Raw genomic sequence first — 264460 nt, forward strand, 5'->3', positions numbered from 1 at the left:
TCTACGATGTATGAAAAAAACAGAATATACCTCAAAGCACCAGATAACGCTCCTAAAAGAAGGATCCATGGAGTCCCAGGGAGGGTTTCAGAGAGGGTGAGGGGAAGTTCCTAGCTGGGAAGACTTGCAAAAACCCCATGGAAGAAATCTGAGTTCACCTTCAGGATGGCTAGGATTTAAAGGCACAGAGGGACAGAGAAGGGCATTCTGAGCAAAAGTCATGCTACCAGCAAAGTGGAAGAACCAGTGATGTCTGGGGGAAGAAGAATACACCAGTCTGACCGAGGCACACGACAGGCAGTCGGGGCAGACACAGTGTGAACACAGGCAAAGCCTGAGGACGCTCTGAAATTTAAAGCCAGGCCCTGCAGTTTCTCAAGGTCACAGAGTGAGGAGAAGAGCAGGACTTCCGACGTGAACTGCAGCGCTCCTTCACAGATGACAGACGGCACTTTTCCCCTTGTGATGCTTTGGCCCCACCCTGCTGGAGGAACCCTGTGGCTGACTCCTCCCCTCCCCAGGGGGTCTCTGGATGCAAAGCAAGGAGACCCCAGGCTAACAATCCAGGCTGTTCTACTCTGGCTTTTGCATTTTTTTTTTTTTTTTTGGATAAGTACATGGCCAGGCAAGGTGGCTCACACTTGTAATCCCAGTACTTCCAGATGCTGAAGCAGGAAGATCGCTTGAGCCCAGGAGTTTGAGACCAGCCTGAGCAACATAGTGAGACCTCATCCCTATAAAAAATTTTAAAAATTAGCTGGAAGTGGTGGCACACACCTGTGGTCCCAGTTATTTGGGAGGCTGAGGAAGACGGATCGCATGTGCCCAGGAGGAGTTCAGGCTGCAGTGGGCTGTGGTCGTGACACTGCACTCAGCCTGGGTGACAGAGTGAGATCCTGTCTCTAAAACACAATCAATCTATATTTTTTAAAACTCTTTTGAAGAGGGCAGCAAAATCCACCTCACCAACTGAACTAGGGTCTCACCCTGGCTCCTAACCAGCCCAGTGTGAACTATTTGGAACTCTTACGGCTGTTCTTTCTTCTTCCTCATCTCCACACAAATACACTAACCTACGGCTTTCAGTCTTAGCCCTTTATTGCTTTATGTACATGCCCAGCTCAGGGCTTACGTCCATCTGGGTATCTCCGCTTAAGACTGCAAGTTCTGAAAATACTGGGATGCTGCCTGTAATCCCAGCACTTTGGGAGGCCGAGGCGAGAGGATCCCTTGAAGTCAGGAGTTCGAGACCAGCCTGGGCAAAACAACAAGACACTATCTCTACAAAAAATTAAAAAATTAGCTAGGCACAGTGGCACATGCCTGTGGTCGCAGCTACTCCAGAGATTGAAGCAGGAGGATCACTTGAGTGAGGGAGGTGGAGGCTCCAGTGAGTCGTGATCGTGCCACTGCACTCCAGCCTGGACGACAGAGCGAGACCCTGCCCCCCCGCCAGAAAAAAAAAAAATACTGGGATACTATACATAAAATGGCCTTGAAAACCTGAGCAGAGAACACCGAACAGCTAAGCGTGCCGCTTTGGCGAGGGCGGCGGAGGAATAAGGAGCTGCAACAGTAAGAGGCCGCCACACGGTGGCGCAGTGAGGCTGGGAAACGGTGCACCCCGGGCAGGAGGAGGCGCTCCCTGTCGCGGCCACCCGGGGTGGGCAGGAGGCGGCGCGGGCTGGCTGCTCTCTCCCGAGAAGGTTCTCACCCGAGAAGGGTGCGTCTCAGGGCTTGTCAGTGGACCCCTGGAACATGGGGAAGACGCACAGACATGGGTTTCGCTCTTTGCCCTCCTCTCTCCTTGTAAGACCTCTGTGACCAAGAGAGGCCTAGGGGCGCCTGAAGGCCACTACGGTTGTATCCTGCTCTGAGAACCCATCCCTAGGTTGGGGAGGGAGCAGCCGTGTGCAGGTGGAGATCCTAGCGACAGGAGGCAGTGCCTGCGTGCGTGCGTGCGTGTGCACTTGTCCTTGAGGTGCAGAGACTGGTGAGCAGGTCAAAGATGCTTTTTTTCTTAGTCTAATGAGCTCTTGGAAACAAAGCTAATCTCTGGAGGGAAGACACACCCTGGACATTTGCTGGTGGCCTGGAATGGATGTTTTAAGAGCCCATCCTACGAGACGGTTGGAATGCTTTTTTTCCTTTTTTTTTTTTTTTCTTTTTGGTAGAGACAAGGTCTCACTATTACCCAGGCTGGTGTTAAACTCCTGGACTCAGACGACCCTCCCGTTTCAGCTGCCCAAAGTGCTGGGATTACAGACAACAGCCGCCATGCCTGGAGGTTTGAATGCTTCTAAGAAGCACAGGACATTGATGATTACACGTTGTATCCATGTATCAAAATATCACATGTATCCCACATGATAATGTACAATGATCATGTATCAAGTAAAAAAATAAGCACAGGAGAGCTTCCTTTCTGTTCTCATCCGAAACCCTTCCTACACATAGACCGTGCACATCAAAAATGTTCCCACCACAGTCCATATTTGTTACTAAATATACACTCCTGGCCGGGCGCAGTGGCTGACGTCTGTAATCCCAACACTTTGGGAAGCCGAGGCAGCACAGTAGTTCAAGACTGGCCTGAGCAACATGGCAAAACCCCATCTCTACAAAAAATACCAAAAAAAAAGAAAATAATAGCCTGGGGTGATGGCATGCACCTGTAGTCCCAACTACTCAGGAGGCTGAGGTGGAAGGATCACTTGAGCCTAGGAGGTCAGGGCTGCAGTGAGCCGAGATCACGCCACTGCTTTCCAGCCTGGGCGACAGAGTAAGACCCTGTCTCAAAAAAAAATAAAAAGTGAGCCAGGCGCGGTGGCTCACGCCTGTAATCCCAGCACTTTGGGAGGCCGAGGCGGGCGGATCACCAGGTCAGGAGTTCAAAACCATCCTGGCTAACACAGTGAAACCCCGCCTCTACTAAAAATACAAAAAAAATTAGCCGGGCGTGGTGGCAGGCGCCTGTAGTCCCAGCTACTCGGGAGGCTGAGGCAGGAGAATGGCATGAACCCGGGAGCGGAGGTTGCAGTGAGCGGAGATGGTGCCACTGCACTCCAGCCTGGGGGACAGAGCCAGACTCCGTCTCTAAATAAATAAATAGTGGAAAAAAAATTCTACCAATGTCCTTTCCAGACACTCCTCAACAGCTTTCTGCAAAATGCTGATCATAAGCACGTCTATGCATGTGTTACTGGAAAGGGGTCCCAATCCAGACACCAAGAGAGGGTTCTTGGATCTCACTCAAGAGAGAATTCAGGGCAAGTCCATAAAGTGAAAGCAAATTTATTAAGAAAGGAAAGGAATAAAAGAATCGTTACTCCACAGGTAGAGCAGCTCTGAGGGCTGCTGGTTGCCCATTTTTATGGTTATTTCTTAATGATATGCTAAACAAGAGGTAGATTATTCGTGCCTCCCCTTTTTAGACCATATAGGCTAACTTCCTGACATTGCCATGGCATTTGTAAACTGTCATGGCCCTGGTGGGAGTGCAGCAGTGAGGAAGACCAGAGGTCATTCTCTGCCATCTTGGTTTTGGTGGGTTTGGGCCGGCTTCTTTTCTGAAACCTGTTTTATCAGCAAGGTCTTTACGACCTGTATGTTGTGCCAACCTCTTATCTCATCCTGTGACTTCGAATGCCTAACCTATGGGAGTGCAGCCCAGCAGGTCTCAGCTTTTTCACCAAGGCCCCATTCAAGATGGAGTTGCTCTGGTTCAGATGCCTCTGACACACAGATGCCCACAGATCCATCTTCACCTCAGCAACGCCTCTCACACACAGAGCCACTGCAACCCTGTGTGTCTCCTCCCGAGAGGGTCCCTCAGACAGAGTCATGTGTATTTCTCCACTCAGAAAGGCAGGTTCGCCTTCCCACCTATGCACACAGAGGCCAGGAGGGCAGACACAGTGCGACACAGAGGCAGGAATAGCAATTCTATGTGGGCTGGGGCCCCCGAGCCATTTGCCCCTGCGAGGGAGGTTTGTTTCCCGCATGTGCGTGCTGTTCTGGGCTCAGCATGGAGATGGGGGTGGAGGAGGAGGGCGGAGAGCAGCTTCTCAGAGTCAGGCTCCTTCCCAGCTGCGAGGGCAAACAGTTCCAGAGAAGAGGATGGGGAATTCTCTGTGAGGGCAGGAGAGTGTGAGGAGAACACACCCAGGAGAGGCTCGGCTCAGGCGGGGCGGGAAGGATTGCCTGAGAATGTTGAACTTGGCATTCACAGGGCAACCAAGAGTCAGAGTTTTCGTTGATGCCAGAAAGAGAAGTTAGGAGTGTGTGGGTCTGTGCGTGTGAAAAAAGGAGGGAGAGGCAGGAAGGGGACAAGGACAGACATCGAGGCGGAAGTAAGCAAATTGAGAACATGTGCAGAGTCAGACGACAGGAGCAAAGGGGTAGAAATAAGGAATCTTTAACTTAGAAGCGGAAGATTGGGAAGAAGAATAAACAGCGAGAGGCAGGGGATCCAATCTGGGAAGCGTGCAGAGAGAAAGGGGCCCAGAGCAGAGGGTTTGCAGGTGAAAGGAAGGAGGACAGGCGGGCAGGAAGCCCCAGGCCTGTCCAAAGCCCCGCCACTGCAGGAAGGCACTGAAGGCCGGGAGGGCGGCTCAGCTCATCTGTTACTTACAAGCACAAGCTCCCCCCAATCCCGATTAACAGGAATTACGTGGCATATGGCTAATCCTCCTGCCACAGTTATTAATACTTTCCAGACACTGCCGAGGGAACCAGGCAGCCTCCTTAGGCCCAAGGCTTCCCCTAGCCTGGTAGGGCCGGCCACCCACGCCTGCTGCAGGGGTGCTCTGGCCCAGAGGAGGGGAGGGGGGTGGCTGGAAATCTTTCTCTAAGTCTTTCAGGCAACTCTGAATCCTCTGGAAGCACATGCCACGAGCTCTTCCTTTTTCCAAAATCCATGTGTATGTTGTTTGCTTCAAATAGTCACAGAAAACTTGTAATAGAAGGAGAATATATTATATCATTCCCATTAAAAACTGCCAGGCAGAGTGGCTCACGCCTGTAATCCCAGCACTTTGGGAAGCCAAGGCGGGTGGATCACCTGAGGTCAGGAGTTTGAGACCAGCCTGGCCAACATGGTGAAACCCTGTCTCTACTAAAAATACAAAATTAGCCGGATGAGGTGGCACATGCCTGTAGTTCCAGCTACTCGGGAGGCTGAAGCAGGAGAATTGCCTGAACCCCAGAGGCGGAGATTGCAGTGAGCCGAGATCACACCATTACACTCCAGCCTGGGCAACAAGGGTGAAACTCCATCTCAAAAAAAAAACTTAGGAAGCTGGGAGTGGTGGCATGTGTTTGTACTCCCAGCTACTTGGGAAGCTGAGATGGGAGGATTGCCTGGGCCCGGGAGTTTGAGACCAGCTTGGACAACACAGTGAGACCTCCTCTTTATAAAAAATTGTTTAATTAGCCAGGCATTGTGGCACACACCTGTAGTCTCAGCTATGAAGAGGCTGAGGTAGGAGAATTGCTTGAGCCCAGGAGGTTGAGGCTGCAGTGAGCCTTCACTGTGCCACTGCACCCCAGCGTAAGTGACAAAGCGAGACCCTATCTCAAAACAAACAACAACAACCAGGAAAACAAATTCAAGAGAAGGGAAAGGATTTAATCAAGGACTTCTACTCAACAGCAAAGTCTGGCTGTCCTCATTTCCAGCCTAGCGGATGGAAACTGGAAGCTAACTCGCTGCTCCTTGCTTAGGGAGACATAAAAAGATAAAGAGGGGAAGGGAAAGAGAGCGAGGAGGGGAGATGAATTTCTGGTAGTGGCTACTGTGGAGCCAGGTGTCCAGTGAGCACTTAGTGAGTGCTTTGTAATTGATGACTTGCCGGGTTTTGTCTTAGGTGAGGTGCAAAGTCGACCCTGAGATGGTTTGTGAGGAACAAATTCCTCCCATGGGAAGCAACAGAGGAGTGTGGGAGGCAGAGAAGGGAAAGAAGCCAAACAAGAGGGCCATTTCAGACCCATCCCAGCCTCAGCCGACCCTGCGGGGGAGCTCTGGGGACAATTACTCCTCAGTTTGTCCCAACTGGAAGCAAGGGAGCTGTGTTTCCGTAGATATTGCAAGGGAGCTGTGTTTGCATAGATATTGTAAGGGAGCTGTGTTTCCGTAGATATTGCAAGGGGGCGGAAATTGCCAGGCATTTGCAGTTCCCTGAGCATGATGGAGAGGTGGCTCTGGTACCCCCAGGCAGTCCTCTGAAGAGAGCTGTGGGTGCAGGTCTTTAGAATCAAAGGAAACGGGCCGGGCGCAGTGGCTCACGCCTGTAATCTCAGCACTTTGGGAGGCCGAGGTGGGTGGATCACCTGAGGTCAGGAGTTTGTGACCAGCCTGGTCAACATGGTGAAACCCTGTCTCTACTAAAAATACAAAAATTAGCCGGGCATGGTGGCAGGCGCCTGTAATCCCAGCTACTCAGGAGGCTGAAGCAGGAGAATCGCTTGAACCCGGGAGGCGGAGGTTGCAGTGAGGTGAGATTGCGCCACTGCACTCCAGCCTGGATGACAGTCTCCAAAAAAAAAAAAAAAAGGGAGCAGAAGGCCGGGTGTGGTGGCTCACACCTGTAATCCCAGCACTTTGAGAGGCGGAGGCAGGTGGATCACAAGGTCAGGAGTTCGAGACCAGCCTGGCCAACATGTTGAAACCCCATCTCTACTAAAAATACAAAAATTAGCTGGGCATTGTGGCGAGCGCCTGTAATCCCAGCTACTCAGGAGGTTGAGGCAGGAGAATGGCGTGAACCCGGGAGGCAGAGCTTGCAGCGAGCCGAGATGGCACCATTGCACTCCAGCCTGGGCGACAGAGGGAGACTCCGTCTCAAAAAAAAAAAAAAAAAAAAAAAGGGAACAGAAGAGACAGAGCCCCAGCAGGGTCTGCTACAAACATAAAGCAAGTGCTCTCAGACCCTCTCTACTCTACTGACAGGTCATCAACTTCGATTTGTAAAATGTTTCTCCCCTTTAGGAGTTCACAGTCCTGATTTGTAAAATGTTTCCCTGCTTTAGGAGTTCACAGTCTTTCATTTGTAAAATGTTTCCCCGCTTTAGGAGTTCACAGTCCTTCATTTGTAAAATGTTTCCCCGCTTTAGGAGTTCACAGTCCTTCATTTGTAAAATGTTTCCCCGCTTTAGGAGTTCACAGTCCTGATTTGTAAAATGTTTCCCCGCTTTAGGAGTTCACAGTCCTTCATTTGTAAAATGTTTCCCCGCTTTAGGAGTTCACAGTCCTTCATTTGTAAAATGTTTCCCCGCTTTAGGAGTTCACAGTCCTGATTTGTAAAATGTTTCCCCGCTTTAGGAGTTCACAGTCCTGATTTGTAAAATGTTTCCCCGCTTTAGGAGTTCACAGTCCTTCATTTGTAAAATGTTTCCCCGCTTTAGGAGTTCACAGTCCTGATTTGTAAAATGTTTCCCCGCTTTAGGAGTTCACAGTCCTTCATTTGTAAAATGTTTCCCCGCTTTAGGAGTTCACAGTCTTTCATTTGTAAAATGTTTCCCCGCTTTAGGAGTTCACAGTCCTTCATTTGTAAAATGTTTCCCCGCTTTAGGAGTTCACAGTCCTGATTTGTAAAATGTTTCCCCGCTTTAGGAGTTCACAGTCCAGCAGCGACACAGTGGCATGCTATACCCCTGTGTTCATATAGAATGTACACAGTGATAGGTGCTAGTTCAGCGACAGAACACAGAACACGTCATTGAATTCTGGCCAGGGTGGGTCAGGGGAGTATAAAGTGGGATGGGACTTGCTCTGTGCCATGCCCTCCCCTGTCAGAAAGCCTTCTACAGCCGGGCGCAGTGGCTCACGCCTGTAATCCCAACACTTTGGGAGGCTGAGGCAGGTGGATCACCTGAGATCGGGAGTTGGAGACCATCTTGGTCAACATGGTGAAACTCCGTCTCTACTAACATACAAAAAATTAGCTGGGCGTGGTGGCACATGCCTGTAGTCCCAGCTACTCGGGAGGCTGAAGCAGGAGAATCGCTTGAACCCAGGAGGCGGAGGTTGCAGTGAACTGAGATCACACCATTGCACTCCAGCCTGGCAACAGAGCAAGACTCTGTCTCAAAAAAAAAAAAAAAAGAAGAAGAAAAAAGAAAAAAGAAAGGCTTCCATTACGCTCCATCACCCCTGTAAAACATTCAAAATAACTTAGCCTAAATATCAAGGCCCCATGCTAGAAACCCATCCACCTACTATACGATCTGGAAGTCATATATTTCATTTCTATCCTTTTAAGGATTACCCTTAAGCGTTTAAAATATACCCTTAATTTAAAATATACACTTTAATTTTGAAAGTTTAAATCTAATTAACCTTTACTGACCTTTCAATACTCTGAATTTCTTCTAACCCTAGTTGTTCATGTTATCATTGTCTAGTATTTTAGTTTTTTTAACCCTCACAGATAGGTTATTACTATTATCGTCTTGTAGAGTCGATATTGACTTACATATGTTCACCTGCTTCCTACATTTTTTGCTGATCGTTGCTCTCTTATCCCATTGCTTCCTCTGGGTACAGATTTGCTTTTTTTAAACTTAAGCTTTTCTTTTAAATCATTCATTAGTATTTCTTTCAACAAGTAAAGAGGTGATAAACTCTCTAAAATTTTTTTCCCTTTCCTCTTGAATCATCACTTAGCTGATACAGAAACCTGGACTGACTTCTTTTTCACCTCAGCACTTTGAAGCAATTATTTCATTTTGTTCCAGCTTCTATTGTTGTTTCCCAGCGAATAGCCATCTTTTGACCGTCACTAACCTTGAGATTTTTCTTAGTCTTTGAGTTCTGTCTTTCACTGTGTTATGTCTAGGAAAGACCCATGTGGCTAGGTGTGACAAAACAAAATGAGATATCTCTTTATCCTGGGGTATCCTATTTAGGATAGCTTCTTCAAACTAAGAACTCGTGTCTTGGCCAGGCATGGTGGCTCAAGCCTGTAATCCCAGCACTTTGGGAGGCTGAGGCGGGCGGATCACGAGGTCAGGAGATCGAGACCATCCTGGCTAACATGGTGAAACCCCATCTCTACTAAAAAAAATACAAAAAAATTAGCCGGGCGTGGTGGCGGGCACCTGTAGTCCCAGCTACTTGGGAGGCTGAGGCAGGAGAATGGCTTGAACCCGGGAGGTGGAGCTTGCTGTGAGCCGAGACTGCACCACTGCACTCCAGCCTGGGTGACAGAGCAAGACTCCATCTCAAAAACAAAAAACAAACAAACAAAAAAACCCAAAAGAACTCATGTCTTTCACCAATTCTGGCAAATTCTGAGTCATTCCCTCTTCAATTACTGCCTTTAGACCCACGTTTTTATTTTATTCCACTACAACGTGTTTCTATAGTGCACATCTCTTAAATTTGTTTTTTTTTTAAGATGGAGTCTTGCTCTGTTACCCAGGCTGGGGTGCAGTGGCCTGATCTCAGCTCACTGCAACCTCCGCCTCCCGAGTTCAAGCAATTCTCCTGCCTTAGCCTCCCAAGTAGCTGGGATTACAGGTGCCCTCCACCACGCCCAGCCAATTTTTGTATTTTTAGTAGAGATGAGGATTTCACTACGTTGGTCGGGGGGCCTCAAACTCCTGACCTCAGATGATCCACCTGCCTCGGCCACCCAAAGTGCAGGGATAACAGGTTTGAACCACTGCACCCAGCCAACATTTTTTTTTCTGTTTCCATATGTTTGCCACCGTGTGGCTCATCCCGGATAGTTTTCTAAGATCCATCTTCTACTTCACAGGTTTTCTTTCAGGCTACTGTTTAATCTTCTGTGGAGAGGTTTTGGGTTTTGGTTTGGGTTTTCCTATGTTTCTCTGTTTCTCATCTTCCTGTTCTTTCCAGGTGTCCTTTTTATATCTCTGTGTTTGCTAGTCCTTGTATCTCTCTGTACTTTGCAAACCCACTTATCTTATTATCTCTTTTGGATCCTTATGTTATCTCAGGGTTTGGGAGGTGCAATGCCTGTCGTGTAGGTCTGCTGGCTCCCACCTGCCACATAGATACGCTGGCTCCCGCCTGCCACGTAGATACGCTGGCTCCCGCCTGTGGTGCGCAATTTTCCCTGTGGTTTGTCACGTGTTAGCTCCTCTTCATCAGAGATTGTTCCATTCTGGGGGGGGTCATTGATGTTCTGGGACATGCTAGGAACAGTTGTACCTTTTGCTTCAACTGGTTGGTCTAGAGGTTTCCCCAGTGTGACCACAGGTTTTACGTTAATTTCTGGGCTTGGAGACTTCCACACCATGGGAGACGGTGTAAGTTCACACCCAGCACTGGCATGTGACGCAGGCCTGGAGACTCTGTCGCCCAGGCTGGAGTGCAGTGGCATGATCTTGGCTCACTGGAACCTCTGCCTATTGGGTTCAAGCGATTCTCCTGCCTCAGCCTTCCCAGTAACTGGGATTACAGGCACCCGCCACCATGCCCAGATAATTTCTCTATTTTTAGTAGAGACAGGGTTTTGCCATCTTGGCCAGGATGGTCTCGAACTCCTGACCTCAAGTGATCCTCCCACCTCAGCCTCCCAAAGTGCTGGGATTACAGGTGTGAGCTACCACATCTGGCTGAGACTTGAGTTTCCCACAGGAAATGGTTTTACTTCTCACCCAGAACCTAGGGCAGAAACTGATGGGTGGAGTTTTTTCCTGGCCACCTTCCCCTGAGGGAGCAGGATGTCAGTTCCAAAGTCCTGCTTCGAATGGGCCCACCCAGTGGGTCAGAGCTGCACCCCTCGCTCTTTCTAGGACCTCCTCCTCCTCGTACTATGGTGGCTTTGAATTCCTTCCTGTGTCGGTAACTTGGAGATTTATTTCTCTGTTTCAAGCTCCATGTGCATTTTAATTGTTCTGCCCTCTTATTCAGAATTTCTCTGTACAATGTGGTAGTATGGCAGACTCCATCATTCCGAGGTTTCCTGGATCCCCAAGAAAAAGTATTGATTTTTCTTCCCATCTCTTCCTCGGGAACATGGGTTCTTTGAGGGGAAAAACAAAACAAAACAAAAACAAAAAACGAAACAAAACAAAACTGTGTCCAAGCTGTCTCTGGTGCTGAGTTCCTAGCTCAGTCCCAGGCACAAACACAACATAATGTTTGCTAGATGAGCAGTTAAATAGTGTTAGGTGATTATCAAGAGTTACTCCAAGTCTTTCCCCATCTTTAGGAAGAAAATTTTCTCAATTATTCTAAGCACGAAGATATTCTTTTATTCCCAAAATGCTTTATAAGTGGTTCTACAGTGCACGCCCTTATGACACCTGTGTGAGTGTTTTTCTTAGCATTCTAACGTGTTTCTTGAACAACACTGTGTGGTACACCCCCCGGGGTGCCTGAGATGAGGCCCTTCCTGAACTGGTGGTCCGATTGGAAAATATGATGTAGAAACCATAACTCTGACATGATGTGTGTCGTGGTAAGCCACAAGTATCTTGGCCGGTGGTGAGGGGTAAAAGAATTTACCAAGGCCGGACATGGTGGCTCATGCTTGTAATCCCAGCACTTTGGGAGGCCGAGGCGGGTGGATCACCTGAGGTCAGGAGTTCAAGACCAGCCTAGTCAACATGGTGAAGCCTCCTCTTTAACAACAACAAAAAAAGACAAACAACAACAAAAATAATTTACCAAGAGAGTTGTAGATAAAGAAGGACAGATTTATTAGAGAAAGTAGGAAAGTATGGCTGGGTTCGGTGGCTCACGCCTGTAATCTCAGCACTTTGGAAGGCTGAGGTGGGTGGATCACCTGAGGTTGGGAGTTCAAGACCAGCCTGGCCAGTTTGTCAAAACCCTGTCTCTACTAAAAATACAAAAATAGCTGGGTGTGGTGGCGCATGCCTGTAATCCCAGCTACTCAGGAGGCTGAGGCAGGAGAATTGCTTGAACCAGGGAAGTGGAGGTTGCAGTGAGCCGAGATCGCGCCATTGCACTCTAGCCTGGGCAGCAAGAGCAAAACCCAATCTCAAAAAAAAAAAAAAAGAAAAAAGAAAGTACATTGTATGTTGCCAGGGAGCAGTGGGCAAAACCAGCAGGAGAGAAGCTGACTGCGAAGTGACAAAGGCTGGCTGGGGATTTTTATAGGGTGGTTGTTGGGTGAATTGATAACACCAAGGTAGCAGTGAGCTAACCTGCATACTTCTATCAGCTGAGATGTTTGACAAATTGAGGCATTTGATGACGAGCAGGAAGCCTGTGAGTTCTGCACCGTATTTGCTCAGGAGGGCTGCATGTCCTGGGCCATAAAGAAAGGCAGGCCTATAACTTATCTCCTTCCTCTTTTTGTCTATATGTTCCGGACCATAAGGGAAGGCAGATCTATAGCTTATCTGCTTCCTCTATCTTTTTGCTTTCTCCTGGTCGTGCCAGCCTGACTCCTTTTCCCTAATTAGGACTCCACAACGTGATAGGGAGCATTGTGTTTATCATAGATTCATTCAAGAGGACCATGTTTGTTTGGAAGAAAATGTTATAGGCCTATTTGGGAGAGGAGCTAAGGCTTCAGGAAGCTTGGGAATGAAAGGAGATGCTCTGAGGCCAGAGTGGCATTTCGCGGGTTGAGCCTGAGGGATAAGGAGAAAGGAAGAGCGTGGAACCCTTGGGAAGAGGGAGGTCATGTGCTTCCTCACGTCGCCAGCGTGGTATGACTTTCCCAAACTGGCATGCTGCATGGTGAAGAATAAAAAAGCACCCTGACATAATTATACTGAGATACTGAGAAATCCGTAATCATAATGTGATATTTAACAAATCTTTTCCAGGAATTGATAGCTGAAGCCAAAAAAAAAAAAAAAAAAAAAAGTAAAGTAAGCAAAGGTAGTAAAGTTTTAAGTAGCATAATAAAGAAATTGAACTGAATAGGTACATATTTAGAACTCTAAGCCCAAACATTTGAGAATACACACGGCACATTTGAAAGAATTAACCATTACTAAGCTGTAATGTCAGGCTCAACAAATACAAAAGTATTGATTTTATATGGACCTTGTTTTCTGACCAAGGCAGTCATTGATGGCAACACAAGCCCAGCCTCCATATATTGAGAAGCTTATAAAGTAGGCTTCTAAATGATAAGTGGTCAAGTAGAGATGACAAAAGAAATTATAAAATACTTGGGACTTAGTGACAGTGACGACAGTGTATATTACAAATTGTGGGATATAGCTACTGCAGCACTTAGAAAGGATTATAGCCTCAAACATACATATTAGCAAAGGAGGAGATTGAACACAGCATTAGACTCTAGAAGTCTGAACTAGAACCACAGTAAAAATATGGAATTACAATCCAATGCAATGGAGTGTGAGAGAGACGCACCCACAGTGTTACAGAAGCACACAGGAGGGCCACCTAAACCATCCTGGAGGGGACTCTGGGGCCAGGAAGTTCTACCATGAGGATATGATACTGGAAGGGGTTCCAAGAGGACATGGTGATGTTAGGAAACTGACTAGTGTGAAAGGAAAATAAATCTTGGGACCCCAAAATCACTAAGCTGAAAAGTCAAGCTGGGAACTGTGTCAGGCAAGCCTGCCTCCCGTTTTATTCCTAAATAAATAGCTATGAAGGTATTAAAGATACATACCTCCCTCACAATCTGCCCACAAGGAAATTCCTTGTGGGCCTCAAGGTCTTTACTCTAAAAATAGTTCTATTGAGTTTCACCTTGGCCATGTAAATTGATAGCTTATCTTCACAGGTACAGGATAGAAAGTCATCGCTCTGCTCACCTGAGACAAATGCATATCTGTTTGCTTCTTCTGCTCTATTGTTTATGTAAAAATGCAGATTCACTGAGCTGGACTAAGGCACACATGACTATTCCTCTACCCCTCTCTCACATGTAAGTTGTGATTTCAGTGAAAAGCTGATCAAAGACCCAAAATAATGCAGCCTTTTGTCTCTTATCTATCCATGACCTGGAATCCCCCAGTTGTCCTGCCTTTCTAGACCAAACCAATGGACATCTTACATGTATTGATTGATGTCTCCTGTCTCCGTAAAATGTCTAAAACCAGGCTGTGCCCGACCACCTTGGGCACCTGTTCTCAGCTCTCCTACCGGCTGCATCATGGGCCAATGGTAACTTATATTTGGCTCAGGATAAATCTCTTCAAATGTTTTACAGAGTTTGACTCTTTTCAGCGACACCAGGCTGATGGGGAGGGTAATACAGGCAGCAAGGGCTGCGTAGGCAACTGCAATGGCTCGCAAGAACCTGGCAAGTTTTAAGAACCCCAGTTAACTCAGCGTAGCTAGATTCAAGGCAGTAGATGAGGGGGTGGTATGAGATGCTGAAGCTGTGATGCTCATGAACATAGGGTGTGTTTTTTCATCCATGACTTCTTTAGTCATACTAAGGCAGGGGTCCCCAGTCCCCAGGCCATGGACTGGTAGCTGTTACCAACTGGGCCACACAGCAGGAGGTGTGGGGTGGGAAGGAGAGCGTTACTGCCTGAGCTCTGCCTCCTGCCAGATCTGCATTATTCTCACAGGAGCACAAACCCTTTTGCGAACTGCGCATGAGAGGGATCTAAGTTACATGCTCCTTATGAGAATCTAACTAAAAAGCCTGATGATCTGAGGTGAAACAGTTTCATCCGGAAACACTGCCCCACCCAACCCTTCCGTGGAAAACTTGTCTTCCACAAAACTGGTCTCTGGTGCCAAAAACATTGGGGACTGCTGTACTAAGGGGTGTTAACTATATTTTGAAAGTACTAAGAATTTTAAGCAGGACAACGTGAGCAGATGTTAGCTCTGCAGGGCACAGGAGTCTTATATTCATTCATTCCAAAGATATTTATTGAGCATCTCTTATTGTTCTAGGTCCTAGTCACAATTTTGAAAAGAAACGTCTAGATACAGGAAGACATACCTACAGATCATTTTAACAATCCAGATGAAAAATGAGGGAGCTGATATTGGGCCAGTGCTGGTGGGGGTGGCCACTGCTTCCCTGTGGGGTGTGCGCAAGGAGAATCTTGTACCTCCAAGCCCAGCAGAGTTTCCTGTTTCCTTCCTGTGTTCTGTCTTGGGCAGCAGCTGGTGGTAGGCCTGGGGCACAGGGACAGTGCAAACCTAGGGAACAATGCCCGGCTGGAAAACAACATATTGCCTGGAAGATAAAGGGACTAAGGTATGACCTCTGAGTGTAAGGGTTGCAGAAGCATAGGTGCCCTTTGAGGATGCGGCATTCAAGTTCTCTGTCCTTCATGAGCTGTGTGGCCATCCCCACTGGAGTAGGTCTCCACTGAGTGTCTTGAGTGCTTTCAGGATTCTGAGAATCACCCAAGAGGACCAAATACATCCACTCATCCTGATTCTAAATTTCATGGGAATATAATTTCATGGCTTTAAAGACAGAGTATAGAGTCTTTTCTTTTTTTTTTTTTTTTGAGACGGAGTCTCGCTCTGTCACCCAAGCTGGAGTGCAGTGGTGCGATCTCGGCTCACTGCAAGCTCCGCCTCCCGGGTTCACACCATTCTCCTGCCTCAGCCTCCCGAGTAGCTGGGACTACAGGCATCCGCCACCACACCTGGCTAATTTTTTGTATTTTCAGTAGAGACGGGGTTTCACTGTGTTAGCCAGGATGGTCTGGATCTCCTGACCTCGTGATCCGCCTGCCTCGGCCTCCCAAAGTGCTGGGATTACAGGCGTGAGCCACCACGCCCGGCCTTAACTATAGAGTCTTATCCAGAGCTCTTATCTGCTTGCTCAAGGGGCATGGTCTTGAATAATTTCTGGGGAAAAGGTTTCCTGTGGAATAACCCTCTTCATGTTAGAAACCTGGGAAATCGAATTATGTCCCCCCATTTCCAGTCCTGGAACAGGGTATCCAGAACCTCTGCAGTGGCCACCACCAAAAAGTATCCTTCCTATCCTGGAAAGCTCTGAGTCACATAAATTACTCTGTCAAATGCCTGGCCCAGAGCTCTTTGGAAGAGCTTTCCCCATTCCAAAGCCCTGAAACCGAGGGTTGACCCTGGCCGGGACTGTGTGTAAAGTGCAAGATCTCAGTAGCAGAGGAGGGAAAAGAGCAGAGGCCCAGGTCTCTCACTGGTGCCACCAGGAAGTAAACACTCCATGGTGTAATTTGTGTGAAGAGAAAATTATCTCTAATTGGAGGGCTGGAATAAAAATAACTCCCATCTGTAAACAAAGTAGTTGGAGCATCCTGGAGGCACAGAACTGGAGCACCAGAGTGCTGCAGGTACCCTGTGGGCCACCCCACCCAGATTGTCTTAGCCCCGACCCACAAGCAGCGGGCGCTCCGGGACCTCACCTGAAGCCAATGAAGGCGGCATACCTGTCCCTGGGGCTCATCAGTGTCCTCAGCCCCAAGGCACAGTCCAGAAAACAGCTTCTCACCTTCTCCCCAGGCCAGGGCAAATATTCAACAAGTCAGGTGAAGAGGGTAAAAAAATGCTGGTCTGTTTTATGTCATCACGGGGATCCCTCCTGGAAGGTGACTGGGGACTGCTGTTTACTGGCTATCTCAGACACCTTTTCTCAGACACCTTTTCTTTGGTGTCTGCAGGGGCACCTGCTTCTCCACATCCTCAAAGAAAGAATTGAGGCAGACACCCTGACACAGGCAGCATGGGTGATATTCTTCATGGGGCCTGAAGTGAGAAATTCCCAGGAACATCAGCCCTGGGGAAGCAATTGTGTGTCAAGGGCTTTCCTTGTGTTATTGTCCACTGTTGGTCGTCCTGTTGTGTTTTAAGGTGCACCAGTAAAGAGCCCTTGGCTGATAGAGACACCACCAGTATACTTTAACTCCTGCCCTAGCATAAGGGTGTGACTCTCTTTAACTCCTGGCATGTACTACATTTCTATTTAAAGACACACATACACACACACACACAAACATATATACACAAGCACACAGACACCTAGCCTTCTTTTGGTGAAATGTGAAAGGTTTATTAAATAGCTGCTTATGAAATCCTCTCTCTAGGAAGCCACTTGATCAAAATCTGCCATTGGTATATAAACTTTTTCAGCAAAGGAGAGAAATGTGCAAATAGATCGAACTGCAGAAGAACTTTTCTTCTTTTGCAGACCACAAGCAGCATATGTTATTGGAGGAGATGGAAGTTTTGTCTGCTACTGTTTCCTTAGAGGGAGGTGGGAGAAGGTTCTCCTATTTAAATAAAATTAAAGAAATACTTGGAAAGAGCAGGTGATAGAGTTGAGATAAAATGTGGGATAACATAGTTGAAAATATTGTGAGGAAGATGGGACTTAAAGAGAGGGGAGATGGAGAAACAGAAACATACCCAGGTGTTTGAAAGGCCCTGAAAAAGAATGCTTTAAAGAAGGACTCTGAGGTCAGAGACTTCCATTAGTCAAAGAATCCCACTTATCTCATGCGATGCGGGTTGACTTCAGATGATTGTTCGGGGCTAGAATAGCATAGTAAAGGAACAGAAGTCATGGATCACATTCCTTTTTTTCTTTTTTTGAGACGTGAGGCATCGGTCAATACATGTAAGGTGTACATTGGTTCTGTCTAGAAAGGCGGGACAACTGTAAGTGGGTGGGGTTGGGATTTCACGTCATTGGCAGATTCAAAGGTTATTCTGATAGAAAGGAAGGTCTGGTCTGGCTCTGGGGCAGTGGCTCGCTTCTGTAATCCCAGCACACTGGGAAGTTGAGGTGGGCAAATTACTTGAGTCCAGAAGTTCAAGATCGGCTTGGGCAACATGGGGAGATCCCATCTCTACAAAAAAAAAGTAGAAAAATTAGCCAGCTATGGTGGCACACACCTGTGGTCCCAGCTGCTCAGGAGGCTGAGGTGGGAGGATTGCTTGAGCCTGGAGGTCGAGGCTCAAGCATGAGCCACGATTGTGTGCCACTGCACTCCAGCCTGAGTGACAGGGTAAGACTCTGTCAAAAAAACAAACAACAACAACAACAAAACAAAAAACAAAACAAAAAAAAACAAGCAAGCAAGAAAGGAACGTGTGTGTTAGAATAACGGTTGTGGAGACCAAGTTTTTATCATGCAGATGAAGCCTCCAGGTAACAGGCTTCAGAGAGAGTCTGTTGTATCAGTCTTTTTTTTTTAGATGGAGTCTCATTGTGTTGCCCAGGTGGAGTGCAGTGGCACAATCTCAGCTCACTGCAACCTCCGCCGTTTGGGTTCCAGCGATTATCCTGCCTCAGTCTCCCAAGTAGCTGGAACTACAGGCATGCACCACCATGCCTGGTTAATTTTTTGTATTTTTAGTAGAGACAGGGTTTCACCATGTTGGCCAGGCTGGTCTCGAAATCCTGACCTGAGGTGATTTGCCTACCTTGGCCTCCTAAAGGGCCTGGATTACAGGTGTGAACCACTGTACCTGGCCCTATCAGTCTTAAGATCTGTTTTAATGTTGATGCTGGTCAGTTGGCTTGAATTCCAAAAGGGAGGAGGGTATAATAAGGCTTATCCAACTCCCTCATCATGGCCTAAACTAGTTTTTCAGGTTAACTTTGAAGTGCCTTTGGCTGAGAGGAGGGGTCAATTCAGATTGTTGAGGGGCTTAGCTTTTTTTTTTTTTTTTTTTTTGAGACAGAGTCTCACTCTGTCACCCAGGCTGAAGTGCAGTGGCACGATCTTGGCTCACTGCAACTTCCACCTCCCAGGTTCAATTGATTCTCCTGCCTCAGCCTCCCAAGTAGCTGGGATTACAGGCGCCTGCCACCATGCCCAGCTAAGTTTTGTATTTTTAGTAGAGACAGGGTTTCACCATGTTGGTCAGGCTGGTCTCAAACTCCTGACCTCATGATCTTCCCTCCTTGGTCTGCCAAAGTGCTGAGATTATAGGTGTGAGCCACCGCGCCTGGCCAGGGCTTAGCATTTTATTGTTGGTTTACATTCAGTTCCCTGAGCTCTTTTAAGCATCTCTCCTTAGTAAGCCACACCTTAGAAATAAGCATATTCAGATGGATAATGCTGTAATGGAGGCAGAGCCTACTCAGCCCTGCTCACGGAATGCTTCCAGGACTTTGCTGCTGGCCTTATTGAGCTCTGATTCCCTTCTGCACAGAGTCAGAGCTCTCCAGGAAACAATGAAACCCTAAGGAAGAGCAGACCACTTCACAGCCACGTGTGTCCTACCCCACTCTGCTGCATCCCTAGTTAGACTTCCATTCCAGGAACTGTCTCAGCTGTTGGTAATGACATGCCGACTCCATCTGCGGAGGAAAATCAGTGCCTTACAATGAAGCACCTGCCATCCACTCTCCTGGGAACCTCTGCCCCTTATGGAATATTCATGCAGCCTTTCTTTGTAATCTCGGTCTGAGTTTCAAAAGATTCCCTAGCAGAGAAGACCATTTAACAGACAGACCATTTTACAACGCAAACACTGAAAATTCCGCAGGAGAAAAGAGGTACTGTTTTTTTAAAACTGTGCTCTGTCCACAGTCAGACACCATCTCACATTTCCAAGTAACCCAAACAGTTCCTTCAGTTAGGTAAATATGCCTGGCCATGTGACCAGGCGCTAAAGGGAATAATAGGGAAAAGAGAGGGCAGAAAAAAATGTCAGTGGGCCTAAGACCAATTTTCTTCTTTTTAATTTCTCGATTTTGTGTTTGATAAAGGGAAAGAGGCCACCATTATAAAACAACTTTTACACACTTTTACTTGTGATTTAGTGCATGGTGACCTGGAACATAAAGAAGATTTATGAAAGGAAAGACAAACAGAATCATAGTAGGTAATTGAGTTATTTTTTAATTTTTATTCTGTCTTTATAAGATTTTTGAGAAGGTAATCAATTAACATAAAGATCCAAGCAGTTATAAAGATTTACAAAGAAGATTATACAGTGATGGAAACTGAAGCATATTCTTGGCAACAATCTCAATCTATTTCTCGTTTCCTGGCATTTACATATATAAATTTGGTATACATAATATATAAATATACTTCTATTTTGCATGAAAACTAAAAATACTAAAAAAGTAGCATGAGTATATGAAAAAGTTAAACATTAAAAATATTAGTTGGAAACTGGCTTATTTTACTAACAATTATATTCAGAATTCTGTTGCTAGCCTGCTGTTTCTGGGAACATTGGATATGTACTTTCTATACTTGCTAAAATACAAGCTTTTCAAGTATTTTCCATAGTCTTAAGTGAGACTTTAAATACTCCTGCTTTTTTAGATCTAATTTCTGCTTTAATTTATCCTTCTCTTCATTTTTCCTGTTTGTCCTCATCTTACCTGTTCTTCCCTGGTTTTACCATCTCCCAGTATTCAGAAATCAGAGCAATTAATTAGTCTGCTATTCTGCAGAATAAACTATTGGGTATGCCATCATGCTTTTGATCTACCACATAAACAAATTATTGTAGCAAGACATCACTTTTATATACTGTATAATGTATGTATTGCTTATGTTTTAAGCAGATTTCAGCTCTCTTCCTTCCACCAATTTGGAATTGGGGGCCCAAAAGATGTGAAGGCAATAATGCTTCCAAGATAACTGGGCTGCATCCTTATTTGTAAAATAAGAAATCCTTTATTTCCCAAATTTTAAAGGAGTGTTCCTTCTCCGACCTGTTGTGATGGATGTATTCTATAGCTATAGAAATATACCCTGCTTCACTCTTGTACATACTTCTTTACTCTCCTCCCGCCAAGTTCCTTGAAAGAGAACCCATGTGCCGGTCCAGAGCATCGCTGCATCCGTAAGCAGCTAGGCTTCAGCTTCCTCTGTCACCATGGTGCCGGCTCGGCTGGGCCCGGCGGTCGCCATGGTAACTGGGGCGGGTCGCAGGGGCCTGGCCGGCTGGGCGCATGCGCGCGGGGACTACAAGCTGCGCCGCGCGGCCGCCGGCCCCTCAGCTCCCCTCGACATGGCGCTGAGGCGGCCACCGCGACTCCGGCTCTGCGCTCGGCTGCCTGACTTCTTCCTGCTGCTGCTTTTCAGGGGTGAGTTTGCGCGTTTCCGCTGTTGGGAGACTAGGGTCTGGGGACGACGGAAGCAGAGCGGGCCGAAGCTGCTGGAGCCGGTCCGGGCGAGAATAGCGGTCCTGGCTCCGAGGGCTCCCGGGGTCCCGGGCCGGAGGGGCGGCGCGCGCCCGCGTCCCCGCAGCCAGGGCTGGGACCCGGGCCTGGCTGGGGTGGGGGGTGTGGCCCTGGGACGCCCGGCAGTTGGACCTGGGCGGGGAGCTAATTTGGGGTGGGGGGCCCGTCCCAGGCAGTGAGTCGGTCCCGGACAGCCGTCGGACCCCGGGGGCGGGCTCTTCCCGGGCGGCGTCCTGTGCTGGGCGGTGGGCTCATCCCCCGGGTGGGCCTCTCCCGGGCGGGGTCCTGTGCTGGGCGGTGGGCTCATCCCCCGGGTGGGCCTCTCCCGGGCGGCGTCCTGTGCTGGGCGGTGGGCTCATCCCCGGGGTGGGCCTCTCCCGGGCGGGGTCCTGTGCTGGGCGGTGGGCTCATCCCCCGGGGGCGGGCTCTTCCCGGGCGGGGTCCTGTGCTGGGCGGTGGGCTCATCCCCCGGGGGCGGGCTCTTCCCGGGCGGGGTCCTGTGCTGGGCGGTGGGCTCATCCCCCGGGTGGGCCTCTCCCGGGCGGGGTCCTGTGCTGGGCGGTGGGCTCATCCCCGGGGTGGGCCTCTCCCCGGCGGGGTCCTGTGCTGGGCGGTGGGCTCATCCCCCGGGTGGGCCTCTCCCGGGCGGGGTCCTGTGCTGGGCGGTGGGCTCATCCCCGGGGTGGGCCTCTCCCGGGCGGGGTCCTGTGCTGGGCGGTGGGCTCATCCCCGGGGTGGGCCTCTCCCGGGCGGGGTCCTGTGCTGGGCGGTGGGCTCATCCCCCGGGTGGGCCTCTCCCCGGCGGGGTCCTGTGCTGGGCGGTGGGCTCATCCCCGGGGTGGGCCTCTCCCGGGCGGGGTCCTGTGCTGGGCGGTGGGCTCATCCCCCGGGTGGGCCTCTCCCCGGCGGGGTCCTGTGCTGGGCGGTGGGCTCATCCCCGGGGTGGGCCTCTCCCCGGCGGGGTCCTGAGCTGGGCGGTGGGCTCATCCCCCGGGTGGGCCTCTCCCGGGCGGTGGGCACGGCCCTCTGGAGGGAGCGCGGCAGCTGCGGCGTGGGCGCTGGAACTTGCTGGAAGACCCTGCGCAGCAGTGCTGTGCTCTCCAGAAGGGACGGTGAGCGGGGGACGTAGCTGAGGACCGGCGAGGCAGAGCTCCGAGGCCTGGCGGGCTGCGTGGTCACAGCCCTCTGGGGATCTGCAGTTCATTTGACTCGACACAAACAAAGGAACTGCTTTTCTTTTGCAGAAATAAAATGGATATCAATCCAGTACCTTTTTTGTCTCTGGCCTGGCCGAGGAGACCACGCAGACCCTTATCCGGAAATAGCATTCGGGGCATTTGATCAAGACACACTAATAAACTTGAGAGTTTTGTCCATTTTCTTTCCCTCTGTTTGGAATTCTCATTAGATCCATATTTTCCTGGACAGTTGTACAGAGGACTAAAATAGCTTTCGTTTAGTGAGCTCGTACTATCTACTAGGCACTTTGGCGCCATTATCTCGTTTACTCCTTTCAGCAACTCTGTGAGGTAGGTTTCATTAATCCATTTTCAGAGTCAAGTCTAGTCTGCTTTCCAAGGCTGCATTCTGAGTAAGTAGTGAAGCCTCAACTTCATATTTACCTAAAGCAGGACACCACACTCTTCCTCTGGCAGCCATCCGCAGGTAACCAGACCAGGACCTTTTTCGGTTCTTAGATCATTTTATTGTTTAATTGAGTTGCCACTGTCATCCCATGATGTTTTCCAGAATATACAAATTAAAACACGGAGGGACTGTTTAGGAGTGAAGGTGGACAGATTTTGGAAAACAAAGCATTCCTGTGTTTGGTGCTTTATGCTAATGGGATGCTCGTGATGGGCTCTGTGACAAAAGATGAGTTTTAGTGTATAGATGATATACGCCAAGGCAAAATCTATATACTTTGCCTGAAAGTGATTCCCAAAACCAAATGCAGTTGGGAGATAAGTGATCAAAGGCTAGCCAGGGGACAAGGGTGTCAGGAATGTCCAGCGCCCGCTGTGTTGGTCACACTGACACTGTCCTATTCACAGCCTGGAACAACTCTCTATTGTTGAAAAGATCTGTTCACGTGAAAGTTTGCAGTTTTTGTTGCAGAAGCATTTGGCAGTTTAGCTCAGGAATGAATTTCAGCTTGGTAGTTTGTTAGTAAAACTAGAAAATGCGAAGAGCTTCACATACCCTTAACCTCTGATTTCCTTCCCCTAAGGGACTAGTTTTGTGGCTTTTTTGCTGGTAGGGGCTGGGATTTACATGCGGAGCGTAGGAGGAAGAATCAAATTTTGCAAACTAGTACTAATGACAAATAATCGAGGTGATAGGATGTATTAATCCATTTTGAAGGTGTGTAGCTATCTTTTTTTTTAGTAGGGGGCTCTTTTTCCGTTATTTGGTTTATGCTTTAAGCATACTCTAAAACTGTTCTTCCAGAAGTCATGACAACTGTGTCTTTTTTATTTTTTATGATTATTCTCAATTGCTATTTATTTTCATCTTAAAAATTTTGGTTCTTGATATAATAGCAAACATTTCTTTTGTGGTTACCCTTTGCCAGGCTCTGTTACCAGAATTTAATATGTACTAATTTATTTAATCTTGATAACTCTAAGAAGTTGTTACTATTATTGTGCCCTTTTGTGGATGAAGAAATAGAAGTATGGAGAGATTCAGACCCTTGTCAGGAGTGATATCCTGTGCGTTTTAAATGGGAAATCCTTCGTTATTTGTGTTAATCCAATTTTTAGTTATTTGTATTATTGCATTTAACGGTGGAGTTCTTTTAATGGATCAGTTTAAACAAATTATCAAGTTTTCAACACTATGTGGTTTGTATATAAAATATTCTTTTGTTGACTCATGACAGGTGCAGCTCAGCTTTACAAATGTTATGCCACATGTCTTTTTTGAATGATTGTGTACTCATTAGTGTTAAGTTTCCAAATCTTTGATATTCTAGAGAGAAGTGCCTTATTTAGAATTAAAACAGTAACAGTTTTCATTCTTCAGATAAGACAATTTGTGTGCTGAAGCATATCAAAATCTGAAGATCAAAATTTCTGGGAAATTTTTGAAAAAATGTTTAATTCTTTTATTTGCATTTGTTTGGACCCCAGTAACATTTTTTAGAATGGCATATTCTTTTATGTTCTAATTCTTAATTATCTGGCAGATATAATCGTTGTCAGACTTGTGTGTATATTTTAAAAAAAACAAAGAACACCTGTCTTGAAAGCATGCAGTACTTTATATCAGCTGCTCATTCCCACATGACTTGTTGATGGGCATTTGTTCTTCAGTGCTTCAGGCTAAGGAGACTGAATGGATAAGTACTAGAGATACTTTATCATAAGTAATTGCAGTATTACATTCAGGCAGAATTATCCACACAACCCCTAAGCTCCATGGAACTTGTTCTTAAACTCCATGGGGTGGGTTTAAATCAGTTCTTTTGAAAGCAACCAGACTTTCATCAAGTATAAGATGGCCACATAATGTAACAGACGCAGCTATGGATTTAGTACATTCAACTAGCAGCTGTTAGAGATGTGGTATTAGCAAATTCCTTCTCCATAAATTCTTTGAATTTTTTAAAAGCACAAATGTAATAAAAGAAAGGAAAATATGTGTGAATGAAGTTAGGATGTATGGAGTCTGCTGAAGAATACCCTAGTGGTGAAGTTGGATTTTTTTTTTTTTTGAGACAGAGTTTCTGATGTAATGGCATGAGCTCAGTTCACTGCAAAGCTCACTGCAAAACTCCCCCTCCCAGGTTAAAGCCATTCTCCTGCCTCAGCCTCCCGAGTAGCTGAGATTACAGACGCGTGCCACCTTGCCTCACTAATTTTTGTATTATTTTTAGTAGACATGGGGTTTCACCATGTTGGCCAGGCTGGTCTTGAACTCCTGACCTCGAGTGACCTGCCCGCCTTGGCCCACCAAAGTGCTGAGATTACAGGCGTGAGCCACTGTGCCCAGCTGGATTCTCTTTTAAGATATGTTTATAGTTGGCCGGGCACGGTGGCTCACGCCAGCACTTTGGGAAGCCGAGGCGGGCGGATCACAAGGTCAGGAGATCAAGAACATCTTGGCCAACATGGTAAAACCCTGTCTCTACTAAAAATACAAAAATTAGCCGGGCGTGGTGGTGCTTGCCTGTAGTCCCAGCTACTCTGGAGGCTGAGGCAGGAGAATCACTTGAACGAGGGAGGTGGAGGTTGCAGTGAGCTGAGATTGCACCACTGCACTCTTGCCTGGGGTACAAGAGTGAAACTCCATCTCGGGGGAAAAAAAAAGATATGTTTATAGTCAGGTGGTGTGAATGTTATGCTGTCAAAGTTGAATGCAAATTTCAGATCTTTGTATGTACTCTCAGAATTCTAGCAGTATATGCAAATAGCTTCACTGGAGTGTAAAGAGATCCTGAAAGAAAGTTTTGGTAAGCACATTCTTTTACACCTAGTTTAGCAAGGACAGTATCCACTGTGGTACTCTATATGGAGAGCTAAAGCCTTAATTGACTGTCTCTTTGCTCCTTGGCATGGCACACAGAAAACTTCCTGAGAGTTAGCCCTTGTTTCTGATGTCCCAGGAATGCTGTGGTGTTTTGTGTTGGTGTGTTTCTTTTGGTTTTAAGTAGTATCTGTTATGTGTTATATATTACATTTCCCATGAGTAGTTAATACATACAGCAGAGGTTTCAGTGCTGCTTGTATAAAGACATCAAACTATTTAATAGAGGTAGGACAATATGAACATTTTTTCCTTACGTTATCTTTCATTTGCAGAGTTTCCCAAGGTTTCTGTGGTTCAGGCTTCTTCCTGAAAATTATTGCCAAAATCAAATTCTGCCATAGTCATGCTATCTGCTATGTTTGACAACCTCAGCCCACAGCCCTCAGTGATCCTTCCTATCTCTAAATAAGCTTAGATCATAGTCTTTCGTTCAGTTTAGTACAACAGCCATTTATTGCGTATCTATGATGTGTCAGGCACTGTTCTGTGTGCTAGGGTTGCAAAATGGGTAAAACATTGCCAACCCTTAAAGAGCCAGGGTAACTGACTCTGATTTACACTGGGCTTTAGTTGTTAGGTGTGAGTGCATTGTATTTTCTCAATGATAATAAAAAATTTGTTGGTAACAGAGGCTGAATTTAATTTTTTTGTATCTTTCCAGAGGTGGTTCTAGTAAATATTCAGTTTGTCTCTCTTTGTCACTTGAAAGTGAGTTAACATTTCTTAAACACTCTTTGTGTCGAGGCATTTTTAAAAAAATGTCTTATTTCTAGTGGCCCTAGGAACTTCTGGAAAAGTGTCAATTTGTACTACAGTAGTTATTGTGGAAGAAAGAGAATGGTAATAATTTATTGACTTGGTTTAATTTCACAATCTTTCTGCCATCTGCTTTTGTGCAGTTACAAGGTTAAGGAGAAAAAGATGGAGAAATGCTTATGATATCATTTAAGTGACACAAGCTGCAGGTATACTAGTATATACTGTATGATTACAATTACACAAAATATCTATGCTTAGGGGAAAAAAACAGGATGAGAATGAACCAGAATGTTGATAGGGGCTGTTTATGAGTGGAAGTGTTACAGCCAATTGTTTTCTGCTTTTCTTTGTTTTTGTTTTCCTGGTTGATTCTTGTATTCCTTTGTCTGTTTTCCAAATGTTCTTTGATGAGGATATTTTTTGTGTAATGAAAAAAATTGCATCTTGATTTGGCTTCCAGTAGATAACAATAGTGGAATTTTAAATTTGGCACTAGTAATGGGAAAATACAATTTGTTTGTTTAATGTGATAGCATGTGGATTGTGCCTTTTTCTAGCTTCTTAGTATCAGCCACATTGGCTGAAGGAGTGGCTGACTGGAGGTTCAGTTGCTTGTTAATGTATTCTTTGTGACTCATTTGAGAGATTAGTTGCCACTGACTTTTGGGTGGGGGGTTAGCTGTGGTGTCCTCAGCAGATGGTTAGCTGGAAAACAGAGCTGCCGAGATTACCCGCCTCCCCCCTTCTTTTTGAACACACTGACAAAACGATCTGAGTAATGGCCTTGGTTCACCTGTTCAAAGCGAGCCAAAATTTATTGAGCACCTACTCTGTGGCAGCCCCTGGAAGATCTCTGTTTTCTTCCTTTTGAGTGATAAAAATACAGGGTGAAATTGACTTCTGTTGAAACTAGACTCTGAAAGATGTTTCCTGAAGCACACTGTCAGCTGATGTGCCCCATCACTTCGTCCTGCCCAGTATGGACTTCCCTGTTGGATGTCTTTCTCTAAGGAAAATATTTAATGTCTTTAGAATGAAGTGCAGCTGCCTGGAAGCTTAGAGACAATGCAACAAATCCAAAGACAGCTGCTTTTTATTTTTTTGGCGGGGGTGGGGCATGTTTTCCTTTAAAGCATCTCTGTCAGTGTACTGAAACTTAATCAGCCAATCCATATTTATTTGGTAGTCTCCATTTTCATGGCAGTAAAGCATCCCATGGGCAAAACAGGAGAACTTAAGATAATGTCTTCCCTTTACCAGAGGGAACATATAGTTTAGTTTAGTTAAATAACAGAGCAGCATTTGGGTAAATATTCTATGGGTTTAGAAGTGAGAGCACCTACTCTGTCTGGGCTGACCTGGTAGGGGAGAATTTCAAGAAGAAGCTGGACTTGTACAGATAATTGACTGACTTAAGTATAGATTTGGGAGGGACAGGGTGTGGATGGGAAAGTGGAGGAAATAATGTGGGCAAAGGCATGGACTTGGGAATGCATATGTTGTATTTTGGGATGAGTGAGTTATAATGATTAATAACACCTGCCAATTACTGAAAACTATGTGATAAGCATTGTGCTTATTGCTCTACATGGGGTCTTAGTGAGCTTGGGCTTCTATAACAGAATACCACAAAGAGGGTGGCATAAATAAGACATTGGTTTCACAGGTTCTGGAGCCTGGGATGTCCAAGATGAAGTGCCTACAGATTGGGTTCTTGATGAAGGCTCCATTCCTGGCTTGCAGACTGCTGTGTCCTCACATGGTAGAGAAAAAGAGCTCTGGAGTCTCTTATAAGGGCACTAAGCGCATGATGGAGTTTTCATCTTCATGATCTCATTTAACCCAATTACCTTCCAAAGGCACTACCTCTTAATGCCATCACATTAGGGTTAGGGTTTCATCATGTGAGCTTTGTGGGGACACATGCATTCAGTCCATACCATATGAGCTATTGTAATTGGTCTCAACAGTTTTAGAGGTTTCATTTTACAGATATTGAGTCTTACTTAGGCTTGGATAGGCTGATTACCTGCCCCAAGGTCACAGCTAGTAAATTGAAGAGGCAGATTGTCCATCGAAGAGAACATTGGCAAGTAACTACATTGTAAAGCACTTTAAATGCCCAGCTAAGAAATTTGGACTTTATTATGTAGGGTCTAGAAATTCATCTGGCAGTTTCAAGCAGGAAAGTAATATGATCAGAATTGTTTTAGGAATATTAGAGAAGATTGGAGAGGGAGGTCAGTTAGGAAGCTGTTAGAATAGTTTAAGGAAAATTCCTGTAGTGTAGGTCTCAATGTTTAACTAGTTTTTGTTTATATCTGAAAATATGCCTAATTTTGTTCTTGAAGTATATAGATTTGCTAGATACATAATCTTAGGTTGACAGTTATTTTGTTTTAGAGCTTGGACTGTATATGCTTTCTGGTTTCCATTTATTACTGTTGTGAAGTTTGTAGTCATTCATATCTTCAGTCTTTTCTAGGTTGCCTGTCTTCTTTCCAGCTACTTTAAAGATCCTTTCTTTGTCTTTGGCATTCTAAAATGTTACTACAAGGTGTATAAGGTGACTTTCTTTTCCTTTTCTTTCTTTCCTCTTATTGTTTTTTTCAGACAGAGCTAATTGTTTTTAGCTCTATTGCCCAGGCTGGAGTGCAGTGGTACATCACAGCTGACTGCAGCCTTGACCTCCTGGGCTCGAGTCATCCTCCTGCCTCAGCCTCCCAAGTAGCCAGGACTGCAGATGGGCACCACCTCACCTGGCTAATTTTTTAAACATTTTTTTGTAGAGACAAGGTCTTACTGTGTTCCCCAGGCTGATCTTGAACTCCTGAGTTTAAGGGATCCTACTGCCTTAGCCTCCCAAAGTGCTGAGATTATACACATGCACCACCATGCCCTGCCTGAATTTCTTTTCAGTTATTCTACTTGTTATATGTTGTGGTTTGTATACCTGTGAATTTTTCTTTCTTGAGAATTCTCAGTTCTTATCCATTCAAATATCACCTAGCTTCTACCTGCTTAATTTTTTCTTTCCGTGACTGTGATTAAACATATTTAGTCATTCTGTCCTCCAATACTGTTAACCTTTTTTGTAATATTTTTCATGTTCTTGTCTCTCTGTGCTATTCTGGGTTCTTTATTCATTTTTGTTTTACAGCTAACTACTTCTGCTTCCAACTGTATCTAACTTATTATTTAACCAATACACAGTTTTTTCACCAATTATATTATTCATTTCTAAAATTTTACTTGATTCTTTTTATAATCAAGTTGCTTTTTGCTTGCTTAATTTTTTTACTCCTTTTCTTTTCTTTTTTTTTTTTTTGAGATGGAGTTTTGCTGTTGTTGCCCAGGCTGGAGTACAATGGTGCGATCTCGGCTCACCGCAACTGCCACCTCCCGGGGTCAAGCAATTCTCCTGCCTCAGCCTCTGGAGTAGCTGGGAATACAGGCGGCCACCACCACGCCTGGCTAATTTTTGTATTTTTAGTAGAGACGGGGTTTCTCCATGTTGGTCAGGCTGGTCTCGAATTCCCGACCTTAGGTGATCTGCCTGCCTCGGCCTCCCAAAATGCTGGATCACAGGCATGAGCCACTGCACCTGGCTTACTCCTTTTCAAATTTTTAAAACATTGTGTGCACAGCTGTTTTATATTTCCTATGTGATATTTCAAATATCTGAAGTTCTTGGAGATCTAAATCTGTTGTTTATTTCTTATGACTTGTACATATGGTGGTTTCTTTGCTTGTATTATAAATGGATATTTGGTTGATATTAATCTATGAAAATCTAGGCCTAACCCCAGGATGCTTTCTCTTTTGTTTTTCTGTTGGTGTGCACCACCACACCTGGGGAAGTATTTTTTTTTATTTAATTGTTTTAGAAACAAGGTCTCACTATATTGCCCACACTGGTCTAGAACGCCTGGTCTCAAGTGGTCCTTCTACCTCAGCCTCCCAAATAGCTGAGTTTATAGGCATGAGCCACCACATTTTCTTTATCCAGTCCACCATGTGTGGGCATCCAGCATGATTCCATGTCTGTACTGTTGTCAATAGTGCTGTGATAAACAATGAGTACATGTGTCTTTTTGATAGAATGATTTATTTTCCTTTGGGTATATACCCAGTAATGGGATTGCCAGGTTGAATGGTTGCTTTTAGTTATTTGAGAAATGTCCAAACTGCTTTTCACAGGACCTGAACTAATTTGCATTCCCACCAACAGTGTATAAGCATTCCCCTTTCTTTGCAATCTCACTAACATCTATTGCTTTTTTTTTTTTTTTTTTGAGATGGAGTCTTACTCTGTTGCCCAGGCTGGAGTGCAGTGGTGTGATCTCGGCTCACTGCAACCTCTGTCTCTTGGGTTCAAGCGATTCTCCTACCTCAGTCTCCCAAGTAGCTGGGATTACAGGATCTTGCCGTCACGCCTGATTAATTTTTGTATTTTTAGTAGAGACAGGGTTTTGCCGTGTTGGCCAGGCTGGTCTCAAACTCCTGACCTTAGGTGATCTGCCCGCCTTGGCCTCCTAAAGTGCTGGGATTACATGCATGAGCCACCACACCTGGCCTGTTTTTTGATTCTTTAATAGACATTCTGACTGGTGTGAGATGGCATCTCGTTGTGGTTTGGATTTGCATCTCTCTGATGATGAGTGATGTTGGGCATTTTTTTTGCATGTGTGTTGGCCACATACGTGTCTTTTGAGAAGTATCTGTTTATGTCTTGCCCACTTTTTAATGGGATTGTTTTTTTCTTGTTAAGTTCCTTATAGATTCTGGATGTTAGTGTGTCAAGGATGCCTCTTTTTTTTTTTTTTTTTTTTCTTAAGACAGAGTTTCGCTCTTGTTGCCCAGGCTGGAGTGCAATGGCACGATCTCGGCTCACTGCAACCTGCGCCTCCTGGGTTCAAGTGATTCTCCTGCTTCAGCCTCCCGAGTAGCTGGGTTTACAGGTGCCCACCACCACGCCTGGCTAATTTTTGTATTTTTAGTAGAGACAGAGTTTCTCCACGTTGGCCAGGCTGGTCTTGAACTCTTGACTTCAGGTGATCCACTCGCCTTGGCCTCCTAAAATGCTAGGATTACAGGCATGAGCCACCGTGCCTGGCGCCTTTTTTTTTTTGAGACAGATTTTCTCTTTCGCTCATGCTGGAGTGCAGTGGAAATCTCGGCTCACTACAACCTCAAGTGATTCTCCTGTCTCAGCCTCCCGAGTAGCTGGGATTACAGGCGCATGTCACCATACCAGGCTAATTTTTTTATTTTTAGTAGAGACAGGGTTTCTCCATGTTGGCCAGGCTGGTCTTGAACTCCTGACCTCAGGTGATCCACCCCACCCCCCCCGCCTCCCAAAGTGCTGGGATTACAGGCGTGAGGCATCGCGCCCGGCCAAGGATGCTTTTTCTTAAGAGTGCAGCCTTCCACTGAGTGACAGGACAGCCTGTCTCTGGGGTGACTAGCTCTTTCAGGATCCCTGGCATTACTTAAAAATCTCAGGCTCTGCTTTCCTCTTGCCTACCTTTCTGCTGGTCCAAGGGCTCAGTGTCCCCACTGGAATGTTTTTTTGTTTGTTTGTTTTTAAGTTGGAGTCTTGCTTTATCGCCCAGGCTGGAGTGCAGTGGCATGATCTCGGCCCACTGCAACCACCACCTTCCAGGTTCGAGCGATTCTCCCGCCTCGGCCTCCCAAGTAGCTGGGATTACAGGCACCTGCCACCACGCCCGGCTAATTTTTGTATTTTTAGTAGAGACGGGGTTTTGCCATGTTGGCCAGGCTGGTCTCAAACTCCTGACCTCAGGTGATCTACCTACCTTGGCCTCCAGAAGTGCTGGGATTACAGGCGTGAGCCACCGCACCTGGCCCACTGAAGTGTTAAAATGAGCCTTTGCTCTCAGTTTAACACTCCTACCCATCTTTCTGCTCTCTGGTTTTAGCCTACAGCTATATTGGTTTGTCCTTTTAAAAATTTCCCCCACTTCCTTGTGAGACATGGAGTAAAAACTGTGATTTATGTGGGATCTCGTTGTTGGAGCAGAAGGGCCCTCCAGGGCATCTAATCAGCTACACTTGTGAAAACAGGAATTGCAACTTTACTTCACCTGTTCTCCCTCTGTTAATGGAAGAGTCACACACCCTTCTTTAAGTGTTCTTGTTATAAGGGTAATGTTGTTGTTTTCCTTTTTTAAATACAAAATTATGGGCTGAGCGCAGTGGCTCACGCCTGTAATCCCAGCACTTTGGTAGGCCAAGGCGGGTGGATCACCTGAGGTTGGGAGTTCAAGACCAGCCTGACTAACATGGAGAAACCCTGTCTCTACTAAAAATAAAAAAATTAGCCTGGTATGGTGACATGCGCCTGTAATCCCAGCTACTCGGGAGGCTGAGGCAGGAGAATTGCTTGAACCTGGGAGGTGGAGGTTGTGGTGAGCCGAGATCGCGCCATTGTACTCCAGCCTGGGAAATAAGAGGGACACTCCATTACAAAACAAAACAAAATTATGAACTTAAATATTTGCTTTTTTTTTTCATTGCATACACCCCCAGGAAGTTCTGATATTCTTGAGGGTTGGGGTTGTATGCCTCTCCCTAAGAATCACTGCTTTAAGGATGGTGCTCTGTTATTTAAAAAATATACCCAACCCTACAACTATAATCTCTGTCCTTGAATTAGTTTGTCTGAAAAGGAAACATCTATCATTAACTTAAAATTTGGAGAATTATAGCTATTCCACACTAGACAGCCACCTGAAACAGCACCTACTTAGTCTACTAGTAACAGCTATAGATGAAGATATTCAGGGACAAAATACAAAGGTAACTTTACCAAGCTTTCCAGCTGAAATCTGGATTCCGTTCTCCACAGGATGAAGTGCTGGTTTACTGAAAGGTGCCGTCCAATGTACTGTGTGGACAAAAACCACCCACTGCATCTCTGGAAGGCTCCATTGTTTGCAGCCTTTCAGATAGTTTTCTGGGCGAAAAAAAGAGCACTGTATCGTGGGTGTTAGGCATTTTGGATTCATTTCCTAGCTTTGTGTGTGATTCATTTTTTGGACCTTAGGGAAATAATGTTGGTTGTAATCCAAATCACTTGAAAGTAATTTAAACCCCACCTCTCTCACACTACCACCAAAACATCCACATTTCTTTCCCTTTCTTATTATATAACCCACCTTAGCTATATGAGTTTTAGATCCAAAGGAGTGACTTTGTAGGCATATAATTTGTAACTGATTAATTGAATTAGTTCATATTTGTTGATTATAATTGCATTTGAAGGTTTTGAAAATGTAGTCAACAGAAGTATCTTTCTCTTCTGAAAATTTAGGTGTGTTTTGTAGCCAGGTAAACTTGGTTTGAAGCCTTCCTCCGTCGAGAGAGGTTGGAAAAATTTATTCAGAACCCTCGTTTTTGTTTGTTTGTTTTGTTTTGTTCTTTTTTTTTTTTTTTTTTTCAAATCTACAGCTTTACTTACTAGAGCTAGTGTTTAAGAATTCCTGTGTTTACTATGAAGAAAAAGTGGATGACCAATTGGTTGGGTTGCTATTTTTAATTCAATCTGATTTCTAAGCATCAGATATGAAGTTTTCATCCTGACCATATTTGGTCTAGCTAGTAAGTCCACTGGTGATAAAGAATGAGCTTAGAACCTTTGCTGTGAATCACTAAAGCAGTAGCTGAGTAAAGAAAAATTCTCAATCTTTTATTTGCCAGACACTGTTTTAGACCTTAGGGTAACATCAGTGAAATAGCTTAGGTTTTGACTACTTCATAGGAAAAGATGAAATCTATGGACTCCTCCAAAAAGTGCTTTTATGCATGATATGGTTTGGCTCTGTGTCCCCACCCAAATCTTGTAGCTCCCATAATTTCCTCATGTTGTAGGAGGGACCCAGTGGGAGATAATTGAATCATGGGGTGAGTCTTTCCTGTGCTGTTCTTTTGATAGTTAATAAGTCTCTTGAGATCTGATGGGTTTAAAAAGGGAAGTTTTCCTGCACAAGCTCTCTTCTCTTGTCTGTCGCCATGTGAGACATGCCTTTTACCTTCTGCCGTGATTGTGAGGCCTCCCCAACCACGTGGAACTGTTTAAGTCTAATAAACCTCTTTCTTTTGTAAATTGCCCAGTCTCAGGTATGTCTTTATCAGCAGCATGAAAATAGATTAAAAGAGTAAACTGGTACCAGTAGAGTGGGGCACTACTGAAAATACCTGAAAATGTGGAATCGACTTTGGAACTGGGTAACAGGCAGAGGTTGGAACAGTTTGGGGGGCTCAGAAGAAGACAAGAAAATGTGGGAAAGTTTGGAACTCCCTAGAGACTTGTTGAATGGTTTTTACCAAAATGCTGATAATGATATGGATAATGAAATCCAGGCTGAGGTGGTCTCAGATGGAGATTAGGAACTTGTTGGGAGCTGGAGTAAAGGTGACTCTTGGTATATTTTAGCTAAGAGTCTGGTGGCATTTTGCCCCGCCCTAGAGATTTGTGCAACTTTGAACTTGAGAGAGATGATTTAGGGTATCTAGCGGAAGAAATTTCTAAGCAGGAAAACATTCAAGAGTTGACTTGGGTGCTGTTAAGGGCATTCAGTTTTATAAGAGAAGTAGAGCATAAAGTTCAGAAAATTTGCAGCTGGACAATGTGATATTAAAGAAAATCTTGTTTTCCGAGGAGAAATTCAAGCTGGCTGCAGAAATATGCATAAGTAACAAGGGGCCAAATGTTAATCCCCAAGACAATGGGGAAAATGTCTCCAGGGCATGTCAGAGGTCTTCACAGCCACCCCTCCCATCACAGCCTGGAGGCCTAGGAGGAAAAAGTGGTTTCATGGGCCGGGCCCAGTGTCCCTGTGCTGTATGCTGCCTATAGACTCGGTGCCCTGCATTCCAGCCGCTCTAGCCATGGCTGAAAGGGGCCAGCATAGAGCTGAGGCCATGGCTTCAGAGAGTGCAAGCCCCAAGACTTGCAACTTCCACATGGTGTTGAGCCTGTGAGTGCACAGAAGGCCAAGAATTGAGGTTTGGGAACCTTCGCCTAGATTTCAGAGGATGTATGAAAATGCCTGGATGTCCAGGCAGAAGTTTGCTGCAGTGGTGGGGCTCTCATAGACTACATCTGCTAGGGCAGTGCCAAAGGGAAATGTGGGGTCAGATCCCCCACACAGAGTCCCTACTGGGGTACCGCCTAGTGGAGCTATGAGAAGAGGGCCACCATCCTCCAGACCCCAGAATGATAGATCCACTGACAGCTTGCACCGTGCACCTGGAAAAGCCGCAGACACTCAACACCAGCCTGTGAGAGCAACGGGGAGCAAGGCTGTATCCTGCAAAACCACAGGTGGGGAGCTGCCCAAGATCATGGGAACCCACCTCTTATATCATTGTGACCTGGATATGAGACTTGGAGTCAAAGGAGATCATTTTGGAGCTTTAAGATTTGACTGCCTTGTTGGATTTCAGACTTGCATGGGGCCTATTGCCCCTTTGTCTTGGCCAATTTCTCCCAATCATTTTGGAGCTTTAAGACTTGACTGCCTTGTTGGATTTCGGACTTGCGTGGGACCTATAGCCCCTTTGTCTTGGCCAATTTCTCCCATTTGGAATGGCTTTATTTACCTAATGCCTATACCGCATTGTATCTAGGAAGTAACTAACTTGCTTTTGATTTTACAGGTTCATAGGCAGAAGGGACTTGCCTTGTCTCAGATGAGACTTTGGACTGTGGACTTTTGAGTTAATGCTGAAATGAGCTAAAATTTTGGGGGACTGTTGGGAAGGTATGATTGGTTTTGAAATATGAGAACATGAGATTTGGGAGGGGCCAGGGGTGGAATAATATGGTTTGGCTCTGTGTCCCCACCCAAATCTCATCTTGTAGCTCCCATAATTTCCTTGTAATGTGGGAGGGACCCAGTGGGAGATAATGGAATCATGGGGTGGGTCTTTCTCGTGCTGTTCTCATGATAGTGAATCAGTTTTATGAGATCTGATGGTTTCAAAAAGGGAAGTTTCCCTGTACAAGCTCTTCTCTTGTCTGCCGCTGTGTGAGATGTGCCTTTTACCTTCTGCCATGATTATGAGGCCTCCCTAGCCACGTGGAGCTGTAACTATGATAAACCTATTTCTTTTGCAGATTGCCCAGTCTCGGGTATGTCTTTATCAGCAGCACAAAAATGGACTAATACAATGCATATACATGAAAAGTTTTATATACTATTTTGGGGGTTTTATAACCCCCCCAGAAGACCATTTATGCACCACCTCAGGTTGAGAAACCCGCTTTAGGGCCCAAGATCCCTATAGAGGACACATATTTTTAGAGTGTCTGCTGAAATAGATGCTAACTGCATGTAGACTTCAAGAGTGGTATGCAAAAGCATTATGTTATTCTCTTATTTATTCTTTTCATGAATTCTCTTGAAGCCTGACTTTTCTGTTTTATGGATGATGACTATTAGTGTCAAACATCTGGTCATTTTCTATATATATTTCCAGCTTAAGTTACTCTCTAGAGGTAGGTCAGAGATGAGACTTTGATTTAAATTGAAAACAGATTATGTATGTAATTTTAGAGATGCTTACTTCTGTGATTTTCACAGTGTTTCATCCTGTTAGTACAGCTTGTGCAGACTTAAGGCATATGAAAAATAGAACAAAATGCTGAGATGAAATCGGTGGAATTCCTCTTTCATCCACCTCTGGTGTCCATTTACAGCAGATCGCTCCCTCTCTTTCCCTATTTCTCCCTCACTCTTTCTCTCTCCAACATAGGCAATAGTGGTGAGAGAAGGTTTTTATAACATTGGATGAGGGATTTGGACTTTATGGAATCCAGAACAAATATTTTCTCCTTTACTACCCTGGGGCTGGTATCCCACATGCTGTTTGCAAATTGCAAAAACATTCCTTCAAGTGAGTTCGGAGTCAGGTAACTTTTTGAGGAGGAGTGTTTTTGTTTTGCTCTCTCCTGAACTCACAGATTTTACTCTGTGTGCATTTCTTGTCAAGTACGTTTCCTACGCACAAAGTAAGTAAAATCTGTTAAAACTTTGGTTGTCATTATTCTAATGTGTGAACAGCATCTTTTAGCTCACATTAAAAAAAAAAAAAAACCAAAAAACCTCTTCTAGTGAAACCTTGAGGAAGAAAATTAGCTGGAGTTTAGAGGCTCTGATTTTAAGCTTCCATGATGGGTCCTTTTCTATACCTCCTCTGTAGTGGAGTAAGGATGTGACATGCTTGGTGTAAAACCTCAGTGTCCAGTGGAAATCACCTTACCATCATGGCAGAAATCACTGGATTTGGCTTTCCAGGTGACAGAAATGGGGCACTTCTTTGCATGTTCTTTGCATCTGCCCTTTCGTAGAGAATTGGGGAGATGGAATTGGACTCTAAAGAAATATTACCTTTTTTTTTCTCTTTTTTCTATGTAAAAGAAAGCTTATGGCTACATAATAAGGAGAAAATTGGTCATAAGACTTTAATTCATTTTCTACTGGGGGATCACAGGATTTGTAGCATGGTCTTTGGCTCTGTAGAATTATTCTGTCACTGTATTCTGAGTAACCCTGAGCATTGCCATTTTTCTTCTTTTGTTATCATTGCCTATCTGCCTCAAATGCAGGTCACGATCTTGTCTTTCTGTTCATCTCTTACCTCATTCCCCAACATCCAGCTTCATATACCTATCTGTAAAGCCTTTTTAATGGGTCTCTTCACTGAGGTGATCTCTTCCTCTTCTGAATTCCTATCATGAAGGAGCATAGCTAGACCGAGGTTTGAATCTCATCTCTGCTATGTGATTGTTGAAGTCAATTTCCTTATCTATGAAAGAGTAGTGATAGTGTAAAGTAGCTTTGTAGGGTTGTTTTACAAAATGGTGACTATATATAAAAGCTCCTATCAAAGCGTCTAAAAGTAACAAAAATAACACTAAAATTAAAAATTAATACAGTCAAGTTAAAGTTAATTAATTCATGTGAAGTGCTAGCAGAGTACCTGTCACAGTAGTAAGCTCTCAGTGTTAGGTTTTGTTTTTCATCAATGAGTGGGAGAGATTTGCTGTTACTAACTGTGCTTGCTCCTGCCACTACTTCCGTTACTACTATGTTGCAGTTCATTTGGTTCTTAGTTATTCAGAGGCAGATTTAAAGGGAAGCTCATCTAACCAGTTTTAGAGCCCCTCGCTTACAAAGGAACCACTTACAAGGCCCTGGATTTCACCTAGCAGTGTGTCCTCAAATTTTCAAAATAAGATGCTTTAGCTACGGTTAGTTAAGATGGTTCTCTTCTTCCACTCTTCTTCCCTCTGTCATACTTCTCTTTATGTTGGGTAGTATTAAATTGCCACTGGCATTTTTCCCAGCCAAGGGAACTTGAATTGGGAGCATATTCAGTTTGGGTTAGTGGGATCACTTAGGTGGTCCACAGCCACTGCTGTGTGTAGTTGTTATTGCTGGGCATCTCAGTATTGGAATGGCTGCCAGGAATACTCTGCCATCTTATTTGACTCACCTAGGTTTGTAACATGAATTTGTAGGGCCTACCGTGAATACTAGTGTAAGCCCCTGTAATGCCATGGCAGTGTGGATGTGGTTGAAAAACCAGGTTATGAGTTTTCTCACGTCAAAGGGTATTTAGGATTAGTCAAACTACAAGAAAACTTGAAATGCCCCCAGATTTAACAGTGGTCCTTAAAACTCTGCATGATTTGCAATAATGAATTATGAAGTGGAAAGAAACCATTCCAAACTATTAATATTAAATTTTAAAATTAACCACGCTAAAGGAAAGTCTTAGCTATTATTTCCTAGGCAGATTACAAGATCATGGGCATATGATGAGGTGATCAAAGATCCTAAATATGTAGCAAAGATTATAGAGACTAAGGAATTAATAAACATATTGTTATTTTCCTAAATTTTGTTTTGTGTTGCCAGCTTTTAAAATTTGTAATATTTTTGTGATTTCTGTTCTCATTCTTAATAAACATTCTTTGTACCTAATGTCATATTCATAACTGTTTGTTTTCCTACTGGGGGCGCCACTATGACTACCCCAGTCATAGTCTTCCTTGAATCATATCATTTGTTGTTGTATTGACCTACTAATTTAAATCTTTAATGGCAATATGCAATTCCTCTGTGTGTATCTTGGCTGTAAATAGTCTGTGACTTGAGGACGGGAAGCTTGTCTTCTGTGTAGCGTAATATTTGGAACATCATATATATACAAATATTCATTGGTGAGAGAACATCACAGTGTAAGGAGGTGAGTTTCTGTTCTTTAGTTGTGGGTTTGGGAGTGGGGCAGGTACTTCACTAGCTATTTTGGAAGGGGCTGACAAGTGTTTCTGTTCAAACGTATTATCGCCTTGACAGATGAGAAGCCATGGACGAGTTTGTATGTTTCTTTATCTTTATTTTAAAATAATTTGGAGTTAGAAGACCTGGGTTCTGCTTTGATTGCTGATACTTTGTAGTTTTGAGGTTGTAATAATCTCCTCACATATTTGAGCCCTGTCCTCTTAATCTGTAGAGAGGTGATTGTAATTCCCGCTTTACAGAATCATTACAAGGACCAAGTAAGATTGTGTGTGTAAACAGAATTTTAAGTTATAAAGTATTGTGCAAATATAAAATATTATTCTCTGCTTTGCTTTATTCCTTCTGAGTTCTGAAGTATCATGAGTCCTCTGGTTCTTCAAAACTATAGGTTACAATTCTAATTTACAATAATCTTCTCTTAAAAAAGCTCCCTTTATGGCTTAGTTAGATGAGATAGCAAGTTTTAAAATCTGTTTTCCTATATTGGAAAAATATTTTATCTAGAGGACAGATGAGTATCCTGGATTTTTTTTTTAAAGAAAACAAAAATCTGGTTTTAAGTTTCATGAGTAAAGAAGAAAAATTTCTCTTTGACATTCTTGGATTTAAAAAGTGGTTCAGTGATATTTGTAGAAAAGATTAGACCTCCTATGCCTAGGGGAAATTTTCATGCCTGAACTAGCAAACTTTGAATAATAAGAGGTTTTAGTGGAAATTCCAGCATATTTTTAAGTAAAGGAGCTGCCAGTACAAATCAGTGAGTTTACATACAAAATAAACAGCTTATTAAATAAATAGCTATTAAGAATGAATGAGTTCAGGACAAGAAAATGCCATGTAAATAGATAGGGCTCCATGTTCCATAGGCTGTTTCCACCTAAGAGGTTTTCTTATTTCAAGTTTTAAAAAGTGTGTGAGTGGTTTTTTGTTGTTGTTGTTGTTTTGTTTTTTTGTTATGGGGTCTTGCTCTGTCTCCCAAGCTGGAGAACACGGTTCGCTGCAGCCTTGAACTCCTGGGGTTCAAGCAATCCTTCTGTCTCAACTTTCCATGTAGCTGGGACCACAGGGGTGTACCACCATGCCCAGCTAATTTTTTAATTTTTTGTGGAGACAAGGTCTCACTTTGTTGCCCAGGCTGGTCTCAAACCCATGGGCTCAAGCGATCCTCCTGCCTCTGTCTCCCAAAGTACTGGGATTACAGGCGCGAGCCACCACACCTGGCCAAGATTTTAGTATTGTCTTTTCCCAAACGCTCTTAGTGAAATGAAGCAACAGAAATGTAATGTCCTGAGATTATTGTGCCATGAAGTGTTACGATGAAGGAGATACACACACACACACACAGACACAGACTCACACACTTTTTTTGCATATTAGGAAAAAGTAGGGAAGAGTATGAAAGAAAACGAAAACACTGTAAATCAACAAATAAAGTATTTCTGTTTAAGAATCAGAGAGTATATATTTTTCAAGAAATGCTGAAAGAAACCATATGCTTAGGCATTAAACCAAAGCATTATGGACATAAAATCATGACCTCCCAGCTCTCTCTTGTGGATTATATTCATATTCATTTGAAAGTGTTAGTTGAAGTCTTTAGAATCTGGAAGAATTTATTATTGCTTGAAAGTTAGTGGCACTCATTGGAGAGCAAAATCTTGGACTCTGCCTTGTTACACACCTAGCTATATAAGGTACTTTTTAAAAACCTTCCTCTTCTTATGTATACAGTTTGTTGGTGTTAGACTTCTCTGGAAGAAAGAACTGTCTTAGAGGCCAAATCTAGTCACTCAGTAACTGGGCTGATGATCAGGGGACCCAGGTTTTGCCATGGATCTACACTATGATCTCAGCAAGTTACTTAATCCCTTTATGTTAAGTTTTCTACCCATAAAGCAAGTACCTAGCCCTCTTAATTCGCATGGACATATAGGTTCTAGAATCTTAGAGCTTAAAGGTATTCTGTAAACCAGCGTTTCTCAACTTTGGTACTGTTGACATTTGGAGTGGATAATTTTTTGTTATGGAGGCTGTCTTGTGCATTGTAGGATGTTTAGTAATATCTCTGGCCTCTAAATACAAGTAGCAATATCCCAGTTATGGCAGCCAAAGATGACTGCAGGCATTTCCAGATGCCCCATGGGTGGCAGTATCCCAGTTGGGAACCACTGCTGTAAGACAGGATTCAACAAGAGGTAGCTGATGCCCAGGGATGTTCAGTGCCTGCTTTAGATCACATCACTGTTAAGTGGTGGGACCAGGACTAGAACTCAACTTTGTTAATATACTGCCAACCCATTTATCCAGCTTTCCCCTTAAATTCACAGTTTCATTCCATTCCAAAAGCAGTGGCAAATGTTTAAAATTTTGACACCAAAACAAAAATTGACAAATTCTCTACATTTACCAATGATGTATTACCCACTTGCTTCCATTTTACCACCCCCAAAGCTCTTACCATACCTTGGTAAAGAAACATTGCTTTCCTTATCCTTAAATGCTTACAAAATGCTTGGGCAACATTTATTAAGAGCAGTTGGAATGGATGGTTTGGGAGCTGTCAGTTCACCATTATAAGCCATATAAGTGATTGTAAGGTGGATATGATCTGTGGGACATTGAAAACTATGGAATTCCATGCTAGTGAAGAGCACTAGAGGATCTCTGGAATTGAATGAATGTCTGTTTATCAAATAAATCAACATGCTGCCTTAGGTGTATGCTGAACCTCCTTGTGTCTCCCATTCTTTCTTTATATACTTTCCAGTTTATGGTTTTTAATAAAGGCAAATTCTGCACACATAGTAAGCAGCACTTAGTACATTTTGTTTGGTTGTTTAATTCCATATCTGATGTTTCATTATCATATCCTAGGTTTTCTTTTTTTTTATTATTATTATACTTTAAGTTTTAGGGTACATGTGCACAGCGTGCTGGTTAGTTACATATGTATACATGTGCCATGTTGGTGTGCTGCACCCATTAACTCGTCATTTAACATTAGGTATATCTCCAAATGCTATCCCCCCCTCCCCGTACCCCACAACAGGCCCCGGTGTGTGATGTTCCCCTTCCTGTGTCCATGTGTTCTCATTGTTCAATTCCCACCTATGAGTGAGAACATGTGGTGTTTGGTTTTTTGTCCTCGTAATAGTTTGCTGAGAATGATGGTTTCCAGCTTCATCCATGTCCCAACAAAGGACATGAACTCATCATTTTTATCGCTGCATAGTATTCCATGGTGTATATATGCCACATTTTCTTAATCCAGTCTATCATTGTTGGACATTTGGGTTGGTTCCAAGTCTTTGATATTGTGAATAGTGCCGCAGTAAACATACATGTGCATGTGTCTTTATAGCAGCATGATTTATAATCCTTTGGGTATATACCCAGTAATGGGATTGCTGGGTCAAATGGTATTTCTAGTTCTAGATCCCTGAGGAATCGCCACACTGACTTCCACAATGGTTGAACTAGTTTACAGTCCCACCAACAGTGTAAAAGTGTTCCTATTTCTCCACATCTTCTCCAGCACCTGTTGTTTCCTGACTTTTTAATGATTGCCATTCTAACTGGTGTGAGATGGTATCTCATTGTGGTTTTGATTTGCATTTCTCTGATGGCCAGTGATGATGAGCATTTTTTCATGTGTCTGTTGGCTGCATAAATGTCTTCTTTTGAGAAGTGTCTGTTCATATCCTTCGCCCACTTTTTGATGGGGTTGTTTGTTTTTTTCTTTTTTGTTGGAGTTCTTTGTAGATTCCGGATATTAGCCCTTTGTCAGATGAGTAGATTGCAAAAATTTTCTCCCATTCTGTAGGTTGCCTGTTCACTCTGATGGTAGTTTCTTTTGCTGTGCAGAAGCTCTTTAGTTTAATTAGATCCCATTTGTCAATTTTAGCTTTTGTTGCCGTTACTTTTGGTGTTTTAGACATGAAGTCCTTGCCCATGCCTATGTGCTGAATGGTATTGCCTAGGTTTTCTTCTAGGGTTTTTTTCAATATATGGAAATTCACATTTCGCTTGGGAACATGAAGGGGAAGATATACAAAAGGAAAACTAGATGAGAACAAACAAGCTGAGTAAAAGTAGTCAGAAAGTAAACTGAATGATAGGTAAGAAAGCTTCAAACTATTAAGTAAATGCTGTGCTTTAAGGTTAGGGTTAGTAGCCTGAACATCTGGATCCTGGAGTGCTTTCAAGCTCTTTGCTGAGAACATTTCTAGATTTCAGTGTTGTCTGGTTATCAGAATCTTTTCTCGGACAGCCATGTAACAAAGTTGTCTATCTTTTGAAAACTCCAAACTACTAAAGTGTTGAAAGCCTGAAATGCTTTGCTTTGAAGGTAAGATGATTTAAAAAAAAATCTATTGAAATATTTGAACTCGGGTATAATTGGCTTGTTATGTAATAAGAATCTGAACATGTATACATACACAATATGAAAGAATTTCAAGTCCCCAACTTGAGTTTGCAAATGAAGACAGACATTTAGAGTAACTATGCACCATGGTTAGGTTTACTTGCTGTTTTTCTATTCCTCCTGTTAAGTACATTATAAACTACCTTAAGCTAATGTATTGGCTGGCTAAGATTCCTACAGGGTTCATTCTTTTCATTGGGCATCAATAGTGTCAGTGGTATTTTCCATTTGAAATGTGATGGAACTGAGAGACACTCTGGATTGGCTTAGAACTGAACCACAGTTAAAAGTGGTCATCTGAGGACCAGCCTGGACAACACAGTGAGACCCCCATCTCTACAAAAAATAAAAATAAGGGCTGGGCGTGGTGGCTCATGCCTGTAATTCCAGCACTTTGGGAGGCCGAGGTGGGTGGATCATGAGGTCAGGAGATTGAGACCATACTGGCTAACACTGTGAAACCCTATCTCTACTAAAAATTAAAAAAATTAGCCGGGAGTGATGGCACGCACCTGTAGTCCCAGCTACTCGGGAGGCTGAGGCAGGAGAATCACTTCCCAGAACCTGGGAGGTAGAGGTTGCAGTGAGCCGAGATCGTGCCATTGCACTCCAACCTGGGTGACAGAGCGAGACTCCATCTCTAAATAAATAGATAGATAGATAGATAGATAGATACATAGATACATAGATAGATAGGCATGGTAAGCCCAGGAGTTAGAGGCTGCAGTGAGCTATGATCGTGTCACTGGACTCCAGCTTGGGTGACAGAGTAAAACCCCATGTCAAAAAAAAAAAAAATGTTGTCATCTGAGTAACAGCTTTGGTAGTGGATGAAGTGGAGGGGCAGAGACAAGTTATCACTTAGAATTTATAGCCGACTAAGTCTGGATCACGGATGTATCATGCAAATAAATGTGTGCAATGGATGGAAAAGTTGCCTGAGGCAAGGGAATAAGGGAGCTACTCCAGTGTTGTGTTTGGGGGTGTGGGTTTTTTTTTCTTTAACTGTAGGAATTTATGGATAGTATAAATTTGGGAAGCTTGAAAAGTATACATAAAAATAATTATTCATAATCCTACTATCTTAGGGCAGTATTGCAACAATTCAGTATTTGTAATATATCTACTTCTAGTCGTTTCTGTACGTTTTAAAAAATACTTGAGTTCGTACTCTAAACATAATTAAGTATACTACTCTTTTCATTCCCTTTCGCAGAATTCTTTAGGGGCTTTCTGTTGCTCTTGGTACAAAGCCCAAAGCCTTGAGCTTCTTATGACTGCTCCGATTTTCCCTCCCTCCAGTTGCCTCTTGCTCAGTGTAGTTGTGCTCCCTTGGCTCACTTTCATTTTCCCACACATGCCCAGAGCTGTTGCATGTGCTGCCCATTGTGTGTGACGTGCTCTGCAGCCACCTTTTTGCATGGCTGAGCCCTCCTTATTCATCATATTCCATCTTAAATGTCACTTTTAAGTGAGGGAAGCTTTTCCTGATCTCTCAGATTCACACCCCCTATTATACACTTTCATGGCCCCCTATACTTTTATAGTATTTATTGCAATTACAATTAATTATATATGTAGAATTAGAATGTTGTTTATGTGTGTTGTTTATTTGTGTATTATTAGAAGGCAGGGACCATGACAGTAGGAATTGTTCACCGCATTTCTTGGCCCAAATATAGTACCTTCTAGGTGCTCAGTAATGTTCAATATTTGTTGAATAAATGAGTGAATGTATTAATGAATGAAGAAATAGGCAGCAGTCTGCTTCCTTCATACGTAACACATATGTTAAAAGATATGCTTGGTAGTGAATTCTGAAAGTCTAATGTAGTGAATGAAAGTGTAATATTGGGTTCTTTTGTTCATGTGCTGTGTTAAATTTAGTTAAATTTCAGTAATCAATCTTGGAAAACTGTCAGCATTAGGTCTGTCAAACAAATGTGAGAGGCAGAAAAGTTTGAAGAGAGAAAGTAAACCAGCATTGTTTACCCACTTACTGAAAATAGGTTTTGTAACAGAATGGTGCAGTCTAAATGAAGAAATACACCTGTTAGGAATATCTTCTAAAGATCTGTTTGCATGTACTAACACAAATATGGAAAACTCTTGTTTTTTTTATTGGCACATTTAAGTCTTTTGACTAAGATTTGTTCTAATAGGCCCAGCGCGGTGGCTCACACCTGTAATCCCAGCACTTTGGGAGGCTGAGGCAGGCAGATCATAAGGTCAGGAGATCGAGACCATCCTGGCTAACATGGTGAAACCCGATTTCTACTAAAAATACAAAAAATTAGCTGGGTGTGGTGGCACGCGCCTGTAATCCCAACTATTCAGGAGGCTGAGGCAGGAGAATCACTTGAACCTGGGAGTCGGAGGTTGTAGTGAGCCGAGATCACGCCACTGCACTCCAGCCTGGCGACAGAATGAGACTCTGTCAAAAAAAAAAAAAAAAAAAAAGATTTATTCTAATATTAAATACAAAATCAAGCAAATCAAATAGAAACAAAAGAGTCTAGGTTAAAGCACTACGGAAGTACTGAGTTACGATTGTGCTGCTAACTTGCTACATGACCACTTACTAAATAGGGGCTACTTTTTCACCATCTTAGGAAGAAACTGAGTATACCAGACATCTTAAACATAACAAACATCTTAAATGTTGTCATCTAAGATTGAGACAGGTTTCTAAATGTTTTTGTCCTTGACTTGCAACCACTCAGTGGACACATACAGCCCTCTAATCCACTGTGTCTCAAATGTTGATGTACATGATGTCAGTTGCCATGCATTTTATTTGTTTTATTTATTTTTTTTGACATGGAACCTTACTCTCACCCAGGCTAGAGTGCAGTAGTGTGATCTTGGCCCACTGCAACTGCCACCTCCTGGGTTCAGGTGATTCTCATGCCTCATCCTCCCAAGTAGCTGGGATTACAGGTGCCCGCCACTACACCTGGCTAAGTTTTGTATTTTTAGTAGAGACGGGGTTTCTCCATGTTGCCCAGTCTCTGGTCTCAAACTCCTGGCCTCAGGTGATCCTCCCGCCTCGGCCTGGGATTACAGGCATGAGCCACCACACCCAGCCCGTGTAGAAGTCATTTATATAATGAACTGACATCCTTAGAGTGAGCTTTCAGTTTAGTATAAATAGGTAAGGGTTTGGACTCTCTGATCATCTTCTTGGTCTGTTCACTTCCATCCAGAAGGCCTGGGTCTGGATTGGCACCATGGATCTGGTTGAGACAAACAATAAGGCATGGGATTTATATGTTCTTTCTTTCACTTTATCATACTTCATAGCCAGTACATAGTAGTGTTTTATTATGTTATTTCCTCTATTTTAAGTTCTTCTCAAATCCAGGGGCCAGTTGTTTGGGCAGATGTTTACTAGGGACTCTAATCACCTGCTCTTCCACCCAAGGGAAGGCAGTCTCTGAAGTCTCATTTCTATTACCTAAAAGCTAGTTCTGCATTTTCCCTTCTTGCAAGCAGGGAATGATTTTCTTTTGACGTTTCCAGCTATGGTTTGCTTTGAACTGACTTCTTTCTTGTATTGGGGTGCATGCTCAGTTAATGAGTAATGAACACGTTTGGATTCTTCTTTCCTTGGGTAGATACTGGCCAGAATTATTCTTTACCTATGCTGTACCAGTTAATAAAGGACTCCTCAGTTTGTGCTTTCTCATAATTCACCAAATCTAGCAAATCTAGTATCTTTAATTTGGTTTATTATTACCATTAAATATTTGCTGTATGCCCACATTTTGCTAACATGTGGCACTTTCTAGAACTGTTAGGGGATTACCCAGAGAGAGTGCAGTGGTGTGTCTTGGGGTTGTGGAAGAGGGCTGGAATGTAGTCACTGCCCTCCAGGAGTCCCTTTGTCATATATAATACAGAGAAGCCTTTTCCTTGTCCCCTCCACGCCCCATCCCCCGCGTCCCATCAAGCTGCTTAGGGTGAGGGACACCATGAGAGAGGAGTGGCAATAGTGAAGGTGCCTTGAGTTCTCTTTACCATCCTCTTCCCTCAATAGGTTGAACTTTACTTAGAAACAGTTTCTAAGAGGGAATTTCTTAAGTAAATACTATGAAAGTTGGCAAATTTTGGAAACAGTTTTTAGTATCTGTGGTTGATGTTCTGCATTTCAGGACGCCTTGCCTACAGATTAATCCCAGCTGGCCACTCTTCTATATCACATGCTCAGGAACAGGTTGTATTGACTCCTTCATTTGAGATTCAGTGAAATTCTCAAGTACCTCTGGAATCATTTGATGAACCTCTTTGGAGCGTTAGTGATGCAACTTAATGTCTTTGGCAGGGACATTTCTTCTCACATCCTTATTGATACTGGGTTTGAGGAGCAGGCTGACTTCTGGTTGTGTAGTCAGCTCTCGGTTTTTTTTCTACTAATGGAGAAGGGAGGCATTATAGGGAATGGAAAATTCAAGTTGCAAAGCATGAAAAACAATTTAAAATTATGTTTCATTTAAACTAACAATTGCTGTATTTCTGACCAAATAATGTTTACTTCAGGATAATGTTTTCTTGATTTATTTTTATATTACAAGTTGCCACTTTATAAATTCTATAAATCATGGAAAGTAGTTTAAAAGAGTGATCTTAGATTTTTAAATTTAAAGTCTATTCTTAATTTTCTTTTATTTATATGTATATATATATTTATATACACACACTTTGCACTGTAAGATATTGAGTTTGTGACATTAAGGACTCTGGCCCTTCAGTTCTTGAAAATTTAGTGCTTATAAAATTGTGAAGACTATATTAGTTCTAATCATTTTCAGTCAGTGAAAAACCTATATACTTTATGAAGCACACAGGAAACATCTCCTTTTCTGCTTAGTTTCCCTAAAAATGTGGATCAGATCCATCTCCTGGGCCTAGTCAGTATTGATTGAGGGTATACCCAGGGCATCGTGCTAAAGTGTCACCCAAGCTCTGGCCTCCAGGGGAAGAAGAGCTGGCCATTCTTTTACGATGCATGCATACGTATATAGCTCACCTGTGTCCAGAAAACTTAAGTTTACAAATGGACTGCTTTTTAGGGAAGGAATGGACACAAAAGTTCAACTTCAGAGAGGAAAACTAAGAGCAATGCCAAATTAACTGAAATCTTCTGTTTTGAAAGAGGTCTTTTAATTTAAAAAAAAAGCTAGTTCTTGGAAAAAGCACAACAATCAAAACCAAATGTAGCTCATTGGAAAGTTCATGTGAGATAATTTGGGGTTTGCAAAATTAGTTTTAATGAATTGTGAAGGACAGCAAGACTATTTCTACCTGGCACAGGTAGAAATAGTGTGTATCTAAAGTCAGAACCAGTAGTGTTGGGGCAAAGTATAGATACTCATTCTCTGTAGTTGGGTCAGTTGTCTTCCCTATATGTTTGCCTTAGCTAAAATGGCAGAGAGAAATCCTTTGTTGCATCGTAACAAGGACATTGTCAAAGTACACTGAACTCATGAATTAGACAAGTAGCAACATTGTACCTTCTTTTTCTGGGCCTGATTTTGAGGTATATTGCACTTCCTGAGGGTGATTTCAGAGCTAGCTTGCAGGTGGAGCTCCACCTGCTGATACTTGTGAGGGATAGCTCAGTAAGCACTTCTTCAGCTAGCATATCTTTCCCACTAACATTCACACTGATACTCCATCCTAGAGAAAGACCTTTGGGTTACACCAGTGTCTCCAGAAAGCCTTCATTTAAATGCAACTAGGGAGAGGCATGGTGGCTCACCACCTGTAGTCCTAGCACTTTGGGAGGCCAAGGTGGGCAGATTGCTTGAGCCCAGGAGTTCAAGACCAGCCTGGGAAATATGATGAAATCCCATCTCTGCAAAAAATACAAAAATTAGCCATGTGTGGTGGTGCATGCCTGTAGTCCCTGTATACTTGGGAGGCTGAAGTGGGAGGATTACCTGAGCCTGGGGTTTTGAGGCTGCAGTGAGCTGTGATCATGCCACTGTACTCCAGCCTCAGTGACAGGGTGAGACCCTATTTCAAAAAAGAAAAATAAAAATAATGCTACCAGGTTGCATGGGGGAGGAATGAGGTAATTGTAAAATGAAGGTTTCAGGGAAAAGCCTGGGCAAGCAGCTCTTGGCCTGGGAAAGGCAGGCCCAGGAACAGATTTCAGAGTTGTACCAACAAGTTTGGTGAAGTCTGTTTCTATTTTCTTCATTTTCTTTTTCTCTCCTACTCCTCACTACTTAGAAGGGGATTTGAGGGACCCATTTGGTCCTTTTCTCACTGTCTCGCCCTCTCTCTGATGGTGGTATTGAGGATAAGACAGTATTTGTCGTCTGTAATTAACTGTAATGCGTTTGTAAGGCAAGTTGTGCTGTACTTGATTTTTATGTTTCTTTCAAGATTTCTGCCTTTTGCCTCCTGTATTTTTCTATTTGTTTATTTATTTAGAGACGGAATCTCGCTCTGTCGCCCACCCAGGCTGGAGTGCAATGGTGCGATCTCGGCTCACTGCAACCTCCACCTCTTGGTTTCAAGCAATTCTTCTGCCTCAGCCTCCTGAGTAGCTGGGATTACAGGTGTGTGCCACCATGCCTGGCTAATTTTTGAATTTTTAGTAGAGACGGGGTTTCACCATGTTGGTCAGGCTGGTCTTGAACCCCAGACCTCGTGATCTGCCTGCCTCGGCCTCCCAAAGTGCTGGGATTACAGGCGTGAGCCACCGCACCTGTCTTGCTTCCTTTATTTTTCTAACCTCATCATTTTCTGCTTTGCTCAGTGGAGATTTTCCAATAATGTCACTGGAAATATACTTTTAAGTCAATGTGTGCTATTTTTTAAGTTGCTTCTGACTTTAATGTTAGACCTCTCCTTTGATGAAAGTTAAATCTCATGACATGGGAGAGGGACATTATATCTTTAATTAAGATGTTAAATTCTTCTCAAACTTCTATTTCTGATTAGAAAAGTACTTTGAGGTGAATCCCCCTTTCCTCCTTAAAAAAAAAAATAGTGGTCAGTTCCTATCTCTAGTCTTCAGTGAAATGATCCCATTTTTCTGATCCAAACAAGTTTCTGTGGCTCGTCTGCTCTGAAGGGCCCTTGTGTCTTCTGAGGAACGATTGCTTTCTGCATAACATACAGTGTTCTTCGCTGCTTTCCACCCACAGAGCCTTTCTTGCTGAGGAGGAGGTGTGATATAGGAAAATTATGAGGGTTTTTCAAACTCGCTTGCATTGATGGCCCAGATGGTGAGGAAAATCCCTTGGGGAGCTAAAAATTGAATGGGTTATAGCAGATTTTTAAAATCCCTAATTAGACTCTCCTTCTCTTTAAGACCACTTTTGAGTTACCACTGTATTTATGCATCTGAGTCCTGTTTTCCAACTGCTAGTGAGCTCCTTGAGGGCATCCTTGGGTCTGTACACCCTGAAATCTCAGCTCCTGGAAAGCAGTTCTCTAATAATGGCTGATATCATATGAGTGCATTCTCTGCGTCAGGTCCTGTACTCAGCACTTTACGTATGCTCTCTTACTCTTACAACTGGAGGAGAAAGGTATTATAATTATCCCCGTTGTATGGATGAGAAAACAGAAAGATTGATGAAGATCCAAGCCAGAAATACTTGGTAAGCAGTAGAGATAGACTTCAAACTCAGATGTTCTAGAGTTTCAGCTCTTAACCACTATATTGTACTGCTTCCTTACTAGACAAACACTTAGTTTTAAAATAAATATTTTTTGAGTAAAAAAGTGAATGAAGTTAACTAAAGTTAATTTTCTGAAATCACAATGATGTTTATGTCTCCTTTCAATAAACCGTTCTCAGTATAAGTGGTCAGCCAGGATGCATGTTGCTGTGCCTGGTGCTCCTTGTAACTCAGGAAGATATTGCCCCATTCTAAACAGCCAGCATGGGGTAACAGTGTAAGCACTGTGAACATTTATTCTCTGTTCTTACCCATCTTCAAACAGAAACAACCAGGAGCAGTTTAACAGTGATACTTGAGTTATGAACTTCATACATATTGCTTAATCGTAATGGCAAATTAATGTGTTAACATTTATAGAATGGTACTATCATTGAAGTTTGAATTTAAATGTGGGTTTTAACCCAGTTCTATAATAATTGCTGTGCTCTGGGAAACACTGAATCTTTTCAAGGGGGACAGCTATTTAACTGTAAGTAGAGTCATTTGAAATGCAGAAGACCAGAATATTTATTCAAAGAGTGGTAGCAAAGAAGTGAGATGAGAACTGAGGTGGAGTGTTCTTTCCATCCTAGTGGAGAGAACACTGGGCTGTGAGTCAGGATATCTGGAATCTAAGCATGTCTCCAGGCTTAAGTTTCTATTGTGAGTTTAGCTAAGGCATTCCTGTTGTTAATACTATTGCTCTAATACCAAATAGTGTCCACTAGAAAATAGAGTAACCTTTGTGCCTTTGTAATGATAGTGTTCTTTTGGTATAATACTCTGCTACCACAAGTATTGCCTTTTATCATCTTAAAAACAAATCTGATCATATTTCTCCCCTCATTTATTCTTTTTTATTGAGTGCTAGCTATGTGCCAGGAATTTATAAGTCCTTTGTGTGTGATAACTCATTTACAAGCTCATGCCTGTAATCCTAGTATTTTGGGGGGCCAAGGTGAGAGGATTGCCTGAGGTCAGGAGTTTGAGACTAGCTTGGGCAAGATAGCAAGACCTCATTTTTACAAAAAATTTAAAATTAGGTGTGGGGTACACATCTGTATTCCCAAGAGTCTGAGGTGAGAGGATTGCTTGAGCACAGGAGTTTGAGGCTACAGGGAGTTGTGATCGTGCCACTGCAATCCAGCCTGGGTGACAAAGTGAGACCCTGTCTCTAAAAATTATAGTAACCCATTTAATTATCTCAGCCACCTTACGAAGTAGGCACTAATTTAGACATTTCATGGATGAGAAAACTGAGGCACAGTAACGTACCCAAAGTAGCACGGTAAGGGATGGAGTTCATATAAAACCCAGACAGTTCAGCAGTATTCGCTGTTCTGCAGCCTCCGCTGCTGATACCCAGGCAAACAGTGTCTGGAGTGGACCTCCAGCAAACTCCAACAGACTTGCAGCTGAGGGTCCTGACTGTTAGAAGGAAAACTAACAAACAGAAAAGATATCCACACCAAAACCCCATCTGTATGTCACCGTCATCAAAGACCAGAGGTAGATAAAACCACAAAGATGGGGAAAAAACAGAGCAGAAAAGCTGAAAATTCTAAAAATCAGAGCGCTTCTCCTCCTCCAAAGGACTGCAGCTCCTCGCCAGCAACGGAACAAAGCTGGACGGAGAATGACTTTGATGAGTTGAGAGAAGAAGGCTTCAGATGATCAAACTTCTCCGAGCTAAAGGAGGAAGTTCGAACCCATCGCAAAGAAGCTAAAAACCTTGAAAAAAGATTAGACAAATGGCTAACTAGAGTAACCAGTGTAGACAAGTCCTTAAATGACCTGATGGAGCTGAAAACCATGGCATGAGAACTATGTGACGAATGCACAAGCTTTAGTAGCTGATTCAATCAACTGGAAGAAAGGGTATCAGTGATTGAAGATCAAATGAATGAAATGAAGTGAGAAGAGAAGTTTAGAGTAAAAAGAAACGAACACAGCCTCCAAGAAATATGGGACTATGTGAAAAGACCAAATCTATGTCTGATTGGTGTACCTGAAAGTGATGGGGAGAATGGAACCAAGTTGGAAAACATTCTGCAGGATATTATCCAGGAGAACTTCCCCAACCTAGCAAGGCAGGCCAACATTCAAATTCAGGAAATACAGACAATGCTACAAAGATACTCCTCGAGAAGAGCAACTCCAAGACACGTAATTGCCAGATTCACCAAAGTTGAAATGAAGGAAAAAATGTTAAGGGCAGCCAGAGACAAAGGTCGGGTTATCCACAAAGTGAAACCCATCAGACTAACAGTGGATTTCTTGGCAGAAACTCCGCAAACCAGAAGAGAGTGGGGGCCAATATTCAACATTCTTAAAGAAAAGAATTTTCAACCCAGAATTTCATATCCAGCCAAACTAAGCTTAATAAGTGAAGGAGAAATAAAATCCTTTAGAGACAAGCAAATGCTGAGAGATTTTGTCACTACCAGGCCTGCCCTACAAGAGCTCCTGAAGGAAGCACTAAACATGGAAAGGAGCAACCAGTACCAGCCACTGCAAAGGATGCTAGGAAGAAACTGCATCAACTAATGAGCAAAATAACCAGCTAACACCATAATGACAGGATCAAATTCACACATAATGATATTAACCTTAAATGTAAATGGGCTAAATGCTTCAATTAAAAGACACAGACTGGCAAATTGGATAAAGAGTCAAGACCCATCAGTGTGCTGTATTCAGGAGACCCATATCATGTGCAGAGACACACACAGGCTCAAAATAAAGGAATGGAGGAAGATTTACCAAGCAAGTGGAAAACAAAAAAAGGCAGGGGTTGCAATCCTAGTCTCTGATAAAACAGACTTTAAACCAACAAAGATCAAAAGAGACAAGGCCATTACATAATGGTAAAGGGATCAATTCATCAAGAAGAGCTAACTATCCTAAATATATATGCACCCAATACAGGAGCACCCAGACTCATAAAGCAAGTCCTTAGAGACCTACAAAGAGACTTAGACTCCCACACAATAATAATGGGAGACTTTAACACCCCACTGTCAACATTAGACAGATCAACGAGACAGAAAGTTAACAAGGATATCCAGGAATTGAACTCAGCTCTGCACCAAGCGGACCTAATAGACATCTACAGAACTCTCCACCCCAAATCAACAGAATATACATTCTTCTCAGCATTACATCGCACTTATTCCAAAATTGACCGCATACTTGGAAGTAAAGCACTCCTCAGCAAATGTAAAAGAACAGAAATTATAACAAACTGTCTCTCAGACCACAGTGCAATCAAACTAGAAGTCAGGATTAAGAAACTCACTCAAAACCGCTCGACTACATGGAAACTGAACAACCTGCTCCTGAATGACTACTGGGTACATAACGAAATGAAGGCAGAAATAAAAATGTTCTTTGAAACCAATGAGAACAAAGACACAACATACCAGAATCTCTGGGACACATTTAAAGCAGTGTGTAGAGGGAAATTTATAGCACTAAATGCCCACAAGAGAAAGCAGGAAAGATCGAAAATTGACACCCTAACATCACAATTGAAAGAACTAGAGAAGCAAGAGAAAACAAATTCAAAAGCTAGCAGAAGGCAAGAAATAACTAAGATCAGAGCAGAACTGAAGGAGATAGAGATACAAAAAACCCTTCAAAAAATCAATGAATCCAGGAGCTGGGTTTTTGAAAAGATCAACAAAATTGATAGACCGCTAGCAAGACTAATAAGAGAGAAGAATCAAATAGACGCAATAAAAAATGATAAAGGAGATATCACCACCAATCCCACAGAAATACAAACTACCATCAGAGAATACTATAAACACCTCTATGCAAATAAACTAGAAAATCTAGAAGAAATGGATAAATTCCTGGACACATACACCCTCCCAAGACTAAACTAGGAAGAAGTTGAATCCCTGAATAGACCAATAACAGGCTCTGAAATTGAGGCAACAATTAATAGCCTGCCAACCAAAAAAAAGTCCAGGACCAGACGGATTCACAGCCGAATTCTACCAGAGGTACAAGCAGGAGCTGGTACCATTCCTTCTGAAACTATTCCGATCAACAGAAAAGGAGGGAATCCTCCCTAACTCATTTTATGAGGCCAGGATCATTGTGATACCAAAGCCTGGCAGAGATACAACAAAAAAAGAGAATTTTAGACCAATATCCCTAATGAACATCAATGCAAAAATCCTCAATAAAATACTGGCAAACCGAATCCAGCAGCACATCAAAAAGCTTATCCACCATGATCAAGTGGGCTTCATCCCTGGGATGTAAGGCTGGTTCAACATATGCAAATCAATAAACATAATCCGGCATATAAACAGAACCCAAGACAAAAACCACGTGATTATCTCAATAGACACAGAAAAGGCCTTTGACAAAATTCAACAGTCCTTCATGCTAAAAACTCTCAATAAATTAGGTATTGATTGGACATATCTCAAAATAATAAGAGCTATTTATGACAAACCCACAGCCAATATCATACCGAATGGGCAAAATCTGGAAGCATTCCCTTTGAAAACTGGCACAAGACGGATGCCCTCTTTCACCACTCCTATTCAACATAGTGTTGGAAGTTCTGGCCAGGGCAGTCAGGCAGGAGAAAGAAATAAAGGGTATTCAATTAGGAAAAGAGGAAGTCAAATTGTCCCTGTTTGCAGATGACATGATTGTATATTTAGAAAACCCCATTGTCTCAGCCCAAAATCTCCTTAAGCTGATAAGCAGCTTCAACAAAATCTCAGGATACAAAATCAATTTGCAAACATCACAAGCATTCTTATATACCAATAACAGACAAACAGAGAGCCAAATCATGAGTGAACTCCCATTCACAATTGCTTCAAAGAGAATAAAATACCTAGGAATCCAACTTACAAGGGATGTGAAGGACCTCTTCAAGGAGAACTAGAAACTACTGCTCAAGGAAATAAAAGAGGACACAAACAAATGGAAGAACATTCCATGCTCATGGGTAGGAAGAATCAATATCGTGAAAATGGCCATACTGCCCCAGGTAATTTACAGATTCAATGCCATCCCCATCAAGCTACCAATGACTTTCTTCACAGAATTGGAAAAAACTACTTTAAAGTTCCTAAGGAACCAAAAAACAGCCCGCATTGCCAAGTCAATAATAAGCCAAAAGAACAAAGCTGGAGGCATCATGCTACCTGGTTTCAAACTATACTACAAGGCTACAGTAACCAAAACAGCATGATACTGGTACCAAAACAGCATGATACTGGTACCAAAACAGATATAGATCAATGGAACAGAACAGAGCCCTCAGAAATAATACCACACATCTACAACCATCTGATCTTTGACAAACCTGACAAAAACAAGAAATGGGGAAAGGATTCCCTATTTAATAAATGGTGCTGGGAAAACTGGCTAGCCATATGTAGAAAGCTGAAACTGGATCCCTTCCTTACATCTTATACAATAATTAATTCAAACTGGATTAAAGACTTAACCGTTAGACCTAAAACCATAAAAAACCTAGAAGAAAACCTAGGCAATACCATTCAGGACATAGGCATGGGCAAGGACTTCATGTCTAAAACACCAAAAGCAATGGCAACAAAAGCCAAATTTAACAGATGGGATCTAATTAAAGAGCTTCTGCACAGCAAAAGAAACTACCATCAGAGTGAACAGGCAACCTACAGAATGGGAGAAAGTTTTTGCAATCAACTCATCTGACAAAGGGCTAATATCCAGAATCTACAAAGAACTCAAATTTACAAGAAAAAAACAACCTCATCAACAAGTGGGCAAAGAATATGAACAGACACTTCTCAAAAGAAGACGTTTATGCAGCCAACAGACACATGAAGAAATGCTCATCATCACTGGCCATCAGATAAATGCACATCAAAACCACAATGAGATACCATCTCACACCAGTTAGAATGGCGATCGTTGAAAAGTCAGGAAACAACAGGTGCTGAAGAGGATGTGGAGAAACAGGAACACTTTTACACTGTTGTTGGGACTGTAAACTAGTTCAACCATTGTGGAAGACAGTGTGGCGATTCCTCAGGGATCTAGAACTAGAAATACCATTTGACCCAGCCATCCCATTACTGGGTATATACCCAAAGGATTATAAATCATGCTGCTATAAAGACACATGCACATGTATGTTTATTGCGGCACTATTCACAATATCAAAGACTTGGAACCAACCCAAATGTCCATCAATGAGAGACTGGATTAAGAAAATGTGGCATATATACACCATGGAATACTATGCAGCCATAAAAAATGATGAGTTCATGTCCTTTGTCGGAACATGGATGAAGCTGGAAACCATCATTCTCAGCAAACTATCACAAGGACAAAAAACCAAAGACTGCATGTTCTCACTCATAGGTGGGAATTGAACAATGAGAACACTTGCACACAGGATGGGGAACATCACACACCAGGGCCTGTTGTGGGGTTGGGAGAGGGGGGAGGGATAGCATTAGGAAATATACCTAATCTAATGTAAATGATGAGTTAATGGGTGCAGCACAACAACATGACACATGTATACATGTGTAACAAATGTGCACATTGTGCATGTGTACCTAGAACTTAAAGTATAATTAAAAATATATAAAAATAAAAAGGCAAAAAAAATGTTTTGAAGTGAACGAAAATAAAAACATGACATCAGAATTCAGAGTAGGCCACTAAAGCAGTAACTAGGGTGAAATCTACAGCATGAAAGACTTAGATTCGAAAAGAAGAAAGGTCTGAAATCAGTGACCTCATCTACTTTATGAAATTAGAAAAAGAGCCTGGGCAGCATAGCAAGTCCCCATCTCTACAAAAAATTAAAAAATGATCCAGGCATGGTGGTAGATGCCTGTAGTCCCAGCTACTTGGGACACTGGGGCAGGAGAATTGCTTGGTCCCAGGAGATTGAGGCTACAGTGAGCCAATATTACGCCACAGCACTCTGGCTAAGCGACAGAGAAAGACCTTGTCTCTAAATAAATAAATAAATAAACAGAAAAATAAGAAAAAAAGAAATCAGAAAAAGAACACATCATATTCAAAGTAAGCAGAATAAAGGAAATAATAAAGATCAAAGCAGAAATCATGAGACTTCAGAAAACAAAAACAACAGAAAAAAACCAGTAAGCCCAAAAGCTGTTTCTTTGAAAAGATCAGTAAAATTAAGAAACCTCTACTAGACTAATTGGGAACAACAGAAAAAAGAAACAAATTAACAATGCCAGGAATAAGGTAGGTGAGTATAAACACATTAAAAGAATGATAAAATATTATGAACAACTTATGCTTAAACATTTCACAACTTGGATGAAATAAATTTCTTGAAAGACACAACTACCAAAGCTCACTCAAGAAGAAATAAGTGGCCTGAATAGCCTTACATCTACTTTTTAAAAATAATTTGTAGGTAAAAAAAAAAATAATAACTCCCCACAAAGAAAACTCCAGGCCCAGATCAATGGTGAGTTCTACCAAACATTTAAGAAAAAAAAAAAAAAACCAATTCTAAAGAAACTCTTCCAACAAAGTAAAAAGAAAGAAGTATTTCCCAAAGTATTCTATGAGGCCAGAATTACCCTGATATCAAAACCAGAGGCATTACAAGAAATCTACAGGCCAATTTCCCTCGTGAACGTAGATGCAAAAATTCCAAACAAAATGTTAGCAAGTCAATCATAAAAAAGACCAAGTTCTGGCTGTTTGTGTGTATAGGAAGAAAACAAAAACAAAAGCAAACCAACCGAGGTTTATCCCAGGAATGCAAGGTTGGTTTAACATATGAAAATCAATTAATGTAATTCATCATAATAACGTAATATCACCATATTACATTCTCAACAGATGCAGAAAAAGCACTTGACAAAATTCAACATCCATTCATGATAAAAAAAAAACAAAACAACTTTTGGAATAGAAAGGAACTTCCTGAGACAGACAACAGCAAAACAACAGAGGAAAATCAATAAACCAAAAGCTGGTTCAATTAAGCCAAAAATTAGGAATAGAGGGAGTTTCCCAATCTGATAAACAATATCCATGAAAAAGTTATAGGTAATATTATATCATTGGTAGAAACCAGACAAAAATACCTGCTCTCACTGGCTCTATTTACTTTAATACAGAGTCTCATTCTATCTCCTGGGCTGGAGTACAGTGGCACAATCTTGGCTCACTGCAACCTCCACCTCCCAGGTTCAAGCAATTCTCGTGCCTTAGCCTCCCACATAGCTGGGACTACAGGCACGAGCCACCACCACCAGCTAATTTTTGTATTTTTAGAAGAGAAGGAGTTTTACCACGTTGGCCAGGCTGGTCTCAAACTCCTGGCCTCATGTGATCCACCCACCTCAGCCTCCCAAAGTGCTGGGATTACAGGTGTGAGCCACCGTGCCCGGCCTGCTCTCACCACTTCTATTCAACACTGTATTGGAGGTTCTAGCAGTGCAACCAGGCATGAAAAAAAGAACTTAAAAAAAAATTAGGAAGAAGTAAAGCTGTCTTCTTATCTTTATTTGCAGAGGACATTAGCATTTATGTCAGGGATCAGCAAACTACAATCCAAAGGCCAAATATAACTGTTGCCTGGTTTTTTATTTGCTTTTGTAAATAAAATTTTATTGGAACACAGCCACATCCATCCATGTGTGTACTTATCAACTATGGCTCCTGTAAACCAAAAAGATCTGAGACAGGTCTCAATCAATTGAGAACTTTATTTTGCCAAGGTTAAGGACATGCCTGGAAGAATAAAACATGGAATCACATAAATGGTCAGTGGTCTGTGCCTTTCTTCAAAGATGATTTCGAGGGCTGCAATATTTAAAGGGAAAAAGTGGGCTGGAGGGGAAAGAGGGAGAATATGGTAATCCACATGTTGCAAGAGAAAAGGGGCAGGTAGGGAAATAGTCAATTACGTATTCATATTGTGCTCAGTAAATCAATACATAAGATAAGGTGAACATGGAGTAGCTACCTGGGGAGATACTGAACCTTTTCTCTATAGCTATCTGCTTAGAAACAAATGGAAAGGCAGCTTCTTGTAGGACACAGCTTTCAGCTTAATTTTTTCCTTTTGGCAGAGTGAAGTGGGGTCTGAGTTTTTATTTTCCTTTCACGTTGCTTTCACTCTAAAATGGCAGAGTTGAGTAACTAACAGGTCTTATGAATGGAAAATAAATACAAGATGCTCAACCTAATTTGCATCATTTAATTTGCACCTTAATATGCAAATTAAAACCACAGTAAGATACCACTGTGCATCTATCAGAATGACAAAAACTAAAAAGATTGACTATACCTAGTGTTGGTGAGGGTATCGAAAACGATTTCCCATCCATTGCAGGTGGGAATGTAAAATGGTAAAACCAATTTGGATTAAAAATGAAAAGATAGACCCGTTATTGGATTCAGTCATTATACTCCCACATACTTATGTAAGAGAATGAAATCATATGTTTGTACAAAGATTTGTACACAAATATTTATTTGTAGCATCTAAAAACTGGAAATAACCCAAATGCCCATCAACAGTAAATAAACAACTGGTGGTATTTCCATAAATGGAATATGACTATTCAGCAATAAAAAGTAATACATTATTGATGCATGCTGCCACATAAATGAATCTCAAAATAATTACGCTGAGTGAAAAAGGCCAGACAAGAAGAGTACATATGGTATGATTCCATTTATATAAAATTCTAGGAAATCCAAACTAGTGACAGAATCGCTCAGTGGTTGCCTGGGGACAGGGCAGATGGGGTGAGTGAGGAAGGAAGGGCAGAAGGGCAGGGTTACAGGAGCATTAGGAAACCTTTGAGGGTGGTGGGTAGGTCTGCTAGAAAACTTCTGGGAGTTGCTGGATGTGTTTGCTATTGTGGTTGTGGTGGTGGTGGTTTCAAAGCTTTACGTATATGCTAAATTTTATCAAATTATACTGTATAATTTAAATATGTGCACTTTATATGTCAATTATACCTTGAGTGTTTTTTTAAAAGTCCAAAACCAAAAAATTGGGCTTTGATGTGTGGCCATGTGAATGAGTGATCTGGTGAAAAAGGATACAGTAGCTCTGTACCAAATCCCTGACTCCCAAAACTGGACATAGATATGGAGGTATTCTCTCTCTCTCTCTGTGAGAAGCTTAGGGTATAAGAATATATGGCTCACATGAATCCTTGAGATAATTCTTTGTTCTTACTCTACCTTTCCTATGTCTACACTACATGCCTGTACCATACCCAACACACATCCATCTTTTTTTTTTTTTTTTTTTTTATGAGGCGGAGTCTTGCTCTGTCGCCCAGGCTTGAGTGCAGGGGCATGATCTCGGCTCACTGCAAGCTTCGCCTCCTGGGTTCACGCCATTCTCCTGCCTCAGCCTCCCAAGTACCTGGGACTACAGGCCCGCCACCATGCCCTGCTAATTTTTTTGTTTTTTAGTAGAGACAGGGTTTCACCATGTTAGCCAGCATGGTCTCAATCTCCTGACCTCGTGTCCCGCCCGCCTCGGCCTCCCAACATTCATCTTTCAACTATGGAAAAATACCAGTGAAAATCAAGGCATTCATTTTCTGCCATTCTGCACAATCATAAGGGAAAAGAAAAGAGTCAGTAAAATCCTAGTATTAAAGAGGAAGAAACTCTACTTCTTCTCATACCATTAATACGATGTTAGGGAAGGATCATTGCATGGTATGGCAAGAATTAGAGTTTCTCAGCATTCAGTTTTTGGCCCTGTTTTTGAAATTCTGTAGAATGAGACCCTACAATGTACCAAGGAATAAGGAAGAAAATGGGAAAGCAGGAAAATGGTTAAAATCACAAGGTAAAAGAAAGCTGAAGCTTAGAAAAAACATTTGCTTTCATTCCATATAAACAATAAAAAGGGAATCTCAGTGTTCTTTCAGATAATGCCTCTCAATTTACAAAGATTTCATTTTCAGTTTCTGTAGATCCATAAATAAGATAGCTACACATCAAATGTCACTCAGTTACAATGGAAGCCCAATGTGCTCACAGGATCCAAACACCTCAGCGATCTGAAGTCTAGCCTCTCCACCTACCACAACCTCCATAATCACACTAATTACATTTTTAAAATCAAGGAAGACAGTGGATCTCTAAACGTGAAAAAAGAAATACCTTCTACTATGTGAAAACTACCCATCTCATATGGCAACACTTCTATTACGGTAAAGCAATTTATTTATTTATTGAGACAGAGCCTCCCTCTGTCGCCCAGTATGGAGTGTGGTTGCATGGCCTTGGCTCACTGCAACCTCTGCCTCCCGGGTTCAAGGAATTCTCCTGCCTCAGCCTCCCAAGTAGCTGGAATTACAGGGATGCACCACCACGCCCAGCTCATTTTTTGTGTTTTTAGTAGAGACGGGGTTTAACCATGTTGACCAAGCTGGTCTTGAACTTCCGACCTCAGGTGATCCACCTGTCTCAGCCTCCCAAAGTGCTGGGATTACAGGTGTGAGACACCACACCCAGCCAGTCAAGCAATTTAAAATGGGTTGTATACTTGGCATCAGAGATGGAAGTGCAGGTTTCAAGTCACTCTATCTAAACAAAACTACTATGTGTGTGTTCATTACATAAATTATATATGCTGACACAGATATACTTAATTATGTACGATGACACACACACATATTTTGCTAACATTTCCTGCAGTATATACTATGTGTCAACCACCAAGTTCCTTACCAACACTGAACTTTTATTAACATATTCCTCCCAACAATCCTATGAGATAGGTACTGCAATTACCCCAATTATAGACAAGGAAACTCACTCACACAGAGGTCACATGGCTACTAAGTGGTACAGGTGGAGGAAATCAACTCAAGTAGCAACTCCAGAGTACATGCTCTTACTTGTTGTGCCTTGCCCAAATTTAAGATAGCTGCCTTCATGTCATGTAAGAGGATATGATCTCCAATATGAATGGGGAGGGGTAGAGCATGAAATAGAGCATGAAAATCTTGTCTCATTTGAGGTCTGAAGCCACAGACCAAAGAGAAAGTTCTATATGCTGCCTTCTGTGTGATGGGCTAGGGCCTGGAGTGGGCCCTAAGTAATACCCAGCAAGGTCATCAACAGAGCACTCCAGTCCAGTGCACTCTGGGAGAGGGATCACTTGAACCCAAGGGCTAGCATCTCGGTCACCTTGAATCTTCAGTACCTAGCACGGTAATTGGCATATGTTAAGGGATCATAAATGTTTTACTCAATGAATTTCAACAAAAGAATCTTTTACAGAATAGTAATTGACCATGTGGATGTGGGTTCTGGGACTGGACTGTCTGGGTTTTTTTTTTTTTTAATACTTTAAGTTCTAGGGTACATGTGCACAACGTGCAGGTTTGTTACATATGTATACATGTGCCATGTTGGTGTGCTGCACCCATTAACTCGTCATTTACATTAGGTATATCTCCTAATGCTATCCCTCCCCCCTCCCCCTACCCCATGACAGGCCCTGGTGTGTGATGTTCCCCTTCCTGTGTCCAAGTGTTCTTATTGTTCAATTCCCACCTATGAGTGAGAACATGCAGTGTTTGGTTTTTTGTCCTTGTGATAGTTTGCTGAGAATGATGGTTTCCAGCTTCATCCATATCCCGACAAAGGACATGAATTCATCATTTTTTATGGCTGCATAGTATTCCATGGTGTATATATGCCACATTTTCTTAATCCAGTCTCTCATTGATGGACATTTGGGTTGGTTCCAAGTCTTTGCTATTGTGAATAGTGCCGCAATAAACATACGTGTGCATGTGTCTTTATAGCAGCATGATTTATAATCCTTTGGGTATATACCCAGTAATGGGATGGCTGGGTCAAATGGTATTTCTAGTTCTAGATCGCTGAGGAATCGCCATACTGACTTCCACAATGGTTGAACTAGTTTACAATCCCACCAACAGTGTAAAAGTGTTCCTATTTCTCCACATCCTCTCCAGCACTTGTTTCCTGACTTTTTAATGATCGCCATTCTAACTGGTGTGAGATGGTATCTCATTGTGGTTTTGATGTGCATTTATCTGATGGCCAGTGATGATGAGCATTTCTTCATGTGTCTTTTGGCTGCATAAATGTCTTCTTTTGAGAAGTGTCTGTTCATATCCTTTGCCCACTTGTTGATGGGGTTGTTTGTTTTTTTCTTGTAAATTTGTTTGAGTTCACTGTAGATTCTGGATATTAGCCCTTTGTCAGATGAGTTGATTGCAAAAATTTTCTCCCATTCTGTAGGCTGCCTGTTCACTCTGATGGTAGTTTCTTTTGCTGTGCAGAAGCTCTTTAGTTTAATTAGATACCATTTGTCAATTTTGGCTTTTGTTGCCATTGCTTTTGATGTTTTAGACATGAAGTCCTTGCCCATGCCTATGTCCTGAATGGTTTTCTTCTAGGGTTTTTATGGTTTTAGGTCTAACATTTAAGTCTTTAATCCATCTTGAATTAATTTTTGTATAAGGTGTGAGGAAGGGATCCAGTTTTAGCTTTCTACATATGGCTAGCCAGTTTTCCATGCACCATTTGTTAAATAGGGAATCCTTTCCCCATTTCTTGTTTTTCTCAGGTTTGTCAAAGATCAGATGGTTGTAGATATGTGGTATTATTTCTGAGGGCTCTGTTCTGTTCTATTGGTCTATATCTCTGTTTTGGTACCAGTACCATGCTGAAACATTTTATAATTTCCCTTTTGGTTTCTTCTTTGACTTACAGATTATTGAGAAATGTGTTAGTTTCCAAACATTAGGATTTTTCAGATGCCTTTCTGTCCTGATCTCTATTTTAATTTCACTGTGGTCAGAAGACAAACTTTGTATGACTTGAATCTTTTAAAATGTATTGTGATTTGTTTTATGGCTCGGAATATGGTCTACCTTGGTAAATGTCCCATTTGCACTTGTAAAAAATATGTATTCTGCTGTCTTTGGGTTAGGTGTTCTATAAATGTGAAGTAGGTCAAGTCAGTCGATAGAATTTTTAAAAATCAGCATTCTTACTGATTTTCTGTCCACTTGTTCTGCTATTGAGAGAAGTGTTAAAATCTCCAACAAAAAATCCTATGGATTTGTTTATTTCTCCTTGCAGTTCTTTTCAGTTTTTGCATAATATATTTTGAAGCTCTGTTACTAGGTACATACATGTTTAGAATTTTTATGTTCTTTTGATGAATTGACCTCTGTCAATTTTTAAATTTATTGTTATGAAATGACTTCCTTTATCATTATGAACTAACCTTTTTTATTCCTGGTAATATTCTTTGCTCTGAAATATACTTTGATACTAATATAGCCACTCCACTTTTCTTTTGGCTAGTGTTAACTTAGTATATCTTTTTTCATCCTTTTATTTTGAAGCTTTGTATCTTTATATTTAAAGTTGCCTTGCTTTTTTAGGAGAAAATCTAATCTAACAATATCTGCCATTTAATTGGGATGTTTAGACTATTTACATTGTGTTTACTGATATAGTTAGGTTTAAGTCTTTTCTCTTGCACTTGTTTTCCTTTGTTTCATCTGTTCTTTGTTCTCCTTTTGTTCTTTTTATGCCTTCTTTTCTATTGGGTAACTCTGTTTTGTCTTTTTTGTTGGTTTATTAGCTATAACTCATGACCTTGATATATTTAAAGAGTAGTGGTTAGGTGTTTTGCAGAAAGTCTTCAATTTGAGTTTATCTGATGTTTTCTCATGATTAGACTTGGTTTATAGATTGGGGGAGGGGGTCAGGTGCTGTGTGGCTAATGCCTGTAATCCCAGCACTTTTGGAGAATGAGGTGGGAAGATTACTTGAGCCCAGGAGTTTGAGACCAGCCTGGGTAACATGTGAGATCCTGTCTCTTAAAAAAAAAAAGAAAAAAAACTAGCAAGGCATAGTGGCACACACCTGTAGTCCCCAGCTACTCAGAAGGCCAAGGTGGGAAGATGGTTTGAGTCCAGGAGTTTGAGGCTGCAGTAAGCCATGATTGCACCACTACATTCAAGCCTGGGTGACAGAATGGGACCATGTCTCAAAATAAATAAATAAATAAAAAATTGGAGGAGGGGTAGATACCATAAAAGTGCAGTGCCCTTCTCATCATATCAAAGGGTATATAATATCATCATGACATGTTGCTGGTATTGCTACCCTGATCACTAGGTTTAGGTGGTGTCTACAAGGTTTCTCCACTGTAAAGTTAGTATGTTTCTTTTTCCCTTTCTATTTTTTAGGAGTTCAGCCCACACTCAAGGAGATGGGAATTAAGCTTCACTTCCTGGAGGGAGGAGAATCAGACAATTTGTGGATGTATGCTAAAACTACCACAATAATTAATAAATATTTTGGTGGATCAGATATTATGAGGCTATTCAAGTATTCTGATAAAGTTTTTCCATGAATATTGGCAGTCATTAGTGGATGTTCCCTATAGCAGTTATTACTGTGGTGTTCTAATGATTATTTCCTATTTCCCTTATTCTTTCTGCATTTGTTCATTGTAATTCTCCTGTAAAGAAAATCTGGCGTGTGTCCCTCATTTATTTGCTTATTCATCATTTATGCATATTAGTGTGGATTTATGGGTATTGTGTTCTTTGTATTATAATCCAATAGTATCATAATTTTTTTTTTCTTAAAATCTTCCAGCTTTGGCCACTGGAAGCTCTTTCAGGTGGCTGGGATTTTTTGTTGTTGTTTGTTTTATAGCACTTTCTTGCTCTCTGACACTACAGGGTACTCCAGGCTTATCTTGTATTTTCCCTGCCCTAGAATCAGCCATTTTTCAGGGAGCCCTGATTCATTTTACTAGAGAATGGTATATAGGAAACTAGACCTGGGTACTAGAAATGCTTTTGGTTATCAGGTGTCACTGCTTCTAGGCTCTCGGTGGACAGGGCTAGGAGATACATGTATTTATATCCATGTATACACACATATCTATACTATTTCTCTATTTGTATCTATGTTAAAATAAATGTTAGTTTATAGTGGTATCTCTGACTCAAATTCAGCACTACAGGGTTAATTCTAGCATTTTCCCCTTGCGTATTCATTCTTTGACAGTGAGAAACTTGGCTGTCATTACCTACAATGTATTTATAGTTATTTGTTTAACCAAGACAAGGATATCTGCTCACACCATTTCTACTAACACCATATTGGAGGTTCTAGCCAATACAACCAGGCATGAAAAAGAAACTTAAAAAAAAAAAAAAAATCCACGACCGGGCACAGTGGCTCATGCCTGTAATCCCAGCACTTTGGGAGGCTGAGGTGGGTGGATCATCTGAGGTCAGGAGTTTGAGACCAGCCTGGCTGAGATGGTGAAACCCTGTCTCTACTAAAACTACAAAAAAAAAAAAGTAAAATAAAATAACCGGGGATGGTGGTGGGCACCTGTAATCCCAGCTACTCGGGAGGCTGAGGCAGGAGAATCGCTCGAACCTGGGAGGCGGAGGTTGCACTGAGCTGAGATCGCGCCATTGCACTCCAGCCTGGGTGACAAGAGCAAAAAACTCCATCTCAAAAAAAGAAGAAAAACAATCCAAATTGGAGGGGAAGAAGTAAAGCTGTCTTGATGTCTTCCCTTATTAGAGAGAAATACTTGGTAGTTTGCAGTCTGTTCTACCTCAGGAGAGACTGCACTAAAACTGATGTGAACATCTCAGAATTTAACTGTTTTGTAAAAACGACCACCACCCCTTCCACTTTCCTTCAGCATCCCAGTTACCATTGGAATATTTTATAGCATATTTATTTTTCCTTTAACATGTTAAACCTAAAGCCCAGGTTTTGCAGCTTGAATATGTTTCCTCTTGTTGATATGACAGTGGGATATGACAGTGGAGTAAAACAAAGCAAACAAATAACTGGTCCCTATCTTCCATGCAGTGGTCTTTGGTAGGTGAAATTCCCTTATGTTTTCAAGTTCGGTTCCTGAAGTAGCTCATCCATTCAGATTCTGAAGAAGGGTGATCACTCCTGCACTGTCTTCAAGATAACAGCGAAGGCTAGTTCTATGTACCTCCGAAGGGTACTGTGAGCCCTAAAGAGGCTATGCTGGATGGGGGTTAATGCAGAATGTCTGCAGTTGGAATGCAGGTATAACTTTGAATTATTTTTCTGTAGCATATGAGAGCACACATTCCTCTCTTGGAATTCTGATACCAGAATCTGTAATCACATGCAAATAGTGTTTATGGGACTGGGCTCACACAGAAAGTAGCTTCATGCCAAGGTCTTATGCTCAGGGCAAATGTTAGGGATAATGTATTTCCAAATGAGTTATTTTACTGAACAAGAATATGCCTTGACACATGTTCTGTGTTTAGTCATACACATTTGTCATGCCTCAGTACCTCTAAGATGGGTCTCATGGCAACAGGCAGGAGGATTTTATGTGTTCATCTGTGCTTTAGAGCCAAGAATATTTTATAATTGGTCTGACTGGTCTGCAGTTAGAAAAAGTGACAGTGCCAGGCTCATGCAAAGATGGTGACCCTCCCTCCACCCATCATTTTTATATTTCCATTATTTCAGTGTAGAACTGAGCCCATGGTGAGTCAAGTCAAATGCTGTACAGTTCCATCTCCATTGCACAGGTTCTCCCTGAGTTACTGAAAACACTGGGAAGTCATTGCACCACTACAATAGAAGTGGTGCTGTCATTCAGGCTATTCTCACTTCCTCCTCTCTGTCCTCTGGCTTCCCCCTGCCTGTCTCCCACCAAACCCAACCTTGTCTGCTCTGCTGCCTTCACCCTGCCTTTACTCTTCCTCCTCTCTCCCTGCCACCACTGCTTTTTTGATATTTTATCCATGTTTTTACTTGGTGGTTTGATGGTGAAAGTGTATATAAGACCCAGCCATTCCCTTTCTCTTTTGTCTTTCCTCATAGCTTCGATTAACATGGCAATAATTTCCTCCCCATGATAATCCTGGACTTTCCACTTACACTTTAAAAGCCTTTCAATTGGAGATGGGAGGGGGGTTGGTTAACGGTCTTTCCAGGGTAGCCGTTTCTTCAAACACTTCTATTTAAGGTGGCTGCTAGGTGGAGTTTTACTCTGGTGTTATCTGACTGGATTAATCAGATTCGTGCTCAAGAAATCTTTTTTTTTTTTTTCTTTTGATACAGAGTCTTGCTTCTGTTGCTCAGGCAGGAATGCAGTGGCACGATCTCAACTCACTGCAGCCTTTACCTCCTGGGTTCAAGCAAGCACGTTGGCTAATTTTTGTATTTTTTTTTTTTTTTAGGAGAGACAGGGTTCTGCCATGTTGGCCAGGCTGGTCTCAAAACTCCTGATCTCAAGTGATCTGCCCTCCTCGGCCTCCCAGAGTGCTGGGATCACAGGCATGAGCCAACACGACTGGCAAGAAATCTTTGGTGGTTTGGGTTTGGAAATGATAGAATCAAATAGAAAGAAAAGATTGTACACTAAGAAATAGCGCCTGCTTGGAGGTCTTCCTGCTGACTTAACCCTGGGGTGTTACATGGTACTGCTCTGACTCAGCTTTTAGGATCGCCACTGGAAGAGCTTTTCATAGAATGTATATACAGTGAAATGACTTAAGATTTTTCTTTTAAGAAGTGCCGTTGCTAGAGTATTAGTATTTAGGGTTCTCCAGAGAAACAGAACTATTAGGAGATAGAGAGATAGAGATGTATTATAAGGAATTGACTCACACGATTAAGAAAGCTGATGAGTTCAGAATCTGCAGTATGGGCTAGCAGGCTGGAGACCCAGGAGAGTCGACGATGCCAATGAAGTCTGCAGGGCAGTCTGCCGGAGAAGTTTCCTCTTGGAGAGGAGGCCAGTCTTTGTGTTTTATTTAAATGATCAGGTGAGGAGGCCCTCCCTCATTATGGAGGGCAGTCTGCTTTACTGAAAGTTCACAAATTTAAATGTTAATCTCATCTAAAAAACCCTCCAAGTTGACACATAGAATGAACCATCACAGCTAGGTTTATTTGGAATTCCATAATACTTGGTTGGGTCTTTTTATACTTTTATTTTCAGTGGTCTGTTTTGTATATAACCATTTAGTTAAGCCAGGTCACAAAATATAACCAGGACTTCAGCTGGCTGTGCTCTTGTCAGAACCCATATTTGATCGATTTACTATATATTCTTTGCTGTGTGTATGGGTGAGTGGGTCTGTAAAATGCTGATATGTGTTCTTTATCCAACCCCCACCCCCCACCCCCCACTTTCTCTTAAATTCCTTTAAAAATTGGTTAAGGAACTAAGACATTGTTGCAAAGATGCTATCTTATGGAATATATTCTTCTCTAGGGTAGACTCTGCTAAGCAGCTGTACAGCCGTGGTCTGCTGTGAAGGGTAAACATGTAGCCTTTCTCCACTAGAAAGCCTGCACTGCTGTTGTATGTTTAGGCTTGAGCCTCAGCGGCTAGTGCAGCCTCGCAGTAATGCATGCTGACGTGAGTCCTGGTCAAGGAAAAATGTCTTTTGAGCAAGAGGCAAACTGGACAGAATGCCAGCAAGCTAAATATAACTCCTTAGAGAGCCAGACGTGCATAAACTAGTTCTTAGTGAGCAACACATCAGATTCAGAGTGGAAACATTTTCTAAAAGAACTTCTTTTCCTTCTTGGCTTACTGTAATGAGTATAAACCCAAATTAATTTAATTTTTCGTGGAAAGCTAAGACAACCATTGATTTTTCTCTCTTAGCATCTCTGCAGTTAAATGTTAGTAGCCATTGTTAATGTTGGAAGCCTCCCGTCTCCCAGTGCCCCAGCATTCTGTTCATGAGTCAACAGGCCTGCTCTGCTATTCCGATGAGTTTTGCTACCACAAGGAAAGAGGACAGGGAATTTGCACATTCAGACCTTGACGAATCTGGGAGTTCAGTTTTTCATGGACCCTCACTCTGCTTCAGGATGCTCACACCATTATGTGAAAACTGTTAGAAAAATCCATCAAAATGAGCCAGCCTCTATGGAATCAGGAAATTTGTGGGCTGAGACTAACATTACCTCAACATCTGTTATGGCTTAAATGTATTGTTTTAATAATATTTTATGTTATTAGTTCTTTTTGCCTGAAGCTGTAGCAGCATTTTATAGCCAGTAACTCTTCAGAATAGTAAAGGAAAGCAGGCATCATCCTCATGCTCAACAATAGAGCTGTGTTTCTGTGCACCAACCCCAGATGTTGGGTCTGGCCCCCACAGAAGGAGTGCCTTAGTAGGGCATCCCAAATGGGGCTGTGCATAGTGTCACTCCGGAGGCTGGGGAAGGCGCAGATCCAGACCTTCCCCAGCCTGTTGAGTTAGAATTGGGGGACTGTGCTCCAGGGCATGGGGAGGTGGGTTGGGAAATGGTATTTTAAACAAGTGAAGTGATTGTCATATAACTTGTCTGGCATCAGATCCCCAGACTCTGGCAGTTTCCTGAAGGTCTCTCAAAACTGAAATAAGAAACTGCAGTTGTTGTCCACAGCTGCTAAAATTGTTCCAAATTAGGAAAGGGAAGGGGAAACAGAACACGGTAGTTCCAGAGAAGAATCTGAGGAGCCGTGTGAGCTAGGAAGGCCATTGTGAACAGAAGCAAGTCAGTATTTCCTCATTTCCTCCCCTGCCTTATCATTCCCATCTGCCAGCTCCCTCCTTTTTTTTTTTGAGCGTGTAAAATATGTTTTGTTGTTCTTTAAAAGGGTTCAGGGTTTGGTTTTAAATCAGGCTGCACACCTTTCAAATCAATCTGACATCTCTCTATGTCAAACTGGCTTCAGCTAGCAATATTTCATTAAATCCAAAAGAAAAAGATTGCTTTAATGTTAAGGAAAAAAATCCAGTTTTGAGAACAATTAACATTAGTCTTTAATTTAAAACAAAATGAGGGCTAATGTTTCATGTTGCTTTATACATCCTTCTCCTCAATACAGAACCAGGAATGTAATTTTCCTAACTTGGGCAGGCACTGATACTGATGGACAGTGCGTGCATGTGTGCGTGCACACACACAGACACACACACACACACCCTCCCCCCAAACAAAATTCAGAGTATGTCAAAGGGAAAAGGTTTGTTATGGTATTGATCAAAACCCTTGGAGTCAACACTGTCTATCTTAGCTTAGCACGTGTGCGGTTTTGATCTTGAGTCTATATTAGTGGAATCTGTTGTTGTGTTTTGAAATGAAGAATTTTGGATATACCATTATTTTTTACTTTTAAGTCCTAGAAACAATTTCAGAAAGCATTATTTTGTTTTGTTTCCTGGGATGGGAGAAGAGAGAATCTACAGATTTGCATTTAGTTAAAAATCAAAACTCCAGCAATAGGAAATAGGCAGTTCACATAGCCGGCCAACATTTGAGGTATCATCAGTGTGAGACAAGGTCCCCGTCTGTTCCTACTGGCCTAGCTGACGCTAACAAAATGGGAGGCTTATGGCTCTGCACAGCAAATTCCAGCAGGATAAGATGACTTGAAGCCTGTATTCAGAGCCTTAGAAGCAGGGCACTACTGAGAATGTAATACTTAGAGGGAAAAACAGTGCGAGAGCCCCTGATGGTACCCCTCTACCTGCTTGGCCATGCAGCCTGATCGTAACTGCCTTCCACAGAGGAGCAGAAAAACAGCTTTTCTAGATGAGTACACTAAATCCAGCAAAGAATCTGCAGAAATGCTACTACACTGCTTCACAAGCAACACAGTCCCTTCGCTACTCACTGCGTTGCCCGATGTCGCTCTTCTACCCTGTTATAGCCTGTGGACACATACTCACTAGGCATCATTGTTGGTTTTAAACCAGGGATTTTTTTTAATCTCAAAAGAACCTAGTAATAACAAGGCAATCAGTGGTTAAACTGGACTTTACATATAGGGGGCGGTTTGGAAAACACCACAAGCATTTCTCAAGTCGAAAATATGTGAATTCGCTGCTACTTCTTTGACCGTTCCTGAAAATTCACAGTATAAGTCCTAAAATAAAAATTTTAAGCTACCAGCATTCTCTGATACTAGACAGAAAATCAGAGTAACGCTACAGCCCACAATTGTACAGGGTGTAGAAAGTACGCCCACTGCCTGGACATCTTTGTTGATGGCCTGGAGTCCTCCCTTTTAGAAGACAAGTTTCTGGGATATCCACTTACCTTCACTGGTTAGGGAAGAGAAGAATTCAACTCTCAGCTAACTTCTTTGAGAAGAGACTCCTCTTAAAATGCCATTTCCCCACTAATTTATCAAAATAAAACAAAAGGCTCTTGGCTACTTTGTCTAGTATTAGATAGGATTTTGAGGAAAAGAAACTAACATGAACACCCTTTCATCAGTAAAGACTAAAAACCACCTGGATCATATAATATATCTATATGTCACTGCTTTTATTTATTTATTTATTTATTTATTTATTTATTTATTTAAAAGTGCCCAGGTGGGCTTAAGGCTGCCAGACTGCACACACATCTACAGCAACAAGGGCTTCTATTCCATCTACAACTTGGATCAGGGGGAAAAGGGACATGTAGGACAGGAAGGAAAAAAGAGGGGAAAAATACACCACCACCCCTGCCCCCCAAAAAAGGGAAAAAATCCCACCACAGGGAGATCTATGTGCCAAGCATAACGAAGAGTGTGCTCCCCAAACAGATGGTTCTGCACAGGCTAATGTTCTGCTGGTTTTCCTTAGAGACCTATTTTGAAAAAGTTTAAAAAGACAGGAGATTTCAAAATAATTCAATCCTGGCAGAAATTCAAACTCCAAAACTAGGAGCAAAATCATCCTTCACTGAATTAATTCCTTTTCTCTTTTTCTTTTCTTAAACATTTTATTCATTTTATAGAGAGATTTCTTTTTTGTTTGCTTTTGTTCCAATCATGAGGAGAGTGGTTGAGGAGTGGTGAATCCATCACTACTTTGATGACACAGGTAAGATTCCAGATTCACATTTCCAGGTACCAAGAGTTCCCTCTAAATGCCACAATCAAGTCAGCCTTCATTTACATTTCTTTCTACTGAACACAGCAATGCCCATTGGTATCTCTGAAGCGTAATCACATCTTAGGTCGGTATTTCTCCAAGTAAAGCAGCTGTTTGGAATTGAATGCCCCCCTTCTTTTTTGTCTTATAAACTGAACTGCATCTGCGTACTTCATTCCACATTCAATCAAAGCAAGTGCAACCAGCACAGGTGCCCTTCCCAATCCCGCAACACAATGCACTGCAACACAGCAACCTGGCTCTTCACAGAATTTGGTTTATAACAGGTTTAACAAATCATCTACTATCTGATTAGGGGGTGGAGCTCCATCATCAAATGGCCAGTCTAGAACGTGGATTCCTTCTTTTTCAACTGGAGCTTTATCATATGTAGCATCACAAACTCGAACCAAAGTTGTCACTCCATACTTCTTAAGTTCCTGTGGGAACTTGTTGAGAGTAGCATTGGTAGGGTTGTGAGTTACAAGAAAACGCATGTTCTCACAGGAGATCTTGACAGGGGCTGGACGGTTCATTATAGCAAATGAAAAATGTGAGTGTGTGTGTGAGTGTGATGGGGAAAGTGAAAAAAATCAATAAATCTTGAAATGTTTCACAGCAGAAAACATTAAAAAGACCACTAAAATGCCTATTATCAGTGTTTTCTCTGTTCAACTTGTTTATTCCTTATGAAGCTTCTGTCTTCAAGATAAGCAAAGTATTTAGAATCCACTTGAATCCAAATTCAACTTGGGCCTCAATTTCTGCAGATGGATACCTTCGGACTCCAAAAAAATCCAACTACATAAGCAGCCTTTACTACATTTAGGCACTAGTGAGGCAAGTTAAAAGTGTAGGTCGCTTTCCACTTGTTTACTTGATGCTTCATTTTACTGGAGTCATTAAAAGAAATATGCTTGCAATTAAAAATAAAAAAGCCAACTATTTCTGAGGCCGGTCTCTGTGTCCAGGAGTCTTCAAGGCAATATTAATTATGGCACATAGAACCTCTAAGCTTGTCAGCGAAAACGCTGTGCTGAGCCTGGCAGAAGTCTGCCCTCACACTCAGAATCGCCATAAATGTGCAACGTATATTCCAACGAAGAACGCTGGCGAGCTGGGGACTGGGCATTGAAGTCCGGCGGTGGCGGGAGCGAGGAGGCGCCTCTCTCCTCAGTTACCTCTGCGGCAGCGACGACGACACCCCCCAGCCTCAGCGCGCGACACCCGCCCGGTGGCGGCGGCGCGTCTCCACGAGTCTGTCTTGCTGCTGCTCCTGCAGCCGCCGCCGCCGCCCCCGCCCTGTGGTGTCGCCTCCCGAGGGGCACGGCCGCCGCTGCCGCTCCAGCCGCTCCCGGACGGACAACGGTTACGGCCCGGCCGATCGTGCCGCCGCCACCACTGCTGCACGCGCAGCCGAAAGCAGCTCCCGCCCCCTCTCCTCTCTCTCAACTTAGTTCCACATCTTCCCTGGAAGGAAGAGATGGCTGTGTTGAAGATGACAGTGCCAGCTGCACATCATGTCAGAGGCTTTTTTTAGGTCACTTCCCTTGCAAACTCATCCAAGATAGGGTTTTACTCAAACAATGGGATCTCGTTTTAGGCTTCAGGGTCTGATTCATGTTTTCCTTTTCGTACAGATCCTCTTCCCACTTTATTTGTTGCTTTCTTTTTTAGTTCTGGATAAATTTTAATATTGTATTTCTTCTTACAAGATTATAAAATAAAGCAAGAAGTAGAGACTAAGAGGCAAAACTCCCAGCTTCTGGTTTTTCCTTTGTACTTGTAGCCATTGACCTCGCTAGCATCCGATCCCCTGTCTGGGACATGAGTGTAGTCATCTTTCCATCGATGGTGCTGGGAAGCTGAATCGGTGTTGAGAACGTGCTGTGAGCCCCGACAATACTCAGGAGAATATACAGCTCGTTCAAGTCCCAGCAGCACTGTGTGCTCACCCTGTAGCTCCTTCCTGCTTTGCTAATTATCAAAATGTTGGTAGGAGAAAGCACAGTGTCTGCTTTGTTCTTTCTCTACATTAGACATCAGTCCTACAAGCTGGTTGACAGGCCTGTTCAGAAAAAGCACCCCAATGGGTTCATTTTCCTCTTCAGCAGAATAGTCAACTGATCTACAGGAAGCAGCATACCTTCACACTTGCTCTATGTCAAAATCATGCTCTTTGTGAAACTAAAGGTCTCACTTTTCTCTGTCCTTCTCTTTCTGCACACTGCTGATTGGCTGGCTCCTCATATGTGAAAATTCGTGCTCTGTATAGCTGGTAGGTTTTCCTATGACATCCCTTCCTTGTCCCACCCTTGTCTTCCCAGGAAAAGCATATATCTTCCTTGTGGACAACTGTCCATAAAGGTGGAATGCTAGTAATACTTGAGCCTAGAAATTACTTAACCAGATGACAGTGAAACTTAGAAATTGATCCCAAGGTCCTCTGGCTCTCTACCCTGCATTTGCTTTGCTGAGGCTCTCTAAACAAATGAGGAAAAGGCTGTTGTTCAGAGGTGGTGACTCATATGCAGATGGATGGCCACAGTGCGCTCCATCCCTGCCATCTCTCTTTGTCATCCTCTGTCTTGCCCGTGCTGCAGTGCCTTGCAGATTTGTTTATATGCATGACTTGGTCATCTGTTGCTGAGAGCTGAGAGGAAAACCTCCTGACTGGTAAGTGCCTGTGCTGTTTATCTTAGGGCAACCCACGTTTCTACATGCTTCAAAGCAGGCTTCGGAACTGGGTTACTTTTTATACAGAAGTGCATGTTGCCTGAGCTTCTTTATTAGTGTGGTTCAAACATGAGCACACAGATGTGGGAGGGATTTTGCTGAGGACTGTGAGTTGGAGATGATTCAGGAAGTCTATGACAGAGCTAGGATAGCAAAGTCAGTTTCTTGGTCAGGTCTTCCTATGTAGAAAACTGTGCTAGATACCACTGTGCATGGCAAGGGGCATGAATCTGGAAGTAAAACTGTCTTCCGTCTAAACTCTGAATCCTAATTTTGTCTCCACTCTAAATCCCACTGATTATTAGCTGTTCAATACCTCGTTCTGGCCTTAAGGATAATAATAACTTCTCCTTCTCTGTCATTGTGACAGATAAACTGGCACCGATGCATTGTAGGATAGCTTTGCCTTTGGACCATCTTAGTGTCACTTAGCATTTGAGAAATAAGTGGCTAGATTATAGAGAAGGAATGATCAAACTTTATTATCTCTTGCCACATTTCTGGTCAAGCATGCACACAATAAAAACAAAACACCAAAGCATGTAGTTAATCTCTTTCATGAAGTCACAGGAAGAAGAAGAATTGTAGGCATCAGAATGTAATAGAAAGAGTGTTAGACATGGAGTTTAAGAACACAGCTTGAAGTGCTGGCTCCATCACTTGGCTGTGGACTATAGGCAAGCCACTTGGCCACATCATCGGTTGTAAATTGGAAATGATACCACTTGCTCTGACTGTCTTGAAGAGTGACCCTAAGGAATTAATCTGAATCATTTTCACTTCCTTCCCTACCTCTGGAACTGTGATGTCTGATGGCCCTGGTTTCAAGAATAAGAACTAATACCATTGTAGTGAGTCATTTTAAAACTTGATGCCTTTTGGCCGGGCGTGGTGGCTCACACCTATAATCCCAGCACTTTGGGAGGCCAAGGCAGGTAGATCATATGAGGTCAGGAGTTTGAGACCAGCCTGACCAACATGGTGAAACCCCGTTTCTACTAAAAATACAAAAAATTAGCCGGACGTGGTGGCACATGTCTGTAGTCCCAGCTACTCTGGAGGCTCAGGCAGGATGATCACTTGAGCCCCGGAGGTGGAGGTTGCAATGAGCTGAGATTATGCCACTGCATTCTAGTCTGAGCGACAGAGTGAGACTCCATCTCAAAACAAAATAAAACTTGATGCCTTTGAAAATAAATACAGAATTAGTTTAATATATTTCTAACAAGTAGGCACAACAGAGAATGGAGTGACAACTGCTGCTCCTAGAATCACATGAAGAAAGGCATAGAAGAGAGTAAGTGAGACTGGTCAGTATTCAGGGGGCCTCTCCATCATCACCTGTGCACTCTCAGGACTCCTTACTCCTCTCTGCACTGGATGTCCAAACAGACGTGCCTTTCTTGTTGGGAACCAAGTGCCTCTAAGAAAGCACATATTGACTCCCACTGTGAGTCAAACAGTGGTTTTTTTGTTTATAAAAGTGAAATCAGTCTTTGGGGTGTTGCTTACAGTTTTAAAAAAAAAGGAAAAGAAAGAAAAAAGAAAAGGTTTTCCTCTTGGGCTTTTTAGCCTTGGCCTGAAACTGAGCTGATATATTGTTATTATCACTTGAGAACACAATAGCCTGAGGTCCAGTCTTCTCCTTAGTGTAGCTGGGGATGCCATTCCATGTGGTTTTAGAAATCCTTTGTTATTTCTGCTCACCTGCAGAGACAGGCCTCCTGGGAGTGGACCCCAGAGTCTGTATCATCAGAACTCACCTCTCTCTGAGCTGGGATTAAATGTCCTTGAACAAAATACTTAACAGCCTTTGTCAGCTGTGAATTCAAGCATATTTTGGTACTCAAAAATTTAGAATTTCTGTATTTGGTATAAAGTCAGATGATATGGTTTGGCGGTGTGTCCCACCCAAATCTCTTCTCAAATTGTAATCTCCATGTGTCAAGGAAGGGGCCCTGGTGGAGGTGACTGGATTATGGAGTTGGCTTCCCCCCATGCTGTTCTCATGATTGTGAGTTCTCATGAGATCTGATGGTTTAAAAGTGTGTGGCAGTTCCCCCCTTGCTCGCTCACTCATGTGCATGTGTGCTCTGTCTCTCTCCTCCTTTCCCCTGCTGCTTTGTGAAGAAGGTGCCTGCTTCCCCTATGCCTTCCACCATGATTGTAAGTTTCCTGAGGCCTCCTCAGCCATGTGGAACTGTGAGTCAATTAAACCTTTTCTCTTTATAAATTACCCAGTCTCTGGTAGTTCTTTATAGTGTGAAAATGGACTAATACATTAGAAAATACTATTTTTACATTTTTTGTATCTTTCTCTTGCTCTGTATTCATTTCCATTCCCCTCTGTATTAGTTTACTAGGAGTTGCATAACAAAATAGCATAAAGAGGTGGCTTAAACAGCAGGAATGTATTTTCTCATAGTCTTGCAGGCTGGGAAGTCCAAAATCAAGGTGCTGGCAGGGTTGGTTTCTCCTGAGGCCTCTCCTTGGCCAGTAGGTGACTGCCTTCTTGCTGTGTCCTCATATCATCTTTCCCCTGTGCAGGCACATCCCTGGTATTTCTTCAGGTTCTTTTTTTTTTTTTTTTTTTTTTTGACAGAGTCTCGCTCTGTCGCCCAGGTTGGAGTGCAGTGGCACCATCTCGGCTCGCTGCAAGCTCCGCCTCCCAGGTTCACGCCATTCTCCTGCCTCAGCCTCCCAAGTAGCTGGGACTATAGGCACCCGCCACCATGCCTGGCTAATTTTTTGTATTTTTAGTAGAGATGGGGTTTCACAATGTTAGCCAGGATGGTCTCGATCTCCTGACCTTGTTATCTGCCCGCCTCAGCCTCCGACAGTGCTGGGATTATAGGTGTGGGCTACTGTACCCAGCCTCTCTTCAAGTTCTTATAAGGACACTAGTCATATTGGATTAAGTCCACACCCTTATGACCTTCTTTAACTTTAATTACTGTCTCAAATTTAAAGCCTTTAAATTTGAAACTTGCTATTCTCTGGGCCTCTGGAAAGTCATTGGTCCCTAGATAGCAAGTAGAATAATGATAATAAATGGTCCCTCTTCAGAAATGTTTAACTTACTTATCTTCAGTTATTGGTGAAAGAAGGGTAAGTTTTTAAATAATATTTTACATTTGAGAAAAATTGAAGTGTGCAAAATCATATTAAAAGTCACTAAGAGGCCAGGCGTGATGGCTTACGCCTGTAATCCTAACAGTTTGGGAGGCCGAGGTGGGCAGATTGCTTGAGCTCAGGAGTGCGAGACCAGCCTGGGCAACACGGTGAAACCCCATCTCTACTAAAATACAAAAAATTAGCTGGGCGTGGTGGCAGGCACCTACAGTCCCAGCTACTCAGGAGGCTGAGGCAGGAGAATCGCTTGAACATGGGAGGCGGAAGTTGCAGTGAGCCGAGATTGCGCTACTGCACTCCAGCCTTGGTTACAGAGTGAGATTCTGTCTCCAAAAAAAAGTCATTAAGAGTATTAAAAACAGGGCCTCAGGTAGTTCATAGCTTTGGCATGTAACAGAGTTTTGAAGATGGAATTATAAGCACATCGAGTAGTTACCTCTGTCCTGGATTAAGCCACCTAGTTCTGGATTGAAAACACATTTGCTAGTTCTACCTGAAGCAATTAAATCCTGGGAAAACATAAGCCCACAATGCCAGTTTACCAACTTACAGTGAGAATGAGAGCTCCGTTATCAAAGAAACATTGAAAGAGCAAAGACACTAACTCAGTCTATGTTTGGACTGGTGTAGATTTCTCTCATGCCATTTGCCATATTGTATTGAAACTATCTGTGTCTTTTTCCCCTACTTAAAATAAGTAACTTTTCCAGAAACTTCTTGGGTTCTTAGGTATTATGGTTGGGAATCAGATACAAAGATGAATAAGAATTACTAAAAAAAAATAGTGACAAGGCTAACTTATAGTGATCTCAGCAAAATGGTGGACTAGGAAGTTCCAGGCCCCTGTTCACCAGCAGAAAAATTAAAAAATCACCCAGTAGCTATTTGAACCGATGTTGTAGAAGCTCTGAAATCAGTCAAATGAAGATTATAGCAACCGAGCAAACATCTAACCAAGAAGAGCCATCTTTAAACCAGTAGGAAAGATTTGTGGTATTTTTACACACCCTTGCCCTACCCTCTCCCTGGCATAGTAGCTGCTTTGGTCTTGAAGAGGCAACAGCTATTCCCCAGCTTTCCTCTCAAACCGGAGGGAACAGAGCAGACATTATTTGCAAATTAATGTGTATGTCTGTTCCAGCCTTTCTGGGGGATACCTGAAGGCCTAATGCAAGGTGCTTGTCTCTGTCTTGTATAATCAGGGAAGCAGGCAGTAAAACCAGTGGGCACTGCTAGTAAAAGCTACAGAGTGACTATAAACCTACAGACGCCTGAAGAGATTCTGGCTGGACATGTACAGTAGGCCCTGTAAGGCCCAGAGGAGAAACTGGGTGAGATTCTTAGGAAATTACGACTCTCAAAAGCATCCACATGTATGATAGAAAATAGCTGTGATCATGTCAGGCAAGACACATGATCAGAAAAGCCCTGAAAAGATACTAAGATTCATCCCAGGCTGATGTCTAGATTCAGAATAAGCCTAGCTAAGAGACGAAGGAGTACCCCTGCACAGAGCCAGTCTCCAAAGACTCAGGCAGCTATAATATGCTCTTTTTTTGTGGGGGGGGGGAGGTTGTTGTAGTGTTTGTTTATTTCAGCTTTTGGCACTTAAGACAGTCTTGATTATACTCTTATAATAGCTGAACACAAGGTTAAGGAACCTCAGTGACCACACTTGAAAAGGAATAGTCTTCTGAGTTTCAAATGGACTACTACAGCCTTAAACAGTAATTTTTTTAAAAAACACAGCAAATCTTGGGGGAGAGGTATTCCAGAGTTAACCGTATTATAATAATCAGATGCCAGATTTTCAACAACAGCATCAACAACAACAACAACAAATAACAGAGCATACAAAGAAACAGGAAAACATGGCTCATTTAAAGGAACTAAATGGATTGACAGAAACCGTCCCAGAGGCAGCACAGATATTGGACTTATTAGCTAAAGACTATTTGTTTAAAATATGCACAAACACCTAAGTGGAGAACATGGACAAAGAACTAAAGGCAATCAGGCAAACAGTCCCTGAAGAAAAGCACACTATCAATAAAGACATAGAAATTACAGAAATGAAACAAATTTTGGAGCTGAAAATACAATAACTGAAATGAAAAATTTACTAGAGGGGTTCAACAGCAGATTGATGCAGATAGAAGAAAGAATTAGCAAAGTAGAAGTTAGGACGATTAATTATCAAGTTTGAGGAGCAAAAAGAAAAAGAATGAAGAAAAGTGAACAGAGTCTAAGCGACTCATGGGACTAACACGTGGACCATCATATGCATTGTGGGAGTTTTAGAAGGAGGAGAAATACGGGGCAGAAAGATTATTTTAAGAAATAATGAAGAATAAACTCCCCAAATTTGATGAAGGACATAGACCCACAAATCCGAAAATCTCACTAGACTCTAAGTACAATCAACCAAAGAGACTCACACTGAGACACATGATCAAACTTGACAAAGAGAAATTCTTAACAGCACCCAGAGAGAGGTGACTCAGCAGATACAATTAATCTTCAAGAAGACTATAAGCTGAATTTTTACCAGAAACCTTGGAGGCCAGAAGGAAGTGGGGTGATATATTTAAAGTGCTGCAAGAAAACAATTGTAAAACACGAATTCTATGTCCAGCAAAACCATCCTTCAACTATGAAGCAGAAATTAAGACATTGCCAGATAAATGAAAGCTGAGAGTTCATTACCACCAGACCTCTACAGGAAATATGAAAGGGAGACCCGCAGGTCGAAATGAAAGAATACTTAGACAATAACTTGAAGGTGTATGAAGATATTAAGGTCTCCAATAAAGGTAATTACATGAGTTAATATTTATAATTTCGGTTTATAATTGTGATTTTTGAAGAAATTATAACACAAATCCAGGTCAGTTAGATCCTGATTAAATCCCAGTAGGTTAGACTCTGGTAAGACAATTTCTCTTTTGGGCAGTCCTTGTTAAGGACAGAATGCTTTAGAGGTATTTCAAAATGGCTAACATTTCCCCTCCCTATGCCAGGAGCATGAGGGGATTTTTCTCCCGTCTTCACTGAGAGAACCAGGGAGGGCTCCTGGAGATAAAACTCACAAGAATGTCTGGGGGGGGCCTGCTAAGACTGGGCCCCATAGAGTTTTTAACTTTCAGACTTGTTGGCACTGAGCCTCCAATGATTCATCAATCATAGTTTAGGTTTTCCTACTCTGGTACTGGTGGTTCCTGCAGAGGCTTCTTCTGAGTTTCTGCTCTGCAGGTTGGGATTCTTTATCTGCCTGTCTGTCTCTCCAATCTGGAGACAGTGTTTTGACCTATGACCTCAATTCTCTGACAAATCTAAGAAGAGTTGTTGATTTTCAGGTTGTTCAGCTTTTTACTTGTTGTCAAGATGGATGAGGGTTTCCAAGCTGTTTGCATGCTAGACTGAGAACCAGAAGTTCTGCATGTTGGTTTTGTATCCTGCAACCTTGGTGAACGCATTTATTTATTTCTAATATTTTTGGTGTGTGGAATATGTAGGGTTTTCTACACCTAAGATCATGCCAGCTACAAACAGAGATAATTTTCCTACTTCCTTTCCAACTTTGATTCCTTTTTTGTCTTTTTCTTGACAAATTGCTCTTGCTAGAAATTCCAGTATCATGTTGAATAGAAGTGGTGAAAGTGGGCATCGTTGTCTTGTTCCTGATTGTAGGGGAAAAACTTTTGAGTCTTTCACCACTGAATATGCTGTCAGCTATAGGTTTTTCATATATGACCTTTATCATCTATAGAAAGTTCTTTCTATTCCTAGTTTACTGAGTGTTTTTATCTTGAAAGGTTGTTGCAATTAGTTCAGATGCTTTTTCTGCATTAGTTGGGATGATCATGTCATCCCAACTTTATTAATATGTTGTAATACTGTAATTGATTTTTATGTGTTTCAGGAAGAAATCCCACTTGTTAGGAACTTAACTCCAGCCGCCTCTAGTCATCTTTCCACCCAAAGGGAGTGGGGACTGAGACACAGTGGTGAAGATCACAGCCCAAGGGTATAGTCTTACTGAAAGACTGAGACCTAATCATAGGTCTATAGAATCCTTCCCCCCTACACACACACCTTATCACCACAACACTAAAGCCTTGTTTACTACAGTTTATTTTCCTGGGTAATCATGTCTGGCTTTCAACAAAAAGTACAAGGCATACTAAAAAGCAAAAACAGTTTGAGGAAATGGAGCAAGCATCAGAACTCTGATATGGAAGAGATGTTGGAATTATCAGACTGGGCATTTAAAACAACTCTGATTAATATGCTAAGGGTTCTAATGGGAAAAGTAGCTAACATAAGTAGATAACATGCAAGAACAGATGGACAGTGCGAGCAGAGAGATGGAAATTTTGAGAAAGAATCAAAAAGAAACACTAGAGATAAAAAAACTAGCAGAAATGAAAAATGTTTTTGATGGACTCAACCTCTGAGCTTGAGGATATGCCAATAGAAACATCCAAAACTGAAAGCACAGAGAGAAAGATGACCTAAAAAATGGAACAGAATATACAAGAAGTGTGGGGCAACTACAGAAGATTAACATACTTGTAAATGATAATACCAGAAACAGAAGATGAGAACAAAAATATTTGAAGCAATTATGAATGAGAATTTCCCCAAATTAATGCCAGACACTAAACCACAGATCCATGAAGCTCAGAAAACACCAAACAGGGTAAATTCCAAAAAAAAAAAAAAAAAAAAAAAATCAACATCTAGGCATATCATAATCACACTGCAGAAAATCAAAGATAAATAAAACATAAGAAGACAGAGGGGAAATGTACCTTAGCTATAAAGGAGGAAGAATAAGAATTACATCATACAGTATTTGGATTGTATAGTAATTCTGTGTTTAACTTTTCAAGGAACTGCCAAGCTTTTCATGGTGGCTGCACCATTTTACATTCCCATCAGCAGTGTGCAGGATTTGGGATTCTCCACACCCTCACCAACACTTATTATTTCCCCCCTTTAAAAGAAATCATAACCATTCTAATGGGTGTGAAGTGGTATCTCATTGTGGTTTAGATTTAATTTCCTTAAAGGCTAGTGATGTTGAGCAACTTTTCATGGTATATCTTCTTTGGAGGCATGTCTATTTGAATTCTTTGCCTGTTTTAAAATTTGTTCAATTGTGGTTTTTTTGTCGGTGAGTTGTAGGAGTTCTTTATATATTGTGGATGTTAATCCCTTATCATATATATATGCTTTGTAAATATATTCTCCCATTCTGTATCTTGTCTTTTCACTTTCTTGGTAGTGTCCTTTGATGTTTAAATTTTTTTTGATGAAGTCCAATTTACCTATTTTGTTCTTTTGTTGTCCATGCTGTTGGTGTCATATCAAATCATTGCCTAACCCAGCGTCATGAAGATGTTTCTCTATGTGTTCTTCCAAAATTTTATAGTTTTAGCTCTTAAATTTAATAGTTTTAGCTCTTAAATTTAGGTGTTTTATATGTTTTAAGCTAATTTCTGTATTTGACTTAATATAAGGGTCTAACTTCATCATTTTGCATGTGGCTATCCAGTTTTCCCAGCACTGTTGTTGGAAAGGTTGTCCTTTCTCCATTAAATGATGTTGGCATTCTTGTGGAAAATCATTTGACCATATATGCAAGGATTTATTTCTGGGCTTTCTGTTCTATTCCTTTGATCTGTATGTCTGTCTTTATGCTGTGGGGGGACCCCACACTGTTTTGATCACTCTAGCTTTGTAATAAGTTTTGCAATCAAACGCTGAAATGTAATAAAGATGAATAAATATGGTATTTTTTTAATCCTAAAATGTTAGCTCCATGAGAGCACAGATTTTTATCTATCCTTTTTTTTTTTTTTCTTTTTGAGATGGAGTCTCACTCTGTCGCCCAAGCTGGAGTGCAGTGGCCTGATCTCAGCTCACTGTAACCCCCACCTCCTGTGTTCAAGTGATTCTCCTGTGTCAGCCTACTGAGTAGCTGGGATTACAGGTGTGATGCCCGGCTAATAGATTTTTATATATCTTATTCATGTATTAGCCCTAATATCTAGACAGGTATCTAGTATATAATAAGAGATAAATAAAAGCTGTTGAATGGCCAGGCGCGGTGGCTCACCCCTGTAATTCTAGCACTTTGGGAGGCTGAGGCAGGTAGATCACCTGAGATCAGGAGTTCGAGACCAGTCTGGCCAACGTGGTGAAACCCCATCTCTACTAAAAATGTAAAAATTAGCCAGGTGTGGTGGTGGGCACCTGTAATCCCAACTACTTGGGAGGCTGAGACAGGAGAATTGCTTGAACCTGGGAGGCGGAGGTTACATTGAGCCGAGATCACACTATTGCACTCCAGCCTGGGTGACAAGAGTGAAACTGTCTCAAAAAACAAAACAAAAACTGCTGAATGAATAGAATCTCCCAGAGAGCTTAGAGTATGATGGACAGTCCAAAATAGACAGAAAATTGTATAGGAATAACAGCATTTGACAAATTAGCAGTTTTCCTTTTTCCGCCTTCCAAAAAACCCTTTGCTCAGTCTTAAATAATGTAACTTCAGTATGAGTATTCCTGTAGCACTGGATTCAGTGTGTGCACAATTAAACTTCAGCAGCCACCGCTGCAAGTGGGCTCCCAGAACTCATCTCCTAAGTACTTCTGTCAGAATCTTATCGCCAGGCATCGGGCAGGATTCTGGATGAGTTACTTACGATGTCTTTACATGTTAGATTTGTGCCTTCCAATCCTGACACTACCATTCTTTTATACAGTTACCACTACATTTTAAAGTGGCACCTTGGTCTGTTGACGATGGGCAAGAAAGGAGTTCTACAGTATTAGTAAATTTAAGGATTATTTGGAAATAGAAGGAGAATTGTGAGGAAGTACTCTCAGTTTGGGACCTTATCTGATGTAGTGCCCAGCTGTTGCAGATAGTCATTTAAGCTCGAAATTTACGTGACTTGTAGTGGCCCTCTGCTCTGGAGTCTTCCTGGGATATACTGCCTTCTAGGATTGGCATAAAAAGCTACCTGTATTTAAATCTCATGTGTAGTTCATGAAAAATAAAATACAAAGCTGCTTGTGAAACTTACCTAGGATAGTTGAACAAGAGAGTGGTCAGGCCGAGGCTTCATTAAGAAGCATAAAGAGGCCAGGCACGGTGGCTCACGCCTGTAATCCCAGCACTTTGGGAGGCCAAGGCAGGTGGATCATGAGGTCAGGAGATCGAGACCATCCTGGCTAACACAGTGAAACCCTGTCTCTACTAAAAATACAAAAAAATTAGCCAGGCGTGGTGGCGGGCGCCTGTAGTCCCAGCTACTTGGGAGGCTGAGGCAGGAGAATGGCATGAACCCGGGAGGCGAAGCTTACAGTGAGCCGAGATCGCGCCACTGCACTCCAGCCTGGGTGACAAAAAAAAAAAGAAGTATAAAGCATTCATTTCTTTGCCATAATGCAGAGGGATAAAAGAAGTGACGATTGCCATTATTTAGCTTCTTTGAGGTTGTAAGAAACAAATTGGTTTAGTTTACCTTCCCAGTTTATTATAAAGGTATGTATCTCAGTTGGCCTTCATGAAAATTAAACACCATTTACCTTTTATGTCCTCTAGTTCGCCTGTTGTTACCAACTCTAGTATTTCCACCATTTTGACCAATCAGCCTGTATCTCCTTATAATGTACTACTATTTCTCTAGACTATAAGCTCTCCCATTGTCTTATTTCTCTTGGCTTCATACTTCTTAAGAGAAAAGATGGGATTGGGTTGTCCAGTCATCATCTAGGTGGGCAGTGCTCTCATGACTCATCTCTCCGGTCCTTGATAGGCTTTGGGCCAGAGCTGATCCCTGGTCACAGTCCCTTAGAGCCAGTGGTGGTGTCTCGTCTAAGTCATGGTGATCATACTGAAAGAAATGTTTATGGCCACTTTCCTTAGAAGGAACCCGTGTGGCCTTGGTAGAGACTCAGAGCCTCGTATATCCTTCTTTACTAATGCACCACTGGGAGCTTTCATTTTGAAGGAGAAGTAGAAAGGGCTGCACATGCATAGGATGTATTTCTGGCTTCCAGAGGGAGTAGCCATGTTTACCCAAACAAAATAACATTATCTTCACTTGTCGTTTGTTCTGTAACTTTTTGTAGAAGTGTTTTAGGAACCAATAGCAATTCAGGTATATTATACTTCTGTTTCCATCCCTTTTTATTGGATTATTGTTTAGGGCTTTTGCTAGAATTAGTGAAATCTGACTATTTAGAAAGAAAAGATCCATGTAGCTGAGCCATTAAAGAAGAAAGGAAAAGAATGGGCTGGATGAGGCTGCCCAATATGCAAGGAGTTAAAGCAGCTTGGAGCAGAGTTGCTCTGTGATTTTCTTTAGCGGTTATCATAAGCCAGGACCCAGAGACCTTCATCAGGGTGTTCTGTATGAAGGCCTTCTTTGGGGATGGCATGTTTTATTAGAGGCATGGCAGCTGAAGAATAATATTTTGTAGGTAGTCCATGTACCTACTTGATCTTCTCTCCAAGATTAGTTGAGAAATTTTGAGACCATGGTAAACAGGTTTCTGATGTTTGCCCAAACCCATAAGGAATCAGATGCTAGTTTTGAAAGGGATTGCCATGCGAGTAGTTATCTTGCTTTCATCAATGATATAAACTTAGCTTCGTGAAAATTACCGTGTTATATTATTATTTTTCTCATTTCAACAAAGACCGGTGAAAACTTCTTCGTGGACTGGAACCACCGGGTTGCTCATACAGCAAGGTGGACTCCTAGCTGGTTGATAACCATACCCAGAGAGTGTTGATGCCGTCCCGAAGGGAAGAGTTCCAGCCCAAGAGTCTGGCCCATATCACGTGCCACTGAGGGTGCCTGTGCAGAATTGGAAGCCTGGGGAAGAGGGGAAGATGGAGGGAGGAAAGGCAGAAGGCCCAGGCAGGTCTGGGAGGAGAGGTGTCGAAGGGTCAATAGGAAGTATTTAGACAAAGGCTTTAAAGCTCTGGGGGCTTTGTTCTGGGACTAAAAAGGAGAAGGAATTCTTAGAACTCTTCTCTTTCCCTCGGCTCCTTCCAGTGAAGGTCAGATTTGAGAGAAAGCAGTTAACTTGGCTTACCTAAGAGACTTTATTGTGGAATATTTTTCCGTCCTCTGTGGTTAGTAACCATAGCCTACGCAGACGGGAAAACCTGACCTCAGTGCAAGGTTTCTCTGCCGTTTGAGATACATTGTCTCTGATTTTACTTTTCTTTCTCCTTCAGGCTGCCTGATAGGGGCTGTAAATCTCAAATCCAGCAATCGAACCCCAGTGGTACAGGAATTTGAAAGTAAGTACAAAGGAAATGCCTAGGATAATGGGCACCATCTACTGGACATCTGGTGTCTTGCAGCCAACTCAGGACACATCCTTCTCTGTAGTGTGCCAAGGAGATGTTCCGGGTGGGCTGCTCTGCGGTGCACAGGCCTATGAAGCATGGCATCAGCAGGCCGGCAGTGAGCCCTGTGCAGTTTTCCATCAGCTGTCAGTGCACTCCTGCCTGGCTTTGTGATCACACAACAAAGAAATTTCTTTTCTTCTTTTTTGAGATGGAGTCTCGCTCTTGTTGCCCAGGCTGGAGTGCAGTGGCGCAATCTCGGCTCACTGCAGCCTCTGCCTCCCGGGTTCAAGCGATTCTCCTGCCTCAGCCTCCTGAGTAGCTGGGATTACAGGCACCCGCCACCACACCCAGCTGATTTTTATACGGGGCTTTGCCATGTTTGGTCTGGCTGGTCTCAAACTCCTGACCTCAGGTGATCCACCCTCCTTGGCCTCCCAAAGTGCTAAGATTACAGGTGTGAGCCACCGCGCCTGGCCAATAAATTTCTTATATACAAGCAGGGTGTTTAAGGGAGGGGGCACACTATATAGTAAAATCCTTGCTAATTATCTTCATTGTTTTTCTGGCAAAAAATCCTTTTTCAAAGTCTCTTGGAGTGTGGAGTTGGCTAGGTTTTTAATCTGCATGAAAGGCCTCTTGAATTAGAGAGAGCTTGCAGGGTCTGGGTGCAGCTGAACCTAGAAGCACTCCACATTCACCGAGAATTCTTTTTCTTCTTTGTGTGTTAGGTGTGGAACTGTCTTGCATCATTACGGATTCGCAGACAAGTGACCCCAGGATCGAGTGGAAGAAAATTCAAGATGAACAAACCACATATGTGTTTTTTGACAACAAAATTCAGGGTATGATCCTGTAGTCCTCTTGCCTGCTGACCTTTCCTCTGTCCATAGACCTGGGTGTACACTCTTGGCCAGAAACTTACCTCAGACTGGTAACCTGCATCTGTAGCTAGGACCGTTTTTTTTTTTTCTTAAAGATTTATAATTATGGAAAATTTCAAACATATGCAAAAGTAATGCAAATGGTATATCAAGCCTCCCCTGTACCTGTCCCCCAGCATCAACAAATGCATTTCATTAGCTAGGATCTTAATCTGCTCATAGTCCCATCCCTTTGGGGAATCAGAGTGAACATTTTCCTAGGCCATCTTCTCATGATCCTGATGTGAGTGATGTAGGTGAGTGAATGAGAAGGACCACATGTTTCAGCAGGGGCACAGCACAAATTCACTGAGCCACCCACTGTGTTTCTGGCTTGGTGCTGGGGTTGCCGATGGGGAGAAAACACGGGGTGCCCTGAAGTGACATCCTCTCGGGTGGGAGGACGGTGGTTGGGGAAGGCTCCCCACAGTGGCCTCTCTGGGTGCAGTGTGAAGGGTGGCTGGTTAGCAGCAAGACGGTGTGGAGGGAGCTGGTGGTCAGGAGACAATGCTGTGTATGAAGACGCAGAAGCCACAGATGCACTGGCTGATGGGAAAGACTGCAAGTTCCCCACTGTGGCCGGTACATGGACAGGAAGAGAGGGAGGAGAGGGGCTGGAGAGGCTCTGAATGCCAGGCGAGCATGGGCGGTATCTGAGGGCCCACTGTGAGGCTCTCAGGGGAGGTGCCATGGCTGCATCTACATTTCAGAAGACTGAAGTGGCTGCTGTAGAGAAGAGATTGGAGGCGGCACAACTCAGAGCAGAAGCCCAAGTCAGAGGCCTTCTGCAGAGTCCAGGAGAGGGCTGGTGGGGGGCCCCAAGCTGGGGTGCAGGCAGGGAGAGAGACTCGAGGGGAGGCCTGCTGGGGCTTGGCTGTGCCAGGGGGCACAGAGGGAGGCAGGCAGGTGGCTGGAGAGGAGGATGGCACCCTTTTTCTGACAGGAGGGCGGGAGCCGCAAGAGGTACACATGCAGGCTCGTGCATCAGTCGGAGCCTGTGGAGTTCTCAGAGAAGTTGAGAGTTGAGAGGGGTTTGTGGAAGCAGCTCCAGCACAGTCTTGCTTTGGGTTCTCAATGTCGCCGGGAGCCTGAGTCTCCTCGAAAGAGTTTTGCTTCCCACTCACGTGAAGTCCCTCCTTTGCCTCTTATTTTTGGAGTGATGGAAATGTTCTTCTCAGAACACAGATCTGTTTTCTTTGGCTACTCAGGCTGACCCTGCTAAACCCTGAGCATGTAGTTTAGAGCATCAGAGGAACCAGGTGAGAAATTCTTTAAAGAACTTTCCTTTTCTGGGGATTAAACATCTGGCTGTTAGCCACAGGGATGGGGAGGCTGAGGGAGACGGTTTCCCACACAGAATGCCGGGGCTCGGGGAGGATGCAGCTGTACTTGGCTTCTTCGCTCACCTCAGTGCAGGGCTGCACCAAAAGCACCCTGGTGGGGTTTATTTACTCTTTTCTCACATGGTAGAGGTTCGAATCCTCCACTAATGGGTGGCTGTATAACAAAGCTTCCCTTCCGAAAATGTTGTTGCCAATGTCTGTGCTCCATCGGAAGCATCTTTTAGTGTGCTGTTTTTAGTGTATTATGGCAAGCCCTTCATGTCCTTGTCAGCACTTGTCAGGTTTAGTGATGAGTAGTTGCTACTCTTTTGTGTCATGTTTTCCTAACTCCTTCCCCTATTTATTGTTTTCCAGGTTCTTCCTGCTTCTTTGAAAGTGTTATTATGTCTTATGTTTAAAATCTTTTTTTATTGAACTGTAATTCGTACTGCATAGGTCCCATCCTTTTAAAGTGTGCAATTCAGGGGTTTTTAGTATATTCACGTAGTTGTGCAACCATCACTACTATCAAATTCCAGAACATTTGCATCATCCCACAAAGAAACCCCGTACCCAGCAGTAGTCAGTCCTCCTCCTACATCCCTGGCAGCTCTGATTCCACTTTCTGTCTCTGGATTTGCCTGTTCTGGACACTGTAGAGAAATTGTAGTCTTCCATGGCTGACGTCTTTCACTCAGCACCCTGTTTTCAAGGTTCATCTGTGTTGTAGTGTGTGTCCATACTTCATTTCTTTTTATGGCTGAATAATGTCCTATTGTAGATATACCACATTATTTTATCCATTCTATTGATGGACATTTGGGTTGTTTCCACTTTTTGGCTATTATCAATAATGCTGCTATCAATATTTGTGTACAGGTTTTTGTGTGAACCTAAGTTTATCCAGAGAAATGTCTCTGGGATAAATGACCAAGAGTACAATTGCTGAGTCTTATGGGGTCTGAAATGGCGTCTTGTGGATTTGATTTGCATTTCCTGGTGACTAATGATGTTGAGGGTCTTATTTGTGTATTTTCTTTGGAGAAATGTCTGTTCAAATTTTATGTCCATTTAAAAAGATTTTTTTTTCTAGAAACAGGATCTCACTGTGTTGCACAGGCTGGACGTGAATTCCCAGGCTCAAATAATCCTCCCACCTCAGCCTTCTGAGTAGCTGAGACTACATGTGTGCACCACTGCACCCACCCTTATGTCCAGTTTTTAAATTAGGTTGTCTATTTCTTACTGAAGTGTAAATTCTTTATTTATCCTGGATGCTAGGTTGGATGTACGATTTGCAGGTATTTCTCCCATTGTGTGGATTGTGTTTTCACCTGCCTTTGTCCTTTGAATTTTGATGAAGTCTGGTATAACTGTTTTTAGTGTGTGCTTGTGCTTTGGTGTCATATCTAAGAAGCCACTGCCCGATCCAAGGTCATGAGGGATTTATGCTTATGCATTTTTCTGAGTTTTATAGTTTTAACTCCTATGTTAGGTCTTTGTTGTATATGGAGAGAGAGGTTCAACTTCATGTGTTTGCAAGTGGATATCAAGTTATCTCAGCATCACTTATGAAACATCGGTTGTTTTTCTAGTGGTGTTTTTTTCTATTCATGGGAGGTCCTTCCTGGAAATGAGGAGGAGGTGAAGTTCCTGGTTTTAATGACGGAGACACATGGTAATGAGTGCGTCTTGCACACCAGGAACTATTTTTGGTGTTTAGGTTACAGATAGGAATAGGTCATGGTTCCTGTCCTCAGAGAGTTCACTTCTGTACTCAGGAATAGGAATAAAAATTGATCTGCAGGCTTCCTTGCTGTGGCATCCAGTGCTGGCCCCAGAAACCACCCTCTTCAAGTGGCAAAGATTTCTATAAAGAGTTTTTTAGTGCCTCATGTCTTTTCTGCAGGAGACTTGGCAGGTCGTGCAGAAATACTGGGGAAGACATCCCTGAAGATCTGGAATGTGACACGGAAAGACTCAGCCCTTTATCGCTGTGAGGTCGTTGCTCGAAATGACCGCAAGGAAATTGATGAGATTGTGATCGAGTTAACTGTGCAAGGTAGGAGCTCATGCGAAGTGAGACGTTGCCACCATTTTCAGGCCTCATGGGTCTGTAGCCATAGGGTGCAAGAGATCAGTTAGTGTCTTGGTTTCTTTCCTTCCAGAACTGTATCCCTGAGGGCTTCACATGGCTTAGGGAGGGGAGAACTGTTGAGAGCTGAGACTGCCTGAGTTGGGGTAGAAGGTGAGAAGGGAAGTGAAGTTCCTGTCACTTCCTTCCACCAGCTAGAGGAGGCACGTTAACGTACGGGACGGCAGGATGCAGCGGTGGCTTGTCAGTCTGCAGTTGTGATCCTGGGAACAGCAGTGGCGTGGGAACCCCTCGACTGGCTTTCTTGTCTTTGGAGCTGTTTTCTTCTAGGCTTTAATAAGAATAGAGCCCTGTCGCTGAGATCTTAAACACCACCCCCTTTTTTCCCACAGTGAAGCCAGTGACCCCCGTCTGTAGAGTGCCAAAGGCTGTACCAGTAGGCAAGATGGCAACGCTGCACTGCCAGGAGAGTGAGGGCCACCCCCGGCCTCACTACAGCTGGTATCGCAATGATGTGCCGCTGCCCACGGATTCCAGAGCCAATCCCAGATTTCGCAATTCTTCTTTCCACTTAAACTCTGAAACAGGCACTCTGGTAAGATCTCTTCTAAGAGGTGAGGATGGAGATGTCTTTGTTGGGGCAAGAGATGCTTATTGTGAAAAGAAGAATTATTAGGAGAGATACTGAAACTTCTTGATAAGACAGGGGTCAAAAATCTAGAATGTTAGGGATTCTACAGGAAAAATGACCCTTCATCCTTTTATAAACAAGTACATTCTTGGGGGTAAAATAAGGAAGAGAAAGAAACCATAGATTGAGACTGAAGAGGGATATTAAGCAAATGTTACTAGGGCCCTGATCGGATAATCAACTGTAAAAGTCATTAGACAATTGGGGAAATTCGATTACTAGCTGGCATTTGATGATCTATTAAGCAACTGTTAATTGCTTTAGGCATGATGAAGGTATTGTGGTTACGATTTTTTACAGTCTTGTAGAGATACTGAAGTATTTGTGGATAAAAGGTGTTTGGAATTTGTTTAAAAATAACCCAGTGGTGGTGGTGGGAGGTGGGGGAGGAGAGGAAACAGATTGGTCATGCACTAGAGAACAAAGTGACCTGGCCAGCAAACCACACCAGGCTTTTACTGCATGTGGTTCTCTCCCGGGAGGCACCTTCTGATCTGTGGACCATCCAGCTCCACGTAGTCATCAGATATTATAATCGGGTCTTCTGTATTCGTTTTGCCAAAATGTTGCCCCAGGAGCAGTCATCATCGAAGAGCCCTTTTACCAGAATAAAAGCAAGGCTCCATCTCACATTTCGGATGTTGCCAGGCTTTGGTGTCTCCAGTCCCAAGGGGATTGGTTGTTGGGGAGCTCTCAGGCAGGTTATCAGGGAGTGGGTCAGGGAGGAACATGCACAGTGCTGGGGGAGCCGAAAGCAAGCGAGCAGGTGTCGACCTAGTTCTGGACCCAGCTGGATGTGCTCTCAGAAGTCGGCCCCGTGATGGGTCCAATTATTTACTTGTCATTCCCTGAAACAGGTGTTCACTGCTGTTCACAAGGACGACTCTGGGCAGTACTACTGCATTGCTTCCAATGACGCAGGCTCAGCCAGGTGTGAGGAGCAGGAGATGGAAGTCTGTGAGTTTCTTTTTTGAAAAGGTTTCATCGCAAGACTGGGAAGTGAATAGAACATTTTAATTTAATATTATACCATCAGCTTAGAGAACTCTTCTGCCATGGGTTAGCTTTCTTCTAGAGCTGACTAGATCCACCAGAACCCACTGGACAGTGAAGGGAAGGCTGAGAAAACCGAGTCCAGATAAGCAGGTCCTCAAAACAAAACCTTCTGAGATCTGCTGGTGTTGGGAATGTGGCCAGCCTTGTAACTTTCACTGCAAGTTTAGTAAACTCCATTCTTTGGTAATTGATAGAATTATCAAAATGTAAGGTGGTGTCAGGTCTCCAGAAGTTTATCCAGTTACAACCCTTTTGTAGAAAACTGACAGAGTTTTAGCCCTAGTAATTTTACCTGCAGACAAAGCTTTAGCCCCTAGAGTAATATTATCTCAGGGCTCTGGGCTCTGTTTCCCCTAATGGAGGGGTATTGAGAGGAGGATGGGGGCAGATAGGATGTGTCCAAATCACTTGGGGAGCTTTTTTTTTTCTTAAAAAAAAAAAACACAAAAAAAACACAGGGTCTTGCTTTGTTGCCCAGGCTGGAGTGCAGTGGTGCAGTCACAGGTCACTGGATCCTCAATCCCAGACTTCAAGCCATTCTCCTACCTCAGTCTCCTGAGTAGCCGGGACAACAGGCACACACCACCATGCTCAGCTAATTTTATTTTTTGTAGATACGGGGTCTCACTGTGTTGCCCAGGCTGGTCTCAAACTCCTGGCCTCAAGCAATCCTCCTGCCTTGGCCTCCCCAGGTGCTGGGATTAACAGGCATGAGCCACTGTGCCCAGCCAGGAGCATTTTTTGAATCCCTCCCTCCTCCCTGTTTGGAGCTCTCCTCAGAGCAGCGTTTTCCAAAACTGCCTGGTGATACCCATTTGGGACCACTGTTTCACATACAGATTCGAGCCCACCTCAGACATATGCTAGAAACGTCTGTGTGTGAGACAAGCGTTCCAAAGGATTCTTCTCATCTGTCACGTTTGAAAACTCTGCTCTAGGGCTGTTTTCTCCTGCAGTTTTGCCCCAGACCTACTTTAGCCTATTGACTTTTTAGTGATGAAACTTGGGAATTGACATTTTAACATCAAAATTGCATGGCCAGGCGTGGTGGCTCACACTATAATCTTAGCACCTTGGGAGGCTGAGGCGGGTGCATCACCTGAGGTCAGGAGTTCAAGACCAGCCTGGCCAACATGCCAAAACTCTATGTCTACTAAAAATACAAAAATTAGCCTGGTGTGGTGGCAGGCGCCTGTAGTCCCAGTAACTTGGGAGGCTGAGGCAGGAGAATCCCTTGAACCCAGGAGGCGGAGCTTGCAGTGAGCCGAGATTGCACTACAGCACTTCAGCCTGGGTGACGGAGCAAGACTCTGTCTCAAAAAAAAAAAAGAAAAAGATTGCAAGTTTACTTTTTTTTTTGAGATGGAGTCTCGCTCTGTCGCCCAGGCTGGAGTGCAGCGGTGCAATCTCGGCTCACTGCAAGCTCCGCCTCCCGGGTTCACGCCATTCTCCTGCCTCAGCCTCCCAAGTAGCTGGGACTACAGGCACCCGCCACCACGCTCAGCTAATTTTTTGTATTTTTAGTAGAGACGGGGTTTCACCACCTTAGCCAGCATGGTCTCGAATCTCCTGACCTCGTGATCTGTCCGCTTCCGCCTCCCAAAGTGCTGGGATTACAGGCATGAGCCGCAGCGCCCAGCCTGCAAGTTGATTTTTAAGTGTGCATTCATATTTGAGAACCCATACACTAGGATAAAGGAGATTTTTTAAAACTTCCAAGTTACTTGGCTCTTGATAAATTCCCTGCATAGTTTTCCATGTGTTGCTTGCTTAAAGGAACGGCTGCCAGAGCCCCATGTGAAGGTGACCCAGTGCCTTTGCCCAGTGTATAGACAAGAGAAAAGGGTTCCAGGGGGTTTCCTCTCAGAAGGCTTATAGATCAGAGGTCAGGCAGCCGGCAGAGACAAAGCTCTAGTTCTTACCTAGGATTCTTTCCTTTTTGTTTGTTTTTTGAGACAGATTCTTTACTTAAGTAAGGCTTGAAACTAACTTTCTTCCCCGCAGCAATCTACAACAAAGGGAGGCCCTGGAAATTAGGGATTCTTTTCTTCTTGGGATCCTGGCTCCTCATCTTGTCCTCGTAACCATTTCCTCCATAAGTAATCTCAGGCATTCAGCCAGAGGATTTTTAAGCCTACAGTGCCAAGCCCACTTTAATACAGTTTTCAGTGTGACTGCATTTCAACTGTAGAAATCTCAGTACTTTTCACATGTGAAGTTAGGAGTTATAGTGTCCTATATGTTCTAGGCTGGAAAGATTGTAAGTGTTCTCTCTTCTAGCTGGGGTAGGCCTGAGGGGGCAAGTGGGCTGGGGTGAAGGAAGCAGGCACAGCAGGGTCAGGGCCTTTTAAAGAACAGATAGTGTGTATCACGGCTTCCACCAAACCTCCTTTTCTTCAGATGACCTGAACATTGGCGGAATTATTGGGGGGGTTCTGGTTGTCCTTGCTGTACTGGCCCTGATCACGTTGGGCATCTGCTGTGCATACAGACGTGGCTACTTCATCAACAATAAACAGGATGGAGAAAGGTGAGCCTGCCTTATGTGAAAAAAGGGAAGTTCAAGCTGGCAATAATATAACAACCCTGTTGCTAAACTGCTCTCTTCTCCTCACAGTTACAAGAACCCAGGGAAACCAGATGGAGTTAACTATATCCGCACTGATGAGGAGGTAATCATTTCGTAAACCTGGAAACCTAGGTGTACCCAGCAGGGAAAACAACATTCCTCCTTGGAAACCACACGGGTCTCCTAGGAAGATTTCTGAGGGACTGTGCAGCTCCTGAGCTCCTCAGCCCCTTCACAGTAACACACCCACACTAATGGGATTTGTGCTTTGCAAGCGCTAGTGATGATACTTTTTAAGAATGATTATTCCATTTGTATTTAGCCCATGTTAGACTTACTCTGTGTTTTTCCCTTCTTGCCACCAGGCCCCTTGGTGGCTCTAACTGTTTGTTGGCTTTGCAGGGCGACTTCAGACACAAGTCATCGTTTGTGATCTGAGACCCACAGTGTGGCTGAGCGCACAGAGCGCACATGCACATACCTCTACTAGAAACTCCTGTCAAGGCAGCGAGAGCTGATGCACTTGGACAGAGCTAGACACTCATTCAGAAGCTTTTCGTTTTGGCCAAAGTTGACCACTACTCTTCTTACTCTAACAAGCCACGTGAATAAAAGAATTTTCCTCAAGATGGACCCGGTAAATATAACCACAAGGAAGAGAAACTGGGTGCGTTCACTGAGTTGGGTTCCTAATCTGTTTCTGGCCTGATTCCCACACGAGTATTAGGGTGATCTTAAAGAGCTTGCTTACGTAAATGCCTCTGTGCTGGGCCCTGTGGAGCCAGCGTGTTTACCACTGGTCGCTCAGCAGCCAGGACAGCACCATGTGAGATGGCGAGGTGGCTGGACAGCACCAGCAGCGCATCCCAGCGGGAACCCTGAAGAGGCTTCTCACGCAGCAGCCTTACTTCCTCGGCCCACCACCGCAGTTTCTTCTTAAAGGCTCTGCTGATCGGTGTTGCAGTGTCCATTGTGGAGAAGCTTTTTGGATCAGCATTTTGTAAAAACAACCAAAATCAGGATGGTAAATTGGTTGCTGGAAGAGGGATCTTGCCTGAGGAACCCTGCTTGTCCAACAGGGTGTCAGGATTTAAGGAAAACCTTCGTCTTAGGCTAAGTCTGAAATGGTACTGAAATATGCTTTTCTATGGGTCTTGTTTATTTTATAAAATTTTACATCTAAATTTTTGCTAAGGATGTATTTTGATTATTGAAAAGAAAATTTCTATTTAAACTGTAAATATATTGTCATACAATGTTAAATAACCTATTTTTTTAAAAAAGTTCAACTTAAGGTAGAAGTTCCAAGCTACTAGTGTTAAATTGGAAAATATCAATAATTAAGAGTATTTTACCCAAGGAATCCTCTCATGGAAGCTTACTGCGATGTTCATTTTCTCACACAAGTTTTAGCCTTTTTCACAAGGGAACTTATGCTGTCTACACATCAGACCATAGTTGCTTAGGAAACCTTTAAAAATTCCAATTGAGCAATGTTGAAATCAGTTTGCATCTCTTCAAAAGAAACCTCTCAGGTTAGCTTTGAACTGCCTCTTCCTGAGATGACTAGGACAGTCTGTACCCAGAGGCCACCCAGAAGCCCTCAGATGTACATACACAGACGCCAGTCAGCTCCTGGGGCTGCGCCAGGCGCCCCCGCTCTAGCTCAGTGTTGCCTCGCTGCCTGCCAGGAGGCCCTGCCATCGTTGGGCCCTGGCAGTGGCTGTGCCCCAGTGAGCTTTACTCACGTAGCCCTTGCTTCATCCAGCACAGCTCTCAGGTGGGCACTCCAGGGACACTGGTGTCTTCCATGTAGTGTCCCAGCTTTGGGCTCCTGTAACAGACCTCTTTTTGGTTATGGATGGCTCACAAAATAGAGCCCCCAATGCTATTTTTTTTAAGTTTGTTTAATTATTTGTTAAGATTGTCTAAGGCCAAAGGCAATTGCAAAATCAAGTCTGTCAAGTACAATATTTTTAAAAGAAAATGGATCCCACTGTTCCTCTTCGCCACAGAGAAAGCACCCAGACGCCACAGGTTGTGTCGCATTTCAAAACAAACCATTACGGAGTGGCGGCCAGTCCAGCCTTTTGAAGAATGTCAGCCAGGTGAAAGGCCTGGCAGGGAGGAAAGTGAAACGCCTGAATCAAAAGCAGTTTTCTAATTTTGACTTAAAATTTTTCATCTGCCAGAGACACTGCTCCCATTTGTGGGGGGACATTAGAAACATCACTCAGAAGCCTGTGTTCTTCAAGAGCAGGTGTTCTCAGCCTCACATGCCCTGCCGTGCTGGTCTCAGGACTGAAGTGCTCTAAAGCAAGGAGCTGCCCAGAAGGAGCACTCCACTGTGTGCCTGGAGAATGGCTCTCACCACTCACTTTGTCTTTCAGCTTCCAATGTCTTGGGTTTTTTATACTTTGACAGCTTTTTTTTAATTGCATACATGAGACTGCGTTGACTTTTTTTAGTTCTGTGAAACACTTTGCCGCAGGCCGCCTGGCAGAGGCAGGAAATGCTCCAGCAGTGGCTCAGTGCTCCCTGGTGTCTGCTGCATGGCATCCTGGATGCTTAGCATGCAAGTTCCCTCCATCATTGCCACCTTGGTAGAGAGGGATGGCTCTCCACCCTCAGCGTTGGGGATTAACACTCCAGCCTCCTTCTTGGTTGTCAGAGTGATAGGGTAGCCTTATTGCCCCCTCTTCTTATACCCTAAAACCTTCTACACTAGTGCCATGGGAACCAGGTCTGAAAAAGTAGAAGTGAAAGTGGAGTCTGGGAAGTAGTTGCCTATAACTGAGACTAGACGGAAAAGGAATACTCGTGTATTTTAAGATATGAATGTGACTCAAGACTCGAGGCCGATACGAGGCTGTGATTCTGCCTTTGGATGGATGTTGCTGTACATAGACTTGTACTAACACACCTGTAATTTGGTATTTGTTTAACCTCATTTATAAAAGCTTCAAAAAAACCCAAACATTGCTTCATTCTTTCTTGTTTGCTCTTATGCTGGGTTTGTGTCTTCTTCCTAGCATTTCAGTGGCTAGGTATGCACGCTACAAATGCTATCACCCATCCACCAGGGAAGTCAGTGCCTGGGCAGGAGGTCAGCCTGTGCGCTTGAGAGCAGTGCTGCGCCTCTCCACCACCAAGTCCACCTGTGTTGCGGTTCCCACTTGGGATAGCAGTGGGCAGAGCTCAGTGGCATCCCATCCCCCAAACCAACCAACACACATAATCACTTTGTACTTTAACTTTTGTAATACTGGGATTAAAAAACAAACCAACTGCATTTCTTTCTGGATATTCTTGAACAAAAATAGCATTAAGTTTACCCAGTAGTGCTAACAGAAGAGACTCAAGCTGTTCCCCCATCATGGGAGCAGCCCTTAGCAGAGGGCTGCACAAATCAGCAGTGCTGCTCTGGGCAAGGCTGCAAAGCCATTTTTTCCCAAGCAGGGATGCTGTTTATGTCTATTAGGGAAAGCACACCGCCTCTGCATGGGCACAGATGAACTGCCCTTTAAGACAATCAATCAATCATTTGTTTTCTAATAGGAAAGATTTGGTTTCATTCCTCTAACATGCTTTATGTAAAATTAAAATGATTACCAATAAGAGCTCTGTTCTAAAGACAGAAAAATTCTATTGACTACTGGAAGGCTGTATTTATGCTAAACCTTTATTACTTTTAGAAAGCTGTATACTTTTTTAAAAAAAATTTGCACTTATAAATAATAGAAAAAATATCAATCAAAATTTTGTCATTACAGATGGGAAAATATGTACTATAAGGAATTCAAACAAGTTAATAGAGGCTTGATTTATATAAAAGCTGCAGTTTTAAAGTTGTGTTCCTTAAAGACCAGATTATAGCTTATCTGAATGGGCTTGACACTTTCAAATGGAATAAAGTTACAATATTAAACAGATTAGGCTTACGGTAAGAAAATCTAAATCTGGCACATCTCTATTAATTACAGTGGTTAACCATATACATCCTACAGAATAGAAGGTGAGTGCCAGGCCCCTGAGGAGGAGCTCTCGTGTTCCACAGCAAAGCGCTGCCCAAGGACTGCGGGAAGTGATCCAGCTGCCTTTCCACACGGAGGACACGAGACTGCTTCCTCAAGGGCTCCTGCCTGCCTGGACACTGGTGGGATGCGCTGTTTAGTTGGCTGTTTTCAGAGGGGTCTTTCGAAGAGACCTCCTGCTGCAGGCTGGAGTGTCTTTATTCCTGGTGGGAGACCTCACATTCCACTGCTGAGGCTGTGGGGGCCTAGGGAAAGGACACGTGCAGTCATTCTGGAACTCAGAAAAACCCTGACAAAAACATCCACCTCAAAAGGAACACTGCTAAACTTACGGTTTATCAGGCAACGATAAACATAAGATGTCATTTGCTTGACTCCGGGCTTCAATTTTCTCTAAAAGGGAGTCAAACAAACACATTCAGTTTTCCCAGAACCTCAAAGGCAGTGCATATATCAGCCCAGAAGGAAACCAAGAACTTGCCTTTGGCTGACGAAGGAGTCCGTGGTGTCCCGATGTAACTGACCCCTGCTCCAAACGTGACATCACTGATGCTCTCTGCATAAAGAGGAGACACCACTGAGTGAAAGCCGCGTGGTATGTCGGAGGTCTCTGCTCTAGTTGTCCGTGGGACGTAGGCACGGTGTCCACATCAGTGTCCCAGCGGCGGCCCTCAGACCTCCATTGGACCCAGTCCCAGGGCCTGGCAGTGTTGAGGGCCCCTCCTGGGGATGCTCCTTTCCGTCTCTCTGACCCCCTTCTCTGACCGCAGCCCTCCTTAGGCACTCGGCTGGCCCCTGGGCCTCACTGTTCACGCCTCTGGCTTCCCTCCCGCCATCTTCCGTCATCGCCCCTGTCCCAGTGGCCGCCCAGTCCCACTTACTACACTTCCTACTGTAGCTCACCCAGATCCCCCGAGGACACTTCAGCTCCTTGCCTCTGCACCTCCACGCGTGCCTGCTAGTTTCCAGCCAGGGACTGGACCATGCGAGCTGGAAATGTGGCACCGTGAGCAGCTCCTTCACATGGAATCAGCAGCCAAGTCCTGTCCCTTCTACCTCCAGTCGCCGCCTCATCCTGTCCCGTCGTGCCACACTGGGAGCGGCTCAGTCCACCTCGCCCCTCGCCCTTGATTTTTCATGGCACCTACCCCTGATGAACCCCCTCCAGTTTGCCCTCAGGAATAGGAGCAGATTCCACCGCAGCTTGGGTGTGAATTCTGGCTTGGTGTCTTACCAGCTGTGTGAGCTGCTCTGAGACCCTCAGGTTTCTTCATCTCTTAAGTGGGTATAAATACATAGCTACCTCATTGGCTGCCAGGACTACATGAGGTTATTTACGTTGAGTGCTTAGCATGGTACTGGCTGCGAGGGCAGTGCTCAAGAGATGTTAGCAGCCAGTGATTTATTAGCAGTATCATCCCTGCATCACTGGAGTTATGTTTAATCAAGAAGCTGGTAAATTTACTGCCCTGCTTTAAGACACCTCGATCGCTGTGTTCCTAGGAGAGCCTAAAGTCCACCCTCAGTCTCAGCTGGTCCCAAGCTGCCTTTACAGACTTACCTGTTACGCTCAGGTGCACGCGTGCACACACACGTCCACCCTCCTACATCCTCTTCCTCAGCAGGCCCTGTCTGCACGTTATGCTCCTCTGCCCCCCCACCCCACCTGTCTACACACGCCACCCTGTCTTGGAGGCCTGGGTGGTGCAGCCTCGCCCCTCCTGGGTGGTGCTGTACCCGGTGCATAAGCTGCCACCAGCACACTCCCGGGAACGGCACGGGCTGGGCAGCTGCTTGCTGGTGCCACCGAACCTGCTGCCTTTCTGCAAGCACACGCGAGGAGGCAGCTTCAGAGCTCTCCCCGTTCTCCACATGGTGTCTTGAGTACAGACTGTGTCTTCCCATTTACAGTTTAAAGCTCATTAGCGCACTGCAGCTGTGTAGCTGATGGCTACTTGAGTGTCATTAACAGACAATGGTAGAGAATTCCTCATCACTGCTAGCTCTGCTTATTCTGTTTCTGTGAAGTCTGTCCTTGTGCTGTCACATGAAATTCCCTTCCTTACACACACACTGCTCTTCCTGTTTGTAAGCCCATATGCGCTCCAGGAAATTCGTCTCCCATCTTTACAGAAGCCCGGGTGCGGGGGCTCTGACATCCCCCATGCACTGTGCGTAGAATCAAAGGCAGCAGCGTCTGTGCCACCCGAATGATAACAGTAACAGGGACTTGCTAAAACCCCCACAGATATTCAGTTAAAATCCTAGCTCTGAAAATTGAGTAATTTTCATTTCCATTTAGCAAAGCCACTGTGAATTGGTGCTGAACTGGGTGGCATCTTTCCTGCCAGCTCTGAAGAGCTGAGACACTTCCTGACAGTCACCCCCACCTAAACTAAAAGTTGCCAAAAGAATCTGGACGTATAAACCACAGAGAAAACAGAACTGAGTGCTTTTAAACTACCTAACAATTCTCCCAGGAAGGAGAGCTAATAGGAGACCTCCAAGCACTTCTTCCTGGTTGAGTATAAAGAGAGATGGACAGAGACTGCATCAACAGGAATATTATGTCCAAGAGCCTGGAGCAAGAACAAGTACTCTACCAACTCAATGACACCGGGCGCCTGATTTCCAGCACAAAGCGTGGCTCCCCACACGCAAATGAGGGCGGCATGAACCCTCCACGCCAGGCTGCCCTGTAGAGAAACACGGGCTGCTAGGAAACAACCCAACACTGACATCAGGGACTCACAGGATGAGCACAACTAAAATGAGATGCATTCTCCCCGTTTCTTCAGCATATGGCACCTCACTGCCAAAATAGAAGCTCTTGGCACTCTTGAGCCAGGAACATCGAACACACAGCAAGCTCTAACACACAGAACATCGCACCTGTCCACGATGCAGGATCCCAAATTACCCACTGCCTTTAATGACAAATGCTGTCGATTCGGTTGTCGTCTGAGGGTGGGGGTGGGATAAACTCCCTTCAAAGGGGGACCTGGATGAAAATTACCTCTAACCTGTTAACTATTCTAAGAGATCACGGCATCAGTGTGACAGAACCAAACAAGCAAGTAGCTAGAATACAGCAGGTGCTCCATACACGTGAGCTGACTGAAGCAGTGACTAAACGAATGGCAGGACACCTTGCTGCTCTGTTACCACCAGGAAGAGCACCTTAGCACGCTCTCGTCTTCCCCTGCAGACAGGCTGGAGAAGGGGCACGAGAGGTGGGACCAGAAGGCCTGGGCTCAGCGCCCAGCTCTGCCCTCCCAGAAGTCTCCGGGAGGAGATCTCTGACACCTCCCAGGTTCCAGGCACTGTGGTCTGTGGAAACAGTGAGGAGTGGAATGGCCAGGGATGAGCGGGGCTGGATGCAGCTTGCTGAGGGCACTGTGCACAGCCGGGCGCAGAGCGAGGGGCACACAGGGACACGGCGGCAGGGCCTGGCCACTACTCCACAGATTTGGGACAGGAAGCATTTCTTCTTCCTGTAAGAGTTTTCTCAAAATAATGGTTTTTATGAGGTTTGAGACAATATGAAGCTATCAAACAAGATAATAGGAAAAGAATACTCAACTCTCCTAACTCACCTCTGTTTTGAAATAAAAGGAAAAGCACAAACAGTAGGAAAAAACATGGAGGGGAGTGAGACACAGGCTCCAAGCAGGGGTCCCCAGGTCTCTGGTCTTGGCAGTTGCAGAGCACGCGTGGTACCTGCTGGTGCTGACGTCTGCCCGCCCTGGGAGCAGGCCCACCCAGCAGCGCCCAGTGCACCCGGACAGCCCAGAGACATGGAGGGCCGCCTCCAGAACGCACCACTGGGTCAGTCACCCGACCTACCTGTGCCTCAAGGGCATTGTCTGCCCCACGGGGGCCCACAGGCCACTATGGTGTTTGACTGACTGAATGTAACAACACTGGAACAACATACTTGGTCAGTGCTCGTGGATCAAGCGACCGTAGTCACTGTGAAACATTCCCCCTCAGCAGTGCACTCATGGTTCTGACCATGAGGACTATCCTGCACCGGAAGGAGTTTTACTACGACTCTAGCAAACACATCGCGACTGCAGGAGAGACTGAGGAGAAGCCCACGTATTCCGATCAGTTACTCACTCTCAGGGGTGCTGATGGCCCGCTTGGTCACGTGCTCAATCGCGCCATTCGACTCTTGCTCCAAACTGTATGAAGACACTAGAACAGAAAAGCTGCAGCTGTCCAGAAATACCCCCAAACAATAACGAAGAGCAAAACAACCACATGAGAAAACATATCTGCAAGATATAAAGTCAAAATCGCTAGTGTTTAAAATTTTCTTATAAAGAGGCAATTCAGGAAGAAATACAAATAAATGATAAACATGAGAAAAAAAGTCCATTCTCATTAGGATTCAAAAAAATAAAAGAGTCTAACTTGGCATGAGTGATAGAGGACAGTTTGACACTACCCAAAGTTTTAAAATATCCATGGCCTTTGACCGCTGGGAATTAATCCCAAGGATTACATACATACACGGCTATATGTACAAGGATGTTTACTGTGACAGTATTTATATGAAAAAATTGAAAATCAACATTTCAAAGAACAGGATAGTAATAAATGAGTTATTTCCACAGACACAATGCTATAAAGCCACTGAAAGCAAAGGTTTGAAAGAAAAGTTCATGGAAGCTGTCTACTACATCTGACTTAAGGATGCAAGGAAACAGGTCATAAAACAATGCACGCACAGATTACAGTTCCATAAACAAAACAAAACACGTGTGTATAAGAGGAACAGAATGGCTGGAGGAAGGAATGCCTTACTGCTATGGGTGAGTTTCATATTTCACTCTATTTTCCAAATCTCCTAGAATAAATATGCATTGTTTTACTACCCATGATGCTAAAAGCCCAATTAACGTTATTTGTTTTAAAGATAAGAAAACACACCACTTTGAACGGATGAGAAGTAGCTTGTTCTGTGTTTTCATCTGTAAATGCTCTACTGTGTCTGGCACCAAAAGTAAGGCTTACCCTGACTGCACGTTTTTTCTGGGCTTCCAGAATTTAAAGTGAAAGGCAGCACTCCTAAGCTCCGACTCCGATGCCTGCTCTTTGACTCCACGGCTTTCTTGACAGAATTCAGGATTGCAATGGTGCTCAGGGACATAGGCCTGTGGAGAACAGCCACAACCGCTGACTTTCTCACTGAAAAACCACTGCAGAGGTGACAGCGCTGCACTGTGTCCCCGCGTGCCTCCTCGCTGGCGCATCCCTCACCACCCTCATTCAAACCTCCCAGGGCAGAGTGTAGAGCGGGGTGGCAGGCCAAACAATGACAATGACTTTCCTGCCCACGCTTGGTGGGAATGGCAGGGACACCTCTGAGAACATCGCCACAGAGAACCAGCCCTGACGTGGCCTCCAGGGGCTCTTTACCTGGCTTTGGGCAGCAACCTCTGCAACGGCCCAGTTTCAGGTGTAGGAGATGATACTGGTACATGGCCAGCACTTGCCCTGGGTGTGCAGGGCTGGCTCACAGCAGGTGACACGGTGGGGTTTTCTTGGCCAGCAGGAACTGGCACTGTTTCTAAACACAGGGCAACCTGGTGGAGAAGATAAAGAGTATGTACATTCTAATACTTTTTAAGTTTTTAAAAATGGATATATGATAGTTGTACATGGTTGGGGGTCCATGTGAGATTTTGATACATGTGTACAATGTAATGATCAAATCAGGGTAATTGGGATCTCCATCACCTCAAACATGAGTATCTTTTCTTTGTGTTGGGAACATTCCAATTCTTCTATCTACTTTGAAATATAGAGTAAATTGTTAAACTGTAATATCTCCACTGTACTGAATACTAGAACTTATTTCTTCTATCTAACTGTATTTTGGTACCCATTAACCAACTTCTCTTCATCCCCCTTCTCCCACCCCTTCCCAGCCTCTGGTAATCAACAAAAATCCACTCCCTAACTCCCTGAGATCAACCTTTTTGGCTCACATATATGAATGAGAACATACAATCTTTGTCTTTCTGTGTTTGGCTTATTTCACTTAATATAATGTCTTCCAAGTTCATCCATGTTGCAACAGATGACAAGATTTCACTTTTTATAGACGAAAAGTACTCCACTGTATATATGCACCCCATTTATCCATTCATCCACTGATGGACATTTGTTTCCAAATTTTGCTATTGTGAACAGTGCTGCAATAAACATGGGAGTGCAGGTATGTCTTCGACATCCTGATTTCCTTTTTTTGACTATAGGGTCAGCAGCAAGGTTGCTGGCTCATATGGTACCTCTACTTTTAGTTTTTTAGGAACCTCTATACTGTTCTCCATAGTGGCTGTTCTACCTTCCATCCCTACCAACAGTGTACAAGCCATTCCCTTTCTCCATTTTAACACTTTTATTGGAATAGAATCTTCACATACTACGAGCAAGTCCATAAGTAATGTACTTTGAAGCCATATCAACCCTGGGTAAGTTGAATTTTCTTTTCAGAAACAGAATACTATGAGAAAGCTGCCACGTGTAGATGCTGTGGCATGACAGAAGAGAAAAAGGAGTATGCTACTTTGTGCTCATTGGTCTTTCCTACAAGAGATCTGCCTGCATTCCTCAGGATAGTGAGCAACAGCTACTCCTAGAAATGGCCGTGTGCCGATCTGCTCTAAAGAGGGAGTGCCAGGGGAAGATGCAAACACACTGACACACCCTGGCAGACCTAGGATCTATAGTCACCAGCTACTGCTGCTGCCAGCTCGCTTCCTGCACCACATCCTCGTGGAAGGGAGGTCTGGAGCACAGTAAATCCATCACAGACAGAAAGGCACAAGAGAGTGGCCAACAAGCAGCACTCTTGAGGCCTTCGGGCTGACTAACCTCTGATGACGGAGATTTTGAGAGGTGCTAGACAAACGACAGACTGGTAGCAGACAGCAGACTGGACCATCTGGTCACACTGCAGCGGGCCCCAAACCTACCTGTGCCACAGGTGCCACCTCGGCACCTCCAGCCGTCCCGGCCACGTCTGCATGTTTTGCTAGCTCCTGCTCCTGGACGAGCTGTTCCTGGTACTTCTTCATGTCATACTCAAGCTCTGATGCCAGCTGTTTGTCAACTGCAAAGAAGTCCTTGACCTCATCTCGGTAATCCTGCATCACCTCCTAAAACAGACCCAGGAGCATCCTTTAATGTTTTCTTAAATAAAGAAGCCCTGAACCCCCATGACACACCTTTGCCTATGTAACAAACCTGCACATCCTGCACATGTACCCCTGAATGTAAAAGTTAAAAAAGAAAAAAGCCCCCCAAGTCATGTTGCTTGATAAATAATAATAGGAACAATAGGACTGACATTACTGAAAGCAGATGATTTCCATTCCAGTAACTAACAGGTACAATGGTATATTTGGAGCAAACACTACTGGCCACACGAGCAGATAAATATGTGAGTAACTAACAGTTCTCTCTCTTAGGAAGCATCCTGGCTATTTGGCAGTTAATGGGCAATCTCTCCCAGGTTCCCAATGGGAGAAAGACACGCTCAGACACAGCCTCTGGAGCAAGTCCCAGGATGCCATGGATCTAAAAGCTACTCATCTGTCTACATTAGCCTCCCCATTGGCTCTCAGGGGATTACAACTAAGGCTCAAATCCCATCTTTGTGTCTTCTTCTGAAGATTTTACAGAAAACCTTTTCTCATACCTAGGGAAAAACATTCTTAGGTCTTAAAGAGGGGTGCCAGGGGCAAGACCACTTTGCTAAGAGAAAGAATCATTCCACCTAACAGTAACAGGGAGAAGAAGACACTGTAGTTCCAACTAGGAGGGAAGTCTCAACAAAGAGAAGGAATCCATGCACTTTTCCAGCTGCCACTAGGAGTGGGTTCCACAGGCCAATGAAGAAACTCCCTCAAGCTACTGACAACAAGCAGCGTGTGGCCATCCTCTGGGTGTGTGCCCACAAGCGGGAGGAAGACTTATTTTTCTTAAGTGTCTTATGTTTCTTAAGTAGTCTATGTAGGATCTAAGCCCTGTTTTGTTATTTGTGTTTTTTTTTTCCTTTCTAGGGTCTAAAGTAGGGCAATAAATACAAGAATATTTGGAAGTTTTTATTTTTATCATACAATGAGACTATCTTGCCTACCTTGGCTTCCTAGTATAAAAAGCTATTTGAAAATTTATATTCAATGTAATTTTTATTGAGGCCTTTATTGGAAAAAAATTGTACCTTTTTTTGAGGAAGAAAAACACATAATGTGAACAGAAATATAACTGCTGAATTAAAGAAAAACTATGTTGCATTTATTTCTTAGTAAACTATTTTGCCAGAAAGGTCTGAGGCCCCATTTAGGTCTGCCCTGCAAGTCAACACGTCCTGGGTTTGCTCAGACTGAGCTCCTCATGGTCCCCTTGCTTGACAAAGAATTCAGCCCAGTGATAGCAGCTCCCAAGGCAGCTCCTGCAGGGCAGTTATTTCCTGACCTTATGAATGTGAGTCAGTGCAAAAGGTAAGCACCCTGAAATCAAACCCGAAGACTCACTTTCACCTTACCCCGCCCCCAGCAGCATGAACGAAGATGACTGTGTTCTTGACCCCAGCTGGGAAAGTTTTCCAGATGGACTCGAACTCCATCAAGGGATGACTTGCTTGGCACAGTGGACTGGCTCTTCACGGCCCTGGCTGCACATCCAAGGGAAAGAGTGGCTTTGGTGGAACCCACAGCCAACCCCAGCTCTACAGCAGTTACCAACGTAATGTTGGGTTCGCAGAATTTGGGGTTCTAATCATTCACTGATTGCCTGCACCGTCATAACTGGCAGAAGATCCTAAGTAATGAACTGGTAGGAGGACAACAACCACAAAAGCACAGGCTCCACCCTTACCCTGAGATAGTGCATGAGTTCCCGCAAAGCTGGGATCTTATTTTTCTCCAGCACAGTCTTCAGGGAGACGATAATTGGAATAATATTTTCTATGAAATTCCTCTTCTGAACCTGGTAACACAAACAAAGACATGTTTTAGATGTATGAACTTCTGAAAGACAAAGGCCTCTCCTTGATCTAGTTTTTTGAGTAGAGCCATCCTACCACACTATGTAAGTTTATTTTTGCTTTTCATTATGATACTGGGGATGTAGAGGACCTCTGCTTTTCTCTGGGAGACTTTGTAAGCATTACCTCAAAACATTCTGAAGGCTTTGTAAGATAGGGTGGGGACAAATACTACTCATATATTCTAAATGGGGAAAAAGAATTAGAAACATGTTGAGTAGCTTTTGACAAAAGCCCCAAATCTCCACAGAAGACCCTGAGGGACCTTGGCTCTTGCTCCACCTTCAGTCCTCAATTCAACACCCTCCCCTTGGAACAGAAGTCAGTTTGTTCTGGCTACCCAGAGGGACACTTTGTATTCCTGCTGGTGAAAAGACAATGCTCTAAAAATGGCTAAGCATGAAGACAGCCAGCTCTCTCTCTCTCTCTCTGTACACATCTACAAAATACTATGAATTGATATATATAGTACCTGATTTGACCAAGTCTTCACACTTTACCTTGAATGACCACTAACCACAAATATTCTGCAGTGAATCTCTTTAAATTAAAAAAAAAAAGCACTATAGTAGCCCACATATGCAAGATTTATCCTCCTGAAGCTGAAAGTACTCTTTTCCTTCTCATTTAAAGTCACTAGTATATGTTTCTTCCTTGTAAACCACTCATTTCTAAAAAGTCTTAACAGAGTTCCTGAAACAGGAGGACAACAGGTAGAGAAATAATCAATTTAATAAACCCAGATGTGAGCAGATGTTACGTTCAGGAATAGTCTTAAGAAGTGGCTTCCATGCATTCACTTGACAAGTATTATCAAGCACCTTCTCTGTCCAGGCAAAGAGCTAACCCTCTGAGGATGCAAAATGAAGCCAAGCATCCCTGCCCTCCAGCTGCTTCTAGACAGTGTGTGTCTCAAGGGAAGAGGTGTTAAGTGGCAGGGTGTTAGGGAATTTAGGTATGGAGATGGGATGCCTAAGGAGTGCATGGCCATCTGATGGATGATCCTGAGGATGTGTGGAGAAGGGAGAATGGGTGGGTGAGGGCGCTGCAGACTTTAGACCCAGAGGCAAGAGCACAGGAGCAGGGTGCAGCTTGCAACTGAGGTGTAGATGGCAATTTGAAGTGGAGAGGTTAGAGGTGAGGATGGAGGGAGGTATGGGAAAGGTGGAAGGCACACCAGAAGTTCTTGTTTACCTTGAAAAAGAAGAATCAGGGTTTATTCAGAAGATGATAGGAAGCAACCAGCATAGTTTTTAAAGATTTCACTAGTGAAGTATAACATATGTAATAAACTTACCCATTTTAAACAAAGTTCCATGAGCTTTGACAAAAGTCTATATGGAATAACCAGCACTACAGACCACTCACCATCTATCACCCAAAAGCTTCCTGCCACCCCTCACAGTCAATTTGCCTTTAGTCTGTTTCAGATATAATAAAATGATCAAATTTGTACTTAAGAAAGACTGCTGGGCTGGGTGCGGTGGCTCACGCCTGTAATCCCAGCACTTTGGGAGGCCGAGGCAGGTAGATCACGAGGTCAGGAGATCGAGACCATCCTGGCGAACACTGTGAAACCCCATCTCTACTAAAAATACAAAAAAATTAGCCGGGTGTGGTGGCTGGCGCCTGTAGTCCCAGCTACTCGGGAGGCTGAGGCAGGAGAATGGCATGAACCCAGGGGGGGCAGAGCTTGCACTGAGCAGAGTTCATGCCACTGCACTCCAGCCTCAGCAACAGTGCGAGACTCTGTCTCAAAAAAAAAAAAAAAAAAAAAAAAAATTAGCCAGGCATAATGGCAGGGGCCTGTAGTCCCAGCTACTCGGGAGGCTGAGGCAGGAGAATGGCGTGAACCCGGGAGGCGGAGCTTGCAGTGAGCTGAGATCGTGCCACTGTACTCCAGCCTGGGTGACAGAGAGAGACTCTGTCTCAAAAAAAAAAAAAAAAGAAAGACTGGTCTGGCAGCAAGGTGGTACATGGTCTGTGACAGAAAGAAACCAGAAACAGAAAGAGTGGTAAGGAAACCATGGAAATGGGATAAGCTTAAATAAGGTCAGAACTAGAGAGATAGATTGGTAAGAGAAAACAGGCAGGATCTTGTGGCAAAATATGATCAGAGTCTATATCCTTGGACTCAAAAGCCTTCAGGGGCCAGGTGGGAAATACACATTGGCAATCTAGACTAGGAGAAAAACAGAGGCCTGCAGAGGCCTGCGGCAGCCAAGCTCTGCCCCAGTCATTCAGATCCAAATTCTACACTTCCTGCCAACAAAAGCCTCAGCCTGATGCACCAGACTCCAGCCTGCAAGAGCACCATAAACTGTGGGAGAAAGAGGAGATGAAGAGCAGAAAGAGATGACTGAGTGAGTTTTGACAGAGTAAGTCAGAGACACCTGGAGCACGTCCTGGCAGCAGGGGGACCTGAGCTCAGACTCATGAGAAATGCTACAGCGGGAAACAGTTTTGAGAACTGTCACCACCTGGCAAGAGTTAAAGCCACCAGTAAGAAAGAAGTCAGCACTAGAGCATGGCACCAGGATTCCAGGGAGAACAGGGAAGCCAGTAGATGGTGGGAAGAATGGGACACTCACTTGTGACATGAGCTTAGGGGAGCTGCACACTCACTTGTGACATGAGCTTGAGAGAGCTGCATACTCACTTGTGACATGAGCTTGAGAGAGCTGCATACTCACTTGTGACAGCTTAGGGGGAGCTGCACACTGACTTGTAAAATAAGCTTAGGGGAGCTGCACACTCACTTGTAAAATAAGCTTAGGGGAGCTGTACACTTGCGACATGAGTTTAGGGAGCTTCACACTCAATTGTGACATGAGCTTAGGGGGAGCTGCACTCACTTGTGAAATGAACTTAGGGGAACTTCACACTTGTGAAATGATCTTAGGGGAGCTGCACAGTCACTTGTGACATTAGCTTGAGGGAGCTGCATACTCACTTGTGACATGAGCTTAGGGTGAGCTGCACACTCGTGAGATGAGCTTAGGGGGAGGGGCACACTCACTTGTGAGATGAGCTTGGGGGAAGGGGCATGCTCACTTTTGAGATGAGCTTAGGGGAGTGGCACACTCATTTGTGTGATGAGCTTGGGAGGAGCACACTCACTTGTGAGATGAGCTTGGGGGAGGGGCACACGAGACGAGCTTAGGGGGAGAGGTGCACTTGTGAGATTAGCTGAGGGGAGCAGCATGCTCACTTGTGAGATGAGCTGAGGGGGAGCTGCACACTCGTGAGATGAGCTTAGGGGAGTGGCACACTCACTTGTGAGATGAGCTTGGAGTGGCACACTTGTGAGATGAGCTTAGGGGAGCAGCACGCTCACTTGTGAGATGAGCTGAGGGGGAGCTGCACACTCACTTGTGAGATGAACTTAGGGAAGCGGCGCACTCACTTGTGACATGAACTTAAGAGGAGCAGCACACTCACTTGTGACATGAGCTTGGGGGAGCTGCACACTCACAAGATGAGCTTGGGGGGAAAGGCACACTCACTTGTGAGATAAGCTTCGGGGAAGGGGCACACTTGTGAGATGAGCTTAGGGGAAGGACTGCACTCACTTGTGAGATGAACTTAGAGATGAGCTTGGGGGAGGGGCACACTCACTTGTGAGATGAGCTTGGGGGAAGGGCGCACTCACCTGTGAGATAAGCTTCAGGGAAGGGACACACTTGTGAGATGAGCTTAGGGGAAGGAGCACACTCACTTGTGAGATGAGCTCAGGGGAGCTGACACTTGTGAGATGAGCTTGGGGGAGGGGCACACTCACTTGTGAGATGAGCTTGGGGGAAGGGGTGAACTCACTTGTGAGATGAGCTTAGGGGAGCAGCAGGCTCACTTGTGAGATGAGCTGAGGGGGAGCTGCACACTCACTTGTGAGATGAGCTTGGGGGAGTGGCATGCTTGTGAGGTGAGCTTAGGGGAGCAGCACGCTCACTTGTGAGATGAGCTGAGGGGGAGCTGCACACTCACTTGTGACATGAGCTTAGGAGGGCAGCACACTCACTTGTGACATGAGCTTGGAGCAGTGGCACACTTGTGAGATGAGCTTAGGGGAGTGGCAAACTCATGAGATGAGCTTGGGGGAGTGGCACACTTGTGAGACGAGCTTAGGGGAGCAGCACGCTCACTTGTGAGATGAACTGAGGAGGAGCTGCACACTCGCCTGTGAGATGAACTTAGGGAAGTGGCACACTCACTTGTGACATGAGCTTAGGGGGAGCTGCCCACACTTGTGACATGAGCTTAGGTGGAGGGGCACACTCATGAGCTTGGGGGGAAGGCTGCACTCACTTGTGAGATAAGCTTTGGGGAAGGGGCACACTTGTGAAATGAGCTTAGGGGAAGAAGCACACTCACTTGTGAGATGAGCTTAGGGGAAGGGGTGCACTCACTTGTGAGATGAGCTTGGTGGAAGGGGTGCACTCACTTGTGAGATGAGCTTGGGGGAGCAGCAGACTCACTTCTGAGATGAGCTTGGGGGAGGGGCACACTTGTGAGATGAGCTTAGGGGAGCAGCACACTCACTTATGAGACGAGCTTGGGAGGGGCACACTCACTTGTGAGAAGATGATCTTAGGGGAGCAACACACTCACTTGTGAGATGAGCTTCTTCTGAGCTTCCTGCATGACTACATTTGCCAAGGCCACGTCATCTTCTTCCATAAGGAGGTCCTTGTCTGGTTTAGATCTCATTGCCAAAAGCTTGATCTCCTTTGAGCTGAGGACCTCGAACGTGTCTGAGAGTAACTCACTGGCGTCCAGGTCCAAGGGTAGGATGCCATCAGCAAAGCACGCTGAGAGACAGAGAGAGGGAAAAACGTGAGCTTCTGAGGAATGCTCTGGCCCAGAGAGGAGGTGTAATTCACACAACTGGGGGGCCATCTGAGGCTGTCAGGGGGTCTTGCAAGGGTGTTTTGTCTGGGGCACAGCTGATGCTAGAGAAGGACAAGATGACAGGGGTCTTCGTGCAGTGCCAGGGTCTCCCTTACTAGAGGACTGCTGGGTCATTATCAACACAGCATTTCCTTTGCAAACACACACATTTTCTCCCACACACACTGGGCTTACCCAAAATACTAAGGCAGATTTTGGAAGTGATGTTGAATCGCTGTTCATCTGTGAAGTGCTCTAGAAGAAATTTGTAGATTTTCATTCGTCTCTCTTTGTTTGACTTTCCCTTCAATGAAAACAGCCGCTTCTCTCTGTGGCAGAATAGGACAATTTTACTGCATCTCATGGGCATGGGTGTAAGGGATTTAACACTGCATTTTAACTGCATCCTAAAAGCTGCACGCCAAAGACTCAAGTACACTACAGAGATCCCAGTGCTCATCACAGGCACGCCCTTAGGAAGCGATTCTCATAACTGCATTTTCTTACGCCATCCTGCCAAGCCACAGTAAAGACCTGGGGCAGGGTCTGTGTCCAACCACTACATGCAAAGAGCCAAACCTCCCCCTGATTCCCCCAGCTCTTACCCAGATACAAGGAGACCAGCCTTTGCTGCTTCACTGACCTCTCTGACTGGGGGAACTTGTTATATTTCTCATGCTTCTCATAGTTATTAAAGTGAAAAATACATTCAATGAAGTGTTGGAAGAACATGACAGGGTTCCTTTTCAGTAACAGGTGAGCCAGGCAAAACTCCCCGAAGCTGCAAAGGTGAGAGAAACAAAGAGGGAGACCCATTTGCTATGTACCAACAGTCTCTGAATACACCAAGGACTCTGCTGAGCAGAAGAGAGCTGTACATAAGCGTAGGGATTCAAAATCTATCCCAATAAACAGTTCCCTCGGATCCAAAGAAAACAGATATTCAGCTACTTGGTCTGTCCTTGCTCCACAGCTTCCTTTCTAATCCAAGGTAAGTATATTTTTTCCACCAGATTTCCTCTCAAAATTGACACAAGGTGTTGTTATCCAGCTGCAGTTCAAGTGGGGAAAGCAATCAACCAACTTAACCCCAAAGCTGCTTCTGCAATTAGAGGCCAGTGGTCTTATAAGACTGATACAATGACAACGGTCACCAGACAAGGGATATCTGGCCTTCACCTCCCAACTTCAAGTTTGTCGCCCACAATTATGAACAAAAACCAATTTTAGTAACTGGAACTTTTTTCAAGAATAAGGATTAATGACAAGAGCTTCATAGTTTGGATCAGGAGGACAAGTTCCCTCTGCAAAGCAACTGACTCAATGTGCTTTGGAATCACCAGCAAGCCCTGGGCACTCTCTTCCACCCATGCCCTCAACACATCTGTACAATGCTGCACATGGGATACAGATGCCACCAGGACCCCACCAAAATGAAGATTTTCAATGCCAGATGTAAACAGGCAAACTGTTTGACTACAGGCCACCAGAGAGTTTCTGTTCATCACGATAGTAGGTGACAGAATGCCAAAGCACTGATTTTTGCTCAGGGGTCAAACTAACATGGTGCAGGGCTCACTGTGATTCATTCACACTGTCAAGACCAGTGTTTTAATTTAATTTCAAGCTCAAATGCAATTTCCACCCACACAGGAGCACCAGTCAGCTCTCCTTGGGAGAGGAGCAGTGTCAAAGACTGTCCAAACAGCAGACACTGGCTCTGGAGGGCATTGGGACTGTGTAGGAGACTGACCTCTCCTTTCCCCAGTGGTGGTCCTTATGCCAAAATTCAAATCAGTTTGTGTTCACAGCACACATATCAATTAAAAATCAGAGAAGGTGGATGAGAAATCATGATGGAAGTAAGCCCAGACAAAAATTCCACTGTAGATAATTACACCTTGACTATTCACCTAGGAAATAAGGGAGCAGCTTGACCTAGAAATATGAAAACAAAATAAATAAAACTCTATTTAATAACGAGAATTCCTTGAGGCAAAATTCACTTAAGGACAACTAGAAGCACCTGTCTGATCTAAGAGTAGTCAGTTATATTTTGTGCAAATTATGTTGTTTAATGACCCATGTTTGAAAGGCAAAGGTCATAGCATCAGATGAAGTTATTTCTAAACAAGGGTTACTTTGGTAAACCATCTGTGACAAGAATGAAAAAAACCACTAAACAAACAAAGATTTATCTTCTGTGGTATTTTATTACAGTTAATCTACTACGGCATGGTGGTTTCCACATTATGTGAACTTCCTCCTCAGAAATGAAGTCACATATACGAAAATGTAAAGCCAGATAGAATCAGCAAATCTTCCACAAGAAGAGGGTTCCCTCTGAGTTTGGACTTGATGTCAATGCCAATCGACTCAGTTTAGGTCAAGAATACACATGGGTGGAGGTGACCAACAGGCAAGATACTGTGAAGTTTAAGCCCTAGTGAAAAACTCGCTGAACCATCTATACAAATAAATTCCATAGCAACATAAAACCATGCCAGGATTCACATGCTCAGGGTTGAAAATGTAGTCACAGAGCTTTCTAGCAAGAGAAACTGGAAGCCACAGCCAATGTGTGATATCCACAACTCATCTTGGCTGCTGTATTCCCTGGGACTTTATTAAAAGGGCAAGTTTCAGCCTTGATTAGATTAAGATGCACAGATCCTGCAAGCTTCCTAACTGGAGAAGAGGGACTATTTTGTTTCTTGTTTGTCTGCTGAAAAGTTAGGAGAAATTAACATTCCAAGTAATGCTTCCTAGAACATTCCTTTAGAGTGACAAGAGGCAGTACTCTCTAGGTATGTGGATTAGGAAACCTCCAGGATTCTCAAGAAATCTTAGTAAGCTGGGAGCTCGGTCAGCACCCTCTCCCCAGCCCTCAGGACAACCACTAGGAACACACATACCCACACCACCAACTCAGGGATGCGGTCTACGGATTTCACACAGCACGAGCTGCATGAATTATATGGAACACAAAGGGAAGACCAGCTAAATCTGAGTGATTACCTTATTACAGCCTTGTAAAAAGAAGTTATTACTCTCTTACTAAGAATCGAAATCCAGGATGTTCAAACAGCCCAAAAGGCCACAAGGTAAGAGCCATGTGTCCACTTCTGTTTTCAGCTCTAGTAGGAAACAAAAATCTGACTTCAGATTTCTTCATGAGCTGAATGCCATTCTGAAGCAGGGTGTCTGCTCAATAAAGGCAGACTCATGAGTTCATGCTGAACTCATGTTCCTGACCTGGCCTACAACACGTCTATCTCAGGTTAGGACCGGGGCTCAGACCCATTTATACCAGAATTCTACCTGAGGCTTGAAGCAGTATTTCCTACACCCTAGTTCTCCCTGGCCACCACCCCAAATCCAAGTGCCTGTGATGGTCTGTCTAGACCCTGGTCATCCCTGCATTGCTGCTTCCTTCCTCCATGTACTCTGCTCTCCAGGTTCCACGGTGAATCAGGCCCTACCCTCCACAGCCAACTCTCCCTATGCTTCCTCTTCATAAATGTAGGCCGGCTGTCCTCCAAGCACACCAGTTCTCTCTCAGCCCTCCCAAGGGGAGGCTGCTTCATCCCTCAGTCAGAGGATGAGGAGCACATTTCCTGGACCCCCAGTGCCTTCCTGCCTTCACCCACCAAATGTTCACGGCATGTCTGCTTGGTTTCATGTTCCTTTTCTAGGGATGCGGAATAACAGAACCAAACTCATTCCCCTCAGGAAACCTATACATAGCGTGTGGACCAGATAGTGTGTTGCCAAAAGTGCTCTGACACTGGAAGACAGCTGGAAATGGGTCCAGTGAAGTGCAGAGAGTGTGGGATGGCTGCTGTTAAGACGCCTCCACCTACATCTCCCTGTGGTGCTCCCACCATCTGCCTCTTGCGCTCTCTGCTACCTGGTTCCCAGTTTTGCTCTGCATTCCAAATCCCCACAGGACTCCCCAGGCAGATGAGCTACTGAATGCCCTAACTTTCTGCTTTCCTGACTTCACTGCTTCCAGTGACCATCCCATCTGGACCCAATGTCACCAGTGCAGCCACGCCCTGGACCCCGTTGCCACACTGGAGATCAAGGAGTCCACTGATGACTACCCTGCTGATCCTTCCAGTGGTCCAGCTCCTGACTCCCTCACCCCATTCCGACTGTTCCACGGCTTCACCAAGCCCTCCAGACAGTCCAGTGCTTGCTTTTCTCCCAAACCAGGCCATCCTTGTTGTTGTCCCCTTTTCTGTCTCAATGGTCCGTTATTTGAGGCCCTGTCCTGCCTTGAGCTTCGGGCCCTGCCTCTCTGCACTCCTGTGGCAGTGCCCGCAGTGCCCAGTTAAACTACAATAATCTGCTTATTACTTGGCTGTCACCCTGTGATTACAAGGCCCCCATCTATCGGGCAGACAGGGAAACAGATCATAGAATTTTGTAGCCTTCAAATTTGGGGTTTATACCAGCAATTAAAAATGTCATACAGGCCAGGGGTGGTGGCTCATGCCCAATCCCAGCACTTTGGGAGGCTGAGGTGAGATTGCTTGAGCTCAGGAGCAACATAGTGAGAACCTAACTCTACAAAAAATAAAAAATTAGCTAACTATTGGGAGGATGAGGTGGGAGGGTCACGTGAACTTGGGAGATTGAGGCTGCAGTGAGCCCTGATTGCTCCATTGCACTCCAGCCTGGGCAACAGAGCGAGACCCTGTCTCAAAAAAAAAAAAAAAGTCACACAGAGCGGGCAGGCAGTGCAACGACCTACAGGGGAAGGCAGAGCCTCATTCTACAGAATGTGGGCGATGGGGAGGTAGGGCTGCAGGAATGAGCGGGGTCCAGCTCTAGCCCCCGTGACCAGCCTCAGAAGTGACCATCGTCCAGATGTAGCCTGTGGCCGACCAGCTCTCTGTGGAGGAGCTGTGACTACTGAGGCCCCCAGCCTCATAGCTGTTCAGTAGGGGGCTGCTGAGGAGGTGCTCACAGCCCCAGATCCCAGGGAGGCGGGGGATGGTGGGGCCAGCACAGGTGTGGTCCAGGATGTCCTCTTTGAGATACCGCAGATGGATGAAGGCTCGCAGAGCATATGCTGCTGAGCGGGGCTGATGGGGAGCAGACCTGGTTCCATGTGCAAGAGGTAGAAAGCCTTCCCCCAGGGCTGTCCGAGCTACCTGCCCCTGGCCCACCCAGACAGAAACTCCTCATCATCCGCAGCACCCCAGCTACTGAGCTGCTGGAGGACAGCAGCACTGGGGCGGCCCCACCATGCTGCAGCCCTGGCGGCCCCACCATGCTGCAGCCCTGGCTCCCTGCCACCTGGCCTGGCCTCTGCCTGCACAGGGCTCTTCACTCAACCTGGATGGAGGGCAGACCCCGACACAGGGGCTGCCCTCCATTCAGATTGTCCAGACTCTATCTGCAGTCCAGCTGGTGCACACATCTTGAAGAGAGCCACTGGTACCTTTTCCCACCCCACACACAGACCCCAACTCACTGTCTGCTTTGTGTGGGCTAGGGTGGAGGGGGACTACAGGCTGGGCTCACTAATAAAGACCCAGAACCTCAAATTAGCCAGGTGTAATGGCGCATGCCTGTAGTCCCAGCTACTCGGGAGGCTGAGGCAGGAGAATCACTTGAATCAGGGAGACAGAGGTTGCAGTGAGCCGAGATCATGCCATTGCACTCCAGCCTGGGTGACAGAACAAGACTCCATCTCAAAAAAAAGAAAAACAAACAAACAAACAAAAAGAACCTCAAAGAAAAAAAAAGTCATAAAAAATTCAATAGGCTCTGTCACCATAGTCTCTTCCTAAGATCTGCATTAGCATAAACACACGAAAAAACGTATTGCCTGGTGTGGTAACTCAAGCCTGTAATTCCCACACTTTGGAAGGCCGAGGTGGGTAGATTGCTTGAGCCCAGGAGTTTGAGATCAGCCTGGCAAAAACCTGTCTCTACAAAAAAATACAAAAACTAGCCAAGTATGGTGGCATGCACCTGTAGTCCGAGTTATCTGGGAGGCCGAGGTGGGAGGATCACTTGAGCCCAGGAGGTCGAGGCTGCAGGGAGCCATGACTGTACCATTGTACTTCAGCCTGAGCAACAGAATGAGACCCTGTCTCAAAACAACAACAACAACAACAACAAGCAATCAAAAAAAAACAGTATTTAACATAGCAGATAGGCATAGCCTTTGGCCTAAAAATCAAAAGTCAGGCACAGAAAGATATATATATATATATATACACATATATATATATACACCACACATTCTCACTCATTATGTAAGAGTTAAAAAAAGGTAGGGTCATAGAAGCACAGAGAAGAATTGTGGTTATTAGAGGCTGGGAAGGGTAAAGAAAGGCTGGTTAACAAATATAAAATTACAGGAGGAGTATATTAAAATGCTCAACAGCACTGTAGGGTGAATATAGTAACAATAATTTACTGTCTGTTTTCAAAAAGCTAGGGAGAGGATTTTGAAAGTTCCCAACACAAAGAAATGATAAATGTTTGAGGTGATGGTTATGCTAATTATCCCGATTTGATCATTACGTGTTCTATACATGTATCAAAATATCACTATCCCATAAATATGTATAATTATTACACGTCAAATAAAAATAAAAGGAAAATTTTCAGAGAACAGACTAATTTAAATTACTGTTAGCAAATGTAGTCATCAGCTTTTCAAAGCTGAAAATCATGGTCTGCATTTGAACCATGGTTTCAACAAACCCAGGATGCAGACACAGAAGGGAAAGATTAAGGGGGAAGTATTAAAATGCTAGAAGAGGCCCTGGTAATCTTACTACACGGTAAAGTATCTCTATGCTCTTCATTTGATTGATGATCTGAACACCCATATGTACAAATCCCACATACAGTTTACTCATTGATCATTGCTCTTTTTCACATACACGTACAGGAGCTAACAACAGCGGGGAAAAATGAGGAAATGCAGGTTAAGTAACTGATTTTACCTCCCAGGTGCCTCATCTGAAAGCATTCCCAGCCTGTCTGATTACACCTTCTCCTGGGCCACGCACTGCGTAGAAAGCCCTGAGAGTCAGTACAGTGGACACGTTGTAAAGGTAAGAGGGTGTGTGAAGCTATCTAAAAAAAGGTGACAGCCTTAGCTTTTTGCCTCTGGCTCTAGACAGCAGTAAGTAGAATGTTAGTTTTACTGGTTTGTTATGTGAAATGTTCCCCCTCCTTAGAAAATTACACCTACAGAAAACTGAGCAGAAACTTCCACAGAACTCAGAGTAAATTATTGGTGGCTATATTTAGATCCAGAGGGACCCACTGTTACCAGCCATTTATAGTTAATGAGCTCTATAAAGACCTCTTCCCCGCTGTGGGGCTTTTGCCATGGCATTCAACATCCTACTTTCCAATTGCAGACTTGCTTTAAAAAGTATTACTGTTACAACAAACTCTAGGGTAGCAAATTCTATCAGACCATTTCTCAACCCCTTGAAAAAAATCTTTAAAAAAAAGATGCAAGGATAGAAATTAATAATTGCCAAAGTCACTCCCCCACGCCATACCAGTCTGAAGAAATGCCCATTTCCAAGGAGTCTTGTCATCTGTACGCTTGATTCCACATTGTGCAATTTCATCTTAATTCCTAGTTTCTTCCCTAAAATTTCTGCACTTAAAAGTCTCAGCTCTTTATCAAAATTAACTTTTTTTTTTTTTTTTTGCCTAGAAATTAACAGTTTCTAGTGGCTGCTCCTCTATACAGTGTAATACAGCAAGCATATAATGTTCTTCAAGCTCCTTCAGGAACAGCAAACACTGTCAGCAAGTGCAGTCAATGCTGAGATTATTCAATGATGAATCTAACCATTTTCTTTTAAACTTGTGTGCAAAACAAAGGTTGGTTATATTGCTTAGCATCTTAAAAATCTGCTAATTTTCCTGGCACCTACCGAAAGCTCACTAAATCCTACTTAACTCTAAACCAATCTGAAAAAAAAAGAAATCCAGCATACATCAGAAATGAGGTAAACTGTTGAGTCGTCTGACGTGAGGAAAAGATTTACCTGGCAATGTCTGGGTGTGAATCGATCAGAGTGCTGACAAATCGGAAGAACAGGGAGCCCTTCCATTTCACAAATTCCTCCTGTGCAGAGAGAAGCCGGCATGTTTCACAGTGCGTAATCATGGGCAAGCCTCACTGTTCCCAGCCACGCTCCACCCACCACGCGGTCTGTCCCCGGCAGACTGGCTCAGCGCACAGGCACACGCTTCCAAACAGTCGGAATGTAGTGCAGAGAAGTGTATGTGCAGAACAACATCACCGTTCTACCACAGGAGAAAAATGACTCAAAGCACATGGCATTAGAGGGATGGTGCCACCCTCTATTTATAATACAGTTTGTAATACATGAAAAGATGAGCATACAGAACATACCAGGACAGACATACAACCTAAGTGAAAGGTGCTCTCCCCATTATAGGCCAAACACGGGCTCTCAATGTGTATAAAAATATCTAACGCTCTGTAGAGCTCTATAGTTCATTACGTTCTTCTGCACAAGGAAACATCCCACTAGACTCGCAGAGCCCAGCACAAACACCATGATCCCCATTTTACGAAGGGAGAAGTTAGCTCTCAGAAATGTGGACTTGTCCAAGTTAAAAAAGAATAACAGAATTCAAACTAGAACTACTTGTCTACTGAATGTGCTTTTCTCTACATGGTACTTATTTTCAAAATGAAACTTCTCACTGCTTGACAGGATGTCTGAACAAAGTCCCAAAATGAACATTCATAAGTAACACTGTTTAGAAGGTTGTGCTGAACATCAGAAGAGTAATACTCCAGACCAGAGATGAGACAACTATTTTTGGATTCTATTACAAAGCAAGCACATTTCCTATGCTACTCAAATATTCCCTTAAACCAGAAGCAATGGTGAAGGGAAGGACAGGTTGAACCCTCCTACGCACCTGCAAGAGACTGGTAAGCAAGATGAGTGTCTGCTTCCGGATGAATGGGTCGGAATCCTTCAGACACATGGAGATGTTGGGAATATACTTGTCCACCATGATGGTGTAGCGAATGCAAAGATCGCACATCACAATGATGACGTTGTTGCGGACAGCCACGTCCTCACACACCTCGAGTTCTCGCACCAGGGCTGGGATGCTCTTCTTTGCCAGATCCTCGTGCTGTAAGCACAGCTTACCTGGCACAGAAGACAGGAAGAGGTCTCAACTGTATTCTAAATCCTAATTCCATTCCTAAATTTTCTCCAGATACATCTTGCTAATGGCTTCTATTTCATCAAAGTTAAAACATCATGGCCACAATCACAAACGACAAAAAACTAAAGGCAGACAGACCCATCTTGAATATTCGAATAAAAATACCTAAGGAGAAATAAACTCCCCAGGAGTTATATACTATGGGGTGTTCCTTTATACTAATAAAATCATCTTCCTTTTAAAGTCAACATTTGAATTTCGCAGTTATCCACTTACCTGGAAAATGATCAGCAAAGCCTGAGAGATGAAACATTTTACTCCTGAGTATACATATCCTCTACAGACGCTAAATACCCATGCTGAATTTGAAATCTGAGCTAGGTAAATAGGAAAGAATGCATGTCCCCTTTCTTTCTTTCTTACTTGTTCATAGTTGAAAAGGCTGCTGAGTTTTGTTTGTATGTTTCTTTTGTGCCTGGGAAATGTTTTGCAATTCTTAGGTATTTGAAAAATAACTAATATTACAAAAAAATTAATAACTTAGGTAGCATGAAATATACACTCACAGTAAAGGAAAAAAACAAACAAACAAACAAAAAATACAATTTCCAGCACAGAGGTCAGTGTTTTCAAGATTAAAAATAGTTTGAGTTCATGGAGAAATATGTAAATAGTCATCTAGCCAGTTCTGGAAAGTATTAAATAAACCATTTCCTTTTATGGAAAATTTATTTCTTCATTTCCAGAACTCAGTGCAGTGCCCGGCACAGTTCTTGATGAATAGACTTTGTGGTGCTGCATTATGAATATAAAAAAATTACAGGAATATTAAAGTCAAGTGAAGGTATTGAAAAAAAATTACAGAAACAGGTATAATTGTAATAAATTAACATAACCCTACTAAAAAACAAAAGCTCCCTCTAGACCCTCTAGAGAGTACCTGAGTCTTGGGGAGTTATCAGTCTGAGGGCTCTCATGACCAGCACGTGGTTTATGCAGAGCTCAGCACTCAGATCAGAGCCACCTCTAGGAACCACATGGCCGAGAGCAGACACAGACAGGCTCCGCAGCCCCTGACACGGTCCCATGGCTGGGCTTACTTAAGACAACAGCTACACACAGAACTTGATGTCAAGCCCCATTCTCCCACGTTTTTCTTACCTAAGGTAATGATGGCATGTGCTCTAATCATAGAGGGCATGACAGAACCTCTGACCTGGGAGGGTGGCTGAGATGCTGGGGCATCACTGCTGCCTTGAGATGATGGTACTGCAAGGAAGGGAGAGAAAGTTACTGACAGAACCTTGAAACGGCATGCATGGTACAGAGTATGATTTCAAATGCCTTACAATGGTCAGCATCAGCAGATGAAGCCAGGACGGACTGAATCAGAAGGAAGATGCGCTTCTCCACCCTGGCTGGACACAGCTGGGCTACATCCCCTAAGGTAAAAATGTACTTCACCTACAAAGATAATTGTTTTTACAGTAAAAATAAGGCAAAAGAAAAGCGAACTCTAGCTAGATTAAGGACATGTCAATGGAGTATTTCCTTTATCCCCCAAATTTAAAACAATGTTACTACTTTTCGTTTCATAAAAATACATGGCTATTGTAAAAACTTAGTCACTATGTAATGAAACTCATCCAAAATTAGGGCAAGCATATAATTTTATCACCTAAATCTAGACACATCTGCAAGTAAAAGGGGGTGCTATTAATAATTATGTTGTGAAAATAGGTGTACGCCAGGGTTATCTTGGGTAAACTGGGATACATCTACCTATAACCCTACCACCCAGAGACATCATTATTGTTTTTGTGTATAACTTTTTCGAAGTATTTCTATAGTCACATGGCTTTATGTTTACTTTTCTTATACACTTCACCAAGTATAGTATTTTGAAGTCTGCAATGATTACTTTGAATATTAGGCATCGTTTCATGTCAATATATATGACACATATGTTTAATGACTACATAAGTAAGCCATTTTAAAACTAGGACTGTCATCATAACTTACTGCACTATTCCAGTATTAATGAACACTGATGCTGTTTCGCTTTGCTAATGTTTCGATTAGCTCTGGTGAACATCTGTGTATCCTTAGATACTGCTGTCTTTCCTCAGAAGTAAAATCCAAGGTAAAGAGTATATAAAGCTATTTTACATTTTGAAACATATTTTCAAGTTGCCCTCCAGATTATTTTTCTATGAAGACCCCATCCAAAACCTACTCACAGCTGCCACACTGTGTTTATTCATAACATTCAGTTTAACAACTAAGTAATATTGTTCTTTTTTTATTTACACCCCAAATGGAGGGATGATGCTGAATAGTAAAATGTCAAATAAAAGCTTATTCTAGGGTAAGAAAGCCAATAACAAAGTATATGAGTTTAAAAGAATCTTGAAATACTGTATCTCTTCATTAAAAAAATATTTAAGCTCTATTTAAAGAAGCAAGAATGAAACTATGTATATAGGGCAAAACCTCTCCATATATATTTTGACTGAAGAGTAGATTTTGATGACACGGTTAACAGTTGAAAAAAACCTGGGGGAGGAGGGGTGGGGACAAGACTCACTGACCATAGTAAGCATCTTTCTTAATGTGGGCAGAAATGAGAAGAGCAAGACCCTCTAGAAACCCTGGGCCAAGCCTGTGCTACACTCGCTGATGCTCTTACCTAAAGCATCCACACTCCCATAGTGAGGCTTTGTATTACTCATCACGTGCACAGTAGTGCCTCGGGCGCAATGGTCTTCTCTTTTAACAAATCTAACCTTGGTCTGTGATCACTGGGAGTTAGGAGAGCCAGGCCAACAAGCAGAAACTGAACACAGAAAAGATGTGCTCTACTAATTTAAATATATGAGAAAAATGGCCCGTTTTGGTTAAATGATGACCTGTACTGAATGGCATCAAAAAGCAGCTCATTATTTCCTTTACTGGACAAGTCAGATGTTGGAACCAGAATTACTGCCATACATCTTGTCCCCAGTCAGCCACTGAAATCAGTCAACTGTCCCGTCCTGGCTCACGGGAATCTCTTGCACTGTTTACAGTTTCTAAAGCAGGGGTGCCATGGAAAACAATCTTGGGGCTCCAAGGTCATCTGTGTTTTGAATTGTCAAATCTCTCATTTTATTTCAGTCATTGCTTTGCAATTGCTCAGCACTATTCCCCAGTTCTACTGTCTGATGTTCAAACAGCTCAGAAGACATGTTAAATTTCTAAAAAAGCAAACACACAAACCAAACACAGTATACTCACATTATTATTTCTTACCTTATATTTCTAAGCTTCACTATACCAACCTTACAACACATACTGTGTCTTCCCTACTGAAATCAGGCTTCTCATAAGACTGAACTAGATGAAGCGTATACCATTGAGTTTCCCCCCGATAACAAGTATATAAGAAAAAAATGAATAGGTTATCAATTTAAAAATATCTTCTAAAAAGAGAGAGTAAGCTCTAGGCTAAGACAGCCCTTTTGTTAAAAGCATTTAAAGTGTACATTACAAAGTCATCTTTAATAAAACCTCACTGATAAAATGGAAGCGAAAAGAATGGTTACGAAAAGCAGTCGCTTACCAACAGATCTTCATCCATATTCCCTGTTCCATTCTCCTTGAGAACGATGTTGGAGAGGTGGTGCTCGCAGGTGGAGAGTACATCCCCACACACCTGCTTCAGCAATTCCTATGGCAAGTCAAAAGTCATCTCTGAAGGGCCCCGCACATCTCCCAGACTACCCATGAAACACCATGTTCTCAGAAGAAACTATGATCTTCAAATGGATAGGCTGTAGGGGTGCTTTCTAGCTTTCCTCTTTCCCACAATTTGTCCAAAACCAGAATGACATGCATTTAGCAATCTAGCCATGAGTACTGGCTAAGTGGAATTTATAAAGAACGATGTATATATCATCTTTCTTTTTACATTTGCCCTATAAGAGCAAAAGGCCAAATATTTACAACGACCCCATGTAGTAATTTGTAAGAGATCTATAATAGTAGTGCTCCTCCAAAAATACAGAAATAAGCTGTAGTTTTGCTGCCATATACAGATGATGAATTAACTACCGTGATCAACATTTTTTAAAGACATAAAAGAGAGTTGCTATTCTTCTGAAATTTATTCATTAGGGACAAGTGTTCCGTGTCTCTTACTGATTACAATAACTTCAAGGGGTCACTTCTAGTGCACACTGGACTGTTCCTCTATGCCAAGGAAGAGAGAGAGCTCCCAACCACGTTCTAGAATTCTTGGACCTCATTTTCTGTAGGAAACCATTCCAAAACACCTAGGTTGAGCTAAGTGCCTCCACCTCCTTGCTTCCATGTTACCCGATGCCGACTTTTATTTTAGGAATGATTACATTATGTTGAAATTATCTGCTGATGTGCATGCACCTCCCCTACTCCTCTGTAGTGCCTTAGGAAGGGACCTGTGTTAACCATCATCCAGTGCCTGGCAAGCCACCACTATGAGCAGTGTTTCTAGTCTGACTTGCCCTAATGTATCTTGAAACTATTGCCTTTATTACTTTTAAAAGAACTATTGCATTTAAAATTTTAATAGATTGCACAACCTGGACCACAACATTGACCCAAAGAGTTTCTGCAATTCTTATGCTTGATCCTGATGAGGCCAGAACCCGGGTACTATGACTAGTAAGTTTCGGTATTACAGAATCTGGGAAAGCCGACAAGGCCACCCAATCCTGGCACTCTCTCCACATGGCAGCCTGTTCCAAGTTCTTGTCCAGCTTCTCCTGGATACCTCCAATAACAAGGGACATGCTCTGGGGCAAGCCCTCCATTTTGGGCAGACCTCAGTAAGTTTTCTCTGCAGTTCACCAAAATTTATAATTTCCATTCATCAGTCCAGACAGGTTGTCTGGGAATACCAAATAAATCCAATTCTTTTATTTGAAAGTCCTTCATAAATTTGAGTTTAGCTAGGCAGCCTACCATCCCCAACCCTTCCCTTCGCCATGCTAAAGACTCCAGGCCCCTCTGCAGTTCCTTACATAACTTGCTTTGTGATGCCCTTATTTAACTGCTCTCCTCTAGTTATATTCAATTTCATCAACACTTCTCTATAAATTTGTCACTGATACTGAATTATCAGCCAGGACACAGGACCACTGCTCCTCTTGTTCTAGACACTATTTCTACTGATACAAGATCTCATCAATTTTTTAATGACAGTCACAAAACAGACAACAAAAATGCCCAAAGACCACAGTCCTTTCATATATACTGCTGCTGAGCTATATCTTTGGATAATCTGTTGCTCTCAGTAAAATAAATGATATTCACTTACAGAGAAAAGAAAAGGAGCAGTGTGTTTAGGGGAAACAAGCGGGTCACATGGATTGAAAATATCCTAACATTCCAGAAAATCTCAGGGCCTTGCTCCTCTGTCAACCACCAAGTGAGGTTGTGTCGGCAGATTAAAACCGTGGCGGTCTTTGCTAATGCAGTAGTGGGCCCCACCCGTTTCCAGCTCTCAGTGTCTAACCTGAAGACAGTTCTTGCCTTCCTCATAGGCTCTCATGACAATGTAACCACCGTCCTAATGGCCCTGGGCCGGCAGCAAGCGGCAGATGACTTCCTAGGCCCTGACTGCGCGCTGTACACATGATTCTTTTTCCAACCAGTGCTGGTGAAAAGAAAATTAGGAAAAAGTCAGAGGCCTTAGTTCTAGTCCCAGCTCTGCTGGTAGTAAGTTGTGTACCACTGAGCCTGGAAGACTTGCGGTTTCATAGTCTGTTACGTAAATTCCTCCCTGATCACTCTTTCCTCAGTCTTACCACGCCTGTAATCCCAGCACTTTGGGAGACTGAAGCAGGTGATCACGTGAGATCAGGAGTTTGAGACCAGCCTGGCCAACATGGTGAAACCCTGTCTCTACTAAAAATACAAAAATTAGCTGGGCCTGATAGCGTGTGCCTGTAATCCCAGCTACTCGGGCGGCTGAGGCACGAGAATTGCTTGAACCCGGAGGCGAAGGTTACAGTGAGCTGAGATTGCGCCACTGTACTCCAGCCTGGGTGACAGAGTGAAACTCCATCTCAAAAATAAAAATAAAAGTTTTTCATATAATTTCTTGGGTCTTGAGATAAAGGGTTAGAAAAATCAAATAATGCAAGTATCCCTTTCATCAATAAAAGAGCTTAAAGATAGATACCAGAAAAACACCAGACACCATTTCATAAGAAACAGGTCAACAGTCTTAAGTCCCAAGAAAAAAGTTACAATCATTGTTTTAACTGATCTGTTAGAAGTAGAAAATGTAACATCTTAAGGAAGGGCTTTCTCTAATGAACTTGGTCAAGAAAAGGAAACATAGGAAGGTACTTGGGGAGATCAGCTGAAGCCATCATTTTCTTTTATTCTGGAAAACTTAAATATATCCCAGCAATTATTTAATTTTTGTTTTCTATAGCCATTATTAATAACCCCAGCTCTAAATTTTTTCATTATGATTGGTACTAAGAGTGTATCTCATGATAAAAACAGAATAAACACATAGTAATAAAATGATTACTTCAGTTACTGGTATGCATACCTTTTGAGGAGTCAAAGTACCTCTCTGCCTCCCATAAATCACTGATGTGGATTTCTGTTTATGCATATATAAAAACATTAGCTGTGGGCTATAGGCAACTTTGGGGACATGACACCAACAAGAGATATTTGAGTAGTGTAACCCCATAGTAACAGGACAGGCATGTCCAAGATCATGACTTATCAAAAGGTCAGAAAACTGTTCTGGAGGGAACTTCCTGCTTAAGTGGAAAATTGCCTATAAATGTTCTTGGAATGAGAGTGGAAGTCAAGGAGAAAGATAACCTTGCAGAATTCTCACCAGGAAATGACAGACAATCAACAGGAATGCCTACCTAAAGACACTCCTGCGATCGAGGTGGTGACCATCTAAGGGAGCCATGTCTCTTCGGCAGCTAAATCTTCTTGGGGAATAATTGCTAGTTATGTAAACCTTGCCTTGTTGCGGCAATAGCTGCTGGGGACGTCCTTACACGTCCTCTTATTTACAGAGAATGCTCCTCAAACTTCAAAACACATACAGTAACATCCTAAGCTCAAATAAGTCAGAAACATATCAGGGAAAGTCTGGCCATACCTGCTCCTCTGCTGGTGTCTCTGCAGATGCTCTACAAAGCCTCTGCAAGGCGTCAACAGCTGAACTGATCACTTCTAGAGACCACTGAAATCCATTCAGCTTACACTTGACAGCATCTATGAAGGAAGTCAAAACCCCTGAAGTTCAACTGCTTAAATATATTCAGGTATATATATATACACACATACACATACCTGAAATGAACAGCAATGCATTTTCACGTAAGATTCTCCAGCAGACACTCACCAGTCACTTTGTCCCGGGTGCTCTTAGGAAGATGCTTTGCAATATGCCCAATCACACACAGAATATGTCCTAAGGTGTCTGAATTGGGATTCTGCTGACTAGAGAAAGGGCAGGAGAAATACGAAGGGAGAAGCAAGTTAAACACTGCTGCCAACAAAGGCCTTTCTTCTGGATTATTAACACTGGAGGAAGCAGGGTAGGTAGCATGGCTTAGGAGTCAAGCTGTGGGAACATCAAGGCACTTAATGTACTTGGACAAAGGAGAAATGGGTTAAACATGATTCTTATTTTTTTCACGCTTGTTTTTATACCAGGTTTTAAACAGAAGGTCTCTGTATATGAATAGCTATGAAAAAGCCCACTTCCTTAAGCCTTGGGCTTTGTTTCTAAGACTCTTCAGTGTCATTACTGGCTAAATTAGAAGATACAAACCTGCTGATTTTCTCCCAGGATTGTATTATTCTGCTGTAGTCCAGCCTGGGTGAGGAGCCAGCAATCTTGGAGAGCAGCATCCAGGCAGGTGCCGAATGTTCCGTGCCAGTGTGAGATATTATATTGTTTATAAAAGTGGGTGAGAATTTTTCTTTCTTGGACCAGATATGAAAAGCCTTATTTAAATATCGGCTGGAAAAAAAAAGATAGCAAAGCAGAATTGCAACTGTAAATACACAAAATGACTCAGATCAGCACCTCACTGAAAGGGTATCAACTTCTGCTGCTCCAGGACTCATGTGGCGCGTGAAAGTTTTATGCAGACGTTCCTGATTAGTGGCGTGTCTGATACCAAACTAGGTATCTTTTAAATTTTTATTATTCTACAATCAGTTATATTCATTTTTCCCCATAAAATATTTCTTAAAGTAAAGAGTAAAATTTCACAATTCATTTGAGACTCTTCTTATCCTCCCCCCCTCCAAAATTTCTACATAACTGCATGGGGTCAGTTACAGATACATCCAGAGCTTACACAGTTATAGTGACAAAAATTAGTAACATTGTCCTTTTTTCTTTTTTTTTTCTTGAGACGGAGTCTCGCTTTGTCGCCCAGGCTGGAGTGCAGTGGCGCGATCTCGGCTCACTGCAAGCTCCACCTCCCGGGTTCACACCATTCTCCAGCCTCAGCCTCACGAGTAGCTGGGACTAAATGGCAGGATTGCAAATGACAACCTAACAATTAAATATCATGACATTAAATGAACTAAAATATGCAATAACTTAATACCACTCAGAAATAGATATTTCAAACCTTTTCAAAATAAAAAACAATGCTTCTGATGTACTAAAGTATTTGTGTTATATTACTAGTTTTTGAGACAGGGTCTCACTCTGTCACCCAGGCTGGATCACAGTAGTACGATGACAGCTCTCTGTGTAGCCTCCACCTCCTGGGTTCAATCAATCCTCTTCCCTCAGCCTCCAGAGTAGCTGAGACTACAGGCATGGTCACCATACCTGGCTAATTTCTCTCTCTCTCTCTCTGTCTGTCTTTCTTGAGACAGGGTCTCACTATGTTGTCTAGACTGGTCTTGAACTTCTGGGCTCAAGCCATCCTCCTGTCTTGGCCTTCCAAAGTACTGAGATTATAGTTGTGAGCCACTGTGCCTGGCCGTCACTGTTGTTTTAGAACTATCTCTTACTTTACTTCTTCCCAAGTCACTGAGTGGGATCATATGACTCATAAGACAATGCCATATTATATATTTAAATGAAGAGAAAAATACACTTCTTCCCTTGATTAATTTTTCTTAGACTTCTGGGAAAACACATACACATACATACACACACGTGAACATCAGGAATTCCTCATTAAATTGTTTTTAAAAGGGAAATTCTCAAAGCTTACAGAACAAAGTAACTGTAACAAAATAAACACATCTATATACCATAATAAGCATATGCATATAAAATGAAGTTTTGTTAATATATCAGTTATTGATTAAAAATCCATCCACAGATGTCAAGTCTTACTACAGTCAGTTTACAACATGATTTATGTCTGATTTATGTCCAAATACCACAAGACATAAGCAATGAACAAGTATTTTTAAATTTATTTAAAAATAATTATATAAAATATTAAGTAATGTTTATTATATGTAGCCAACAGAATGGGGAAAAAATCCTCTGAACTTGCAGAAATCTCAAACTTGGCTCCTCTTTGACAACTCCCAGCCCTCCACTCCCAGCCAGCCTCCCAGCCCAGCTAAGGGCCACAGCCATTCCCCACCTGGGCAGACTGTGACCCAACACACTAACTTCTGTCTTAGTACCAAAACCAATGGCCATGCTTCAGGCCCATCTCCATGGCCTCCACCAGAGGTTACTGACTACTTTTGCACTGAGACTCTGGTCCACCAGTTGGATCTCTTTTCGTCTCCTTTAACTAATTCCTGCCTCCTAATAACTAATCGCTGATTTGAAAAGCTCTATTCTTAGTCCTCTTATCTCCAACCTAACTCTGGATGACCTCATGCATTACCAAGAGCTCCCAACTGAGATGTGATAAAGCACTCAAGTTGAAGCTGGGCTTCCATCTCCAGCAGTCCCTCCGTCGTCGACCTGCCCGACCTCTGCTCTCCACACCTCAGTCAACGGCAATTGATTTAGGCATTTTCCTGAGATTCTGTAGAGCCTTCTGGCCTCTAAGCTTTTGCATGACTGTTTCCTTCCTGGTAACCCTTACTATTCTGGCTGCTTAATTCCTACACATCCCCAAATATTCTGCCCCTGCCACTACTTCGGGGAGCCATCCTAAGCTAAAAGGAGAGAGGAGGAGGACAGGAAGAGGAAAAAGAGGAAGAAATAATCACCAAAATGCCATATGCCCTTCCTCTGTTCTCCCGTAGCTCCCTTTCCACTAAAATTGTGACTTGCTTTTGTCTATTTCACTAGACCAAGAGCAACTGGAGTAGAGGAAGTGCACTGAACTATTCTGTGAATCTCCAGCACTTGTAACCAGTCCTGGAAAATGAAGTCCTCAAAATATGTTTGTTCAGTTGAATAAAATATTTCCTCTTCCAATTCCTCCAAACCTCAGGCTCAGCTTTCATTACCTCTACCATTCCCTCCTATAGAGCCTTTACAGAGGTGATGAAGTTAAAACGTGGCTGTTAGGGTGGGCCCTAACCCAAGCTCAAGGTGAGAGGTGAAGCCAGTTGGACTTCCTGGGTCGAGTGGGTACTTGGAGAACTTTTCTGTCTAGCTAGAAGATTGTAAGCACACCAATCAGCACTCTGTGTCTAGCTAAAGGATTGTAAATGCACCAATCAGCACTCTGTAAAAACGCACCAATCAGTGCTCTGTGTCTAGCTAAAGGATTATAAATGCACCAATCAGCACTCTGTAAAAACACACCAATCAGAACTCTGTGTCTAGCTAAAGGATTGTAAATGTACCAATCAGCACTCTGTAAAAACGTACCAATCAGCATGCTGTGTCTAGCTAAAGGATTGTAAATGCACCAATCACCACTCTGTAAAATGGACCAATCAGCAGGACATGAGCAGGGCCATATAAGGGAATAAAAGCTGGCCACCCGAGTCAGCATCAGCAACCCGCTCAGGTCCCCTTGCACGCTGTGGAAGCTTTGTTCTTTCGCTCTTCACAATAAATCTTGCTGCTGCTCACTCGTTGGGTCCGCACTGCCTTTATGAGCTGTAACACTCACCACAAGGGTCTGCGGCTTCATTCCTGAAGTCAGTGAGATCACAAACCCACCAGGAGGAACAAACAACTCCGGACGTGCCACCTTTCAGAGCTGTAACACTCACTACGAAGGTCTGCGGCCTCACTCCTGAAGTCAGCGAGACCACGAACCCACTGGAAGGAAGAAACTCCAGGCACATCTGAACATCTGAAGGAACAAACTCTGGACACACCATCTTTAAGAGCTGCAACACTCATTGCAAAGGTCCGTGGCTTTATTCTTGAAGTCAGTGAGACCAAGAACCCACCAGAAGGAATAAATTCCGGACACAAAGGGTATCCTTATAAAAAGAAATGCGGACACAGAATGAGACACCAGGGATGTGCGTGAGGTCACAGCCAAAGAGAGAGGCCTCAGGAGAAACCCACTCTCCTGGCACCATGATCTCAAATTTCTACCCCTAGAACTGTGAGAAAATAAATTTCTGTTGTTCAAGCCACTTACTCTGTGCTGTTTTGTTATGGTGGCCCTAGCAAATTAATACAAAGAGCTGTATCAATTAAAACTTTAGACTAAAAAATGCCTATATAGAACTGTGCCCTTTAAAAAATACTAATACATTCTGAATACTCTGTTTTTGAATGTATACTGACCAAGACATTTGTAGTTGTATCACCCATTTCATCATTAATATTATTTATTTGTACCTTTTTTCTTGTCATATTTCAGCAGAAGTTTATCTTTTCCATTAGGCATTTTGAAGACTGTTTTTCTTTCCCAGTTTTTAAATTTCTAAATTTTAGCATTTCTTTTCCTCATTTATTCAATGACTTTTTGTAACTTCTTTAATTGAACCTTTAGCTCATCAGTTTTCAGTCCTTTTCCTTTTCTAATACACATTTAACATTACACATTTCCTTCTAAGTACTCCATTAAATGCATTCTACAAGTTTTGGCACGTATTCAGTTCCAAAAATCTTCCAATTCACTGGTCTTTGACCTTCGAGTTATTTAGAAGTATCTGTTTTAATTCTTCAAATGCTTTTTTGAGGTTTTCCTCTACTACTTATTGTATAATGCTCAGAGAACATTATCCTATTAATACAGAACTGTTGATATTTAAGACTGACTCTATGAAGTTGTACATAATCAATTTTTATAAATGGTTCACATAAGCTTAGAAATGTGTGCTTGTTGGGCATGGGGTTTTATACATATCCTTTAGGAACACATACCTCTTCCAGGTATAATTCCTTTATCATTATAAGTAACTTTCTTTACAACTGATGACATTTTCCGTTAAATTCTATTTGACTCTATTTTAAATTCTATTCTATTCTATTTGATACAGCCTTCTTTTTGCATTATTTTTCTAGTAACCTTTTTCTTACTTTCAGCATTTCTGGTAATTTTATTTTAGGTGTGGCTCTTATTAACAGTATGTAGTTGGATTTTGGTTTTTATATCCAAAGATTTTGTCCACTAACTGTTAAATGAAAGTCATTTACATTTATAGAGATTACTGACCTATTGGATTAATTCACCCTTTTATTTTATGATTTCGACATACCATGCTTTTTATTTCCTTCTCATTTTTTAACCTCACTTCTGTTCTGCCTTCTCTTGCACTGAACTTTCTTCAGTGTTACTTCTGTTCTGCTGGCTCAGAAGTTACATACGATTATCCCTGGTTGTCTGCAGTGTTGACTCGAGTTTAATGCTAATCAGCATCTCTAGTCTCCTCCTATCCAATGCTAGAAATGCAAGTAAATGCACCCTCCAGCTCATCCTACATACCTTTTTTATAATTTTGCTTCACCTTGCTTTCAGTCATCCCAGTTAGTCATCCTCATATCATTGTTGTTACTGATTTTTAATGGCTATGCTTAATTTAGATTTATCTATGTGTTTATCGATTTCTTAGCAACCTTTCCTTCTCATTCCTCCCTTCTGAATTCAGTTTCCATCCTTCTGAAGTACATCCTTTTTATTTTTTTGAGATGAGGTCTTGCTCTGTCACCCAGGCTGGAGCGCAGTGGTGCGATTACGGCTCACTGCAGCCTCCACCTCCTGGGCTAACGCGATCATCCCATCACAGCCTCCCAAGTAGCTGGGACTACAAGCGTGCGCCACCACAAATGGCTATTTTTTTTTTGTAGAGACAAGGTCTCACCACATTGCCAGGGATGATCTCAAACTCCTGGTCTTAAGCAGTTCTCCCGCCTCAGCCTCCCAGAGTGCTGGGATTATAGCCTGGCCTGACGTACATCCTTCATAGATGGCCCTTTAGTGGAGGGGTAGTGGCGATAAACACCCTTGGTTTTCTGCTAGTCTCAATATGGCTTTATTTTACCCGGTATGTTGAATAATCTGGTTGATGTGAATTATGTGAACAAGTTTTGTTTGAAATGTTTTTGAGACATTTAGAATTGTCGACTACTTGTTTCGCTTGAAATCCTCACTCCCTGTTTCCATTTGAATAATTTTCTCCTAGTTGTTCCTCTACCTCTTCATACTTCTGAATTCTTTTTGACATGGCTATCTTCCTTTGCTGAAGCCTTCAATGCACATCTTCTGCAAGGTTCCTCTTCTAAACTTGCATTTTTTCTTACTCATTTTATAATCTCCTTAAGCAGTTTCATCCACAACCTGATTCCAGGTTTCAAAATGAGCCCATGTTTCTTTGTTTTAATGTCTCCTTAAAGACCTCTGAAATAAACGAATACCAAAAATAAGACAAAATTTTAAGCAACACTGGAAAATAAGAAGAGTTGCCATGAAATCAGAAGTCAAGAGTAATTTCAAAAAATGTGCAGCACATGAGTTCTGGGCCACTTTTTTTCAAGTATTAGCCAACTTGGGCACAGGTGGCTATCACCTACGATGATAAACAGAGATTGCATGGTGGTTACACACAGGTATACTTTCTTTGTGATATTTACTGACTTTATGGTTTGTATACTTTTCCAGACATGCTACACTTCAATACAAAAGTTTTTATAAAGAAAAATAAATTTTAAAACCTCCCAACAGCTTCTCAGGAGCTGTAGAAGGCCTGTCCTGCTTTTTTGCAAAGAATGACTACTACCTTTCATTACATTAACATGAATTAATACACTGAGCGTGCATAAGGAGGTATCTCTAAGAAAAGTAAAAAAGCAGTAGACTCTATTATTGGCTAAATCTCTCCCTTCTAGAAATCTCAGGAAAGCACAGGGTGGGTACAGGCTGAGTATCACTTATCTGAAATGCTTGGGACCAGAAGTGTTTTGGATTTTGGAATATTTGCATATACTTAACAAGATATCCCGGGGATGGGACCAAAGTCTCATATACACCTTTTATGCACAGCCTGAAGGTGATTTTATTTTTCGCTTGGGGATGCTGAACAGGCTGTATGTTTGAGCCTGCACTCTGACTGTGACCCATCTCATGAGGTCAGGTGTGAGATTTTCCACTTGTGGCATCATGCTGACATTCAAAAAGTTTCAGCTTCCAGAGCATGTTTGGATTTTAGATTTTTGGATTACAGATGCTCAACCTGTACTGAGAAAACCTTTACTGAATGAACACATTTTTTCAGGCATAAAGCTGTAATACCTAAAGAGACATGAAGAGATCCTAGAGTACAATGGCTGCTCTTACAAATCAGGAAACTAAGGCTCAGAGAAAAGTGATTTTTGCCAAGGCTGGAGAATGGCATTTTTTGATACTAAATCTATTTTCTTTCTACCGCATGATGATTCCTCCATCACAGGTCCTAACTCCTAAATACAATATTCACTGTACAGTGTATGTTCAGTAAATGTTATCAAAGGGGAAAAAGCCTGCAGCATTAGTTAAGTCAATTAATCCAATAAGGTGTTAAAAACAGTTTAACTTGCAGGAGCTAGGAAGTCATCCTTCATGATAACCAGTATTGGGGAAAGGGGATATTAATATGTATTTCCATCAGTGATGTCTATTACATATTAAGACACCAATCCGAAACTGGAAAGCGTCAGACAGATGCAAAGGAAGTGACCAAAAAGGTGTAACAAACATACAGTCGATAAAAATATCTAAGAGATTTGAAGTAAGTCAAGGAAACAGAGACCAATACTGAATCTTCACATATACTAAGTAATCTGGAAAGCTGATTTTTCAAGGACCAGCAGCAGAAATTTATTAACACAAAGTCCTACGGCCTTCTTCTACAGGGAACACAGGCCACACAGTTAACCTACCTCAGTTCCTGGCTTTCGGTGGTGAGGAGAGTAAAAAGCGCCCAGGCGAGGATCTGGCTGTCGTCCCCAGAGTGCACAGGCCACACAGTTAACCTACCTCAGCTCCTGGCTTTCGGTGGTGAGGAGAGTAAGAAGCGCCCAGGCGAGGACCTGGCTGTCGTCCCCAGAGTCCACAGGTCACACAGTTAACCTACCTCAGCTCCTGGCTTTCGGTGGTGAGGAGAGTAAGAAGTGCCCAGGCGAGGACCTGGCTGTCGTCCCCAGAGTGAAAATGACTGTGATGCCGGATGTTCTGCAGCAGAAGCTGGTCCAGGAACTCCAGGGCCTTCTCCTGCACGGTGCTCTCGCAGTCCATCGCCACCGGGACCACCCCCCGCAACCAGGCTTTCTGGATCTGCACGCATCTAGGCTGAGCCTTAGGAGTGAAAGATTATGACATGAGAAGGTCTAAATACAAGTCAGGGAAGTTGTGATCAACATTTTGAGATGTTAAAAATAATCACACATTCAACTGCAAATAGACCATAGAGTGAAAAAAGAAAAAAATTCAAAAAATATACAAAAGCAAAGCCAGCTTAATGTAAATCAGTGCAAACCAAAATTTTAAACTCATACATTAAAGTCACTATTTTACTAGTAGCTACTAGTAAATCAGTACTTTTTTGGTCATTAAAAATCAAGAGCAAATAATAAATATCCCAAAGAGCAATTAGAACAGATGCTGACAGAAAAAGTCAAAATATGCATTGCTTAATGCCTTCTATCATGAAATAAAGAAATAACATGCTTTTAAAATTCTTTGACTAAAATGCTAACTAGTAAACAAAAGTAAATTAAATATAGTACTTGTGAGTCTGCTTTTTTGGCAATATCACCTCTCTATGCCCTAATTGACTAAATTTAATCTAGGCCTCTAGCTTAACCAAATCAATTTTAAATTTTATTTTTCTGTGTGAGATTTAAAGTGAAGAAAAGGGCCGGGTGCAGTCACTCATGCCTGTAATCCCAGCACTTTGGGAGGCCAAGGCAGGCGGGTCACCTGAAGTCAGGAGTTCGAGACCAGCCTGGCCAACATAGTGAAACCCTGTCTCTACTAAAAATACAAAAATTAGCCAGGCGTGGCAGCACCTGCCTGTAGTCCCAGCTACTCAGGAGGCTGAGGCAGGAGAGTTGCTTGAACCTGAGAGGCAGAGGTTGCAGTGAGCTGAGATTGTGCCACTGCACTCCAAGCCTGAGAAACAGAGCAGGACTCTGTCTCAAAAAAAAAAAAAATCATCATCATCATCATAAAGTGAACAAAGGGCTAACAACTGGCATTCCCTAGCATTAGTTCCTAATTATGTTTAATAGGAAGCACAGTCTATCATACATAATTAAAAAATACCTCCTCCCTTATGTTGTACAGTTCTACAGTGGACTTAGTAGAGTTTTTAAAGGTCAACTTAACATTTAGCAGCAGGTAATTACTGTGTGGAATTACTTTTAATATAAAATACCATGCATTACATATATAATGTCCTGCCTCTCACCATAAGGAGTTCAGTAAGAGACTGGAGGGCCTGCTTCCGGACAGACACTGCAGGGTCCCGACACTGGTCCTGCAGAATCCACAGGTCTTCCTTCATGCCCGAGACATCACAGTGTTTCAAAATACTCACTAATACCTAGAAGGCATATACGCAACATGAAGTGATAACTGCATAGCATCAACTGACAAAGATAAACTGTTAACAAAAGAACACTTCCTTTAAGTTTGTGGTTCTTAACATTTTGGGGTCATGGATCCAACCTTCCTCCTCACAACATCCCATTTTTCAGAATCCAATTTGCTAAGGCCTCTCTCAGAGAAAAACAAATTTTATATAAACAAATATTTACAAACAATTTTATGAACCTATTAAAATCCACCCATGGTCCCTAGGTCAAGAATCCCTATTCTAAACAAATTAAGGATATAAATTTGTGGTTCTTAAAAAAATCAGAAACCCTATAGGAAAGCTTAAAAATAAAATATCTTCCAGTTCATCTATGACTCATATATAACAGGATCAGGGTCAACTAACAGTTCAGCGAAAAGCAAATTAAGTAATGAATATGGCCTAAGAGTTTAAAAAATATTCCTTTGCATTTCCAAGTTTTTAGTGCTTAAAAAAAAATGTGCAGAGAAAACTCGCACCTGCAGTGCAGACTTCCTAACGTTGGTCTTCTCATCCCTGATCCTCTTTCTCAGCATTGCCATGACACATCTTTCTGTAGAGGGAATACCAAAGGGTCACCACAGCCAGAGAAAAGTCACACAGCAGCTAACATTTCACCACACAATACCCAGAAAATACACTCGTCTTAAAGACTCACTAGCTTGTTTTAAATCCTAGGAAATTACAGTGTGGAAAAAGAAGAAAATGTGAATAATTAGGTATTCACTGTAATGCATATAAACTTTGGAATATTAAAAATTTGGTTTTAAATCTCGGCCCCTACCTCTAAAATTGTGAATGAATTATTTATCTCTTCCATTTTGTTTAGCTACAAATAGGAGTATCTAACCCATATGATTATTTTAAAGATTTGATGAGGTGATATATAACAGCAGCTTTAAAATGTTTGACTTGAAGACTTTTTTCTATGAGACAGGGGTCTCATTCTGTCGCCCAGGGTGGTGTACAGTGGTACAATCATAGCTCACCACAATCTCAAATTCCTGGGCTGAAGTAATCCTCTCTCCTCAGCCTCCCAAGTAGCTAGGAATACAGGCATGAGCCACCATGCTAATTTTTATTTATTTTATTTTTTTGTAGAGACAGGATCTTGCTGTGTTGCTCAGGCTGGTCTCGAACTCCTAGCCTCAAGTGATCCTCCCACCTCAGCCTCCCAAAGCAGTGAAATTATAGGAGTGAGCTACCACGCCCAGCCTTGAGGCTTCTTTATATTCTTAAAAATTACTGAGGACCCCAAAGAGATTATATCTTTTAATACTTAGAATCAGAAATTTAAACGGAGAATTGTAAAAATACTTACCAATTCATTTTAAAATAGCAAGATATGTTACTGTTAGTACTTTTTCATAAAAAATAACTATATTTTCCAAAACAAATAAACAAAAAATAGTGAAAAGGCTGGATGTGGTGGAATGTGCCTATAATCCCAGCTACTGGGGAGACTGAGATCAGAGGATCACCTGAGCCCAGGAGTTCGAGTCCAGCCTGGGCAACACAGCAAGACCCCATTTTAAAAAAAAAGAATGGCATTGTTTTAGAGTTTTGCCAACTTTAAAATGTCTGGCTTAATATAAGCCAGCTTACCTCTCATCTGGCTTATATTAAACAGGATTCTCATCTCTGTTTCTACCTGCAATCTGTTGCAATTTGATAAGTCATGGGACCACTGGAAAACTCCAATATACGTGAGAAAATCAGAGTGTGGAAGGCAAATGAACACTGCATTCATTTTTACTTCAAGGACCCCTGAGGGTTCCCAAAACACACTTTGGGAACTGCTTATATATAAGAAGGCAGCTTAAAAAATAAAAGATGGAAAACAATAGAGAAAAATCAATGAAACTAAAAGTAGGTTCCTTGATAAGATTAACAAAACTAATACACCTTTAGCTAGACTGGCGAAGAAAATAAGAAAGAAAATTGAAATTGCTAAAATCAAGAAAGGAGGGACATTACTATTATTAGCCTTACATAAATAAAAAGGATTACAAAGGAATACTATGAACATTTTATGCCAACAAATTAAGTAGCCTACATAAAATAAACAAATTTTTAGAATGACAAATTTTAGAAAGACACAAACTACAGAAACTGTCTCAAACAGAAATAGAAAATCTGAATATACCTGTAACGAGTAAAGAAACTAAATTAGTGGCTGGGCACGGTGGCTCACGCCTGTAATGCCAGCTCTTTGGGAGGCCGAGGTGGGTGGATCACCTGAGGTCAGGAGTTCAAGACCAGCCTGACCAACATGGTGAAACCCTATCTCTACAAAAAATACAAAAAAATTTGCTGGGCGTGGGGGCAGGTGCCTGTAGTCCCAGCTACTCGGGAGGCTGAGGCAGGAGATCTGCTTGATCCCAGGAGGCGGAGGTTGCAGTGAGCCAAGACTGTGCCAATGCACTCCAGCCTGGACAACAACAGCGAAACTCCATCTCAAAAAAAAAAAAAAAAAGAAAAGAAAAGAAAGAAAAAGAAACTAAATTAGTAATCAGAAATACTTTACACACACACACACGCGCACACACACACACACACACACACAGCTCCCTAAGGACCAGACACTTACTGGAGAATTCTAACAAATGTTAAAGCAAAAATGAACAACAACCCCTCATGAACTCTTTCAAAAAACAGAAAAGAATATACTTTCCAGCTCACCTTAGGTAAGAACTACCCTGATAGCAAAACCCAAACACCTCAAGAAAACAACTGACATAGTTTTGAGTATTTGTCTCCACCCAAACCTCATGTTGAACTGTAACACCCAGTGCTGGAGGTGGGGCCTGGTACGGGTGTTTGGATCACTGGGGCAGATCCCTCACAGCTTGGTGCTGTCTTCAGGACAGCAATACTGAGTGAGTTCTTGTGAGATCTGGTCATTTAAAAGTGTGTGGCACCTTCCCCCTGACTCTCTCTCTTTCTCCTGCTCCCACCATGTGAAACGCCTGTTCCCTTTTGGCCTTCTGCTATGATTCTAAGCTTCCTAAGGCCTCCCCAGAAACAGATGCCAGTGCTATACTTTCTGTACAGCCTGCAGAACCATGAACCAATTAAATCTCTTTTCTGATAAATTACCCAGTCTCACATCTTTTTTTTTTTTTTTTTTTGAGACAGAGTCTCATTCTGCTGCACAGGATGCAGTGCAGTCGCGTGATATTGGCTCACCGCAACCTCTACCTCCCGGGTTCAAGTGATTCTCCTGCCTCAGCCTCCTAAGCAGCTGAGATTACAGGCAGCCGCCACATGCCCAGCTAATTTTTGTATTTTTGGTAGAGATGGGGTTTCACCATGTTGGCCAGGCTGGTCTCGAACTCCTGACCTCAAGTAATCCACCCACCTTGGCCTCCCAAAGTGCTGGGATTACAAGCATGAGCCATCATGCCTGGCCACGTATTTCTTTATAGCAATGCAAGAATGGCTTAATACAACAACAGACCAATGTTCCTTATGAATATGACACCAAAATTCTCAACAAAATACCAGCAAACCAAATCCAGCAAGATACAACCATTCTTGGGATTTATCCCAGGAATGAAATGTCGTCAACCTGTGAAAGATCAACCAATGTAAATTACAGCATGGTAACAGAACAAAGAAAACCACACAATCATCTCAAAATAGATGCAGAGAAAGTATCTGCAAATTCCAACACCTTTCCATGATAAAAACTCAGCAAGCTTGAAATGGAAGAAAACTTCCTCATATTGATGAAAGTCATCCTAAAAACCTCACAGCTAATACCGTACTCAGCAGTGAAGACCAAAAGCTTTCCCCCTAAGTAAAGAAAAAAGACAAAGAAGTCTACTCTTTGACTTCTTTTCAACATCATTCCACAGACTGTAAACCAAAAATAAAATTCTAAGGCTCTCCAACCATCTGAATGGACTTCCTCCTCAGCCAGGGCACTCTAAAATTTAACCTGAAGACTGGTGCAGACCATGACGGGAAGTGGGGTTCAGACATGCCTCATTATACCCTCCAGCATTAACATCAACACAGACTTTAAGTCTGATAAGAAACATTTACAGTCTATTCTCTCTGAAGCCTACTATCTGAAGGCTTCCTCTGCAGTAATGAACTTTAGTCTCCACCATCCTTTATCTTAACCCAGACATTCCTTCCTATTGAACCCAGTTCTTTAGATAAACTCTACCAATTTTCAACAAGAAAAATTTAAAATCTACCTATAAGCTGGAACCCTCCCCACCTTGTCCTGCCTTTTGGGACCAAACCAGTGTATCTATTAAATGTATTTGATTGATGTCTGATGCCTCCCTAAAGTGTATAAAACCAAGCTGCACCCAACCACCTTGGGCACATGTTCTCAGGACCTCCTGAGGGCTGTGTCACGGGCCATGGTCACTCACATTTGGCTCAGAATAAATGTCTTCAAACATTTTACAGAGCTTGACTCTTTTTGTCAACAAATAGGTAAGAAAAAGAAATGAAAGATATCCAGATCGGAGAGGAAGAAGTAGAACTACCTCTATTTATAGATGACTTGTTCTTATATCAAGAAAATCCTAAGGAATCCACAAAACAATCATTAGAGCTCGTAATGAGTTTGGCAAGGTTGCAGGACAGAAGATCAATTATCAAAAATAATTTGTAAAAACTAGCAATGAACAATTCAGAAATGAAATTAAGAGAGCAATTTAATTTGCAATACTATTGAAAAGAATAAAAACACTTAGGACAAAATTGAAAGAGCAACAATTGTTCACTGAAAACTACAAAACATCACTGAAACAAATTAAAGACCTAAAGCAATAAAAAGACATCTGGTGTTCATGGATTAGAGGAATTAACAAATGAACATGGCAACACTCCCCAAACTGATGTACAGATCAATCCCTATCAAAATCCAAGATGGCTTTTTTTTTTCTTGCAGAAATTGGCAATTGATCTTAAAATTCATATGGAAATACAAGGGACCCAGAATAGCCAAACTAATTTTAAAAAAGAACAAAGGGACAGAAGGAGAACTCATACTTCCTGATTTAAAACTGACTATCAGCGGGGAGGAGCCAAGATGGCCGAATAGGAACAGCTCCGGTCTACAGCTCCCAGCGTGAGCGACGCAGAAGACGGGTGATTTCTGCATTTCCATCTGAGGTACTGGGTTCATCTCACTAGGGAGTGCCAGACAGTGGGCATGGGTCAGTGGGTGCGCGCACCGTGCACGAGCCGAAGAAGGGCGAGGCATTGCCTCACTCGGGAAGCGCAAGGGGTCTGGGAGTTCCCTTTCCTAGTCAAAGAAAGGGGTGACAGACGGCACCTGGAAAATCGGGTCACTCCCACCCGAATACTGCTCTTTTCGGAAGGGCTTAAAAAACGGCGCACCAGGAGATTATATCCCGCACCTGGCTCAGAGGGTCCTACACCCACGGAGTCTCGCTGATTGCTAGCACAGCAGTCTGAGATCAAACTGCAAGGCGGCAGCGAGGCTTGGGGAGGGGCACCCGCCATTGCCCAGGCTTGCTTAGGTAAACAAAGCAGCCGGGAAGCTCGAACTGGGTGGAGCCCACCACAGCTCAAGGAGGCCTGCCTGCCTCTGTAGGCTCCACCTCTGGGGGCAGGGCACAGACAAAAAGACAGCAGTAACCTCTGCAGACTAAATGTCCCTGTCTGACAGCTTTGAAGAGAGCAGTGGTTCTCCCAGCACGCAGCTGGAGATCTGAGAAAGGGCAGACTGCCTCCTCAAGTGGGTCCCTGACCACTGACCCCCGAGCAGCCTAACTGGGAGGCACCACCCCCAGCAGGGGCAGGCTGACACCTCACACGGCCGGGTACTCCAACAGACCTGCAGCTGAGGGTCCTGTCTGTTAGAAAGAAAACTAACAAACAGAAAGGACATCCACACCAAAAACTCATCTGTACATCACCATCATGTACAGATGTGCTGGTGCACTGCACCCACTAACTTGTCATCTAGCATTAGGTATATCTAAAGACCAAAAGTAGATAAAACCACAAAGATGGGGAAAAAACAGAGCAGAAAAACTGGAAACTCTAAAAAGCAGAGCGCCTCTCCTCCTCCAAAGGAACGCAGTCCCTCACCAGCAACGGAACAAAGCTGGACGGAGAATGACTTTGACGAGCTGAGAGAAGAAGGCTTCAGACAATCAAATTACTCCGAGCAACGGGAGGATATTCAAATCAAAGGCAAAGAAGTTGAAAACTTTGAAAAAAATTTAGAAGAATGTATAACTAGAATAACCAATACAGAGAAGTGCTTAAAGGAGCTGATGGAGCTGAAAACCAAGGCTTGAGAACTACATGAAGAATGCAGAAGCCTCAGGAGCCGACACAGTCAACTGGAAGAAAGGGTATCAGTGATGGAAGATGAAATGAATGAAATGAAGCGAGAAGGGAAGTTTAGAGAAAAAAGAATAAAAAGAAACGAGCAAAGCCTCCAAGAAACGGGACTATGTGAAAAGACCAAATCTACGTCTGATTGGGGTACCTGAAAGTGACGGGGAGAATGGAACCAAGTTGGAAAACACTCTGCAGGATATTATCCAGAACTTCCCCAATCTAGCAAGGCAGGCCAACATTCAGATTCAGGAAATACAGAGAACGCCACAAAGATACTCCTCGAGAAGAGCAACTCCAAGACACATAATTGTCAGATTCACCAAAGTTGAAATGAAGGAAAGAATGTTAAGGGCAGCCAAAGAGAAAGGTCGGGTTACCCTCAAAGGGAAGCCCATCAGACTAACAGCGGATCTCTCAGCAGAAACTCTACAAGCCAGAAGAGAGTGGGGGCCAATATTCAACATTCTTAAAGAAAAGAATTTTCAACCCAGAATTTCATATCCAGCCAAACTAAGCTTCATAAGTGAAGGAGAAATAAAATCCTTTAGAGACAAGCAAATGCTGAGAGATTTTGTCACTACCAGGCCTGCCCTAAAAGAGCTCCTGAAGGAAGCACTAAACATGGAAAGGAACAACCGGTACCAGCCGCTGCAAAATCATGCCAAAATGTAGAGACCATCGAGACTAAGAAGAGACTGCATCAACTAACGAGCAAAATAACCAGCTAACATCATAATGACAGGATAAAATTCACACATAACAATATTAACTTTAAATGTAAATGGACTAAATGCTCCAATTAAAAGACACAGACTGGCAAATTGGATAAAGAGTCAAGACCCATCAGTGTGCTGTATTCAGGAAACCCATCTCACGTGCAGAGACACACATAGGCTCAAAATAAAAGGATGGAGGAAGATCTACCAAGCAAATGGAAAGCAAAAAAAAGGCAGGGGTTGCAATCCTAGTCTCTGATAAAACAGACTTTAAACCATCAAAGATCAAAAGAGACAAAGAAGGACACTACATAATGGTAAAGGGATCAATTCAACAAGAAGAGCTAACTATCCTAAATATATATGTACCCAATACAGGAGCACCCAGATTCACAAAGCAAGTCCTGAGTGACCTACAAAGAGACTTAGACTCCCACACATTAATAATGGGAGACTTTAACACCCCACTGTCAACATTAGACAGATCAACGAGACAGAAAGTCAACAAGGATACCCAGGAATTGAACTCAGCTCTGCACCAAGCGGACCTAATAGACATCTACAGAACTCTCCAACCCAAATAAACAGAATACACATTTTTTTCAGCACCACACCACACCTATTCCAAAATTGACCACATACTTGGAAGTAAAGCTCTCCTCAGCAAATGTAAAAGAACAGAAATTATAACAAACTGTCTCTCAGACCACAGTGCAATCAAGCTAGAACTCAGGATTAAGAATCTCACTCAAAACCACTCAACTACATGGAAACTGAACAACCTGCTCCTGAATAACTACTGGGTACATAACGAAATGAAGGCAGAAATAAAGATGTTCTTTGAAACCAACGAGAACCAAGACACAACATACCAGAATCTCTGGGATGCATTCAAAGCAGTGTGTAGAGGGAAATTTATAGAACTAAATGCCCACAAGAGAAAGCAGGAAAGATCGAAAATTGACACCCTAACATCACAATTAAAAGAACTAGAAAAGCAAGAGCAAACACATTCAAAAGCTAGCAGAAGGCAAGAAATAACTAAAATCAGAGCAGAACTGAAGGAAATAGAGACACAAAAAACCCTTCAAAAAATTAATGAATCCAGGAACTGGTTTTTTGAAAGAATCAACAAAATTGATAGACCACTAGCAAGACTAATAAAGAAAAAGAGAGAGAAGAATCAAATAGATGCAATAAAAAATGATAAAGGGGATATCACCACAGATCCCACAGAAATACAAACTACCATCAGAGAATACTACAAACACCTCTACGCAAATAAACTAGAAAATCTAAAAGAAATGGATAAATTCCTCAACACATACACCCTCCCAAGACTAAACCAGGAAGAAGTTGAATCTCTGAATAGACCAATAACAGGAGCTGAAATTGTGGCAATAATCAATAGCTTACCAACCAAAAAGAGTCCAGGACCAGATGGATTCACAGCCGAATTCTACCAGAGGTACAAGGAGGAACTGGTACCATTCCTTCTGAAACTATTCCAATCAATAGAAAAAGAGGGAATCCTCCCTAACTCATTTTATGAGGCCAGCATCATCCTGATACCAAAGCCTGGCAGAGACACAACCAAAAAAGAGAATTTTAGACCAATATCCTTGATGAACATTGATGCAAAAATCCTCAATAAAATACTTGCAAACCAAATCCAGCAGCACATCAAAAAGCTTATCCACCATGATCAAGTGGGCTTCATCCCTGGGATGCAAGGCTGGTTCAATATACGCAAATCAATAAATGTAATCCAGCATATAAACAGAACCAAAGACAAAAACCACATGATTATCTCAATAGATGCAGAAAAGGCCTTTGACAAAATTCAACAACCCTTCATGCTAAAAACTCTCAATAAATTAGGTATCGATGGGACGTATCTCAAAATAATAAGAGCTATCTATGACAAACCCACAGCCAATATCATACTGAATGGGCAAAAACTGGAAGCATTCCCTTTGAAAACTGGCACAAGACAGGGATGCCCTCTCTCACCACTCCTATTCAACATAGTGTTGGAAGTTCTGGCCAGGGCAATTAGGCAGGAGAAGGAAATAATGGGTATTCAATTAGGAAAAGAGGAAGTCAAATTGTCCCTGTTTGCAGACGACATGATTGTATATCTAGAAAACCCCACTGTCTCAGCCCAAAATCTCCTTAAGCTGATAAGCAACTTCAGCAAAGTCTCAGGATACAAAATCAATGTACAAAAATCACAAGCATTCTTATACACCAACAACAGACAAACAGAGAGCCAAATCATGAGTGAACTCCCATTCACAACTGCTTCAAAGAGAATAAAATACCTAGGAATCCAACTTACAAGGGAGGTGAAGGACCTCTTCAAGGAGAACTACAAACCACTGCTCAAGGAAATAAAAGAGGATACAAACAAATGGAAGAACATCCCATGCTCATGGGTAGGAAGAATCAATATCGTGAAAATGGCCATACTGCCCCAGGTAATTTATAGATTCAATGTCATCCCCATCAAGCTACCAATGACTTTCTTCACAGAATTGGAAAAAACTACTTTAAAGTTCATATGGAACCAAAAAAGAGCCCGCATCGCCAAGTCAATCCTAAGCCAAAAGAACAAAGCCGGAGGCATCACGCTACCTGACTTCAAACTATACTACAAGGCTACAGTAACCAAAACAGCATGGTACTGGTACCAAAACAGGGATATAGATCAATGGAACAGAACAGAGCCCTCAGAAATAACGCCGCATATCTACAACTATCTGATCTTTGACAAACCTGAGAAAAACAAGCAATGGGGAAAGGATTCCCTATTTAATAAATGGTGCTGGGAAAACTGGCTAGCCATATGTAGAAAGCTGAAACTGGATCCCTTCCTTACACCTTATACAAAAATTAATTCAAGATGGATTAAAGACTTAAACGTTAGACCTAAAACCATAAATACCCTAGAAGAAAACCTAGGCATTACCATTCAGGACATAGGCATGGGCAAGGACTTCATGTCTAAAACACCAAAAGCAATGGCAACAAAAGCTAAAATTGACAAATGAGATCTAATTAAACTAAAGAGCTTCTGCACAGCAAAACTACCATCAGAGTGAACAGGCAACCTACAAAATGGGAGAAAATTTTCACAACCTACTCATCTGACAAAGGGCTAATATCCAGAATCTACAATGAACTCAAACAAATTTATAAGAAAAAAACAAACAACCCCATCAAAAAGTGGGCAAAGGATATGAACAGACACTTCTCAAAAGAAGACATTTATGCAGCCAAAAGACACACGAAAAAATGCTCATCATCACTGGCCATCAGAGAAATGCAAATCAAAACCACAATGAGATACCATCTCACACCAGTTAGAATGGCAATCATTAAAAAGTCAGGAAACAACAGGTGCTGGAGAGGATGTGGAGAAATAGGAACACTTTTACACTGTTGGTGGGACTGTAAACTAGTTCAACCATTGTGGAAGTCAGTGTGGCGATTCCTCAGCGATCTAGAACTAGAAATACCATTTGACCCAGCCATCCCATTACTGGGTATATACCCAAAGGACTATAAATCATGCTGCTATAAAGACACATGCACACGTATGTTTATTGCGGCACTATTCACAATAGCAAAGACTTGGAACCAACCCAAATGTCCAACAATGATAGACTGGATTAAGAAAATGTGGCACATATACACCATGGAATACTATGCAGCCATAAAAAACGATGAGTTCATGTCCTTTGTAGGGACATGGATGAAATTGGAAATCATCATTCTCAGTAAACTATCGCAAGAACAAAAAACCAAACATCGCATATTCTCACTCATAGGTGGGAACTGAACAATGAGAACACATGGACACAGGAAGGGGAACATCACACTCTGGGGACTGTTGTGGGATGGGGGGAGGGGGGAGGGATAGCATTGGAAGATATACCTAATGCTAGATGACAAGTTAGTGGGTGCAGTGCACCAGCATGGCACATGTATACATATGTAACTAACCTGCACATTGCACACATGTACCCTAAAACCTAAAGTATAATAATAATAAATTAAAAAAAAAAACTGACTATCACAGGACACTATGTTAATGCCAAAATATGACTCTGACATAAAAATTATTTCTGGGAAGACAGTTAAAGCAGACAATTAAAAAGCAGCAGCAAACAGAGAAAAAGCTCTGTCTATCCTTTCCCTTTTCTTCCTATGGGCAGTATATAAATTCTCCTTTACACACGGGGTCTCTAGACTCTTATCAGCCCAGAGCAATTCACAAAACTCACTCCATTATTTTCCTCCCACATACAGGCAGTCCCTGACTTAGGATTTTCTGATTTTGCAATAATGTGACAGCAATGCACATTCAAACCATACTTTGAGTTTTGAATTCTGCTCACTTCCCAGCTAGTGACGTGCAGGATGATACACTCTCACGATGCTGGGCAGCGAGAGTAGCTCCCATCAAAAGGGGACAACAGAGAGTCTCCAGTGTACTGTGCTGCCAGCATTTTTTGGATATGGTGTTTTGTGTTATGCAAGTAGAGTTCTAAGCCCTGAGTTACTTTGCATTGAGATCTCTCCCACATAACACGCACTAGACACGTTAATAAACTTGTTTATCTTGTTACAGGGATCCATCCCGAGGAAGAACTCATGAGGACTGAAGAAAAAGTTACTTCCCCTCTCCTACGCTAGAACACAACAGCAATCAACACAATGTGGTACACAAAGACAGACATATAGATTAATGAAATAAAATTCCATTAATATAGAATATAGAGCACACAAATAAGCTCATGAGCTTATTATACAAGGCAGTCAAGTGATTTTTTTACAAGGGTGCCAAGACACTCACAGGTGAAGGAAGAGGCTGAAAGCAACAGTGCTATGTCAACTGGATAGGCACATGCAAAGGAGTGAAGCTGGACCCCCCATATCACACCATATGCAAAATTTAACTGAAAATTGATCAAAGACCTAAATGTGAGAGCTAAAACTATAAAACCCTTAGAAGAAAACACGGAAGTCAATCTTTGTGACTTTGGATTACACAACGATTTCTTAGCTATGTGATACCAAAAGCACGAGTAAAAAAAGAAAAAGATAAATTGGACTTCATCAAAATTAAAATGTTTTGTGCCTCATAGAATACCATTTGAAAAGACAACCCACAGAATGGGACAAGTCTTTAAAAATCATATATCTGATAAGGTATATATATAAAAATAACTCTTTCAACTCAAAAATAAAAGATAACCCAATTAAAAAATGGGCAAAGAGCTTGAATAGACATTTCTCCAAAGAAAACGTATTTATATGGCCAATAAGCTTATGAAAATTTACTCAACATCATTAGCCATTAGGGAAATGTAAATAAAAACCACAAGCAGATACCACCTCATACCCAGAAAGATGGCTAAAATAAAAAAGACAGACATGGCAAGTGTTGGCAGGAATGCAGAGAAATGGGATTATCATATGTTGCTAGCAGGATTGTAAAATGGTGTGGCCACTTTGAAAAAGTTTGGTGGTTTCTCAAAATGTTGAATATAGAGTTACCATATGACCCAGCAGTTCTACTCCTCGGTATACACTCAAAGGGAATGAAACCACACATCTATACAAAAACTCATACAAGAAACTTATAGCAGCATTAGTCACAATAGCCAAAAAGTGAAAACGACCCAAATGTTCATCAACTGATGAACAGATAAACAAAATGTGGTGTATCCTTATAATTGACTATTACTCAGCACAAAAAGGAATGAAGTACTGATAGATGCTATAACATGAATGAGCCTTGAAAACATGCTATAGGTGAAAGAAGTCAGACACAAAAGACAACATAGTACATGACTGCATTTATGTGGCATGTCCAGAACAGACAATCTTTTTTTTTCTTTTTTTTTTTTTTTGACAGAGTCTCACTCTGTCGCCAGGCTGGAGTGCAGTGGCGCAATCTTGGCTCACTGCAACCCCTCCTGGGTTCAAGCGATTCTCCTGCCTCAGCCTCCTGCGTAGCTGGGACTACAGGCGTGTGCCACCATGCCCAGCTAATTTTTTGTATTTTAGTGGAGACGGAGTTTCACCATGTTGGCCAGGATGGTCTCGATCTCCTGACCTCGTGATCCTCCCGTCTCGGCCTCCAAATGTGCCAGGATTACCGGCGTGAGCCACCGCGCCTGGCCCAGAACAGGCAATTTTATAAGGAAAGAAAATTAGTGGTTGCCAGTGGTAGGAGGAAGGGGCATGGGGAGTGATTGCTAATGTCTATGGGGTTTATTTTTCAGCTGATGAAATGTTCTGGAATTAGTCTGTACAATCTTGTGACTATACTAAAACAACTAAATTATACACTTTAAATGGTGAATTTTATGGTGTGTGAACTCTACCTTAATTAAAAAAAAGCAAAGAGAGCAAAGTGCGTGGCATCTAAGTGACTATACAAAATTTTTAAAGTACTATTAATGCCAACAATATACGTCCTTTCAGCTTATGAACAAAACACTGGAAACATGGGCTCTTTGCGTCTCCGAACTTTCACAATTTTTAAGCATCATTAAATCACCTCAACTTGATACTGCTTGAAAAAGTCTGTGCCACAGTAAACCCATAACCTGTTTAGACGAAGTCTGGAGCCAACACAAACATTCAGCATTTTTCCAGAGTACATTTTCCTACAACATTTAGAAAACCTGTTTATTATAAATGCAGTTATTGTTCTGGATTTGAGTAATACATGCTAATACCTAGCCTCCCGAACCTAATTTCAGGCTGACCTTCTAGGCTGAATAATAAAAGCAGTAATGTAATCATCCTCAGGGCGCTTTCTGTGCGTCTCGGCACCTATCTCAGTGTTCCGCATACGTGTGTGTGTACAAGTGTATATATGAGAACACTTCTGTGCACAAGCACCTGTCTCTCCACTGCTCCTTAAGAGATGGAGCTCTGTCTCACAGACTTGTGCATCTCCAATTTCTGGAACGCATTGGGAAGGACCAGATCAAGGTTTATTGAATAAATTAATAAACCCAATTATGTAATTAATCCTCTATGTACATGCTCTTTCTCTCTCTTATCTGTGTCTCTCTCTTTAAATCACTTTCCTAAATGTTGTTTCTACAGACTTTCCCAACAGTCGTCTGGGAAAGATGGGAGGGTGTTACAACTGGAAAACGACAGGCATACCCTAGATCATGCAGCTATTTAGTAACTAAGTTGGTACAAAAAAGCAGACTGCCCTACAGTGTTATTTTCATTTTTTTATTTTTTAAACAGACTGTCGCCCAGGCTGGAGTACAGTGGTATGATCACAGCTCACTGTAGCCTGGAACTCCTGGGCTCAAGCCATCCTCCCACCTCAGCCTCCTGAGTAGCTGGGACCACAGGCGCACACCACCATGCCCAGCTAATTTTTATATATTTTTTCAAGAGATGGGGTCTTGCTGTGTTGCCCAGGGTGGTCTTGAACTCCTGGGCTCAAGTGATCCACTGGCCTCAGCCTCCCAAAGTGCTGGGATTAGGGGATTACAGGCATGAGTCACCACACCCAGCCAGCTGTTTCAACTCTTAGGGGTGAATAAATCAGAAAAAAAAAAAAAAATCCAAGGTTTTAGACTCTACTTACGGTTATCTGAAATCCAGCAGCATTACCTATCTGACAGTGATAAAATCTGACATACCTCCAGATCCAACTGTTTCACCACTGCTGTCCATGTTGATCTCCCCTGAGGGTTCGGAACGGTTAGATGTCTGCCTTTGGTAGGAAAAAGCTTTAAAAAAAAAAATTACAGTCCTTAAGCTAAAAATGTGTTACACTTTTAATAACATTAGCAGGGCACGTTACTCATTTAAGTTATTATTACTGAAATGAATTTCAACTTCTCTGATGAAAAAAGTACAATGTTAAAGCAGGTAAATAAGGAGGTAAGAAAAACATTTTAAATATTCCACAAATTTTTAAAAGATAATCATTCAATATTTGAAAATGTATTGATCCATTACCTGATGAATTTCTCAGTAAGGTACCAGGGTGACTCTCTATTACTGAAAATGTAGGACCTAAAAACAAGAAGAAAGATAAGAAGGAAGAAGTCAGTATCATAAACTGAGTAAATATTCAGAGGAATCAAAATCAAGATAATTAGGCTCAAAGACAAGGCAGACAGATTCTAAATTGCTGACAACTGATAACGTTCTCCTTGGGTATGCACTGAAACGGAGATTCGTCCTAATAAGACCAATGCAAAGCAACAGTAAAGGTAGCCACCAATGTCACCTCTCAGACATGAATACCTGAAATCCTTTCAAAAGGCCTTGCAAATGTATCAGGCTTGCCTATTTAAAAAGTTATTTGGCAACAAAATATACTAAAAATGGTTTTGAGAGTAAAAATAGATCATACCATACCTATTACTTTTGCCACAGAAAAGAACGATTCCCTTGAAGTCTGTTTCTCAATGAGCACAAGACCGGTTTCCTGTCCCAACAGTCGCCATACTCACTGTTAATCAGGAGCTCCAGGATACTCTCCGACGCATTGGTAACAGTCAACTCCAGACAGTGTGCAAAGCTGGACAGTGCCTTGCTGCGGACAGTAGGCGCCTTGTCTAAGCAACGATCAAACATAATTTCCTGCACCAGGAACTTATGCTTTAAGAACTTCTGATGCTCCAAGGAGAGGGTGTTATCCACCTCTCTTTCAGGCAGTTCTAACAGAGCTAAGACAACATCAAGAGTAAAAACCCGATGTGGGATCTGGTAAAGCAAGATCATAAGAATTGCCATCAGATAGGAGTAAGAACCAAAGAACCCTCCTCATTCAGACCTAGAAAAAAAGACCCTTTTAAAAAGAGTTTAAAAAGGACCCAAGGTTTTATGCAGAGCTATCTCCTACCTTGGAACTTCGGGAGTATTTGTAAAGCCAGGCAATGAACATAGCGTATTCCCCACAAGGAAGTTTACTGAGCAGCTGGACTAGGGACTGGGCTGCAAAAGTACGATACTCTGATTTATCTACCACCTGAAAAGCAAAAACAGAAGTTGACCAACCAACATCCACCCGCAGGATGGCTGAAACATATTTTGTAATACAAGTTGAAAATCAGTGAGTACAACTAGTGCAATGACCTTTAAATGTTAGGTAAATGACTAATAAATATTAGGTTTTAGAACCCTTGAAAACTAATCTAAAGGAAATCTATAAACCATCTCTCCAGAAAAATGCACATACAAATTTAGTATACAATTTCAGAGAGTTTTTAGATCCCCAGGTTTCATAAGGTTCAAATTAAGAATCATTTGTCTAAATGGTTATAAAAATGTAAGAGATCATCATGGAAATTTGAACACTGGATATTTGATAATATTAAGGAATTACTGTGAAAGGATATGATGGAATTTGCTTCAAAACACAATCCAGTATACACATGTTGGGGGATGTGGGGCAGGGTTTAAGTGACACAAAACTGTGGAAGTCGGTGATGGGTATGTGGTGCTTCACCATCCTATTTTCCCTGTTTCTGTGTGTATGATCAACATTTTTCCAAAATAAAGTTTTTTTGTTTTTTATAGAACACTTTTGTCTAGCGGACCATCTAGTGAACATTAAATAAAACCACTTTAAGTAATAATGCAGAATCATTCCCAAGAACAAATACACACACATACACACACATACACATTTATCTTCACACGTGATATACTTCCATGTTATTAATATTACTAAGGCAAACGGTACCTTGGCACAGATGTGCTGTAGTAAGATACGGACGACTGGGAATATACTCTCCTTTAATTCATCCACAAGGGCGCTTTGTAAAAGAAAAACACATCCACTGCTCACAATACAGTCAGTGACTGTCCTCAAAAACCACTACTCCTATATTTAGAAATCCTAGTTATTAAAACACTCTACCCTCACGCTGTAAGAGTGGTTTCAGTAGAATGAAGAGTGAAGACATAAAATGTCATTGTAGAAAACTGTTAAGTAGTTCCCGTGCAGTTTCGAGAGCTGCTGCAGAGGAGCTAAGTCATCAGGTAAGAACAAAAATGTCATCTTCATACAATTCTTTTGACTACTTACTAAATTTCATATTAAGATGTAAAATATATCCTTTGGGGATAAATACAAAAATTGACTAAGACACAGTACCACCTCATGGTAGCTCAGTGAAATGCATTAGTAACATTACTTCTCCAAACTTTAACCCAATAAATTTCTTTTTTTTTTTTTTGGAGATGGAGTTTTGCTCTTGTCGCTCAGGCTGGAGCGCAATGGTGTGATCTCGGCTCACTGCAACTTCCCCCACTGGGTTCAAGAGTTTCTCCTGCCTCAGCCTGCTGAGTAGCTGGGATTACAGGTGCCCGCCACCACGCCTAGTTTCTGTATTTTTTAGTAGAGACAGGGTTTCACCACGTTGGCCAGGCTGGTCTTCAACTCCTGACCCCAGGTGATCTGCCCGCCTCGGCCTCCCAAAGTGCTGGGATTACAGGCATGAGCCACCGCGCCCGGCCTCAAGAAGAAACTTCTACAATGCCCAGACTTGATCCATTTTTAGTGATGTTTATCTGTAACATTACATGAAGACTATTGCAACTGGCATATGAGAAACTCTCATGGAAAAAACAAAATGATAGTGTTTTCACTTAAAACATTTTAGTTACTTAATGTTTTAAAAAGTCCTTAGTGAGAGACATTTGCTCAGTCACAAGATGACGTCATCCATGCCCCATGTCTCCAACTACACTGCATACTGTGCACACCTAAGGGGTGCACACACTTGCACATACATACCATGTCTCGGCACCACCTCCAAGCTGCGTGCCAAAAATCAGTGAAGGAGGGAAGGAAAAGCCAACGACGCAGCAAACGTGTCCTTGCCAATGAAGCTAAGGCATGAGAGTTTTTAAGTGAAGCTGAGTGACCCATGAGAGGAAAAGTAGTCTAACAATGATTGCTACGGAGGTAAAAAGCAACGCAATCCTTTCCTTCAAGTCATTTCTATAGAGGGAAAGGAATAGAAAAGTGCAAAGAAACAAGAAGAAAGTGGCAAAGAACAAAAGCAAAGAGCTGCAAAGTAGAGAGCAACAGAAAAGGGAAAGAGGTGGACTGGCTGCAACGAAGCAGACAAGGGAAAGGAGGAGAGGCCACCATCCTCTCTCTGAGGCTGACCCACAGATTGAGCGCAAACAAGCTGGAGGCTGGCGCTGGCCCGTGCTCTGCAGATTGCTATCTCCTTAACAGCGCCCCAGCTGGGAGCCTACCAACAGAGACCCAGACACATAAAGCACATTAGCTATGAAGTGCTTGGTTTTCACCCCCAAAACCACCATCAGGCCAGAAATTTTAACTCTCCATGTATCAGAAATCTTAGCGCAGGGCCCAGAGTACTGAGGCAGACTGACAGGTGAAAATTCACGATTTGTGTGCTTCACCTGATAAACTGGACCGCCTGGTTTCTACAGTTGATGACTTGGGAGGTAACAGCAAGGGGGGTACGACGGGATCCTTCACCAACTTCTAACATTAATATTACACTGAGCATTTGATGGAAAACACAACTGATAACCTAGAAGAGAAAAGAAAATTCAATTTAAGATCGGATAGAGAACGCAAGGGTCTCAGACATAGTGATGCAGACTGTAGTAACCATTTCAAGCCACGTGAAGTAGGTCAGGTTGGCGTAACTGCTGGCTGAACACTAGGGATATATTTCTTAAACAATGAGCAGGTATACAATAAATGCACAATGTAAACAGTGTGAAAGAACGGCTGACAGATAATATGTCTGATAAAAACAATACCTAGTTTCTCTCCCCACCCTTTGCATATCATAACCCAGAATTTAGGACAAATAGGGAATTAACTGTCATTTACAAATGGCAAAGAATGCTACTAATGTTCCCTTATTTAAAAGGGGAAAGAATGATACTTTACACCTGCTTTTTGCCTCCAGTTTACAAAGCACTTTCCAACATATTATCTCATATAACATAGTCACTAATTAATTTATTCATCCAATAAATAAAACATTTACTGAAACCCAAGTAAGTGGTAGGTATTGCATCAAGCACTTTCATCTACATAGCTAGATTTTACTACATATAGAAAATATACACTTAATTTTAAACCTTACAACAATTCCATGATGTAAGCAGGACATGTATAATTTCCACTTCACAGATAATTAAAAAAAGCTCCAAAGGTGAGCTGTCCAAGATCAAATAATCAAAGATCAGGCTAAAAACCAACATTGCCTGACATCAATACTTTCACAATTAAAAAAAAAATACCGGCCAGGTGCGGTGGCTCACGCCTGTAATTCCAGCACTTTGGGAAACCGAGGAGGGTGGATCACCAGGTCAAGAGATCAAGACCATCCTGGCCAACATGGTGAAACCCCGTCTCTAAAAATACAAAAATTAGCCGGGCATGGTGGCGCGCACCTGTAGTCCCAGCCACTAGGGGTGCTGAGGCAGGAGAATCGCTTGAACCCGGGAGGCCGAGGTTGCAGTGAGCCGAGATCGTGCCACTGCATTCCAGCCTGGCGACAGAGCAAGACTGCGTCTCAAAAAAAAAACAAAACCATATTTAGAGACAGAGTAGACCTAAAGGGATGAATTTTCCCATCTGTTATTGTTTAAAATATTTAAAAGGGCACGCAAATTAAAAACATTACCATAAATGTTATCACATTCATATTTCAAGCACACAGAAGTGATAAAGATATAAAACTTATAAAATACCGAATGTTTCTAAACAACAGGCATTGTGCTCCGCATGTGGCGTGCTGGACTTCATTTAATCCAGTGACAAATTGATAAGGAAGGTAGACTTTGGTCCTTTTTGTCCACAAGTGAAATTTAACGCTTTAGCAAGGGTGAATGACTCATTCAAGGACCCATAGCTAGTAAGTGGTGGAGTCAGAATCCAAACACAGATGTGCGGAACCCCAAGTATCCCCAAAAATATCTTAACCACGTTACTGCCTCTGCAAGTGAACGCATCGCAGATACCAAAAGCCACATGACCTTGATCCAACACATTTTTTGCAAAATCTTATTGTTTTATTTAAGACATCTAAGTTTAGTAACACCATAATGCACAACTAACTCTAACTCCAAAGTTTATAGTAGTGATAATGTTCAGGTAACTTAGAGGCAAAACCCAGTCATCTATGCTAACCACGGATGACAACCTACAAAATTTCTGTAGAACATCAACAAAAATAATACAACTACTAATAGAAATACCGAAGCACACATGAATTGCCAAGGGAAACTTGAAAATTCTCTGACTATTCTACTTTTTAAAATGATTTGGGAAATATTTCTATAGAAGTAACTGTTCAGCAGCTTATCTGTTCCTACAGAAGTAACTGTTCAGCAGTTTATCTGTTCCTCCTATTTTATTCACAGCAGAACCATTTTTTCTAACTGGAGCCTAACAATAATTTGCTGCAGCCACCAAGTATTCTGATATAAAGTTGGCAATAAAGAACAGAGAGCAAATAGAAATAGTGACATTTTTTATTATGCAAATAATATAAGGTCATGAAAATGAGCTAGTAAATTGAAATGGCATTATATCAAATGCTTTTAATATATTTCCATCATATAGTTCGTGTGCCTTCGATTCAACTAGTAACCAAATTAGGTTCTCATCTCCTTTACCTTATCTCCTTCTCCATGAATGGGAGAGCACAGCAAATACAATCCATAATAAGCCAGTTCTGGTATGTATTTTGCTTGGTTAAGGTCTCTAAAAAAAAAAGACAAAATATTAGTTAATGGATATGATTTTACTTGGAATATTTCTTAGTCCCATAAGCCATGTTTAAATGAATAAATTCTACCTGTGTGCCAATCAGGATAAAATGGCATTTCCATTTCTGCTGGAGCAAACATTAGTACACTATACTTAATTGTAGCACTGGAAGGTTTAATGGCTCACCTGGCTTGTGTAACATGACATTCATGAAGAACTGGCTCAAAATTAGTTAATGAAACAAAGACCTAGAAAACAGATATGAAGAAAAGGCCTGATTTTCCTGCTCATTAAGTATTAGCCAGAGTCTACATCCTCTGAAGTTGCCCCAAGGTCCCTGGAATTGTCACTCACCTCTATGCAGTTCTGCACGCACTGTGGCTTTTCTTTCAAGGAAAACTTTGGTAGGAGCCTCAAAAAATTCTTTAAAAGGTGGAAGACGGCATTTCGAATCTGAGAAAGGTCCCGGGCAGAAAAACAAATGTTCTCATCTTCTTGTTCCTCTATAATTTCATCCATCTAGAGTATGAAGAAATGTACAGGTGACTGTAATAAATGCCAAACACTTCGTCCCATGGTTTTCAATTTACCCAAAGCAAGTCCAGATAAACTCCAGGCAGGAGCTGGCGTTGAGGTGATATGACTTTGACCAGGTTGCATGACTGTTCTAGGTCTCCTTGGCCACAACAGTCAATCACTGGACTAGATGACTGCTACAGTAGTTTCTAGTTTTGTGTCAACGAGGAACCCCTTTTTTCAGAATTTTTGCTGTCTATGAACTTCTATCATTCCACGGTGTCACACAAGGAAATGGAATTAGGCTGGGTGTTGTGGCTCACGCCTGTAACCCCAGCGGGAGGCCAAGGTGAGTGGATCACTGGAGGCTAGGAGATCGAGACCAGCCTGGCCAACATGGTGAAACCCCATGTCTACAAAAAAATGCAAAAATTGGCTGGGTGTGGTGGCACATGCCTGTAGCCCCAGCTACTCGGAAGGCTGCAGCAGGAGAATCACTTGAACCCATGAGGCGGAGGTTGCAGTGAGCTGAGACTGCACCACTGCACTCCAACCTGGGTGACACAGCAAGACTCTGTCTCAAAAAGAAAAAGAAAAAAGAAAGAAAGTAAGCAAGAAAGAAAAACTATAGGAAGCCCAAGAGACAAAGCAGTATTGGATAGCTTATGACGGTTTAGGACCGTTTGCCTATAATCATGATGCCTGAAACCATGTTTAGTATAAAGTCAATCCTTAAATAAAGCAAATCGTGTGTTGGTATATATGTTTTATACTCAACTTACTTCTTACCTCAATATCTTCTTTCCTGGGTGGCTTTCCCCTTTTTCTATGCCTCCCAGGATTAGCCTGAGAGTTCTTAGGCTGTTCTTTCTTTCTTTTCCGATTCAAGTTAGATTCCTGGGGCCAGCTCTTCTTTAGAGTCTGAATGCATTTGTCAAACATCACTGGGTGGAATACTTGATTGGCTACACTGCCTATTCATGAGGAATAAAGAGTAAGCAGGTTAGATTTAATTGTCTTGAAATATGTCTATAACATCAGATGAAAAGTTACAAAGCAAAACACAGGCTTTTCATGACTGTGAATAACAATGAACCTGTAGCAAGAGTACCGTTTCCATCATCAGCCTTAGTAGAGGAGACAGCGCTGCATCAGAGATGAATAACAAGATTTCCAAATCTGGCCAGGACAGAGGAACTGGCTTTACATTTGTTAATGACTAGAAAACTGGGCAAAAATTTATAAAGTAACTATTTTAAGACACTGGGCACCAAGCAGCATAAGAAGGGCAATCCCTGAAAAAAGGGAAACAAAGAGGTAAACCCTCAAGTTGCCCCAGTATTGTATGCAGAGGGAATTTCTGGACAACAGCAGAGAAATGGTAAAACCACACAAATTATAATGGTCTTACTATGTTGAAAAAGCAGAGCCAGAAAGACAGGGTAGATGGAATTTATAGAACAGAAGAACCTACACAGAAAAAGAGTTCTAGAAATCGGCCCAGGGCTGAACATAAGCTACGCATGCACAGGATAAAATTCTAAGACAGAGAGCAAAGAAGTATTTCCAAGGAGCAAGAGGATGAATTATTTTCACCACTCATACAAGGCTCAGATACATTTGAGTTGTGGCCAGCCAGTGTGGAGTGATCTTGTTAAACACCTAGAGCATTCAGTAGAGACCTCAGAACAAACACACCTTAACAGTAGGGCTAAACCCGATGTAGCGTAAAGGCTACTTTACATCTGCCCTAATAAAGCTTTAAAACCAGCCTCAAAAGGATCAAGTTAATCCACCAATAGCTGCCTATCAAAACATACTTCAATAGTATTTAAAGGCAAACAACAAAATCCAGACACTCAACAACACTTCAAATGCCCAGCATCCTGGCTGAGGGCAGTGGCTCACGCCCGTAATCCCAACACTTTGGGAGGCTGAGGTGGGCGGATCACTTGAGTCCAGGAGTTTGAGACCAGTCTGGGCAACACAGCGAAACCCTCTTTACAAAAAATACAGGCGGAAAAAAAAAAAAAAACAATAACAAATGTCCAGCATCCAGTAAAAAAATTACAGGGAGTGCTAAAAAGCAGGAAAATGTGCCCCATAAGAAAAATCAGTCAATAAAAACAGCCCAGGTAATGACAGAAATAATGGAACCAGCTGACAACAACCTTAAAGCAGCTCAAGAATTAAAAGTAAAACATTATCATGAGGAGAGAAATGAAAAAAAAAATTTTAAAGAAGCAAACAGAACTTCCTTGATCTGAAAAAGAAACATTCACTAGATGGGCTTAACAGTGGCTTGGTTATTACTGAAACAAAGATAAGTGAACTTGAAGGCACAGCAGGAGCATAGAAACCAAAAAGCTAATAAAGACTCAGTGACCCATGGGAGAACATTGTGCAGTCTAACACAGGAGTGACTGAAGTCCCAAAAAAGGGGAAGGAAGACAACATTTGGAGAAAAAGTCACTGAAAAATTTCCAAGTTTGTTGAAACTATAAGTTCACAGATCCAAGAAGCTCAATGAACCCAATCGCAGTAAGCACAAAGGAAATCACAACAGAGCATAGATAATCCCACCAAAAAGCAAAAAAAAGTTAACTCAGAATTTTATATTCAGCAAACAGATTCTTGAAGGTAAAATAAATATATTTCAAACAATCAAAACCTGAGAGGGTTTATGGCTTGCAGACCTGCACTAAAAGAAATATTTAAAAATAAAAAGTTCTTCAGGCAGAAGGAAAATTATATGAGATTAATCTTTCAAATATAAAAGCTGTTTATTTTGTTTCTAAAAAATTCTATAAAAGATAAAGAAGCATTAATGAAATGTAGACTTTATAACATGTAGAAAAAATAACACGCAAGAGGAGAGGAGAAAGGAAAATATACTTTTTGTTGTTGTTGTTGTGTGTGTGTGTGTGTGTGTGTGTTTTCCGCTGGAGTCTGGCTCTGTCGCCCAGGCTGGAGTACAGTGGCGTGGATCTCGGCTCACTGCAACCTCTACCTCCTGGGTTCAAGTGGTTCTCCTGCCTCAGCCTCCTCAGTAGCATGCGTTACCACATCGGGCTAATTTTCCTATTTTTTTTTTCTTTTTTGGTAGAGATGGGTTTCACCATGTTGGCCAGGCTGGTCTAGAACTCCTGACGTCAAGCGATCTGCCTCCCAAAGAGCTGGGATTACAGGCATGAGCCACCTCGCCCAACCTACGAAAATACACTGTTTTAAGGTTGTTCTTACATTATATATAAATTGGGAGAATATTATCTGAAGATAAACTGTGAGAAGTGCCTACTGCATACACAAAGCAAGCACATAAAACATACACATACATGCAATGTTTTATGACATTGGAGACAAGGGATACTAAAATCCAAAACAAGGCAGGAAGAGGACAAAATTGAGCAAAAAACAGATTTAAAAAAACAAAATAAATAGAAAAATGGCAGAAACCCAACTATATTGATAATTACTCTAAATGTAATCAGCTAAACAATGTAAACATTCTGATATAAAAGCAAACGTTGTCTGAAAGAAGCATGACCAAATGGACTGGGCGTGGTAGCTCATGCTTACAATCCCGGCCATTTGGGAGGTGAAGTGGGAGGATCACGTGAGGCCAGGAGATTGTGACCAGCCTCGGCAACAACATAGCAAGACCCTGTCTCTACAAAAATAAAATAAAGTAATAATAATTAGCCTGTCATGGTGACTCACACTTGTAGTTCCAGCTATTCTGGAGGCTGAGGAGCCCAGGAGTTCAAGGTTAAAATGAGCTATGATTGCCACTGCACTCCAGCCTGGGTGACAGAGTGAGACCCTGAGACCCTGTACCTCTCTTTTTTTATTCTGAGACAGAGCCTGTTACCCAGGCTGGAGTGCAGGGGTGCGATCTCAGCTCACTGCAACCTCCGCTGCCTGGGTTCAAGCGATTCTCCTGCCTCAGCCTCCCGAGTAACTGGGATTACAGGCATGTGTTACCATGTCCAGCTAATTTTTGTATTTTTAGTAGAGATGGGGTTTCACCATGTTGGCCAGGCTGGTCTTAAATGTCTGACTTCAAGTGATCTGCCCGCCTCGGCTTCCCAAAGTGCTGGGATTACAGGTGTGAGCCACTGTGTGTGGCCCTCTCTTAAAAAAAAAAAAAAGAAAAGAAAAACCACGACCACATGACAGGCAGTCTACAAGAAAACCTTTAAATATAAACATATGGATAGGTTACAAATAAAAGCATGAGAAATGATGTACCAACCAAGGACAAATCTTAAGATAACTATAGTGGCTATCTTAATATTAGACAAAGTAGACTTCAAGACAAGGAATATAACCAGACAAACAAGGACATAACATAATACTAAAAGGACCAATCCATCAGGAAGACATGACAATCATAAATACATCTGTATCTGTCAGACTTTCACAATATCTTAAGTTAAAAGAACTGAGAAGAGAAATAGATAAACTGATAATTATTCTTAGAGATTCCAACATTCCTCTCTCAATAACAGATAGAACAAATAAACAGAACATCAGGAAGCATATGTAAGTGTTGAATAACATTTGCAACCAACTTGACCTAACTGACATTTACAGAACACTAGATCCAACAAAGGCAAGGTACACGTTCTGTTAAAGTGCAAATGGAAGATTCACCAAATTAGACTCTAGGTCCATTAAAAAAAAGGCACAACTAAATAATTTAAAAGTATCATAATCATACGAAGTATGTTCTCTGATCCCACCAATTAAAACTCAATTACAGTAAGACTTCAGGAAAGTTCAAATATTTGGAAAATAAACTCAATTTACTAAACAACTCAGAGATGTAAGTAACGACAAGAAAAATTAGAAAATCACTTTGGCCTGCACAACAGTAAAAACATATCATCAAAATTTGTGGGCTGGAGATGAAGCTGTACTTGGAGGGACATTTATAGTATTAAATACTTGTATTAGAAACAAAGAAATGTATGTGAGAACAAAGATCTAAGCATCTACCTTAAAAAGTCAGAATAAGAGCAAATTAAACCCAAAGTAAGAAGAAAGGAAATCATAGCCATAAGACCAGAAATCATTGAAACAAGAAAGGGACAAACAACAGAATTTAATTAATGACATCAAAAGGAGGTCCTCCAAAATGAACAGTAAAATGAATAAATCTCGATCTAGATTGATCAAGAAAAAACAAAATACAGATCACCAACATCAGGCATGAGAGATCACTAGAAATTCTACAAACATAAACTTCTTTCAAAAAACTCCAGGCCCAGATGCTTCACTAGTGGGTGCTACCAAACGTCTGAGGAAAAAAGAAAACCCAAAATCTTCCAAAATGCAGAAGAGAAGGGAATACTATGTAACTTATTCTATGAGAGTGGTATTACCAAGATACCCAGATACCCAAACCAGACAAAAATATCTCAAAAAAAAGAATATCCCTTATGAATATAGACAGAAAAACCTTCAACAAAATATTAGCAAACACTCTGACAACATATAAAAAGGATTATACACCATGACCAAGGTCATACAAAATTGGTTTAATATGTGAAAATCAACCAATGTAATATACTATATTAGAATAAGAAACAAAAACCACATGATCACTTCACGAGTGCAGAAAAGCAAATGACAAAATCCAACAGCCTTTCATAATGAAACACTCAGTAAACTAGGAATAATAACTTAATAAGGGCCATCTTGAGAAACCCACAGGTAACATCACACCTAAAGGCAAGACTGGATGCTTTCCCCTTAAGATCAGGAATAGACAAGGATCCCCACGCTCCCCTTCTATTCAACATTATACTGGAGGTTCTAGCCAGGGCAAGTAGGTAAGAAAAATAAATAGAAAGAATGCAGACTAGAAAGAAAGAAGTAAACCTGTGTCTATTCATAGATGACATGATCTTACATAAAGAAAACCCTCTTGGAACCAACAAATGAGTTTGGCAAGGTTCTAGGATACAAGATCAATAATCAAAATCAATTTTGCTTCTATACAGTACTAATAAACAACCCAAAATAAAATTAAGAAAACAATTTCATTTACACTAGCATTGAAAATAATACTTAAGAATAAATTTTAAAGAGGAGATGCAAGAGTTGCGCACCAAAAATTATAGAGCATTATTGAAACAAATTAAAGAAGATCTACAATAAATGGAAAGACATCCTGCGGCCAGGGATTAGAAGACCTAATGTTGTTAAACTGGCAATACTTCACAAACTCATCTACAGTTTCAATGCAATCCCTGTCAAAACCGCAGCTGGCTTTTTTGTTGTTGCAGAAATTCACATGCAGATCCTAAAATTCACATGGAAATGCAAGGGAGACAGAACAACCAAAACGACCTTGAAAAAGAAGAATATACTGTGATCCAATATTAAGTATCAACAGCATCCCAATCATAAACCCAAAACATTTAAAAACAGAAGGTAACTGGCAGGAATATGGCTTGCTGGAAAGCTGCAAGTGGCCCACGCAATTAGTAACAGCCACCTCTTTGCTCTGGCATAAATCTCAACCTTAATCAGAAGAAACTGCATCTGGCAAGAGGAGAGTGAAACTGGGTTTCTAAAACCACTACTTTTTTGAGAGAGGGCCTAGTTACAACCGAGACACTGCTTAGCAACACAATCCTTTAGGAACTTACTCATTTCCAAAGTCATTACGGGAGCATTAACAATAACACAAATCAATGTTCAAGGCTTTAAATATAATACCTTTTTGCCCATTCCCAGATCATATGGAATAAATCCTTTGCTAAACATTTGTAATTAAACAAAGATAAGCAGCAAGGTGACTGATCTTGTCATTTTCTTTCCCATACGAACTTTGGGTTATCTGACTCAATCTCTATGTTCCACTCTCTCTCACCTTGGGTTTGGAGTAGGGAAGAGAATGGATTTCACTGTCATAGGAGGAACAGCCTCCTCAGTGCTCTGACAATAAAGTAAAACAGTGCTCAAAAACAGACTCCTGGTCAGTGCTCTCCTTCAAGTATTAGTAGCTGCTTTCCTGCTTTCTTGATTAGAACGGTTTTAACCTATTTTTCAATACCAACATCGGAGAGGTAAAAAGCAATGACTCCACACAGCAGTATTTCTCAGTCTAGACAAGGAATCATGAGAAGAAAGGGCAATACCACAATTTCAGATGGCGGTGGTGGAGGGTGGGCGTGGAACTCTTGCAGTCCTTCTCAGATTATTTTTATTAGTTTATAGATAGCATAATTTCGGATGTAAAAAAAAAAAAAGGGAAGGTTTTCAAAGACCTATAACATGCCATGTACTTTACAGACTTGCTCCTCAGAACAACTCTCTGCCATGAGTTAGCACTGCCCCATTTATAAGTGAAGAAACAAGAAACAAAGTATAAGAACTGAAAACTGTAGAAAGAAAAAAATGACAGAAGATTTATCCTATCATATCAGGTCTACATACCTGGTACTTCTAGTAGCAAAAAGTAAAGCCCAGCAGCATGAAGGCCATATTCTCGATACTGTACACTGACATTCTTCTTATGAACTATTTGAACAAAATGATAGAACAATGCCACCAGTGTACTATGGGAAACATTGTTCTCAATGAAGAAGGTCCAGATACTCTGTGGGGAGAGGGCAAATCACAAAAGCCAGTCATTAGAGAAATGGAAACATTTCCTATTATTTGACTTTTGTAAGTTCTTGGTGCCTTACAAAAAGAGGAATAGACTAGCCTGGCTCCTATTGCTAAATGTTTACCATCTTCAAAGGGACTGAAACAAAATATCAAAATTAAAAATATATTATTCAAAATTACAAAGATAAATATGTATATAACATATTTAAGTAATTAAACTTTCAAAAGAATTTTTTGTTAAGTTTGTAGCATATATACTTCAGAAATTATAGCTTAAAACTACACTAAGACTTTTGGGACACTATATATTAGTGATTATTCAGGAAAGTTATCCCTCTATTTATATTAAAAGGAACTCAAATCCCTTTACCAATAATTACTAACTGAGGAAATCACAGCCCTTTATTTAAATGTTCTGCAGATTGCAGGCAATGGGAGCAGGAAATGAAAGAGATCTCGGAAATAACCCAGGTAAAGGAGATAAACCCTAGAAAAGAAACTACAATTGTATTAACTCTATCTTCATTCCATGTCTTCTCCTACTAAACACATGAAGAAGAAATGGGTTATTTTAATAACCTAAACATAGCAGGAACTAAATATGGTTTATTCTTGAGTATCATAACAAAAAAAGGCCCACAAAATTCAAGTGAGCAGAGCACTCTCCTTTTCTTAACTAAAAAACTTGTGGGAGAAATAATCTCCACTGGGCACAATGGCTCATGCCTGTAATCCCAGCACTTTGAGAGGCCAGGGCAGGAGGACTGCTTGAGCCCAGGAGTTTGAGAACAGCCAGGGCAACAAAGCAAGACCTTGTCTCCACAAAAAATAAAAAATTAGCTGGGCGTGGTGGCACACACCTATAGTCCCAGCTACTCAGGAGGGGGAGGTGGGAGGCTCGTTTGAGCCCAGTAAGTTGAGACTGCAGTAAGCTGTGACTGTGCCACTGCATTCCAGCCTGGGTGACAGAGCAAGACCCTGGTCTCAAAAAGGAAAAAAAAAGAAATCATCTCCTAACTTTACAGTGTCACATCCTCATTCCTAATGCCACCTGCCCCTCCACTTCACTCACCAGGGTGATCGGTCGCCCCAAACCATCTGCTCACCAGGGCTCTGCATATGGGTTCACCTTGGCCCCATGTGATCCCATGGCTGCTGTCTAGTCTGGGCATGAGTGACCCTGCACTCCCTACACTTGACTGCTCCTCTGCAGACCCCTCCCAATCAGCTCTCCATTTCTGCCCTGGCTTCTTCTCCCCCTCGGTGATCTCTGCATCACTGTGCTTCAACCCATTCCTCGATGTAAAGAAATCTCCTCTCTCTCCTGGTCTCACATTTCTACTACCTATTAAACTTTCCAAGGATCTCCTGACAGAATCTCAAGTTCAGAAGTCTAAACAGAACTGTTTCTCCATTTGACCTTGCTTTCTTTCCCTTATTCCCCACCTTGGTTAACAATATCATCATCTTCCTAGTTTTGAAACTCTGGGGATCACTGACTTCTTTCTTTTTCTAGTTCCCTATGCCCAGTCAGTTTAGCACTTCACACTACGTTTTTAAGATATCTCAAAAGGGCTTCCTAGTTCACAAGGCCCTATTAATTCTAACTCCAAAAATGTCCCTAGTTTTTAGTCCTCCTTTCCAGTTCCCAAAATCGTAACTCCGGATCATGCCATTATTACTCATAACACCTGGATCACCAATACAGTCTCCCAAGGGCTCTCCCTGCACACAATTTTTTCCCACTTCAGTCCACCTACTGTCAAGAACATCTGCTTAAAACAGATCTATTCAGGTTACCTTAGAACAAAACCTCATACACACTCTACCAAACATGTTCAAACTCCACTGCTGAACCTCACGTAAAGCTACCGGTGACCTACCATTACTCTACCTTACCGTCCCGTCCCACCACACACTTTTTCTGTATGCCTCTTGACACTTCCTGCGTGTTCCCATTGGGTGGCTCCTTCACTAGGACTGCCTTACAACCCAAGCTTCTGCTCGTCATCTGTGAAGATTCGCTGCTGGCCACTTTCTTTCTGGAACTTTCCCAACCTTACCATGCTCCCTTTTCACAACCTATCTAACAAATCTGCACCTCTCTTGGAGCGTTTTTCACAGTGTGGTTCGTGGAATATTTCCAGGCGCCCAAACGCACAGTGGCACTGCACTCTCCACCCCTGCAACTGCGTATGGCTAGTGTTCAACTGTCCACTCTTCCTCCCTGAGGTCCCTGGGGAGGACCTCAACCTAGGGAGATTGTATCGTAATCCCCACTCTGTCAACTCAGGTACTTAAGGCAGTGCTTAGCGTTATGCTGAAGGAATGTTTAATTAGATGATTTAATTTTGTGATGTGAAACTTGGAAGTGAATTTTTTTTTGTTCATTTAAATGTTTCAGAGATGTTAATATCCAATTAGCTTTTGTTCTGTTTCCCAACCCTTTGGTTTTTTTTGAAAACTAACAACCTAAATATTAATAATAATTTATATTTCTATGCATTGGATAGAACTCAATATTTACAGGAACTTTTTGGACAAACCTGTTAATTCAACTAGTCATTCCTCAGTTTAATAATATCAGACTTTCTTTTTTTGTGAGACAGAGTCTTGCTCTGTCACCCAGGCTGGAGTGCGGTGGCGTGATCTCAGCTCACTGTAACCTCCGCCTCTTGGGTTCAAGCAATTCTCTGCCTCAGCCTCCCGAGTAGCTGGGATTACAGAAGTCCGCCACCACAACCAGCTAATTTTTGTATTTTTAGTAGAGATGGGGTTTCACCATCTTGGTCAGGCTGGTCTTGAACTCCTGACCTCGTGATCCACCCACCTCGGCCTCCCAAAGTATTGGGATTACAGGCGTGAGCCACCATGTCTGGTAGCAGATTTTCTTAAGGTTAAGGCATGTCTGAATTGTTATTTCCATTTTCCTTGGTCTAGTTTTCTTGTTTTTGCCTTTTTATTTTTCCTTTTTTTTTCTTCTGAGATGGGGTTTTGCCATGTTGCCCAGGCTAGTCTCAAACTCCTGAGCTCAAGCAACTGGCCAGCCTCAGCCTCTCAAAGTGCTGGGATTACAGACATAAGACACCACACCTGGCCTTATACTTTTCCTTTAATTTGCTATTGTAAAAAACGGTCGTGTCTTAAAATCAGACGAGTACCTTGAACCTTTTGGAGGAAAGCTCTTAGGATATTCCAATAAATTAACCACATTCTTTATGTTACTCACATTGTACTCCCTGTGAACTGTACACCAAGAAAGCTAAGCTTTAGATGATAATAATGACTTTCATCTTCTAACACCAAAATTTGGCTAGTTTGTTTTTATTTTTTTACCTCCATAGATCCATGTTCTCCAGTAGCAAAGGGTAAAAGGCTTTCGTAGAGTTTTGTGAATGCAGCCAATCCAGTCTCTATGATGTCTGCTTCTATGCTGGGATCCAAAGGCTCAGTCTCTGTGAAATCCAGTTCCCACACTGTGTCAACCCATTCTAGGGGAAAACGCAATGAAATCTGTAAGTACTCCGTAACAAGTAAAAAAACTAATCACCTTTAGATTCCAGGTATGTTCAAGAGGAGAAAAGTTTATTAGTCACAATTCACATTTAACTTGTTTCAATAATATAGGTGTAGCATAATAAAAGAAAACCAGAAAAGGTTAAGAGAATCTTAAATCACAACTGACATTGGCTATTAAGCTAATCATCTTCTAAAAATATAAAGAAGGAAATACTTTTCAGATATAAGAGTTTTGGGAAAGGACACTTCAAAACATTCGGTGATCAGGCTTTCCCATATGTTCAATCTGGAGAAGAAACAGAGGTTAATCCGATTGCCCAACATGTTCCTTTGTGAAAATATCATAACCAAGTTAATAAGTGGAAATAAAATATATAGCACTTTATTGGGCCCTTGGACAATAATGTAGCATTTAAAAAACACATATAATTTCTCCAGGAAGTTTAAAATAGAGGAGGCAAGCCAGATTCAGACTCACAGGAATACTTGGTGACTTTAAAACACACTGATGGAAAGAATGTACATTGAGGGGAGGGGTATTAAGACAGCACGCTGGCTGGATTCCACCAATCTCTCTTAACTCTAAATCTTCCCATTCTTTTTTTTTGGATAAACTTTTTTTTTTTAACTTACAGTTTTTGGGTACATGTGCACAACATGCAGGTTTGTTACATAGGTATACACGTACCATGGTGGTTTGCTGTACCCATCAACCCGTCATCTACATTAGGTATTTCTCCTAATGGTATCCCTCCCCTATCCCTCCATCCCCCCTTCCCATTCGTTTCTAATACACTATATTTCTTCAGTGTTTTCATTGTTATTTTCCCAAACTAAAATTAGGACTAGATGGAAATGTGGACATCTCAAATTATTAATCAGTTGTTCCTTCAAATTAATATTAAAAGTATTTGTTCACCACTGATTTAGAGAAGTTGGGCAAGGTATAAATAAGGAAAAAACAGAGATGGGAGCGTTACACTGCACTCAGCAAATGAAAATGAAAGGCCTTACACTCAACTAGATCCATCCTTAGAATACGATCTGGTCATCATCTTTTGTCACTTGAACTTGACCCTGGAGGAGGGGGTCTCTGTACCCTAAGTGACTGTGCACAGCATTCCTTCCAAAGACAGGCAATATGCTGCCTGAAAGAAGATCTGAGAAATACAATTGTTTCTTTCCAAATTTCCAATAATGTTTTAAAGGTCATTATAGACCACAGCAAGTTATCTCACTCCTTCTTTTGGTTTTGCTTATAATAGTTCCCTACTGTAAATACCATCAAATCTAATTTGGATGGCAGTCACCGGCCCTGTTATCTACCATTTGGTCACAGAAGTCTTCAGTGTTGATTGTTGAGTGAGAGTATAGGAGACACTGAGTTAGATTTTTTCCCTCAGTATCTTTACACTATTCAAATCCCTCACTACCTATTTTCTCAGCTGTCGAATGCAGGTAACTTCTGCTCTGCTACTTCACTTAGGATGGAAGATGGGGAAGAAATACATCACCTATTCACTCAACAAACACTTTGAGAAAATACTAGGGAAGCCACTTATACTTCTAGGGATACAAAGATGAATACTAGAGGGTTCTTGTCCACAAAGATCTCAACATTTCACACTTAGGATACCAAAAAAAGCAGCCTATGATAGAAGAGAGACCACTGAATTTTGAGTCAGAACAGGGCAAATATCCTGACTTGATCACTTATACGTAATTAATCTCTCCTTCATCATTGGAAATACAGGATTTTTGTGAAACATAATGTGTATAAAGGCCCTAACAATGTGCTAGCCACATAAAAAACAGTCAATAGATGGTATTTATTATTTTTGCTATGGATGAGTGTTAAAATAATAGATATGTAAAATGTAAAATGCTACAGAGCTTAACAGGGAATATTACTGGGGGAGGAGGGAGACGAATAAGATGATTCTTCAATTGGACCTGAATGTAAGAATTTTTCCAGGCAAATAAATGCAGAAAAGTGCATCCCAGCAAGCACAGTGTAACAAAGCACAAAGGGAAAGAAATTAAAGTGTTTCGAAATGAACAAAATTGTTACAGTGTTTGCTTGTGGGTATCTATTCAGCAGTTATTATGTGGCAAGTACAAATTTATCTTTACAAAAACCCCTGTGAGGAAGATATTGTACCCCCCACATGAAAGATCAAAAAGCAGGGGTTTAGCAAGGATAAGCAACTTGCACGGTAATACCTGGATGCTATGGGGTAGAGCTAAGGGAACAATCCAAGTGTGTCCGACTCCAAAGGTTATGCTCTTGGAAAATCAAACTGGAGAGAATGGCAAAGACCTTACAAAGCATGCCAAGGATCTGGTCATTTATTTAGGAAACAAAGGGGAAACATTAAAGGTGTACAGGCTTGACATACTCAAAGCTGTGTTTTCAAAAGTCGTTCTGCAAAAGTGTGGGGGATGGGCTGGCACAGTTAACATCAGAAAGCAGCTAAAATACTCCTGCAATTGCTCGAGGCTGACTATGATGAAAGCAGCAGCATCAGGAATGGAGCGGGGCTGCCCTGAGACACCTCAGAGGCAGGACAGTGGTGGTGGGTATGAAAGGGGAAGCAGAAATGCCATGACTCCTGGGTTGGTGGCTTCGATGGTGCCATTAGCAGGCAGGCTTTGGGAATCCCATTTTCACTCATGTGACGTTTGATGATGTCTGCATATGAGACATCCAGTTGAACCTATGAACATGAAGTTCAAGAAATAAGTCTGGCTGAAGAAAGAGATTTGCAATTTAAAACCATCTTAAGAGGTAAGAATAGATAGGTGCACGAAGACGTGCACAGGAAGAAGGGGAAGGCCGAGAAAACAGATGCACAAGCGCTAGAAGAGACTGGCCAACATTCGCTTATTCTAAGGGTGGCCTGGCCGGCTTGAGCCCCCACGGGAAACCTGGCTGGCCGCAATCCTGGCGTGGCACGGCCCTGGGGACCCCAGGCACCGCCGACAGCCGGGCGCCCCCACCCCGCCCCCACCCGCACCCCGGCCCGGGCTTAGGCATCGTCGGGGACGCAAAGGACCCTCGCCCTGGCCCCGGGGCCTCCCGGCTGCGTCTGCTCACCAAGTCTAAGATCCAGCGGACACCAGGGCTGCAGGCCGCTACCAAGGCCCCGCAGCGCCACCATGATCCCCGGGGCACCGGCTCGCCGCCGCCGTGCTCAACTTTCAAAGCTCGCTCCCGCGCGCGCGCCGAGTCGTTCCTGTGGACCAATCACAACGTACAGAATTTCCCACTGGCCAACCACCGCGCCGAGCCGTTTCCATTCGCTCAACCAATCACCGGCGTCGTCCGCCGCACGCTCGGAGAACTGGGCGGGCCGAAAAGTGGAAGCCAAACAAGGTTCCTGCGGGTGTTGCGCCAGTTGGTTCAAGGAGGAGCCTGGCCCTGAGTTAAACCCTAACAGCGTTTTTCCCGCCTCGTTTTTCTTTAATGGGGGAAAATCTAAAGGGTAGCTGAGATAGGGCACTTCCGGTAGTAACTGTCACCTTTGCCCTCGTCAGGCGACATTTCGCGTGCGTGTCAAAGGGCTGCCTTTCCCGTCAGCACTCGAACAGCGTAATATCCGAATGTGAAAGGCAGCCCAACGTGTATCGAGCTAAAGTAATAAGGGAAAAGTAGCCGAAAGCACTCCGAGAAGACAACTGCAGTTCTGTAGGGACTGCGCGGCACGCGTGGGCCCAGAGCATGTGCCATGCCGACCGCGGGAGCGCCGGCCGCGCTGTACCTGCGCATGCGCAGCGAGCTCTCCTCCTGGCTGCCGGGAGTCCCAGGAGCGGAGAAAGGGGGTGCGCATGCGCGCCGCTGCTCCAGCGCATCCGGGCTGGAGCTCGCCCGCCCCCTCCCCCGCCCGGAGCCGCCGAAGCGCTTCGGTGCGTTGCACCGCCGGAGGCTGGGCAGCTCGCAGCGCTGCTCGGCGCTGGACCCCACCCGGCAGGCGCGGGCCACGCACACCCGGCCGTGTGCGGCTGCCCCCCGCAGCATTGCACGGCCGACCCTCGCCCGCCCACTGCCACCGGCCGCGGGACTGACTGGGACTGGCTCGGCGCAGGGCACTGCTCCTCGGTGCATTGCTGCTCGGGCGCCGCAGCCCGCAGCCGCCAGCCTCCCCCGGCGGTGCCCCTCCCCCGTGGAGCCGGCTGTCGGTCGGCGCCCACTGCCCGGCGGCAGCGGCGGAGCCAGGCAGCGCCGCGGCGGCCGAGCGCCCTCGCGCATCGGGCCCTCTGGCCTTCCTTACCTAGGGCAGCCCGCGCCCCGGTGCGAGGGAGCGGTCTTCACCGAGACCCGCCCGGCCCGGCGGTGCGATGAGCTTCTTCGGCTTCGGGCAGAGCGTGGAGGTGGAAATCCTTCTGAACGATGCAGAGAGTAGGAAGCGGGCCGAGCACAAGACGGAGGACGGGAAGAAGGAGAAATATTTCCTCTTCTACGACGGGGAGACGGTCTCCGGGAAGGTGAGCCTTGCCCTCAAGAACCCCAACAAGCGGCTGGAGCACCAGGGCATCAAGATCGAGTTCATCGGGCAGATCGGTGAGTCGAGCCCCGGGACCCCCTCCCCCAGCGCCGACAGCCGGCCGGGGAGCAGGGTGATTCAGGGCCCAGCTCCTCCGGCGAGGCCTGTCACAGTCGCTTGTCAACTGCAGTCTGAGGCCTGGGGTTCAGCTACAAGTCCCGCCCGTGGGCGACTCCCCCTGCGTTATGTCCTCCCTGCCAAAAGTGACAGCGCGCTGCCAGGGAGATGGGGACGGCGAGGGCGGGAGGAAGCGCCCTGCTGTGCCTCGTGGGATGGGCACCTTGCCTATGGGTTCTCCCCATTGTCTCCAGCATGCACTCGGCTTTGCTTCTTGTCCCCAGGATTTCTGGGTGAGGTGCTCTGGCCATAGCCTGCAGGTGGGTTTGTTAGGGGGAGACCGCTCTGCCAATACTGGCTTTCCCATCGCCCGGCCATCTGCAACTGCCAGACGCAAAGTGAGGCTGGTCCACCGAGCCCCACTTCCCAGCGCCCCCACCAACCCGTTTTTCTCTTTAGATGTGGTGTGAGAGAGCTAACCAGTTCTCCCTTACCTCACCTCAGCCCTGAACTACCTATGCTTGTACATGTTTCCAGAAAGAAGACCCATGATCTTCAGTCTAAATCTGACTATCTAGGCTGCGTTTCTTAGACTTCTTTATTAGAATGCGAGTTTTCAGTTACCACATTTTCTCTTTAAAGACAAAGAAATGGTGTTTCTAAAAACCACAATTAAGTGATCAGAGTTTCTTAGTGCTTTAAACATGATTATTAATCATTGGAACTAGACAGCGCCAGGCACAGTGGCTGATGCCTGCAATCCCAGCAGTTTGAGAGGCTGAGGTGGGAGGATTGCTTGAGGCCAGGAGTTGGAGACCAGCCTGGGCAATATAGCAAGACCTGCCTCTACCCCCCAAAAAATTTTTTTAATTAGCTGGGCGTGGTGGTGCATGCCTGTGGTCCTAGCTCCTTGGGAGGCTAAGTTGGGAGGATTGCTTGAACCCAGGAGTTCCAGGCAGCAGTGAGCTGTGATGACACCACCGCACTCCAGCCTGGGTGACAACCAGCGAGACCCTGTCTCAAAAAAATAAATAAATAAATAAGAACTAGACAGTAAAAGACAGTAATGGTAAAGTGATTTGGGGAGCTCCCAGTCAAGACTGGGTTGTCTCCAATTCTAAGCCTTATTTAGACTCTTGTGTATTATTAAAATGCTCGGGTACTTTTAAAATAAGTTGTTTCTGTCGTTAGGTTAGGAGTAGAAGCACAGTAAATACCCTGTGAGCTACACACCTCTGCTAGAGAATCCATACGTATACCACACGCTGCACACATAACTCTGTTTTTAGAGACTTCCTTGGGGAATCTTTGTTAAACTCTCTCTCATGCTAAACCTGAGAGTTTAGCAAAGAATTTGCCCTCTCCTTTTCACAGAGGCAGGAGACACTGAGACACAGGTAGGAGAAACCCTGGGAAAAGGAGGCCTTGTGGCCTGGCTCTTGGGTTCACTGCTCAGCCTCAAGCATTTTGCCTCTGGTATTGAAGAACATGAAATCAGGTTGAAGACTGGCTGATCCTACAGGAAGCTCTTTGTTGTTATTTTAAAGCCAGAATATGAAAGGCCTGTTAGTGTACCAGAAAAGGGGCCAAAGAGTGAGTTCCATGCCTTCTGCTTTCCTGCTTCTGGGTTCAAGGGTGGGGTAGATGGCAAGGTTCCTCAGTAGCAGCACTGTGATGTCTGGCATCGTTTGGCATGTTGTCATGGGATGTTTAGCAGCATTCCCAGCCTCTACTGATCAGACAACAGTAGCATCCCCCACTTGTGACCACAAAAATGTCTTGAGATATTGCTATATATCCCCTGGAGGGTAAAATCATCTCTAGCAAAGAACCCCAGGATAAACAGGATGAGTCCAAAGCATATTCTGCTAAGCACAGTAACTAGTTGAGAAATCCTTGCCTACTGAGCAAGGGTATTTTTTAGTAGCAGTTTTAAAGTTATTGCATTGATTCTTTGGCTCCATAATAATAGTGTTGACAGGCATGTTTAGTCTGTGTCTATACTATCACTCCCAGGTGGTGGTACCTTACCAGTATGTGAAAGATAACCCAGAATGTCTTCTGCCCCAGATAGTGTGAAATGAGCTGTTATAGGAACAGTGTCAAGGCCTTCCTCTGGTCTAAATGAAAGGGAGTTGAAGAAGCTGCTTGCTGTGCCTGCCTCACCTGATTTCTTGTCTAACTCCTTACTCCTGAGACATCCATCATCCCTGCTGAATTTTCTCAGAACCTTTTGTTGCTTCCACTGGTAACTCTTCCCGGGCCCTGGCCACCCTGCACTGAGTTGACCATGAGACTTTTGGGGAATTTAGCCACTCTCTTGGCCTCGGCTTTCTCAGCTACCAAGCAAGGAAAATAAAATCACTTGGTGAGAATGTTGGGCATGCCAGGGGATCATGTATGACCCTTATAGAGGGTTCCTTTTTTTTTTTTTTTTTTTTTGAGACGGAGTCTTGCTCTGTCGCCCAGGCTGGAGTGCAGTGGCGCGAACTCTGCTCGCTGCAAGTTCCGCCTCCCGGGTTCACGCCATTCTCCTGCCTCAGCCTCCCGAGTAGCTGGGACTACAGGCGCCCGACACCACGCCTGGCTAATTTTTTGTATTTTTAGTAGAGATGGGGTTTCACCGTGTTAGCCAGGATGGTCTCGATCTCCTGACCTCGTGATCCGCCCGCCTCAGCCTCCCAAAATGCTGGGATTACAGGCGTGAGCCACCGCGCCCGGCTGAGGGTTCCTTTATAAAATTATGGTGGTTGATGTAGTGAAATGTTTCCATTTCACAAATTGAGTTATCACTCACTGGCTTGCTGCTCTTCCTCCTGTACCTGTTTTACCTGAAGAAGATCACCCTGTCTACTGATAGGGAGTGCATGTTCCAACCCTTTGCCTTAAATCTCTTACTTTGGCCTCATGGGCCAGTCTCAGTTGGTGTTGTAGATGGAGCCAGTCCCAGCTTTGTGCTGTGTTGTAGATGGAGCCAGTCCCAGCTTTGTGCTGAAGTATATTGTTCACGCTCAATTATCCATGGTTACGTGAGGATGTGGAAATAGAATAACACAGAATGATGGACAATATGTTTCTTATTATTTGGCTTTGGGATGTATTTCTTGATCAAGAACAAGGCATTAGAATAACCTTTGTAGTTCTATTTGATGTAAAAGGGAGTTTGTGTTCCTGAAATACACACATTGACAGGGAGTAAAGATGTACTATTTGGAAGTCTGTTTGGAGGCACAGAGTGACTTTTCTTAGACAATATGTTTCTTATTATTTGGCTTTGGGATATATTTCTTGATCAAGAACAAGGCATTAGAATAACCTTTGTAGTTCTATTTGATGTAAAAGGGAGTTTGTGTTCCTGAAATACACACATTGACAGGGAGTAAAGATGTACTATTTGGAAGTCTGTTTGGAGGCACAGAGTGGCTTTTCTTAGACTCTTATATTCCTCGTATTTTATCTTCCTGGTTCCCCGAAAGAAGCATGTTGTGAAGTATTTGTGTCATACACCTGTGTCAGTCATTGTAAACTGAGCGTGGGGCACCAGAGCGAGGCTAGTGAGTGAATTTGCTGAAGCTGCGGTCGTGTGGTTTTCTCCTTCATTGCATTCTTTGACTATGTGCGAAATGGGTGGAACTTCGGTCTGTTCTGAGGTCTGGCTGACGGGGTGGCATATGGCAGTAATCAAGTTGATAGCACTGAGATCTGTCCCTCTTCCTTGTTAATTTGGAGGCAGGCCGGCAGAGGTGTCACTTTTATCCTGTCACTTGCTGTGGCAATCTCATCTGCACCGATGACTTATTTTCTTTATTTTTTATTTAAAAAATTGTTTGAGACATGGTCTCACTCCATCACCCAGGCTAGAGTGCAGTGCCACGATCACGGCTACTGCAGCCTCAACCTCCTGGGCTCAAGCAGTCCTCCCATCTCTGCCTCCCAAGTAGCTGAGACTATAGGTGCATGCCACCACATCCAGCTAATTTTTTAAATTTTATGTAGAGACAGGGTCTTTCTTTATTGCCCAGGCTGGTCTGGAACTCAAGCAATCCTCCTGCCTTGGCCTCCCAGAGTGCTGGGATTACATACATGAGTCACTGTGCTGAGCCCCATGAATTATATTCTGATGACTCCCAGACTGTTTCTCTGTCCTGACCTGACCTCTCTTCCGAGTTTCACACGTCTTTGCAGCTGTCTGCTAGACATGTCCACCGGGATACCCTACAGGTGCCTCAGAAACGCATGCAAACACAAACCCCTCCTCTGTCTCTGCCCCAGCCACAGCCCCACTGCTTCTCCTTTTTTCCCATTTCGGCCTGTGTCAGCTGGGATCATTTAGCCTCAGAAATCTAGAAGTCATTTTGAAGTCTTGGCTCCTCCTCCCACACATGCAGTTTGGCTGCTAAGTTTTGGCCTTCTCTGCTAGTTCTGCAGTATATCTCAAACCAGCATCTCCTCTGTATTCTCAATGCCACTGCCTTTTATTTTCTGTTTGTAGCAGCTTCCTAAGTGGTCTTCCTGCCTTTGTCTTCCTCCCCTTTCAGGTCATTTTCTGTGAGGATGAAGTTTCTTAAAGGCAGTTCTATCATTGTCAGTCCTTCCTTAAAATTCTTCTCGCCTCCCTATTGGTTAATGGGGGAAAGTATATCCAAATCCCTCGTGCTCTGGCCCTCCCTCTCTTTCCAGCCTCGTCTCCCCCTAACCCTTCACTCTCACTGCTTGTAGGTTCCACAAACTATCCTTTTCTTCTAGAATCTTGGTATTTTCCCTTTGTATAGTAACATCTTTCTGCAAGATATAACCTTCCACCCAAGCTCTTACTCCTTCAAAGCCTAGCTAACATCACATCCATCAGAAAGTCTTCTCTGACTTCCCCAGGCTGACTTAAGTGCTTCCTCCACTGTTCTGGAGGCCTCACTAATATCTCTTTTCAAGCCGGGTATGACAAGGTTGTGACTTTTTTTTTTTAACTTGTCTGTCTTATTAATTTCTGAGCACTTGAGATCAGGGACTGCCTTCAGCCCGTCATTAGTGCAGTGGCTAGCACGTAGAAGGTGCCTAGTAAATATTTGTTGAATGGATATATTGGTCAGAGCTAAGAATTTACAGAAACTACTCTTTGTTGTTGTGTTGTTTTGTTTTGTTTTCCCTCATCTCCTCCCAGATAAGCAAGAGTTATTTTAATGAAAGAAAGAAAGAATTCAGGTTTGCTTTGGTGGTTGAGCAGCTGAGCTTCCTGCCTTTGTTGTGGAGGAGGCACTGATGAGCAACATGTAGCTGTCCATCAAGGCCACTGACAACTCAGTGACTCTCCAGCTGGCTTGCCCCCACTGGGGCTGCGTCCTCACTGGGGGAACTGGGATAAGGAAGTATTAAAGCTGATGTCAGTTTACCTGCCTTTACATCTTTCTTTCCTCACACTCTCCTGTGCCAAGTTGAAACTGATATCCCCTTGCGTGTAAGAACATAAGAGTTGTCAAACCTCTGGTCCATTTGGTCCTGCACCACTGCTCAGATGTGGCAGTTTGAACATTGCCCCCTGAGACTATAATATCTTATTTATTCACTTATGTGGTGGACATTTTTTTGTTATCCTCTGCAAGTTTTTGAGCCACACTGGGATCCTTCCTGTACCTAGGATACTTTTCCAGTGGCTTGGTCTCTGTTCTAACAATGCCAACACATGTGGCGAGGGCATCTCTTGGGTCAGGCCCATGGGACAGAAAGGTCTAAGACCTAGTCACCCTACTGGCCCACGTTTTTAGAAAGATGCAGTAGTCTATAAGGAGCACTGCAAAGAAAAACTGTAATTGTGAGAAGAAGAGACTGTTGTTGAGCCAGAATCCTTTGGGAAACAGCAGTGAAGGTTAGAAAGCAGACCTGGGCCGCCTTGGAGACTAATGGGGTTAAATAAACCAAACGTAATTAGAAGTTCAGACATGCGGAGGAGGGCAGACAGGAATATCCCTGTACTCCAAAGCCAACACACATTATCTGGATTTTTTTTTTTTTTTAGATTTTAATAATCCCATTAATACCAATCAAGCCCATACTTTTAAAAACTTGAGGGGCTTTCTGTATTTTAATTCATTAGCCCTTGAAACACTAAGTAAAAGGCACCTTAAGATGAGATGGATTGATTCTGGCCTACTTAACAAGCTGCTGGTGGGACTGGAGCAGAGCTGCGCCTGGCGAGGTGTGGGCCGCCCAGAGGTGCCAGTGCTTGTGGGTTTCACAGGGTTGACAGACAAGGGTAGGGCGTGGCAAGCATAAATCCTGACAGTGGCCAGCCAGCAGACAGTGGCTGGGAGGGTCTGATGAAGAGGAGGCTCTTTGGAGGGCTTTTTTTTTTGAGATGGAGTCTTGCTCTGTCGCCCAGGCTAGAGTGCAATGGCACAATCTCAGCTCACTGCAACCTCTGCCTCTCGGATTCAAGCGATTCTCCTGCCTCAGCCTCCCGAGTAGCTGGGATTACAGATGCCCACCACCTCGTCTGGCTAATTTGTGTATTTTTAGTAGTGACAGGGTTTCACCATCTTGGCCAGACTGGTTTCAAACTCCTGACCTCATGATCCACCTGCCTTGACCTCCCAAAGTGCTGGGATTACAGGCATGAACCACTACGCCTGGCCTTTGGAGGTCTTTTTACGCTTTGCTGACTTAGGTTTCTTCCAAAACTGCACGAGGCCTAGACTAAACATGGCCTTAGCCAAGCAGCAAAGCTCAGGGCAGCTGTCATGGGTGACCTGTGATGCAAAACTGGCTCAGTTTCCTTCCAGAATGGCAAATTCACTTCTCAACAGTTGGTGGCAAGTTTCACCATGAAAACATCCTGAGTACAAAAGTTATTTCCTCCTGTTGGACTGAGAAGGAAGCCAAAGACAGGATAGTTACCTTAACCAAAAACTTACTCAGTTCCTACTTCTAGCCTGACACGTCTGGTCCCTGAGGACTGGTGGTTGGGAAGAATGAAAGATGACTTGTGGTTGCTTCTTTGGGATGGAATAGAGGCTATTTACAGTCTCTTTAGGGCCCAGACCTCTCGTGAGAACAGCCTTGGATTTTTGTTTTAATTTATGCAGGAGGAAACCAACTTTCTGGCAAATAGGAAGCATCGCTGTGTCTGCCCCTTTGCCCCACAGTGTTTGCAGAAGTATTACAGATGGCTTATAAAGGATAGATTAAAAAGGCCGGGCCAGCCCTGCTCTGACTGCACACTGGCCACTCTTCCATGACATTTGATGTCAGAGCTGATATTAATGTGTGTCCACGAGGAAGGGCACTAGGGAGAACGTGATGTTATGCAGGGAATGACTTGTCCTGCTCCAGGTGCCCTGCTGGGGCAGGCGGAACCTTCTGCACTGTTGCTAGGCTCCACAATGCTGGCAGCCGGAGCGCTCTCTGTGCGTTCTCTGTTTGTTTATTTCTGATGTTGCCTTTGGGCTGTGCGATCACATTTGTGTATTTTTCCATCCTTTTCTTCTCCTCTTCCTCTTGACTCTGGACCATTGATTCTGGACACTGGGGCCTTGCTCTGCCTGCTTCTGTCCCCTGAAACTATGGCCAGAATCTAGTGCTTAGAAACTGAGGTACCAGGTTCCCAAGTCAAGGTTTCGGCTTCCACACAGAAGCCAACACCATCAACCAGGACTCATACAACAAGAGTAAGCCGAGGAGTCCCTGTCCCTAGGGCTGGCCGCGGCTCTGCTTCCGCCTGTCGTATACTTCTGACTTTTATTGGGGGGCACAGTTACTGGATTGCTTACTTTCTCCCCATAATGTGGAGCTGCCACCTCCCACTCTGAGGCTTTGTGGATTATCACTCACTAACCAGAATGCTGCCTACTATTGAAACCACTGAGTGTTTGGAAAGGAAGGTCATTGTTTGTAATAAAAGATTGTAGCTGATTGTAGTTACACAGGAAATCAGCCACAAGCCACAGCCACACAATACATTGTGAATTCATACAGAAGTGGCATCACTAGTATGGGATCCCAGAGACTCCAATCTGTGGACTCGCCTCTTCCTCCCCAGGCAGCAAACAACAGAGGCAGTGAGTGTGCTCCGCCTGCTCTGTGTTCCCAATTCATCTGCCCTGCTGCAAGTTGCAGTCTAGCACGGGACTTGAACACAGAATCCTTGAGGAGTGGTGGCTTGAACTGTAATGTGGCCATGCATAGCCACAGTCAGTATTAAGAGCTTACCTCGGCCGGGCACAGTGGCTCGCGCCTGTAAATCCCAGCACTTTGGGAGGCCAAGGCAGACAGATCACGAAGTCAGGAGATCGAGACCATCCTGGCTAACACGGTGAAACCCCATCTCTACTAAAAATACAAAAAAAATTAGCTGGGCTGGTGGCGTGTGCCTGTAGTCTCAGCTACTTGAGAGGCTGAGGCAGGAGAATTGCTTGAACCCAGGAGGCGGAGGTTGCAGTGAGTCGAGATCACACTACTGCACTCCAGCCTGGGCAACAGAGCGAGACTCTGTCTCAAAAAACAAACAAAAAAAAAGCTCACTTGTGCAGGGCCAGGTTCTAGGAAGCACCAGGGAGCTGGGGATGTGGGCCTTATCTTCAAAGGGCCTGCAGTCCCCAGTGGGAGCGGGGGGAGACCAGGTATGTAGCAAAACTTAAATAGAATATAAGCAAACATAAAATAATATAGGGCAAATGGGTGGCATGAACTTATCATCAAAAAATACCAGAACTATTTCCTGAAGAGGATAAATTTAGAGCAATGCTTCTTAAAGTGTGGTAGCAGCAGTCCTGGGGAGCTTATTAGAAGGGTCAGTTCTCAGGCCCCATCCCAGACTCCTGAATCAGAAACACTAGGGTGGAGTCCAGCAATCTGTGTGTCAACCAGCTCTCTCAGTGACTCTGATGCACACTAGAGTTCGACACCCCCCTGATTTCGGGGGAGGGAATAACATGAAAATGTCCGGGTTCGATTGGCCACATGCCTTCCTTTTGGAGTGATAACAGCAGCTGGTAACGATGTTTTTGAGTATTTGCTGTGTACTAGATACTGTTCTAAGTCTTTTACCTACATCACCCCTGCTACTTCACACAGAGCCTTGTGAAGTAGGTTGTGTCATGACCTGCATTATACCAGCTGATAGAAATAGATGCAGTCTAGAAGGAGACCTGCTCTAGTCTCAGCTCTGCAGCCAGCTCTGCGACTCTAGGCCAGTCAGTTAACCATGCTGTGCCTGGGTTTCCATCATCTTTTAAACGGGGTGATAAGGCCTGTCTTAGCAGTCTCAGAAGATTATTATTATAAGGATGATATAATTAAATAGCTATATCCTTTCAGAAGTTGGAAGTGTTAAATGCTGTTTAAAGAAGTGTGGCATTTCTTATATTGGCTCCCATGACTTACCCTTATTAAAAGATGTTGTCCGAGTGTCTTGGAGCAGGATTATTTTGGGTTCCTTTTCTGCCACAGGATTTTACTATATAAGACAGAAGAGCCTTTGGAGAAGAAGGAGGGAGTGAAAGAGCAGAGGTCAAGAAAACAAGGCTAGAAGGGGTCTGTTCTTCAGGGAGGTCCTTCCGAAAAGCAGTTCCTCCAGCCTAGAGCCCCCTTACTCGGCCGGTGTAGCTCAGGGTCTGATAAAGGAGGCATTGCTCTCTCTCACCAGAACTCTACTACGATCGCGGGAACCACCATGAATTTGTGTCCCTGGTGAAGGACCTGGCCCGGCCTGGAGAGATCACCCAGTCGCAGGCCTTCGACTTTGAATTTACCCACGTGGAGAAGCCGTATGAGTCCTACACAGGGCAGAATGTGAAGCTACGGTAAGTTATGTCTGCTGGTTCCCCACTGTGCCCTAGAACCTGCCCCATGTGGACGAGGACCTGAGGCTGTCCCCACTTTGAGGATCTTCACAGGGATCCTGAGAAGAGTATCGCGAGCTGTGGCGTGCTGGTAAACCATTAACCATGGGCCTTCTAGGAGGAAAGTGCCCCTAGTTTGTAGCATGTGTCAATTTCTGTAGTGTACATAGCCCCACCATGGCCAATTTCAAGCTACCTAATGTCCCTGAATGTAGAGGTGGGAGACATGTGCTATTACCATCATATGGAGACACATTCCCTCAAGAGCAGAGAGCATTGTAAAGGGCCGGAAAATAGGAAGTGATGAGATTTTCGCATGTCTTACCTTTGTTTTTAATATGATTCATTTAATTGTGAGTTTATATAATTTAACTTTAAATAATTGCTGTGTTTAACAGCCAGTTCATAAAATTCCTGAAAGTTCAACGTTAGCCACCCCCAGCACACTCCTGCTGGCTGGGTGTCAGGAGATCCTGACCTGCTGTCCGGCTCTGCCACACAGCTGCAGTGTGACCTTGAGCTCTGTAACTCAGCTTTCTCACTTCAAAAGTGGGTAATAGATTTGGATTCTAATTCTAGATGTCCTCTTCTTTTGGGGGTGATAAGAAAATAAGTTCTTAAAATGTGAACACATAGGTACATGGATTGTTTTTACTGTTGTAGTGTTGGAAACTCTGAGAATAGGGACTGATGCCAAGGTCTCTTGGGTGAAAAAAAATCCACAGCAGATATAGACTGTTAGGTGTAACCTTGAGGTTATGTGATGCTACTGGGATAAAGCAGTCTCCCCTGTCACTCTGAACACCTGATTCCAGGTCTTGATACCATCTCATAAGATCAGTTTGTCTCCTCACCCGAGGACCTGAGTTTAGGATGGTACACACCACAGCAAGATCTTTAACTTCTTTTCTTTCTCTATCCTCCCTTCTTCCATCAGAAGAGTGAAGGCTCTTTTTAAATCTTTGCAGAGGTGGTGGCTCATGCCTGTAATCCTGGCACTTCAGCCAGGAATTTGACACCAGCCTGGACAACATATTGAGACCCCATCTCTACCAAAAAAAAATTTTTTTTAATTTTTTTAAAAGAAAAAAATCTTTGCAGAGAGGTCTAAGACTGACATTACACCCAGTAAAGACAGTGTTTCATAATTGCACCCAGAGAATGCAGCAACAGCGAGGATCATCTAGTCATCACTTCGGTTTGACCGAGGGATTTATTATTTAATTTTTTTTTCTTTTGCAGTGGATTTGTCTGAAGTGTTTGTACAGCAGAAAGAAAGGTGTTGAAACCAGTATAGCGGTGCCTCGAAAAATTAAACAGAATTACCATATGATCTAGCAATTCCTCTTTTGGATCCGGAAGTGGATCCAAAAGAATGGAAAACAGGATCTCAAACGGATATTTGTACACCCATATTCACAGCAGCATTATTCACAATAACCAAAAGGTAGAAGCAACCCAAGTGTCCATCAGTGGGTGAATGGACACAGGAAATGTGTTTTGTCTGTACAGCGGACTATTATATAGCCTTCAAAAGGAAGGACATTCTGTCCTATGCTACAACGTGGGTGAACCTGAAGGACATTGTGCTATGTGAAAGAAGCCTGTCACAAAAGGACAAATAATGTCTGATTCCATACATGTGAGGTACCCAGAGCAGTCAAATTCATAGAGACAGAAAGTAGAATGGTAGAGGCCCAGGGCTGAGGGAAGGAGGAAATGGGGGTTGGTGTTTAATGAGTAGAGTTTCAGTGGCGGAAGGTGGAAAAGTTCTGGAGACTGATGGTGGTGTTTGCACAACAATACGAATATCATTAATGCCACTGAACTGTATAATTAAAAATTGTTAAAGTGGTCAATTTTATGTTATGTGTATTTTGCCACAATAAAAGAAAAGTGTTAATGTCCAAATCACATGAAGACTTTAGGATTCATGTTGTGAAAGAGAGGAGGTAGAGATGGGAAAATTAGTTGAGGACAGTTTAAAGATGTAACTTCCAGATTAAAAGCTTTTTCTTATTACACAGCAGAGGGAAAACATGAAAAGATTATTGTGGACTTTTCTTCTGTCTTTAGGCAGGGAAAAGGTTATTTTGGAAGATTAGAGTCCATATGTAGCATTTGGTGGATGGGAAGAGTGTAGAGACAAAACTATCAGAAGGCTATTGTGAGGTCCTCAGAGTATGATTTTGGCGGCTGTAATGGGAACAGAGAGAAAGTGAGGAATGTAATAGACACCAGCAGAGATTACCAGTGAGTGGAGGCATGCAGCCATGGAGATGGAGACAGAGGGCTATCAGGAGGAAGAAATGATCTGGAGATAAGGTGATTCATCCAGCTCTAGAGGGCAGGCTGAAGTACTGGCAAAACAGAGAAAGCGTAAAAGTTTAGCAGACGATTGGAAGCGCAGACCTGGCACTAAGGACAGAGGCGACACTTAGAAACGTGCAGTCAGGACTGATCTGCTCAGAGGTCATAACTGACAAAGGAGAGCCAGGACCCACCAGGGCATGGCAGGAGGAGGAGAGGGGGTGAATCAGGGCAGCGCCCCTGCGGAACCGCGGGAAGTGTGTTTCAAGGAAGAAGTGCTTCACGGGACGCAGAATCAAGGGCTGCTGGATTTGGCACCTGGGAGGCCATGGGTTACTGACCTCGAGGCGAGCGGTTTCTGTTGGGTGGTGGAGACAGAAGCAAGGGGTTGGGAGGAGTGGTTTGTGGAGAAGCCTCAGCCGTTGGTGCAGAACCCGCCTTGTGACAGTTGTCTCTGAAGAAAGAAAGAGAAAGTATGGTAGGTCAAGAGGGTAAGGGCTGGAGAGGGTTCTTGGGATTGGTGACTTTGGAAACCAATTTTTTAATAAGCCCAGAGAAAAAAGCCTTTAGCTAGAGGGAGATTGATGATCTTGGGGAAATCAGAATATGTAGAAGGATCCAGATGCCGGACCAAGGGTTCCACATTAGCATCACGTGGAAAGCTTTTTAAAATGCAAATGCCTGTGTCCCTTTCCAGGCAATCACATATCAGGTGTGCCCCGGCAGCCGGATTCTTAAAGGCTCTCCTTTCCTGGTGATTTCATTGTGCATCCATATGGAGAGTTCTTGTGCCGGAGTGGGGAGGAGAGGTCTTGAGAGGGAGAGGTGCTGTTGGAGACAGGATGGGTGAAGATGCAGAGACATGTTTAGGCCCTGAGTAAGGAACAAAGCAGAGGAAGGAGCACATTGTAAGTCTTGACTGGGAAGGCCTTCATCTTCTTAGTGGAGTAAAAGTCAGTGTCTTCGCAGACAGCAGGGTGGGGAGACTTGGGAGCTTGAGCAGTTAGAAGAGGGCTAGGGACAGATGTCTTGGGCAGTGTGATGGGAGGTTACTGAGGTGAACCGAAAGGATCCCCAAGAAGCAGCCAGTGCCACACAGAGGATAGTAGCCGAAATGTGTAGTTGGTCTGGTTAGCATATCTTTATTTTTATTTATTTATTTTTATTTTTATTTTTTTTAGACAGAGTCTCGCTCTGTCGCCTAGGCTGGAGTGCAGTGGCGCAGTCTCGGCTCACTGCAAGCTCCACCTCCCAGGTTCACGCCATTCTCCTGCCTCAGCCTCCCGAGTAGCTGGGACTACAGGCGCCTGCCACCACGCCCGGCTAATTTTTTGTATTTTTAGTAGAGACGGGGTTTCACTGTGTTAGCCAGGATGGTTTCGATCTCCTGACCTCGTGATCCACCCGCCTCTGCCTCCCAAAGTGCTGGGATTACAAGCGTGAGCCACCGTGCCCGGCCATATCTTTATAACTTTATCTGATAATGCTTGACAGATGGTGGGGATTATCTAAGTTTTATTTAAAAGAAAATACAATTTATTATATTACATTAGATTATATTAAAATAATGTTTTATGAAGAAGGAAATACAATTAAAGAGCTCCTCCTCATTGAGTGTTAGCATAGTGTTAAGTGCCAGGGATGACATTGCTGCACTGGCGGGCCACAGAGGGCAGCTTGTTAAACCCTTCAGGGCTGTGTCTCTGTCTTGTCTCTCATTCCCTCCACAGCAGCATCCTCCCCAAGGATCCTAGGTTCAGCCAGAGACTTGTTAATTCAACAGACCAGGTCCTGTCTGCCCCTGGGGCATATAAGGTTTGCTCTTCTGGAATGCCCTTTTCTCCCTCCACACAGCACTGGATTGGAGCATCTCAATTAGCCCTTTCCATGTGTTCCCATTTCTCTATTTGCCCATCTCCCCCGGTGAACTGTGAGCTTCCCATGAGACTGTATCTTATTCATCCTGTGCTTAGCCCAGTGCTTAGCTCAATAAATGTTTGTGGAATGAATAGCTGACTTAATTTCTCTCTTTCCCAGTCCCCTCTTTTAACTTAAAAAAGGTTTATTGGGACACTTTAAAAAGGTTTATTTATTGAATATTGTTCAGTGAACAAACATGCAAAGATAAAAATACGAGACGGACTCCTTTGCCCCAAAAGCCAGGAGTTAGCTGATGAAATAAAACCTGTACACAAATACATGGTCAGTAGTGGGAAGGGCTGTGAAAGGCCGAAGAATAACATGTGATTGGGGTACAAGGCAGAGAAATCACTTTCCCTTACAGCAGGATTCTTGACCCGGGGGCTTGGGCTCCATAGAGGGATTTGGGGGAAGGGTCTTTGAACTCCCTAGAATTGTGGTTGAAAAGGTGTCTGTATAGGTACATATGTGCATCTTTCCCTGGAAGAGGGTCTGTAACTTCTTAAAGGGATACAAAGCCCTCAAGGGTTTAGAACCTTTGTACAGGCTTCTCTCAAGTGGGCCAATTTGGTACCTATATCTAGGTAGCATCTGGAGACTGGGAGTGTTTATTCATGACAGTTCCATCTCCTACAGCTATTTCCTTCGAGCTACCATCAGCCGCCGCCTCAATGATGTTGTCAAAGAGATGGACATTGTAGTTCACACACTCAGCACATACCCGGAGCTGAACTCTTCCATCAAGATGGAGGTTGGGATTGAGGACTGTCTGCACATTGAATTTGAGTACAATAAATCCAAGTAAGTGTCTCGGTGCCAAGGTTGTGAAATGATTATTTAAGGAGGTTAAGATGGGACTTATGCAAATGCAAACTGATGGCCCTCCGTGACTCGACTGCTGCGCAGTGGGATGCGGTGGGAAAACCGTGGGAGCGATCCAGTGAGTGTCTGTGGCAGGCGTGGGAGCAATCCAGTGAGTGTCTGTGGCAGGCCAGCTGCGGCTGGACCGACCACGACGTAAACACTTCATTTACCTAAACTGAACCATATTCAACTCAGGTGGCATATTTAAGTTAAACATCCTATGATGCCTCTTAAAGTCAAGCTAAACTAACTTGAGGTTATTTGTTTTGGAATTCCAGCTTCAGCTGTTTACCGCTACTGCTAAGAACAATCTCAGAATACCATTCCATTATCATGTGCTCCCTCCATCTATGTCTTCAGAAATCAAAGCGAGGAAACCAAACATTGGCCACGATTTGCTGCTTCCTCCCTGAACTAAAATGAATTATAGCAAAGAATATTGGATTTTTTTTTCAAGATGGGGTACAGTGGCAGAGTCATGGCTTACTACAGCCTTGACCTCCTAGACTCAAGCATTTCTCTCACCTCCGCCCCTACAAGTAGCTAGCACAGGCATGCACTGCCACGCCCAGCTAATGTGTGTCCGTGTGTGTGTGTGTGTGTGTGTGTGTGTGTGTGTGTGTGTGTTTGTAGAGCCAAGGTTTTGTAATGCTGCCCAGGCTGGTCTTGAACTACTGAGCTCAAGTGATCTGCCTGCCTTGGCTTCCTAAAGTGCTGGGACTACAGGCATGAGCCACCATGCCCAGCCCTGATGTATTTGTTATAAAAGTCTTAAAATGACTTTATTTTAACTGGCAAGTTGGGAAGATGTATATCTTTTAAACTGTGTTTACTGTTAGAACATCAAAATAATTAGCCGGTTATAAATAAATCACAAAACTTTCTGACAGGGTATTTCAAAAGCATCTTTCTTTTGAATATGGTATTCCTGAAAATGTTCAGAACTCATATTCAAAAGTAGAAAGGGTATTCTATTCACAGAGAGCTATACAAAAAAGCCACAAAGTCTCTAAGTAGGATTTTCATTGTGGCACCCCCTGGACCCACTGTCATCCAGAGGCTGGGAGCAGTGGGAGCTGCACTCACCTTTGAAGGGTCAGGAACAGAACTTTTTAAAACTAGCAACATATGTGGTTCTTGGAACAGGGTTGGAAGAATGGTGTGTTTTTTCCCCTGGCAGGCCTGGAACCTAGAGGGCTCCAGGAAAATGACCAGTGGGACCCAGAATTGGCTCTGCCTGGCCTAAGCCCACCAGTGAACAGAGTGGGGCAAGATGGGACGGAGGCTGATCTGGGCCTGGCATGGAAACAGGCTCTTCCCCTTTCTCCTTATAGCCTCGGGGCTCTGTGGTCCTGCCCAGAAAGGAGCCATCCAAAGTGCCTACCCACTAATGTCCTGGCCACCTGGTGAAGGCAGAGGCCAGCAGCTGTGCCACCTGTAGGAGCTCAAAGCAGCCACTGGTCATCAGTGCACGCCAGACCAAAGCTAGTGTGGAAGAGGTGCTCTAGAGAGGCAGGGACGGGACACTTCCACACCACACCTCTCCTTGCACAGCGAGCTGCTCTGTGTGAGTGCCTGATTTATATGTCAGGGAACTCCAGACTTGGAACCGGGTCCTGTTCTGCCACTAAGAAGTTGGGCTAAGGTCAGCAGGTACTAACATTTTATACCTCGGCTTCTCATCTGTAAAACGAGGAGCTTGGACCAGGTCAGCGGGTTTCAAACACACAGAAAGTGTGAGGTGGCAGAGGAGCCGAGGTCCTTAGACCCTCTGGCCTTCCATTTTTCTTCCATCCACAAGCAACGTTTTTGTTGTTTTTTTTTTTTTTAACTCTCCCCACTTATACTTAGAGCAGCTTTTGCTTCTGTATAACATTTAGAATAAAGGAATGTGTGATTTGTAGGAGTTTGAAAACATCTGGAATCCATGGTCTCTAAGCACCCCCTGTAAGATGGCGCAGGTGGTCTCCTGCTGCTTTTGCAAATTTGCTGAGGCTGTTTGCTCAGGTGTCTGCAATCTTCCTGTAGCCTGTGCACAGAAGGGTGGTGTGAAACAGTGGGGAACACTCCAGCCTGGGGACTAGGATCCTGGGTTTACCACCTTTCTCTACCCCCTACTCACATCCTGGTTATCCAAGAGAACATTATCTCTTTTCTTCCGACTTCCTTTTCTTCACCTGTAAGGTAAGGAGGCTGAATTCTGATGTCCATGCCAGCATTCTTACCCTGTGAGTGAGCATCAGGTTTTAAGATTTTACTCTCTTTCTCTCTTGCCTGTTACAGGCTGTGCACATGTAGACTATTGACTGACCCAAAGAAAAAAGCCTGAGGGAAAGGAAGTGTTACCCAATGTGGCTCACTTCGTAACAGCTCACAAGGCCAGGCCAGCGGAGCCCAGAAAGCAGGCGCTGATGCCGAGAGTGATTTGCTCTTCTCACTCTACTGCTGCTGCCTGGCCTGTTGGCCTAGAGCAGGCAGAACTGTGTGCTTTGAGCCATCCAGGTCCAGTTCCCTAAAGACGTTGTGTGGAGATCAGAGGAAGGGAGAGACTGGTCCCCGCACTTGTAGGACTAGCCTCTCATACATTAGGATATCCTTCAAAAACACAAATATAAAAGGTACTAAAGCAGCTGCATGCTGGGGAGATAGAGCAGATAACAAACATGAATAGGTACCATGCAGGAGAGACGTCCTTTGCGTGGGATGTGGAAGGGACAGAAGCTACTTTAATCCAAGTAAAGACCGCACTGGGAAAACGTTCAGCCACAGCCTTGTGGGCAGTGATGGGTGAGTGTGTCCTGCAACTGGACCTTTAACCAGCACGCTTGGCCGTGGCATGTGCGCTCTCCTGAAACAGAAAGGTCTGGCCACAGTACCAACATCCTACTTCCTGTACTTTCTGTTCCTCAGATACCACTTGAAAGATGTCATTGTAGGGAAGATATACTTCCTGCTGGTGAGAATCAAAATCAAGCACATGGAGATAGACATCATCAAGCGAGAAACGACGGGTACAGGCCCCAACGTGTACCACGAGAACGACACGATAGCCAAGTACGAGATCATGGACGGGGCACCAGTGCGAGGTGAGACTCCAGGCCCAGGCCTCGGCTACCACAGCTTTTCTCCCATGTCCTGCACAGAATTCTGGAGAGGCTTGAGGGATTACACTGTCAAAATAAGATGTCCTCTTAACCTGTAACTTCTTAATCTCTCAATTTACACCGTGGGTGGCAATAAGGAAGAAAAGGAAGGCTGAGTATATAGAACTTCAGGCTACTATCCCATCTTCACCCTGAAAAGTTCCACTTAGACTTGGATTATATATCGGGCTTGTACTGAAGATTGAACCTCAAGCATCACTTTGGAAGGTCCAGGTTTAGCAGATGTGGTTAGAACACGTTTCTGCTGCTTCCTGTTGACATTCTGGCATACTCTGCTGCTCGGGAGCAAGGGATGCATGCACAGCAGCCTGTCTGTGACTTGGCTGTAGCTCCGATTTATTCTCTGAATTCACCTGTCAGGTAGAGCACTACTAGATACTTCAGCCAACACCACCAGGTACCCAGATAGCCCTGGAACTTGCTGGAAGCATCCTCTCCCAGCCCCGGGGAGCTAACATTACATCTGAGTTAGTGGAGCTGGAAGCCCTTTGTCATTTGGGGACCGTGATTATCTGGAAGAAGCAATCATTTACGTTCTTCATTGGCTCTTTAGCCATTCTTCAGGAATGGCGAAGACTCTCTTCCTTTTGAAGTGCGTGGTGCTTCCAGGGTTTTATTTGGCGTCTTCCTTTTACTCCCACAGGCTGTTCCGTGTGAAAGGAGGAGCGCCACAGATTTAGCTGCCTGCAGCTCTGGGGACACGCGGGTGTTACCATGCCAGGCCCTTGGAGGGCTGGGACCAAGCTCTCCTGACGCTCTCTGATGTCCCATTTTGTCACTGGCTGTGCAAATAGAGCCAGCTGTCATTTTTCCTGTACAAATGAAATGGGTCACTGAGAATGAGTGTAAAACAGCAGATAATGATAAGATGGCTTACATTTAGCTTTACACCACATTATGGGTTTGGCCTTTCTCGGTAGAATTACTGCCCTAATTTTGTTCCACTGATAACTAGAAAAGGCCTGATGTTAGAGCTGGAAGGGATCTATAGTATCAGGCAGTCCGATTCTCTAATTTTCCACATGAGAAAACAAAGGTCCAGAGGAAGCAGCAGACTTAACTCACAAATCAGAAAAGCAGTTCATGCAGAACTGAGGCCATAGTGAGGACTTTCTGCTTTCCAGACCACCATACCACCCTGCCAGTCCACACAAGAGGGAGGATGTATTTTGGGGGGCATACACTGAGGATGGAGAAAGACGGCATCAGAACTGCTGGGTGAAATGGTGACTTAACTGGACTTTGACAGCTGCCTTTGGAAAACCCCAAAACTAAACACACTGCATGTAATCAACAGATGCTTATACTAATAATACCCGTGTGCTGTCCCCACTCAGTTGTTCTCTGTTGTGGAGAAGACATAAGAAGCTGCAACATGACCTGGAGTGGAACTGGAGAGTCACATTTTTGTTTCAGCCACCTGCTGGGCAGCAGAGCGACTGCACCTTCCCAGAAGGCGGAAGTGCCCCTGTGCTGCACTCCAGTGGCATCTCTGCAGTGGTCAGAGTGACCTGGTATAAGGGAGAGGGCATCACCTTGCCCCCGTGCTGACTCCTGCCCTCCCCCTACAGGAGAGTCCATCCCGATCCGGCTCTTCCTGGCCGGGTATGAGCTCACACCCACCATGCGGGACATCAACAAGAAGTTCTCTGTGCGCTATTACCTCAACCTGGTGCTGATAGACGAGGAGGAGCGGCGCTACTTCAAGCAGCAGGTGAGGGCCAGGCTCCTCCAGGCCCCGACACCCTTGGGACAGAACAGGAGGCTCTCTTTCCTATGGAAGGTCAGGCTCCATTTTTGCCAAGAGGTGGGAACATTAGGTGGCCCACAATTGCACAACAAGAATGAGGATTCCCACTTGGCCTTGGAGTCTGCTTCCTCGGGCCTTCTTCTGCAACCACCTGCCCTTCTGGGCCACACCAGGGACAGGGAGGTGCTGGCAGCTGCTGCCTTTGGTGAGAGAGAAGCAGAGGAGGTCCTTGCCCAGATTCCCCAGGACAAAGTTGGGAGCCTCTAGGAAACCTGTCCCCACGCCTCCCTCTAAGGTGTCACATTGCCCCCTTTCAATTCTGCAGGAAGTGGTGTTGTGGCGGAAGGGTGACATCGTACGGAAGAGCATGTCCCACCAGGCGGCCATCGCCTCACAGCGCTTCGAGGGCACCACCTCCCTGGGTGAGGTGCGGACCCCCAGCCAGCTGTCTGACAACAACTGCAGGCAGTAGGCCCCCAGGGCCAAGAAGATGCTGGGCATCCACCCAGCACCCCCATCTACCAACACCAGCGGCTGGGGGCGGGGGCGGACCTTGTGAGGCTCAGTTGACCCGTTACTTGCAACCTGAAAACAAATCATGTTTTTGACTTAAATTCTTTTCTCTGGAGAACCCAAGGGGCTTGGGGTGGGAAGCAGTCTCTCCTTGGGATTCTGCGGCTGATGTGGGGTAGGGGAGGTAGCATCCTGGAAGCCAGCCTCTCTGGGGAACATGAGACCCCTTCCTCGGGGGGCTGCCTTGCATCTTAGAGGAGGGAGAGCAGAGAGCACGCATCCTTGGCTCCTGGCTCTCCGAGCTTCCTGATACAGGATCTGAGCATGTCCCTGGGATTCTGAGCTGCCAACAGGGCCCTGGGTGGTCACATCTTGTACTCCCCTCTACTGTCCCTGAGGTAGTAGCAGGAGTTGGGCCAGCCCCCACTAAATGGCAGGGGGAAGACTCACGATTGGGAAGCTACCTCTTTGGGAATCTTGGATGTGGTGATCTGAAGTTCCCACAGGCCACCTCCTTCAGGCCACTCACTGCTGGGACCCAGGCACCTCCCTTCTCCATCCTCTCTGGATTGTCAGTAATGTCCTGGAACAGAAGCCTGTGGAACCCCCTTGGGCACAGAGAAGCCCTGGGGTCAGTGTTGTGCACGGATGGCGGCAGTGTTGAACCCAGGAGGCTGAACCCGGCCCACCACGGAAGATCAGTGCATGGCAACTGCCTGCCTTCACGTCGCTCCACCTGGTAACCCCGAGGTCTGGGCTGAACCCAGCCCACCACGGAAGATGAGTGCATGGCAACCGCCTGCCTTCACGTTGCTCCACTTGGTAACCCTAAGGGCTGGGCTGTTCTAGGTATTGCTTCATGCCCAACAAGCCCTTAACAAGAGGGCCTGTTTCCCTTAAGAACCAATCCCAGGAAGGGGCCTTGATCCCTCCGCCTTGCTGAGAGTGAACCCTCGTCTCTCCTCACCCTCCATTTCATTTCTGGGAATTGGGGCTTAGTTTCGAACCTTTGGCAAGGCTGTTCTTACTAATGCCCAAGCCCCTTTACCCCTCTCCCTATAGGTTACACAGGGGAGACCAGGGCCTCGGCAGAAGACTGCTGCCACACTTCCCAATCATTCTGCTTGCCAAATATGTCATCTTCACCAGTTGACTGACCCAAGTTTAGGACCATTGGTATCGTGTGTTTAAAAAACACATATAAAAAAAAATCTTGTGAATATTCTTGTTATGCTAGAGAGGAAGGCACTTCTCCCTCTACATCTCTGCGCTGGGGCCTATGGTAGTAAAGTTGTTTACTGTCCTTTTTCTGCCTCTCCTGGAAATGACAGGCATTACTCTCCCATTGGCCTCCATTCCCTTTATAGAAAGACCAAGCAGGCCCCACTGGCCAACAGGTACAGTATTTGGCGGTCTGAGTTCTCAGTAATTTGGAAAGTTAAGGAGTTGGTTCCTGTGTCACCTTTCAGTTAGTGTGGGAAAGGAAGACTCCTGTTTCCCTGAGATCAGTGCAGTCTCAGGCCTTTGGCAGGGCTCATGGATCGGAGCTGAGACTGGAGGGAGAGGCATTTGGGGTAGCCTAGGAGGGTGACTGGGAGCAGCAGAACCAAGGAAGGCAAGGTTGTTTCCCCCATGCTGTGTCCTGTGTTCAGGTGCGACGCACAATCCTCATGGGAACAGGATCACCCATGCGCTGCCCTTGATGATCAAGGTTGGGGCTTAAGTGGATGAGGGAGGCAAGTTCTGGGTTCCTTGCCTTTTCAGAGCATGAGGTCAGGCTCTGTATCCCTCCTTTTCCTAGCTGATATTCTAACTAGAAGCATTTGTCAATTCCTTTGCCTCCCAACTGACAACACACGTTCATTTTCCAACCTTCCTAACATCTTAAACCTTTCTTCTGGGAGAACTAGAAGATAGAATTTGCTTTGATTCTCTCAGGCGCTGTGCACAAGCCAGGTCTTCTGTTTTCTCTTACTCTACCCACATTCTTGCCTTCTCTATCCAACTGTGAAAGTGAGGGGAGGCTCCTGTCCCCCTCTTAAGGTCCCCAAACCTGGGAGTGCATAGGTACTAAATCAAGCAGTGCAACTTGTAATTAAGCAGCTGCAGTGTTTACATGTTTCTTAATGTGTCATCTTTTCAATGGCTGTATTTTAAAAAAAGAACATTTGTTTTAATGGTCTTTCTGATTAAAGGAAGCCCCTGGGGCTTTGGAGGCATCGTGCCCATGGTCCACCAAGTTCTGTGGTCTCTTCCGTCTTACACAGTCCCATCTCCGACACTCAGGGACAGACAGATCCCCGCCCTGATTTCCCTACATCATGCCTGTGCTCTCACTGTATAGCCCCTGCTGAAAAATGATGAATACTTCATTAGCCACCTGTTTGAGACAAGCACATGGCTGAGAAATGAATTCAGTTCTTATCTCTATCTGGCAATTTATCCAGAACTGCTCATGGGATGGTTTAAACCTCTGTGGGACCCAGAAGATGTAAGGGGCAGGTGAGCAAGGCTGGTGTAGAAAGAAAAGTTCATTCCAGTGGGTGTTACCAGACTGAGGATCTCAGCCCTACATCATGCAATTTGCTACAGAACTACTAGTGATCGTAAAGAAAGAAGGTGGAGGCAGCCCTGCATCTTGGAGCGGCCAAAGGAGCCCACTTGGAGGTAAGAGGTCTGCAGTGGGGAGTTTCCCACTGCACTCAGTGTGGTTTTAGAAGAAAAGTTCTTCAACTTTGATATTTTATTGAAAAAAGTACACAAAAACCACTGAGGTACACAAGCCCAGGTGAGCATACCAAGCAAGCCCCCTCACACCTTCTTTTGTCTGAAAAAAGCTTGACTTTGGAGCAATGTCTTGCCCATTCCAGCAGCAGTATCTCAGTTAACTTGGTTCTTTTTCCTCCAGGCTCAAAACAAAATCAAACTCTTCTACAAAAAAAGGGAAAAAGGAAGAATTAGGTCTTAATGTCTCCTCTTGAACAGGAAAGTTGTGCCAGGCACAGGTACATTTTACATGATACAAAGGCGAGCAGTCATTCGTTCAAAACTATTTACCAGGTGCCAAGCACTGTAGAGTACTGGGTAATAGTAACAGGTAACTCAGGCCACATTCCCTCCCTCATGGATGTTACAGGTGAGGATGCTGACTGAGAAAGGTGAAGTACCATGCCCAAGTTTAACCAGCTAGTAAGTGGGAATTCATGAGGTCATTGTGGTATATGGACAATAAAGGAGAGGGCCCACTCTTACCTTGGGTCAGGGGCTGGATTGATAATCTCTGGCGAGTGAAGAGAACCATATTTTTTAAGGGGCCACCAGTAGCTTTGTGAGCTTGATGATAGGATTTGAGCTCAGCCAGGGGAATGAAACGCTTCATCATCCGAACAAACTGTACATCCACCTATGTGACAACAGTGTACATGATAGAAAGATGTGTCTAGGCTGATTGTGCCCACTGTATTTTTAACCGCCTGCAGGAAGCTCCTATCTCAGTATCACCTCATCTGAGTAAGTGCTGGGCTGTGTACCTTGACCTACAGTCACCCCAATCGTCTTCCTCCCCTCCTTGTTCATCCTTCCCCTGTCATGAAATAGAAAGCATGGTCTTTACCATGGACCACTTAGGGTTGTCCTCTTTGCTAGATGGGTCATAATGGGGATTGTTTTTCTCAAACTGTGTGTGGTCTGGGTAAGCCTCTTTCACGATCTGAAACCAAAACAAAAGTTTTGAATCATTTGCCTGCAGTCAGCTCCACAGCCAATCTTTAATCCATATCCAACTTTCATTTCTTCCCTGCACATTCTTACCCCGTCTGCCTTGCTGTAGAGCCAATGGGGGCTCAGATATTTTGAAATAATATATAGTCTAATATACAGACTAGGAAATCAACTCTGTTTTTACAAGTCTTAAAAACATGCTCTAAAAACAAATGGCAAAGGTTATTACTGGTACCACTGTTTTTTTCCCACCTGCACAGTTAATAATTTTATCCTGATAAGCTTGGAGGAGCTACCATCAGGCCTGTTTTCGAGTGAGATCAAGACTTAGAGGTGGAGTGAAGTCTGTGCTAGTGGGACCTGAATGAAGGCCTGCTTTGAGTTGTCATATAGGAAGGGGCCAGGGCAGTTTTTCCCTATTCCTGTACAAGGGGGATGGGGTGGGGAAGAGTGTACTTTTTTGTTGCCTAATTAAGGTATATCCCTTTATATCTACTTAAGTTAGTCTCCCTGGAGGGAAAGGGATTCACACCAAAACCTGCCCAACTAACCTTCATGAGTCCTGCGATGCCTGGCTCTTTGCAGTTGCTATGATAGAAGAAGGCTGCTTCTCCTAGCTTCATGGCTCTAAGGAAGTTCCGAGCCTGCCTCAGGGAAGAAGAAAGAGTAACTATCCTCCCACCAGCTGGAAAGTACTCGCTTTTAGCAGAAATCAAGTCTGGTTTTAATAGGTGGCTGTCTATTGTCTGCAACTTCTCAATTCATTAGAAAGTCCTTCCCCTTTGCCAGGACACCCAGACTTTTACCAGGACGTTGGCCAGAACACAGGCCAATTGAAAATTTCATGCAGAGTACTTAAGGCATTTTTTAATACATTATCGGTTTGGTTCTGAGAAAAAGCAACCTTGGCCAAGAGGTTCTGCTACTGAGTAAGTCATGAGGAGGAGGCAGGCATTTATCCCACCTGGGTCTCAGGGGACCTCCTCCTTACCCTCTTACCTGGTAGTTACGAACACCGTCCCAGCATGTTGTCTGTTTGGGCTGTGCTTTGAGATCCTCAATGCTGAACTAGGCAAGAGGAAATAAATTCAATCATTAAACAATCCTTGGCCAGTTAGTAAGCATATATGGAAGCAGACAGTTCCTTCCCCTACAGTGAGTTCCCCCCTACACTGGCTATAGAGGAAGTATGCAGTTCACCGGGAAGTGGCTCCACAGAGACTTCTGTTGGGTGAATGTGAGTAAGCCTTGTGTTACCTTGTTATCCTTGCTAATTATGAGGATTAGCTGAATGAATAATCTAGGTGATAAAGTAATCTGCTAGTTACTTGCATTTTACTTTATATTTCTTCTATAATATTTCTGCTTATATTTTTCCCAGGCTATATTAAATTCCCTGAAATATACATCAACTGTTGGCAGGGAGACACCTAGGAGCATGGCAGGTGTTCAGAAAAAGGTAACCTAAGATTGAGGTTGGCAAACTATAGCCTTCAGGGCAAATCTAACCCCATGCTGGATTTCGTGAATAAAGTTGAACTTGAACACAACCACAGCTGTTTACTTATTATCTGTGGCCACTCTCTTGCTACAAGGGCAGGGTTGCAACAGAGACTGTAACACGCAGAAGCCTACAAAATTTACTCTCTGGCCCTTTGTAGCAAAGGTTAGCCAACCCCTGCCCTAGATGGACAGGTTCACAAACCAGTTGATAATAAACCCTGCCGATTTTATTCATTTTTACCTTTTTCCTTCCCTTCAAAGATAAGAAGCTGGGGATGGAACCCTATGGTGTCCCATATTCACTTCTCATTTAAAAAACACCATGAAGGGACTGGAGACAGGTCAAGGGTCTCACCTTCACATCTACACCTTTCTCTAGTCGGCTCTCTGGCTCTGACTTCATCAGCCAGTGGCTGCTTAGATTCTTCAAACAGTTTTTAGTGGCTGAAGTCTTCTGAGGGTTGGAGTCCTCCACTTTAGCTAATGCCTCACCTGAGTTCTCAGTTTTGGTGCGTTTTCCTGATAGTCCCTTGTCTGCAATAGGAGAAGCAAAAAGAAAAGATCATGCTTGTTAGAGGCAATGTTTCCTAATGGAAAAAGCTTAGCTTTGGAGTCAGACCTGGATTCAAATCATGGATCCATTACCAGCTGTAGGAACTTAATCTTACTATTAAGAAGCTTTCCTTATCCGTAAAAATTAGACAAGAATACCTACCTTACAGGGTATCTTCTGGATTATCTATTCAATAGGATAAGAACACCTTACAGGGTTGTTCAGGATTAAAGGTCCTGACAGTAGTCAATACATGTTTTCCTTTCCTCACTCTCTCTTCTATGCCTTTGCATAGGAAAGAGGAAACTGAGCACCTACTTGCAACTACTTTGAAGCTTAGATGAGATAATACAAAGGGCCTAGACAATGCCTGGCATTACAATAATGCTCAATAAAAGCATTATTATTCTCATCTCATACTTCTTTCCTTCTTGCTCACTGTGGCTCCTGGCCCGTCTCCTTTCTGCTCCTTGAAGGTGCCAATAAAAGTTGAAAGAAACAGTTCATTCAGGACACTGTAGAAATGGTGATGATTCGATTTCATCCCAAGACAATTAGAATGTGCCTGGAACACAGTAGGCATTCAGTAGCTAAGTTGTTAAATTACTATATGACAGGGCCCAAGGTCTATGTGTTACCCTAACCCTAACTCGGTTAATCTACATAACCTGTGAGATGTTATACTCTTCATCTGGGAAGCATGCTCCAGATCACACATCCAGTAATGGTGGAATCAAGATATGAGGTCAGCACCTGTCACTGAGGTCTATCTGAAGCTACTTAATGACTATACTGCCTCTGAATTTAGTCAAAGTCCCTACATCAATTGTCATTAAATACCATTTATGGCTGTCTAATGCTCTGAACCCAGCATACCTTCCTAACCTAGTTTCCTAATGGCCCCTTAGGAGTTAACAGGCCCACTGCAAACACCGCATATTGATAAATAACTACAGTGTGCTGTAGTATATCTGGAACCCCTATCATTCCCAAAAGAGGTACCTTCTGTACCTTCCAATGTGCCTCCTCCTCCATCCACTTAGAATGCAATCCATCTTTGTGATTATAAAAACGACATCACGTTTTCTTAGTAGTAAACTTTTCCCGTGTTAAGTCTCGCATTCTTCAAGGCTGGGCTCAAATTCCACTTCCTTCTCGAGGCCTTCCCTGTGATTCCTCCCTCTATAACCTTAACAATCCATTCTCCCGAACCCCATCACATCTGTTTGTAGTTTACCCGCAAGCAGGCGCTCTATATTCTTTAGCACGCCACCTGGTATCGCAAATAGTCTTTGTGCGTAACAACCATTGCCTGAATAAACAAGAAAAAGGAACTCTAGGTAGGAGCTTGGTGAGACAAGTAAAGAAAATGGAGAGTGATTAAGGATAATGGAGTAAAAATATCACAAAGGGTTCTCTCAACAAGCAGGGAGTGAAAAATGAAGAGTACTAAACAGGCTCGTCGAGAAAGGTTTTTTCTTGGGCTGCCTTTGTGCAGCCTAGGGGCAGCTCACCTGAACCAGAAGTCCCAGCCAGCCTCTTCCGAGGTCTCGACATGGTCACCCTGCAGAGGACTGAAGTGCGGAAGATTCTGGAATCAACGGAGATACAAGAAAGAATGCTAATGTCCTCCAAAACCCGCGCAGAGCGAGATGGAGGCAACGAGAGGCAGCCTAGAATGTCTCCAACTTTTGCGAAACACAGACACCGTGTTTGAGCCCCTCAAATCCTTCCCTCCATTATCTGCAACATTTCCATCTCGCATAACCTGCCCCTAAACTCTTCTCGGTTCTGTCCTTGGTCCTTCTCATCCAGGAACCCCTATCTCAGTATGTAGTTCACTGGGAAGTGGCTCCACAGAGACACTTTTGTTGGGTGAATATAAGTAAGCCTTGTGTTACCTTGTTATCCTTGCTAATTAGGATCAATTGAATGGATAATCTAGATGATAAAGTAATTTGCTGGCTACAGACCCACCACTCCGCAGACGTGACGGGTCCTCCTCCGCTGCGCCGCAGGCAGTGCAGCGCGACCCCGCGGCGCTCGGTGGGCGGTGCATCTCTGCGGCGCCGAGGCCTCGAGGACTTCTGGGAATTGTAGTCCTGGCCCTTTGGGAGCCCGCCTGGCACCTGGGTGGTTACGGCTCGTGGGAGGACTACAACCCCCAGGCTGCAGTGGGACAGGCGTTGCCGGGTCGCAGGTCCCGCCAGTGCGAGCGCTACGGAGGTCAAAGGCGTTCAGAGTCTTAGCTGAACGCGGAGCTGCGGCTGCTGTGATGTGGAGCGGCTGCCGGCGTCTCGGGGCGCGCCTCGGCTGCCTGCCCGGCGGTCTCCGGGCCCTCTTCCAGACCGGCCACCGGAGCTTGAGCTCCTGCATCGACCGTAAGGATCTCCTGGGCGGGCAGGAGGACAGGTGTCCAGAACCCCGGCGGACATATGTCCGCGAGGGGCTGCAGTCTCCCCGTTCCATCCAGTCACCCCGGCGTCAGCTCCCCTTCCGGCCAGTCACCCCCCTGGCCTGGCTCCCTACTCCGGCCGGTCACCCCCGGCCCGGCTGCCCCCTCCGGTCGGTCACCACTATCCGGGTCCCCATCTGGCCTGTCACCGCCGCCCCGGTCCTCCTCCGGCCGGTCGTCCCCCCGCAGGTTCCCCTCCGGCCGGTCACCCCGGCCCGGGTCCTCCTGCGGCCGGTCACCCTCGGATGCTTAGAGAAGTGAAGAAATTTGGGGCTTGGTTGTTGTTGGGTTGGTTGGTTTTTAATCATGACAGTAGGTCATAAAGGCAGTGAGAATGTAAGAAGCTGGCTGGGCGCTGATGGTGACAACTGAACAAGAACTCCAGGTCATACAAGATTTGCTCACACACGAAGATTTGGTATCTTAACACCTCTGGCTATAAGACACTTTTAGTGTTGAAACTCAAGCAGGAAAAATAATTATTATTGCTAGTGGGAAACTGCCAGAGCTGACAAACTTGAGTGTCTTTAGGCTGAACAGTAACTTGAATGTAGCAAGGAGTGGTGGAGACCCGGCCAGTTCGTGACTTCTCTGCCAAGAATCTTTATAAACACTTTTTTCTTCTGAAATATTTTTAAATTTATTTTAAATAAATGACAGTTTTCTTCACAACAGAATAAGTCCCTTAGATATCAGATCTATAAAGTACAGTAAGGCATAGAATACTGTTTTCTTCTGAATGTCCTAAAACTCATTCAAGAGGTGCTGCCCTGTCCTAGCGCTTAGAATTTGATAACCCAGCTTACCCTGGTTGATACCAAAGCAGATAAGGAATTATTTAGAGGTGGGTTTTGTTGTTGTTTGCATCTTGCCTACACTTGAGTGGCTCTGCAGTAAAAGGCTTTTCCCATTTCATTTGGACTGTTTTTCTATTTAGCTTTACCTTTTTAGTGTATATGTATTGGCATCTTGAACTCTGCTAGTAACTACGTGTTAGCATCTTGAACTCTGCTAGTAACTGGCAAAGTTCATGAGTGGTGGTATTTGTTTTGTTTTTATAGTGTATTTCCTTCTGGGAACTTGTGTTTACTTATGCATATGATTTTCATAAAACTATTTCCTTCCATTAGAATGCAACTCAGATTTATTTCTTAAGCCTGTGGTTCCTTGAACTATTTGTTTTAGGAAGTAGCCATTTACAGAAGAAGAAGATTTGTTAACATTTAATGAGCTCTTGCTAGGATTGAAATAGTCATCCTTTGTGTGAGTGGATCTTATTTATTTATTTTTTTGAGATGGAGTCTCACTCTGTCACCCAGGCTGGAGTACAGTGGCGCAATCTCAACTCACTGCAACCTCTGCCCCACGGGTTCAAGCAATTCTTGTGCCTCAGCCTCCCAAATAGCTGGGATTACAGGCACCTGCCACCATGCCCAGCTACTTTTTATATTTTTAGTAGAGATGGGGTTTCACCATGTTGGACAAGCTGGTCTTGAACTCCTGACCTCAAGTGATCCACCTGCCTTGGCCTCCCCAAGGGCTGGGATTACAGGCATGAGCCACTGCGCCTGGCTGGATCATATTTATTTTTGTAACCCCAGCACTGCTACCTAGTAAACACCCAATAAACATTTTTTGGAAATGATCTTTGAGCCATGGTCTACAGTAACAGCAACGCTTGTACAAAATTGTGTAAATAAATGTCCTGACCCCAGTCAGAGAACCATGAATTGTTTATCCCTAACTCTCTTCCTGAGAGTAATACCCAACATAGGTTTCTGCTCTGAGTTTCTCAAGGCAGCCTAATCGTTAATCCTCAGAACTCTTCATTTCTGACTTTCCCATTTTAATGAGAGTACTGATCACAGAAAGCAGTGCCCTCTCCAGGCTCACATAGCCAGCCATTACTGATGCCCAGATTTGCCCCAAGGAACAGACTCTGGCACCTGCACTTGTGTTCTTCTGTAAGGACTGCATCGCTTGTAGGCACTGAAGTAAATTATTGTCAAGTGTGGCGCCATAGTCTTCCCATGGTGCTCTTTTTTCTTTTTTTCTTCTTTTGAAACGGAGTCTTGCTGTGTCACCCAGGCTAGAGTGCAGTGGCATGATCTCAGCTCACTGCAACCTCTGCCTCCTGGGTTCAAGCGATTCTCCTGTCTCACCCTCCCAAGTAGCTGGGATTACAGGCATGCGCCACCACACCCAGCTAATTTTTGTATTTTTAGTAGAGGTGGGGTTTTTCCATGTTGGTCAGGCTGGTCTTGAGCTCCTGACCTCAGGTGATCTGCCCGCCTCGGCCTCCTGAAGTGCTGGGATTACAGGCGTGAACCATCACGCCCAGCCCATAGTGCTCTTCAGTGTCAGTTATAATGACCAAAGTTCTAGCACTGTGGTCTCAACCTCTAGGTCTACAACTGCATTTTACTAAGTGGCTAGGATAAGAGATGTCTGGAAGTCCCCTATCCTGTTCTAGGTTGATCTGGATGTGTGCTAGAACTGTCGTTTCTCCATATGACAAGTGGAATAATGATAGAAGATGCCATTCTCTGGCTGTTAAAGGCCGTACTCTGTATGGGAAATACTACAGTAGATCCACTTTCACAACTTCATGGTGCTTCTTGTTGGCAACACCCTTCCCTGACCCTGTCCTAGAACTGAGTATATGCAATCCTGCCCACAGCTTCCGTGGGACTTAATGAAGAGCAGAAAGAATTTCAGAAAGTGGCCTTTGACTTTGCTGCCCGAGAGATGGCTCCAAATATGGCAGAGTGGGACCAGAAGGTAGGAGTTTTTCTTGTGCTTAGACGTTCTAACAGATGTCTCAGGCAGACCTTTATCTTTTTCTCCTGATAATGTAATTGTTAAATGTCTTCTCCACTTGCCAACTCTTACGGCAAGTAAGAATACCGGTAGTGGATGATTTTTCCTAGAAGGCATCCTGATCATCTTGTACATAACTTTTTTTTTTGTCAGTTGAATAAAGATTTGGATATAAAACTAAAGCAGTTCTATAGATAATAAAAAGAAACTTCTTAATGCCAGAAAAAATTTTTACAGAACCCATGTTAACTGATAACCACTGTAAGATGACAAACAGGCATATTAAGAGAATTCATATGCTTTCGCATGTGCAAGCATCCTAATCCCCTCACTGTACCCTCTAAAAGGTAGGCCGTCTCTGAATCAGTTGCTGATCACCCTGCTCTCTTTTGTACATAGGAGCTGTTCCCAGTGGATGTGATGCGGAAGGCAGCCCAGCTAGGCTTCGGAGGGGTCTACGTACAAACAGATGTGGGTGGGTCTGGGCTGTCACGTCTTGATACCTCTGTCATTTTTGAAGCCTTGGCTACAGGCTGCACCAGCACCACAGCCTATATAAGCATCCACAAGTGAGTGCCCAAGCTTGGAAGGCAGAATGAAGTGCTTACACGGGCTGACTGTGAGAGTTCAGATTCGTAGGAAAAAGATTGATCTTTTGAAGCTGAGTGTCCTCAAGGAACTGGACTTAAAAGTATACTCTAGGGGCCGGGCACAGTGGCTCATGCCTGTAATCCCAGCACTTTGGGAGGCCGAGGCAGGCAGATCACGAGGTCAGGAGTTTGAGACCAGCCTGGCCAACGTGGTGAAACCACGTCTCTACTAAAAATACAAAAAATTAGCCGGGTGTGGTGGTTGGCGCCTGTAGTCCCAGCTACTCGGGAGGCTGAGGCAGGAGGATGGTGTGAACCCGGGAGGCAGAGCTTGCAGTGAGCCAAGACAGACCACTGCCCTCCAGCCTGGGCGACAGAGCGAGACTCCGTCTCAAAAAAAATAAATAAAATAAGTACACGCTAGGTCTGTTGCTGCCTATTGGATTTGATTCTGTCATCCTGTGTGTTGCTTAGGGAATCAGGTCAGCCAGCTTTCTCAGAAATCTTATTTTGAGCTGGTACCAGGAGACTTCTCCAACAGAGTGATCAGGGTCCTCTCACCCTTTTATTTATTTATTTATTTTTAAGACGGAGTCTCACTCTGTCGCCCAGGCTAGAGTGCAGTGGCATGATCTCGGCTCACTGCAACCTCCGTCTCCCAGGTTCAAGCAATTCTCCCGCCTCAGCCTCCTGAGTAGCTGGGATTACAGGCACATGCTGCCACACCTGGCTAATTTTTTTTTTTGTATTTTTTAGTAGAGACGGGGTTTCACCATGTCAGTCAGGCTGGTCTCAAACTCCTGGCCTTGTGATCCACCTGCCTCGGCCTCCCATAGTGCTGGGATTACAGATGTGAGCCACCGCACCCGGCCCCTCTCACCCTTTTCCTCAATCCAAAGATGGAACTGCCAGTGATTTGAGGAAGTAATAGAAACTACTAATAGAAAGTACATATAACTCTGATTTTTAGAGGCTCGTGTAACCTAACTGGAAGTAGTACAAATGTCCTGGTGAGAAGTACCTCAGCCTGGTTATCTCTGGGTAGTCCTTATTCCAGGAATATGTTTTAATCCAGCCTTTGCCTTTAAAGAATCTTCCCAATTGCGACTTTTCCCTTCCCACTCTTCTGCTTTACTCTACTGCCCTGCCCTTTGTTCTCCTTCACCTTCTCCCCCAATGTTTTTTCTTTTCCATCTCTATTTCTGTCATTGTCTTTTCTTCTTGGTGTACCTATCAGCATGTGTGCCTGGATGATTGATAGCTTCGGAAATGAGGAACAGAGGCACAAATTTTGCCCACCACTCTGTACCATGGAGAAGTTTGCTTCCTACTGCCTCACTGAACCAGGTGAATTTGCCACACTGCACTGAGATGCAGCAGGGGGAGAGGCTTCCTGCTCAGATGGCGTGACCGAGCACACTGAGATACAGCAGGGGGAGAGGGTTCCTGCTCAGATGGCGTTACCGAGCACCCCTTCCAGCCTCTTGACACGCTGAGCCACTGTTTATCTAGCTGTTTGGTTGAGGAGTCATAGAGTCCTATGACCTGATGTCACAAGGACCAAGAAGCCTATCTGGTGTGTTGGGAGGTAGACAGTGGCCTGACTGGTATGAGCAGTTTCCACCAAGTACAGAGAGTTCCTTTGGCCACCTGGGTTTTGCAGTGGCACACTCTGAGCAGTGTCTGTTTAGGGAAGGTTTCCTAGAAGATAGAATTGTGCTGGGCTCCCTCGGCCTCACTGACTTTCTCACCTTCTCTCTGCTGCCTTTTGATCCCTCCTCAGGAAGTGGGAGTGATGCTGCCTCTCTTCTGACCTCCGCTAAGAAACAGGGAGACCATTACATCCTCAGTGGCTCCAAGGTACTAGCGTGCGCCCTCCCAGAGCACTTCGGAGATTGTTCCCAGCTTCCTCCTGACATCTTCTGGTTCCTTCACATCTGCGGGTTTATACTCCCATAGGATTTTTATGTGTTGGGAAGAGAACCTCTGACCCATTTCTCTTTCTTTATTCTCACTGTTTCTATCTCTCCTAATCTGATTCCAGATCATTTCATTGACTTTTGTCTATCCTTTTTATACTCTCTTCAACTGTGTCTCTGATTCCGCAGTCAGTGCAGCTACCTTTTACCCCACCTCAGTGTCTGTGCCATTGGACCTTATTGTTAGGAGGACCCCAGTGGGGCTCCCAGACGCTGTGAGAACTCAAGCATTCCCTCGTCCTTTTGCACCCCTTCTACCCCCACAGGCCTTCATCAGTGGTGCTGGTGAGTCAGACATCTATGTGGTCATGTGCCGAACAGGAGGACCAGGCCCCAAGGGCATCTCATGCATAGTTGTTGAGAAGGGGACCCCTGGCCTCAGCTTTGGCAAGAAGGAGAAAAAGGTGAGTGGCTGTTGGACAGGAAACAATTCAGATTATGAGACTCTGCCACCTGCCAGCCCAACTCCTGCTCTATTTCAGAAAACAGGTTTGCATACTTGCTAACCTACCTTTGAAGCAGTTGCTTCTATTAGGATTTTCAACAGGAGCATATGAAATACAACAGGGCATTGTTAAATAAACACTGGGCCTCTGGGGAAAGTGACAACGTTTGCCAGTAAGTTCTTCAAGCCACCTGTTAGTGTTCTGACCTCTCCTGCCTCTGCTTTTGGCCTGTGTTCCTTATCCAGCTTCTTACGTTGGTGCACTTTGTTGCTCCAGGAAGAGACACTTAGAGAAGACCTGGTGTTGACCACAAGTCTCAGTAATGGAAGGCATGTGGTCCCTTTTTCTTCTTTGATTAAAAATAAAGTAAAACTCATTGGAGATGATTGTGGGTATTTCAGCAACCTAAGAAGGACACTTAGGTACTGTAAGTAATTTGAAAAGTAAGATACTTCTGTTATTAAGAACCGCCATGGCCAGGGCATGAACAGGAGACCTGTGATTATGTAACCGTAATTGGCAATAAGGGCTCAAGACCCATTCAGATTTTTTAGGCCAGATGCTCAAAGCAGTCACCTCTCTCTAGTTTGTACTGTTCTGGGGGACTTTGTGAGAGAAGGCAGGTAATGAAATGACCCCTAAGTGTACCTCTTTCTCACAGCTCCTCGGGTTTCCGTATTCTCCTACAGGACCCTTCCTGGTCCTCTGTAACTGCAAAGCATTATGCATTTCAGCACCCTTCTCTGTGGCAACACAGCAACCATTTCCTAGGCTTCTACTGTGTGCAAAGCCCACGCTAACTCCTGGGCAGGAAGACCTTCAATAAAAGGCTTAGAAATGGAGTTTATCCTGCCAACAAAAGAGAGCAAGGAAATGATGTAAAGGCAGTCGTATTTTCAGAGCCAGAGAGGAACTGGGAGATTGTAGATAGTTTGTGGTTTTCAATTAGAGGCACTGAAATTGGGGGCAGTTGGTGTCACAATCCTAAAAGAAGTTGTGAGAAGTGTTTGTAGGTTAGTCAGGTAGAGTAGACATTAGAAAGTAGATTCTCTTAATAAGTTAGAAAATGTTTAGCTGAAACAGATATCTTTGTGAGTGCTGACAGGCCTTTAAACCTGAACTTTTTCTTTTTCCTCATTTTAAGTTCTTGTGGGTCCATACCTCACAGGCTCCTGTCCCGAGGGAAGGCCGCCCTACCTGCTGGATTGTTGGGCAACCACACAGTCCCTGATTTTTGCCAGGTGGGGTGGAACTCCCAGCCAACACGAGCTGTGATCTTCGAAGACTGTGCCGTCCCTGTGGCCAACAGAATTGGGAGCGAGGGGCAGGGCTTCCTCATTGCCGTGAAAGGACTGAACGGAGGGAGGATCAATATTGGTGAGACACGCAGGGGTGTGGCAGGGAGGTAGCGGTCCGGGACCGGCAGTGCTGTTTTCCAGCTCGGTTGGAACGTCGGTGCTCTTCCCCTCTAGCTTCCTGCTCCCTGGGGGCTGCCCACGCCTCTGTCATCCTCACCCGAGACCACCTCAATGTCCGGAAGCAGTTTGGAGAGCCTCTGGCCAGTAACCAGGTAACCTCTCCCTTGCCTCCACATGGCTTTGCACTATTTGCAGCCCGGGGCCTGCTCTAGGGCCCACATCTAGGAGAGAAGCCAGGAAATTCCTGTCAGTCCCACCACTGTCCTAGCCAGAGCTTGTGCTTTATTTCTGTCCATCTTTTCTCAGGATATCTTTAACGATATTAAAGTGTCGGGCGAGTGAAGTGGACTTAGCACTTAAAAGCAATAAATTTCCTCTGTAGAAAAAGCAAGAGACTTTGAAGCTTTGGATCACTTAGAAAAGGCGCCTCAGAGATGTCTTACCAAGGCTCCTACACCAGGTGCTGGTCTAAGCCCCTCAGTCTTGTCTGGTTCTCTTCTCCCTGTGCTGCAGTACTTGCAATTCAAACTGGCTGATATGGCAACAAGGCTGGTGGCCGCGCGGCTGATGATCCGCAATGCAGCAGTGGCTCTGCAGGAAGAGAGGAAAGATGCAGTGGCCTTGTGCTCCATGGCCAAGCTCTTTGCTACAGATGAATGCTTTGCTGTAAGTGATTCCTCTGGCTTTCCTGGATGGACAGGAAACAGCTGCTAGGCCCAGGGGTCTTGAGAGACATGAGTCAGCTTTGGAACCCAGCCCTCCTGGAATCCCACAAGGATCACCTTAAGCTTAAGGATATAAATTAACTCATGAGCGGCCTATGTGGGAGCTCTCATCGCTGGCTTTTAGGCCTGCTGCATGCCATTATACACTTCATTATGTCACTGTTGTTTGGTTGTGTTCTAGGCGAGAAACCACCTTTGGAAGGTTCACCGCAGCCCAACTTTAGCACTCTGCCATGTTTACATTGTCAGGCTGCATTGCCACTAGGGGGAACCGTAGCTTTTTATCATCGCAGCCAGGGTGGCTGTGGGCAGCTTCTGCCTGGCAGGTAGTAAGGGAGAGGGGTAGAGGGCTTTGAGTCGCCTGTCTGGGGGGAAGTGACAAGTTTAGTAGGTGAACTTCCCTTGTCTCTAACCTTACAGAATGTGGAGGCCCTCTTTGAGCTTGGCTGTTTGTGGTTCTTTCATTAGTTTATGGCTGGCTGCTAGATCGTGGGCTGGGGTAGGAAGGGAAGCTGCTTGCTCCACAGTCTTCCCAGAGTCCAAGACTAGTCCCTGTCTCCCTGCAGATCTGCAACCAGGCCTTACAGATGCACGGGGGCTACGGCTACCTGAAGGATTACGCTGTTCAGCAGTACGTGCGGGACTCCAGGGTCCACCAGATTCTAGAAGGTAAAAATTGCCAGAGGTTAATCTCTTCCCTTCAGAACGGGGGTAGGATCGCTGCTTTCCCCACTGTGTCTGTCCCCATGCCTCCTGGGCCTCAGGGTCCAGTCAAGCCCTGTCTGTCTCGAGGCTTCCTCCTCCCTCCCTCTGTGCAGAGCTGTTCTGGCAGGGGCTTGGTGCACAAAAACAGCTCCAGCCTGGAGTCCAGAGCCTCAGCTTCGTCACCGTGGGTGGGCATCAGATCGCTCTGCTACTGCCCTTTTCCTCTGTAGATTTGCGAGAAGGGTGAACTGAGATCATGGATGAGAAAGCATGTTGAAACTACAGCCGGGGCTTTTCTCTAAGGTTATAGAGTACGTGGTTCTCAGGGATCCAAGAACAGTGATGTACAAGGCAGATGTGAGCCAGTATGGTTATCAGTAGCTCTATATTGATTATCAGCCAGATGGCCTAAAAGATACCTGATTCAATATTGCTAGTGTATTTTTCAATAAAATAAACCATCAGTATATGAGTATCTTCTTGGTAGTCACAGACATTCTGTCTAGGAAACATGGAAGCCGTTGGGGTTGGGCTCGGAGCCTGGCTGTCTCCACTCTCTACAGCCAGTGTGGAAGTCTTGAAATGACACGACTCTTGGAAAAGCAGGAGGGGCAGAGGCTTCTTTGAGTGACTTCAGTGAAGCAACGTGAGGCTGCCTTGCTGGAAACATCATATGATGGGGCTTCCCTGCCCCTTTCACAGCACCCTTCTCAAACCTCAGCCTGTGCTGGAATCGCCTGGAGGGCATGGGAACACAGATTGCGGGCCTCAACCCCAGAGCTTCTGCTCCAGAGGGTCTAGTGTGGGCCTGGGAATTTGTATCTGCAACAAGTCTTCAAGTGAGGCTGCCACAGCTTGTCTGAGAACCACACTTTGAGACCCACCACTCTGGTGTTAGTGTCAGAGTCACAGGCTACCACAGGTTAGACTACTGCTTTCTTCTGCAAACCTCATTCCAGAAAGATGTTTATGGGCTCAGTCGCCAGTGTTCAAACTGAATTCCCCAGAGTCGTTTTCCTTCCATTACTCTTGGAATTGCTTTCTCACTGAGCTTTCTGTGCGCAGGAAACTTCGCCTTCATTCTGACTCTGTCTCCACCCTGCAGTAATAAGCGGGAAAACATTTATTTTAGGCCACACCGTCACCCACTTACAGAAGAATCGGGGCACTCATCACTGTATCACTTTGTTTCATCGTGGACTTTACTTTTGGATAAATCTACAGTTTATGCTTTATTTGAGACGATATGACTACTGATTCCTCGAGGGGGTTTATATTTCTTTTTGCATTAAAGGCCACTGCTAAAAATGAAGCAAATAATTGATACCCTCCTTTCAGGGAAAATGTTCTCATTCTTTTATAAATCAGTTTTCTGATTACCAAAGAAATGTGTATTTATTGTTGAAACCTTATAAAATTAGGAAAAGTAGGCTGGGTGCGGTAGCTTATGTCTGTAATCCCAGCACTTTGGGAGGCTGAGGCGGGTGGATCACGTGAGGCCAGGAGTTCAAGACCAGCTTGGCCAACATGGTGAAACCCCGTCTCTACCAAAAATACAAAAAATTGGCTGGGCACGGTGGCTTACGCCTGTAATCCCAGGTGTGATTTGGGAGGCCGAGACGGGTGGATCATATGAGGTCATGAGTTCGAGACCAGCCTGGCCAACCTGGTGAAGCCCCGACTGTCTAAAAATATAAAAAGTTGGCTGGGCGTGGTGGTGCACGCCTGGAATCCCAGCTACTCGAGAGGCTGAGGCAGGAAGATCGCTTGAACCCAGGAGGTGGAGGTTGCAGTGAGCTGAGATTGCACCATCGCACTCCAGCCTGGGTGACAGTGAGACTCCATCTAAAAACAATACAAAAAATTAGCCGGGCCTGGTGGGGCCTGGTGGCACATGCTTGTGGTCCCAGCTACTCAAGAGGCTGAGGCAAGAGAATTGCTTGAACCTGGGAGGCAGAGGTTGCAGTGAGCCAAGATCACACCACTGCACTCCAGCCTGGGTGACAGCAAGACTGTCTCAAAAGAAAAGTAAAAGAAAAAAATTCACTCATGTTTCCACATCCGGAATGTTATTTTGGTACATCTCCTTTTGGGCATTTTACTCTGCCTTTGTTGGTACATTTTTAATTTTAATTAGAATTATCCTGTATATACTGTTTTTATTCTGCCTTTTTAAACTTTATATAAGCATTTTTACCATCAGAAGTTTTTAAAAAAGTATTATTTCCTGACATTTTTCAGTACTTTGTAGAGAAGTCTGATAATTTCATCTCTCCCAGGCTAAAAGCAATGATTGTAGTTTAAATCTGCAGCTACTCTGAACTAGGCCTGGAGCAGCCTGGTCAGAGCTTTACTAAACTCTCAGACTTTGCTGCTATGAAATTCTTCCTCCTTCCTCCCTCTTACAGGTAGCAATGAAGTGATGAGGATACTGATCTCTAGAAGCCTGCTTCAGGAGTAGAACCCACACTTGTTCTGGCCTGGTGTTCAGTGCGACTGCAGTCAGTGTTGAGTGGTGCCATGTGGGCCGCTCTATTCCAAATGAATCATGGATTAGACCCAAGGGCTGAGCTCCTCTAGGGCAGGACCTGCACCCTGTGTGTTGGCAGCAGCATCGGGTCTTGGACTGGGGCATAATCCCCAGTGGAACCGGAAGAGCTGGCCTGATGAGAAATGTCAGAAGAACACATACTACTACCTTGTTTTCCTAATGCCGGAAAGGTGACCAGTGAAGATTCACCGTCAAACCATGAAAGTCCTTTCTTGGATCCACTTTATCTTGACTAATCTGCATTTTGCTGGTTCACTGGATCCCTCCTCTAGGGGCCTGGGGACTTTAATTGAGGCTCTTCCTGATTCTAGAGCAAAGCTGTGCGAAGGGGAAATGGGGGAATGCCCTCCTGTCTGTGTCGTTCTCTGTGCCACAGCTACAGATGCAGAAGGTTTCTCTGGATAGCACATCTCTGAATGTAAATCACGATAAAATGGATATTTGGGAAACTTACTCCTAAGCTGTGATTTAGGGTATATTTCTACTTCTGGACTGCCTCAATATCAAGGGCTGAGACTTTTGAATTTTGAATATTCGTTGGGTTTCATATTAAGAAGCCTGTGGTCTAGGAATGGTATTCAGTGTTTCTCTTCCTGATAAACACTTTGAATATTTTTTTTGTGTTTTTGTTTCCTTTTCTGAAGTTATTCCTCTTTTTAAATATTTTTAATCACATTGATAAAATCTACCCTTCACCACCTCTGGTTCTACTAAAGTTGATTTTTATTTTAAATGTTTAATTGTATTTGATTAAACACTTAACTGGATTTTGGAATAATAAAACTCTCGTCCAATTTGGCTTTTAAAAAGCAGGCTCCTTAAATTATTAATAACTTTGCAAACTAAGCATTGTTTATGATGTATGAAAGTAGAATTAAAGTGAGATTCACAGATGGGACTTCAGGAGACCTTGTTTATTTGTTTGTTTGCTGTTTTTGTTATTTGTGAGACAGAGTCTTGCTCTGTTGCCTAGGCTGGCGTGCAGTGGCACAATCTCAGCTCACTGCAACTTCTTCCTCTGGGGTTCAAGTGATTCTCATGCCTCAGCCTCACAAGTAGCCGGGACTACAGGCGCAAGCCACCACGTCTGGCTAATTTTTGTATTTTTAGTAGAGACAGGGTTTCACCATGTTGGCCAGGCTGGTCTCAAACTCCTAGCCTCAAGTGATCTGCCCACCTCAGCCTCCCAAAGTGCTGGGATTACAAGCGTGAGCCACTGTGCCCAGCCAGGGGAACTGTTATAACTTATTACGTTACTCCATCCCCTCATCCCTATTGAAAAAAATACACAAGACATTAACTACAAGCCAATGTTTAGAGAGAAGAAAATATGTGTCTGTAACAACAACAAATACTATCTTTTTTGAATGAAGGAACTTTTGGGCACTGCAGGAGGACAAGGCGTGGGTATACTACAAAGTTTAAAATGTATTTCTGCCGTCCAAGGCCTTATTTAAGAGAGGATCTAAGAGCTGGATTGCAAGGTAATTATATATATCTGTATAAAGCTGAGAAGGCAACAACCTATAAAAGTGATGAGGGAGGAAGGGATTCAAATTAAGCTTTTATGAGAATGTGGTCAGGCATGGTGGCTCACACCAGAAGTCCTAACTACTTGGGAGTCTAAGGTGGGAGGATTGCATGAGCCCAGGAATTTGAGGCTGCAGTGAGCTACAATCATACCGCTGCACTCCAGCCTGGGTGACAGTGAGACCCTTGTCTCTGAAGAAAAGAAAAAAAGATTTTATGAAAACATAGAATCAAGAAAGTCAATTTCAGACAGGAAGGACCCAGGAGCAGGAAAAGTACAGGATTTATGTGAAAGCTGTTTACACTTTGGTTTAATTGTGGTTTGGGGTTGGCATGAGGCAGAAGAAAAATGGAAGTTGAATCCGGATGGAGAGTTGTGAGAGCCAAGGGTGGGGCTTTATTTGGTAAGCAGTGGAGAGCTATGGAAGGTTTTCAATGCGGAAGATAGGAGATTGATTCATTCATAAGAGTGTTCTGGAATGTATATGTGGGGTGAATATGAGTGAGGCAAGAGAAGATAAAACATACCAGTCAATGGGTTCTTGAAATAGTCAAGGAATGGGGCAATTCACGCTGAATGTGGAAGGTGAAAGGAAAGACAAGTGTTAGCAAATGCAGACCTGTCTGCTGTGGAACTTGAAGACCTCGCTAGTAGTCAGGCTGCTTCCTGGTGTTCCAGTCCTGAGAGGCTTCTATTTTGACTCAAAGCAAAAACAAATGTTATGTTAATGTCTTCCTATGTGTCCCCTTCATAAGATTTTGGTGAAATCATATAAAAGTGCATTTCTCAGTATCACTCTCAGTTATTTAGAGATTTCAGTTCCCCAGTGCCCTGGCAAGGGATTTGACGAACGTAGCAAGAACGTCGTGAACTTTGAGCTAATTTATAACATTGTTCATTTGTCTATTTCATAAATAGCAGCAAGAAAACCAGAACAACAAATGTCTTAAGGAAAAGCCTGTGTGTCAGGGGCCGTATGGGTGCAGAACACATACAGGTAAGGAAATACAACTTCGCTGGACGGACCTAATGGACTGGGGGCTGGGAAACAGGAGACACAATTTCAGTAGGAGGCGGCAAGAACAAAGGCATACACACCGTGCTCTGAGGCATGAGAGGCCTTGTGGTCATAACACCATGACTTAGGTCAGAATTGGATTTCCACGTGGTTTTAATCCTAATAATTCCTCAAACTGCCTCCAATTATTACAGTTGTGAGGAAAATCTAACAGTATATATATATATGTATCTTAAAATTTTCCTCCTTTATAGATTTGATAAATTAGAAATGCCTTTTTTACTTTAGTGCTGATCCAATAATACTTTTACTTTAAAAACACTAAGATTCCTCCAAAGCATTTTCTGCGTATCGATCTCTCGGGTTTTATGAGAGGTTCTGGCACAGAGGAGACATTCAAGAAATCATAGCGTGAAATTGACTGGAGTAAAACAGCAACTACCAGTGCTGCCAGCAGCCACAGTTTGGGCCCCGGATCCAGACTCCTACATCTAGATGTGATTGCCTGCTCTGCCACTGACTAATTGTGTGGCTTTGTTACCAAAACTCCAGGGATTCAATCTAGGTCCCGCTGCTCACTGCACAGAAAGCCAGTGACTGAGATGACAAGTATTGAGAGGAAGAAGCTTTAATCGGCTGCTGCAGCAGAGGAGATGGGAGCTCAGTCTCAAATCCATCTCCCTGAGGACTAAAACTAGGGAGTCCTATACCAGGGAAGAAATGTACCGATGTGTAAGAAAGCAGGAACTAGGAAGGGGCACGGAAGCAATTGTGATGAATGAGGGGTCTGGCATCTCGTTGTCTGGATGTAGTGATCTGGTGAGTTCCAGTTCTTTGATACCTGTTTTGAGAGGCCTGAAGGTCTCTGAGGAAGGAACTCAGATAAAACAAATATAAGGTTCAAGCTTTAACACCAGAGGGTCAATTTCTATGTTTATCCAAAAAACTACCTATGGGACTGCTGGCTCACTGGGTCGCTTTCAGCTTTAAGCAAAATTACCACAACTCTCTTCGGCTTGTTTCCCCATGTATACTAGAGATCATAAAAGCTCCTACCTCATAACATGGTTGGTGAATCAAGAGGAAGAATAAAGGGCTTAGAACAGAGCATATCAAGCAAAGCGTTCTCAATCAATATTAGCATTATTAACCTCTTTCATAAATGAACATAGTGAGCCCTCCAGAGAATGAAGGGCTCTCTTAGACGTACGCGGGTGGCAGGCTGAAGGTCTAAAGCACAACTCTTCCCAGGACCTTTAAGGTATTTAAGATTGTGTCTGGGAGTCTGTGGTGCTGAACACCTAATATTTCTGGTCTGCCTCTCTTCTGGGTAAATGACAGGAATGCATTTCCCTTTTGCCAATTTTACAAAAACACAAGCACATGAACACATTGCTAAGATTTTTTCCCAGGGTCTTAGAAAGAAGGGATCCATACAGGCCAGGCCTGTAATCCCAGTGCTTTGAGAAGCCTAGGTGGGAGCATCGCTTGAGCCCAGGAGTTTGAGGCCAGCCCTGGCAACATAGCAAGACCCCATCTCTGTAAAAAATGTAAAAACTAGCTGGGTGTGTTGGTGCGCACCTGCAGCCCTAGCTACTCAGGAGACTGAGGTGGGAGGTCATGGCTTGAACCCAGGAGTTTGAGGCTGCAGTGAGCTATGATTGTGTCACTGTAGTCCAGCCTGCACTAGTGACAGAGCAAGACCCTATCTAATAAAGGGAAAAAAAAAAAAAAGGAGGGGCCCATATACAGGTTTCACAGGTTAGGAGCCCAGAAGCTTCAGCTTCATCAGCTTCACAGTGAATTTCCCACTGTCCATAAACTTTGCATTGTCTAAGTACTATTTGTTTTTTGAGACAGAGTCTTGCTCTGTCACCAGGCTTGAGTGCAGTGGCTCAGTCTCGGCTCACTGCAACCTCTGCCTCCTGGGTTCAAGCGATTCTCCTGCCTTAGCCTCCTGAGTAGTGGGATTACAGGCGTGTGCCACCACGCCCAGCTAATTTTTGTATTTTTAGTAGAGATGGGGTTTCACCATGTTGGCCAGGATGGTCTCGATCTCCTGACCTCGTGATCCACCTGCCTTGGCTTCTCAAAGTGCTGGGATTACAGGCATGAGCCACCGCACCTGGCCCTAAATACATCCATATGCGTTATTCTTACCACAGATTTGTTCCTCTTTGGCACTCAGAAAGCTTTGCTATTCCAGGGCATTGTGGTCAGTAAAACCCCTGTGTGGCTGGAAGCTCTCCATGTCCGTGTGGACCTGGTAAGGGGACGGGGGACTGCCGCAGTGGTGCGGTAAACAGGCTGGAGTAGCATGGCTCTGTGCATCTCCACCGCAGCAATTCCAGGTTAGTAACCCACACCAGAAGGAAGAGGAGAGGGACCCTCAGGGGCCAGAGAATGAAGTGGGATGCCCAACTGGCCAGTCCTTCCAGCTGAAAATAAACCCCAGACACCAAGAGGTGGATGAGGAGGGACAGAATCAGCCAGGGTGACAGAATGTCTTTCCATTGCTTGGAGTGGAGGAAAATTTGCCACTGCAACCTCCCTGTGAAAAGGCAGGGCCCTCAAATCTCCCACACTGCAGGCAGAACCCAGGTTCTCTGCCACCACGTGCGAATGTCGAGTGTGGATGCACCGGCTCCTTGTCCCTGTCTTTCCCGGCTCCCTGCCCCTTCCACCCAGTCTCTGGATCTGGAGCCAGAGCATCCTGGGGCTGGGGAGAGTGCTAAAGCACTCACCTCGTATCACCACAAACAGAAAGGAATCTCAGCTTTCCTCCACTAGGAGATATTTAGTCCCACAGAAAAGAAAGGGATGCCCAATTCCCACCCCAGCTGAGAAGCAGGTGTCTCAAGTCTAAGGCAGCCATCACTGCCCAGGAAAGATGGGGCCTGGGGTTAATTTTCTAGTGTGCGCTATTCGACATGGTTCAGTTCTCTGCCTCCCCAATTTCAGTATGGGCATCACCATTGCCTCAAGTCTTTATATAAACAATGCTCCAAGACAGTCCACTGGTTACTTTCCCCAACCCTCACCTGGATGAAGATCCTGAGCCTCCCACACAGAAATTCTGGTCCTTCAACAGAAAATCTGGAAGTTTCTATTGAAACTTCCATTTTGTCTGTAAACCAATCTGTGGGCATAAGAGTCTTCCACCAGACTTGAAGGTCATCAGAGTCTGAGAAGCATATTTGATTCATCTCTTTATCCTCAGTGCCTTCCTGGCACATAGTAGGGAACTCAATGTTTATTGAACAAATAGAAAAAGACTGGAAAAAAGGGATCATCAGCAATGATCGCTTCTTGCAGCTACTGGCAAATCTCACACAGTAACAGGGAAGGTACCCCATCAAAAGTCAACTCATGGCTGGGCGCAGTGGCTCACGCCTGTAATCCCAGCACTTCGGAAGGCTGAGGCAGATGGATCACCTGAGGTCAGGAGTTCAAGACCAGCCTGGCTAACATGGCAAAAACCTATCTCTACTAAAAATACAAAAATTAGCAGGGCAAGGTGGTGGGCGCCTGTAGTCCCAGCTACTCAGGAGGTGGAGGCAGGAGAATCACTTGAACCCGGTAGGTGGAGGTTGCAGTGAGCCGAGATCATGCCACTGCACTCTAGCCTGGGCAACAGAGCAAGACTCTGTCTCATACAAACAAGCAAACAAAACCAAAAAACAAAACAAAACAAAAGCAGCACAGGGAGTGAAAAGGCAAACTCAGAGGGAACACGCTGTAATCCACTTATGTGGCATTCTGGAATCAATGCCATTATGGAATTTGAAAACAGGTTAGTGCTGCCAGGGCTTAGGGTTGGTGATGGGAGGAATATCTACACATGGGTGGCATGGGAGCCCTGTGGTATCCAGGCAGGTCTGCAGACAGGCTGTACAGGGGCAGCCCAGTATTGCCTCCCTCCCTGCCCACAGTTCCGAGCTTGCTTAGGGGAGAGCGCAGGTGATCAAGGATTTGAGCTAAGGCAAGGTGGGAGAACAGGGCAGTGGCGAGACAGGTGGTTGGGTCTGGGCTTCAGTGTTTAAGTGAGGGGTTCTGTGCCTGAGATTCAGGCCCCAAGGGCAGGGTTCAGGAAGCGCCTGTGCTCCACGGCATTCCTCAGGGAGAAGCCTGACCAGAGGCAAGACTTTCTGAGGCCCAAAGCTCTGAGAAAGTGATCGTGCCCCCTCCCCATCCCCACAAACAATATTAAACTGTAAAAGGGTCTTGTATGCCAAGGAGTTGGATTTTATTCTGTAGTAACTGATATCCACATACAAAAGAATAAAATTGGCCAGGCGTGGTAGCTTATCCTTGTGATCCCAGTACTTTGAGAGGTTGAGGGGGCAGATCACTTGAGCCCAGGAGTTTGAGACCGGCCTGGGCAAAACTGTGAGACCCCATCTCTACAAAAAATACAAAAATTAGCCTGGCATGATGGTGTGCACCTGTGGTCTCAGCTACTCAGGAGGCTGAGATAGGAGGATGGCTTGAGCCCGGGAGTTCGAGATTGCAATGAGCTGTGATTGTAAACCACAGATCTGATATGGGGATAATTTCCAAAATATGTAAGGAACTTAATAGTGTAATGCCTAACCTTGTTTTTACTAACCCTGTTTTTAGACTCTCCCTTTCCTTTAATCACCTAGCCTTGTTTCCACCTGAATTGACTCTCCCTTAGCTAAGAGAGCCAGACAGACTCCATCTTGGCTCTTTCACTGGCAGCCCCTTCCTCAAGGATTTAACTTGTGCAAGCTGACTCCCAGCACATCCAAGAATGCAATTAACTGATAAGATACTGTGGCAAGCTATATCCGCAGTTCCCAGGAATTCGTCCGATTGATAACGCCTAAAGCCCCGCGTCTATCACCTTGTAATAGTCTTAAAGCCCCTGCACCTGGAACTGTTTACTTTCCTGTAACCATTTATCCTTTTAACTTCTTTGCCTACTTTACTTCTGTAAAATTGTTTTAACCAGACCCCCCCTCCCCTTTCTAAACCAAAGTATAAAAGAAAATCTAGCCCCTTCTTCAGGGCCGAGAGAACTTTGAGGGTTAGCTGTCTCTTGGCCACCGGCTAAATAAACGGACTCTTAATTCATCTCAAAGTGTGGCGTTTTCTCTAACTCGCTCAAGTACAACAATAGCAAAATTCATTTCCAGTGAAAAATGGAAATGAAGAGCTCGGATGGATATTAAGATGGGAAGGGCCTTAAAAGCTCTGCTTTTCATAAAGCATGTTTGGTAGAGGTGAAGGGAGTGTACTGGGTTGGACAAGACAGGTCAGGGAGACTAGTTATTAATAGACAGTTATGCCGGACAGGAGAGCAGTGCCGGGGCCTGCACTAACTCCACGAAGGCAGGAAAGGGTGCATCAAGAGGAAGGCTGAGAAGACCTGGCCACAAATCACACGTGGGATGATGCTAGGAAGGGCTAAGAATGACTCCCATACTTAGAGAAAATGGGAACATCGGGGAAATGAAGAAACACAGGAAAGTTTGAAGATAGGAATACCGAGAGAAAGTTCCCAAGGCTGGGAGGACGCTCATCTCAGCTGAAACACTGCGTGAACTATAGAGCAGGCAAGTGCATGGGTGAGTATGGAACTCAGAGAAGAGTGGGTGGACACGCCAAAGCTTGCTCAACCCAGACTGAGTCAGACCGAATGTCCCTTTTTATTAGGGCTCCATGCCATTACTGCCCCTAAAACTTCCACTCGGTCGTCCTGGCTCCTGAATGTAGTCTTCATAGTCTTCTAGGATTTAAAAATCTCTTCTCTTTGTCCTCCTTCCAGCCTTTCCACTATTTCCCCTGTTCACTGATGCTTGTGCCAACCTAGTTTACTCATGGATGAAAGAACTGGCTGTATAGATAAGCCTGTAGATATTTTTGACCGGAATATTTAACATGATGCTACAACCACAACTTACAACCAGGGAAGTGCTGAAGACCTAACCATACTTGAAACCAGCATTTCTTGCAGAGCTGGCAAGAGAGCAGCCCAAAGTGGTACCACGGGCTTTGATAACTACAGGAGTTAATGTCGGGGCAGCCGAAGAAGAGAGAACCAGATCCAGGCGTGAGAAGTGAGGTTGGCAAGATCCAGGCGTGAGAAGTGAGGTTGGCCACTTACTACAGGAGTTAATGTCGGGGCAGCCGAAGAAGAGAGAACCAGGTCCGGGCGTGAGAAGTGAGGTTGGCAAGATCCAGGCGTGAGAAGTGAGGTTGGCCACTTGCTACAGGAGTTAATGTCGGGGCAGCCGAAGAAGAGAGAACCAGGTCCGGGCGTGAGAAGTGAGGTTGGCAAGATCCAGGCGTGAGAAGTGAGGTTGGCCACTTACTACAGGAGTTAATGTCGGGGCAGCCGAAGAAGAGAGAACCAGGTCCGGGCGTGAGAAGTGAGGTTGGCAAGATCCAGGCGTGAGAAGTGAGGTTGGCCACTTACTACAGGAGTTAATGTCGGGGCAGCCGAAGAAGAGAGAACCAGGTCCAGGCTTGAGAAGTGAGGTTGGCCACTTGGGAGGTTGAGGCAGGAAGGTCGCTTGAGCCCAGGAGTTCAAGGCCGCAGTGAGCTGTGATTGTGCCCCTACACTCCAGCCTGGGTGACAGATCAAGACCTTGTCTCTAAAAGAAATAATAAAAATTAAATAATATGTTTTTTTGTTTGTTTTTTGAGATGGAGTCTCGCTCTGTCCCCCAGGCTGGAGTTCAGTGGTGTGATCTCGGCTCACTGCAACCTCTGCCTCCAAGATTCAAGCAGTTCTGTCTCCACCTCCCGAGTAGCTGGAATTACAGGCATGCGCCACCAGGCCTGGCTAATTTTTGTATTTTTAGTAGAGATGGGATTTCACGATGTTGGCCAGGATGGTCTCAAACTCCTGACCTCAGGTGATCCACTCGCCTCGGCCTTCCAAAGTGCTGGGACTACAGGCATGAGCCACCGTGCCCAGCCCATTCCTTTTATTGTGGGGAAAAGAAAGAAAGATCAGACTGTTACTGTGTCTATGTAGAAAGAAGTAGATGTAAGAGACTCCATTTTGTTCTGTACTAAGAAAAATTCTTCTGCCTTGAGATGCTGTTAATCTGTAACCCTACCCCCAACCCTGTGCTCGCAGAAACATGTGCTGTGTCGACTCAAGGTTTAATGGATTTAGGGCTTTGCAGGATGTGCTTTGTTAAACAAATGCTTGAAGGCAGCATGCTTGTTAAAAGTCATCACCACTCCCTACTCTCAAGTACCCAGGGACACAAAACACTGCAGAAGTCCGCAGGGACGTCTGCCTCGGAAAGCCGGGTATTGTCCAAGGTTTCTCCCCATGTGATAGTCTGAAATATGGCCTCGTGGGAAGGGAAAGACCTGACCGTCCCCCACCCCGACACCCGTAAAGGGTCTGTGCTGAGGAGGATTAGTAAAAGAGGAAGGAAGGCCTCTTTGTAGTTGAGATAAGAGGAAGGCATCTGTCTCCTGCTCGTCCCTGGGCAATGGAATGTCTCGGTGTAAAACCCGATGATATATTCCATCTACTGAGATAGGAGAAAACCACCTTAGGGCTGGAGGTGAGACATGCTGGCGGCAATACTGCTCTTTAAGGCATTGAGATGTTTATGTATATGCACATCAAAAGCACAGCACCTTTTCTTTTACCTTGTTTATGATGCAGAGACATGTGTCGCATGTTTTCCTGCTGACCCTCTCCCCACTATTACCCTATCGTCCTGCCACATCCTCCTCTCCGAGATGGTAGAGATAATGATCAATAAATACTGAGGGAACCCGGAGACTGGTGCGGGTGTGGGTCCTCCGTATGCTGAGCGCCGGTCCCCTGGGCCCACTTTTCTTTCCCTATACTTTGTCTCTGTGTCTCTTTCTTTTCTCAAGTCTCCTGTTCCACCTGACGAGAAACACCCACAGTGTGGAGGGGCAGGCCACCCCTTCATTGTATCTTTATCAGATTTACCAGATATGCATGCATTATGTGACTTTCTTGTTTTTTGTTTGTTTGTTTGTTTTAAGATGGCGTCTCGCTCTGTCGCCCAGGCTGGAGTGCAGTGGTGCGATCTCGGCTCACTGCAAGCTCCGCCTCCCGGGTTCATGCCATTCTCCTGCCTCAGCCTCCCGAGTAGCTGGGACTACAGGCGCCCGCCACCACGCCCGGCTAATTTTTTGTATTTTAATTAGAGACAGGGTTTCACCTGTTAGCCAGGATGGTCTTGATCTCCTGACCTCGTGATCCGCCCGCCTCGGCCTCCCAAAGTGCTGGGATTACAGGCACCGTGCCCGGCTGGCTTTCTTGTTTTAAAGACAATTTTTTTCTCCCTCTTTAAGCCATTTAATTAATTTTCAAAGAGAACTGCTTTCATTTACATTGGTACATTACAGAACCCTGACCAAATCCTGTAATTATATAGTAATTGAGTTAACTCTTTATGGAAGTCTATCAATTTAGTTTTATTTAATTGAATTATTTTTCTAAGTTTTGCTAATTCTCACATAATATTCTATCAGATTATTTCTCTAATATCAGTATTGTTCCGAATTTTGGATTGATTGCTTAACAACTTTTATGCTGAAGAAAATAAGATTTTCTCTTCTTGAAATTTTCTTTTATCTTACTTTGTGGATTATTAAATTAGAATTATTGGAGTTAAAGGTGGTCGAAGGGAATGCTAAGAACATCTGACTCCAACCCTGTCAACCAAACTCTCTGTGACTCTCATATCTAATTATGTTTGCGGAAATGGCCTCAATCACTGTGAGGCAGGAGAATAGGGTCTGGAGGCAGGCAACCTAACTGACTTACTAGAACTAAATTAAAAGGAAAACTCCAACTGTCCACCTCCAAGTAACAAAAGAACAGAGGTTATTCCCTTTGCAAGGACCTCCCTCAACTTTCTGCATGCAGATAAGAACTGGAAAGTACCTCTGATTGCTCCCCTCCCACAACTAATCAGACTGGTCACAGGCCTTGTCTTCATTTGCATAGAGTTGTAACTTTGTAAGCTCACTTCAGCCTCTGATTGGTCCCCTCCTGTGACAAACCATGCTCACCTGTCCAAACCCAAAGAATGGACTTAGAGGCAGGAAGAATAGTGAAAGTGAGACTTTTAATAGGGGTCTTGCAAGATCAGGTGTCTGGTAGGCGGGGACACCCGGGACAGTCACAACAGGTAATTTATCTCCTAGCATGCAAGCCCCTCCCTCTGTTCCTCAGTGGTCGAGTACTATGGGGTTACAATCTTCCTGGACATTGCCCAAGTTTCATGATCCCCCTTATAAGGTTATATCCCATCCCCTTCCCTCCTTAAGTTTCCATTTCCCAATAACAAAACTTTCTTCCCTTTTGTGGGCCAACCCCTCCTCTACATTCTGTTTGCTTATTGTGACCTTGTAGGTGCATGAGCCACGCGGTTTGTTACATTTGCAGTATGGCCGCCAGTACTTAGATTTATCATGCCTTGAAAATGGACCGCTTAAAATGTTTTCTCACAAATTCCCTCCTGTCTTCTATTTATTTCCTTTGGTCTCATTTTCATCTAAGCCCTTTTGGTCGATGAATCGCTTTAGAAGTCATTTACTTTCTTCCTCAGAGGAGAGTGAGTTTAATTTGGTTTCTAATGGTAGTAGGTTATTTTGCTAAAAAGTCATGGGCATTTGTTGATTAATAGCTGTTTCAATTAACTGCTGTGCTAGTCTCCTCACACAAGGAATAATACAACATCCCACTGCTGTTAAGACTCCTGCCACAATTATGACAGATGTAAGCACTGAAGCTACCATGCCTTTCCATTTTCCAAACCAACCTTCTAGCCAACCTATAAATAGGACATCAATTCCAGCATTTTCTGCCCATTTGTTAGAGTTGTCAGTCCTTGTAAAGCTTCTCTAACGGTCCTATCTCAGGCAGTATTGTTGGGAATGGAAGTACATTTCCCAGCCAGCATAACACATATACCCCCCTTTTCTGCTAGTATCATGTCTAGTGCAAGCCTGTTTTCCCAGGCCATTGAGCTGGTGGCATCTAACTGGGTAGCCACCCCTTTGAAAGCATCTCAAGTATAACTGATGAATCTCTGTTGATTATAATGGGTGTAGTTAATCCAATCCACATTCTTATTAATAGTTGACCACCAAACGAGTGTGGACTCAAACCTGGCAGCTATTTGGTTTCAGGCCTTAAGTTCATTAGGCACCTCCCCTCCCCCACCCAGGGACTCCTATCAAGTCAACATATATATTGGGATCAAAAGAATTTGTCGGCTGGGCGTGGTGGCTCATGCCTGTAATCCCAGCACTTCGGGAGGCCGAAGCAGGTGGATCACTTGAGATCAGGAGTTCGAGACCAGCCTGGTCAACATGGTGAAACCCCGTCTCTACTAAAAAATACAAAAATTAGCTGGGCATGTTGGCACATGCCTGTAATCCCAGCTATTTGGGAGGCTGAGGCAGGAGAATAGCTTGAACCTGGGGGGCAGAGATTGCAGTGAGCCGAGATTGCACCACTGCAATCCAGCCTGGGTGACAGAACGAGACTCTGTCTCAAAAAAAAAAAAAAGAAAGAAAGAGTTTGTCAAATCTCTCTGGTCTCGGAGGCCATGTATTTTTGGTTATCTTATGGAATGCCAGGGTGAAGGGAATGGCCAATTGGACTAAAGCACAAGTCCCAGTCCAATTGGATGTTAACAGGTTACGGAGGTTCCTTTTCCTGCAGTACCACCAGACATCAGCCTAGAGAGACAAGAGGAGTGGTTCATATTCCCTACAGAGAATGAGGGGATTGCTCTGGGATCTGACCTGTACAATGCGGGAAAGAGCAATGACAGACTCTTACAAGTCTCATTTTCCCAGGCATCCTCATCCTGGTATACAGCCAACATGCAATGCATTCCTTTAGAATCTGTACCCCATTCTAGGGGAAACAGAGCCACCTGTGCCCGAGGTCATCCCACAGCACATGTTTAGCAGTTACTCTTGTTGACGGCTTGTACTGAAAATTTGACTCACTCGACCCAAGCATTCACATCCCCCATACCCTATCTCGATTTCTAAGTTTTGCCTTAAATCTTTTACCTCAGTTATTTTTACCCTTTTAGGGTCATTATTTGGTGGACTAACGTGTTTATTGGGGTTTGGGGTTGGAGTAGTCCCAGGCAAAATGGGAGGTTGAGTTCTTGATTAGTTTGAGAACAAATCACCTCAGGAGGTCTTTCCCTGTGATGTCTGCCCTTAACCCATATACCTGAGACGCTACTTTTGGTTCTTGGTTTAGAATGGCTGGATTGTCAATGGTGATGAGTATAGGATTGCATTATAAATTCTGGCAGTTATTTGGTGGGGAGCCCTTGGACAGATGTAGTTTATTCTTCAAGGGTCTCCAGCTCAGAGTTACCCACCCCATGTTTACTGTCCAACTCTGAAATTTGGGTAGTCTACCATACATCATCCCAGCTGAAGCAGGGTGATGCCCTACTGTAACCTGTATCTGATTCAGGGCAAAGATATTTATCTGCCTGTGAGAGCTGTCTCTGATTTTCTAAATTCCTACAAGGTAAAACCTGGCAGGCATCAAATCTTACAGTCTGGGGTGCTACCTACCATCTTGGTTACCTTAATTACCAACCTGATTGGGTAGGGAGGAGTCCCCTGCCAGTTTCCATTTTGACCTTCTGCTCTTTGTATAGTAGCCCATCCCAGCCATACTAACTTCCAGAAATGGGACCAGCCCATGTTTTCTTTTTAAATTTTTCTCAAAGTTAACTTTAAGATTCCTCAGGTGACCTGTGCACTTTCCACTGGTCTTTTTCCCTCCCTTCTGGGATCTCTTTTACCAGTCCCATGATTCAAGTATAGTGAATCCACCCCAGTTCAGCTGTTTGCATAGCTGTCTCAGTGGCCAGGAGCACTTGATGGGGACCTTTCCAGCTTGGGTGGAGCTTAGCTTCTTTCCAAATCTTAATCAGCACCAAGTCACCAGGCTGGAAGTGGTGAACTGTGAACTCAAGAGGTAGAGTTTGAGTCAGAAGTCCTTTTAACCTGAGGGATGGCAGGGTGGAGGATATGGCCAGTATATAATTTCTTAAGAATTGATCCTTGGTTTCCATAGTAGGAAGATCTGTAGCCCTGCCCAAATATGGGAGTCCATATAATAACTCATAGGAGGACAATCCCAAGTCTTTTCTTGGGGCTGTCCTAATCCTAAGGAGTGGCATTGGGAGACATTTGGTTCAAGGCATTTTAGTTTCTAAGATTAGTTTGGTGATATGCTTTATGAGAGTTTGATTTATTCTTTCTACCTTTCCAAAGGAAGGTGGATGCCAAGGGGTGGGATAATCCCACCTAATTTGTAAGCCTTCCATAATTCCCCTTAACACCCTTGAGGTCAAATGGCTCCCATTGTCTGAATCAATATTTTCCACCAGGCCAAATCTAGGTACAATCTGTATTAATATTATCTTGATCACATTCCTGGCAGTGGCTATTGGAAGGGGAAAGGCCTCTACCCAGCCGGAAGGGTGATTTATGATCACCAGTAAATACTTTAGTTTTCCTACTTTGGGCATTCTGTGAAATCTACTTGAGTGCTTTGAAATGGTTTTAGTCTGGGAGGTCTTCCTCCTGTGGCCTGTTTTCTAATTACCTTTTTGATTATTCTCTGACAAGTTACACAACTTTTACATACTTGTTTAGTGAGGTTATAAATCCCTATACACCCATAATTCCTAATGTTATAGGAGGCAGGAAGAAATTATTTAGGTATACAGTTAGGGTAAAGTGAGTCCCGGGGAGAAAATTTTCCTTCTAACATAAAGCAGCTCAGAGATAGCTTCCTTTATAACCTCATGCAGTTCAAAGATATCACTTCTCTTCTAATAAAGGGCAGCCTGAAAGTTCAGTCTGTTAATCACAGATAAACAGCTTAAGCACAGAAGGAGCTGCGGGGGAAGTCTCTTGGGTAATCACTGAGCTTCACACTCATAAAATGGGCCCAGCAAAAACAGCAGGCCTTAATAAGCACCTTCCTTTCCCTTTAGGTACAATAAGATAGGAAAGCTAAAAGCAGACTCGGGGGCGGGGGGTGCCTGCAGCTGTAAGAAGATGTCTGGGAACAGACACAGAAACTCTCCCTCCCAGATAAGCGACACAAAGCTGCACAGAGCAGCATAGACTGGGAGAATTGGAGTATTGTATGGTGACACACAGTGTTCTAATAGTCCATCCTATTATTACTGGTTGGAGACCTTTTCTCCTTTCAACAGAAATAGGAAGTATGATATTCCAATGCTTCTCCTGGTTGTTTTAGTTCAATCTGTAAAGGTGTGATTTTTAACCCTCCCCTGTTGCCTTCCCCAACCCATATAAGGGGATTAATTTTTCTTTCCTCCTCCTCTGTTAGGAGGCCCATCATTACTTTTATTTTTCCTTCCTTTACTCCTAATCCTAAACCCAATACACCGGTTAAGCTTTTAACAGGTTACAAAAGGGTTTCAGGTTCCCTACTTCCTTCCCAGACAAATTTCTGTTTCCATGGTTGGAAGAACAGGAGGCTTTCTTATTACTCAGGGACCTCTGTATGATGGACAAAGCTCTCGGTTGGCCTCCAACTTCTTCACCTTGCCTCTGGAAAAATAAAAATGCGCTTCTGATACAGCAAGCATTTAGTGCCGCTGCTGAGATTTGGGGCAGAATCTGGATGGGAGTATGCAGCGCAACTAAATTTAGCTTATTTGTATCTCCCATATGCCTAACACTGTGATGAGCCCTAAAGACAAAGTTAAAGAGGAACAATAATTCATTACCCAACTCACTTGGGTAGAGAAACTTTCAGCTTCTATGATTTGATCTGGCATTCCACCTAAGGCACTAACCTCAGGGTGTCAGGGATAAATCACCATCACCAGCACCATGAAATCCCCCTGATACTCAGAATGAGGATTGTGCCAAAGAAAACCAGGGTCACAGCCTACTGTCCTGAGAGAAGATTCTCCAGGTTCCTTCATCTTTGCTCTTTCATTTATGAAGGACTGATCCATGAGGCCCAGCTCCCAGTGCTCTCCTGGAGGGTCAGAAACACATCCTTCTGACCGGGATTGCTGGCGGCTCCACAGAAGAGCTTTCACCTGGAGGGATTCTCATCCCCACAGAACACTGGGAGGTGTCTGCAGACACTTTTGGTTGTCACGACTAGGAGTGGAGGCTGTGCCCCCAGCATCTGGTGGGTAAGACCGGAGGATGCAGCTAAACACCTGGCAATGCCCAGCATAGTCCCACCACAGAGAATGACCTGGCCCCAAACACCATGAGTGCTGCGGGTGAGACCCTGCTCAATGGCAAAGGTCCTCAGAGGGGGGTCCCAGAGCAGCACTGTGAGCCCCACGTGGGACCCCGCTAGAAACACACCCCCTCAGGCCTGACCCCAGACCCACCCGCCAGCAATTCCAGGAAGGCCCAGCCACCTATGCTTGGGCAAGCCGGCCAGGTGCTGTAATGCACCTGAGGTTTATGGAAGTAAGAGGCCATGATATGGGAACTCCTGGCACTTTCTGGCTCTGCGCCCTGGTGGTGAAGAGGAGGAAGAGACCGAAGAAGGGAGCCAAGCTGCTATCTGTGCTTCTTCCTTCTCTGTGGGCTGCAGCTGAGAGATGGAGCTTGGGATGGGCAGCAAAGGAGACACCTGAGCAGGCAGCTGTCACCCCATGACCTACTTGCCACTAGGGTGACCCACTCCTCCAAGCTCCCCAGAGAGCCTGTCAGGTAACCCTGAGCCTATTTGTACCACTTGGGAACTTGTAATGGCTTAAAAAAGCAAAACACCAAAAATACTACAGGTCTTCCCTCTGCCTGCCCGTGCAGTGCCACCAAGCTGACTCACTCTGGGGCTGGGACGGCTCCCTCTGCCCTTTGATATGGCTCAGAAGGACCAGTACCACCCACAGGAAAACTGGGAAAAGAACAGGGAACCAGCAGGGCTGTGAGTTAGGTGCCCATGGTGATTAGGAGAGGCACAGTGGGTTGGCATAAATCTCAGAGAAGCAGGGTTTCTGCCTGAGTATGGAAAACCAATGGTATGGAAAACTATGGGGAAGGAAAAAGAACATACTTAAAAAAAAATTATAACACTGAAAACACAAAGCATCTATGAACAGCCCGTAGTCTCCTGCGTTAGCCTTTCTATTTTATTTGATTTCTTGGATTTTTTTTGATTTGCTCCAGATTTTCATTTGCACAGTCAAGTATTCTGAGCATCTCCTTTTTTTTTTTTTTCCCAACACTTTATTTGGGGGTCAAACAGCTTTTGTTGTAGCCATATGACAAAGGGTGTGCACTGGGTGGGCTTATTCTGTTGTAAGCATCAGAAACAGGTGAGCCGACTTAAGCCAAGCGAAGAACACACTGCAGGTTAGAGGGTGGACAGCGGACCCAACGCCGGGCCCGGACAGACGGAGACACCGGGGCAAATCCCGCGACCCAGGTGTCAGGACTGCCAGCTACTCACGCACCACTGTGGAGGTGACTCAGCTCTGTCCCCTTCCTGCTGCGCGTCACACCCCTTGAGCCTGGAAAAGAACGTCCCACTGGCCTCCTGTGTGCCACACACCCACGCAGGGCAGGGGCAGGAGTGCAGCTCAGTTATTAGGCCCACAAAGCTTCCACTGAAGTGGGGTGACTCCCAAAAGCATGTCTGGGTCCTACTGCTAACAAAAGGAGCTGGGGAGGTGGGGGCCCATGGGCACCCACTGCAGCAGGCACCAGACGGCCGCAGTGCAGCCTCACATAACTGGTCCAGGCTGTTCCAGCCTGCGCCAACCTGGGGAAAGGTACTAGAAAAAGTGCCCTGGAGCTACCTCCACGGCAGCGGAAGAAAGCAGTGGGAGGCAGGGTACGCTTCAGAAAGGCCGGGATGGAGGCTGGGATAGGTTTACAGTGAGACAGGGATCCCGAAAACAGTGAAGACGTGTAGAAGTGGGGCCGAGGGAGCTGGGCTCAGGCTGTTAGAGGAGAGGGCTAGTTGGGTCATTATAAAATGAAAGGGGACGAGCGGGGCTGGGCAGGCCCGAGAGAACCCAGCCATCAGGCAGGGATGGAGGCCACTTCGGGGCCCTGCAAGAGCACACATCCTGCCTCCTTTGTTCCAGTCTCAGCTGGAAACATCCAGAAGTTCATCCCAGATACCACAAAGGACCCTCAGAATGCCGTACCCAGATGAGGCTGTTCTGTGAATGGATCTCTAGACCAGCTTCCACTTCCTCAAACGTGATGATCTGTCAAGGACAGTGGGGGGTGGCTGTGAAATTCAAGTTCTGCCTCTGGGTGGACCTGCGGGCAGGGGCTGTGGGCAGAGTTCACCTCATTTGTTCCAGAATGAAGCCACGGTGCTGGAAGGTAAAGGTTTTTCTGGGGACCTAATGTCCAGCAGCGACCTAGGTTTTGTCCATTGATGAACACAACTCCTTTTGTCCAGTCCTGAAAAAGATTGGAATGGCAGATTCAACATCTGAGTTCTAGAGGTAAAGACACAGGGTGAAGACACACACACACACACACACACACACACACTACACACTACACATACACAACATGCAACACCGACACACCAAATCAGATCAAGCAAAGACAGAGGCTGCTTCGGGTTCCTGCAAGAATGCATGTCCTGCCTCTTTTGTTTCTGTCTCAGCCAGATCTATCCACACGGGATGGACGACCAACTGGGTCCCTGGATGGGAGGTGCCCCAGGGAGCTCTGTACCGCCACTGGCCTGGGCTTGGCTTGGCACCCTGGCCTCATGGAGGAGGGCTCTGATTTCTAACGTGTCTCCCTGTGTCTGCCCCACACCAGCAGAGGCCGCGAATTTCCTTCCACCATCAGGTATTCATCAAAACACGCTGGGCGCAAAACACAGCTCGTGTTGTAGAACTTTCGGTGTGGAGCAAATGTATACTGGCATTTTACCCACCACATCCCTGCCGTGGGTTGGATGATGGACTATGTCTGGGGACTAGTGGGTGACTGTCCCGTTTCCTCATGCAGCGGCCGCTCCACCCATCCTCACTGGAACACAGTACTCATATCTGTGCCATGCAGAGTGGCTGAGGCCCCAGTATTCCCTCGCACAAGGCGGGGCCCATGCCCCAAGGAGGGTTTGTTAAAGATTCTTTAGGGATGGCAGCTGGGGGGGACAGACACAGGCAGGAGAGAAATGGCATTCGCCTCCAGTTTTATAAGGGTACCTCTGGGGGGGTCACCAACTCTCAGTAAACTGAGGAAGGCAGGGCCCTGCACTCAGCTGAAGAGGGATTTCCAGATGGTGGGTAGGGTCCTAAGAGAGAGTCAGGGACCAGCGAATGGCCACGGCTTCCTAACGTGCCGGCTGTGACTTCGAGGTGAGCCTCTTCCCTGGAGCCTGAAACCCTCTGCAGCACAAGTGGTGCCTTCGGGGTGCGGGGTGCAGTGACTGAGGCGCTGGGCCAGGAGGCGGGGATGAGGGATGGCACCATTCGGCCCCCAGGCAACGGTGAAACGTGGGGTCATCTCCTTCAACTTTCTGGGTCTCTTACTGAAAACTGGAGGGAGGTTTGTCTGGATGATTTCTGAGGTCCCTTCCACCCCTAACCACTTGCCATTTTCAATCAATCATCCGGAGTTAATGATCAGACAGCCACCACCATCTCCAGGCTATAGATTACAAATTTTCTTAATGGAGTATTGTCCAGATAAGGATCCCCAGTTAAGCCTACTGCAGGAGAGGGAAGAAAGGGAGCTTGAAGGAGGCAGGAGGGGCACGGAGATGTCAGGGCTGTGGGCAGGGGTCTCTGGAGGAGGTGTTCCTGGCCTCCTACAGCTGGAAGGTTTCGGCAAAATCTTGCACAGATTTTTCCTCCTGCTTGCACACCTCTCAGAATGGTGCCTGCACCTTCCACATTCACAGCAGAGAAGTGACTGAATTCCTTCCAGCTCTGGCCAGCAAGGGGCTCAGGCCTAAGTCTTGGAGATGTCAGAGCATTCAGGGTGAGGGAGGGAAGGCGTGTGACCCTGTCCGGGAGCGCGGGGCCAGGGAGGACAGCTCAAAGGTGCTGGGCTCTGGAGAAGGAAGGAGGCAACCTCCGCAGGGAGGAGGCCTAACCGTTCCTATTCTCCAGGGACATCCCTACAGCTTTCTCCTTACGGAGCCACTTTCAAAACCCTCCCAAAAGAGGAAAGGCAGCCTGCCAGCCCTGGCTTGGTGATTAGAGGACTCGCTTGGGGGAACTGAGGAGAAGGGACATCACCACCCTTCCCAGCAAAGCCCAGTGTCATCGCAGGTTCCACACGTGGGTGTCTCAGAGCCGGGGGCCGTGGGATCTTCCACACCACCTGCCTGTGCTCACCGCCCTCAGCCTGGGGTGACAGCAGCAGGGGCTAGAGCCCACCTTTTCTCTCCACGCTGACGTCCTGCCCATAGGCGAGTCGGCCTTTGTTCTCCATCAGGATCCTTAGAGGGCCACTGTCCTGGTGTCCCTGCCTGGGACAGAACAGCCAGGGTGGGCACCATCAGGCACTCTTCTGTCCTTCTGGGTCTCCTCTGGCACAACGAGGGCACAGCCGCAGGACTGGCGGGCAGTGGGCCTCAGAGCCTTGCAGACCCCGGCATGGGGCCAAGCAAACCCCTGGCTCCAGCTCTTCCTGCTCACCCCTCCCCCGCCCCCCCCAGGCCAGACCTTGCAGGAAAAGTGCATCCCTGGAACATTTTATGAGACTCCTCTGGGGCAGGGGGCCAATTCGGAGTTTTTTAAGCAGCAAATCCTCAGGGTGGAAAAGCTCGGCTTACTCATGGCAAATGTGCCTGGACCTCAGAAACCCACACAACTCTCCCTCCTCCGCGTGGGGCTCCTCTGTGAGGAGCCAGCCAAAGGGCAGGGAGGAGCAAATGGGCTGCATAGGGTCAGGCCACGCCCTTAACCCACATGGGCCCTGGCCAGGGCTACACAGGGCCAGGCCTCACCCACGACCCACGCGGGGCCTGCCAGAGCTACCCAGGGTGAGGCCGTGTCCTCAACCCACATGGGCCCTGGCCAGGGCTACACAGGGTCAGGCCTCACCCACGACCCACGTGGGGCCTGCCAGGGCTACACAGGGTGAGGCCACATCCTCAACCCACACGGGTCCTGGCTAGGGCTACACAGGGCCAGGCCTCACCCACGACCCACACGGGGCCTGCCAGGGCTACCCAGGGCCAGGCCTTGCCCACATCCCACATGGGCCCTGCCAGGGCTACACAGGGCCAGGCCTCACCCACAACCCACGCAGGGCCTGGTAGGGCTACAACTTATTCCTCACTGGGTTAGATACATTTTTCTTAATAGTCAGCTGATGGGTGACATGATCCAGGGCTCCCATATACTTCTCATTCAAAAACATCTGCCAAAGAAAGAAGGCAGAGCTATTAGGTCCTCATTAAGAAAGGGAAAACTGGAGCCTTAAAGAAGCAAAGAAAAAGGCAAATCGAGGGGAATAATGAATTCTTTGACTCCCAGAATAAGCCAGTTGACCGTGAGCTCACAAAAACCAGCTGGAGTTCAAGGGGCACAGTGACTCCCTGCACAAGGCGAAGGCTGAGGAAGTGCGGCCAAGACGACCCTCGGGCTCCAGCTCCACTGCAGGGCAAGGAGGGGAAATTTAAAAGACCTGCAAGGAATGACGGAGAAAAGGAAGGTGGAGGATGAATACATATTGTCAAGAAAACGGTGATAAAAGGGAAGGCAGTGAGCCCATAGGAACATCAGTTGTTTCTGTGTCTGCCCGCCTTGCCACCCACGTTCCTCTCTACCGCAGATCCCATTCTGCCAGGCTTCCTCAACTCTTTTTTCTTTTTTTAAATTTAAAAACAGGGTCTTGCTCTGTCACTCAGGCTGGAGTGCAGTGGCTCAATCACGGTTCACTGCAGCCTCGACCCCCTGGGTTCAAGTGATCCTCCTGCTTCAGCCTCTTGAGTAGCTGGGACCACAGGTGCACACCACCATGCCCAGCTAATTCTTTTAATTATTTGTAGAGACAGGGTCTCTCTGTGTTGCTCAGGCTGGTCTCAAACCCTTGGGCTCAAGCAGTTCTCCTGCCTTGGCCCAAAGTGTGGGGATTACACCACGCCTGGCCTCCAATTCTTATTTGGAAAGGCTGCTGCCACCACCCTGTCTGGTTTGGGGGTGATCTGAATGTAAACCTGTTTCTTTTCTATTTCCTACAGGATTGCTTCAGCCCCAGATACAGCCACCCAGAAGACTCCACTCGGGCCATGCAAGACCAGATAAGGATAAATAATTTGCTTCTTAGATTGTTTAAGTTAAATCACAATTTTTCAAATCAAATTTGACTCTAAAACTGTAACAACTGGATTGTGGGTTTGGATTAAAATATGTGTGTGTGTGTGTATAAAACAATAAAAATCCACATATGTTAAAAACATGTAAATGTTAATATTATTCTGAAGGAGCCCCTGGTGCCTGTCCATGGCCTGTTAGGAACTGGCCCACAAAGCTGGAGGTGAGCAGCAGGCAAGCCAGCATTGTCCCTCGAGCTCTGCTTCCTGTCAGATCAGCGAGGCATTAGATTCTCATAGAAGTGCAAACCCTATTGTGAACTGAGCATGTGAGGGATCTAGGCTGCAAGCTCCTTATGAGAATCTAATGCCTGATGATCTGAGGTGGAACAGTTTTGTCCTGAAACTGTCCCCCACCACCATCTGCAGAAAACGTGTCTTCCAGAAAACTGGTCCCTGGTGCCAAAAAGATTGGGGACTGCTGCTATACAGAATACAGAATTCACAGTTTAAGCTTACTAGAGTCTAATTACATGATCATTTATTAGACACCTACTGCATGACTCAGTATTTCCCCGGGGAAGCATCACTTAGAGAAAACATAACCCTGATTGTTGAGGAACTCGGAGAGTTTCACAGAGGCATGGTCAGAACACACAGCAGCACTGCCATGCAGCTGTGGACAGGCTGCCAGGAACCACGGAGAAAGCAACAATGAGTCCTGTCCAACCACAGAGCCTGGCTGCTTCCCAGGTGTGGGCACAGGTGGCTAGGGAGAGCAACGGAGGGTCGAACAGAGAGAAGCGGTCTGGCGAGCCTGCTGCCTCGGGAAGAAACTCCAATGGCGTATGCGGGAGGCATCCAGCATGAAAGAAGGAACCACAGGGTGAAGGTGCACAGTCTGCAACAGGAAGTTCAGCGGCGGGGGTCTCACAACAGAAGCAAGACACCAAGGCGAGACCGAGGCAGAGGCATCAGCAACATTAATTTTAAAAGAAGAATCCAGCAACGTGGCACCAGAAAGGGGCCAGTTGAAGAGAAGGAACGAAGAAAGAGGAAGGAGAGCACAGGGGCAGTATTTTCAGGTTGGGGAGCTGTGAGTCCAGGAACCAGTGTGAGCTAATGGCATGAGGAGTTTAGAAGCCTATGGTACTACCTGAAGATAAATGTCCAGCAAATAGCAAGAAATATGGGTCCACAGCTAAGGAGAGGGTGGGGAGGGCTGGAGTCACACACACACGAGAAGGCATTGAAGCCTTGGGGGAAGATGATCTAGAGAGCACAGCGAGAGAAAACCACGCTGAACTTGGGGTGAGACGAGGCCTTCAGCCTCGGCTCTGCGACTCCCCAGATGAATTTCATTTGACTCCTCTGAGGTTTCCTCACTGGGCATAAATATCTCAGGTATTTTAAGAGAGAAGAGCCAACTGCAATATATATACCTTGTAAATGTTAGGGGTTGATGTATAATAAGTACAGTGAATTTATGCTCTTCCCAAATCACCTTAAAAACATACCATCAGCTCCCTAAAAGTTCGGCAGGTGCCCTGCAGTGACATTCGTGTGAAAGATTGCACTGGAGACATTCGTGTTGAGAAACTGATCATTTTTTGAAGATCAAAAAGTTCTGACCATTATTTAGACATCCACCCCAGCAGCACAGCTGGGCTACGATGGCAGACAAGTGCCCCGTGAGGCCCGTTCATGGTCTCCTACCTGCCCCCAGTCTCGAACATGACCCCTTGAGGACAGGAGGCTTCCACCGGAGATGTAGGTCGCATAGAGTGTGTACCCGGAGGACTGACCGCTCCCTTGGTTCACGGACAGCATCTTCACGGACAGCAGCTTGGTAGACTGGACCAGCGGTGGCAGAGACAGGCACAAAAGCCAGGCGGAAGGTTCAGGCTGGACAGAGGATCTCAGAAACCTCCACCTGAAGCCCATTTATCTGAAAGAATGGCCCCAAGAGCCTTGGAAACAGGAGACTGAAAAAGGAACATGCAGCCGGGCGCGGTGGCTCACCCCTGTAATCCCAGCACTTTGGGAGGCCGAGGCGGGTGGATCACGAGGTCGGGAGATCGAGACCATCCTGGCTAACATGGTGAAACCCTGTCTCTACTAAAAATACAAAAAAAAAAAAAATTAACCCGGCGTGGTGGCAGACGCCTGTAGTCCCAGCTGAGGCAGGAGAATGAGGCAGGAGAGGCTGAGGCAGGAGAATGGCGTGAACCTGGGAGGCGGAGCTTGCAGTGAGCTGAGATCGCGCCACTGCACTCCAGCCTGGGTGACAGAGCGAGACTCCATCTCAAAAAAAAAAGGAACACGCAACCGTAATCATTCTTAAGCATGGCATGAAAATTGTCCTTTTTGTTTTCCAAACCAACCTCATATTAGTTGCACATTCTCTGCAGGTGCTAGCTAGGTATTCTTATTTTTTTTAATGCAAAAGCTGAAGTCAAGAAAAGGGAGTGATTTATGGGCCTTGCTCATCAATTCATAGCAGAGTCTGGGTTAGACTCTTGAGGGCAGGAATCCTAACCCAGGTCTGCCAGATCCACGTATCCCAGCCTTCTCTTCTTCTTCTCTTTATACTACCTAAGAGAAATCATGTAGCCCATGGCCTAACCAGCTGGGATTATTCATAAATCTGCTTATCTACCACTGCCCTGAAGCACCCATGCCTGTTTCTCCTCATGTCTACTGAACTTCTCTTCCAGAGGCCCATACGCATTCCCAAGGCAGGATCACTGAACTGCATTTACCGCAACACTTCCCCCTCCCACTCTCTTTCCTTTAAGAAGAGCAAACACCATCCATCCAGTCAAAAAGCCAGAAAGCCCAGACATGTCTTCTCCCTCCCTTTCCCTCTCTCTCAACATCCCACATCAACCAGTCATCACTTCCTGTGCAGCCTGACTCTAAGTGCCTGTATCACTAATCTTCCTTCTTCATTCCTACTACCTAAGCTCAAGTTCAGTAGACTTCGACTGGGTTTTGGGTTCTAGCATGGCCCCACACCAGCAAAGAAACCCTTCTGAAATGCAAAGCTGGCCACCTGACTCCTGGCCCTGCTTTAAAATGACTTCCAGCCGGGCACTTTGGGAGGCGGAGGTGGGTGGATCACCGGAGGTCAGGAGTTCGAGACCAGCCTGGCCAACATGGTGAAACCCGGTCTCTACAAAAATATGAAAATTAGCTGGGGCATGGCAGCACACACTTGTAATCCCAGCAATTCGGGAGGCTGAGGCAGGAGAATTGCTTGAACCCGGGAGGTGGAGGTTGCAATGAGCCGAGATCGCACCACTGTACTCCAGCCTGGGTGACACAGTGAGACCCTGTCTCAAAAAAAACCCAAAAGAAATAAAAACAAAAACAAAAAAGCTTCCCATAACTTTCAGGGAGCGTTCAAGCTTCTTAGCATAAAAAACATGGCCCTTTGGAACTGGCTGGAGAAATACACGCCTCTGCAGCCTGAAACAAGCTGGGGGACCAAAAAACAAAGAAGATACCAAAGCTATGCGAGTCACGTCAACCCCGTATAGTTTATACACAGTGCCGTGCTGGAGGCGGCTTGTGCTAGTTCACGAGAGCCAGCCGCGCACATCTCTTCCCAGCTGTTTCACTGTCGTCATCTTAGTAACCCCAAATTACCCACGGGCAGAGGATTTACACCTCAGAAATTGGCAAACGCTACTAACCAGAGTTTTTTCTTCCAGACAGCCAGCTGCTAAACATTTCCCAGCAAATCTCAGTCCTTATCTTTCAAGATCATAGTGAATGATTTACCACTAAAATTATATGACGTCTAGGGCCTGCTTTAAAATAAAGGGCAGGGAGGGAAGAGTAGGGTGCAGATGAAACAAGGCTAACCACGTACTGATCAAGTGGAAGCTGGGTTCTGAGCTCATATGGGCTCACTGCTATTCTCCCTGCTTTTTAAAATTCCACAGGGAAAAGCTAAAAGGACAAACCACCAAGGTCCCCCATATGTGCTGCCAGCTTCCTTCCCAACACTCTCCCACACAGACCTTCCACTCCAATCCTAACAGCAGTTCCCCAATACACACTTCCTCCATGTCTTCACAGTCGGGCCGCTGCGCCTCCCTGCATGCCTTTCCCTCCCCCCCCGCCTCCCTGCTGTCTTCCAGCAGCTCCCACTCATCCTCTAGGTCTCAAAATCACTCAACTGGAGCGTCACGTTGCATCCTGCGACTGTCCAGCATTCTACAGCGATGCCAGCAGCAGCGAACACACATTCCGCTCTCACTCTGCACCACTGTTTAATCCACTGCAATGCCCTGAGGCAGGTGCAGTTATTCTCCTTACTTTGCAGATGAGAAGACTTAGACAGAGAAAGGTTAAATGACCCCCTTAGGTCTCACAGCTGGTTAAGACCGGAAAAAAGATTCAAACCCAGGCAGCCTGGCTCCAGAGCCTTTGCTCCTCCACTACCACCGTGTCCCCTTCACAGTGCTGTGTTGCCTTCCCTCCTCTGCCATAGGACCCGGGACCCTCCCATCTCTCCTATACTTGCCTTTCTTACCCATTAGACTGGAGATGGCCTAAAACAACATCTTGGTAATACAGTTCCCCAAACAGTAATATTTAGTAAGTGTTATATGAGTAAGTATGAGGTTTTTCCCCAGGCCAGTGGTTTTCAAACTGTGTTCCTCAGAAGCCTAGGGGCAAGTTGGATGTGGTCCAGGGTCCACCCTAGAGAAGGGACGGCTGACTATTATGGAGGAGCTACAGAACCACCACCCCCAATTTATCCAGTGTACATCTCAGGTACTGAATTTTGCAGTACATTTGGAGAAAGAGTCCCTCTACTAAATCAAAAGCTTGAAAATCATTGCCCTATATCTGGTCAAGGTGCCTTCACTCTAACCAGAGTAACAGAAGAGCAATAGTTCCTCTACTTTTCTTCAGAAAGCAGGGATCTCTTCCCAGCTAGGCCAGGAAAGGGAACCTCCCCAATATTCTGCAATGTTCATATCATTTCTTCAAATTCAATTTTTTTTTTTTTTGAGACAGTGTTGCCCAGGCTGGAGTGCAGTGGCGTGATCTCAGCTCACTGCAACCTCCCTCTGCCTCTTGGCTTCAAGCAATTCTCCTGCCTCAGACTCCCCAGTAGCTGGGATTACAGGTACACACCACCACTCCTGGCTAATTTTTGTATTTTTAGTGGAGACGGGGTTTCACCATGTTGGCCAGCTAGTCTCAAATGCCTGACCTCAAGTGATCCACCTGCCCCAGACTCCAATGTCCAACCTTTTTCAGGGCTAGATGAAAGGAGCTGTGTCATCAATGGACAAAACCTAGGTCACTACTGAACATTAGGTCCTCAGAAAACCCTTTACCTTCTAGCACCATGGCTTCATTCTGGAACAAATGAGGTGAACTCTGCCCACAGCCTGCCCCTCAGTCCACCCAGAGGCAGAACTTGAATCTCACAGCCACCTCACCTTGTCCCAGTCCACACTTGCCTCTTATCTTGGAGTCACACACACTCGACCTCCGAAAATGCAACGGAAACAGCTGGAGACAGACGAAGAGAGCTGTTTTCCCGCAAGGGAATAGAACTGTTTTCCTGTGAGGGAAACATCTGGAGACGACGAAATGATTATTGGGGTGTGCAAGAAACCTCCAGTAAGGGAGTTTGAGTACACAGGGAGAAGCTCAGACACAGAGACTGACCGAAAATTGGAAACAGGAATTCTAGGCCTAGGGGACAAAGGAAAGAGGGAGCCAAAGGGACTCCCTCTGACATTCCCCCAGATACTCCTTTAGGGAAAATGCTGAAGGTTTGGAGGGACAACCCTTGAACCAGGGACAAGGAAAAGCAAAAGATGACAAAGTATTGCTGTTTTATCTGGCCTAAGACCCCATTCATAAGCCTTCAGTCTTTTGGTCTAAGTCTGGCTCAGATGAGGACTGGGTATGCCAAGTTTTAATTCTCTATGTGAATGATAAAACCGCATCCTCACAAGAAGAGATAGGTTATGCTCTCTGCTGGATCAAGGAATTAGCCCCCATGTTCCCCTCAAAGAAGAAGAAAAAGAGCCCAGTGAACATCCTTGCTCAGTGAAAAGCCCTGGGATCCCCTATCATGCTTGCCCCTCCATACGTCTCACATAAAAAGGGACAGGAAGATCAAGGGGCAGCAGGAGAGTTAGAGGAAGAAAGACCCAGAGACCATGGGGGAGCCGAACCAATTGCTCCTTTAAATCCTTATCCAAATGTAAGAAAAGAATTAGAACTGTGTAAGAGGGATACTGAGAGCTTCCCTATCCCTTCCACACAGCAGGCATCTAACATGTTCCCTCTTAGGGAAGTTTCCATGGGACAGGGAGAGATTGGCTTTGTAAATGCTCCCCTTACAAGTACTGAAGTTAGGAATTTCAAGAAGGAAATGAAACCACTCCTAGAAGACCCCCTCGGTTTAGGGGGATCTTTATTTTTTATGAGACGGAGTCTCACTCTGTTGCCCAGGCTGGAGTGCAGTGGCATGATCTCGGCTCCTGTTGGCCCCTGAGTTTCCCTGTTTCTAAGCAGGTCACTTCGTGGAGCAGGGAGCTCCCACTTTGGCAAGGTCACCTAGAAGTGCTTTGCCTCCCTGAGCTTATAGATACGCAGTGTGGCGAGAGTAGGGTCCCTCCATGGGGGCATAGCTCTGGCACACACAGACTATGCTGTGAGAGATGAGAGCTGGGGAGGCATGGGTGCACCACACTACCCCTCTGCTTGATTTCCCCAAACAGCTTCTGCTGTATCTACATTGTAGAGCACTAGTGGTGTGTGCAGAGCCCTTTTACAGCAGTTGTGATGATTGAGACAAGGTCTAGGGGCAGGACCCGTGCCCTCTGTCTTCCTCATATCAGAGCTTATGTGGCTGCTACTTTGATGTGTATGTGTGGGTGGGTGGGTGGGTGGACCTTACCTTCTGTTCTTTCCAGCTGTATAATTGATATGGTTGTTTTCGGTACAGAATGCTCTGCGTAGATGTATGAGTGGTTGCATGCCCTGTGACCTGTCTTTGGCACCTACGAAGTCAGCCAAATACATAGCCAGTAATGACCTGTAAATCATGCCAAGATGGCACACAACGTGTCAGACCAGGGGAAGGAAGGTACTTGGCCTTTTCACACAAGATTTAATACAGGCAGGGATGCTATACAGCACTGTAAGTTTAGCAGCTCTTTCTGGCCAGTGGAAACCACTTCATCTTGGAGCATTACTGAAGACTATAGATGATGAAACAAAGAAGTGACCGCTGCCACTCCCTCTGTCCTGACATCATGACAATGGCTGAATGTGTCACTACGGTTGGTAGCTGGCTTGAGCAGTGGGATGGTCGGAGCTTGGGGAGATTGTGTAAACTCTGCCATTTCACTGCTGGTAAGTTTGTCGTCGATAACACATTGTGTATCTGTATGTCATGGCACCAAAGGTGTATGTTCAGCATGTTTCTGCACAGTACTCCCCAGTATTCATGCCTTTACACTTCCTGGTTTATAAAACTCAAGTTTTGTGGTGGAATCTATACCTTAGAAAATATAACCCTAACTTCTGTGCAGAGTAAATTTTAATTGTCCCAAGCCAACTGTGTAATCCCATTGTGTTTGTCAGTGATAGGCCTATGGCTCTATAGTGAACCGTGAGACATAAGAGCAAGGCAGCTGAGAGTCTCTTGGAGAACTCTCTAAGGGTATGTGCTGGTGCTGGACATCACTGAGTCTGCACTGGAGCCTGGAGCCACTGCAGCCGCCATGCCACTGGGAGGGCCGGCCTGAGAGCAAGTGGACAGTCCAAGGGCAGCAGGGAGAACAGGTGACACCACTAAAATAACTGATCCTAGAATCACTCCGGTCTGATTTCTTTTTTCTTTTTTTCTTTTTTTTTTTTGAGACGGAGTCTCGCTCTGTCTCCCAGGCTGGAGTGCAGTGGCGCGATCTCCGCTCACTGCAACCTCCGCCTCCCAGGTTCAAGCAATTCTCCTGCCTCAGCCTCCCATGTAGCTGGGACTACAGGTACTGGCCACCACGCAAGGCTAATTTTTGTATTTTTAGTAGAGACAGGGTTTCACCATATTGGTCAGGCTGGTCTCGAACTCCCGACCTCAGGTGATCCGCCTGCCTCAGCCTCCCAAAGTGCTGGGATTACAGGCGTGAGCCACCATGCCTGGCTTGATTTCTTATTTTTAGAGATTACAAAATTTTCTCATTGTTTGAGCTAGTTTAATAAAAACTTTCTGTACTGGTACAGACTTGATCATGTACAAGAATTTCCATTTTTTATATTTCTGGTTCTCTAAAAGCATTACTTTAAATTTTATAATGGATGTGTGTGGAATGCTTTAATGCATCTATTGAGATGATTACATGTCATTTTTCTTTTGATTCGTTAATGTGGTAAATTACATACAGTTTTTTCCATGTTGAAAATGAACAGTTGCATTGCTCAGATTAACCCTACGAAGTCATTATATTTTGGCTTTTTAGTCATTATATTTTGGCTTTATTGGATTGGATTTGCTATATGCACTTAGCATTTTTGCATCTCTGTTTATTAGTGATGTTTACAATGATTTCTTTTCTTATATTCCCCTTGTTTAGTTAGTTTGCCTCATGAAGTGAACTTGGTAGATTTCCACCTTTTCTATTACCTGGAACAATGGGCCCTTGCTTGGGCTTGGAGTCTGTTTTGAAGCACACACTAGTGTGCAGGATGTTCAGCAGGTGTGCTTGGGACCAACACCTGTGGAGGGAGGAGCAGAAGCAGCGCTGGGCAGAGGGAGCAGCTGGGCAGCGATGCAGCCCCGGAGGAGGCCGCACTGACCCCTGAGGTGCGAATGGCCTTCCTCATTGTCCCAGGCTGGGTGAGATGGCTGGACTTTGTAGGCGCACAGGGATCCATCACTGGATGCGGGACGAGGCATGACTTTCCGGGCGGCACTTGGTCTCTCCAGTGCAGTCCCTACAAAGGACTGGCAGCTGGGGGTTTTCGGGACATCTTCTGAGAAAAAACCTTTTTTTACACATCTATTTTATTTTTACATTGGCCTAAATTATCTAATGGCTTTTGGGTATTTGAGTTTTCTTTTTCCACGTGGGTCAAATTTAATAATTTATGTTATTTTTCCCTAGAAAATTGCCCTTATCATCTTTTTATTTTTTCTGTTGTGAAATTAAAAAAAAACTTTTTAATTTATATTGTAACTGTGATCATTTTGCACTTCATTCCTAATATTGCTTGGCTTTGCCGCTTTTTCTTGGTCAGTATTCCCAAAGATTTCTCAATTTCACTAAAGTTTTCAAAGTGCTAATTTTATGTTGTTACTTATCTCTATCGTGGTGTTAATTTAGTTTATTTCTGCTTACACCTTTATTCTGTATTTCTTTCTACTATCTCAGTGTATACTGTGTTTTTCTTTTTTCCCACTTGAATTATTAGCTTCTTTATTTTCTTTATTTTGGGTTTCTTAATGAGTGAATTTAAGCTTATAAATATTATCTAATTGTCATTTTAACAGCATCCCAGAATATTTTTTCTATTTTAAAATTATATTTGAAAGAATTCTTGTTATTTCTTTGTCATCCCACATAAAGAATTACATAGTTGACTCAATCAAGCCTGCACTCCCAGCATTTCATCTCATCTTAGCATATCACAAAACACCATGATCCAGCAGACGCACCTACATAACATATGAAGAATGATAAAACCACTACTCATTGGCAGTCACGTAGCGTAATCATTAGAATAGTAACCGAATATTACCGATGTCCACCTTTACATTTCCTCCTCTCTCCTGCTCCTGGTAACTGGAACAGCTTACATTTTGTGCTTATTATCCTCTTGGTGTACTTTAGTGTTTTACTATCTATGCATCTATCACTAAGATACTATTTGCATTTGTGCGTTTTGAGTACCTTATATAAATGGTGTTGTATTGTGTGTAATTTTCTTAGATTATTTTGGCGTCATACTATATGTATTCTTCTGAGACTATTTTTTTGTTGTTCAACATTGAGTTCATTACTTATACTGCTCTATAGAAATCTACTTCTGAATGCACCAAAGATCCTAAAGATCACTCATACATTGTCTTTGTAGTGGACAGTTAGCTTTATTTAGTTTGGGGATATTATGAACAATGCTGATGCAAACATTTATGTGTAGGTTTCACAGTGTGCATGTGAAAACGTTTCTATAGGATGGACAACTTGAAGTAAAATTGCTGGTCTTAGGACTTAACACATTGTCAATTGCACTAGATGATACCAAATTGCTTTCCAGAGTAGTTGAGAATAAACTTCTACCATCGTGCCAATCAACATGTGTGTAGAGTTTTATCTTCTTTTAGCTTTTAAGCTGTATTTCCTTATTAGTAAGGAAGTCAGTGTCTTCTAATATGTTTACTGGCCATTTATACCTCTTCTTCTGTGAAATGAGTATTTCTATCTTTTGCCCATTTTTGTAATGTTTTTGCTTCAGTTTATTTTTTGATTTCCTTTAGAGATGATTTTGGATGTTTATTCTTTGAAGAATATAAATGTTTCAAATAACTTCTTCCAATTTATGGCTTGTCTTTTCCTTTTTGTAAAAAATGGGGTCTTTCTATGAACAGCAAGCTTTTTATTTTTAGTAGTCAAGTTGACCTAGCTTTTACTTCATGGCTGTGCTTTCATGTCTTATTTAAGAAAATAGTTTACTGTAACAAGACTGTAACAACAGTGTCTCTACAATTTCTTCTAAAAATTTTACTGTTTGTTTTAATTTTTAAATCTTTATGTATTAGGGGCTGAATTGTGTGAAGCCCTAATTCCTAGTACCTCAGAAAGCAACTGTACTTGGGGATATGGTCTATAAAGGGGTAACTAAGGTACAATAAGTTCATTAAGGTGGGTCCTAATCCAATGTGACTGGTGACTCTGTATGAAGAGGAAATCATGACACAGAGGAAAGCCATGGGCACACATGGGGAGGGGATGGCCATCCGCAAGCCAAAGAGGGGCCTCAGAAGGAGCCAGCCCTGCGGACACCTTGATCTTGGACTTCCAGCCTCCAGAACTGTGAGAAAATAAATTTCTGTCATTTAAACCTGCCAGTCTATGGTATTTGTTACAACAGCCCCAGCAAACTTATGCACCATTCAAATTAATTTTTATATATGTTGTGAGGTAAGATCCAGTATTTTAAAAACATATTAACCAGTTGTTCTAGTACCGTTCTTCCCACAGGAATCTGGAGTGTCATCTATATACGTGAAGTTTTTCAAATATTTTTTGGGTTCATTCCCTCAATGAAGAGAACTCACTGCTTGAGAAAGACACTGAACAAGATGAGATTGACAGCCAAGCTGTTTATTTGTCCTGGTTGGAAATTCTCTGCAGCCCATAATCCAAATAGTTTACATGTCTAGATGCTTGAAATTTATTTTTCAGTTCTTGTCTTAACTTCCTAAAGTTAGGAAGTTAGGTTCCTAACTATAGGAACCGAAGTTTTGTCAAAAGCCAATTACCCTGTCCCTGTTCACACGCACGCAGCAGTGGACAGGATGAACACCTGCCACAAGAGTGTACAGAGAAAAGCAGAGAATGTTTGCTTTCCATACGTGGTCTGGCTCCAAAAAGCCATTGCAGGAATTCTGATGTAAAGCACATCCAAGTTCATTCACTTCTAAACGTTTAAATGTTTGTATTCTGATTTGCTTTTTAATGCATTGATTATTTTGACTGTAGTTCCCAAATATGTGGCTTTTTAATCTTTTTGATGTTGATTTCTAATTTGCCTTTTGTGTATGGAGAATGCCTTTTCTAAAACGTCAATTATTTGAAACTTTCTAAGACAGATTTGGAATGCAACACATGGTCAAGTTTGAAAAGTTTTTATGAACAAGACAGCTGCATGAGTTGATTACTGAGGTAGAAATGAGATAACAATACTTAGATAATAAAATTTAAACATCGTTTAGGTTTAACCACGTTGTAGGCATGTTTTCATGCCATTAAGGTGATCTTTGTGCTTTAGTGATGGTTTTATAGTGGAATCTATATTGACCCTAAAATGCGGCCCTCTACTACCATGCAGAAGAGCCCGCTGAAATATGAATCTGAGCATGTCTCCCTGCTCCTGGTCTCTGCCTGTTGAGATGAGTGAACCCTCTCCTGAGTGAATCCCATCTCCACCATAATGCCTTGAGCAGAACTCTCTGTACTGTGGCACTTACGTATTGCATCATGTCTTGAATTTCTTTGTACTGGGGTTCCCCAGGGAAACAGAACCAATAAAATGTATGTAGAGAAAGACTTTTATTATAAGGAATTGGCTCAAATGGTCATGGAAGCTGAGAAGTCCCAAGTTTTATAGTCAACAAGCTGGAGACGCAGGAGAGCTGATGGTGCAAGTGCCAGTCTAAGCTGGAGCTGGAGGCAGGAGAAGACCAATGTCCCAGATCAAAGACAGGCAGAGAGAGTGAGCTCTCCCTTACCCTGCCTTTTGTTTATTTAAGCCCCCAACAAATGGGATGGGGCGCATGAACTTTAGGTGGGGCAACCTACTTTACTCAGTCTACTTCTTCAAATATTAATCTCATCCTGAAATGCCCTCATCTACACAGAACAATGAGTAACAAAAGATCTGGGCACCCCAGGCCCAGCCAAGTTGATAAATAAAATTAATTATAATCTGCTTAGGCTGAAAGTGCCTGAGGGTAGGAAAAACACTCCATTGATCTTTAAATCTCCAGAGTCTAGCACACGACTCCACCTAGGCAACACACACATATTTTTGAACAAATAATAAATCATTTCCATATCTTGTGCATGGTTCCCTAATTCTATGTTTCAGAAAGTAAGGTGATTTTTAGAAACATATCTACTTCCTCTGCTTCCAGCAATCCTGAGGTCCATGTTGAGCTGCAAATGCAGGTCTCTCTTGTGCGGGATGGGTTTCCTTAGAGTTGTCAAGAATAAGGCCTGCTTTCAGAGACACAGGTGAAATTCAGAAGATGGTGAGCAGGTAAAACTGATGACTGAGCTTGGAAACGCTTGGTGATACAGGCTAAAAATAAGTACAACACACCCAAACACAGGATGATAGCTCATGTGGCAAACAGAGATACCATTAGTTGAAGTGCTTACGTCCAGATAGGAGATGTGATAGTGTGTGCAGCTTATGCACATGAACTGCTAAGATTCGGTGTGAATGTTGGCTGACAGGTTGGGCTGCAGCATGTTGTACTGGCCTGTGCTGGCTCCAGCTTCTCAACAGGCTTGGCATGGGCAAGATCCATGAAGGCCAGGGGGAGATGACTGGAGATGAACACGGCGTGGCGGGCACTGACAGCCGGGGGGCTGCACCTGCTATTTGGATGCAGGCCTTGCCAGAACTACCACTGTTAAAGTTTTTGGGGCCCTGAAGGGAGCTGTGGATGGAGGCTTGTTAATTGCTCACAGTACCAAACGATTCCCTGGTTATGATTCCGAAAGCAAGGAAGTACACTGGGAGCGCATCATGGGCCAGATGTTGCAGGTTACATGTGTTACCTAACAGAAGAAGATGAATAGGCTTACAAAACACCACTCCCTCAGCACAGAAAGAACAGTGTCGGCCGGGTGGTGGCTCATGCCTGCAATCCCAGCACTTTGGGAGGCCAAGGCAGATGGATCACCTGAGGTCAGGAGTTGGAGAACAGCCTGGCCAACATGGTGAAACCCCGTCTCTACTAAAAATACAAAAAAATAGCCAGACATCGTGGCGCGTGCTTGTAGTCCCAGCTACTTGGGAGGTTGAAGCATGAGAATTGCTTGAACCTGGGAGGTGGAGGTTGGCAGTGAGCAAGATTGCGCCACTGCACTCTAGCCTGGGTGACAGAGTGAGACTCCATCTCCAAAAAAAAAAAAAAAAAAAGAAGAAGAAGAAGAACAGCATCACTCCAGGCCTGGTGGAGTAGATGTAGGAGAAAGCCCATGCTGTCATATGATAAAGTCCAGTGTATGAGAAGCAGCCCAGGAAAGAAACTCAAAAGAAGAGGTGGAACTGTCCCCAAACGTCCCTTGCCCAGAAGAAAGATCGGATGGCTCAGAACAAGGCAAGCTTCCTCAGTGCTTAGAAGACGGCTGCTGAGGGCAAAACCAAACCATTTTCTATGATGATTTTTCAGATAAAGACAATATATTTATTGACTAAGCAAAAAAAAAAAAAAAAAGAAAGCAAGCAAGCAATCTTTTTGAGGTCTTGTGACAGCTCGGATTTGTGGCTGCTTCCTGATTGTCTTGCAAAATAACTGACACACAAGACACAATGAAAAAATGACAGATTGGAGTAAATTTAACCAGGAGGAGAAACATCCCAGAGAATGTAGTAGGTTCTTTGAAGTATGCATTTAGACAGTGGAGGGACTGGGTTAGAATTCTGGCCTTGGATTCAGGGGAAAGTTCTTTTTCTTGTCTTTGCAAGTGTCCCTTCTTCAGTTACCAGCTCTTTGCTGACCTCCTGATGAGACCACTCCTCTGTCATCTGTAAGTTTATTCATTTCTTTGCTTGTTCTCCTATAGTATTTTAGTTTTAAAGAGAACCTCTTTTCTTTCGTTTTAGTCAACCCAAATTTTCTCTCAAAGCAAGTTGCTTGCTGGGTTTATTTTCTATAGTGGTTACACCAGGGAGATTAGACAAAATCTCTAATTGTTCAGTAATTAAATAAAGCAGCCACAGTGACCTGGCAGCAACAACACAGACTCTTCTGTGGAATTGTTCTCTCCACGGAGTCTGATTTGCATAACGTCAGTCTGCTGTACAGGTAGGAAGGGTGCCTGTGAAGAAGGTAGTAGAGAATCTACATCTCTTTTATGTATTATTATTTGTTTAAGAGATAGGGTCTTGCTGTGTTGCCCAGGCTGGTCTCGAATTCCTGGCCTCAAGCAAGCCTCTTGTCTCAGCCCCCAAAGTACTGGGATTACAGGTGTGGGCCACTGTGCCCGGCCTGTTTCTTTTAAAGTTTTATCTTCATTTTCTCTGGATACATTTAAACCAGGGTGGGAGGATGCTGGAGTTAAACTAGGGTGGGAAGAGACTGGAGGTAAGGGCTGGCGAGGAGAAGGTCTCATCCTCCTAGCCTTCTGCCTTTCTAGGAGCCAGGAGGCTGTGCCTGGCTCTCTTCCTCACAGTTCTCTGGATGTTTCCAATTCCCTCCCACTCTGCAGCTCGCCCCACTCAGTTCTAGCATCTCGGCGGTCTATGACCTTTTGGCTTGTCTCCCTGATCTGGTCCCACCTCAGCTCTGGAAATGAAACCTGAGGTTAGTGGCACTTGGTTTATTGTATCTGTCGTCCTCTCCTTCCTCTTCCTTCTCCTCTCCTTCTTTCTTCTTCCTTCTTCTTCCTTCCTTTCTCCTCCTCCTGCTCCTTCTCCTCTTCCTCTTCCTCTTCCTTTTTTTTTTTTTTTTTTAAATACCAAAAGAGCCTTTCTGGATCCCAGTCCTGATGCTGATCCATTTGAAAGGCTCCCGGGAGAAAAATCAGACTGCTCTTTTTCATTAGGATCTAGTGTTCTGATCCTTCCCCTAGCCGGAATGATTTGTCTCACGCTTGTGTAGTATCTCATTTTACCACAGATTCTCTAAGACCCGTACTTAGAGTGGTTGAACAGGAAGCATTTTAATCAAAGGGAGACATCAGTATGTTCCTAATTCTGGGTGACCCCTTCTAGTATATGGAGTACCCTTAAAATACACCTGCCCGTCTCTTCAGTGACAGCACCTGTTCCTGAAAGCTGTCCTCACCCTGGTCATGCACTTCGGACGGGTTTCCTGGGCAGTCCTCAGCCTGCCTGTGGGACAGCCTCTCAGGCGCACACCGGCACACTGAGTTAAGTTTGGGTTCTCAACGCACTAACCTCAGATCACAGAATTAGTACAAAGACACTTGAGCTCATAATTCTTATTTTGTAGGTAATTTTATTAAATTCAGCCACTGCAGTAAAATTAGTGGACACATTATTCTCAAAGCCAAAGCGTCAGTGTGGGACACTTGTTCAAAACCAAAAATACCTTTGACTACTCAATTCTAATAATATTTCTATTAAGTCATGCATGTTCTTTCTTAGGTTGAGGGTAGTTGGCATTATTTGACTAAACTAGTTTCTCAAAGAACAATGATTTGCTGTTTCTTTTTTTTTTTTTTTAATCTCAGGGGATGGCTAGTCCTGTCTTCTGTGCTTTTTGAGGCCAAAATTTGTTTCCCAAGACTTCGAGGCCTCCCTCATTCGAAGCCCATATTTCATGTCTTGGGCTGACCTCGCAGTGGGAGCAGCCAACCCTCTTCCTGCAGCTGCCTAAATCATCGGTATCATCAGCAAGCACATATCAGGGGCCCCCTACATGTCAGGCAGTGCTAGGATCCAATAGTAAAGCTGACATTCCTGCCCTGGTCACATCCCTGCCCTCATGGAGCATACATTTGTGAGAACTGAATATCATAAGCTCCAAATACTTTGGGGCAGTCTTGTTCAAGAAGCGTAGTTGAAATCAAGCTCACCGTTCACAATGGCATTTGAGGAAAAAGATGGTGGTTGGTCATCAGTTCTCATAAAGGCACACAGAGTAATGAGCATTCACCATGTGGGGTGGTGGTGCGGCTTGAGTTAATTGCGCATGTTCTCTGTATCTTGTCACCATACAATACCTAAGCGCTACTGTGCACATCAGCTCCCAATGATCGTTATGTCATAATCTGTGATCTCACTAATTATATTCTGTAATTGTACCATTCCATAAGTAGATGATTTACTTGCTAGTCATGAAGCAATAGGTCCTTTGTTCTGACTTTCTGCTCATTGTACTGATTATAAAAAATAATTTTGTGATTGTAACAAATTAATTTCTCAATGCAATGAGGAGCTTGTTTACTTACCTTTTATAATGGGGAACAGCCCAAAACAACAAAACAAGAAGTGAGCAGACAAATAAATAAATTATATACCTGGTAAGCGCTATAGAAGAGAGGAACAAGGGATGGGCCAGGAGAGAAAATACACGCAGCCCTCTAGATCCGTGGGCTCTGCATCTGTGGGTTCAACCAACTGCGGATCGAAGATACTCAGAAAAAAAAAGGGATGTCTGCATCTATACTAAACACATACAGATTTTCTTTCCTTGTCATTATTCCTTTAATAATACAGTATAATTATTTCCATAGCATTGACATTTTATTAGGTGTTGTAAGTGATCTAGAAGTGATTTTTAAATCTATGGGAGGATATGTGTAGGTTATATGCAAATACTATGCCATTTTCTATAATGGACTTGATCATCTGTGGATTTTGGTATCCACAGTGTCCTGGAACCAATCACTCATGGATACTGAAGGATGACTGTAATTGAAAGGGACACGTTCCTATTTAGATTTAGTGTGGTCAGAGAAGGCCACTGTGAGGAAGCGACACGGAATGCGTTACTTAAAGGAGGAGAAGGAGTCAGCCACACAAGGCATCATTTCAACCCTGTAAACAGTGTGTGCAAAGAGAGGAGGGACGCAGGTTGCTTGAGGGCATGAGCAGAGGTCAGAGCGGCTGGCAATCTCTCCGGGGTGGTGCAGTCCTTACACACCACAGGAGGAAACTTCAATTTTCTTTTCAGTGATATGGACAGTGACCCACTGGGGACGTCTTTGGTGCAGTCTCTGTTTTGAGGCCACCACTCTTGGTACTCTGTGGCAGAAAGGCTGGGGGGAGTGGAAGCTGGGGAGAAGAGTCAGGGCCTGCTGCACGGGATGGACAGGGGATACTGAAAGAACTGCACAGACCCCAAATGCATTTAGGACTGACACCGTCTGCAGCTAGGTCGCACATTAGCCACTGCTTTGTAATAAATTTCCCCAAAACTTAGTGATGTGAGATACATTTAGTATCTTGCAGTTTCTGTGAATCAAGAATCTGGACACTGCCCAGCGGCCGGCCCTTTCTGGAAAGGGGCAGGATAAAAGGCAGATTTAAAGCAATTTCTGCCTTTAAAAGGCTCATGGTTAAACAGTGTAAATATTTAGTTAGAATGTTAGGTCATGATATATGTTTGAGGGAAGTATTTCTGGCTGGAAGGATTTAGAAAGAAAAGATTCATGACAGAGGTATAGCTTCGAGTTCAACCTTTACAAATAGGCATGATGTTGGAAGGGAACGAGGAAAGTGCCTCCCACCAGGCAGGGCGGGAAGGGAGGTCCAGGGTGTATGGGGTCGGGGGTGAGGATGTTTATTTTTTAGCGTATGGTTGTCTGCGGTGAACATGGAGAAGAAAGCTAAGTAAGGTTGGAAAGGTAAGTTGAGTCTGAACTCAGAGGATTATAAATGCCAGGCTAAGAAGTTTAAATTTTATTTAATAGGCAATCGTTAAATTTTTTTAAATTTAAATTTGATTTGAAAATTAAAATGGGCCGGGCGTGGTGGCTCACACCTGTTATCCCAGCATTTTGGGAGGCTGAGGCGGCTGGATCATGAGGTCAGTTCAAGACCAGCCTGGCCAAGATGGTGAAACCCTGTCTCTACTAAAAACACAAAAATTAGCAGGGTGTGGTGGCGGGTGCCTGTAATCCCAGCTACTTGGGAGGCTGAAGCAGAGAATTGCTTGAACCCAGGAGCTGGAGGTTGCAGTGAGCCGAGATAGCGCCACTGCACTCCAGCCTGAGTGACAGAGTGAGGCTCCGTCTCGAAAAAAAAAAAACAATAAATTAAAAAAAAATTAAGTTAAATGTTTTAAAATTAAAATAAAATTTACAATTTTTAAAATTAAAATTTTTAAAATTAGGAGATCTATGGAGAGTAATACATTTGAAAGAGAATTTGAAGGACGATTATAAATGGGGAGGCAGCAAATAAGAAACCCAGCTGGGTGGTGATGATGGCATTCAGGATGTGTAGGAAGCCGCGCCTGAGCTTGACTGCGGCAAGAAGGGGTGGGTGTGAGGGGGAGGAAGGCAGCACTCCGAGTGCCCCACAGGCAAGAGGTCCTCCCACGGGCTTCCACAGAAGTAAGGGCACGCTGAATGTCACCTTAATCTCTTTCATGGTTTTCCTCCCACTAATGGGCACTCAGTGCCACTGTGGTTTATTAAAAGCACGTAGCTCACATACTCCCTCAATTTTGTTTTCAGAAGAAGTTCCCGCATGGAACCAGCAGCTGGCAAGGATGTGCTGTGTGCAGCAGAGCACCGGAGAGCTAGCTGGGGCCTCTTCTGCCATTTTCCAGTGAGCTATGATTCAGCAACAGAGTGGGACCCCATCTCTAAAAAAAGATTTTGAAAAAAAATGTAAAACCAATTAAAAAAAAGAGTTTTTTTTGTTTTTTTTGTTTTTTTTTGAGACAGAGTCTTGCTCTGTTGGCCAGGCTGGAGTGCAGTGGCGCAATCTCTGCTCACTGCAACCTCTGTCTCCCAGACTCAAGCAATTCTCCTGCCTCAGCCTCCCGAGTAGCTGGGATTACAGGTGTGTGCCACCACGCCAGGCTAATTTTTGTATTTTTAGTAGAGACGGGGTTTCACCATGTTGGCTGGTCTCGAACTGCTGACCTCAGGTAATCCACCCGCCTCGGCCTCCCAAAGTGCTGGGATTACAGGTGTGAGCCACTGCACCCAGCTGAAAAAACAAGAATTTTTAAGCCTTCTAATATTTGGATATAGTTTTCCACGTTCCCATAGTTTATTTTATAGACCTGATGGTTTAGAAGCATTTTACTTTCCCTTTTGCTAGCCACGTGGTTATATTTTCATTTTAAATGCATTTGTGTGCTTTTCCTAAAGCATTTTCACCTAGGCCATCTCACTTAGTTTGAACAAGAGCAGTGCAATATGGGCAATATGAGACTGAATCTTTCCATTCCAGGGCCTTCAGATCCCAGCTGTCACCAGCCTGCTGTGTGACAGCACACGTCACTGAAAGCCTCTGTGCTCTAGTTTCCTCACTGATAAAGGAGGGATACTAATGGTACCTGCTTTCTGGTGCTGTGAGAGTTAAGAGACAATAGACAGAAATGTCAAACATGTAGAACTGTGCCTGGCACACGAGTGCTTGGTAAATGTCAGCTATTCATAACAGAGGAAAAAACCTGATGAAAATAAATCACTTTTGGATAAGGATTTTAATATTCTTACAGACACTCCCCATCCAGCTCTTAGCTCAGTGGATCAGGTTATCAGCAAGGACAGCAGCCTCTTGCTGGGTGCCCCATGGAGACAGCGATCTTCCCTTCTCTCTTACCTTCTCAAGGGTGGCCCTTTTCCATCACCAAGGCTGCACTCATGCAGAGGAAACCTTCCACCCCGACCTGATCAGGCTGATTAACTTCAACTCCCAGGGGAAAAGACTCTTGAGAACACATTTTAACCTGGGGTTCTCACCTAGAGGTCTGCATGATTTTCCATTTCCTTAACTAATGAATGCATCTAGCAGACTCAGTCCCTAAAAAAGACACATTTGAATGATAACAGCCAGAGCCTGGCGGCTGAGCTGGGCTGCCCCCTGCTGAGCACCTCCTTTAGAGAGGCCTGCACTTGAGCATTAGTTACCCTGTGGAGGGACAGGCAGAGGCCGGCTGCTTCACCTCCCTCTGCTGGGAGAGGCCCTGCGTGATGGGGTGCATATCCGCTTCATTTGTTTTTTAATCTGTGGGAGACGGATTATCCATTTACTTAAAGTTTGGATGTCTGTAAGGACAAAATTTAAAGCTAGGGCTCTGAAGATCTCTAGCAGGGATGTATCTGTCATCTACCTATCCCTCCATCTCAGCCTGTTAACTGTGTATCATCACGGGTTAAATTAATTACTAAGAGACCACAGAGTCCATTTTATAGCTCAAATGAGCGTTTTTCATTTTCTGTATAAACATGACTTAAGTAAACAAAGAGTTTCTCTAACAAGGATGGCTTACAAGTAGAAGCGGTTAAATTTTCACTTTTATAAATTTTGCTGCTTTTTATTAACTATCAGTAAACCTAGAAAGATGATCTTACAAGCAGACAACAGATTTTGCATACTTTAATCTTAAAGATACCTCTGCCTCAACTCTTTGTTCACAGCTCTCTGACACTGGAATATAAATAGTTGATAATCTTTCCCTTTAATTTTTCACTGATAATATCAGTTCCTAACCCAGGTTTTTGGATCTCACAAGGGTTCTTATTATACAGTTGTCACATACATTTCTTTAAGAAGTTCAACCTAAGAAGAAATCAAGAATTGTCTTTTCTGGTTCATACATTAACTCCTATAGGGTTGTCCACTGCTAAAGCAACAGAAGGTGCTGCCTTCTTTTTCTGGAAGCTGCTGTTCTTACAAGAGAGCAATTTAGGAGCAGGAATTGTGCTTTATTAACATCAAAGCACTGGCACGGGAAGTTTGCACACTCAGCTCTGGGAGCTTTTTAATGTTTTCTGCCTGCTTTGGGAAGTTAGCTCTTTGCTTCATCATCAGTTATCTGGATGGGAACTGAAGGGAAAAATATTGATTTTTTTTTTAATAAATTGCACCAGGATGCTGGGTCTGCGGCCCCAGTGGCTGGTCTTTCCTGTGCTTGGGATGTTGGTCTTGTAGAGTTACTTCTGTAATCTCAAGACAGAAACTGACAGCTTTGTTTGACTAAAATTGTTTCTTCACCTTGCACATTTTCAAGAGCTCTACAGGTTTAATGAGCACAGAAATCTAGGGGAATTTTCACACTCTCCAGGGCTCATTCATAGAGGTTCTCAAATACTCCATCAGCAGAGGGGAGCCCCAGATGGCAAAAGGACACAGGGTGAGTCATCTTTCAAATGAACCAATAATCCATTCTTTGATTCTTCTAACTTTGTCAAAATTCCTCCATCAACGCCTGCAGAAAATCACAGTTCTGGATATATAGCTTGTTCCAATAA

The 264460-nt window shown here is 44.1% G+C and overlaps 5 protein-coding genes and 1 pseudogene across 17 annotated transcripts; 3 read left to right on the forward strand and 3 right to left on the reverse strand.

Annotated features, from left to right (window-relative positions):
* The first annotated feature begins 20780 nt into the window (after positions 1-20780).
* Positions 20781-101625, forward strand: JAM3 (junctional adhesion molecule 3). 2 transcript variants are annotated; one of them, XM_054441443.2, is made up of 9 exons: positions 20781-20948; positions 89879-89944; positions 90724-90837; positions 94147-94299; positions 94725-94927; positions 95881-95980; positions 98480-98609; positions 98697-98751; positions 99051-101625. In XM_054441443.2, the coding sequence occupies exons 1-9, from the start codon at positions 20873-20875 to the stop codon at positions 99084-99086; spliced, it is 933 nt and encodes a 310-aa protein (XP_054297418.1). In that variant the 5' UTR covers positions 20781-20872; the 3' UTR covers positions 99087-101625. The 2 variants fall into 2 exon arrangements, with proteins under 2 accessions (XP_054297418.1, XP_063527706.1); XM_063671636.1 differs by lacking the exon at positions 98480-98609 and having other exon boundaries at positions 20801-20948.
* Positions 74687-75296, reverse strand: LOC129008941 (protein tyrosine phosphatase type IVA 2-like; annotated as a pseudogene).
* NCAPD3 (non-SMC condensin II complex subunit D3) lies at positions 100409-179095 on the reverse strand. 3 transcript variants are annotated; one of them, XM_054441438.2, is made up of 36 exons: positions 179075-179095; positions 178411-178549; positions 175131-175285; positions 171618-171780; positions 164958-165142; positions 164007-164171; positions 163839-163900; positions 163559-163646; positions 161321-161454; positions 159624-159696; positions 158781-158906; positions 158389-158641; positions 157889-157945; positions 157567-157656; positions 143300-143373; positions 142653-142787; positions 141318-141538; positions 133684-133875; positions 133252-133349; positions 133006-133121; positions 129445-129552; positions 127193-127307; positions 127005-127112; positions 125586-125824; positions 124676-124755; positions 117277-117414; positions 116829-116962; positions 116355-116554; positions 111578-111688; positions 109672-109854; positions 108110-108276; positions 107705-107844; positions 106805-106882; positions 103164-103238; positions 103015-103075; positions 102313-102927 (listed from the first exon to the last, which is right to left on the reverse strand). In XM_054441438.2, the coding sequence occupies exons 2-36, from the start codon at positions 178472-178474 to the stop codon at positions 102819-102821; spliced, it is 4497 nt and encodes a 1498-aa protein (XP_054297413.2). In that variant the 5' UTR covers positions 178475-178549; positions 179075-179095; the 3' UTR covers positions 102313-102818. The 3 variants fall into 3 exon arrangements, with proteins under 3 accessions (XP_063527705.1, XP_054297413.2, XP_063527704.1); XM_063671634.1 differs by lacking the exon at positions 179075-179095 and adding an exon at positions 178836-179072; XM_063671635.1 differs by lacking the exons at positions 102313-102927; positions 103015-103075; positions 179075-179095 and adding an exon at positions 100409-100482 and having other exon boundaries at positions 178411-178586.
* A 58-nt stretch (positions 179096-179153) lies between these two features.
* VPS26B (VPS26 retromer complex component B) lies at positions 179154-202504 on the forward strand. The gene is made up of 6 exons (XM_054441445.2): positions 179154-179874; positions 189549-189705; positions 194611-194775; positions 197749-197924; positions 199574-199716; positions 200078-202504. The coding sequence occupies exons 1-6, from the start codon at positions 179652-179654 to the stop codon at positions 200222-200224; spliced, it is 1011 nt and encodes a 336-aa protein (XP_054297420.1). The 5' UTR covers positions 179154-179651; the 3' UTR covers positions 200225-202504.
* A 486-nt stretch (positions 202505-202990) lies between these two features.
* On the reverse strand, positions 202991-208290 carry THYN1 (thymocyte nuclear protein 1). Of its 7 annotated transcripts, none has more exons than XM_054441446.2 (8): positions 208015-208290; positions 207556-207632; positions 205844-206022; positions 204985-205053; positions 204537-204629; positions 203879-203974; positions 203518-203668; positions 202991-203196 (listed from the first exon to the last, which is right to left on the reverse strand). In XM_054441446.2, the coding sequence occupies exons 1-8, from the start codon at positions 208098-208100 to the stop codon at positions 203150-203152; spliced, it is 798 nt and encodes a 265-aa protein (XP_054297421.1). In that variant the 5' UTR covers positions 208101-208290; the 3' UTR covers positions 202991-203149. The 7 variants fall into 7 exon arrangements, with proteins under 7 accessions (XP_054297421.1, XP_054297422.1, XP_054297424.1 ...); XM_054441447.2 differs by having other exon boundaries at positions 208019-208116; XM_054441449.2 differs by having other exon boundaries at positions 207556-207615; positions 208015-208080.
* On the forward strand, positions 208225-220539 carry ACAD8 (acyl-CoA dehydrogenase family member 8). 4 transcript variants are annotated; one of them, XM_054441441.2, is made up of 11 exons: positions 208225-208422; positions 211177-211277; positions 211716-211885; positions 213144-213253; positions 213690-213766; positions 214152-214289; positions 215573-215708; positions 215804-215901; positions 216263-216415; positions 217041-217143; positions 219588-220539. In XM_054441441.2, the coding sequence occupies exons 1-11, from the start codon at positions 208317-208319 to the stop codon at positions 219638-219640; spliced, it is 1245 nt and encodes a 414-aa protein (XP_054297416.1). In that variant the 5' UTR covers positions 208225-208316; the 3' UTR covers positions 219641-220539. The 4 variants fall into 4 exon arrangements, with proteins under 4 accessions (XP_054297416.1, XP_054297415.1, XP_063527707.1 ...); XM_054441440.2 differs by lacking the exon at positions 219588-220539 and adding an exon at positions 217686-218567 and having other exon boundaries at positions 208291-208422; XM_063671637.1 differs by lacking the exon at positions 219588-220539 and having other exon boundaries at positions 208291-208422; positions 217041-218567.
* Positions 220540-264460: the final 43921 nt, after the last annotated feature.

This window comes from Pongo pygmaeus, chromosome 9, assembly GCF_028885625.2.
Source record: "Pongo pygmaeus isolate AG05252 chromosome 9, NHGRI_mPonPyg2-v2.0_pri, whole genome shotgun sequence".
In the NCBI taxonomy this organism is placed as follows: Eukaryota; Metazoa; Chordata; class Mammalia; order Primates; family Hominidae; genus Pongo; species Pongo pygmaeus.

Excerpts from the sequence above, each read along its gene's own strand:
- JAM3 (XM_054441443.2), top strand. The coding sequence starts at position 20,873 with ATGGCGCTGAGGCGGCCACCGCGACTCCGGCTCTGCGCTCGGCTGCCT. Across the intron at positions 94,300-94,724 it reads GATCGAGTTAACTGTGCAAG|TGAAGCCAGTGACCCCCGTC; the intron begins GTAGGAGCTCAT and ends TTTTTCCCACAG. Across the intron at positions 95,981-98,479 it reads GGAGCAGGAGATGGAAGTCT|ATGACCTGAACATTGGCGGA; the intron begins GTGAGTTTCTTT and ends CCTTTTCTTCAG.
- NCAPD3 (XM_054441438.2), bottom strand. The coding sequence starts at position 178,474 with ATGGTGGCGCTGCGGGGCCTTGGTAGCGGCCTGCAGCCCTGGTGTCCG. Across the intron at positions 159,697-161,320 it reads CAGGCGGTCCAGTTTATCAG|CGCCCTTGTGGATGAATTAA; the intron begins GTGAAGCACACA and ends TCTTTTACAAAG. Across the intron at positions 117,415-124,675 it reads TCACACCCAGACATTGCCAG|CTTCGGGGAGTTTTGCCTGG; the intron begins GTAAATCTTTTC and ends TCACCTTTGCAG.
- VPS26B (XM_054441445.2), top strand. The coding sequence starts at position 179,652 with ATGAGCTTCTTCGGCTTCGGGCAGAGCGTGGAGGTGGAAATCCTTCTG. Across the intron at positions 179,875-189,548 it reads CGAGTTCATCGGGCAGATCG|AACTCTACTACGATCGCGGG; the intron begins GTGAGTCGAGCC and ends CTCTCTCACCAG. Across the intron at positions 197,925-199,573 it reads GGACGGGGCACCAGTGCGAG|GAGAGTCCATCCCGATCCGG; the intron begins GTGAGACTCCAG and ends CTCCCCCTACAG.
- THYN1 (XM_054441446.2), bottom strand. The coding sequence starts at position 208,100 with ATGCACCGCCCACCGAGCGCCGCGGGGTCGCGCTGCACTGCCTGCGGC. Across the intron at positions 206,023-207,555 it reads GGCTGGGACTTCTGGTTCAG|ACAAGGGACTATCAGGAAAA; the intron begins GTGAGCTGCCCC and ends CTCCTATTGCAG. Across the intron at positions 203,197-203,517 it reads AATCCAGCCCCTGACCCAAG|AAGAGTTTGATTTTGTTTTG; the intron begins GTAAGAGTGGGC and ends CTTTTTTTGTAG.
- ACAD8 (XM_063671637.1), top strand. The coding sequence starts at position 208,317 with ATGTGGAGCGGCTGCCGGCGTCTCGGGGCGCGCCTCGGCTGCCTGCCC. Across the intron at positions 215,709-215,803 it reads CGGAGGGAGGATCAATATTG|CTTCCTGCTCCCTGGGGGCT; the intron begins GTGAGACACGCA and ends CTTCCCCTCTAG. Across the intron at positions 216,416-217,040 it reads CTACAGATGAATGCTTTGCT|ATCTGCAACCAGGCCTTACA; the intron begins GTAAGTGATTCC and ends GTCTCCCTGCAG.